General features: G+C 36.5%; 1 protein-coding gene across 8 annotated transcripts; it reads left to right on the forward strand.

Annotated features, from left to right (window-relative positions):
* Positions 1–1,775: 1,775 nt before the first annotated feature.
* LOC149564185 (Insulinase (Peptidase family M16) protein) lies at positions 1,776–227,836 on the forward strand. Of its 8 annotated transcripts, none has more exons than XM_089827252.1 (22): positions 1,823–2,268; positions 18,141–18,387; positions 18,500–18,625; positions 40,259–40,396; positions 40,509–40,646; positions 40,757–41,014; positions 41,127–41,264; positions 64,996–65,065; positions 79,388–79,601; positions 91,006–91,111; positions 116,202–116,435; positions 171,825–171,989; positions 172,110–172,259; positions 172,363–172,454; positions 172,789–172,870; positions 173,023–173,106; positions 173,204–173,320; positions 182,161–182,271; positions 182,374–182,454; positions 187,171–187,380; positions 226,954–227,048; positions 227,165–227,836. In XM_089827252.1, the coding sequence occupies exons 1-21, from the start codon at positions 2,063–2,065 to the stop codon at positions 227,032–227,034; spliced, it is 3,048 nt and encodes a 1,015-aa protein (XP_089683378.1). In that variant the 5' UTR covers positions 1,823–2,062; the 3' UTR covers positions 227,035–227,048; positions 227,165–227,836. The 8 variants fall into 8 exon arrangements, with proteins under 8 accessions (XP_089683379.1, XP_089683378.1, XP_089683377.1 ...); XM_089827251.1 differs by having other exon boundaries at positions 227,181–227,836; XM_089827255.1 differs by having other exon boundaries at positions 187,186–187,380.
* Positions 227,837–288,358: the final 60,522 nt, after the last annotated feature.

A 288,358-nucleotide genomic window follows, 5' to 3' on the forward strand; every position in this document is an offset into this window, starting at 1 on the left:
AATGCAGAGATCAAGCACTTGTTTATTTATTTATTCTAATGTCTATCATCACTCAACAAAATTTCTCTCAGTTACACTTCTAAGAATTCGTTAACAAGATTGCTACTAACTATAGACCAGATCAATTTGATAATTGAGGATTATTTAGAAAATATATTAATCATTTATGATTGTAGCATTTGTTGATAACTTAACCTATTACTGTGATTGTTGGATGTGAGTTTCTTATTTTTCTAAATGTGTATTGTTGGTTCCTCAAGACACTTATATTATACTGTGATTATTGCTTGTCCACATAAAACTTGCACTAGTTCCCCACAGAATCCACATGTTAGGTCATGGTGTATCTTATTATTTTCTTCCTTGAGAAATTATATGAAATTTGGTCTTGGTGCCAAAATGTTTGACTTAGTCTTCTATTCCATCCCTTTTTTACTACTTCCATTGTTTCGGGTCAATACTTCAACTGACTTGAAATGCATAGCTAGTTGGAACATAATATTTGCTAATATTGGTACTTGTGATTTGTTCCCTTACATAGTATCTCGTTATGAAGTTCTTCCTACCTTTGACAAAGTATGAATGAATGGATAGCCTTCTCTACTAAATTCACGTGATATGTTTTCATTCCACAACGCATTACAGCCTTCGATATTTGCTCCTTGTACAATGACTGTAATATATAAAGTGATGAATCTACTATCTTCTTAGTAGATAATTTTCCAATTTAAACTTGAATTTCCTTTAATTTCATTCATATTCTTCCATTAGGATTCTTCACTGCCCTATTAATATGAGTGTTGTTCATGTAATCTCCTTAGATTATGTGTATCATTCTTGGCACATGCAACCTCTATTTGTGAATGCACTCTCTATGGATGCAACATCTATGCACTTTGAAAATGTGATTCTTTATTTGCAACTGACTTAATATGTAGAATACTATTTTCAGAAGTAGTTTGGAGTGATAATATATCACGATCACAATCTCATAATGGCAAGGATGGGCTATTGAATTACTATACATTAATTTACTATTTTAGATAGAATAATTTTAGGTTTAAAAAATATTTTTGAGAATCTTCTCCATGGTAACAAAAAATATGTTCCCTTCACTTTTGAAGAAATTAAGTGAAGTAGTTTACAATTGGAATTTTTATAAAGTTGTAGTTCTGCATTCAATTTTTCAATGCGTGAATATTTATTGGGTATAATGTTCAATATTCAATATATAGTTATTACCTTTATTTTTACTATATAATTTTTTTCCTTGAGTGAATTCTCTTCAAACAACAATGTAAATGAATTATATTCTCCTTTATCACCAAAAGAAGAGACTATAGCTCTATAAATCTCTTATTTTCCTATTCACATCTTCGATATTCATACAACTATTATATATCTACAACTCTCATACATTAAATCTAAGTTAATTGACAATATAAATTATTATTATTTAAAATATCTATTTTAAATTTACATCTATTATTTTTTATTTTTATTTATATCACTTTATTGTTGATTTGGCCAAAATAGCACATTAGACAAATATATTCTCAAAGCCTCTTGTAAGAAAAATGACATATTAAATGGATTACTAGACATCTTATGATGAAAATTAACCAATGTGGTATTTTTACATAAAACATTTGTTGAGCCGTACATTGAATTTGGACTTTTCCATCACATTCCAAGAAACATCCATAACGAGAATATTTGGGCATTTCCTAGACTTTGTTGGCCAAGGAAAAGTCAAATAACACAACAAATTCCTCAATCCATTGCATCGAATTATATACGGACAGGGAATTATTCGTCAGAAACCGATGCATTTTCGATTATGTTCTAATCCCATTAATCCTCCCCCTTAAATAAAATAAAATTTCGTTACCTAAATTTCCAATAGCTTTACCTGCTTTCAGATTTCACCTTTAAAACTTTTCAAACCCCTCTGCACTTCAAACAAACAAACAATAACTGTTCAGGTGCGAAGTCTCTGAAATTGCTAAGCACAGATAGTCGGCAAAGAAGCTGTAGAAGTAGAGGAAAGGGGTTTGTTATCATGGATTTGCTCGGAGAAACTACAACGCCTTGGAAAGCTCATAAATTCAAGTCACTGAAGCTCCTGAATGTTGAAACGGACCAGTCATTTCCCCAGGATCCCTTTGGAGTTCACTACGGCGTTCTGGAAAACGGACTGCATTATTACGTGAGGAAGAATGCTAAGCCGCGCATGCGTGCTGCCCTTGCCCTTGGTGTGAAGGTCGGGTGAGTACAACTGATTCTACTTTTCCTTTCAGATATTGCAGAAAAAGATGCAATGCCTTTGCGGATGGGGAAAAAAGGAGAAACAAGAGGATGAAACCTAGTTGCCAGTAATGTGATATGTGGTTTATTTTGGGGCATTGTTGGATTGTGGAACTGGGCGCGAGCTTTCTTTTCAGTCATAACCTAGTCCACATTACATGAAATGCACGCAATTGTACTCGTATTCTGATTCATAATCCTTGCAATTATATGTATACTGCATTAGCATTTTAATTGGTGAAATTGTGCGTACATTTGCTTTCATAACCTGCTGGATGGTACATATATGAATCATTGGGGAAGAAAAAAACTTTCGAAGCCGTATTTATAGATTAATCTAAGTAGGTATCGTATTAAAGATTAACCATAATGAATCGTGTACAGCTGTCAGGTACAACTATAAGTTCGCTTTCATTCTGCGCCCAACTAATGAGCAAAATTATACATCTCTCTTTACATTCTGCACTTTGGTAATATTAGGCACAAAGTGTAGGTTTGTTTTTTACCTGGATGCCATGTGAGATATATCAGACACACTTTTGGGTTTATTTTCACTTGCGCGCTTTATGATGATATCATGCAGAAATATAGACGCAATTACATGGTCTTCTTTCATCATGGAACCTTAGAGCAACAACGTTTGCACATTATTTTTTCACCAGCACACAGGTATAAGTTGAAACACAGTCGCTTTTCACCTGTGCTTTATATAATGATTTGGGACACAATTCAAGCACAATTACACGCTCCATCTTCGCCTGCACGCCATTCTGTGACATTAGCACAATTGTCAATTATGTATCCTCTTCATGCATGCATAATATGCGATGATATTACACCTACATGTTCTTTCAATACATGCTTACAACTATAAGATTAAACACGGTCGTTTTCCACCTAAGCATTATATAATTATATTAAGTATAATTAGAGGCACAGTCATGTGTTCTTGTTTCACCTGCATAGTATGTAATGAAATTACGCACACTGATATGTTATTATATCCCCTTCACGCTCTATAATAATATTATGGATAACTTATTGCCTCTTTTTGGTTATATGCCCATACTTTAGGATGAGAAATAGACCATTTGTTACTTTTTATTGTATGATGAAATCATGTACATTGTGCAATCATACGTTCCCTTGCCCTGTACCCTAATATCATGGAATTTGGCACAGTTACACATACATTTGCAGTCTTATTCAAGTACAGTCATATTCTCTTACATGACATATTAGTCGAAAAGATGCTATCCCATTGCTGGGATAGCCCTGAAATTTAGAAAACCTAGTTTGTGGTAGTCTACATAGATGCTCTATTAGAAGATGAATTGCATTCCCTTTTCACCTGGCCACTACATAGGAGGCACACTTGTAAATCCTTTTTAATTATATAATGATATTGGTCACAATTATTTTCCTATACATATATTTTTGGTCCTATCCTTGTGCTTAGTATATAAAGGCAACTGAAACCTTGCATATTTGTGATTTGAAGTCATAACCTAATGCATGGTACAACATTTGAGAATATATCCTGCCTTCACAGGGAAATAATTAAAAAAAAAAATGCAGATTAAATTATTTTTTCAGGGAAGTGATAAATGTTAGAAAACTTAGATTTGTGACTGATGAATGCCTAGTTTACATGAATCCAAGTAGCTATTGTATTATTTTTTCATCTGCTCTCTTAGTGACAAATGTACACATGCACGTAAACGAACTGGAACAAAGTGAATGTTGTCGGGTTCACCATTGCTCACTTAGGATTTAGCCTTTTAACAAAGTATTATTTTCAAATTAAGACAAAATTAGAGAGTTAAGGATTACAAATTAAAAAATTAAGATATAATATACAACTTAAAAGATTAAAGATTATTTATTTTATTTTTAATTTAACTTGTGATTAAATGTTGACTCCAAGATTTATTAGGTGAATTTATGATTGGTCATGAAAGTACCACCGACTAAGAACATTGACCATATATTGGTTTCGAAGAGAATCCAGACCACAAATGTTGGAGCATTTGAAGCCAATGAATGCACCCCTCATTGCATCACACATGTCATGATCATTAAAGAGCTTGTGAAGTGCCACTTTGTACCCTTGAGGGACTTTAAGCATCTCTGTATGTGACAGTTCTTGATGTCACATAATGAAGTTGAGAACTATAATAGTTGGAACTCAATGCAAGGGCAAGAAGATGGAACAAAGTGGTCATTTTGTTACTGTTCTCTTTGAAGAAATCTTCTTTAGGATCTTTGTCCTTTTGCATTTATGACAACTTTCATTTTCTCAATCATTGAGTTGTTGTCATCATATATCTGACCGAAGCAATGACTATCCATGTCGATGAAACAAGTTGTGCTTATATGGGCATAATAAAATTAGGGAGATAGCACGATCCCACTAAATGTTATCTATGATCATTTGCTCAATCTTTGCTGCCCTTGTAATGCTAGATTGTCTCCATATGGACAAATTTGGGCTGGTGTCTATGGTTGAAAGTGCCTCATGAACCTTCACAAACCATGCCAACTCAATTTTGTTCGAGGCAAAATGGGACAACCACGTGTCCGATAATCAAAGTAATTCTTTTTACAAATAAGTTAATAACTACAGCTAAAATTAAAATAACTCACCTTCAAGAGCTCCAATTTTGAAAATGTTCTAAATATGACTAGTGACATATGGTGGTTGTCGATTAAACATCTGGATCTCTTCAGCCTCAGCATACACCTGCTCAATCCAATAAATTTTGGTGTGTTGATTCTGAATAAGACTGGGCTGGTTGGTCAACACCTCTTCATTTGCTTTTTAATTCATATTTAAATAAGTAAATATTTACTTAAATAAAATAAATTAATGCGGGTTGGCCCTCTACCCAATTTGTGTTGTTTAAAATAATTTTAAAATAAAATGTCTTTTAATTTCCTTTTTGGGCTGACTTTTGCTCACCTTGGTAACAATTGCATATTTAAGCTGAAGGTTTTGCTTGTATTAGACATGCTGGAATAAACCTGAAATTGGCCTTTTGAACAAGTAGGGAGTTGAGACGGCACACTTCCAGAAATCAAACTAAAGACTAAGGAAGACTGACACAGATTTCAAGTAGTGGAATGGCAGTGGCAGATAATGACACCACCACGATTTCTAGGGAAAAATCACAGTGGCAGATAAGGACAACATCACCATTTGAAGAAGGCCCTTTTCCCATTATAAGAATTCCTATTGGTGAAAGGAATCTTTCAGTGGTATCAGAGCTAACAGTCTTGCCAACCTGGAGGGTTGATTGATGAGAGAAAGAGAACAAAGGTACCGACAAAGAGAAAAGAAGGGTAAAAGTATGAGTGACAAAGATGACGACCTTGCTAAAACCCACCTTAAGAAATTTGAAGAGTTCCATGCTAACATGTTTGAGATAATGAGGGAGGTGTTACAATTGTTAAGAGGACTCAGTCAACAACCACATTCTGATAAGTCTGCAGATGAGAAGGGTGAAAGTAGCATTCGGAAAAATCTACTGCTGAAGGAGGAAGATCATCAACCAATTCCAGGTCTTTCCGAACCAAGTTCTTGACATGAAAAAATTGGGATAAAGGTCAACGCAATCAAGCAAATGAAATGGACCAACTTCATGCCAAAGTATCATGCCCTAAGCGAAGCAGTAATGGACACAACTTCTATCGGATATTGCAGATTGACAGAAAAAGGAGGGTATGGGAGAAAGGGGTATGATGAAATGAATGATATGCAACAGTGTTTGGGAAAGACCACAATACCCAATTTTGATGGAACAAGCAACACACCAGCAAGATCATGGCTACAAAGTCTTGATACATATTTCTCTTTGAATCCAATGTTCAAAGAGGAAGCTATCAAAATGGCCACTTTGCATTTGGAATGGATATCTTATGAAATATCATGGTATGTTGAGTCAAGGACACGATTCCATTACTATCATGGAGGATTTTTGTCAGTGATTGACTGAAAGGTTTTATAGGAAGGATTTGAAAATCATTTTTAGAGAATTAGCACATCTGAAACAAGAAGGCATGGTGGAGGACTATGTGGTGGAGTTTCAAAAACTTTCTGTGATGGTGCCTGATGTGTCTGAAAACAGGCTTGTTGTGCTCTTTGTGGAAGGACTAGTTGAACCCCTCAAAGGGATGGCCAAGGCTTTCAATCCATGCATGCTTCAGGAGGCTACTACAAGGGCTCTCAATATGGAAGAATTAGTGGTATGGGACAGCTGTAGAACAATACCCCTTGTACCACCCAAAAAACCCTTTCAAAGAAATACAGTGATTCCCAAAGCACCATCAGCCATGCCTAAGTTCTTTGGTGTATCTAAGAATGGGCCAAGAAGAAAGAAGTGCTTTCAATGCAGGGCACCATGGCAGCCAGGATATTGTTGCTTAGGAAAAGGGCAGATACACAATATTGAAGTAATTTCTGATTAAGAATCTGAAGCTGATGAGACTGGTTCTGAAAAGGAAGCAGAAAATTTTGAAGGATCTGCTGGAGGCACTCTTGCTGCCCTCACAGGGGAACTATGCTACAGTGCATTCTGCATTAAAGGGGTCTCGAAAGGATAGAAGGTAATCGTCCTTATTGACAGTGGAGCCACTTACAACTATGTCAATGAGGGATATAGTAAGGAGGTGAGACTGAATACAGTTCCAATTGGAGGATTTGATGTAAAGGTAGCTAGTGGATCTAACCTTTCTTGCACTTGGAAGATACCTCAAATGGCACTTATGTGATTGATATATGGAGGTAGTCTTGGGGTTCAATGACTGCATGTAATTGACAAATATGAGACCAGCCATCAAAAAATGGAAATTTCTTTCCAATGTAATGGAAAAATATACATGGATTATCCAGCAAAGGGATAAGGGAGATATCACCCAAAGGAATGGAAAGAGTTTTTTGTAAGGGACAACTACCATGGGCAGCTGAATGTATCATCACCAATACAAATGCTGCTAGAAAAGAAGGAACTACCAATGTTCAGATTCAATCTATTTTGGACAAACATGGAAAAGTGTTCAAAGACATACCCCTAGGGTCACCCTCTAGTAGAGGTTTTGAACATATCATCGAGCTTAAATGAGGAGCGAAACTAGTGATCATCACTCCCCACTGCCATCCAAAGGCATACAAGGAGGAACTTCAAAAGGCAGTCAAAGAATTGTTGGATGTGGGGGCAATATCGGGTCTAGTTTTAGCCCTTTTGCATCTTTCGTAGTGTTGGTCAGGAAGAAAGATGGAGTGATGAGGATGTGTATTGTTATCGAGCTCTTTGAAGAGTATCATTAAGAACCATTTTCTACTGTTTGCACCATAGGATAAAGTTCAACACATAGGAGAATGTAACATAACATATGTAATATAAGAGAACTCACATATGCCTATTTATTAGCCTCATAAATGCTTACAATGTATCTTAGAATGACATCGATAGTACTTCTATTTCATGATGACAACATCATATCTTGGAGACAACACATGAACATATATAGGGGTGTCGAGTAGATGCGAGCGCAAACTGTCGCCCAACTACTACACCTTGACTAGCAAACACTAATTACTTGACAACATCATTCCCCCCCGACCCCTTGCCTCAAAAAATAAAAGAGTCGTCTCCTGATAGTACACAACAAAATGGGAACTATTACAACTATGCAAAAAGAAACCAAGAAGGGGGTCGAGGGAGTGTTCTTCATGAGTTAGGCGGTGGTGTCGAGGTTGCCAATTGCTTTCTCAATCAGTACACTTGCTCCTTCCATATCCGTAAGTCTTTCTTTGCTAACATCTGCCATTCGTGAGCAGACTTCACCATGAATGCCACCTTCCAAGATCGTCTTATCCTTCTTCTTTCTCTTCCATAGCTACAACAAGGCGAGTGTCTACCATTGCCCACTTAGCTTGCTCTTGATTCAACAACTTCATCATGCCCTCTTAGCTCTCTCCTAAGCCAATTGTTCCTCCAACTTGGCCAATTAACCTTTGTGTTGAGCCAACTCCTTTTCTACCCCCTTGGAGTCGAGTGACCAACTCCTCTCGAACGATAATGTTGCTATTCGTACAACAGCAACCCCTAATGCTATGTGCTGGGTTCTCATGAGCTCATAGTACCCCTTGTAGAGTGCCTGCTCAACCTTCCTTAACAAGGAATGAATCCAGCTATCTCTCACTAGCTTTGGAAGGCCCCTGTCCTCCAACATTGCCAAGGTCTCCATAGCAAGCCATCCTCGAAACTTAATGCACTACATAGACTCTTGAATGCATTTTCCTCTAGCAAACACCAACAATTGCTCAACATCATGATCTAGCACATCGTGGGCTCGTAATCGAGTACTCTATGTGCCTCCCTCCATATTGACCAAGTATTATCATGCGCTAGCTGCAATGTTTGCCAAGTACTAGTCAAGGTCACTAGACTCACCTTGAGTGTCATATAAGTGTTTGAGCGATACATGAATCCTGCCTGCACACTCTTGTTGTACGCTTGTGTCACGCTAGGGATCTATCTCTATGATGCAGGAGCATACCTGGTTGGCTTGCAATCTTGCAGGATGGTGTGGTTTGGCTTTGGAGTTTGGGAACTCGATTGAAGAATGAAGTGTGACTCGGTTGATATTGAGTTGGTTTGGTTGTTGTGTTAACCGAGTGACTCGGTTAATGAAGACATTCGACAAAGCTTGGGGCACTTGATAGATAGTGGGAGCTTGGTTGGGAGCTCGTCAGTAGTGTTGCAAGAGTGAGCTCATTCGATGAAGGAACTCTGTTGATACTAGGAGCTCAACATGCATTGTGGTGCTCGACAATGCTTGGAATTTGCTGATGCTCGGTTTGGTCTTGGTTCTTGTTTGTGCCGAGTTGTTTGTGAGCCGACTTTTGGCTTTCGATTTATCTATGGGTATTTAATTTGTGTCGTAGCTGACTTGTGGCTCAACATATATTTAATGTGAGAGATTTAATTTAGTTTGTAATGAACTAGGCCGATTTGTGGCTTAGTTGGGTATGAGTAGGGGGTTTTGTGGAGTCTTTAGGACTATGATCATCCATTTTTGAGAAGACGATGAAGGCTAGATGCAAACTTTGAAGAGCTAGTAGTTGTGGCTTGAGAACCAGAGGATTTCTTGGTGGACTTGAGGGTACAAGTGTGGGTTCTTGGTGTTCTTATCCAGTTGTGGACTTGGACTAGATGGGATAGGGATTGTAAGTTGGATCTTGTGGGATCTTGCAGAACCCATGTTGTAATTGTTGTTTGTATTTGGCCCTAACCCAGAAGGCCTTACAGCCGGGCATATTGCATGTAATTAATTATCTTATGAATAAAGAGTTGTGGTTTGGTATCAGATCTTGCATTGTTGTTGTGTTTCCGCTGTGTGGTTATTTGTTGGGGGCTAGGACATCTCCATTGGGGATCCTCGTGCCTTGTACTACATCACTCTAACTCTCTCACAAGTGAACTCCCTTCATCCAAATTCACAATCTAGTTAAATGGTGGTACCTGCTGTCATGGTGAAAGGAGTACAGGTCCAATAGGTGCGATGGGCATGAGTTAGAAACGGTTGAGCCAAGCATCCATGGTCACCTTTGACTTAGTACACGTGTTACGAACAACTCAACGACTCCATCCCTCAACACATCTTCGACTGAATGCTCCATGGTGACCACCTTTGGTCCAACCACCTCTTCGACCTCTATCTTGATCACCTTTATCTCTACCTCTACCGCCTTTGGTTCTCTGGCATTGTAATTGTTGGTGGGGGCACAATTGTTGTTTCTATACTCTTATTGGGAGTTATGAAAGTAACTGGGGTCCTTGATTGCCTAATGCTAGGTATGGGAACAACTGCCATTATCATAGCCAACAAAGGCGAGGTCAATTTGCTTCCCCATTAGGAGTGTTGGAGCAAAAATAACTCTCCCTTGTGAAGATGTGACACCCAAGGGTGTGGTGCATGAGAGGGTGGTACGATATCAATAGGTGTGAAACCACCAAAAGGGATGACAATACTCGCGAGTGTGACTTCTGCAAGGCCTCTAACTTTAACCTCTAAGTCCAACGCTTCTTCCTCCATTGGGTGACTATCAACTCACCATCCCAAAAATTCTTCCACTCGCCCTCAATTTATCCCCTAAGTCCTTGTAGCCATTATTGTCATCCTCCTCTTTATTTGTCTTAAACCTTGTTTTAGGCACAATTATACAACGCTGGCTTTTTTAACTAGACTGAAGATTACCACCTATGGCCAAGGTGTCTAAGTGTCTCTAATAAAGAGTGGGTAGGTGACATAATTCCACTCAACTTTGCATTTGCAATTCTAGTAGGTCTGAAGGTACTTGTGTCCATGTAGCCTCCATGAAGAATCCAATAGCTAGTATTGACGCCCAGTCATAGATGATGCCATTCCTTAACCTGTTAGGGCTTTTCCCCATCAGCAGTTTGTAGGAGAGATACAAGGGGCTCAGTGACCTACATATAAAGTAAAACAAAAATTTGAGTCAAAACTTAAATATACAATAATATAACTTAAAGTAAAACTAAATCATTAAACAATTAGCATAGTAAACTGTAAAATACTAAATGTTAAATTGCAATAAATTTACCTTAAGGATTTCTCTAGTAGGTTTCGAAAAACCATCATCATCAAATATGCAATCCACCACATCTACCCCTGTAGTGGTCGCAGCATAAGAAAATGAAATCCACTCCCGCCCAACAAACATGCTTCTCAAATCGTCCCTTGATGTCAACAAGGACTGCAGGGTGATGAAATTCGAGGCAAACCTCGTGATGCTTGGACGAGCTAACTCCTTTCCTCCTGTGTACTTCCTCATTGTGCTAAGGACAAAAGAATGATTATAAATAAACTTGCATATGTTTTTTGCCCTTTCCACACATGACTTGACCCACTCAAGTTTGCCAATTTCCTCCAACATGAGGTCAATGCAGTGTGCTGTACAAGGGGACCAAAATATAGTGGGGTGCCTCTCCATCAAAAGTTTACCTACAACAATTTTAAGTTAATTAGAAATTCAAATTTCAAACATGTTAGAACTTAGGAAACTTAGAATTAGAAAAAGTTCAAAATTCAAATAAATTTATTTTCAAAACTTGAAAAGATAAAAGTTTACCTGCAGCAACATAACTTGCTGCATTATTCGTCACCACTTGCACCACATGTTGTTCCCCCACCTCTGCTATGACTTCCTCAATAACCTCACATAAGTATGTGGTGTTTTTTGCATGAGCAGAAGCATCAATGGATCTGAGGAACATGGTATATCTTACAAGTACAAAACAATGAATTATAATGTTAAATGGATCATCAACAAATTAGCAATCAACAAATCAAAAATTGAAATAGTCAATCACGATTCACAATTATGTATGTAGGAAAGTAGAATGATCAATCACCTCCACAGGATACAAGAAAATTGAGGAGTGTTCTATTCCTCCTATCTGTCCAACCATCAATCATGATGGTGCGACCCTTTTCGATCCACTGCTTCGGTTCTCCTCAAGCTCAACCCTTATATCCTCTACCATTTCATCCAAGAGGTATCCACTCAACTTAGCCTCAGTTGGGGCTTAAAACCCCGAACCACAAATAACAATTGCATCTATCATGTTCTGCTAATAAGGAGCCTTGTCACAAATAGATAATGATTAGAAATTTAGATGTCAAAGACCCAAATCATAAAACAAGTAGATATAATTAAAGTTTTACTTATACTTTTAAGTTTAACTTAAAAGAAAACAAAGAAAAAAGAATCAATTACCTGGCTGCAATAAATGGAATGTTGCAAAAGTACCAAAATTTGCAAATCTCTTTTTCTGGTAGCATCATGAATCTCCTTGTTCAAACCCATGCCCTCAAGCGAGGGTTGGGAGCCAGGAGTAGTGCGGGGCACATAGTAACTATCCATTCTGTTTTTTCACACTTTAGGCCGCAATAGGTTGGTGTTGGACTCTGTCTCAGTATAAGATCGACTAGCACTAGCACTCACATGAGCACTAGAACTAGGACGAAAAAGAGGCTTGAAAGAACCCTCTCCAACACAACCTACGAATGCAGATGCAAATGTAGATGCGGCTGCGGGAACATGGGAGCCAATACCCCTTAGCCCTTCAAGTTGCATTTTCTTATTCAATTTGTCTTGTTCAATTTTTTCTAATGCCACTAAACAAGTGCGTTTTGCCTCAGCAGTTTGTTGAGTGCAAATTGTAACATTATGTCCAGGTATAGCAACAATGTGGTATTTCAATCTATAAATACCTCCAGAATTTATTTTTTCTTTACAAAATATACATTTTGTTTGAAATTTGGTTCTTCCAAGAAACTCTTTGTTATATTTCCAACATTCATCTTTTTTACCCATTGTGGAAAATGAAAGCAAAGGGCTGCTGCAATAAAAAATTTGTAAAATATCAAAGTTTGAAACTAATAAACAAAAGCTACAAAACCACAAACCCTAGTTTGCAATTTAGTAAAACTAAAAAACATTCAAGATTTGCAAATGAAAACTAAAAAAATTTAACAAAAAATGCATTATCCACTAACATGCAAAAAAAATCAGCACTTACCTCTTGCAAATGAGTTGAGGAGTGTTGATATTGACTCCTTAATGCTCCCAATGCAATTTATGGCCTCCCGAGATGGACTTTTGATCTCTTTGGTGCTCTTTCTTCTTGCCGGTTGGAAACTTGTGGTTTTTCTTTTCTCTTCTTCTCTATCACTTTTCCTCTCTTCTACTCATGCCTAACAATTAGAAGGCCCTTTAGGGTTATAACAAAGAGGAAAGCCTAAAAAGAAAATAATAAAAATATGCAGTTTTAAAAAATTGAATGCAACTTTATGGCTGCCGTAGCCGATTCACGATGGAGATTCATTCGATTTTTGGCATGAATTGCTTGAATCCCAAAAAATCACCGATTATGATGCAAGATTCACAAAAACTCGGCTAGGTTGAATTGTATCGCGATTCACTCGTTTTTATGGCGATTTTTGGAACTATGGGCCATAGTGACATCGAAAAGCTGTCTTCTCAATGTCCTTCCTTATCTTGATCTGATGATACCCTGACCGTAGAGCAATCGTTGTAAAAAAGCATGCACCATGTAACTCATCAATCAGCTCATCTATTCGTGGGATGGGGTATTTGTTCTTAATGGTCTTCTTATTTAATGCCCTGTAATCAATGCACATGCGCATCGTTCCATCTTTCTTCTTTACCAACACTACTACTAAAGCAAAGGGGCTCTTACTAGGCCTGATATGCCCCATCTCCAACAACTCCTTAATTGCCTTCTCTATCTCATCCTTGTGTTTCTGAGGATGACGATAAGGAGTAATCATAATTGGTTTGGCTCCCTCCTTAAGCTCAATAACATGTTCTATCCCTCTGTTAGGAGGAACCCCATGCGGAATCTCATCAAATACCTTAGTGTGCTTGTCAAGTATCTCCAGGATATCTGGTGGATGACTCTTCACTTGTGGCTCCCGTAAAGTTGGCATAGTCAAACATTCTGCTGCCCACTTTGTCATTATGCCGAAAAAGTCTTTGCATTCTCCTCAGGGAAACTACTTTGCAACTCCCATCTGAAAGTCCTCTAAGTACACTAGTTCTCCCCTCATGCTGAAACTTCATCTCCAATTTTGCTAGGTTGAGTGTGAACTTAACTAGCGAGGCCATCCATGTCATACCAAGGATGTCATACCAAGGATGACATCATAGTCTCCCATGTCTACCACATAGAACTCATCCTCTAACTCATAGCCATTTGCAAACCTGATGTGAAGATTAGATATCTTCTGAGTGCATAATAGTTTGTCACCATTAGCTACCATGACTCTAAACCCGGCATGCTCCTCGATTTGTAGACCTCTCTTGGCTACCAATTGTGCATCTATGAAATTATGTGTAGCCCCAGTGTCAATGAGTGAGATCACTTTCTGCCCTTGGATAGTACCCCTGACCTTAAATGTGATTGCCTTTTGAGTCTCCATTAATCGTGCTAATGACTTCTCATCCTCAGGAATACTGCTCTCCTTTGTAGTGCTATCCTCATCTGAATTAGAGTGCTGGTCCTCCCTCACTGATTGAGACTCCTCTGTTGATAAATACTCCATTTGATTTGCCTTAGCCTTGAGAGGACACTTATGATATAAATCCCAAGGCTCTCTGCAATGAAAACATAGCTTCTTCTTTCTCAAATCATTTAGGGTGTCATTATCCAACTTATCTCTTTTTGGTTGAGCATCCTTGTGAAAAGATTTTTTGTCCTTCTCCTTGTCCTTTTTCATATAGGAATCCCTGTGCTGAAATCTGGTCCTAGAAGAAGGTGCTAAGTCATGAGCCTTTTTAGTGACCTCCTGTAACATAGCTGGGTCATGCCCCTTGACCCAACCTCGCAAGGGATTTGAGAGTTCATCCATAAACAACACCACTAACCTTCTCTCTGAAATATCTGTGACCAACACAACGAACCTCTGAAATTCACTGATATACGTCTCAATTGATCCCCACTGCTTGAGTTGTACCAACTCCTTAAACTATAATTCAAGATCCCTGGTATCAAATCTCTCTATGAGCTCTTAGTGAACTCCTCGTAAGACATGATCTGATTATGTCCCAAGGTTACCATGCCATGGTGCCACCACTCATGCGCCGATCCATCCAAGTGAATAGTTGCATACTTTATAGCCTCCTCCTCAGGTATAGGATTTAGCTGTAAGTATGCATTTATCTTCTGCACCCAAGCTCATGCGGTCATCTTCCACCGAGGAAACCTTTGCTCCTGTCGCCAGATATACTACTGTTAGAGCTATCTTAGCAATTGCTGCCTCTAAGGGATAGAAGGTACATCAGATGGATGTAAAGACAACATTTCTCAATGAGAAGATTTCTGAAGAAGTCTATATAGAGCAGCCAAAAGGATTTGAAACACATGATCCAAATGCCTTTGTTTTCCGACTCAAGAAAGCTCTTTATGGGCTTAAACAGGCTCCGAGGGCCTGGTATGAAAGGATTGATAAATATCTCACTGGCTTAGGATTCTCTAAGAATGAAGCCGATCCAAACTTGTATTATAAAAGAGATAAAGATGGTATGGTAATATTGATATTGTATGTTGATGATTTATTAATCACAGGTGATGATCATCTTATAGATCAGTGCAAGAAAGATCGTATTAGAGAATTCGAGATGAAAGACTTGGGTCTTCTCCATTACTTCCTAGGATTGGAAGTGCAACAAAATGCTGATAGTATCATACTGAATCAAAGGAAGTACACTTCAGATATCTTGAAGAAATTTGGAATGTGGAACGGCAAGACCATGTCTTCTCCAATGGAGACCAATTTGCATAAACTTAAAGAAGCAGCTGCAGAATCACCTCCAATAGATTCTACTCTCTACAGGTAGATAATTGGGTCTCTGATGTACTTAGTAAATACAAGACTTGATATTTGCTATGCGGTCCATGCTTTAAGTTAGTTTATGTGTGAACTTAAAGAGATTCACCTAGTTGCTGTTAAACACATTATGAGATACCTACAAGGTACTCTTAATTATGGACTCAAATATGAGAGATTTGTTTTAGATTTGCATGGATTCACCGATTTAGACTGGGTGGAAGTGTTAAAGATAGAAAAAGTACTTCAGGATGCTGTTTCAGTTTAGGATCAGCTATGATTTCATGGATATGCAGAAAGCAGACTCCAACAGCTTAGAGCTCCACAGAAGCCGAATACATTGCTTCAGCAATGGCCTCTCGAGAAGCAGCATGGTTGAGGAAGTTGCTTGTGGGATTATTTGGGCAAGCCATGAATCCTACAATCATTCATTGTGATAATCAGAGTTCCATCAAGCTCTCAGTGAATTCAGTTTTTCATGATAGATCCAAGCATATTGAAATTCCTTACCATTATGTAAGAGATATGGTAGACGGGAATTCTGTGAAATTGGAATACATTTGTACTGCAGATCAAACAACAGATATACTCACCAAACCTCTATCTAGAGTAAAGATAGAACATTTCAGAAAGAGACTTGGTATGGTTGAGTTGTAATTCATTTTTGTACTATTTGATTATTAATAAAGATGATAAAATGATAAATTTTTTTTTGTCAGGCTACTGACTGTTATGGGCTCCACCATATGTAATCATTATTTAAGAGGCGACGATCTCTGAAATAATGAATACTTGTGCAATAGGCATTATGAGAGGTGACGATCTCTTAGATAATGTCCTAACAGTAGATTTTACTGTAAGATCCAGGTGAATTCTAGATCGTCTTGTGACATTGATTTGTTCATGGGTCACAAATTGGATAAAGAAAGAAATCTAGAAATTCTTCAAGTTTATCCTATATTCTGGTAGATCTTAAATTTAGGATCTAGTTGTGATTTAGAAGTACCAGCTTCTATGAGTCAACATGTATTTTATCACTAGTAGCAGTGATTTGTCATATCACAGGTTTAGTAATATGACTTTGTATTATATGTATTATAATACTGTGTATTGAGAAGAGATAGACAGATATAGAGTATTAATTCTTGGTTAACATCTGTATTGATGTTGCTAGATATAATATCTCTCTGTAGGATTATCAGGTTAAGAGGGAGTGTTAAGAAATTAACCTGGTAATCCACAGGTCTTTGGGTACAGATCGTACCTTACTCTCATAACTATATATTCCATTGCAAATGGCATTTTATAATTATTTATACTAGTTCTAAGGGTGCCGGCGATCTGGGTATAATAGTCTTTAGTTTTGTGCCTTAACTAACTTTAGCTAAGATCAGACTAACAACTGTTAGTTAGATGCCGACTTAGGGATAAATAATTATTAGTTAAATGCTGAGGGTTATGTCCCTTGATGGACATACCCTCTGAAATGGATATATTAGTGGGCTGTGAAGACAGTATGGGGACACACAGAAAACATACAGTTTGATCTCCAAGTCTGCATAGGCTCACGAGTTTTATCTGCAACTTTCAGTACTCCAGTTCGTACTTGTACCAGGATCTAAAATAATTCCATCAGCATATTAAACCTAAATATCAGTGTTATTGCTGAAGGTTATTCTTGTGCCTATCTAGTCTTTACATTTGAAGACTGATCTATCCTCAGAATCTGCAGAACATTATACAACTTACTAAGAATAATTAGACCAATATTCTAAGTTGGTGATATCGAAACATAGTTCAAAGTGATTTCAAAATTTTAATCAAGTAGACTTACACAAATGTTTCAAATGATTTTTAAAAAAATGATCGTCTTAATAATAGTAAAATTATATCACATATATGTACTAACTATTAAACAAACATATATTTCAAAATATTGAAAAAATCTGGAATTGTGCTTGCTGCGGAATTTATTGACAGCAGTAAGATTGAGTTATAATATTTAGTCCGTGGGATTTCTGAACTACTATTGTAGAGAATAGTTGAGGTTCATGTACACAAAAATACAGAAACTGTATATTATTTAGATGAAATGTTCATGCATACAAAAATAGTAAAATACAGGTATTTATTGTTATAATCACTTAATCATTGATGCATATATTTGGTGCTTTAACGGTCTGTCTCAAAGTCAAAGCTGGTGTGAAATTTTGATATTGTACTCTTATATTGTAGTTTGCATGTTTTTTTTTGAGCTTTTTAGCTTTTATAGGGTAAGAAGATGAATTTTTGAAAAAGCTGTAGAAGTCTCTTTCTGGACTCAGATTATTTACTTTGAAGCCTAGCCCAATTTTTAAACTTTTACTTATTAAAATGTATTATTTTTGGAGCAGCTCAGTTTTGGAGGAGGAGGATGAGCGGGGTGTTGCCCACATTGTTGAACATCTTGCATTCAGCGCAACTGAAAAATATACAAATCATGACATTGTCAAGTTCTTGGAGAGTATTGGAGCAGAGTTTGGTCCTTGCCAAAATGCATCAACATCCTCCGACGAGACAATTTATGAGTTGCTTGTACCTGTTGATAAACCCCAGCTTTTGTCTCAGGCAATATCTGTCTTAGCAGAATTTAGCACAGAGGTAGCAATGCCTTTTATGGGGTTTTCTTTTCTCAGTAGATGCTCAGTTCAGAGTGTCATTGTACCTTTTTAGTTGATATGATTTGTCAGAGTTTTTTATTGTTAATGTAAAGATTCGTATCTCAAATGAGGATCTGGACAAAGAAAGAGGAGCTGTCTTGGAGGAATACAGGGAAGGACGGAATGCCATGGGACGTATGCAGGATGCTCACTGGCTCTTAATGATGGAAGGTTCAAAGGTAAAATTTATCAGAGAATTACTTAGAGCAATTATTATGTTGTGGTGAGTACCAGCTGACTATCTGTAATAAGTGTCTTTCCAAAACTAACCTATTATAACGTGATAGATGGGGATTGATAGAGTTGCCACATCTTCAAGATCTGGGATATGCTTGCCAACTCATGATATACCATCACATGGTATGGCCAGAATCTTCCGAAATGACATTTTATTTGTTACCTGGTACATCCTAGGAGTCTCGTGTATGTATCCTAGACAGGTTTGCATCCAGGTTAGGGCTGAGTACACCCTGGTTAGTACACTAGGCAAACCAGCAGGCTGTTTGGCTAAAAAGCTGCACCGAAGAACAATTCAATAAAAGAAAATGTTATTAAAAAAAAATCAAAAAGGATAAAATGCAATAAAAAACTGAAAATAAAAGGTAAAACATACCGTTATAGATATTAATATCTATCTATAGTATGTAATTTTCGATAATTAGTGGGGATTCTACAGTGGGCACTAATCACAAAGAAAAGAATTTTTATAATTTCCTCAATTGGACTGTTAATGTTTTGCTCAGAAATATAGATATACACAAATAAGAAAAGTAGAAAATTGGCACAAAAAGATACAACTTTATCCTGGGAAAACACTCAAACTTGAACTTGAAGGAAAAACCCAGCCACACTAGAAAAATAACTTTTTTTGAAAATAATAATCTTCAAGTACAATGCTTTCTCTTGATGCCATGCATCATTACACTAAGTGATCACATAAATAGATTGAAAATGAGAGTCTTCATACTACTCTCGAAGGTCTCTTCAATTTTCAAATATAAAACTCTTCATATATCCATCATACACATGCCTCTTTGCATGACACATGTCTGTAGATATTATTTTGAATATTATCATAAATGTCTTTTTAAGCTGTTTATACAAAATGGAGGTAAGTTCTCAATAGCAAAAATAGAGATAAAGATCTCTATTGCAGCTACAATCTTCAACGCTCCCTCTTAGCAAAAGAGAGATCTTTAGTATGGTTGGCATGCATAGCTGGAAAAAAATGCTAATAATAATTTTTCATCACGTATATTCTCATTAAAACATGTTATCTCAACATAACTTAATTCACCATATAAGCAAAAATTTAAAGTTACAGAGTCTCACACATGACTTCTACCATGCCTTCTTGTAGAGAGTGGTCCAACATACCTACTCGTAGAGAGTGGGACGAGGATTTTCACCTTAGACTTATCCTAGAGAAGATTGCATTTCAACCATGCCTACTAGCAGAGGGTGGTGCATTGTACCTACTTGCAAAGGGTGGCATGAGGGCTTTCACCTCAGACTTCTCCTAGAGAAGAATGTATTTTCACCATGCCTATTTGCAAAGGGTGAATCCACCATGCCTACTCGCAGAGGGTGGAACTAGAGATTTCACCTCAATCTTCTTTTGCGGAGAAGAGCTCATTAACAACATGAATAAGAACGATTGAGATTCTCTCTCTACAGAGACTCCCTCTCAACAGGGACAGTTTTGATCACAACAATAGAATAGCTGATTCCAATTTGACCAAACAGGAAGCTTTAGCAGTTACAGTGCCATGTAAGCATGCAGAAAATTAAACACAACCTCCCTCTGAATCAAAATAGTCGCCCTCTAAATATCATTTCCTGTATATGACCATTCTCTTTTAATGAAGATAGACATCATCAATTCAGTTTCAGACTACAACCAGCATCCTCATACAGTCTGCATTACTTTGCATATAATCTCTCACCATCCCATTGCTTCCTGATTGGTCCTGCAATCAAGAGAGATTAATAATTATAGAATAATTATCTCTTTGGAGTCTGTTTTCCTCGAGAAGAATCTCAGCACGCACACAAATATGGATCAATATAGAATAATTTCTTTTAATGATATTGAGTAAATGCAGACCAGCACCTCCAACAATATTTAAACACCGGCACAAATCCAGACAAAGGTTTCTTTTAAGAATCAGCAGAATTTGGAAACATGCTTGATTCTGTTTTGGCATAGCCTGTTACAGGCATACATGTGAAGACAAAACAAAGATCTTGGCAGATCTCTATAGCCAACCAGCAACACAGAAACCATTCTCAATATGACAATAACATGGTGTATTTTCAGCAGATCTTCTGGCATAAGAGACAGGGAGCACCTTGCATAGTCCAATCTACATATGAACTATGCTAGGAGTTCTGCCATAAATATCAAAAGGCAAACCCAGTATGTTTCCAGAAGCATTCGACTGCCCAAATCTCTTCCCAGGACAATTGGTCCTGTCACTAATATAATTTTATTTATAATAGAGGGAGTAAGGAAAATTATAGGCTTTCACTTTTGACCATCTGTTATGTTGTCTGGTATCTTAATTTCATACGAACGGAATAATTCCTTCAAATATAAGAAATAATGCTGCAACAAACAAGAGTATTGTGTTTTCTCTTTGAGTTATGCCTTCGCCATATAAAAGTGTGGCAATGAGGGTAGTGCCCATCATCATGATGAGAATATAAAAAACAAAAACTTTGCAAAAATGAGAGTCATGATAGATTTAATGTTTGTGATTCAATCTCTTTTCAGAAGTTTGTACAAAATAACTAAAAACCCTTTGTAACAAGGTTACCCCAGCACAACCAAAATATATATTCAGACAGTGTCAATCCATAACATACAATGATAAGCTCTAGGTCACCAGCGGTAAACATAGGAACCATATCAGTAAAGTGCTTGAAGTGACCGTCATTTGCCCTTGAATTCTGTGCAGAAGCAGATGAAGGCCCTATTTCAGGTCCGCTGGAAGGAGGACTTTGAATCACATTAAGGGCCCTTTTGTTTGTTTCCTTGAATTTGAGCATCACTTTGGGCAAGGTTCGATATATTTTGATATTTTCGTTTCAATCTTAAGGAAACAAAATCGAGATCAGGTCTGATAAAGGGCACTGTGTTAATGTGCATTTGTCTAAGCCTTTTGCTTTGCATCCTTTAATGGTGCTTCTGTGGGGCATGAATTATCCATAACTCAACTTTGATCGATGCCCCTCATCGTTGCAGTGTGGTTGAACTGCAATCGACTGTTACAATGCTCCAAGAAGCCCCACTGCAGATTATTGCTAAACAGACAGAAAGACAAACAACGCATAATCAAATTGATATCTTATTTTTTCTCGAGTTAATCCTGACAATCTTCTTTATCAAAACAGACTAATGAAGAGAGAGTCTTCTGATAAAAGACAAAATGCCACAGCACTGACTGTGATGCCAAGTCATCTCTTAAACATGAACCATATGAGATACGCGCCAAATAAAAAGCGTTGCCAAAGCAAGTAAATGGCACACACTTATACAATGCTGACGGTATACACAATTCTCAATACAAAGGTATACTGAGCAGGGAACCATGAAAGTTATAATTTGCAGATAACAGGGGCCGCAAAACATAACAGCAGCATTAGGGAACAAGGAAAATGAAATAGGTATGCACAAAACATCTCTGTCGCTACTACCATCTTCAACACTTCCTTATATGCTGTTATCTAACCTTGCTCTGATACCATGTTAATGTTTTGCTAAGAAATATAGATATACAGCAATAAGAAAGTAGAAAATTGGCACAGAAAGACACAACAACTTTATTCTGGGAAAACCAGTCAACTTGAAAGGAAAAACCCAGCTACACCAGAAAAATACCTCTTTTATTGAAAATAATAAATGTTCAAGTACAATGCTTTCTCTTGATTGCATGCATCATTACACTAGGCAATCGAATAAATAGATTGAAAATGAGACTTAAAATTCCACCCGAAGGTCTCTTCAATTTCCGAATATAGAACTCTTCATATATCCATACGCATGCCTCTTCGCATGACACATGTCTCTACATATTATCTCAAATATTATCATAAATGTCTTTTTAAGCTGTTGACACAATATGGAGGTAAGTTCTCAATAGCAAAAATAGAGATAAAATCTTTATTGCAGCTGCAATCTTCAACATGGACAACCCTAGGAAATTAACAATTTTTCATTTTCCTAAATGTGCAATACTGAAATGATGAACAGATACCAGATGCTTAATTTTAGATGCCAAAATCCTACTGAATTAGATGCTGATTAACAATATATGATAGTTGCAAACCTTTATCAACCATCTATTCAACTTCAAACAAGAAATACAAACCTTCATAGGCTGGTGTTAATCCTAAGTGCATTACAAACTGGTTAGAATGTAATGTCCCCTTTTTCTGGGACATTATAATTCTTTGTGGCCAGCACACTTCGCTTAGGCTTTAGGGGCGAAAAGGTTCTATACGGGGTTCAGTTCGAGATTTGGCCTAGACATTTCCAGTTCTAGACCCATCGGAGCAGTTTGGGCAGGTTGTCCAGATACTTACTATTTTTAGTAAGTAATCAGAGCTCAGTATTTTCAGTACTTCAGTGTTGGGTTGGAAGCGTCTCGCCGAGAGCTTTCCAACGAGCTATAGCATGAGCTTATCCGAGTTCGTTTGGTCAGTTATTTTAATGCCTGAAGATTTTATGGTTTACTGGCTAAGTGACTTAAAGGTTTATTTAATTTGTCACTTTATTTTAAAAAGGTGCTATGTTCACTTAAGTGACTAAAGGACAAAAAGTTGCTTTATCCCACATTGCTTGAATGAGTGTGCATCTCATTGGAAAAAGTAATAAAGGTACAACAAGCTCCACTTGAGAGGAGATATATGAAGATTATATTATTGAAAACAAATATTAATCTGGGAGCTGGAAACAGTTGTTGGTTATTTCTTTGAGGACGCAAACCCTTGAAGAAACTTTGAAGGTTGGACACAAACTTAGCTTTCTTTCAGGTTCTATCTATATTGCCAATCTGACTGTTATTTTTGTTTGTAAGATTGGATATTCTGAATTGTTGCACGTTATTGTATTGCTGATGTATAATATAGTAACGCATTTTGGGTTATTTGTATTAATCTGCTGGTTTATGTATAAGTCTGGATATTGGAGGAAATAAACACATTTTTCTGGATTTTCTCATTTGTATATTTGCTGGTTATATATCGGTTTAAGTTCTGAATTTTGTATCAAATATTGAATTACTGTTCGGATTTAAAATTTGTAAGTTTTAATCGAGGCTTTTAGTGAATATCCGGAAAGGGATATGTCAGTGGTATCAGAGCCAAAGATCCTGCCATCCTATGCAAGTTTATTCAGAAAAAAAAAATCCTTTTTGAAGTTCACGCATATCTCAGGCAGAAAATCGGCAAAGATAAATGTGGTTCCTGTTCCGACATTTGAAGTGAGTTCAGTTAGATTTATGCAGTAGAATGTGGTTAAATGCAGTTTTGGTATTGCAGAACGTGAGGAGTTGCGCAAAGATATTGAACAGTATGTATGCAACAAGCAGGAACTGGCTACATAGGTATTATAACAAGGATTTAGGCCCAAAGGACTGCAGGTTTGGAGCAGGAGATTGAAACATTGAAGCAGAAGCTAGTTGCATGCAAACGGGATAATCACACTCTTCAGGAGGAGCTTTCAGAAGTTTTCAAAAGCCATTTTGTAGATTTATACAAAGTAGAGCTCGAGAAGAATTCTGAGGCAGAGAAGCAAATAAAATTCTTTCAAAGTCGAATAGCAGCTGCATTTTCTGAACAGAGATACTATCAGCTAGATAAATTAATGTTGGATTGAGAGGCAGTTAGTAGAACAGTCTACCCAACTCATCTTCACATGGAGGGCATCCTACAACCAATCACCTCGACTCACGCATCAAGGAAGTTGCTACAGGTTATCGACATTGTACAGATTGGAGCTGCGGGCTGCTACACAAGTTACTGGGTCGGGCCTTCACCAGTTTGAGGTATCTCTCCACCCACATCCAGTAAGGAGATCACGTTGTGGAGTAGAAGTTGCTGACAGTCTTGCTGCCCTTCCATACCAGTTCATGGGCCAGCCATTTTTGACAATACGCCATTGCAGACCTGGGTCACGAGGTGACTTTTTCCCTCCAAGCGGATTGCATACACTCCACCAGTAGCCAAGGTAGCCATAGAAATATCGTGCTCGGGTTGCGGGTGAAGCACTAGTCAAGGCGACAGACATACAGACTGCCGTTAACGCATTCAAGACAGTATATACATGCGGGAATATTAAAATTTCTCACCATTCACAGGAAGCGAAGACCAAGACATCTCTTGTCTTATACGGCAGAAGAGACCACTATCGACGGCAAAGCACGTAATATTCAGAGGGAACACGATCTGTAGCTGCGTGTTGGAAACTCATTTCCAGTCGCGGGCTCTCCTCAGTCCAAACTCACGGGTGCCGGCTAACTCCACAAGCGACAGACGGGTTAACGCAAAGAGAAGCCGTGACAATTTTAGTAATACTCGGATTCAACGTCTGCAACAACAGGGATCACAAATACACCCGACTAAGGGTCATGATAGAACATGTGAAGCTGCCATTCAGTTAGCCGCCGGCTTATATTCAGTCGGGTACCATTTCTGGAGCCACGTATTTCTGGTTGTTTTTCATTTTCATGTGTTTGGAGGGAAGTCGGGCTAGCATGATCTGAGATAAGTTTGGGTCATGATATTAGACAGGGTTTTTTTTTAAACGCAGGAAATCTCCATCCTGGAAGGCATTACTTGCAAGAAGCTCGGCTCTTAGTGCGGCAGATTGGCCTAAACTGTTGCTTCCAAGAGATGAAAAGGCTGTAGAAAACTTTGAAAGCCTGCAAACTTTGGTTAGATCCATTCGTAATGCCAAGAGCAGAATATTCTGTAGAGCCTGCAAAATGGATTTCAGCACTGTAGTTGCAGCACCTGAGATATTGGGTTATATTTCTGGTGAAAAGTGAACTAAAAAATTATTTGCTCTCCAAAGGATTGTTCTTCTTGATTATTTTGATTTGATGGAAGCAATCAAACCTGGAAGTGCTCTCTGCAGCTCTGCTTGCACTAACTTGATATCTTCTGCCAAGGCCAGCAATATTCACAGATTAGCTTTTAAAATTACCAAATACAAATTCTGAACTTGTGATTAGTGCTGGTGAAGTTTACTATTCTGGAATCGGAATATATTCAGGATTGTCTAAGAACTGTTTGACTAAATTCCAGCATTCTTCCAATTGATTAAAATCTGGGACTCATCACAAGGATATACTTAATAATATCATTTAATCTTGCAACTGAACTGTTTGACTAAATTCCTTCATTCCTAATCGATAGTTTGCATTAAGAAAGTTCCGTGAGACTATCACAACGATATCAGAACTTTTCTAGGCTGCTTATCAACTGTTTGAATTAATGCCATTTATTAAACATTCAGCATTTCTGAGAAAAAAAATTAAGTGCAGAATAGTACAGTGGTATAGGATATACAATGCTGAGTAGAGAAGGAAGTTGCATTACATCTGAAGATTCACACAGGGAAACGATATATACAGGTTCATTCAACAGTCAGTCTGGGAGTAAGAAGGAAGGTACAGGTACGGCTGAGTATTCTTGTTCACACATCAGTTTTGTTACATCAAATGAAGGTGAAGTCATGGGCAGTTTGAAGTGAGTTATTGCATTGTAAAATCTCCACATGGGTCTAGTATTCTGAACAGATTTCCTCATCGTTTCACGGGTTGGAGACACAAAACGAGTGGTCACGTAATCCTCAGCATTTGAATCAGTTGGTTAATCATGTCTACTTCAAGTACCCAGAAGCAGCGGGACAAGAATATGGAGAAGCTTAAACAAAAGTTTGAAAAGGTTGGATGAAAATCAGAAAAGGATGAATGATTTGATTTCAGACCCTGCAAAACTAGATAAAGTGGCACGACGTATGGTTTCCATGATTAAGAGGACTACATCACAGAACAAAGAGAAAGACGAACAAGAGGTCTCTATAGTATCTAGAAACCTCTATGATGAATTCCCAGCAGTTAGTGACCATCATACAACTGACCTTATAGAGAGCAAAGATCGGATCTTGGAAAACGAATCAGAAAATTCATTTGATGACAATGAATCCCAAGATAATGATGTGGATGGACACGCAGTCACCTTGGAAGTGGAAGTGCGCCAAATGTTTACCGTACAGGTAAAGAAATCAACGCATACAGACAATAGAATAGAATAGCAGAATTTATTCGCATATGCCAGACATACATTATGCTTGATAATATTCGTAATAGTAGATGATTGATGATTTACAATGATCCCAGACGGGATATAAATACTACTGCCGAACCTTCCCGAAGGAGTCCGTCGGCCACAACATTACATCCGCTACAAACTATTTACCCGTCGACTACAAAATACAAAACACCGACGATAGTCAATCCGTTGACTACAGAAACACCGCCGGACCCATCCAGTCGGCTAACAAAAATATTGTTATATCAGCAGCTTCTACTTCGCCAGTTGAGCCATCCTATGAGGTGCATAGTAACAGAACCCTAGATATTGTGGAGTGCCTAGATGATAGCATAAACGATGCTGTTTATCATATGGTGAGTGACATTGATTCAGCCTCATATCACAGTGCGGATGACAAATTGGAAGATTTGTGTGGAAATGTTTCATCACGAGGGAATCATCATTTAGCAAGCCAATTGAAGGTTAATGATAGGATGGTTGTCACAACTGTTAAGCATTTTGATGTTGCTCGTCAAATGTTGGCCACCTATGGTTGGGGTACTCCTTTGACAAATGAGTATGGTGATAGTGTTTTTTCCCTTGCAGAGGTACATGTACTTCGAGAAGCAATTGGAATGATGAAACAAAATTACCTACAACTACTTGTAGATAGAGATTTTCTTCTCGAGGGGGATCACATTTGTTATGTTGCATTGCAGGGAAATGAGGAGAAGGTTGATAAGCTCACTCATGAGCTTGAGGTGACTATGGACTCTTTGCAGAGTGCTCAGTTGGCCCTTCAAGAGTCACAATTACAAATTGAGAAGCTTACAGAGGAGTTGAGTTTGGCACAGTCTCTACCAACTGCAGATATAGTACAATTACATACAAAGGCAGTTGATAAGAATTTTATATCCATGGGTTGTAGTAGGGATGTGGTTACATCTATCACAGATATTTCAGCTGGGATGAGTACCTTGGTGGAGAACAGTAGAGAACCACTAGTTGTATCGAGTTCTCTTGAGGTTAGTTCCGTGACAGTTGATACGAGACACTTTCCTGGCAGCTCTTGTGTCACAATGGTGGATTCTCCTGAGAGTGGGGTGGTAGTACACGACGCTACTCCGTCATCCACACAGGGCATTCGCAGAGTGTCATCCAGTTGGGAGTATAGCTCTCATGTTGATTTGTTTCCATCTCCTGGAAGCAAATCAGTCACTTCACTCCATGCAGCTGATATTGGACACCGGCTAGTTGATTTTCAGAGTCAGAGGGATCAGCTATTTGATGCAAGTGTTTTTAATGATGAACCATTGACAGGGGTTGGAGCATTTTATCGCAAATACACAGTGAGGAGTGCTCATAATTTTTCTTTTGACCCATGCACGGAGGACTTGATGATGCATCAGTGTGTGTTGGTCCCAAAATTATATCATCTTTTGTGGATGGGTATTCACCATCTTCAGAAGGTGGGATTAGCGGATGCAAGCATCCAACTCAGCTGTTTGTGCGAGATTACTTGCAAGGAAAGCTATTAGTTATACATCATGCTGATATGTATCCAACATGGTTTGCTACTTCTATGTCACAAAGTTCTCTTATGGGTACATGGTTACAGGACGACTATGGTGCTAGTTGGCATGATGGTTTGGTTAGTTATCACAACCATGGGAGTTTAGCGGGAGTTGTAGATGGATGTTGTGTCATAGATGCTACCAAGTATTTTTACCTTTATATGGTGAATGGATGTGGGGTTCGATTGTTTTGGGATCCAGGTGGCGACAGGTTTGACCCGATGTATTGGTTGATTGGGAATCTAGGGGATCTAGTGGATTATGCTATGAATATGATTTGTGTGTTTCAGCCTTCTGACACATCAGAATTCCAGAGATTAGGCTTACTCAATTTCTACAAGGGTGATATAGTGGTGGAGTTGGATCGGCTAGATCTACCATTGGCATCGGTACGAATATTGCCGGAGTGGTACAACAGTACAGTGGTGCAGATACTACAGGTGCTGGTCAGTGGTATCTCAGTCAGTGCACAAGTCCTCATTTGGGATCCAGGGGGAGCATCCCTGTGCATATTATCATCTTGGAGTGGATATTGGTATCTTGCCGAGCTCCCATCATCACTTGTTAGTAGAGACTCGCAGGGGCACTCATGGAGTGAGGCATTCATTCTAAATAAGGGAAGTGGCACTCGGGGCAGTAGCACATGGCCGTTGGTGTCCCTTTATGGTGAGACTTGGGATCCTAGCATTCAGTTATCAGGCACATTGATTCCTATTGTACTGTTTCACCATTTTGAGTTCGGGAAGATGCATGCTAGGGTATAGCGGCTGAGGAGTAAAACCGCATTCTCAAGGCAAGTATGGGATCCTAGCATTTGGTTTCTACAGGTATGAGCGGATTGCTTGAGGGCAAGCAATCTTTGAGAGGGGAGGCTTTGTAATGTCCCCTTTTTTTGGGGCATTATAATTCTTTGTGGCCAACACACTTCGCTTAGGCTTCAGGGGCGAAAAGGTTCTATACGGGGTTCAGTTCGAGATTTGGCCTAGACATTTCCAGTTCTAGACCCATCAGAGCAGTTTTGGCAGGTTGTCCAGATACTTACTATTTTTAGTAAGTAATCAGAGCTCAGTATTTTCAGTACTTCAGTGTTGGGTTGGAAGCGTCTCGTTGAGAGCTTTCCAACGAGCTATAGCACGAGCTTATTCAAGTTCGTTTGGTCAGTTATTTTAATGCTCGAAGATTTTATGGTTTACTGGCTAAGTGACTTAAAGGTTTATTTAATTTGTCACTTTATTTTAAAAAGGTACTATGTTCACTTAAGTGACTAGAGGACAAGAAGTTGCTTTATCCCACATTGCTTGAATGAGTGTGTGTGTGTGTGTATTTTAAAACATATATTCTTGTACAAATGAACCCAAAACGAATCTGAACCCAACCTAAAAAAAATTGAACAAATTTTGAATCCAAATCTCGAACCAAAATCCGTACCTGAATCAGAACGAGCAACTTAGTTTAATGTTAATGTTTGTACTATTCAGCTACTTGAATCTGTTAAGTAATTGGTCAAGTCTCATGATGTGTGTTCTCAACAATTGATGCTTTGCAGTTGCTGATCCTGTTTGGATCTGTCAATATTCTTTGTTATGTTTTGCTTGGAAATGGGTGGAAGTGCCCTTCACGATCCATATAATTGCGACCTAGTTTTGCTTTTAGTAATAGATCATCAATTTATAAACACTAGGGACCCATTTTATACACAACTTTGATTGATGGTTAAAAAATTAGAATATCTAAACCCTATGTAGCCAACCAACAATAATGTGTGATAATAAATCTCCTTGCGGGAAATTATCTGATCACTTGACTGTCGGACCTTACTAAATATTCCTATAATAATGTTAGTATAGAATTTATCAAATACTGCACCTATAAATCTAATTTCTAAAGTGATGCACAGCTGTACCGAATTAAAACAAAACAAATATTAGTCACAAGCACCAACTTGTATGGTAGCCCCACTACGTAAATAGAGATGCTATAGTTTAATTTGTGATTGCTACGATAGGTATCAAGCATTGCAGGAACCTCAAAGTTATCTTTCATGACTTGTATGTGGGGTGGATTGTGTAAACAAGAGAATGTGTCCAGAACTTGCTCCCCAAAAACAATGTCAAAGCTACTTGGTAAGCACTTAAAAATTTTGATGTAAAATATATAGTCATAGATAACTTTTCAATTTTTCAACATAAAGACTAGAAACTCTAAATATAGCTGATCTAACAATGGCACACATTTTACTTGCAAATATGAATCTATTAGATTATTTATGGTGTCCTTAGTTCTTGCTAATGGTCGTTTAGGGTCCAATTTTTAGTTGTCTTAATTAGTGTATTTTTAGTTGTCTATATTAGGACTTTGCTTTTTTTCTTTTTTTGTTAAAAGCTTTTGCAAACTCTATATATATGGGTATTTGAAAATAGTCATTCAATTTTTTAGAGTTTCATAGTATCAAAGTAGGTGACAAGGCATTAAAGTTTTTGTGCACTTCTACCTATATATGGTTCCCAGAATTCTTTTTACGAAAAGATTTGTGTTGGAGAATTTATGAAAAAATAATCCCCACAACATCATTTTGGCCAAGTTTGGTGCTCATCCGTTTAGGCTTGGAACCATCTTTGACATGGTATGGTTCCTTCATTGCCTTAATGGTTTTGGAGATTCTGCTAATGGGTGTCATAGATACTTCCACTTGGGCTACTGCTCTTCGGTGACTAATGCTGGTTTTGACCCCAATGACTGGGCTTATTGTTGGTACGCCTAGGCTTCTGCTTTACTGAGCTTGTTTAGGATTGTAATTGATTATCTCTCTCCCTTCAAGTTCTCTCTGGATGCTCCCACTCACCCTCCCTCATAGCAGGAGTTGAACGATCATGTCGGACTTGACATCTACAGACAATGCATTATTACGACCTAGTGCAGCCCTTGGGTGGTCTCCAACCGAGGATGGCCTTTTATGCCGAGCACTTTTTGGATATTTAGGATGGGGTCATTGTGCGCCCTTTCTACTTGTCTTAGTGCTAGAGCCATGCCCTTAACATCTCTTTGGGTTCCTTTAGAGTCAGTTGCCACTGGCTCTGCGTCTAGATTGACCACCAAATTGATAGAGCCGATCGGGTTTTCCGCTTTTGTACCTTGGCCGAGGTCGAGACGGAGATTCACTTTATCTTCCGGTTTCCCACCTATTACTAGAATAGGGGGAGGTTTTACTGCCTATTCATAGTGTAGGGCCCTTTTATCTTTCTTTAATTACAAAACAATGTCTTGCTCTTTACCTCCAGGAGGCCGTGCGACTTTGTGATCATACTTTGTAGGATCTATTCCTTTGAGGTATACTTCGGATCAGCTTATCACTTCCTTTTTCTTGCTGAAGTCTCTAGTTTAGGCGACAAAGTGACTGCTTGATATTTCTACTTCTTGTCACGCCAGGCTTATGAGACCTTGGAGTGGATTTACTTGACAACGACACTTCATCTCCATTGGTACTCTCAGATGGTCCAGAGCTCATCCCTGCCATGGACCTTATCCTTCGGTGCTTGACTTTTTCCCACCTGGGAAGGACCCTTAATCTTCCTTCATGTATCTCTTGCTTTCTTGTTTATTCTTTTTACGGTCACCATTTGGTGTTCCTGCTGTTGGTTGTTGCCTTTGTTATATGCTTTCAGTCCCTTAGACCCTTTTGTGGTCTCTTAATGGACATTAATAAATTTATCCTATCTTATCTTTAGCTTATTTATGAAGGTTTTGGAGAATGATTTTTTGGACGATTTTCTACCTGCTCAATTTTTTTTGCATTTTATAGGGTTTTATTAAAACCATGGTTATCTATCCGTGTGAAATCAGTTCTTTTGCCTAGTGGAAGTTTTTTCATTTTTTGGGTTTCCTTGATAATTTTCTTGCAACCTAGGGTTTGCAGATTTTTTTTAGGGTTTTCAGCAAAATTTGTGCTTTTTGAGTTTTGCATGATTTTGGAGAAAAAACAATTTGTTTTCTGCAAGTTTTTTTTTTTTCAAGCGGTGCCTCAACATTTGTACCAGCTATTCACTGAATGTTTTTTACTGATTTTTGACAGGAAAATCAGATCTTTCAGTTTGCTGAGAAGTTGATCTAGTTGAAAAACGGGATGGATGGTGTTGTTTACCAACATCATTTTGGAAGACAATCAATGCTTCAATGACAAGAGCTATAATACATGGAAGCAAAGAATGCTTTCATTTTTTGAGTATCTATGGTTAGATGCAGTTGTTCTAGGTACTAGTACTCGTCCTCCAATGGTGGGCAATGACCAAGCCAAGTTTGATGAGTGTAATTAAGAGACCGTAATGCTAATGAAATTCCCAGCCACCAATGACATGCTTCAAGAAGTGTTATCAGGCAAGACAACTAAAGAGATTTGAGATCACTTAAAGGGTCTTCATGAGATGTCTGACAAGATATGAGCATTCTTTCTAAAGAACATGTTGTTTTCCCTAATGATGGATGAGAAGACGACTCTATGGGAGCATCTTATGAAGATCAAGAATATGGGTCTTCATGAGATGTCTGACAAGAGATGGGCATTCTTTCCAAAGAACATGTTGTTTTCACTAATGATGGATGAGAAGACTACTCTATAGGAGCATCTTATGAAGATCAAGGATAAACATGGTCAACTAGAGGCCATTGTTCGCAAGATGGAAGAGCAAGACATGGTGGCATTTGAGGTAAAACACACTTATGTACTTACAGCTTGTTTTGTGTCTGAAAGCCCAAAACATGGATATACACTTTTTAGAATGTTTGAGGCAGACTGTCAAGTACCTTCATCTCAACCAAGGAGATGATTATTGATTGATGATAAGGTGGGATCTCATGGCATTAATTGAGAGTCTATGGGTGATCGGGGGTAAAACACACCAGATAAAGTGAAATGTCCCTTTTCTGATTTTATATGATATTTCAAGCCTCTAATCAGATCTTTAAGATCAAACAACCAATCTTTCAAAGATCTACCAATTTCTCAATAAACCCCAAATCGGGTATGTTGGAAATAGTGCCAAAAACTTCACAGCTTCACATATTATTAGTAAATCTGAAAGTGGACATTTTTATAGAAATTTCAGCAGCATAACAGCCTACAAAATGACATTTTCAGATCTGTATAACATTTACACAACAGCTCCCAAATGGAGGATAAAAACAATGCTCATCGGGCTCCCAAAAACAACATAGAATAGCCTGAAAACACCACAAAAACACTAATAATCTATCACAGAAGTATAATCATGACCAAATACATATATTCAGCTCTATTTTAACATTTAAAAGTCTGAAATACAGCAGCAACCCAAACTGATATGAAATACTCAACCGGAAACACCAAACTCTTACAAAAACACACCCGAAAAATCACAAATCTGCACTGTTCAGCACAAAGAAAAACTCTGCATGAGCATGCACATGGAATGGCTTCAAACTCCCGTCCTTAGCCTTCCTGGAAACCTGCAAACTCTCGTTCTTGGGTCTCCTCCACAGGTTTGGCAGCCTCTGAAGAATAACAAAGAAATGAGCAAAAATCAAGTTCTGGAATGAGCCCAAAATGCCTCCAAACCCCTTAAAAGAGGGCATAACCCTAACTCACGTCCAAGAGGGGTTAATAAAACATATTTTAATAATAATTTTCATTTATTAGTCCATTAGCTTCCAAAGATTATCCCCTTTTTCCAAAACTTCACCTTTTTGGGCCTGCCTGCTTTAGGAAAGATTATTATTTTTAATTATTTGGAAAAGGGACATGACAAGTCCTCCCCTCCCAAATATTGCTTGTCCTCAAGCAATGGCTGAACAATAAACCAATCAATCCACCTGGATCCCAAATGTAGTCATGAACTATACTACTATCAATTAACATAGGCTCCTGCAATACCCTCTGCAATATGACCAAGAGGAATCCATAACCAAACTGACAATTATAGCTCAACCAAACTCCAAAATCAACACTACCACAGTTAGAAACCCATGGGACACAAACTCTTAGAACATTAGAACCCAAGTAAAGTGGATAAATCAAACTGCCAACATAGTAAATACCATCAACGCATCCCACTGGCCTATACGGAATTTACAATCCAACTCTGCAACAATGGTGAATGCTCCTGAATGAAACTATACCATGTATGGAGAATCCACACACTGTACAACTCCTGCAGTCAACACAACTCTGCAGATCACCGACCACTGTCTCATAACCATAACTCCCATGCACTGCATGAACAAGTGATACAACCCACTGTGACTGATCACCAGTTAAGTCAGGAGATGTCATAGCCAAAGAAGTAGAATCAATAACAACACCCGCTGAAGCATCACTCCAAAACTCCTGCTCTAAGTCATGTATTATCAAGCTGTCAACTGCAGAACCTATCGCCATGTCGTGCCCATCACAACTCTCATCCCGAGGCGTCAAACTATCCCATAACTGATGATAAGCATTAGGAACCAAAATACATCTCTGTATCATCATCTCATCAACATGGTCATCAAAGGTGAATTGATGAGCATACCTCACAATGTAATGTTGATAGAATGCGCCAATCTCAGTCAGTGGCTCAGACTGCAATCCAGATGAAACTAACTGCAATTGATCATTAACCATGTTGGTACTAACTACTACCTCTGAAGATATCACCAAGGGAGTAGTATTACTAGTAGGAACCATGCCAACTGCCGGCTCACCAACATCACACATGATCTTTGATACATCTCTAGTCTCCGTGCCATTAGTAGTAGAGGCCACCACCATGTCAGGCATACAACAATCTGCTACAGCACCCAACTCAACTGAACCTGACTCTAGTGGGAATGAACCTGATATGCCAATGTTAGTATCAAGGATGGATGCATCCCCATCTCCACTATCTCTGACAATCTCGGCCATGGACATCCTCGGATCACCAAACACAACAGCTTGTGACTGTATAGAATCAGGTAAAGACTGTAGTCGCTATAATTCCATGGTCACCTTAGCCAAATGAAACTGTGACTCCTCGAAAGCCAATTGTGTACTCTCAAGAATCTCAGAAGTCACCTCGAGTTGCTGAGTAAGCTCACTCACCTCATCTTCCTTGGCCAATAATGCATCGTATGTTGTACTCCCCCACTCCATAAGATAATCTCTATCGGCTACCAACTGCATATAATTCTGTCTCAGAATCTGGATAGCCTCCCATAAAGAGTGGAACTCTGTCAAGGAAAGATAACTACCTCCCTGCTCATCACTAGTAGGAGAACCCCATCCATAAACTGCTAACAACTGACGAGCAGCGTCGAAATGCTGGCAAGCGATAGAAATGTCTCGCTCACTAACTCTCAACTGATTAGACACATGATGGCACTGTCTAGACTGTCTCCTACAAACCTCCTCTGATGCACTGTCTAAAGGAATATCCTCAAAGTTACTAGTCTCTAGAGTATTACCATCCATATCCTGTGAATCAAATCCAAAGCTCATATCAACATACGGAGTATCAAAAACTATAGCACTGCTGTCCAACTCCTTTGTACCAAAAGAAACTGCCAAGGAAACTAAGTCTTCAAAACTGCCCATTGCATCCTCTTGGATGCCATCAATGCCAATATGATCTTGGGACTCATTTGTACACACTGCCAAATATGAAAGATCATCAACACATTCTAGTAAGTATGGTCGACTGGATATATGAACAAAGCCCAACACCGGTGTATAAAAACTAATACCAACGTCAGACAAGCTGCTAGCACAAGAAAAGACAACACCGTGCAATCTGCTAATCAAATCCATGATAGCACCCAAACAAACACTGCTACCAAAAAGTGTTAAAGATCTCCAGTCAACTGAATCCCTAACGCCAATATAACAATCTCGAGTCCATATCCGTAAACTAGAATCAGCTGGTAACTCAAGCAAACTCCTCACCTGAGTAATATGACCAATACCAACTAACTCCACATACCTGTCATGATGAGATAATGAAGTCACAATACCCTCTTTGTTCACTTTCGGCTGGCTGGACAAATCATGTGAAGTACTACCAGCCTCAACCTCATGTGATGAAGCATCTAACTGTGCCTGGTACTCTTTCTCAGCAAAGTCATGAATGCTCATCTCTATCAGGTATCTCACCATCATGCACAACAACATCCTCATAATCATCATCTAAACCCACTACCTCCTGTGGCAGAGTAGAATTTGAGACCTCTGCCTGGCTATAAGCTAGTTTCTCAAACTCCTCATGCAAGTTCTTGGTAATTGTGTCAACTGCCCTGTGAGAAAATCTGCCAAATAGAAATCTAGTCAACTTATCCACCTTAGCTGGGTCGGACAACATGTCATTCATCATACGGTGGTGCTCAACCAACTGTTCAGACATGTCATGGCTTATTTTCCTAAGTTTATCTTGAATGTCTAAATAACCATCCTTTCTACTGTTCTGACTCTAGATATCAATTGTCCAAGATCGTGTCCTCTGAGACTCTGTACTATACCTGTTCATTCTGGATAAAGTAGAGTGTTACCCCACTAGGTTATAACTTCTTCAAACACCAAGAACTAACATGCAAATGATTAGAAGTAGCATGCAACCATAGATTTTGACATGCAGCTGATTAGAAGCAACATGCAACCACCAAATTCACCAAGAACTAACATGCAAATGATTAGAAGTAGCATGCAACCATAAATTTTGACATGCAGCTGATTAGAAGCAACATGCAACCATAAATTATGACATGCAAGATTTAGGTAGTTCTCAAAACTGACATGCAAACTTCTACAAACCCTCAGGCTGGCAAGATCATAGCTCTGATACCACTGAAATGTCCCTTTTCTGATTTTATATGATATTTCAAGCTTCTAATCAGATCTTTAAGATCAAACAACCAATCTTTCAAAGATCCACCAATTTCTCAATAAACCCCAAATCGGGTATGCCAGAAATAGTGCCAAAAGCTTCATAGCTTCACATATTATTAGTAAATCTGAAAGTGGACATTTTTATAGAAATTTCAGCAGCATAACAGCCTACAAAATGACATTTTCAGATCTATATAACATTTACACAACAGCTCCCAAATGGAAGATAAAAACAATGCTCATCGGGCTCCCAAAAACAACATAGAATAGCCCGAAAACACCACAAAAACTAATAATCTATTACAGAAGTATAATCACGACCAAATACATATATTCAACCCTATTTTAACATCTAAAAGTCTGAAATATAGCAGCAACCCAAACTGATATGAAATTCTTAACCGGAAACACCAAACTCTTACAAAAACACACCCGAAAAATCACAAATCTGCACTGTTCAGCACAAAGGCAAACTCTGCATGAGCATGCACATGGAATGACTTCAAACTCCCGTCCTTAGCCTTCCTGAAAACCTGCAAACTCCCGTTCTTGGGTCTCCTTCTCCACAGGTTTGGCAGCCTTTGAAGAATAACAAAGAAATGAGCAAAAATCAAGTTTTGGAATGAGCCCAAAATGCCTCCAAACCCATTAAAAGAGGGCATAACCCTAACTCACGTCCAAGAGGGGTTAATAAAACATATTTTAATAATAATTTTCATTTATTAGTCCATTAGCTTCAAAAGATTATCCCCTTTTTCCGAAACTTTACCTTTTTGGGCCTGCCTGCCTTAGGAAAGATTATTATTTTTAATTATTTGGAAAAGGGACTTGACATAAAGGCTTACTGGCTTATGAGTCAAAATGGTTTATGACACTCAGAGAACAAAAATAATAATCAGAGTATAATGGAAGAGGATGAAGGAATGGTAGAACATAATACTAGAATTATAAAGCAGCTTTGTGTCAAATGAGAAATCTGCAAATTCTACACATTAAACCAAGAGTTTGAATTAATCAACAAATCTTGACCTTTTAGAAGCTTATTTGAATGATTCTAACATTCATAATGTCACACGTATGCGAGTATAGCTGATGGCTTTAAGTTTAAATACAATAAGAGCAAGTGCTTGCCTTCTGCCAGATTAAACTTCCATATAAAATCATTATTTGAAGATATTGTACACACAGATACCATTCTTGTAGCCTTTTGATATCAGATATGGAAGATACGGGTTTATGGATTTTGTCCACTTGTTCTTGGAATGATGATGAAGCTAGTGGTGAAGACAATTTAATTTGGAGAACCATTGTGATACTGTGAGATGACCATGGTTACAGAACATCTTGTATCAGTCACCAGGTCTTGGGAAGCCACGTTTCCCATTGTGGAAAGTTGAAAAATGTGAGGAATGACTTCTACAACTTGAGCTCTTGTCTACCATTTCTCTTGACTAGGCACATGATAGAATTAAACAATAATGGTAGATTAGAGTTGCCTGATTCCTTGTGTTTGACCCATTTGTCAATGACTTGATACTCCTCTTCTGGCATAATGGAATCAGGTTTGATTTTAGATGGTTGGGATTCTTTTGTTGCATCTGGTGTGTCCAATAAATTTGAAAATAATGATACAGAAGTTCTGCATTTGCAGTTTGTTGAAAACCTAGGTAAGCTAGATTGCTTAAGCCTAAAACCTTATCTCCAATCTTCTTAGTGATGGTCTATGGACTATAAGGAACATGGAAATTGTGTGAAAGCATCTACTTCTGCAAATATACATGTACTATATCGCCAACTTTGAATTGATGTGGCATCTGATGTGGGTAATGTACTACTCATGTCTACCTCTGCGGAAATGATTGTGGTTGGTGGTGAATTTGGCATCTGATGCTTCTTGTTTCACAGCTGAATTTCCTAATGCTACCCACAAATTTCATGACCCTCATATCTATCACCAACATTCAATTTGAATGCAATCTTGTGCTGGTTATGTTTTGCATTGATCTTCTGTAAAATTGTTTGCAATTGCTGCTGAATGTGGCATCTAATGTTGGACATGGCCTCGCTGAATTTTATAAGTATACATGAGACATTCTACATCTCTGTGCGGCACAACACTCAACTTGGTATTCTGATAACCTGTTAAGGAAAAATAAAGATAATTTTACTGTTTTTTATTAAATGAAAACAGGTTTTGAAGGGCCCTTGAAACCCTTTTGCAAAAAGCATAAGATTTAAAACATTAACTCCTAGACCAGTCCAATGAAACATGACAGAACAGGCCCGCCAAGAACAAAATGCCAGCCTAACAAAGGGACAGCCATAAAAGACAGGACCCAAAAGACAGCGCAAAACAAAACAGAACAAGACCCACAAAACAAAACACAATTAACCCATAGACTTCAAAAGACAATTTTACTGTTGGGAGGATGATTCTGCAACTATAGTTATATTTGAATAAGAGCCCATATGAATTAATGTGCCAGGTGCAAGCTCAACTGATTAACAAAATCTATTTTAACACTATACCTAGGAGCCCAGGATTAAAAAATTTGCTAAATTTTAGTCGCTTGTTTTATCTCACATTTGCAAAACCTTCCATTATGCCTTTTTAGTTTTCAAGGCATTTATTGTTTATTGTTTGGATCTGTCTTTACTGAAGGTAATTCACTTAGTTATTCTTTTCTGTCTTATTGACTGGTTTTTTATTTTAGTATATTTTATGAGTAAATAATAGATAACATTGTATTGCTCAGTTCATCTTATTAATGTCTTAGCTGGATTCTAGGAGCTAAACAAGCAAGAATGTACTGAAGTCTGCACCATAGTGGATTTACAAATTTAATTTATGCATGTTATTACAAAAAAAGTGTTCTATCCCATAAAGCCAGATATTGGTGGATGTACCATGCCATAAAAAAAAGATAGATTTGTTCTGTGAAAAGGGGACAAGATTAGAGTTTGTGTTGTATAAAAGTTTTAGGGTGACTTCATTTATTTTAAAGTGCAAACTAAAGCTCTTGTACTTATGCTGATTTTTAACTGGGCAGTATGCTGATCGCCAGCCAATTGGACTGGAGAGAGTTATCCGAACTGTATCTGCTGAAACAGTTAAGGGTTTTTATCGTCGCTGGTATCACCTGACGAATATGGCTGTTGTTGCAGTAGGGGATTTTCCTGATACACAGGTTATAATGTCATGAATGCTGTTTGATACATTACTGAACATTGATTTCAAGGTGGCAATTCAATGTATTTTGCCCTGGGATAAATGCTACTAAAATTCGTATCTATGTGCAGGGTGTTGTTGACCTGATTAAACTTCATTTTGAGCACAAGCAATGTCTACCTAGACCCCCTCCTACTATTCCTGTTTTTAATGTGCCCTCACATGAGGAGCCTCGATTTTCCTGTTTTGCGGAGGCTGAAGCAGGAGGGGTAAGTGTTTCTAAGGCTCTATTTCTTCTTTATTGCCAACCTTTTGATCAATTAAAAAATGGAGTAATGGGATTTTAGGATTTGGACTCATATTAAGTGATATCTGTCAGTCAGCAGTAATGGTGAGCTGTAAGATTCCGTTTTCTGAGATGAAGACTGTAAGAGATTATCGAGAATGGCTTGCAGAAAATCTGTTTCACAGTGCATTGAATCAAAGATTTTTCAAAATTTCTCGCCAACGAGATCCACCATTCTTCTCCTGTTCATCATCTGCTGATGTTTGGGTTCACCCTGTAAAGGCTTATGTCATATCGGCTAGTTGCAAAGAAAGAGGAACCCTTGAAGGTGTTGAATCTATTCTGACAGAGGTGACATATTAAAATGGTTGAAATTGGCAAATTTTTTCCGCATTGTCTCTTTAGCAAATATTAATAAACAATAGGATATCTGTCAAGTTGGATTTGATTCTTGGTCTTATAGGTAGCAAGGGTTCGTGTTCATGGATTTTCGGAACGTGAAATTTCAATAGCTCGTGCTTTCATGATGGCAGATATAGAATCAGCATACCTTGAACGTGATCAGAATCAATCTACAAGCCTGCGAGATGAGTGTCTCCAAGTAAATTATGGACTCCAATTTCCTTTATTCTTGCTTTCCAGAATCCAAATTAATTATGATATTTCACATCTTTGTTTTATTCTTGTTTATTCAGTGCTATTTCTCATTTTATGAATCTAAGAAAGATTACATTTGTGTTAATCATAAAGAATTCAACACACAAAATGTAAGTTATAGACATTCGCTGGGTTTTAGCCTATCACTATATAAACTATGATTATGCAGAGAATACTTGGTCTCATCATTTAATTATATAAATAAAAACTTAAAAAGCTAGTCAGTTTATTTTCTCTAGTTTACATATACAAAACTGAGAATTTAATCAGTTGGAATATGATTTATTTGATGTGTCAGTTGTTTGGTCTCTGCTGATTTCAGTAAGTGAATAATTTGTGGAATAAGCTCTTGCATCAAGACTTGCAAAATTAGTAATCAAGCTAGTTATCTTAAGGAATTTTAAAGATTCAACTGTATGCCAGAAAATATGTTTAAATATATTGTGATCAACTTCATTGTTGTTAGAGATAAACTTTTTCTGTTGGTACTCTAATAGTTAGATTAATTAATGCCAATCCATCCAGTGTTATGGTCTATTATCTTTATGTTCATGAATACATGCTATAAGTCAGAGTGTTCGCCAAATTTTCGGCTTCAGGTTTGAATTCAGCGAATCCTTAAAACTTGAAAAATATTTGTTGAAATTCGATATGAAATTTGTAGGGCAGCAGTTTGGTGTCATTTTTTTCTGGAAACATCGGCAAAAAAAAGCTTAACAAGTGAACCCCTGTTATATAATAATGCATCAATTTCGGAAGGCATCTGATGTTTGCATCTCACATCCTTGTTCATCGTCCCTATCCATGTCTGTGCATACATTGTTGTGCATTTGTCTGTGCATCTCACATCGCTGGTCATTACCGTGGAGAACGGCCATTACAAGTCTTAGTGACCTTCCTTCGAGAGCTTCCCGGTAGGAATCTTCGATTTCATTTTTAGGTTCCATTAGTAATTATATGGATGTTAATTAGGTTTGGATAGTTTATATGTATGTTTATTAAACAATATAAATATTAATAGTATATTTATTATATTCAAGTTTTTCTTAAATCTATTAGTTTTGTTTATTTATAATATTTATTCATTTATTCATAAATTCATTATTTAGTATTATTTTAAATGAAATAATTATTATTGTTTTAAATAAAATAATAGGTATAATAATTATGTTTATATATAGAAAAATTTAAAGAATAAGTATATTTTATGTGAGAAAAAACTTTAGCATTTCATGTATATTTTATTTATTTTTTAGTAGTAAAATATTAATAGTTGGTATGTTTATTTATTATTATTAATTTATTATTTATTATTTATATTTTAAAAAATTATATAAGGCGAAATTAATTTCGATTTTTTTTCGAATTTTTGGACCGTGCCGAACTTCATCCGAACTTCGTAGTTGTCAAACTCAAACTCGAACTCGAACCTTGTGACTTAGAATACATGTAATCAAAATAGATGCAATTGTAATGTTTTGGTAATAACTGGCTTTTATCTTGTACTTGTTGGCTTTGGTTGAAATCAAGTGGTTTATAATATATCTTAAGTGATAATGGTTCACTTTCCCTTATTTAACTTGACCACTTGCAGATAGGGAATGTCTGATCCTTTGCTGATCGTTACTAGTCTACCTTTAATGTAAGAAGCTAATATGAATAGAGCCATAAATTTCTTACTCACTCTTGTATGTATTGAGTTTAATGCTTATTTATGCAAGTACTTGTCTTATCAGAAAAAGAAGTAAAAATTGGTACCATTGCCTCTAAGAAATTGGATTGGATCTAAAAATATCAATGCTGGTCTATAAAGATGACCATGTAAAGGGATGCTTAGTTGAGGATGTTTATCGCCTAATTCATTATACTCTTAATATAATAGTTTAAACATTGTAGGTGAGTACAAATGGCTGATGAAATCGATTATAATATTTGCGCAAATATATAAGAATGTATCTCATTCATAAGCATTTATACAACCATTTAAAGGAATTTTCATAACACATGTTCTCTTTCACTACTAAAATTAGATTATATCATTTAAACAAGTGTTGCTAAGAACTTCTAACCCTGGGGAACTACCAAGAGTAACTGTATATAACCAATGAAGTGAAACTAATTTTGCTGACTAAAATATTATTAAAATATGATTGTATGTAGCGTTGTCTAACTACATTAGTGCCGTACACCTTGCCTACCTTCCTCCCCTCAATCTTCTTCCAAACGACAACAGAATTGAAGACTAAAAGTAACAAAATTAAACATCACTAATGGGTTGGTGGAGAAGGCATCCTTGGAGTTGTGTAAACTAAGGATGGAGTGGACTTAGGGAAAATGATCACCACAAGAAATAGACTTATTGTGTCCTAAATTGGAGATAACGGGCTGTCATAAGCTCTTGAACTTGGCAATCTCTTTATGCTTTTTGACCAGCCAGTTGCCCTTTTGCATTGACTTTTGATCTTTCTCAGTCAATTCTTTCTCATTCTTAGCAATCTTGGCTTTTTAAAGTTTCAATAGGTGAGATTGTTGAGATAATTTGGTTTGAAACCTTTGATTTTGCACATCCACCACCTCAGTTTTTTTGAAAAACTTGTGTTGACTCGTCCACATGCTTCGTGACTGGGTGATGAGAAATGATATGTTGTTGAACCATTTAGAAAGCCTCCTTATAGACAGACTCGATGGAATAAAAGGAGGTGATGACATGACTATTGCATCTGTCAAAAGAATGGATTATATAATCGGCTTGCCACGTATTCTTCATTTTTGGGTTTGACGTAGTGTGTCAACATTTTTGAGATGACTTTTTTAGTAAATTCTTCATGACATCCTTCTTCATAAATTTCTCTAAGGCAACCCTCTTAAGGGACAAGAGGGTAATTAGTGCTATCCAAATGTGTGGTTGTTACATCCCAATTTTTTGCCCTAAATTTTAAATTGAACTTAGCTGTTGATTTAATGAATCAATATCATGTGAAAGTGAGTTAGTTAATTATAGCCGTTGTATCAATTTATTTCTTCTTGATCACGTGAAAGTGAGTTAGTTAATTCTAGCCGTTGTATCAATTTATTTCTTCCTGATCATGTGAAAGTGAGTTAGTTAATTATAGCCGTTGTATCTTCCTGATCATGTGGAAGTGAGTTAGTTAATTATAGCTGTTGTATCAATTTATTTCTTCTTGATCATGTGAAAGTGGGTTATTTAATTATAGCCGTTGTATATAAGATGAACATGTGAAAAGAGTTAGTTATTCTTATGTTGATGAAATCTCTAATGGTCACTAGATGATTTTGAATTAACAATTTATAAAATCTTGAATTGATGTCTTGGCAAGAATGTTGTTTTGAATGATTACAGGAAGAAGACTAAAGAGAGAGGGGAAGCATTGCTAAATGGGGTCATTAGAAGGGGATGGTCGAATAGTCCAGTCATCAGAATCGACAGGTTTGACCTAAAACTATCTTGGCAAGGTTACTAGGACTTGACAACATATTACATGGTGGAACCGCATGAGCTATAAAAGGAACATTATAATAAATAATGTAAAATAAACATAAATTCTTTCCTTTAAATAATTATCAAATATTATTATTATTTAACTATTATTTTACATTCTTAAAGACGAACATATGTATATAAAAATAAGATGGCACCAATACATTATAAATTATAATCTAATGATGCCACCTTATTAATATGTACACATGAACGTAGATAAAAACATATAATAATAAAAAAATAATAATAACTTTTTAACTTCCTATTTTTCTTTCTTTCTTTCCCTCCATTTTTTGTTTTCTTTTTAAATTGATTTGAATGGCTTTCGAAAGGATTCTTGTAACTGAAGGAAGTTGTAGAGTCAAGCTCTTCTCTATATTATAGTTTTTCATAATTGTATCACCTCATTCATTTTCCATTCTGCCTTTGAACACATTGGTGCTGGTATCTCTATCATAGGTAAATAGTGTAGCCGATGGGTCTTGTCGGGAAGGTTCTTGTTATGTAGCCGATGGGTCCCTTCGGGAAGGTTCTTGTTATGTAGCCGATGGGTCCCTTCGGGAAGGTTCTTGTATGTAGCCGACGGTTCCCTTCAAGAAGGTTATTGTCATGTAGCCGACGGACCCCTTCGGGAAGGTTCTTCGGAAAGTATTTATACACCCTTTGGGATTATTGTAAATCATGATGGAAGCATAATGTAATGTCTTTGGCAGATGCGAATAAAATAAGAAGTTCTGCTATTCTGTGCGTTGATTTCTTTACCTAGTATGGTAAACATTTGGCGCCGTTGCCTGATGGACTTGGTACACAGACAGACGGATGAAGATTAAATGCCGAATCAGTTGAACAAGAATAAGAATAAGTTGAAGGAAAAGGATGAATTACGCGCAGCGTAGGAAAATTTAATTTTGGCACAACAGGCTGAACGCAGACGGAGATTTCAGCAAGTTACCAACGGACACAAAAGCACTGGAAAATTGTTGGAAGAGACTCGACAACGGCTCGATTTGGTGGAATAAGCAAGGGAGGAGTTTCTAAACTTGCATACACCGAGGGAAGAGAATCTAGATGGAAGGGGATCGACTCGCACGGCTCAGAGTGCCGAGGGAGCACGAGCGTGGAGTGAACTCTTCGCTCGAGATATACTTCCGGAACAGATAGCTTCGGTTGACAAAAACCCTTCTTTACCAAATAGCGTGATTCTCGAAAACAACACGAGTATTGAAAACAGCGTTGGTGTTGAAAATAGCGTGGGTGTTGGAAACAGCACGGGTGTTGCAAACAACGCGGGTGTTGAAAACAGCGCGGAAGCCGAAAACAGCGCAGGTGTGCAAAACAACGCAGGTACACAACAAAACCCACAACATCTAGTTATGATGGCAGGATCAAAGGAGAAACTGCTGAAGTTCGATGGCGATGGTACCACGGATCCCATTCGACATTGCAAAACATGTGAAACGATCTGGAGGGCAAATGGGATAACTGATGAAGACGACTGGATGAGACAATTTTCGGCCACCCTACGGGGTGTGGCAATTGACTGGTTTACTAGTACAGATCCGTAGAAGCTGGACAGTTGGAATAACATTAAAAAGGAGTTTCTTGCTGAATTCCAACTGTTGTGTGACGATAATGAAATTGTAGCAGAGATCTTCAATACTAAGCAAGGGAAGGACGAAACTGTCCGCGTCTACGCCAGGAAATTAAAAGATTTGATAAACAAAATGGAAAATAAGCTGGCGGATGGACTTCAGAAAAGGTGGTTCGTGGAAGGTCTACGCCCAAACTTGCGGAAGAAAATGAAAATTGTGCCGCCGTCGTCATACACGGAAGCTTATAACAGAGCATTGAACCTCAAAAGTGAGCAGAAGACAAAGAAGAAGAAGACTAGCTCATCTGATTTGGATGATGATGAGCTTTCTGGAGATGTTTACCGTACTGGTAAAGAAATCAACGCATACAGACAACAATAGCAGAATAATATTCGCATATGCCAGAACATATATTAGGCTTCATAATATTCGCAATAGCAGATCATGATTAATGCTTTACAATGATTCTAGACGGGCTATAAATACTATTGCCGAACCTTCTCGAAGGAGTCCATTGGCCACAAATATTCTATCCGCTACAAACTATTTACCGACGACGTCGGCTACAAAATACAGAAACATTGCCGGACATCAGCCCGTCGGCTACAGAAACATCGTCGGGACCATCCAGTCGGCTGACACCGTCCCCCCCAAAAAGAAAAGTCGTCTCCAGACGACAAAAAATATCTTGATAGCCACCTGTGCTGCTTTCTCTGTTTTCAATTCCTTGGTACCCTGAGCCAAGTGTCGCTGCACTGCCTCCAACTGGATGATCAACTCCTCCTGAGCTCTCTACGCATCCACCAAGACAGCCTCCCGGCCAACACCTACTCCCAGTGCCTCTGGTACACAGACAGTCCATGCCTGCAGCCACTTCAACTCTTCTCAACTAGTCAGACTCCCACAACTGATATCCGCAACGACTGGGGGTCCAGGGGGCAACACCCCCGCGGGGTCCTGGGGCTCGCAGTACAGGGTGGCGTTGAGGGGCAGTGCCCCTCGCCGCCAAGACCAAATTAGCACTTCGCAACCCACACAGAAATGCACGGAACACACCATTTCTGTCATTTTCTGCCGACTCTACACTCTTTCTGGCAACCACTGATGCGTCCCCTTCCCTTTGGCACCATCTGTAACTCATTCTGAACAACTTGAATCTGTCGTCGTTTTTTTTTAAACTGCTTCCTCTACAATCCACCACAAATCCCTCTGCACACAGAAATTCTTCTCCTTCCCTACATAGATTCCATCTTGGCTCCTGCAATTTTACTGTGCTGCCGCTAAACTCAAAAGCACCCAAACTAAATATGCCATATTTTTTCCACTCCTCACAAAACCCTGAGCTTCTCCTTTTGGTAGAATAAGCACTCTTCTTTATGTCTCTGTTTCCCTGCGGAGAAATCTGGCTGGAGGAGGGAATGGAGTTTGGCGGAAATGTTTTTTATCCGCGGCCTTTTTGGCGGAGGAACTTAGAAGTTTTATGCCCGCGGACAGGCTGCCTGCGGGGCTTTTGGGCCATTCCCTTTCATGCCCGCGGACAGGCTGTTTCCCGAGGGGCCTTTGTCTTCGCCTGCGGGACTTTTTCAACCGCGGATAGACTCTGCCCGCGGGGCTTTTTCCATCCGGGGTCCCTTTTTTTTTTTTAAAAATTTTGTTCAATTTTTTTTTTTTGACAAAAATAAAATAAAATAAAAAAACAACACCTCAATTTTGCCTCTAGGCGTCGCCATTCTGCAACGATGACGACAAGGGAATCATCTGATCATTTTGTGACGGTGACGGCATCTTCTTGGCATGGTAGGATTTGTTGATTGCGTGAGGTACCTCTTGCCCGCCCAATGTTCTCAACTTTACCACTCGATTGTTGCCGACCTCCCGGATCTGATATGGTCCAAGCCATTTGGCCTTAAACTTTTCCACTTTGATTTCATTCCGACCGTCGTATGCCTTACGTCTGTTCTGTGCCACCTCCGTCGCCCACTGTGCCTACGGTCGTGGCGCAACTGGATTATTTCCTTGCTAATTTTATGCTGCAGTGTAACCTTTTCTTTCCGCACGGTCCATTCACCATGTACTAGATAGTGGGATCTTTCGTTTTTCTATGTTTAGACTGTATGTTCTTCCCCTCAGCTTCAGCCATGGAAGCTTTTCCTTCTTCCACTTTCCTGCATTCCTCTGGACATTCATTTTCCTGTGTTTTTTCACGTTTGTCGACCATTAACATATTGCAACTCGGACACAGTTCGTAGTCTTCTATCTGCTAGTGGAACAGGCCATTCACCGAGTCGAGGTCGTCATCATTCAATCCTCCGTCAAGTCTCAATACTCCTTCGTCTGGTTCCATTCTCCTCTTTGCTTCGTCGTCACTTTCGCCGTCACTTTCTGAATCTGACGATGCTGCCTCCTCATCGACCATTTGTGTATGTAGGTCAATTGTGAATCTTTTGCCTCCGCTCTCCATTGATAGGGTATTTCGTTTCCAATCATGTTTTACTTTTGCTTGCACCAACCAATCCCGTCCCAGAATAGCATCATATATTTTTCTTTTTAATGGAATGACCACAAAATCCAATAAAAATGGTTGCATACCAATTGTTACCGGTTGCGCTTTCAAGATTCCCAACGGTTTGATTCCATGTTGGTCTACCGTGAGCAACTGAAATGTAGGTGGCCACAATGTCGGCTTTCCCATCTTCTTCAAAGTATCCTCCGGCAACACATTCACGGCGGACCTTCTGTCGACAATTGTGTTTGTCAAAACATTTCCCAAAATCCCCATCTTGACGACTGCCGGGTGCCGTCCGGATGTGAGTGCCAGCAGCATTGGGTCTGTTGTCATCACTTCCCTACTATCCCTTCCTGTGTCCTTCGGTGCTTTTGAAAACGGTGTATGATTCAGAATGGCCGTTCGTAACTGGGGCATTGTGAGAAGGAGGTCACTTATCTTGACCGGTATCTCCGTTTGTAAGATCTGTTGTACAATGTTGTGTTCTGCGAAGTTTCTTGCCAAGGTGTCGGTGATGTCCTTCAATTGAGATGTCCTCGCCGATGATGCCTTTGCAATTTTCGCTTGCGCTTCCCTCAATTTCCTCTTTTCCTTCGCTTGCCTCCGTGTAATTGCCAGAACCTTCTCTACATCTGTGCCGACAGTGATCAAGTTTACTCCAGACTTTGGACACTTGGAATCTTCGTGATCGCCGGGTCTGCACCATCTGCATAATAATTTCGGTGTGTTTGCCATTGTACAATCCTGTGCAAAATGACCCCACAAATTACACGCTTGGCATTGAACGATTGGCCGTCTGTTTGCATCATACTGAGTTCGACTTCGGCTCCCATTATTATTGTTATTGTTTGCATTGTTGTTATTTTGCCCTCTGTTATTATTCCTGTATCCTCCGGATGTAGCACCGGTGGTATTCGTGTTTCCGCTACTACCCAACGGGGAAGCCTCCTTTGTGACAAACACCTGCGGAGATCCTCTTGTGTTCATGTTAAAGGGGTACTCTTTTGTCGAATGGCCCATGATCTGACAAATTTCACAGAATTGGTTCTTTGGACACGATCCTCACAGCTCACTACCCTTTGGCTCCTTCTGCATGTTTTTAAACTCCTTCATCATGCGAACCATATCCTTCTGTAGGGCACGAACTTTCTTGCTGCTGCCTTCGTCGTCGCTGCTATCATCTCCGGCAGACTTGTCGTCATCAGAATCAAAGGAGCTAGTTTTCTTCTTCTTTGTCTTCTGCTCACTTTCAAGGTCCAGTGCTTTGTTATACGCGTCCACATATGACGACGGTGGCACAATTTTCCTTTTCCTCCGCAATTTTGATCGTAAGCCGTCCACGAACCATCTTTTCTGCAATCCGTTCGCCGGCTTGCTTTCCATTTTGTTTATTAAGTCTTTTAATATCCTGGCATAGACACAGACAATTTCGTGCTTCCCCTGCTTGGTATTGAAAATTTTCGCTACGATTTCATTATCATCCTGCAAGAGTTTAAATTCCGCCAAGAACTCCTTTTTAATGTTATCCTAGCTATTTAGCTTTTGTGGATCCGTATCCGAAAACCAATCAATCGCCACACCCCGTAGGGTTGCCGAAAATTGTCTCATCTAGTCGTCTTCATCAGTTATGCCATTTGTCCTCCAGATCGTTTCACATGTTTTGCAATGTCGAATGGGATGGCCGTACCATCGCCATTGAACTTCGGCAGTTTCTCTTTGGGTCCCGCCATCACGACACTAGAGGTCTGTACTATCACACTGAAGGTCTGCACTCCCGCACCGGCGGTCTGTACTCCCACACTGGCGGTCTGCAGTCCCACACTGGAGATCTGAACTCCCACACCGGCGGTCTGCACTCCCACACCGGAGATCTGAACTCCCACACCGAAGGTTTGCACTCCCACACCGGCGGTTTGCACTCCCACACCGGCGGACTACTCTCCCACATCGGAGGTGTCGACAACTGCGAACTTTGGTGAAGAAGAGGGATCTTCTGAAGTTGTTTCCCGCGGAAGTCTATCTCGGACGAAGAGGTCACTCCACGCTCCTGCTCCCTCTGCACTGCGAGCCGTGCGAGTTGATGCTCTTCCGTCTGAATTTTCTTCCCTCGGCGAACACAAATTCAAGAACTCCCATGCTTCTTCCACCAATTCCACCCGTTGCCGAGTCTCCTCCAACAAGTCCGCAAGCTTTTGGAACCTCCTTCGGCGGTCTGCCTGCTGTGCCAAAATTAAATGTTCTTGTGCAGTACAGATTCCATCTTTTCCCTTCGCCTTATTTCGATCCTTGTTAAGCTGATTTGGCATTAATCTTCATTCTTTCCACCTTCCAGATTCATAAGGCAACGACGCCAAATGTTTACTGTACTGGTAAAGAAATCAACGCATACAAACAATAATAGCAGAATAATATTCGCATATGCCAGAACATACATTAGGCTTCATAATATTCGCAATAGCAGATCATGATTAATGCTTTACAATGATCCCAGACGGGCTATAATACTACCGCCGAACCTTCTCGAAGGAGTTCGTTGGCCACAAATATTCTATCCGCTACAAACTATTTATCTACGACGTCGGCTATAGAATACAGAAACACTGCCGGACATCACCCCGTCGCCTACAGAAACACCGTCGGGACCATCCAGTCGGCTGACAGAAGATAGCAGCGACGATGAAGGCAATAGCAAGAAGGTTCGCGCCCTACAGAAGGACATGATCCGCATGATGGAGTTTAAAAATATGCAGAAGGAGACAAAGAGCAGTGAGCTGTGGTTCACAAAGTGTAAAACTGGCGGTCATACTAAAGGATCCTGTCCAAAGAACCAATTGTGCGACATTTGTCAGATCATAGGCCATTCGACAAAGGAATGCCCCTTTAACATGAAAACCAGAGGATCTCCGCAAGTGCTTCTTACACAGGTAGCTTCCACGTTAGGAGGGAACGAAAATGCAAACATTGATGGTGCCACTTCAGGTGGGTACATGAATAATAGCAGAGGGCAAAACAACAACAATAGCGGCAACAACAACAATGGCGGAAGGAGTCGAATTCAGTATGATGCGAACGGTCGGCCAATAGTTCAATGCCGCGCATGCAATTTGTGGGGTCACTTTGCCCGAGAGTGCACAACGGCGAACACACCGAAGTTGCTATGCCGATGGTGTGGACCTAGCGATCATGACGATGCTAAGTGCCCGAAGTCCGGAGTAAACTTGATTACTGTCGGGATGGACGAGGAAGAAGTTCTAGCAATCACTTGGAAGCAGGCGAAGCTATACCTCGATCCGACGGAGGAAAAGAAGAGACTGGAGGAAGCATGGGCAAAGATCCAGAGAGCAACGCAAGTAGAAACGACGCACCTGAAGGACACGCCTGGTATCTTCGTACGGAATTGCGCAGAACAGAACATCCTACGACAAATATTGCAAGCCGAGATACCCGTCAGGATAAATGATTTGTTGCTCACTATGCCTCAGCTCCGATTGACACTCACAAACATCGTTTCCGCTGCTAAACTACCAGGAGAACATGGAAGGGAGCAGGAAAATGGAGCAAGTACAGCAGATAAAAAGGAGAAGGAAAGTGGCGCAAGTGCAAAAGATCCGATGCTGTTAGCCCTCTCATCCGGACGCCATCCGACAGTTGTTGAAATGGGAATTCTCGGGATTGTATTGATGGAAATGATTGTGGATGGAGGGTCCGGTGTCAATGTGTTGCCTGAAGACACTTGAAAAAAGTTGGGACAGCCGACATTATGGCCGCTTACATTCTAGCTACTAACGGCCGATCAACATGTAATCAAGCGATTGGGAGTCCTAACAGCACAACCAGTGACGATTGGAACATAGCCACTCTTGTTGGATTTTGTCGTGATCCCATTGAAGCGGAGAGGATATGATGCCATTTTGGGCCGGGGGTGGTTGATACAAGCCAAGGCGAAGCACGATTGGAAGAAAAATACTTTATCACTTGAAAGTAAAGGGCGGAAGTACGTCATCGATCTACACACAAATGGTCGGGGAAGAAGCTCTATCGTCAGATTTCAAAGAGCAAGAGGATGAAAGGAGGCAGAATATGGAACCAGATCAAGAGGGAGTCTTGCGGTTGGAAGGAGGATTGACAAACGACGATTTGGATTCAGTGAACGGTCTTTACCACTGGCAGATAGAGGACTATGAGCTCTTTCCGAGCTGTAATATGTTAAGATTCGACGAAGGTAAGAAAGAAGGAAATGAATGTCCGAAGGAACACAGAGAAGCCGATGGAGGAAATGAATGTCCGAAGGAACACAGAGAAGTCGAAGCAGGAAATGAATGTCCAAAGGAACATGGAGAAGCCGAAGGAGGAAATGAATGTTCGAAGCAACACAGAGAAGCCGAAGAAGGAAACGCGGGTATGATTGAAGTTGAAGGAAAGAACATACAGTACGAACTTGAAAGAAGGAAAGATTCCATTGTATGACCGTGCACGAAGAAAGTATTACGTTGAACCACAGATATAGTAGAAAGGTGCTAGCAGCAAGGAAGACACATCATACGGTCCGCACAGGAAACAAAGCGAAAGGGTTTAATAAAAGTTGCAGCAGTATGAAGTGAATGTGTTATTGACGGACAGAAGGGGCAGTTGACAGAGTCCATGGTAGCGAGCTTCGGGAATAAACTGGGCGATATGGAGATGACACAGAACAGGCGTAGCAAGTTTCAACTCGGACAGTGGGTGTTGAAGTACGACGACCTGAATGAGATCAAACCAGGCAAGTTCAAAATTAAATGGGTCGAACCATATCAAATTCGGGAAGTGGGTGATAACAGAGCCGTAAAACAATGGATGCCAGACGGAAAGGAAGTGTTTGATGTAGTGAATAGGTCAAAGTTGAATGTTTGCCATGAAAGAAGTAATGCACCTCCGTGGACGAACAATTGAGAGAAGATTGAAAAAAAAAAAGAGACCGTACGGATTTTCTAGTCTAGCAAGAGCGTACGGAATTTTATATTAAGTCTGGAATTGGCATAAAGTTGTACGGTTTCCTTCACACATGAATGTATGGATTTTTAGCTATTTTAACCATGCACTATATGAACTTTATGACAATTGCCGTACGGTATCTTAGTACGAATTTTCAACAAAACTTATGGTACGGATTTTTAGTATAGTGACCGTACGAATTTTCTTGGGGTTTTGATTAGTATGGATTTTGACATGTGCTGTACGGATTTTGAGGAAAGCCACTGGAACTGTACGGATTTTGGCTGTACAACGTACGGAATGTGGAGGAACTTGGAAATGAAGGCAGCGTATGAAAATTGCAGTTTGGATGTAATGTACGGATTTTTAAACGAGTGGCTAGCACATGAGTTTTGACAAGCAGAGTACAGTTTCTTTCATGTAGTCATAGTACGGGTTTTCACAGAGTTGAGGATGAGGAAGGATATTGCTACAGTACGGATTTCAATGGATAAGTTCCCTGTGTGCTTCAATATGAATTTGCAAATTTAAAGCTTCCAACGGCGTACAGATTTTGCAGAAGGGAATGTGTACAGATTTTTGAAGATTGAAAGACTTGGTGTACAGTATTGAAAGATTAAAGTTTTGTTTTAATATTCTTAAGGCTTGGCGTGAGGAAGAGCCTTCCAAAATTTGGTGTGTGGATTTCATTATATGCTTGAAATATTGTTGCTGTACGGATTTTGCCTTGTGGGGTTTGAGTTTTGCATAAAATGTTGCACGGGTTTTTATGGCGTATGGATTCTACAGGTTTGGATGTACGGCTTCTGCATGTTATTGCATTTAGATTTTTGAATGACATTATAGGTTATTACATAAGGAATTGGCGTACAAGGTTAAGGTTGTGATGTAACAGAGGGTGGCAGGAAGCTTTCCAAACAAAAATTTAAAAAAAAAAAAAAAAAAAATAAAAAAAAAATTCATCGAGAAAACAAGAATGCTCAGAATGAGTATCAGATGATGCCATAGGGTAGGGGAAGCACCAGCGGTTAGTGTAGGATTAGGAGAAATTGCAGAAATAGTGTGTTCCATGCATTTTTTTGTGGGTTTCGGAGTGCCCCGGGACCCCACGAGGGCGCTGCCCCTCGACCTCGACGGGGGCGTTACCCCCTGGACCCTCAGTCATTGCGGATATCAGTCATAAGAAGTGTGACCAGTTGATGAAACCTGGAGTTGTTGCAAGCATGGACTGTGTGTGTCAGAGGTGGCACTCAGAATAGGTGTTGGCCGTGAAGTTGTCTTGGTGGATGTAGGGAGAGCTCGGGAGGAGTTGATCATCCAGTTGAAGGCAGTTCAGTGTACCCAGAGTTGGAAGCAGAGAAAGTAGCACAGGTGGCTATCAAGGTCAGCTTGACTAAGGAGATAGTGTGTTTTGGAGACCAGTTTGGTTTAGGCACAGAACGAATTTGAAAGTGATGTGACAGAAGCAAATTTATCTTGTTGAAGTTAGTCAGTTAATGTATTTTGTTTTGTAATTGTCGTCTGGAGACGACTTTTTTTTTTGGGGGGGATGATGTCGTAGGTAAATATTGTGTAGCCGACGGGTCTTGTCGAGAAGGTTCTTGTTATGTAGCTGATAGGTCCCTTCGGGAAGGTTCTTGTTATGTAGCCGATGGGTCCCTTCGGGAAGGTTCTTGTATGTAGCCGACGGGTCCCTTCAGGAAGGTTATTGTCATGTAGCCGACGGACCCCTTCGGGAAGGTTCTTCGGAAAATATTTATACACCCTTTGGGATTATTGTAAATCATGATGGAAGCATAATGTAATGTCTTTGGCATATGCAAATAAAATAAGTTCTGCTATTCATATCTATGGTCTGTGCGTTGATTTCTTTACCCAGTACGGTAAACAATCTCTCAAACAACAGAGCTTCAAATTCCTATTACTTTATTGTCCAAACCATTCTTCTTCATACCTAGCCGCGGGTCTCAGAACAGGAACTGGCATCTTCTTTCCATGCGCAAGCTTTTTCTGGATTTCATTAGAGGAGTCATGTAAGGCATTTGCTGTAACATGAGTTTTTTTATGTTCTTTTCCATGCTAAGTTCGATACAAAGCAAACAAAATATATATCCCTTACATCGCCAATTCCTCTGTTTTTTACTTTCCTCATTATAACATCAGTAGTATGGTAGTAGTGACACTGAATTCGTAACATGATGTCTGTTGTTTCATCCAAATTCATGGGATAATAAATAGATTTATTCTGCAACATGTAATATTGATGTAATCCATACCATGGAAGTTTATCAATTATGTAAAAATCAATCATCTCAATTTAGATTCAATTACATCTAGTTATATCTCACAATGGAGAAAATGATATCTTGAAATCAGAACACCAAGGAGTTCACCAGGCGATGATGCTAGTATGTGTTGAAGAAGGTGTGAAGTAATACTGTGATTATAATATGATAGCACCTAGGAATCACCGGCTTGGTAGCTTGAAGATGGTGAGGAGGTCTAGAGAATCTCCAAAATAAGATTGGCATTAGAATTAATAAATAACATGTTAAAGATTTCATTAGCTCATGCATGTTCCACTCATGTAAGGTGTTGTTAAGTTGAGTCGGTGGAGATAAGGTTTGTAGACCCAATTTTGAAATCCTTGGCCAGGGTAGGATTAGGCAGTTATGCCAAACGAGTGATCTTTGTTGATTGTCCAGACACTTCAGTTATTTTGGAGAATAATTGGTGGGACTTCAACCCACCTGATTACTCTGATGGCTGGACTTCTGAACATCCCGAGCCTGATCCCGAGGTAGGGAGGGCCATTCTATTAAATTAGAATATGTGGAGATAAGTAATGGTCCGCGGTTGGGAGGTTAAGCCTATGTCAATGCTTCTCCTCTCACTGATGTCGAGGCCTAAACAACAAGTTAAAGAAATTTCTCCAATTATACTGTATGTTCTTTTAACCTCTGAATGAATAGATAATTATTTCATTTCAAGATAAAGAAGTCATTTACATATGAATAACTGTTGCTTTATTTTCAGTTGAATATTTAGAAGTAGTTAAATGTTAGTAATACATAAATATCTCATTTTTTAATTTCGGAAATTCAGTTGAATATGTAAGATATATTGAAAAGAGTTTTCTTTCGGTTATTGTCAGTTAATAGAAATCAATGTCTTGTGAAATGAAATCAGTTAGTTATTAAAATAGTTTGATTTGAATTAGGTTAGAAAAATCGTATGTTACAGTGGCTATATCAGCAATTTGACTTATAATGGATTCCATGGGATTAGGCCTTGAATGTACTGTTGGATATTGCCCAAAGAATCTTTCTGGCCTAGTTTAGAGATATGTATAGTAACATACTCATCACTACTAGATTCTTCTTGGGATGGTGAGCCATTTGATAATGTCGGCTGATCCAATAGCCTGGAAGAATTGCCATAGTGGTCATGTAGTGTGGGAGGACCACCTTCTTGCAAAAGTTGAACACCGTGTGATTTTTTGAGTGGTAGGAAGCAAATTGAAAGTGTTTTGTAAGTCTATGTATGCCGTCTACTAGGAACTGTCCATTTAGCATGCAACTGTAAAGTTTTTACAAAATTCTGTTATGAATCAGACTTAGATTGTACCTTTTATGCTTGCTGTAGATAATCTTCAATATACAGTCTTGTTTGAATGGAGAAATATAATTCTGGAAATGCTTTTAACTTCTGCAAGTCTTCTTAGGGTAGTATTGAATAAGGAGCAAATTCTATTAATTGTGTCCTTGTCAACCACACCCTACCTAAATACTATACCAAAAGGACATGTCCCTTGAAGGGACATGACCCTATCTAGGTTGGCCAAGAATGCTTCCTCATGATTGCCGCCCAATCAAGATAAAGAAGATGTAAATAGACTTAACTAAAACTAGTTAAGGTTAACACAATCTTTTACAAGAAGGGACGCCGATCATGTCTAGAAAGAACAATATAAATCTTAGGCATTTCATAAGGTATTTCAAGAATGCTAAGGTCTATGTGATCTGCATAGTGAGATCAGTATGTGATCAGAGTTATAGTTTTAACACTCCCTCTTAACTTGATAATCATACTGAGAGATAACATATCTAGCATCATCAATTACGATGAATAAGCATAGAATAATACTCTATATCTATCTGAATCTTCTTCTTAGCATGTGGTATTATTAAACGCATGATCCTATGTCATATTACTATATCTGTGATATGACGCATCACTTATACTAGTGATAACAATATTGCAATGAATACAATATACAAGATAACATCTAGAGAATAAGTAAATTCTTCATTTATCCAAGTTGTGATTCATAGATACTGGTATTCCTATATCACATGATCCTCAGTTAAGATCTACTAGAACATAGGATAAACTCCGAAGAAAAATAAAATTCTTCCTTTATCCAAATTGTGACTTATAGGCATAACGATGTTTACATCACAATGTGATCTTGAACTCATCTAGATCTGACACTAGATCTCTAATGTTGAGTGCATTATCTAAGAGATCGTCATCTCTCATAATATCTTTCATACAAGTGTTCATTATCTCGGAGATTGTCACCTCTAAAATAATGAATACAAATGGTGGAGCCCATAACAGTCAATAGCCTGACAAAAAATTATTTTATTAATAATTTAAAGAATATAAATGAATTACAATTCAACCATACTAAGTCTTTTCCTGAAGTGATCTATCTTCACTTGAGAGAGGTTTGGTGAGAATATTTGCTGTCTAATCTACAGTGCAAATGTATTCTCATTTTATAGTATTCCTGTCTACCATATCTCTTACATAATGGTAAGGAATTTTGATATGTTTAGACTAGTCATGAAAAACTGGAGTCACAAAAAGATTGATTGAACTTTGATGATCACAATGAATAATTGTAGGATTCATGGCTTGACCAAATAATCCCACAAGTAACTTTCTAAGCCAAACTGCTCCCTGAGAGAGGCCATCGCTACTGCAATGTATTCGGCTTCTGTGGAACTTTGTGCTGCTGAAGACTGCTTTTTGCATATCCATGATATCATCGTTGAGCCTAAACTGAAACATCCTGAAGTGCTTTTCCTGTTAGTAACACTTCCAGCCCAATCTGAGTCTCTGTATCTATGTAGATCCAATTCAACCTTCTCATACTTGAGCCCAAGGTTAAGAGTGCCTTGTAAGTATCTCATGATGTGTTTGACTGCAACTAGGTGAATCTCCTTTGGCTATACACATAAACTGACTTAATGCACTAACAACATAGAAAATGTCAGGTCTTGTATTTACCAAGTACATAAGGGACCCAATCATCTAGCTATAAAGAGTAGAATCTGTGGAAGGTGATTCTGCTGCTGCTTCCTTAAGTTTATGTAAATTAGTCTCCATGGGAGAAAACATAGGCCTGTAGTTCCACATTCCAAATCTCTTGAAGATGTCTAATGTATACTTTCGTTGATTGAGTATGATGCTGTCAGAATTCTGCCATACTTCCAGTCTTAGGAAGTAATGAAGGAGTCCTAAATCTTTCATCTCAAATTCTCTGATTAGATCTTTCTTGCATTGATCTATGAGATTATCATCACCTTTTCTTAGTAAATCATCAACATACAGTATCAAAATTACCATATTATCTTTATCCCTTTTATAATATAGATTTGGATCAGCTTCATTCTTAGAGAATCCCAAGTCGGTGTAGTACTTATCAATTTGTCCATACCATGCCCTTGGAGCTTGTTTAAGTCCATAGAGAGCTTTCTTGAGCCTGCAAACAAAAACTTTAGGGTTATGAGTTTCAAATCCTTCAGGTTGCTCCAAATATACCTCTTCTGTAATCTTTCCATTCAAAAATGCTGTTTTTACATCCATCTGATGTACTTTCCATCCCTTCGATGCTACGATAGCTAGGACTGCTCTTACAGAGGCGTATCTGACAACAGGAGCAAAGGTTTCTTCATAATCAATCCCCTCTTTCTGAGAGAATCCTCTAGCTACAGATCTGACTTTATATTTTTCAATGCTACCATCACCAGCATGCTTGATTTTAAATATATACTTGGAATAAACAACAGATTTTCCTTCAGGTCTTGGAACAGTTTCCCAAACATCATTCTTCATAATGGATTGGAATTCTTCCGTCATGGCATCCTTCCAAGCTGTAGGTTTAATAGTATCCAAAATATTGGTTGGTTCTGAATTAGACAAATCATTCATGTTTGTTGGATAACTAGAAAACCTTTTGGGTCTTTTGCTTTCTTTGACTGTTCTAAATGGTGCAACGAAGTCTTGTGCTTCCTCTAGTGTCTTAATGGCCCAAAATGGTCTTTTCTTAGAATTTTGAGTTTCTTGAAGATTGAGATTTTGAATTTCATCTTCAATTTCTTCAATGTTCTCCCTCTGAGACTCAGATTCAGTATTTCCTTCAGAGCTAGGTAAGGGAGAGGGTTCTTCAGAACTTAGAGCTCTTTTGAATGCTAAATTTTCTTCAAAAATTACATCCCTACTAAGTTCAATATTTTTCTGACCAGGTATGAAAATCCTATATGCTTTAGATGTTTTCCTATACCCAACAAAAATACCTTTCCTTCTAGAGGGTTCTAACTTAGTTCTCTTTTCTTTTGAAACATCAGTATATACTGGACACCCAAAAATCCTAAGATGACTTATATCAGGTTTAACCTTGTAAAGACTTCTTCAGGAGTTTTCTCTCTAAGGTAGGAGTGAGGAATTATATTTTGAATAAAGACAAGAATACAAGAGGCTTCTTCCAAAGATAATATTCTTGATTTTGATCAAATATCATAGCTCTTGCAGCTTCTATAAATGTCCTATTCTTCCTTTTTGCTACCCCGTTTTGTTGTGGGTTATAAAGAACGATATACTCCTTAATTCCTATTTCTTTACAAAACTCTTTAAATAAATCTGAGGTATAATCCCCTCCATTATCAATCCTAAGAGTTTTAATTTTATGTCCTGATAAGTTTTCAATTAAGGTTTTAAATTCTTTAATCTCTTAGGGATTTCTTCTGATTCTTTACATTTTAAGAAGTTAATCCAAGTTTTCCTAGAGAAGTCATCTTTAAAAAGTATATAGTACTAGAATCCTCCAAGAGAAGGAACAAACATAGGTCCACATAAATTTGAGTGAATTAATTCCAAAACATTGTTAGTTTTTCTAGTGCTATCATGAAATGGACTTTTGGTGTTCTTACCCAGAGCGCATCCTTTACATATGCTTGAGTGATCTTTATTCAGTTTGGGTAAACCAATAACTATCTTCTCCATAGTTAATAAGGTTTTGAAATTAGACATCCTAACCTTCTGTGCCATATTTCGTTTATATCAGCAGCTTCAGGAATTAAGGCTTGAATAGGTCAACTAGGTTCTGAATTTAATTCAAACAAGTACCCTTTTCTTTGACCAATCAATTTTGCTTTCTTAAATGAGGAGTTGTTAGCCCAAGTTATTACTTTACCGTCCATGAATGCAACATTATGGCCATCATCTTCAAGTGCTGTAATTGAGATTAGATTCCTTTTTCTTCCTGGTACATAGAGTACTCCTTTGAGAAGAAGAGAACTGCCAGACTTTAGTTTCAAGGTGCAATTTCCAATTCCTTTGACGAAATGTGCTGAATTATAACCGATGGTGACTCCACCATTAATTTTTTCTAATATAGAGTCTAGTGCTTCTCTGTATCCTGTAATATGTCAAGATGATCCACTATCAATTACCCATGCCTTACTTGAGACTTGATTTGATAGTGCTGAATACAACACACAATTCTCAGGATCATAGATATCTTCTTCCCTTGTAATGTTTGTACAGTTCACTTGTTGTTTAGAATTCTTAGGGCAATTAGATCTGTACTGTCCAAACTTTTCGCATTTGAAGCATTTTATTTTGGATAGATCTTTCTTAGGTTTGTGATTCCTTTGATTACCCTTTTTCTTCTTGAAGTACTTCTTCTTGCCCCTATAGAAATTTGTGTTAAGAACATGAAATTCTTCATCTTCAATTTTCAACTTTCCCCGTTTCTTAAGTTTTCTGAATTCTTTCTGAAGACAATCTCCCTTAAGTCTATTGAAGTTAGTAAGATTGTCTCTGGCACTTACTCCTTGTGCGAATGTTTCCCATGAATCTGGTAATCCATCTATAGCCATCAGTGTTAGCTCCGTGTCATTAATGATGGTTCCTATACTTGCAAGTTCATCTCTTAGACTAGCAACCATTAGGAAGTAAGAATTCATCGATTCTTCTTTCTTTATTTGTATATGATTTAGTTGCCTTTTTAGTGCGAGAACTCTTGTTGCAATGTTAACCTCATATGCATTTAATAATGCATTCATCATATCAAATGCTGTTTGATGTTTTGTTAGCATGGGTACGATTTCATTTTTCACTCCATCTAATATGATCTGTATGGCTTTCGTGTTTCCTTTACTCCAAATAGTTTTATGAGGTTCAACAGTAGGTTGTTTGTATGCTGAATCAACATATTGTTTTACATCATTTTCTTCAAGAATCATCATGATTCTGAATTTTCAAGCATCAAAATGTTCATTGCCATCAATCTTGTCCTCAGGTCTGATTGTGTATGCCATTGAAGATAGGAGAATGATGCTAGATATATATCAAGTCCGATTATTGAATTTGCAGAGCCTAGGTTCGACTACCAAAGCTCTGATACCATGTAAAGTTTCTTTAAAATTCTGTTATGAATCAGACTTAGATTGTATCTTTTATGCTTGCTGCAGATAATCTTCTATATACAGTCTTGTTTGAATGGAGAAATATAATTCTGGAAATGCTTTTAACTTCTGCAAGTCGTCTTAGGGCAGTATTGAATAAGGAGCAGACTTCTATTAATTGTGTGTCCTTAATCTTCAACCCTCCCTAAATACCATACTAAAAGGGCATGTCCCTTGAAGGGACATGACCGTATCTAGGTCGGCACAGAATGCTTCCTCATGATCGCTGCCCAGTCAAGATAAAGAAGATGTAAATAGACTTAACTAAAACTAGTTAAGGTTAACACAATCGTTTACAAGAAGGGACGCCGATCATATCTGGAAAGAACAATATAAATCTTAGGCATTTCATAAGGTATTTCAAGAATGCTAAGATCTGTGCGATCTGCACAGTCAGATCAGTATGTGATCAGAGTTATAGTTTTAACAGCAACATTATACATTACTATGGAATATGATGCCTTAACTACATTAGGTGATATTTGATTTTCTATTTTACAAACTTTAACTTTTATATTTAGATCTCATCTTCTTTCCTAAGCCTAATGGAGGAAGGGAAACTATTGTCACAGGTTATTGAAACCTTCTCCATAATTAAGCCCAATAATTTCATCTACTCCTGCCGATATCACCACTTGGTCCAAGAGGTCATGAACTCCTGTTTTAATCACCATCTCAAACATTTCCATCACTCAACAAACATTGCTTGAGTAATATATGTGCCTTTATTTGAAGCTGAGTTGGCTCTGAAACTGTTATCCAGTTTGCTATGGATTTATATTGTACAAGCTTCTTGCCATCATGGTATTGTGAAGAGAGAAGCAAAGCCCACAAAGCACAATAATCATATGCACAATAAGATGTAACAGCTTCACCAATTAATTAATTATATTCTGACATGACTATCAAGCATTAACCGCTTGCCTTTGTCATTTGAATATATGTGATGACACATCTAATGCTTTGTCAGTCATATTCGTTGGGCATTAATATTTTAAAAGCTATTGTAACCTTTAATGGTCTGGGACAAAAATTCCAGCCCCAGCCATTTCTTGGTAATTAGATAACTTAAGCTCACAAGCTGATAGGGAACCTACTTTGATACCATATTGATTTCCCTGATTGCTGCAAATGTACTAAGCACTGCCATGATATTTTGGTATGTGTTTTTCAAATGGCAGCGATCTCTTGTATTTTTATGAGGAATAATCCAAGAGGAGACATGTCCCTTCATGGGACATGTCTGTTCATTAATGTAATTAATATAATGATAATCTATTTATCTATCTCTCTCTCTGTATATAAATCATTATTATATTAATTAATCTCACAGGTTTATCCTACTAAAGCTATCAAACATCAACAGAAAATACTGAACGTGTGCTTCCCAAGATCTCTGGAAACCAGGTAGCCTATGAGAACTGAGGAAATAGGCCAGTGGCACCATAGTAAATTGGCTTGAGAAGGGGACATTACAAATATATTGAATGATGTTTTTACCTTATAGGCAACACTCAATGCTTAGCAATGGAAGGGCTATCCTTAAATGAGCACTGATCCCCTGGCAGAAGAAGTGCTATTTTATCTAACAACTGTTGTTGGTTAAGACACAATTCTTTGTCTATCTTTTTATAGCAACCTTATCAGAGTCAACAATGATAACAACATAAGTAACTCTCAAAAATGCATGTATTAACAATAGCATTTTAAAATGTACTCAAGAACATTATGAGAGAGAACATCATGCATCAGAGTAGCATGTTAAGGACATATTGCCACTGGAAGGAGATTCAAGACATGCAAGAGCTGAAGCAGCATCGTTTGAAAGGAGATTTTAGTGAAGGTTGAAGACCATTTCAGAGTAGCTACTTAAACACTGTAGTTTGGAGGGATTTAGGGATAATCTCTATTTGATTGTTCTCTTAAAAGTATTTTCAAGTTAGGCAGAACTATGTATTGTCAAATATCACAAATATCAATTTATAAATATATGTCATGTAAGCTGTTTGGTTGTTTTGTCTCTGTTTTATATGCACATATGCATTATTTATGATAGGAATGTTTCTGTTGAGAGTATGTGAACAATTTGTTTTTAGTTGAAAATAAGTAACAATTTTTTCGAAGTGGAGAAATTTTACTCAAGGTTTTTAAGTGGAGTACATATATTGTTAGAAGAAGAGCGGAGACAAGATGACATTTTCTGTTACTGTTACCAGGTGCAGGCAAATGTTTTAACTTTTAACAACTTTTTGACTACTGCTATTTAAACTTATAGATGAGACATGGATCTTGTTTTTAAATTTTACCTCTATGATCATTTTTCTGACCTTTGTAGTGTGGTGCAGCATTTTTTTCGTGGAGAACCTGTGGTTGGGATTGATTATGAGGCACAGCTACAGAAAACTCTTCTACCCCGTAAGTATCATGTATATAGAAGGTAGCCTTGGATATGTTATTTTTCATTTTACATGATGTCCATTTAATAGATGGTGAGACTCTCAAAAGAAGAAAGTGCACTGTCATGTTGCTCAAGATCCTTTAGCTGTGGGGTACTGTGATATTTAATTTGTGTTGGGATACCTGTTAATAAAGGAACCGCCTGTTTGTTGAGAATGATTCTATACTGCCTAATGAGAAATTTAGATTGTATTTGGACTCTTTTAACGATCTTATGGAGTTGCCACTCAAGCAGGAATTATTATCGCAAGGTTTCACCTGCTGTGCAATATTACACTCTGATAGGGAAGGCAGAGAAATATAAGGGAAGAAACCGTTTGTTGATAATGATTATATAATGCCTGTTAAGAAATTCAGATTGTATTTGGACTCTTCAACTATCTTAAGAGTTGCCACTCAAGCAGGAATTATGATTGCATGGCTTCATCTCATATCTGCAATATTATGCTCTAATAAGAAAGGCAGAGAAATATACTCACAAACTTACTAGGAGCAAAATTTACAACTAAGTTCAGATATTAAATGAAATAAATATATAGCTACATTCTACAGTAATCTAAGAGGACTAATTTGCAAGTTATTTGATCTAAGAAACTCTCAGAATCATGTCAACAAGTAAAACAACATTTACAAAAGAACAAGTATTAAAGATAAAATGAGAAGAAGAATAGAAAACTTTAATAACCACCATGGTGAGTTAGCTCAAATCAAAACACGGCATTTTTGCAATCGTTATAATCCGAGCTCTTTCTAATCCCCAATTTTCTCATGTGGGCACAGTGAGAGCATATAGAGGCCAAAGGGAGAAGAAAAGATTTAAACTGTAATAGTGACTCCAAAGAGTTATGACTTCAATTCTGGACGTTTGACATTTTGTTAAACACTTCGCATGTAAGTCCTGATACCACTGTAAGAAACCTGCTGCACAAATTCTGACAACACCAAATTGCTTCGCTTATATATGTTTGACACTTCATCAAACAGTTGGCATGCAAGGTTTGAATTCTGATTTTTGAGTGTGTAAGATTTGTTTGTTTGTATTTAAATGATTCTGCAATTACAAAACTTGTAGCTATGCATGCAAATAACTCTTCTTTTCGGAAGTCCAACAGTAGTATTCTAATTTACTCAATATAAAATCTTTGCGTACAGCATGCAGTTATTGGAGTTTGAGAAAAAACATGTATAAACAATGATGTTAACCTGGCGAAAATCTGAATATGGAATTCACTGGTAAATCAGCTACAGGCAACTCTGCATTGATGGATTTGGCATTTATCATTCATTTCGATGCTCACAATCTAAACCCTTAACTCTCACGCTAGAATAATTTGGTGTGGTCTTTACTGGATGTTGTGAGTCTTTCCATGGGATGGTACATTAAGAAGCTTCTCCATGCAGCCTCTATATGCTGCAGTAAATGGTTTGTAATTTCATGTTTTCTGGTGTAATTTTGCCAGCACTGATAAACAATCAAAATGTGATTCAGAACCCTTTGTTCAAAGCAAATTCATGGTCACCAAGTGCAGCCATCGATTGCACAATACCACCTAGTGTTTCACAGATTCAGAGTTACCTGAATTCTTACAAGTATTAAAATTCTTGAAGACAATTTCTGAAACCCTTGCCTCTCAGCCTGAAGCAAGACAATGAGGAAAGAAATAAGCATCTAGAATGAATTAATCTTTGCAATGAATGCATTTATAATCTCAAAGGCAAATCGGCTTGAAGCTTCAAGTTCACTCTCTGCATAACTTAAAGAACATATTGCTTTTGTTGCAAAGTTTGAAATATAATCATTTATTATATTTCCCGTCATTTGGCACACAACAAAATAATATAAAATATATGTTAATAAACACTTATGACTCTCTTTAAATTGGCACTTAACATTATTCCATGTACGCACTTTAAACTGACTTTATAATCATTAAATACCCCCTTGTAATATAAAAGTCAAATAACATTTAATGCCGTGAATTTTTAATTAAATTATTAATGAAGTATTACTTTAATAATAATTAAAATGTCACAAGTCAAAAAATACTCATTATTTTGATGAATCATCTGAACCAGAGAGTCAACCATTGCATCATCTGTCTGTATGACTGCCCTACTGAAAATGGAAAGGGACCTTCTTTCGATCAACCTTTGACTCACTATAAATAATAAGTGTATGAAACCGAGTCCAATTAAAGTCCAACTTGAGCCAGACAAAGACTAAACTAGAACATATGTAATTCAAGAGAAGACAAAAATCTCCATAAAACAAACCTTTACCTCAGAAGACCTTCTATCCACAATAATTAGCCTACGAGGGACACAATAATGGGTTAATCCCTCAAACTCCAGTACTCATAAAAATGGGAACATTACATAAACTGCAATATATTGGTGGCTAACCGACCAATTTACAATGCATGCAAAGCAGAGTTGCTGGAAACTCCTTTGTCCTGCCTTGTGTGTGTGTATCCTTGTATCCGTTACTACCTATTTTCATGACAAATATTCTACCCATGTCTGCTTAAAAAAACACGATTTTCCAGCTGTGCCAAATGCTATGTGATTTGATTTTTTAAAATATTTGACGTAAGTATTCCACAATTTAATTTAAAATAAGTTTATTAATGCAATTAAAAAAAAATGGCATAAACAAAGCACTGCACCAATTGAGAAAGACAAATAAAATGTTTTTTTAATTTCAGTAACCCATTTTTTTGGGTTATCTTCCAATGTGACTCTACTATTGCTTACCGCATAGATTAATTATGGCACACACAGATAATGAACACGAACAACAACAACAGTTTTCCTTTATTCGCATATGCCAACAGATTACATCCAGAGCATACGATAAGATAAGATAAGATGATTTACAATGTACCCAGACGGGGTATAAATACTTTCTGTCGAACCTTCCAGAAGGGGTCCGTCGACCACATACAATACTAATCTATTCGTTGGCTACAAATTTTTACCGATGACATGAACCCGTCGACTCGTCGGCTACAAAATCTTTACCGATGAGATGAACCCGTCGGCCCGTTGGCTACAAAATCTTTACCGACGACAACACCCTGTCGGCTACAGTTTCTACTGACGACATCATCCCCCCCAAAAGAAAAAGTCATCTCTGGACGACAATTACAAAATACTCGAGACAAATTAACACAAAATATATTAACTGACTAACTATAACAAGATAAATCTGCTTCTGTCACATCCCTTTCACATTTGTTTTGTGCCTGCCCCAAACTGGTCTCCAACCCACGATGCATCTGTAGCCTCTGCCAACACAATACTATCTTCTTAGTCAAGCTGACCTTGATAGCCACCTATGCTGCCGACTCTAGGTACACTTAGCCAAGTGTTGCTGAACTGCCTTCAATTGGATGATCAACTCCTCCCGAGCTCTCTGTGCATCCACCAAGACAGCCTCACATCCAACACTCACTCCAAGTGCCTCTGGTACACAGACACTCCATGCCTGCAGCAGCTCCAGGTCTCATCAACTGGTCACACTTCCCGGACACCTTTGCTGTGGAAGGTGACGCACGGGTGAAACAGTTCAGAAGTCCTTTTGCTGCGGAAGGTGACCCACGGGAAGATTGCAGTACACCGGTAGACGCAGAAGAAGGGAGATTTAAAAAAAAAAACGTCGACAGATTCAAATTGTTCGGAATGAGTAACGTATAATGCCAAAGGGAAGGGAAAACATTAGTGGTTGCTAGAAAGAGCGTAGAATCAGAAGTAAATCACAAAAATAGTGTGTTCCATGCAGTTTTGTGTGGGTTTCGGAGTGCTCACACACAAATAATGTACACGAACAGCAACAATAGTACTCCTTTATTCGCATGTGCCAACAGATTACATCCAGAGCATAAGATCAGATAAGATAAGATGATTTACAATGTACCCAGATGGGGTATAAATACTTTCCGCTGAACCTTCTAGAAGGGGTCCGTCGGCCACATACAATATTAATCTATTCATCGGCTACAAATCTTTACTGACAACATGAACCCGTCGGCTTGTCGGCTACAAAATCTTTACCGACGACATGAACCCCTCGGCCCGTTGGCTACAAAATCTTTACTGACGACAACACCCTGTCGGCTATAGTTTCTACCGACGACAACTATTTTAGCATATTGTAAAGTGTTAACTTATAAATAGTTATGTAGCATTTATGTGTCAATGAAGTAATAAATTCTCCTCTAATAACTTAGAAACCAGTGTTAAATATGTGTGTCTTTTTTATTAATATTGCATCCAATTGTATCCATATTGGGGGTCTTTAAACAATAGTCGTATCTGTACCCAACACTTGATTTGTATCCTTATCTGTATCCATGCAACTTTGATGCAAAGTCATAGGATTTATTGAACCAAAATAGTTGATAGTGAAATGCAAATTTTGAGCAACCAAACTGGTTGAATCAAGCAGAGTTCCATCTATTCCAAACTGGTAAATTACTTCACTTGATTCCAATACATTTTTTAATATATTAAAGTAGTTTATCAACAGTTTGAAACAGAGAGCCAGTATAACAAAAGTGTCAGCCAACCAATAAAAAATACTAACCACTACCGAGCTAAAAAAAATTACAGTACCATGAGTATAATTGATAGATACAAAACTATACACATAGTATCAGCTGTTACAAGATTGACCAAAAAGGAACTACAAATTGATTGTATCTCAGTTCCACCCATCCTCATTAGCTGTGATGTCCTCGGTCCTGTCTTCAAAAGATACTTGTCTATCGTCAGATCTGTCATCTTCCAACCTAGTGTCCTAATTACTTCTGGAACTGTCTAGCATATGCGGATTAACATTGTTTATACTGGTGCTGATTGGAACAAGGTCCTCCATTCCAATATAGAATTGGATATCTTTCTTGAAAATTACAATGGAACCATCTTTGAGCATAGATAGAAATCTTTTCTTCGATATTTCCAATGTAACTGTAACCTGTGACATGACATAAAAATGTATCAGTGTCAGATTAAACTCAGTAAGGTCCCATTTTTTACCTTGTCTGTTTCCAAATGATCCACAGTAGATGAGAAGTAAGCACAAACCATAATTTTTTCAATTTTATTGTTAATGTTGTAGCTTTAGTCGGATTGAATTAACCTTGAGATTATCCTTCTCTGATTATTGCTTAATCATCAATTAGACAAACCCTCATATATATATATATATATATATATATAGTCTAATTGATGATTAATTTATTACCATAGAGACACGTCTCTTCATAAGACATGTCTCTGCTATGGATGCACAAATATATATATATATATATATATATATATATATATATATATATATATATATATATATATATATATATAGTCTAATTGATGATTAATTTATTACCATAGAGACATGTCTCTGCTACAGATATTTATATAACATTCAAATCTGCTGTTGGAACGCACAAAAATATGGGAATGTTATTACATTTGCAGTAATCTAGTCCCTTAACATGGTATTAGAGTGTTATGCTGCAAATATATAGAAGATTGGAAAAGGATAAATGGATGGACACAACAGAGAGGAGAAGAAGTATAACATCCGACTTGAGCGAAGTCATGAATAAAACACCGAAAATGAAGATAAGTCCAGACAACCATAGAGGAAGATATGGGGGTCCATCACAAAAGGTTCCATATAGAGTCTGCATATATCATTCGACAGTTAGCGTACAAACTATTATGGTACCAACCACAATGAATGCTGGCAAAGAATGAAGGTTCCAGCTTTACACTCGTCAGATGCATATTATTGAAAGTTCCTAAATACTTTTCAAACTCCATCGTGCCATTCCCTACAATCATGATATTTAGTCAAATGATTCATGGACTTTAAACACAGTTCTCATGGATTTGGATAAACACAGTTCTCATGGATTTGGATAAGTTCATATATTTTAATGCTCTGAGAGGCATTCTGACATACAGTTTACATTCTTAGTCTGCAGTTCCACATTTTGCATACATTCGACTTTACTTGTCAATTGCACCTTGTAAAATAATCGTGATGATTATCGAGCAAGCTTATTTTGTGCATATCCTGCTATCAACATATTCCACAGGGTCATTTTTTCTTTGAGGAATTTTATCAAACAATTCACGTACCGTCTTTATGCTTCCATGTTCCTCATGAATTTCTATACTCGAACACATCTTCTTAGGCATTTTGACAATTTCTCCTGCAATGTGTCCAACATCTAAATAAACCCACAAGTCTTCTTTCATGATGTGATGTAAGAGCAATTCCATGACAAACATTTTGCAACATATTCCCATGTTACACATCTTCTGCAACTATAGCGATCTCGTTTCATGAAAGCACATTTCATTGGGGCATTGTGTCAAACACCTCGCATACAATGTGTAATAATTGGAACATGCGTGGGTAAAGGAAGAGTGGCGGACTGACTTCGATTACTTCTCGCGTTTGTATTGGGTGGGGGATTCAGTCAAACACTTGCGATGTAGTCTATGCTTCCACAATTTTCATGCATGTCCATTGCTGAATTTTATCAAACACGTCATGTGCATCATCCAAACATTCACATTTTGCCTACATTTATGATAATAACCTATTCCAAATATTACTGGTTTGCATATGGCCTGCAACTGCAATAGCGAATTGAATTTAACACTAAATTGGAGATGGTTAGCACCAAACTAGCCATCATCGAAAATCATAATGAGTCTAATAGCAAGCATTACCCATGGGCAAGGATTTGGAACTAACTGAGGATAGAGGAGATCTTATGGTGAGATTAATGAGCTTTGTAAATCCCTATGAATTATTCTCGGTAGATTACAACTGGATAGAAGAGTGAGTCATTGGTTTTGTGAGTGAAGACCTTTATTGCATCCACTGATGAAATGACATTGTGCTCTATTGACAATGTCAAGATCATGGTTATGATGCAAAATTCTCTCTCTATATATAGAAACTTACAAAAAACAAACAAAAAAAATGGATAACATACATAGATAATAATTTGAAGTTGATTGATATTGCATAAGGAGATATTTATGATGAGGTCAAATTGAGCCATAACATTGAGTCTCTTGAGAAATGATGTCGTGAAATTGAATTAACTCATCAACTATCACTGTGTTGAATGCTAAGTGGATAATACACTACCTTATGAAGATGTGAATCAAGAAAGAGGCTAAGTGACATTTTTTTTAATAATACCCATAGGAACAAATTCATTATAACAGTGAGATATTTGAAGTGGAAATAATGAAGATGGATATATGAAGTGGAAATAACAAATAGAAATAGGGATTTAAGCTGCAATCAAAACATGAAGGACAATAATGTGGTTGCCCCATGCATTCTAATGGCCCTAAGTTAATGGAATGATCTAAGGCATAGATTCTGCCATGATTTTTTAGAGAATGAGGAAGCTCTTGTTCATCATCTCAAACAATCATTATGAAAAGTATTTAAGGTTTGCATGCATATGACTGTGGCTTCAAATATAGAGGTTGATATCATCCATGCATGATTGATTCTCTTGGGCTTGATTGAAAACTCTATAAACAATGGAATAGGTGGGAATTTACATTGGGGGGGGGGGGAGTAATAACAAACGTTCTATTCCCACTTGAATCATCCTTAGAAAGGGTGATCCATTCTCAAATGTCTACCCTCATGTGCAGATAAGTATTCTTATCTTTTACATTTATCTACTCTTTGTAGTCTCTCTCCTATTTGCAATTCTGTACGTACTATAAAAAGCTATTTTCCTTGATCTTTTCTTTTGTGTTTGGAAATCTTCTTGCAAGAAAAGGTCGACACTTTATACATGCTACCAAATATTGGGAAGAACTTAAACTTATGATAAAGAAGTTTTGATCTAGAATTTATTAGTCATCTAATGATCATTCTAGATAAAGTGAGGCACTTGAAGTGAATATCCTCGATTATTGAGATTGTAAAGTATCCTCCTATATCAAGAGGGAGTAACAATGCATTAGAGGCAACCTTGGACATATAGACAAAGCAAATAGAAGATATGCTTCAGTCAAACTTTTGGTGATTTCGATCATATTGATTGAGATGGAGTATACCATGTCGAGATGGATTTTCTAGTAACCATGTATGCAGGTTGGAAGGCCTTATACTATCAGGATACTTGTTGAACTGGGGAAGCATGACGCAACTTGCTGCCATGAGATTAGAAAGATGATATCAGATTTAGAGTGAGTAACACTTAATTGGAGACAAGCTGTACGAGGAGGTCAAAAGGTTGATATCAGTTTCAAAGGGAGTTTGACATTACCTTGGAAGCAACCTTGGACCTAAAAAGTCTACAGATTGAAAGGGAGAAGTTTGAGGTAAAATTCCTTGTAATATGTTCTTTTCTGTGAGAGAGAAGTTTCGGGTGAAAACCGTTGTTCCACCCTTTAGGAGCAGCTATGGTGGCTCCACCCTTTGACTTGTTTGATGGTGGATATCATGTGAGTTACTACATGACTTTATTGGAAAACATCATGAGAGGTGATGATCTTTCATCGATGTTTGTGTTGTGAGATTACTATTGTAAGATGAAGATACAATGGCTTGACCTGTTATCATGATGGAGACTACATTAAGTTGTTGTCCTGGAATGTGTCAGAGATCATGATAACGAATGTATCATGATATACTAATTAAGCTGCTGTCTTTGAATGTGCCGGAGATCATGATACTTGTCATGATGGACTATGTTAAGTAATTGTCCTTGAGATCATGACTGTTATTTGATAGACTATCTAGTTCTCTCAGAGTGTGTCGGAGATTAGACATATCCTTCTAGGATTTTATTTTAAGATGTTGAGATCATGACTATTATCAGATAGACTACATCCATTTGTTGTCCCAGAGTGTGTCGGAGATTAGATAACACATATCCTTTTAGGATATTACTTTAAGTTGTTGAGATTATGACTGTTATTTGATAGACTGCATTCAATTGCTGTCTTGGAGTGTGCCAAAGATCAGATAACACATATCCTTTATAGGATATTATTTTAAGTTGCTGACATTATGATTGTTATATGATAGACTATATTCAATTGCTGTCTTGGAGTGTGCCAAAGATCAGATAAACACATATCCTACCTAGGATATCACATATGCTTTTGGTAGGCATCATGAACATGATACCAAGAGAATATAAGTATGATTTATATCATATGATTGATATTTCTTGTTGGATCATACTTCAAATGATAACAAAAGATAGCATCTAATTTGATGGATATATGTTGATATCCTTAAATATGTCATTCCACGAATATCATATTGAGATCATATCTCTCTATATACTTGAGAGTATAATGTGTTCTACAGTGTAACCAGGGTGTGTGCACTTGGGTCAAAAACTCGAAGCACCCGATGCACGTACGCACTTGAGTACCCCTGTCGGCCAAAAGAGCACCACCACACCTCGGCCACACCGGTCAAGCACCCGGGTGCGATGCGAGACTTGGGTGCGCGTGGGGTGCGACCGACTAACTGGCCCAAAAAGTCATTAAAAAATACTTTTTGCATTTCTTTATTAATTTTTTTATTTTAAGCAAGCTAACCCTTGGGATGATTAGGATTTTGGTATAGGGCATGATTAGAGAGCACTTAGTATGATTCCATTCTCATTATTGACATTTTGTCATTTTGTTGATTCTACTCACTTTGATATGGCTATGATACGTTATTTCATTTCACTGTTTCATGCTACTTGGCTCATGGTCATCATGAGCATCTCTATGATATATGATATTCATATTTGAACAATGAATTTTGAATCTTACATCTTGAACTGAGTTAATTTGTTAAATGATCATTGGTAATAGTTATAAAGTTTCAAGTTTGAACTTATGGTTTGTGAATCACATTTCAGTTTTCTTTATTGAATTATATTTGGTATGTTATATAATATATTGAAGTATTATTTCATAATTAGCATTTTCAGTCATATATATACTATGCAACCCCCTCCCCCCCCCTCCCCCCCTCTGCACCCTTGCCACTGTTCCTCTGTCGTCCCCAAATTGAGGCCCTTTTCTTTCCCACACTTGAAACTCGTCTCGACGGCCCCCCGTATTGCCGCACCGTGTAACACTGGTCTTCTATAACAATCCTTCCTACCTAAGAGAGATTGTGCTATAAAAATCCTCCCTATATACTTGTAGCTTTAGTTGGATTGAATTGACCTTGAGATTATCCTTCTTTGTTTATTCGTCCATCATCAATTAGACACTCACACACAGACATATATATATATATATATATATATATATATATATATATATATAGTCTAATTGATGATTAATTTCTTACCATATAGACTTGTCTCTGCTACGGATATTTATATAACATTTAAACCTGCATTTGGAACACAGAGAAATATGGTAGTGTTATTACATTTGCAGTAATCTTGTCCCTTAATATTTTTATATAACTCAGCTACAAAGCCAGCCATAATTTCATGCCAAGCAATGCTGTTTTTGGTTTCTATGTAATAGGTTGCCCAAAAACTAGATGCTCAAAAGTTTCATGACAATTGCAAACAGAATAACTAATAGACTGTTGACCAACATTAGAGAGATATGAGCCAACAGCAAGCTTTTTGAGTAGTATCCATCTAAATCAAGCAATCTTAGGTTCAATAGGTGAACGTGAAAACAATTCAAAGATAAAGTGCCATATAGAGTTTGGCCAATTAAAACCTTAATGATTATTAATTTTTTTCGATGATTCCCACATCCTGCTTGAGTATAATAGATATGTTTACTGGTACATTTAAATAGAGAGTTCCCATCCTTCCACTTACTTTGCTCAAGCATTTGATGAGAATTCAAAATATTACTGTGGTAGAACTTGCTCACAATCTTACATAAGAGTATAAGTTTTCTTTTAAGACAAGGGGATATTATACTTGTTACTAATTTCCTCCTATGTCCCCATCTGCTTGTCAACCATTATATCCTGTATGAGAGATATGCCCTTCTTGTGCCACTTTTTTGCAAAACAACATTGAGTTAACACTAAGCGTTTATTATTAAGGTAAATACCCCATCGAATAGATCTATCTGCAACATTATAATACACGTTATTGCCAACAAAATTCCTAAAATAGATCATAGGTCTAACCTAACACCAAACCTTCCATATAGTCGAGAACACATTTGAGCCATACACTTTAATAACAAAATCACCAAATACAATATCAATCAAGGGAGTATTATCCTAGTGTTTCTGTAGCACATAATAAAGTAATGTAATTAGAGCTAGTTAAGCTTTGTTGGGTTGGGTAGTTAGAAGCGAGGGGATGCGTCGGTTGGTTTTCCCAACTAGCCCACCATTATATAAGAACTTTGGAATATGGATGATGTACTCATGTTTTTTGGTAATCAATAAATTAATAACATTTCGTCGCTATTTTGGTATTTTGGTACTAGTGATGAATACTATGCTGGTATAATTGAATCCATGTTATATTGCTGGGTACATTCTGTGTTGTGAACCATTCTACCTTTTAGCACCTTTGCCTAAGTCCAAACCTAGAGGTTGTCAACTAGGGATGATGGAGTAATGGGAAGACCGTTCCTACCACGTATACAAGTAACAAACAACGACATAGAAGACCTCTCAATATCCACTTTTTTAAAGGGTTGGGAGGTTGAGATTACTTCTTATACTTAAGTTCTCCGGGTCTCGTTTTAGTTTGAGATATACCATGCAACCCTGGGTTAACAAGGGTCTGGGTTCACTTGCTAAGCTTGAGTGAAAATGCTTCAGACACCATGACCAAGATGTCTCTTTTGGACTTCTTGGTTAGATTGACTATCCTCTACGGTTCTACTATTTGGGGGTTGTCTCTCCTAGAGTCTGATTGGGCTTCAGTTGAGAGAGTTCTGACCCTCATGCTTTGGCACATCCTCGAATGTCATCGGTCTACTCCCTACAGTATCACTTTGGCAGAGTTCAGTGCTCATCCCTTCATGCTTGGGACTTGGGATTATTGTTGACTTGATTTGGCTTATCCATCGATAATGCGGCTTTGTTGACTCCTTGGAGGGCTCTGACAGATATTCTTACTTGGCATACTGCTCTGCCGTGGCGATTACGAGGTCCAACTTGCTGGTAGGGCTTGTTTTTGGTTCACTCAGGCTTTGACTCTTCTTGGCTTGATTGGGATCTCAATTGATTGTCTTCCCGCTTTTCACTTCTCCCTGGATGCCTTGACTCACCCCCTTCCTTCTCGATAGGATCTGAAGAGGATTGTCAAAGCATATATCTATAGACAATACATTAGTACGACTTGGATTATCCCTATTGGGGGGGGGGGTTCTTTAGTCACAGATGGCCTTCTTCGTTGAGCACTACATGGATATTTAGGATGGGATCATTGTTCGCCATTGGTACCTCACTCACCATTGGACCAATGCCCTTCACATTTCTTTGGGCTCTTTTAGGGTGGGATCGCATCAGCTTCACATCCAGACAATTCATTAGATTACTAGAGAGGATAGGATTTGTCGCCTCTATTCTCTTAGTAAGGTGGAGTCAGAGACACATTTTATCTTTCATTGCCCCATATACCATGAGATCAGGGGGAGATTGTACCACCTTTTTAGAGGGTGTGAGAGTCGATCCTCCTTTTTCAGATACATTGACTAGTGGTGCCTTGCACTCTACATGCAAGAAGCCTTGCAGCTCTAGGCCCACTTTCTTGAGCTTTAGTGTTTGAGTTAGGATTCTCACCAGCTCATCAACTCCTTCTTTGCTCCTGTGCCTCTTGCCAAGGGGGACGAAGAAGCCGCTCGACCGTCCCTTTGCTTCTCAGAGTGTAGATCTGTGAGACCTTGTGGTGGTACTTGTACTTGCCTTTGTCTTAGGCCTTATCACCCTGTTCTTGGTTACTTCTAGCCTATAGGAAGTACTTAGGCTCTTCTTCCCTCTTGTTCTGTCCCCTTTCTTTTTGTTTTTTTGCTTTCCTATTTTGTTCTTTTTTGCGGACATTGTTTGGTGTTCCTGCTACTGGCCAAGGTCCTGATATCTTCTTTACATTTGTAAGATCTGTTTGTGGTCTCCTGTTGGACATTAATAAATTTATATTATCTTGTCTTATAAAATGAGCTAAAGAGTTACTCCCATAAATTTAAAATTTTACTCTCAATATAGGAAGCTGATTCTAAACTTGAAATGCATTGACTCGGCTCCTTAAATAAAAGCATTGCTCCATTTAAATGAATTGATTCCATGTTTTAGAACAAACACTCATGCCCTTTAGAAAACTCAACTGTTAATATGGCAGATAAATCTGACATGGCATAAAACTCTAACTAAGCAGCTGAAGTAGATACACGAGTAGGTCCTTTTGTTTTGTGTTGCTTTGGCTTTTTTTTTTGCTTCGGGTACTATTTGGTGTCCTTGCTGTTGGTTGGACCCTTGTGTTTTGCACGTCAGTCTCTTTGATGCCTTTAGCTGTCATTTGTTGGACATTAGTAAATTTATCGAATCTTAGCAACCTATCAAGGAAGCACTTCAAGCAAGCAAGCAAGCAGCTGAAGCAGCTCAACTGAGCAAGCAAGTAGCTCAACCAAGCAACCAATAAGTAGCTAAACAAGACAACCAAGCAGCAGAATTTATTTTTTTGTTACTTAGAATTGTCCTCTGACATTTATACAACCTTGAACATCTATCTGTGACATCAGTGATAACACACTCATCAATAATGACCCTTACGTACTAACCTTTTCTTTATGAGCATTGTAGTTATAATGTCTGAGTTATTTAGTTAATATTGCATTGTGTGGATTTAGGCCACATTCATCAAGTTGTAATTAAGTATTTTCATAATAACTATGGTTTGATCCCATCCGGATTGTAACATTGATGTTGTAATAATGAGATGATAATTTGGGTATTTTAATTGGTATTGGAGATTTTTTCTTAAGGAGGTTGCCCACTCAAGAGGCTTGTGACAGTTGGAGATCCCTAAGTAAAAGCATAATGCAGCTATTTTCTAAGAAATGTATTATTTTTTTCTTCTTTCTTCAGGTAGGTACCTAAGAAGAAATGAAGGGAAGACATTTAAGGGAATCCACAAATAGATTATTTTCACTTGTATATCGTAGATATTTAGTTTTCCTGATGTTTGCAATTTCTTAGTGGTATTACTTAGCAATTATGTATAGCATTATCTATAAAATCAGTTAAAGAGCAAATTTGACATATGAAAGTTTTGCCAACAGATATTTCAGTAGCAGAGGTATCAAAATTTGCACAAAATTTTCGAACCACTTGTAGCTGTGTGATCAAGACAGTTGAACCCTTGGCATTTGCTACAATAGACGAAGTGAAGGCGATTGTCTCAAAAGTTGAAGACATTGAAAACAATGGATCCATTTCACCATGGGATGAAGAGCACATTCCTGATGAAATAGTGACAAGGAAGCCAAATCCTGGGTGAGCTTTATATATTGCCTAAAATGTAAAGTCTGTATCTTGCTTCTTGACTTGAACTAGTTGTTATGACGTGATATACTCGCAATGAATATTACGTTTTGTATTCTTAAGCAGATAATATCTTTGACCATTTGCTAAAATTCAGGTGTAGCATCATTGGAGCTACTGTCCCTCCCATTTTTGTTTTACATTTAAGGGTCTTTTCTTGATCTAAAATTCTAAACGTGTAGGACTTGATTTCTAATTTATCCCGATTAAATCTGTTACCCATGGTAACTCAACCAGCTTTGCATTATTACATCAATTTTATTTGAATTCTATATATTGGCTTGATATTAACTTTATTACGCGACTGTCATATAGAGAATTGTGCTTTCTACTGGTATGAAAGTTGAAAGTTTCATGGTTGCGCAAGTTAGTTCTGCCAGTGTAAAGCCTGTGAGTTGTCCTATTCCTTCTTACAATCTCACCATTGGAATTTATAGTCCCGTCTTTCTCAACCGTTCACAATTAAAGCCAACTTTTCTGTGGATGTCTAATTCTTTTAGGCTTGATGGTTTTGCTTCTGTAAGGACAACTTTTAGTTTTCCTAAATTCTGAAGTTAGTCTTGCCCCAGTTCTATTCTTGCATTTGTTAGGAAATTTCAAGTTTCAGTAACATTCAGCTCCACTGAAAAAAGCGGGAAAATGGTAATACCAAAGTTCTCATCATCCTCTGCAGATTTCAATGTGTCTTTTATTTTCTTTATGCTCCTCATGAGTATTTTTGATGCCTTTAACACAGTCATGGATATGGAGTATTTTTGTTTCCTGATGCACTGAATATTTTATGTTTTCAGTTCAGATTTAGAAACACAAATGAACTATCAGTAAATAAATACTCAATATTTCCTTAGAGACCTTTAGAAACTCATCCACTCTCTTATTTACAAAATCCGAACTGAAATTTTCCTCTTTCTGGAAGTGTCATCTAGCAAAAAGAAAAGCTCCTGATTAGCTCGATACTTAAAAGCCGATCTAAAGATTGGTTTTCTAGTGTTCAGTTTTATGTCTTTTCACACCCAAGGTGACTGTTTATATTTTAATCTCTGAACGTTCTGGCTGGCTATTTGTATTCTTGTCTGACTGCTTGCATATGTGAGTCTTCACCTTCATTCATGTAAGCTGATTGTGTATGCTGACTCTTGGCTTCCATATGATGACTATCCCTTTTGGGTTTATGCAATATTGGACTATCCCTACCTAGCTACTGTGTAAGCTGACTCTTTGCTTCCATATGATGACTATCTACTTCCACATTGTTGCTTTCTACTCCAAATGGTCCCCCGAGCTTCTCTAAAGGTAAGCTGCTTCTTATAATGAAGAAGATGACAATACTAGTCAACTATTAGAGAATTTTCTTTAAACTCCCTTTGCACATTAGGCTATGCAAAACCAGATTGGGTTTCCCTTTACATAACATCATCTTGAGAAGATATTTTAATCCATAAATGAAGCAAAAAATGTTTATTTCACACAATAAGGGGAGCATTGATAAGGTACAATTTAATTTTCTCGGAATGCTCTAAGGTTCTTTTCATTTGGTTCAAAATGCAAATGAACTAAACCTCTAACTGTAAATTGGTGTTGCGTTTAAATTTTGATGATTCTTTACCAGGTTTGAATAGAAAATTCAACTGAACTGGTGCCTAATGCATTACGTAGTCTTGAATCTTTAACCCCTCTTGATAACAACCTAAACATTGATTCAATGGTTAATTATCACAGTAACATGGGGATGTGTCCCCCACCCCTTTCTGCCCCACACACTGGGGACTTGGGGACTCCGTTCCCCCCATCCCAAGTGGTGCAACCAGATTCCACCACCTCCGCTAAGGATGGGGTGCTAACTATTTGCTGATTTAACTGTTTATGTTCAATGTTTAATTTTCTAATTCAATGCAATGTTCAAGTATTTACTTTTTTACATCTTTATATCTTATATTGCAATATATCTTTTCATAACTAACATTTTAAGTACCATATGTATATAAAATATACAACCCCAACCCCCCCTCGCCATGTCGTCCTCAAATTAAGGCCCCACTGTACCCCCTCCCCTAGGGTGGTGCAACTATATTAATTATGCTTTATTTCCTTACAATAATATAATTTGCTACTAGCAAAGAATGTTATTCTTCTTACGAATCCTAAATATAACAATGATATCCTCAATGTTTAATTGAAAGCAAAATTATTCCATTCCTTAAATAGAAGCTATCAATTAATTATCCATTACAGAAAATGTGCAATGAAGACCTCAATCCTTGATTGTATTGATGAAAAGACACTCTATCTACCTCTATCTACCGGAGCCATAACACAATGGGATGCCATTACATACTATAAAGAAGGTTGTAATATTCTCCTCCTTTTGAGCTTCTAAGGACTACCAAAACAGCTAAACTACTTGTCCACAAAGACAATTCTCTGATTCAAAACCATTTACAGAGAAACAAAAGTCCCATATATTGAAGGATGAGCATGTAGACTCCAAGCCACATGATTCATGCGATTGTTTACAATTGCTTTTCACTTTCCGTATTCATCAAAAAACAAGTGGGATTTAGACTCTCACAAGATATGATTCCTTTTCTTGAACAATTTCATAGGCAGTTGAAACTGCTAGAGTGGACTGGGGTTGATGCCGATTGTGCTAAGAAGGCAAAAGGTAGACCAAAAATGGTTACACCATTAGAGAAGTGCTAAAGACTTGAAAACCATGTCATTAATTTAATAGGATGCTGAGTGTACAAACTTGATGATGCATTGAATTGCAAATACACATTAATCATTATGCTTTTGTATGAAATATCCCCTGCAGGATTATACCTTCTTCCCAATACCCAAAATCTTACTATTTCATAGGTTAGACATTTCGTCAAATGATTAGCAGACAAACTTGAAACCACTGATATGACTCAAATGAAATCTGATATGAAACTAGGAAATCTTTGTTGTGACTGAATAAGCAAATCAATGTTATTGATATTAAAATCTAACTCTGCTATGGAAAGATCATTCAATAATTACGGCAAATGATATAGTAAACAGTTTGCACATTTTTATTCATTCTCCAGTGTAAAAGCCTGACGTTATATTGACAAAGAACATGAAATAAACCTTTTGGGAACCTGGTCCGTGGTGAATGCCAATGGAGTCGATAGGAGTAAACTTGCTGTGATAAGGTTCAGACCCGCAGGAAAAAACCTCTCGACATCTGCTGTTTAAAACCCGATTGGGGTTGCTGCTTAATAACACCTTGAACTGCGAATCGCGTGGCGCTGGCTCGACCTTGATTAAAATCGTTTGCAAGAACAATTCCGCCGTTTTTCGTTTCCTGCAGTTGACCCGCGGACCTGCGATTTGTGATGTCTCGTGCCCTATATGACCATGTGCGGCCCTGCAACAATAGGTGACGAAAAATGCCCACCGGTGGAGCGCCTGATCTGACGGGAAATAGTGCTGCAAAATCCAAACAATTTCGCTGTCTCTACTATGAATTTCGAACTGAAAAATGATGCATCCCTATCAATGGCAAATCCTTAAAATATGTCTTGCTTAGCTCGTCAGTTTCTAGATGAAGAAATCCTTTCCACACTGCAGTAGATTTTCACAAGATATGCAATCCAACTCCTCACAATTAAATCCTTTGAATGTTGGCCCTAGGCCACGAAATTCGCCCAACTCGAAATAGCTGAATGCTACCTCCAAGTGCAATAATTCGGGTGATATTCCACACCCTCAAAATTGCTTATCAATGGGAGTTATTGTTCCCAAAGATAGTCTGAGAATTTGCAGACCAGATGGCTACAAATCGCTCCAAGTGGAATAGAAATCGAATTCACAAACCCCTTCTCCCCAATGGGTACCTTATGTCCTCTATTTATTCACTTTGTTGAGAAGTTACTGGAAGTTTCCCGGAACTATCTTTTATAATGTACTTTCATTATTAAACTTTATAAAATTAAATAAATAACTTTATAAAGTTAAAGTACAACCTTAATTTAATATTAGAAGAAGTAGGCCCCACTTACTGAATTGTTATTCTCCGAGAGCAAAATGAAATCATCAGGAAATAAAATGACTCTCTTTCCAAAATCATTTGCCTACGAGAGTCGTTGATAGGCAAATTCCCTGTTGGAGTTATGTCACTAGAAAGGGGACATGACATTGTACCATCCTACATACATTTTCAAGGCCACTAGAAATAGTGTAACTCAGCTACTCTAATGTTATGCATTCTATATTTTGAATCCAATATCACTTTTGTTTCTTACACACATTTTCTTTGAAGGCCACTAGAAATAGAGCAATTTTGCTATTGTATTGTCCCTTGTTAGGGACCAGTCATGATTGATACTTATTTAGTCAATCATTATGTGTACAAGTCTGAAGAATATGTCCATGATGATAATTCCAATTACCTAGTCATATTATTATTTGTTTTATGGATGGGTGATGTAGATAGTATCCAAGTTGCTTAGACACTAGCTGTGGAATCCATCAAAGCTTACAGGGCCAAGTCCATATCTCGAAGGTTTACAGATTGCTGACCCCTTCCCTTTATTTGGATATGATCCATTAGCTCGGATTTATACAAGCCCCTCCTTGGTAACACCATACTACAAATCTTGTTGGAAGCATTTGTCATTGTACCAAAATCTCGAACCATTAATGCCTGATACAAATGCCAGATTTACCTTGATCCATGACGTGGTCCTCAAAGGAGATGCTGACCACCAAGTCATCAATCTCAACAACCTCCCCCTTAGCATCAACTGAGCCTTCAACAACCATTGTAGGGTGACACAAACCCATGACATAAGGCTTTGATACCCTTGTTGGAAGTATTTGTCATTGCACCAAAAACACGACCTTTTAATGCCCAATACAAATGCCATATTTACCCCAATCCATGACATGAATCTCAAAGGATGTGCTGACCACTAAGTCAACAATCTCAACAAAGTTATTTTTAATGCTTATGTCCAACCTTATTACTATTTCATTTCATGGTAGAAGCAATGGCTAGTAACCAAGTTGCCTAGATACCATTCTTAGTAGATTTTGTCAAACATTATGGGACAAGTCTGTATCACAAAGGCCTATGAAACATTGACCTCTACCTTATCTTGTGACAAAGATCCATTGCTTGGAATTTACACAATCCCCTACTTGGCAACACTTCAGTCTTCCCTTCTTAGCCAAATAGTAGTAAGATTGAATTAGAATATATATTTCTGATTTTTCTATTATAATTAATGTTACAAGCTCATTATTGTAAATGATATTAATACAGCAATAATTATGCTTATCAATATAGGATCAATATTCATATACATAAATATGTATATCTTATAGATATATATATCTTTGAATCATATTTCCTTTTGAAGAAAGCCCATTGTATTTACATTCTCCTTTATAATCATAATCCGTTCGAGAAGTCACAACCCTTCATAATTAGAATCCATATGAAAAGTCACAACCTGTCATAACTACAACTCTTCATAATGACAACATCCTTTCATAATTGTTGTCTTTTGCAAAATTTAATTCCTCATATTCTTCACATTACTTTCCTCTTGTATTAATCCTTGTTTAACTCATCTGTTCTCCTCTTCTTTTCTATTTCATATTAAATATCCACCCTCTTATATGTTATTTTGAATGGGTCACATCTCTTTATTATATATCTCTTGACTTTGCATTAGATTTAGTTAATTTATATTGTATTGTTTCTTTACTCTAATTTTATTATATGTTTATTATCATTTATTATTAAATCTTATTTTGAAAGTTAACATACTTTCTACAATATTATCTCTTCATTGTAATTTTATTTTATTGATAATAGATTTTATATATTTGTTATTATTTATATAATAAGAATAATTTATTATTATATCATATTTTTATATATGATTTTTTATTTATTTATTTAGTAATAGTGTATTATCTAATTAGTATTAAAATATATTTTTAAATATGGATGTGACAGCTACTTTGTTGTTATGTTTAATTAATTTTTAAATAATATTGTATTGTCCAATTATTATTAAAATTCCAGCTTAAAGTAGGGATGTGACAACTACTTTGTTGTTATGCTTAATTTATTTTGCTACTTGCATCAAATAATGCTTTTGCATAATACACAGCCTGAGTTGGGCAGTGGTGGAAAACTTGTGATTTTGAAAGGGAGGTCACAAGTTCAAATCCCAGAGGGGGTAAGGTATGTATGCATTGATTGTAGTACTAGTAGGTTCCTCCTACAATGAATATGGGTAGTCCCATATTATTGTTACCATGTGCAGACTCAGAAATAGATAGCTGGTGTTGTGGACTATAAAAGCTCCTTTCCTTTCATTTTCTTTTCCTTTGTGAAACTGTCAAGGCCTATTTATAGTACACATAGTTCATCCAATGTCCTTTTTAGTTAATTTGTGTCAAGTTTTTGATTGGTGCATATGAATAAAGACAAAGAGGGCATCATTATGTTGTTTTTTTCCCCTTTCATTTATCTGATTGCTTCGTGATACCATTATTATCCTAAATATCTGGCATAATTCTCTTCTTGATTGTCTACAACATTTCTAATTTGTTTTTTATTTGCTTGTCAAGCCTAGACATGTATGCAATGACCTCTCCTAGCATAATTATCATTTCATTAGACTTAGCAAGGTCATCAATCCTATAGGATCAAATTTCACACATTTCTAAATTTGATTCACACTTGAAGCTCTAGGAGAGCAGCATAACCCCAATTAGGACAGCAACCATCCCATATAGAACTTTGGAATTATAAATCATCAATCAGCAAGTAGATCACTTCCCTATCATTAGAAATCAGTTGTGCAATCAAAGATGGGTTATGTGTATTTTCAATGTCCATTATAGACAACCCTTGAATGACTGATCTATTATGAAAGTCACCAAACATCTCATCAACTCTAAGTGGGATGGAATCAACTTCACACCTAACCATTGCTACCTCAATGTTCTGAATTCAAGGGCTCAAACACAACTCATGAAATGAAAGAGAATTGCAGATCAGACTTAGAAAATGAAGCTTATGCTTACCCCTCTTCAACATATCTTTGCTGTTCTCTTCCAACCTTCTTTCAACTGTGCTTGAACTTCCTCAAAGGTTGGTTACCTTCCTCCTTGCTGTGCCTACGTCTGTGGAGGGAAGGTTGGCATGGAAGGTTGAGAGCGTGCCGAATGAGGATTTTCCTTTCTTGAGAGTTAATCGTCACTGTGACCATTTTGTTCTCCAGATATATTATTGTTCGCTAGGTTCCAGAGAGTTTCTTCCATAAGTCGTTGAGTGTCATTGATCTATGCTTCATTCTATGAAAGATCCCTCAGTGGTGCTATCACTTCCGCCAGAGTGGGTTCTTGATCTACCATTGTATCAATTGAGTGGGATCTCTTTCATTTCCATCCATAAACTTTCATTCACTCTCCACAGACCAGCAAGATCACTCGCTCTAATACCACTGTAATATACCCAATTTGGCAAGGAAACTTTTTTGTCGTACAGAAAGATGAATGTGGGGGTTGTACAATGTAGATTCTATACGGATGGGAAAGTGAAGGAGTGGCGTACAAATGGGGAAGTGAAGGGAGTGATGTACGGATTTGGTTTTTACGATAGATGGAAGGAGTACGGGTTAAGGAGTTTGACGTATGGAGTTGGAGGAGGGGTGAGTGAAGTGTGTATGGTGGAAATTAGAAGGGTAAGGCTTGACGGCCATACGGTAGGATATGGGGGGTTGTATGGTGATTGGGAGATGTACGGGGGTGGAAGGAATATGTGACTGTACAGTAGGAAGGGAAGTATGGTTGTATGTTCGGAGGAGTATGTGAACGTATGGTAGTAGGAGATGGATAACCGTACGATGGAGAAGATGGATAGTTGTATGGTGGGAAGGAGTTAGAGATGATAGGCATACGAAGGGTGGAGGATGTATAGTGGAGGGAGTCTAGTGAGGGGTACAAAGAGAGAGGTGTACATAGGAGGAGGTGAAGGGCGTACAAATTGGAGGGAACTAGCTAGTCGTGATGGATGGAGATACTAGACTTGGAGTGTGTTGTCGTTAGTGATGCAAAACCCAATACAGGTGAAATTACTAATATAAGCCAAATATTCGCCACTTGTACAGATTAATGCTAATTGCACAGATATAGACCAAATACAAATAATATAGTTCCAATCATGAAATATACAATTGCAGACAAAGATGGTGCTCTAGATGTGCCGGATCCAAATCAAAGTAACACACAATGGGAATAGGGTGAGGGTTGAATCCCACCAAAACTGGAATAGCCAAATAGGGAAGGTCTTCCACTTCCGAAATGACGAAGAATACATAACACTAACAAGAATTCACAGTACAAACAAAATAATCCAAATTGCCTATCAATCACTACTTACATGTCGTACTTAAATACCCTTCGGAAGATCTTCTGAAGGTTTACAAAGAGAGCCGACAACATCACATATAGATGCAATTAATATAAAGAAGTGTCCAAGATTACTAAATTAATCGGCCCATAAACAAAGTTTTGATCATTTATTTTTTATTTGACAAGAACATTATATGCTGATCGAGTTGATCAAGTTGTTGAAGGAATAAGGAAGACCGACCAGAACAATATTGTGAAGATCAAGCAAAGGAAGCGCTAAGTTGACACATGGAGTGTGTGAATCAGTAGTAAGAGATCATAAGACAGAGATTGAGCAAAACAAAGATCTGACCGAGCAAGGTAGTGTTACACCTAACAGATCATTTCACTATTACTCTCTAATCATTGTAATAGAACTAAAGGAAAGTTTCTAAAAGAGGAGAGAACTACTAGGGCATTCTATTGTAGTACTAGTTAAAGGAAAGTTTCTAAAAGACACATCGTCAAGAACCTTTCCAAACAAGAGAAAGGAGTGCAGCATCTGTGGTCAAATTTGGTAAAATATTTCCTTGACCCTTTCTTATTTCAAATTCTAAAAAGGAATCTAACAAAGTTTTAATATGTATAATTTGAGTCTTCATCAAGTCTTCGTGCATTAATGTGTTTGCTTTGTGTCTACATCGTGTTTGCATTGTGTCATCATGCATTAATGTGTCTACTTTGTGCATGCTTTGTATCTTCATTCATACGTTCTTGCATGGGCCATCATAAACTAGCATGTGTACTTTTGCAAGTGTTTAACACATATCCAAAAAAGAGAATGAATCCAAGCTATGAATTAATGGAGATAAATCAATTGCTTGGTGACAAGCAAAGTTGATAGGGGAGGACTGCGATATCCCTGTTAAAATTTAAATTAATAATTAATAAACAAGAATATTTTAATTACTATATATATATAGTTATGATAGAGTATGTTAATCATATGTAACATCATAGGATGTATTATATTATAATAATAATAATAATATTAAAATATTAAAATAAATCAGATAATTAATAATTGAAATTAGAACGATAATCCAATATAATAATAAGTAAATAGTTAAATAATAGTATAATATTATATATAATCCCTTATTCAATATTAAACTAACAATATAAAATTAATTAATGTTACATAATTAATATGTTATAATACTAAAACAATAAAAGAATAAATGATATAATGAAAGGAAGATTACCTATAGTTAGTCATGAGGAGGTGTGATTAAAGAAGAGGTGTGTCCATTTTGGAGGCAGTCACTCCCATGGACAGTATATAAAACGAATTCCAGATTCATTTCATGGAATATCATCTAAGAATTATTATCATTCCTTACTCAAAATTTATCTTATCAAATAGGGACAGAGAATGAGGACATTACACAATCCACCATATTGTAATGTTGAGCCCTTCCTGTTGATTGTATCATCCTTCCATTTGCAGAGCAATTTGCTTCCTTGTAGGACCTGATCTTTATTCTCTTTTCCAAATTCGAAATCTTCTGTTTCGTTGCATTATCTTCAATCTTCCTTTGTTTGCTTCCTTGGATGGCTTGACTTCTCCCAAGCTGTGTAAGTCTCCTTAAGTTGTCATTCCTGCAAGAAAAAATTGAAGAACCTAAAATAATTTTTAAGGTAAACAATTCTTCAAGGATTGGGATTTGCGATATTGAATTAGATTTACATTTAGATGAGGAAATCTAACTTTATTGTTTCAATCACAAACTTTTGATTTGGAAGCCCTTAAAATTCTTGTTGCAAATCTAACTCAAACCTTATATCTCTGCTCCAGAAATGCCTTCAACTCTGCCCTCATTTATGTCATAACTGCATTGACATCAATGACAATAATCAAACACAAAAAAAACCGTTGTAGAATACCTTATGTTTTTCATTAGAAACCTTTATTTTTGAGAATCAAAGCTATCTTTGATCATGAGTATTTTGTATATTAAGGTACCCATATATTATTTGATTAGAAATGTATGATGTATTAATTTACTTTTTCATTAGAAACCTCTATTATGGGGACCATCTAATTTGCTTTTCCACCAAGCAATTTGTGAGTTTACTTTTAGGAACAAACATGCAGATATGTGTATGTGTACATATGTATGGGTTTTATAATTGACTATTAAATTCTGCTTATGGGGCTTCCTTCATCTTAGATGGCATGATTGACTGCTATCTCTTTTAAATTCAACCTGGACATGCACTTGGTTATGTACATTTGGTTATGGTACACAAGTAATTGGATGTAAAGTCTAAAATCTCTAATAGGGACTTGAATTGTGAACAACCATTGCTATTATTAAAGTCTTGACTAGTTCCCTCTTTGAGCTCATTTCATTATATTTAGGTGTCCATATATATATATATATATATATTGGTCCGTGGGTAGATAAGGAAATGCACTAAGTAGTTTCTGGATTAGATTGTGTATATATTTTTTTATCATCAATGTTTCGGATGACACTTTGTGATCCATCATCAGGATGAGAGAGCCAAGGAAGGATATGGAGATAAGGAAATCTCAATTTTATCTAGTAACTTTGTGGGATTTCTTCCAAGTAACATTTCTGTTAACTGTTTCTTAATTTCAATGAAAAAAGTGGCCACATAGTGGCATACAACTTGCCTTCAATGATGTTTATAGCTTTCGGTTCATATTATAACTGTCATTTGTGCTATTGATAAAGTCGTTAAATTATTTTCTTAATCTTTCATTACTTTTAAAGTTTCAAGTCTTTTGATCATTGAAATTGGGTACATCATTTTGAAGATTTCAATAAGAGTTGGCAACATATGTCATAGTTTGGGATTCACATGTTAGCCATCTTAAAATTACACTTTGAAGGTTAACCTTTCCTAAGTGTTTTTCCAATGACACTGGCCTCTTATGTTGCAGGAGTGTTTTTTCAAAAACAGAGTTTCCAGAATTTGGGGCTACCGAATTGCTGCTTAGTAATGGAATGACTATATGTTATAGGTGCACGGATTTTCTTGATGACCAGGTAAAGCATCTCTTGTAGTAGGTTTATTAATTGTATACATTTTTTCTGGATGTCATTGGTATGGTTAAAAGTTTAAAATTTGTTACATCTGTGTTGTTCGTTGCTATAGCTTTATATGTGCATGTGAATTTCCCAGTTTTCTTTTGTTTAAAGTTTTTTGTTAAGCTCTCATTTAACTCTAGTTGCTTTTGCATGATTAGCAGTTTTGGAGTATAAATTTGACCAATCATGAGTGTAAAGTTTGTTATTTAAGGTTTGACAAGTAATGCCACTTGATATTCTAAGCCTCTTATTCTTGTTGATTTGGTGTTTTATTTGTGAACCATCTTTAGTAAATTTTCTCCAATAGCCTTCATATGAAGTGGTTTCTAGCCATTCTAAAATCCATCCAGCAAATTTATATAGTTCACATCCGAGGCCCAAAATAGACATCATTGTATAGTAATCAAAGTTTGAGTTCAAGAGGTCTGTCTCATTGAAGAAGAGCTCTTAGGAGTTTTCAGCTTGGTCTCTCTTTGATCTGGAGAGCAGTTTGGTCCTCTAGGTTGCACTTGTGAAATTTTCCCAACTATTATATGTTGGTATATTCTTGATTTGCTTGATTCACAAATATCTCCTTAATTCTCGAACATAGTACCTCTTCTTTCTTTCACTTATGAGAGGCTTAGACTGTAATACCACTATAATAACCCTTACCAAGTCTTGCCAAAGAATTTTCACTTCCTTGTGTTTATCGAAAAGTTCCAGTTTTTGCTAATAATTGGTAATGTTTGAAAGTTGTTCAGAATGGAAGAAATACAACTTACCAAATTCCTTTCACAGACACACACACAGAATTGAATTGGTTCGTAGATACTAATTTTCTTGTTATTAAATATTACTTAGGGAATTAATAATTATGTATATCAGTTTGAAACAAAGCTTTCTGTAATTCGAAAGTAAACTTTGTGTACCTTATTATCATCGCTCAATTCTTCCTTATTACCTTCTTGATGAAAATTCGCAAACCACTTAATCAATAATTTTGCACCCACGATCCAAAACCTCACTGCCGCTCATGTAATCTCCAATCAGTTTGCTAACAATGCCATAAGTTTTGCATGTATACAATGAAACTCAGTAATAAGTGTCAATATAAGGAAAATTGGAAAGCGATGGAACTTTTGAAAATGAAACTTGGAATTCATAGCATTTCTGTTCTAGATTCTTTCTTTTATGACTATGCATTATGTCCTTTTGCTTTTGATGAATTTTTCATGTGTGTGGGTGTTGTATCAACTAGGCTTTGATACCAGATGCCAAAGAATAATAACCAATTAATAACTGACAATCATCAATAAGTCCCAACCACCAACAATAAAGATTACCCAACAATAATTACACCCACTAGAGGCAAATACCAAAATCTATCGTGGAGATTCAAGCTACATACGAGGGAGTGTCATCACATAGTCAAACTACTTGAGTTACCCTGGACTAGTCTCTCACTAGACCCTAGATCCTCAACGTAAAACATGCGGAACCAGAATACCCTCACATGAAGACGAGGAACACTAGTCATACCTCTTAGTAGGTATCATTCCATTCCCATCCTTAGCCTGTACAAGCACTCAAGGCATGGACGAGCCAACATCTCTATTTATCTTTCTAATGTTTTTCCTAAATATTAATTACTAGAGTATCAATTATTACACAACTTACGATAGGTTATCCTAGTATTGACTACTTTTGGCCTTGAATCCCTATTGTAAGCCACCTGCGTAGAAATGCACCTAGACAACCTCTTCTAAGCTCAAAAATCACAATTGTGTCTCATACCACAAAAACAACAATGATCAAATTCGGATCTTAATAGGAAACCTGAAAATGCATTGGTTCTCAAAAGCCAAGTCAACGTAAATGCTCAACAAAATAAATCCCATGAACATAAATTTCAATTTGAATCATAAAATACATCATAACATCTAGTTGAATGATCATCATAAAAGAAATCTCAAAAGCCTCTGGTGTACATCCTAGTTTGCCAAACTAAACAACTCACATAAAACTATAATGAAACAAACATCACAATAAAATCCCAAATCCATCATAACATAGGACAAAACCCCAAATAGAGCATATAGAAAACCAAGAGTTTCAATCATATGGTTTAAGTTCCATTGTTTTTTGATGTTTAGTTTGGGCCTTCAGGTGTGTTCAATTATAACACTTTACATGTTTTCAAGCTATTGTCTTCATGATTAAATATTTCAGATTACATAGTGATAATATTAATCCATGAATAGAAGCAATAAGAACATATTTATAATTTACTAATGTTCATATTTTTAAAAAATCAATATAATAATAATATTAAATTCTAACAAAACATATTTTAAAATTAAATCTCTCAACCAAGATAATAACATTTTAAAATAATAAACTTCAATTAAATAATTCTTAATTTATAAAAATAACATTACATAACTTTTTAAGGGTCAATTGCTACTGGCATCTAAGCATTGAATAAAAACTAGAACAACCGTTGAATTGGAAAGGCGTTCAACCCCAACTCAAGAATTTCCTTTTATTCATGTATAGTGATTAATCACCAGTGACTAGATATATTATCATTTATAGAAAAATCCATATTCCTTTTTCGAAAGATTCACACCAAACACATGAAACACTTCAATATAACATAATAGAAAATCTCAGTTCCTCAATAATATTGCACTTGTTAGAATTGATTTAGAGCCAACAGGAATATCCTAGTGCCAGATTTGTGAACTCTTATGCCCAATGCATATGCACAAGACGATAAATTTTTTTCCGATACTTAGGAAAGTTGATGTGAAGCTTGTAATACCATTCTCAAGAGTCAGAGTCACCAAATAAGAAGAAATGAATTAATCCACTCAAGTGTAAATGGTCGCAATATTCACTTTATTGCTGTTTCTGCTCTAAATGCCATAGTTTCAAGAGATGTGATATCGGGTGTTTAATGTCACAAGCGTATGCTCTTTCAATGAACTCTTTGTACTTGATACGAATAGGAAGCCCATGATGAATAAAGGATTATCAACTCAACTATTTGAAATACACAAGGTATTGGAAATATTGTGGCATCTAAAATGAGAACAAGTCACCTACAAGCATAAGCGAAAATGCAAGCAATTAGAGGGAATAAGAGCAGTGGTTAGGTTTTGTATTCAAAAGCCAAAATTAGTGATTTACATTAGGAATAGTGAAAGGCGATTTCAATGATTGCATTGGCAAGACTTAACAAACCATTAAGAATAAATAATAAACAATAACAATATTCTCATCCTTCAACTGAAAGATGGTCTACATAAAATATTGACACCATAAAATATTGAGTAAAATGATCCTGGTTTAACTTCACAAATACGATTGCATTGAATATAAATTGCAATCTCAATTTCATAGGTACCTGATGCCTTCATAGATTTCTGGTTTAATATTATCCTTCTATCAACTTGTAAACTAAGCCAACTTTGAATAAAATTGGGATACTTTACTTTTTCTCTTCTGTAAATCATTTCCAATCCCAAATGAATAATCTGTGTGACCCTTCCTCTAGCTAGGGCAGGCCTCTCGCTGCCACAAATGGCTTCTGTGCGTATCCATTCTAAGAATACAAAATTTGAAAAATGCTTGATCAAATTAAAGAGAAATTATTTATCCATTCATACTTCATCTTTCCCCAAAGTTCTTTTTATAATCATATTATTTACTCTTTTCCCATATCGTTATTATAGTGACTTAAATTAGGTTTTATTAAAGTTGTTTAAATTAATTTCTAATCATACTACCTTTTAATTTAAATCCTAGGTAATAATATTAATTAATTAATTAATTTTAATATTTTTTCTTCATTTAACTCTAACAAATAAAACGGGGAACTACATAAGCAAAATTAATTGTATTTCAAAATAAATAGATATCAATCAATCAATAACCCATATTTGTAATGTCCGCTTTTTAGTAGTGCTCGGACTTTAGAGTTAGGCCTATCAATCAATCCTCGTGGGCCAAGGAGTTGATAAGAGGGCCATTTGTGTAATTACTTTGGCTTGTCACTTGGTTTTATATGGTTTGGATAAGACATTATATTTTTATAATATAATGTAATCTGTGCTTTATATTATCATGATATTTTAATATTATTAAAGTGCAACTATAAAAATATTATATTAGAAGGGGGAATACTCTAGAAAGTTCAATTAAAAATTATTTTATGTCCTCCTGAAGGAGGCTACACTCTTCGAGGAAAATAATAAATAGAAGGGGAGCCTTATTATTGATCATCCAATATTTGACATCTTTTTTGCTTAAAAGTTTGTGGAGCCAAGGGTTTCTATAGGTTGGTACATTGATAATTGGGAACAAACACTCCGATTGATTCACATAACTAAGTTTGTGAAAGATCCTTGAAAGGATTGTAGTTATTGCAAGAGATAAATCAATGTTCTCATCGCGCCAAGTTTGTGTCCTAGGGCTGACATTGTGAACAAACAATAGAAGAAATAATTCTGATGCCAATCTTCGTCATATTGTAATGATGTTGAGATCTTGCAATTTTGGTCATGGAGGCTTGTTTATGCATCAATTTCTTATGGGTAGATGGATGCTCTATTTTGTGAGTGTTTGCAAATTTTTTTTGGGTGGGTTTGAAGGCTTTCCTAAGATTAAAGGTGACATGATGTAACTTCCCACTCGAGAACCCGAGAGAAATTAACCTATTATGCTACAATGTTTACGAAACTAGTTCTTTCTTAAATGTTTATACATGAATACATAGAGACAACATTTGAATAGAAAGTCTCCAAGATAAGAATAAAAATGATAATGGTACAGATGCATCAATGAATATCCAATATCAGTCTCAATTTGAGGGAGACCCAATGGTAAGAAGCGACGACCTCCTGACCTCGTGGTAGCTCAGTCAGGCACTACTCCCATCGCGTAGGGGAGATAATGTACGATATAGACATAGATATGAAATCACAAAAATCAAATCCTGGGCAAGGAATCTTGATAGCTCAGTCTACCTCAAGGGTAACAAACAGCTCATAAAGAGAGAACAACCAAAGTCGAAAAGACAATCAACCAATCCCAACGTTACATACCCAAGCCAATAACAAACACCAAGTATAAATGAATTAGAAAATTGAAGAGATACAACCATGGAAGGAATACCGACTTCTAAATTAAATGTTAATAATCAACAAATAAATAACTTTCATCAATGAGAATAAATCACCGATCAGTAATTCCAATAGTAATACATCACTAGAGGAAAATACAAAATCTATAAAGGACACTCAGGCTACATACTGAGGAGTGTGATCACATGGTCAAACTACTTGAGTTACCTTGGACTGATCTCTTAGTAGACCCTGAACCCTCAAGCGTAGAGTTACCTTGGAGGAGTCACTCTGGACCCCATACCTTCAATACGGCATTTGTGGAACTAGAAATACCCTCTCAAGAAGATGAGAAGCACTAGTCATACCTCTCATTAGGCATCATCCCATTCCTCTTAAGTTTATATCATGCAACTCTGATAATATACTGATCTAAGCTTCTAGATCGATCAAGATCAGTCTATATAGGCCTATATATAATTGCTGTTTCCCTTCTTATAATCGGCATCTCTTTAGGGCAGTATTATTAATAACTAAATTAATAAACAAAGTTAGTTTAGTTACTAACCAATAGTCATCAAATAATAGTCGCCGATTTCTTGGAATGAAGTAAAGCCGACCGAGAGAAGGACATGCCTTTTTAAGGACACGCCCTTTGGTTGTTGTATTAAGGTAGGGTGTAGATGTGGATAAAGGACACACAAAAAATACAAGTCTGCTCCTTTAGCATCTACAACCATATACAATTTATTGTAGGGATAAGAACATTTTCCAGAATAGATATTATACTATTGGTAACACTTCATACAAGTCTGATATACAAAAGATCATCTTGAGCAAGTAGATTGAAGGCATTGTATCAGTTTGATTGTTCAGAATTTGTAGAAACTTTACATGGTATCAGAGCTCTGGTAGTCGAACCTAGGCTCTGCAAATTAACAATCAGACCCAAGGACAGGTTTGATGGAAAATAACACTTTGTTGCTTGGAAATTTAGAATCATGATGATTCTTGAAGACAATGACGCAAAACAGTATGTTGATAAAAAATCCAAGTAACCTGATGCTGAACCTCATAAAACTATCTGGAGTAAAGGAAATAGGAAAGCCATTCAAATCATATTTAGATGGAGTGAAAAATGAAATAGTACCTATGCTAATGAGGCATCAAACAACATCTAATATGATGAAGGCATTATTAAATGCAACGAGGTTAACAATGCAACTAGAATCCTTGCACTAATGATGCAACTAAATCATATACAGATAAAGAAGGGAGAATCTATGAATTCATACTTCCTAAGGGTGGCTAGTCTAAGAGATGAACTTGCAAGTATAGGGACCATAATTGAAGACAAAGAGCTAACACTTATGGCTATAGATGGATTACCAGATTCATGGGAAACATTCTCACAAGGAGTAAGTGCTAGAGACAATCTTCCAGAGTTCAATAGACTTAAAGGAGATTGCCTTCAAGAAGAAGAAGGGTAATTAAAGAAATGACTAACCTAAGAAAGATTTATCCAAAATATTATGCTTCAAATGTGAAGAATTTGGACACTATATATCTAATTGCCTTGAGAATACAAAGCAACAAGTAAATTGTACAAACGTTACCAGGAAAGAAGAAAACTATGATCTTGAGAATCGTGTATTGTACTCTACACTATCAAATGAAGTATCAAGCAAAGCATGGGTAATTGATAGTGGATCATCTCAACACATTACAGGATACAAAGAAGTACTAGATTCAATATCAGAAGAAGTTGATAGTGAAGCTTCCATTGGTGATAATTCCTCTCATTCAGTCAAAGGAATTGGGAATTGCACCTTGAAACTAAAGTTAGGTATTTCTCTACATCTCAAAAGATTACTCTATGTACTAGAAATAAAGAGGAATCTATTCTTTGTTATAGCACTTAAAGATGATGGACATAATGTTGCATTCATAGACGGTAAAGTAATGACCTGGTCTAAGAACTCTTCGTTTAAGAAATCAAAGTTGATTAGTCAAAAAAAGGGATTCTTGTAACAATTAAATACAGAACCTAGTGAACCTATTCAAGCCTTAACTCATGAAGCTGCTGATATAAATGAAATATGGCACAAAAGGTTAGGACATCTAAATTTCAAAGCCTTATCGACTATGGAGAAGATGGTTACTGGCTTACCTAAGTTGAATAAATATCATTCAAGCATATGCAAGGGATGCACTCTGGGTAAAAACACCAAAAGTCCATTTCATGATAACAGTAGAAAAGCTAACAATGTTTGGAATTAGTCCACTCAGATTTATGTGGACCTATGTCTGTTCCTTCTCTTGGAGGATTTTGGTACTATATACTTATTATAGATGACTTCTCTAGGAAAACTTGCATTTACTTCTTAAAATGTAAAGAACCAAAAGAAATCCTTAAGAGATTTAAAGAATTCAAAACCTTAACTGAAAACTTATCAGGCTACAAAATTAAAACTCTTAGGACTGATAATGGAGGGGAATATATTTCAGATTTGTTTAAAGAGTTTTGTAAAGAAGTAGGAATTAAGAGGGAGCATACTGTTCCTTATAACCCACAACAAAACAAGGTAGCAAAAAGGAATAATAAAACAATTATAGAAGCAACAAGAGCTATGATATTTGATTAAAGTTTAGAATATTATTTTTGGGCAGAAGCCTTTTGTATAGCAATCTACATTCAAAAGAGAAGTCCTCACTCCCACCTTAGAAATAAAACTACTGAAGAAGTCTTTACTTAAGTTAAACCTGATATAATCCATCTTAGGAGATTTGGGTGCCTAGTATATATACATGTTCCAAAAGAAAAGAGAACTAAGTTAGAACCCTCTGAGAGGAAATTTATTTTTGTCTTGGTCCTTCTTTACTTTATCCTTTGTCTCCTTAAGTCCTTTCTCTGTTAGCAAGATCATTTTTGATTTGAACTGCATGCTCTGAAGCCATTCGAACAAAGGTTCATCTCCCTTGGGCAAGATCTTTGCTTCGACAGCTTCCTTTGCCTTCATTTGAATAATCATCTTCAGAAGAGAGATACGATCATCACTCTTCACTCTTTCTCTGGCCAAAGTATTTCTATTTTGTCGAGATGTTATCCTTCTCTGCTTCTAATCTTAAGATGACATTACAAATTTGCTCTATAATAGAGACTCCCTCCAATTTGAGCTTCCTAGTCCAGTCCTTACCAATTTGGCCAAAGTGCTTATCTTCCTAAAGCTGAGAGATAAGGGCTTGAACTTCGGTAGTAGTAGGATTACTTGTCACTGGCATTTCGGAGATACTTGCCGATGGAGTGACCAATTGTCTAATAAATCTGTTCAGCTCTTCTATCTCTGCCTTCATCCTAATCTTTGACAACTTGAGACTCTCCAGTTGTCCTTCAATTACTTCGTTGGTTGACTTCCACAAGCCAACCTTGGTGTCATGTCTGGCCTCTCCAAGATCCACTGAGTGTAGAGTGAAATCATCTATGGACATATCTTCAATCCGTCCATCCTTGGTGGGTTTTGCAATTTCCATTGTCAGGTGCCCTGTTTCTGGATCTTGTCCCAAAATAGGCAAGGTCTTCTGCTTCTTAACCTTATTCAAAGCAGATCTAGAACGAACTGCAAGAAATAATGTATCCTTACTGGGAGCACCTTTGTAATGCCCCCCACCCCCAAGATATTATAAACACTTTGGGACAAGTACTTGAATTCTTTAATCTTCTTCCAAAATTATCAATATTACCATTAGATTGGAATTATAATAATGTGAAAATGTACTCTTAAAGAAGTAGAAGAATTGTATCTAAGGACCAATTCCTCCTATGTTTGAAATATGCAATTCATAATATTTATGGTCTTTGACAGGACAAAGCGTTGTGTTGCAGTTGATGGAAAAATATCTTGAAGACTTATACTATAGAAGGAACTATTATGATTATTAGATCCTTCAGTATTAAGTATGTGTTTTGATAATGCTGTGTCCAATTGGGTACCTCACAATATAGAAATGGTTGAATGGTGTCAGTCTAATTATTAGTTGACACAGATTTGTGCCTTCTTGATATGAGGTGTATTTTCAGCACATTATATATTGAACTTGTGCTAAGTAGACTTGCGTTGGAGTATAATTGGGTACCTCACAATATGGAAATGGTTGAATGGTGTCAGTCTAATTATTAGTTTACACAGATTTGTGCCCTCTTGATATGAGGTGTATTTTCAGCGCATTATATATTGAACTTGTGCTAAGTAGACTTGCATTGGACTATATTTGTTTAAATATGGTCAAGTTTTATTGACTATGTAGTATATTCCCCTTTTCGATGATTGTTGTTGCTGCACGTATGCTATATGTCGTTCATAGTTGCAGAGTTTTGAAAGGATTTAAGGTGGTGCATGGGAAGTGTTCTTTCACGTCGAAGGGAGTGCACAATTTGTATTTGTAACGTTGCCAAAGTAATGTTTGCCACCTGTCCAAGGTAATCAATTATATTACTGCTCCGCTATTTCTTTATTGTAGCTCCTCTGATCACCCGTCCTCTGTTTTTTTTTTGTTCTCCCTCGTATATTTTTCGTAACATCCTTGCTGGTGTCTTTTTATATATTCAATGATAGAGGAGACGCCCTTTAGAAAGGTGGTGTCTGTTCATAGGCTATATTTGAGATATATATTTCACTTGATTAAAAATATTATTATTATTAAAATTATAATTATCTATATTTTATTATAATATCAATTAGAATTTTCTTTTGTTTGTTATTATTATTATAAGAATAATAATAATAATAATTAATATGATAATGTTTTATTGTATAATAGACCAATGATAAATTATTTTGGATATGTATTTATACTATTCATTAGAAAATTATTATTTATTTAATAGGATATTATTAATTTATTTTTATATTGATTATTAAATTTTATTATAGAAATGGGGTCATGACAGCCTTCATCCTTCCTCTTTCTCTTCTTCTCCAAAGTGTCCTCCAACCAGGAATCTGTGACTATCACCTTGGAGGCCGTCCCAAGTGAGTCTATGCTAAATATCTTTTTCTTGACTGGAGTGATTGTCACCGCAGTCGAGCAGAAGGGGTTCTTTGGGGCTTGAGAAGAGCTCTGTCTTTTCTCCGCCTCAGAGGTTTTCTTAGCTGCCTCATCAGATTCAGTAGATTCAGTGCTACTGCTTCTTCCATGTCCTAAATCCACTATCTGCGCTGGAGAGCTACTTGGTTGCAGAAGTGTAGCACTTACTTGCGAAACTGGGCTATTATGAGGCGAGGGAACTGGGGTGACATGAGGAGAGGAGATTGGGGTAATAGCACTATCTTTTGACTTCTCCGTCTTCTCCTTCTCAGCATTAGTTTGGGTTCCAATAACTGGGAGGGAGCCATCTTGACAAGTCTTAGCCACAGGGATATTCTTGTCTGGAGGTTGATCACCTCCCCCTGATGGTTGGGTTGGTCCTTGAGTGATGGCTAAGGTTGCACCTATTGTGCCACCTTGAGAGGAGGAAGGAGCTACAGCTGCTAGTGAAGCTTGAGCTGGTGTGCTTTTACTTCTACTAAGCTACTCGTAAGACTCACAACATAAAGGAAAACCACTCGGCTATGAAATGTGGGGGAAAGGGAAAGATGAAAAATCTAATGAAGACTCTTTCCACCTAAGGGAGCTTAAAACTAGACTTGGACATACCTAGGCTTAACTAAGACACAAAACTCTCCACTTTTATAAAATGGTCACACGGTGAAAAGTGGGGCAACAGATAGATCACTTCAGGAAAAGACTTGGTATGGTTGAATTGTAATACATTTGTATTCTTTAATTATTAATAAAATAATTTTGAGATAATGAACACTTGTATAAAAGGCATTATGGGAGATGACAATCTATTAGATAATGTGTTCAACACTAGAGAACTACTGTTAGATCTGGATGAGTTCAAGATCACATTGTAATATAGACACTTATATGGCTATAATCACAACTTGATAAAGGAAGAATTTAATCATTCTTCGGATTTTATCTTATGAATTGGTAGATCTTAACTCAGGATCATATTGTGATATAGGCCTCTCAGTATCTATGAGTCACAACTTTGATAAAGGAAGAATTTAATCATTCTCCAGATTTTATCTTCTATATTGCATTCCATGCAATACCATTATCACTAGTATAAGTGATAAGTCATATCATAGGTATAATAACATGACATTGTATGATGTGTTCAATGATACCACATGCTTAAAAGATTTAGATAGATATAGAGTATCAATCTATGCTTATTCATCTTAATTGATGATGCTAGATATGTTATCTCTTAGTATGATTATCGAGTTAAGAGGGAGTGTTAACTTTATATCATGTGACTCTGATAATATACTAATCTAAACTTCCAGATTGATCAAGATTAGTCTATACAAGCCTATGAATAATTGCTATTTCCCTTATAATCGACGTCTCTTTAGGGAAATATTATTAATAACTAAATTAATAAACAAAGTTAGTTTAGTTACTAACCAATAGTCATCAAATAATAGTCCTCGATTTCTTGGAATGAAATAAAGTTGTAGAGAGGGACATGCCTTTTCAAGGACATGCCCTTTGGTTGATGTATTTAGGTAGGGTGTAGATGTGGATAAAGGGCACACAAAAAATACAAGTTCGCTCCTTTAGCATCTATAGCCATATATGATATATTGTAGGGATAAGAATATTTCCAAAATAGATATTATACTATTGGTAACACTTCATACAAGTCTGATATACAAAAGATCATCTTCAGCAAGTAGATTGAAGGCATTGTATTAGTTTGATTGTTCATAATTTGTAGAAACTTTACAATTCCCATCCTTAGCCTATACAAGCACACAAGGCATGTGCGAGGAAACATCTCTATTTATCTTTTTAAATTGTGTTTAAATAATTAATTTACCATGTTATCACTTATTACACAACTTACAATGCGTTACCCTGGAAGCCTCTTTGGGTCCCGACCCCCATTGCAAGCCATTCCCATAGGATGCACCTAGGCTACCTTCTCAAAACACACAAATCACAATTGTGTCCTATACCACAAAAGTACTAATAATCGAATTTAGTTCCATGGCAAGCAACTCGAAATGCATTGGTTCTCAAGGCTCAAATCATCATAAATGCTCATGAAAATAAATCTCAATTTGAATCATAAAATTACTATAGTAATAGATAAGTCGTCTATTATTAGTTAATGGTTATCTATTGAAAATATCTAATTAGCTTTAGTTTGCTTTCGTTTTTTTTGCTTTCTCTAGAATAGAATGTTTCTATTCTTTACGATCATTTCCTAAGGAAACATTGTCTCATTCTTTTGTATAAATTGATTGTCTGGTCTCTATTAATAACAAGCAAGTATTTACCAGTTACTTCGTAATATGGTATCAACGCTAATACTTAAATTTTTTTAAAGAAATTTATAATTTCTTCTTGAAATTATTTGTTTAAATTTTTTCAAATTTTTTTAGTTAATTTCTCTAAAACCCGCCTAGGGTTTTCTGCTTGGAGAAATTTGAATCAGCCAAAACTCGGGTTTGAAATCTCTGTGCAAATCGTGGTCCATTTTCTTTATCCAAGTATTTACAAGGAGCTCGCAGATATTTCTTGGCATTTTTTTTGCTTGAAAAATCACAAAACAAAGTCTAGTTTCTTCTGCTACGGCGCACGACCTAGTCGTTCTTGGTTGTCATTTTTAGATGGCTCAGCTCCTGTCGAATCCGCATTTTTTTGAGGTCAAACACAGTCGTTTTCAGAGCGCTTTGTGTTTTTTTAATCAAAACAAACACACTGCCATTGCCAAATCAACCATTTTTTTCTAGAAAATCAACATTTTTTTGCAGATTCGACCTCCATGGCCACCGACTGAATTTTTTGCTCGAAACCCTAATTTTTGGAGTCGAAAAAATATTTTGATATCAAATTCTTAATGGGATTTTCGAGAGCTCAATTGGGTTGTCATCCATTTTTTTGGGTGCCTTGATCTTTGTGCCTCAATTTTTGAGCCAGTGGATTCAGAAAACGATAGCTTATTTCTTCTGTGTTTATCGAGCTCTCTTCAAGGTCCTCTGATTTTTCTGGGTCTTCCTTTTTTTGCCTTGAAGAATGTGCCTTCACAGATTTTCATTGAAAAATGTGCCATGGCATCTTTGACAAATTTTCTGCTCAAGCATAACTCCAAATCTAATGGTCGAAATTATGGCACTTGGAAACAATGGGTCATCGCAATTTTTGAATATTTGAACACCAATCAACTTGTTCTGGGTGTTATGAAGCATCCGACTTCTCCGAGTCCTGATTAAGATACATGGGATCTGAATAATCGAGAGGCAGTGATGCTTCTCAAATTATCCGTGGTTGATGATCAACTTTCTTAGATTCCACCTGGCAAGACAGCTTCCGAGATTTGGAAACATCTAAAAGGTCTTCATGAGACTTCTGACTAAAGCAAAGCCTTCTTTCTGAAAAACATTCTGTTTTCTATTGTCGTAGATGAGCGCACATCGGTTCAGGCACACCTGAATTGGATTCAGGAAATCCATGATTAGTTACTTGCCATCGGTCGCAAGATGGAGGAAGAGGATATTGTGGTTATCACTCTTCAGAGTTCCCCAAAATCCTATGAGCATTTTATTGAGACTCTCAACATCACATCTTTTGGTGTTGATTTGAAGTTCACTGATCTCTGCACATTGCTGCTTTAGCAAGATCAGTGGAAATGACAGTTCGATAGTAGCTCCAGTTCCACCTCCACAGAGCAAGCCTTTGTTGCGAAATCCTTTGAGAAGGATAGAGGCAAGTTTCGGTAGCCATCTCAGCAGAAGTCTTCTGCTCCAGCATCAGATGGTTCCAGAAAGAAGAACATTCAATGCAACTACTGCCACAAGTTTGGACACATGAAGGTTGAATGTCGGAAACGCTTGGCTGCATAGTCTAAGCAATCAAGTTTGCAGCCCAAAGCAAACAATGTAGAGCACATTGAGCAGGCAGAATCTGCCTTTTACGCCTTCATGGCTAAAAGACCTACAGATCATGTGAAGTCATCTGTTTGGTACATTGATCCAGGTGCCTCTCGTCATGTCACTCACTACAGAGACTGGTTTACTGACTACTAGCCTTATTCAAACTGTATTATTTTTGGTGGCGAAGAAGAGTACACAGTTGTCGGTAAAGGCAACATTCAGATTTAGTCTGTTGGGAGGAATCTCATATTCCTTGATGTGTGTTACATTCCAGGGATGGAACTAAATCTACTCTGAATCAGTTGTTGCGACATTCTCCATAGTTGGTAATCACTATTAGTTCACATCAGTGCACCATCACTGATTGAGCGACAAAGTCTACTATTGCAGTGGGTCTTGAGGATCATGGTCTTTTCAGACTTAACAATTCTAGTGATTCTCAGGACTAAGCTATGGCTATTCGATGGTCTTCTGTTAGCACACTTTGGCATCAACAATATGGGCACTTAAATGTGCATTATCTCTCACAACTTGCTTGAGATGAGCTTGTTCTTGGATTGCCAAAGATTCAGACTCAATAGCTTGGAGTTTGTGATGCATGCTAGGCTAGAAGCAACATCGCACACCTTTCACCAGTGGTGATCAATGGTGAGCTTGTCAGGTACTTCAGCTTGTTCATGCTGATATCTACGGCCCTATGACCACTCCTTCTGTTCTTGGGTCTAGGTATTTTCTGTTGTTTGTTAATGATTTCAGTAGAAAAATGTGGGTGTATTTCCTTAAAAAAAAGCATATTCATTTTCTGTATTTCAAAAGTTTAAACCTTTAGTTGAAAACGAGTGCAAAATCTATTATTACTCTTAGATCAGACAATGGGGGGGAATTTTGTTCTAATGCTTTCTCCAGCTTCTTGGATACACATTGCATCAAATGCTAGTTAACCACACCCCACATGCCACAACAGTACAGTGTAGTTGAATGTTGGAACGGGACAATCATCGAGATGGCTTGTTCCATGCTCGAACACAAACATGTTCCGAAGCAGTTTTGGGCAGAAGTAGTTAACACTGTAGTTTATCTGTTGAACCGGTTACGCATAGTGGCGGTCAAAGGTAAAACTCCGTAAGAGGCCTGGTTAGGTCGCAAGCCCAGAATCAGTCACTTGAAGGTTTTTGGCTCTCTTGCTTTTGTTTGGATCCCTGATGTGTCATGCATGAAGTTTTATGCCAAGAGTCAAAAACTCATGCTTGCTGGATATAGCAGTCTTCACAAAGTTTACCGCCTGATCGATGTCGAGACATCTTGTCTCATCTCCAATCATGTAATCTTTGATGAGTAGCGATTACTTTTCATGCTTGTTTCTCCTATTCCTAATCCAACAGACTAGCCTATGCAGGCTCATGATTTGGGAATTCAGCTTCCATTAGGTCCACCTGATGGGAAGGCTCCAGTAGCTCCTGTAGCTCCAGTTATACCAGTGATACCTATATAGACACCTCCAGCTTCTCCTACAGGATCACCTCGCTTTGTAGATGCTTCACCTGAGTTTGATCCAAATTCTTCTTATGAGGATCTTGCTGATCAAGCATCTCCTAGTACTAATTTTGGTCATTCTCCTATTCGACCTAAGTGGTGGGCTAAGGTACTTGCTCATTTTCATAATGATGAGCTCATTGATGGGAGAACTACTCGAAAAAAGAGCAAAACTACAGATTCTATTAACTTTGCTTTCATGGCCAACATTCATAGTGTGTTTGAACCTCAAACATATTCCGAGGCTAAAGGAATTCCAGAGTGGGAACAGATCATGACATCTGAACACTAGAGCCTGTTGAAAAACAACACCTGGGTCCTTTCTGATCTTCCATTAGGGAAGAAACCCATTGGTTGCAAAGGGTCTACAAAATCAAGTACAAATCAGATGGTACTTTGGATAAGTACAAAGCTCGTTTAGTGGTGAAGGGCTTTTCTTAGCGTCAGGGCATTGATTATGAGTAGACCTTTGCTCCTACTGCAAAGATGAGCACCATCAGATTAGTCCTAGTCATGGCAACACAGTTTGGCTAGAAGGTTCTTCTGGCATAGTTGGACTGACAAAAAAATACTGTTGTCAATCTGCCAAACCTCAATACCTAAAGAATAATGAAGCAATCCGAGATCTGTCATATCAAAAGTTTTGGATAGATCCTGTTTGATTTTTGAAATCAAATGTTCTTAACTCCCAGTGATGATCAAATCATCCACAGACAACAAAAATAAGAATATCATTACCAGAGTGTTTAATATACAGATTACTGTCTGACGAGCTATGCTGAAATCCTTGAGCAACCAACTACTGATCAATCTTTATGTACCAAGCCCGAGGGGCCTGTTTAAGACCATAGAGGGCCTTTTGGAGTCTACATACTTTTGGTTCTTAATCGGCAACCTTGAAACCTGGGGGTTGCATCATGTAGACTTCTTCCTGTAATTCACCATTGAGAAAAGCACTCTTCACATCCATCTGATGAACTTTCCAACCATACTGAGCTGCAATGGCAAGAAGTAGGCGAATAGTGCTCATCTTGGCTGTTGGGGCAAAGTTCTCCTCATAGTCAATGCCTTTGCGCTGAGTGAATCCTCGAGTAACAAGTTTGGCTTTGTATTTGTCCATGGTACAATCTGCATGGTACTTGACCTTATAGACCCATTTACAGCTAATGGGTTTCTTCCCAGGAGGGAGATTTGAAAGAACCCAGGTGTGATTCTTTTGAAGACTTTGAAGCTCAACATCCATTGCTTGTTCACATTTTGGAATTCCTTTGGCCTCTGCATATGTCTAGGGCTCAGGGATACTGTGGATGTTGGCCATAAGAGCAACATTAATTGTGTTGTGCTGAATGCTCTTATTTCTGGAGGTTCTACCCTCATTGAGGTCATCAGGACGAAGATCACTATTCGTTTGAGGCCACCATTTTGGCCGAAGAGTCGAGGAGCCAATATCAGATGCTATCGGAATAGTTGGATGAGGAGCAGGAGTAGGAGCTATATTCTTTGGAGCTAGTTGAGGTGGTGTATTAGTAGCATCATATGACTCATATAAAATAGGACCCAAGTCAGAGATTGCTGAAGATTGAATCTTAGAATGTGGCGGGGAGGAAGAGAGCTGAAATGATCCGAGTTCCTTATCAAGAACATCATCACGATTGAAGGTTAAATGATCAGTGTTTACATCAATCAGTCTGTAGGCCTTATGTGTGTGACTGTATCTTGTAAACATGAGTTTCTGGCTTTTGGAATCCAACTTAGTGCGTTTGGCATAAGGAATCCATACATATGCTAGAGAGCCAAAAACTTTTAAATGGTTGATCCGAGGTTTGCGACCAGACTGGGCTTCCTCAGGAGTCTTATGATTAACTGCAAAGGGTGGGTGATCGGTTAAGAAGGTAGACAGTTGTGGATATCGCTTCTGCCCAATATTTTCTAGGAACATTTCTATGTTCTAGCATAGCCCTAGCCATTTATGTGATGGTACAGTTTCGACGCTCTACAACACCGTTCTGCTGAGGGGTGTGAAGTGTGGTGAACTGATGTCTACTGCCATGAGTAGTATAGAAGGAAGAGAAAGTAGAAGAACAAAATTCCCCCCCCCCCCCCATTATAGGTCCTAAGAGTACGGATGGGGGAACCAAACTCTTTTTCTACTAGGGCTTTAAACTGCTAAAATATAGGAAAAGCATTGGATTTTGCTTAAGGAAATATATCCACATTTTGCGACTGAAATCATCCACAAAGAGTAAGAAGTATCTGTTCCCAGAAACAGAAGGAGTATTCATAGGATCACATACATCAGTGTGGACCAGCTGGAGTGCTTTAGATGCCCACCATGATTCACCATTTTTAAATGGTGTCCTATGTTGCTTCCTTGCTTGGCAAGCTCTGCAAATGCGATGGTTTTGGGTCTGGCTATCAGGTAGGCCATGGACTAAATTATCTCGAGCAAGTTGTGCTAGATATTGAATGTCCAGGTGACCGAATCGTTGATGCCAAAGGCTGTTGAGAGTTGATGATTTGGCAATGTAGGCACGCTCAAGGGAATAGCTTGAATCTACAAGTCTATAAATACCATGATCCTCAAGACTGACATCAAGTGTAGTGCGAGAAGCATGATCAATAATCGAACACTTATGTCCACTGAAAACGACATCCAGCCGAGGGGAGTGCTTTATAATCTGACTAACAGACAGAAGATTATGTTTCATGCCGGGAACATAACATACATTGAGGAGCACGAGTCTTCTTCCTTCGGACTGAATCTGAACATTGCCCTTGCCGACAATATTGTATTCTTCGCCGCCTCCAAAGATTATTGAGTCAGAATAGGGAGTGAATTCAACAAACCAATCACGCCTGTGAGTGAAATGTCGGGAGGCACCGGAATCTATATACCAGGCAGAAGATTTCACATGATCTGTAGATATGTTGGCCATAAAGGCATGGTAGATAGATTCTTTTTGCTCTGTGTGTTGGGCAGCATTGGCTTGCTTTTTAATTGAGTCTGACTTCTGATGCTGCTGATACAAATGCTCATAATATGTGAATATCTCAAATGGCACAAACTTTGAGGGGAGAAAATGAAAGACCCAAAAAAATTGGAGAACTACCCATAAGAGCTCAAAAAACCCGAAAATAATACGTTGTCAGTATACAGATCCGCTGGCTCAAAAATTGAGGCACCCACAAAAATTTGATGAAGACCCATTTGAGATCTCGAAAAACTCACTAACAATATGAAATGGAAAAATATTACAGACCTGAAAAATTAGGGTTTCAAGCAAAATAATAGTTGGTGGCCAATGAAGGTTTTGAGGGCAAAAAAAATGGTGATTTTAGTTAGAAAGATGCCTGAGTTTTTTTTTAGAAAATAAAAGTTTTGATTGAGACGACTGGGAACATGAAGATTTGATATAGAAACATGCAGATTTTCACCCCAAAATCGCGAGTCTGCTAGTTGCGCGGCTGCTAGAAATGATCTTAAAAAACGTCTTAGATAATGATCTGAACAAAAACTGTGGATTCTGCGTCTTTGGTAGGAAATATAAAACCTTGCAACTACAACATGAGCCTGCAAATTGCGTGGGTATAGGCTGAAAATGCAAAAATGGAGTGTAAAAAAACGGCAGGCAAAATGTTTGAAAAAAATGTGAGCAGGAAAAATGACCAAAGCAAGAAAAATCGTGATTTGCAGAGGATTTCGGGTAAAAGAAATCGCGATTTGTAGATACTAGTTGAGAATGGTAAAAAACGACCACGATTTTCACTCGATTTGCAGACCCGAGTTCGGGAAAATCTCCAAGCAAAAAACTCTAGGTGGGTCTTAGAGAAATTTGACTTGAAATAATTTTGGAAAAAATTAAACAAATAATTTCAAGAAGAAATTATAAATTTTTCCGAAAAAATTTAAGTCTTAGCTCTGATACCATGTTATAAACGTAAATGGCAGAATACTTTTTTGATCAGTTAGAGATCAAATGATCTATATATACAAAGAGGAGAGTTGAATAGAATAGAAACATTCATTCTAGACTACACCTAAATATTATAAACATTCTAATATTTACAGATATACAATAAGATACAATAGTGAGCATTAAAAAGAAACATAAAGACTATTCTAATAAAATAACCATCATAAATGAAAATCTCAAAAGACGCCTCTGATGCACATTTTTGTTTGGCCAAGTAAATAATTCACATTAAAGGTATCATAAACTAAAACATCACATTAAAATTCTAAATCTCAAGTAAACACAAAAAAATACAATATTTCATCATTTGGTTTGGATTAGATTGTTTTCAAAAGTTTCCTTTTATTTTAAAATCAGTTTACGTTATGTAGTTGAGTTTAATTACAAAGGGTATATAAGTTTAGATAAATTCAATGTTATTTACTTAATAAGTTTAAAATTAATTAGTATTATTTTTCAACAATAATATTTGACAATAAAGAAAAAACAATTTCATAATTCGTAATAGTGAGTTTTTATGTATTTTCTCTATGAAAATTAGTTGGTAGTTTAAATGGTATAATCTCATATGAAATGATATGGCTCTGCAACTTATATCAATAGAAAGATAATTTAATTTCAAATATTTTTAATTATTACTAGTCCTAAAGAAAAGGTCATTTGAATGGTGTAAAAAGTAGGTCTTCCAAGCAACACTATTCAGATTTGAAGGTTACCATAACTTTTGTTTGAATTGTTGGATCTTTATGAAAGTCAAGAAACTATTCAAAATAGACTTATTTACAATCACAAATAAGCGATTTTCGTAATTATATATTTTGCAAAATTTAAAAGTGACTGTTCATGAGTCTCTATTTGAAAAATCAAGTTCAAATAGGCCTAGTTTTAGTATGCTGACCAATATTTGATTGTCCATACAAAACAACCCTACTTGATTTGTATATATATTAAAAAAAATTCAAATGGGTGTCTAAAAATATCTTTACATTTTTTTTTGATGGAGGGTTCAGACTTGCGAGGCATAGCAAAATCACATGTTTCAAACCCTCAACTTGACACACAAGTAACTAACTGTAAACAAATTTGTTCATAATCAAGAATATAATTATATATTTTAATTAAATTTATATAAAATAATAATAATAAATACCAACACCATGATTTATTTTAAATCTTTTCTCGTAAGGTTTCCAAACAAACTTTTTCAGAATATCAATTATGTCATAAACACAATTTTTAATAAAAATATACTAATAATCTCTATTTTTCAATAAATTGAAGGTCATTCAAATTCAAAGCTAAATTCACAATCAAGAAAACATAGAGAAGACAATCTTCCAATAGAAATTGCAAATAGATTTGTAAACCCCTACCTTGAAACACCAAGTAGATTTGTTAAGAACGAGGAAACCCAATTATAGACTTTATTCTTAAGCTTTGAAAAAATTCTTTTACTTCAAAATCTAAATGCATAACCTGTAACTTGCTCCTAAATCTCGTTTCAAAATTTACTTATTTTTTTCCAAAAATCTTGTCTCTCTTTCAAAAAGACCAGAAACCTCTAATAAAGAAAAATAAAACCAATAAAACTAAAGTTTATAAAATGATTAAACTTAAAAAAAGGCAACTCTAACTTAAAAGAAAAAAATTAGTTTTTCTTTTTTTTATATATATTTTTAAAATAAATAAAATCACTTTACTTTATTTTTAAAGAAAACAAATACACAATTTTTGTCCTTTTTTTAATATTAATAAAATAGATCTTTATTTATTCACTTTCTTTCTATAAAATAGATATTATAAAGTAAATGAATATCCTTTCTTGTTTGAATTAAATAACTTATTCCCCAATCAAAAATCTTATTTTAATTAATTAATTAATATACAATTAAATTGCATATAATTATTTTAATCATTAATAATAATTAAAGCCCACTAATTTATACAACTCTATTTTTTTTTTTCATTAATTAATATTCATGATAAAATGATATTTAATAATATTAATTTCATTTTTTTTTTCAACTTTCACATTTGTTAAATTAAAAACACATATTTAATTAATACTTAATTAATTAAATGTCATGATATTATAATTCCTCCTAATTAAATAATATTCAATAATTCTAATGTTATATGATTAATCCAAATATCATAATTAAATCTTTTACAAATAAATCACATAGTCAAATCCACATAATAACCATACAAACAAAATCGACCAAGCCCTGAAATCAAACAACACACACAAGGTAAATTTAGGGGTTTAGAAAGGGTAGGCGGTCAGATACATGTCCTTCTCAGGGCAAGTAATTAGACTTTGGCTGGGATTGGACCTGATCATTATCTCCCCATTCTTACTTGAGTTATTGGGATAGGGCACGCTTATTCTGACAATTCAAGGAAGTGGATGCCCGGTACTTGTAACCTGCATAAAAGACGAGCATGTACATATGCATAAATATAACTAAACTAAATGGACAATGATATATCGTGTAGATCCCAATTAGCAGGTGACTACGATTCTCTCCCACAACTACTTCATACATGTCAAACAGAAAAGAACAAAAACAGACATGCACACCATATGCTTGCAAGTATGTGTAAGTACCATAATAAATTAGGAGTATAAATAGCATCAAATTTTAATAATTTTTTTTTTATCATCATGAATATATAGTAAACTGTAATTTTCATTTGAAGACATCAAATAACATCATCATGGAAGTAATTATATTTACTAACTAGGAGCAATTAAACCATTATTCTTGCAAGTAATCATTGATATAAACCATTATTCTTGCAAGTAATCATTGATATAATCCATTACTCTACATGTCAAAGTATCACATTTTAAGGATTTCTAAAAGCCAACATGTACACCGACGTACCTAATAGAGTCTAACATAGAAATATATAATGATAACAAAAGGGATGAGTATTATAGGTGCATTGTGTAGATCCCGACTAGCAGGTGTAATGTCCCCACTATTAGGGTTATGTTGGGACAAGTAATACTTGCAAAATAAACTTGTTTGATAGAATTTAAAGTGTATGGTTCCATCAAGATGACTTGAGCCTTTATAAATTGTAGGACAATGAAAATAGTAACGATGATATAATTTTCTGAAAATCATTGTGCTGATATATAAATTAAATTAAAAATTGTCAACTCCCCATAAATCTCAACCACAACACAGTTGAAACTTGAACACTACAAACTTTTGGCATGTATATGACTCTTGAATGGTACAGCCTTAGGGAAAATTGAGAGGAATTTTGTCATTCAATTTTTCACATGAAAGAGTTTGCAGTTGGGTGTGGAGATGAACAAAATGCTCAAGCTCTAAATAGGGTTTTATAACAGTAGTTATATATGCTTTCCTCCCTTCCAAACTCTTCTTTATTTTCACTCTTTTTAAATTATGATTTACCTTTTTAACCTAGAAACCTTCCCAGATGTGTTTGTAAACACTATATCTATTGCTAAAATATTTCATTAGGCCCCTGAGTTGTTTTATAAAATTATAAAATAAGATCATTTTATCACTTAAAATATTGTTATTAATCTGGTTACCTATCTTTATCACTTCTAGCCATTGAGAAATAAAACACAGGTGACAGTATCCTGAATGAATTAATTCTGAAAAGGGGGAATGACATTACAGAAATCAGGGTGAAATCTTTCGAACAATTAATAAAAGCACCAAAACAAGTGGATCCTATATATGCAGTAGGAACATTTGTCTAATTGCTTCATTTACTTTTTGAGTTGTTAAATTTTGTAATCAGATTGACACATGTTATTTCTGTATGTATGTTGTTGATATTCTTATAATAATATTGAGTACATTGTTTGTATTCAACTGCATACTGTATTGAATAAATCCAACTTCAAACTGAATACCAACATAAATATTAAATATTATTGATTGAATGTGCAGATCGAATATTCAGAAGACTATAATAAAATGCCAATATTAAATGGCTATGGACTGCAGATGATTAGTCACTTGATGACTGTTAGTAATTATTCACTGTGATTGACCGAAGGCATAATATTGATTGCAGACAAAGTACTTTGGAAGGCTGCTTGATGTATGTGTTCGTCGTGATTTTGTCTGCTAAATTTCTGAATGTTTATAACCCACCGTAGAGTCACAATCCACTGTGTATCTGGTCTCCATAAGGAATTGCGGTTCATCATGAACATAAGCAACCCTCGTAGGATGAATGCTGCCCAGGCAAACACTTGCTCGGTGAAGCAACTTGTTCAGTCAAACATTTCATTTGATCAGTTTATGTTTCATTATTAATATCCTAATTAATAAGCATTAAACACACACCCTAAGTTACTAATTCATGTTCATAGCGTTGAGCAGCTGAGGCTTTAGGAGGGGTTTTAGCAACCCTATGGAGTTGCATTTAATAGTATCCTACTTAGGCTTTTAAACCTGCAAACTGGACGTGATTGTGTGCTGCTAACTTTTGTTATCTTCTGCAAACTGCTGCCCAGATTTTGGAGTATCTGTGCCTGCTATCAATCACCTGCACTGCAGCATATTAGGCAATTGCCAATAGGAAAAATCAGTCACTGCATTCCCTGCATTAGTGTCTCATCTGATTGGATGGCAAGCTGTACTAGGGCTGCCTGATATATTTCACGGGCTCTGTTAGTTAGACACCATATTGGGCATCTGTTGTGTTCTAATTAACTCTCACGATCTGCCGTGAGCCTGCTCCTCCAGCGTTGGCAAATGCAAGTGGAAATTGGTCTTAGATAATTGCCAGAGGGGGGTTATTGGACAATTGCTGCAAATCGTCTACCTCCAGTTAGTCACAACAGCTTTTGTGTTTTCATTGTAAAGACAATTAAGCATTGTTTGAGTTTCTAATTATACAAATGTACATATATATACATATACGTGTATGTATATATATATATATATATATACATGTATATATATGTATATATATACATATACACATGTATATTCATACATACATATATGTTTGTACATGTACATACATATATGTATGTACTTGTATATACATGTACATACATATATACATACATGTATACATGTATATATATGTATGTATCTACATACATGTATATATGTATGTATGTATATATGTATATATAGATATACATACATACATATATATAATGTATGTATATACACACACACACACACACACACACACACACATATACATTTCCAAATTCATCCGTATCAAAAAAACAAATTCCTACATCCGAAGCCCATATTCAATGTTATATGTTTTCGAGTATACATACAATAAATATACCAAGTATAAATATATATGTGTGTTCAATAGTTTTGACTTGCTTTATTCAGCTGACTGCAGCTGCAAAATACAAACATCAATAAACTTTCTAACCATTTATTTTCGTGGATGTGATGATATGATTTAGGTTCTGTTCAGTGCATTTGCATATGGTGGACTATCTGAATTGCCAGAAGGTGACTATCTATCATGTTCCATGGGTACAACAATTGCTGGAGAAATTGGTATGTTTGGATATAAGCCATCTGTTCTCATGGACATGCTTGCTGGGAAGAGAGCTGAGGTTGGCACAAAAGTAGGGGCTTACATGAGAACATTTTCTGGTGATTGTTCACCTTCTGATCTGGAGACAGCTTTGCAGGTTTAATTGAATTTATATTTCTTGCATTAGATTTGTTGTTTTATTATAGTTCTAAGAAAAAACATTTACTTTATTTGTTATTTTTTCTTTTTCTGTGATTGAACTGTTATGGACCCAATGCTCACTTTCTTTCTGCCTTATATCTGTATGTTGATTGGAAGCTATAATTTGTGTTGAATGCTAATCAATTTTTGACCAGGAGCATCAAATAATCTTAGAGAAATAGAGATTCTAAGAGTGCTGCGTTTTCCCCTAATATCTTTGAAGCTCAATTTTGATGTCTCTAGACACGTTACCTTGGTGGACATTATTGGTAAACTGTCATAAAAAAATCAAAATTTATACTGTTTACATTTTCCTATATTTTATTTCTGGTCTTCTTGCTGTATTTGAATTGCATTCCTATTTAATCATATTTTACTATCGGATAATCCATTATGGAATCGAGCTGGTACATTCTTTCTGAAATTACTTTGGTTCTGGATGGACCATTCTACTGTGGAAAGAGAATGGAACAGAAATTTCATAAGAAGTTTTGGAGTAAATTTGTACGTGGTAAATAGCCAAGCGTAACACTTTGATATGCTAAGTTTCAGGGTTTTCTTATCAATAATTTGTCACAATTTATTCACAGTTTGTGTCTATTTTGAAGTTGTCACACTACATTTGTTCAGCTTTATTGATGTGCCTGTGGGCTCACATAAAATATTTGTAGTTATTCCTTAACAATGGAATATTCCAACGTAATCCTATCATATTTATACTGTCATTTGTGGTTCTCTTTTGCTTTTCATCAAGTTTAAGTTGATAAATGTCTTAGAATAAGAGTTTTGTCATATATGCTATCATTTATTTTAGGCTTTAGCATCTGGAATATGTGTTTTATTGGGTTTATGACACTGAAAACTGCTCCAGTGAAAACTGACAGAATACAGCACAAATCCTGAAAATCACTTGTTAGAGAGAAACAAAATAAACAATTGTATTAATGTTCCCCTGTGAGAAAAGGTGAATTTTTAAGAGTGAGTGATAGCCCTAAAAACGAATTTTGTAACAGTCACAAATAAGAATATAAAATTAAAACATCAAACGATGCTAGCAAGACAATAAAACAAATTTGGCAAGGCCTACACAAATTAGTGTTGAACAATCTGTATAATACAAAAAAAGTTGTAAATGAATCTCTTTTCGTAAAATAATCCATCAATAAAGCAAAGATAGGGACAGTGAAGATAAGAGCTCTAGTCTATACCAGAATTAAAGGTAGAATGATACCTGGCACTTCATCAAGCATTATCAAAGTGCCACTACAGAGTTTGATGCTGTCCTCGAGTTATTGCCTTTGCCAGCATATTGTAAAACGTAAAAACCAGTTAATTCTTCTTGAAATTTTTACAGTGTATCTTGAAATATATAAAATGTGATACAAAGTGCTAAGTAATACTGGTTAAGTTGGCAAAGTTGAGATATTTTTATTGGACATAATGTAAAGCCTCTAAGCGCTACTTTACTTAGGAAATTATATGCATAGGCTGTTTTTTCCCTTCATAGAAATCCTTGCACAGTATGATTGAATAACGATAATAGATTCAAAATTGGGGAAATTATATCTACATTTTATCCAAAATCACACACAACTCTTCCAAAATCATCCTAACATAAAAAATAAATGAATTTTTTTAAATATATCATATGAAGTATATTTTAAGTCATTGAGGCCAAAATCTTGAATTTTGTTTTTGTTTTTCTCATTTTTTTCAAAGTTTAGGGTAATCCATGATAGCCTGAATAAATTTCATCAATACAACTATGACTACTACAGAGTTAGACTGGTAGGCTGAGTGATTTTTGAACAATGGAGAAACTGCTACATATACTCAGGTGGCAGTTACATTTCTGTTAGTGGCTTTTCTGAATGTGACATGGTGATTTCTTCATTGTTATTTGGCAGTTTCACAGCTAGCAGTCTTAAATGTGCCATATGGATGATATGGACGTGTACAGTTTTTTTCTGACAATTGGCAGTGTCATCTCTAATTTCTGAACAGAGAGAAATAGAGGTGACACTTTCCTTTCTGAGTTGATTGAGACTCCTTGTGGACACTCTCACAATTCTGATTAGAGAGAAGTCTCAATGCAGTAGAAGAGTGTGAGATTGCAAAGTTTGATAACTCAACTGGTTTTAGAGGAAGAAAATTAGTACAGAAGTAGTTTGAATGAGCATTATGGCTGTAAGATGAATGGTGCAGCATGCTATATCTCACTCTCTAGTTTTTTTGGCCAAGTTAAGAAATGCAAGTTGAACCATTGCCTTTTCCAGCTGATTTGCTCCATACTGTGGTTTCTAGGATAAAATACTTGCATCAATTTTGATGTGGTTTGTCAATTCTTGATGTCTTGTGTTTTTTTCATTTTATAGTAAAGATTCACCACAAAGGATATGTGTGGTGGTTTAATTTATCAACATCATTTAATCTTTGTTCAGTAGCGTCACTCCACTCTAGCCACTTCACTCAATATCATTCCCATTTTCTTTTCTTTGTTGCTAACCAGGTCTTTGTGTGGGATGAGTAATGTTGGGGAACACATGATCTCCTATTGGTCTTGTGGAGAGAAGGCCCATGCAACCACCCCTCAATATTTGTGATGTATAATGAAATTCACTTGTCCTGACGAGCAAAGAGGCTTAGAATGTCTGTTATTAATTTTTCTTAGGGCAGCCGATTTCAAATGTTATCAGGCCCCATTCAACATTTAGAGTGCTCAATAAAATTATTTCAAGATCTGATAGGGATCAACTAGAATCAATATAATAAACTTATTTAAAAGTTGATTTTCGTTTTAAATTCTTATGGTAACATATCCAGTTACTTATAGATCTGCAATGCCAAAAAAGACAATTCTTTTCTGACATTTTCTTGTCTTTTTGAACATTCAGCACAGGCAATTTCTATGTCAAATTGCTTGGACTGAATTTGTGGGGGTTTTCTGAATTTCAATTTTTCTATAAATGTGTGAACTTTAAATGATTCCATCTGTAAATTGGACAGGATAGATCTTTAACTACTGCAACGAATCTTCATTGTACGGTTTCTTCTTCAAGGGTGGAAAGCTGAACAAAAACTGCCTCCCAAAAACTGTTTCATCAAAATGAACAATCCTTAATAGCCAAAGTTGCATGGACATGGATACAGATTCAAATATAGATACAGCATCGGATATGGATATGACCATTTTTTAAGACCTCCAATATGGATACAGCTAGATACAATATTAATAAAAAATACATACACATATTTTGCACAATCTCCTAAGTTATTAGAGATGTTTTCATTACTTCAAAAGCAATATAGAGACATAAATGCTACATAAATAATTTTAAGTTAGTTTAACACTTTACAATATGCAAAAATAGTAGAATTGCATTGGAAATTATCCCCAAAATCCAGATCACTGAAATAGAAAAAGATTTCCATTGTCTTTCTCATTTGTCGTTTGTAATAATCCCTGCTTAGTTTGATCAAAGAAGTTGAAATATGGCTGGTGAAATTTTGTCAAACAGTTGACGTGTTACCCAGATCTTAAGCTCTGACACTACTGAATTATTCCAGCTCTTATTTGACCAAGAAATTAGAATTGGATTAATGGCATATTGACAAAAAATTCACGAGCAGCCTGGTATGAGAGTTCTGATATCGCTGTATACATCCAACAAGGGCAACTGCTGATTCTAATTCAATATATATTCTTAAGTAGAACCGATTGTATTTCAGACAAGATAATCCTCTCATAATAAAGATCTTAACAGGAAAACAGTATTCACGTGGAGTGCTCAGTAATGTAAATATGTTCAGAGATAACAATGGGGTAATGAGACTACCCAAATTTCAACAAACAGTTGGCATACTCATGTCTGATGTCAACTATTGATGTCACTGTTATACTGTTAATGATCATAACCAAACTAACAAATAACTGTCCCACAAATTGGATTTATTGTTTGCAAGATATTACAGCGTTGGTGTGTCAATATATATAAAATTGCAAGACCCGAATTATGGAGATTAACCAGGTAATATTCTCCACACTGTTTGAGTCAGAGTCAGACCTCTACGCACTAAGGAAATCATGCAAAAATCAACGTATCTAATATGCAGAACAATGGCTAGATAACATACAGTTTGAACTCAACAGTTGAATTATGCTGTCTGCTGGAGAGGGAGTACCCATGCTGCTGTAGGATATTGAACCTGAGCTGCTAGGGTAGGTGATACTTATGCTGCTGCAGTATGAAGATGTTGTTAGACCACCAGAGCGTCTCCCACAATCACTTCCAATCTGCGTGCCCCGCTTCAGCGTTATTATCTGCCCTTGTAGCCAACGTTCTGCATGATGTTGTTGCTGCGTGAGTCCACTATGGAGCTGAGAATGGTGTGGGCCTGTTGCTTCCTAACCCCACGCTAATCCAGGTGACTGTTCGCAGCTAGTAAGATTCTGTCTTGGGCATGAACCAGCATTAAGGAGAACTAACACCCTGTCTTGCATACCTTTGTTATCATGGCTATGGTATGACTGTTGTCCAGCCTGCCTACTAGCTCACGTCTACTGCTGCTATGACCTGTATGTACTATCACAGCTGCTCTCTTCAATAACCAACTTCCTTATCCCTGCTTAGTAACTTCAATCTTTACTTCGAATGCAGAATGTATCTATCCGAACACTCAATCTAGAATGAAGTGTGAGTCACTGGGTTTGTATCCAGTCTCACTCTTTTCTCAAGCGGTTTTGTCCTCAAGGAAAAGCCAAGTCACAATAAAGCAATCTTTTGGAATTTTGAATAACATAATATCTCATGGTAACAATCCCAATGCAAATGCTTCCTTTATAACTTCAAAATGAGGAGAGGCTCGAACAACTCAGCAATGTGGGATAAAAGACTATTTCGTCTTTTAGTCACTTAAGTAACTTTATAACTTTATAACATTAAAATATTTAAATAAATCACTTAAGTCACTTGAAAATATCTCTTGAAATACTTGTCTGATTGCCGTGCTGTTTGAAATAGGAATCTCTCCTCATAATTCCCCATGTGACCAAATACACTTTCTAAAAGTAGAAGGGGTCCATCTCTATTACCCCCGACTTACTATAAATAGTAAGTATGGCAAATGGAGTCCAAATGATTTTGAACGAAGGCCATATCCATAAATTGTTGAATGTTGGAGATGAATCAATCCTCAGAAGACCATCTAACCATCCTTATTAGCCTACGAGGATCCAATATTAGGCTAATCCCTGAAATTCTGCTGCTGGCAACTAGTGGGGACATTACATTGTTAGTTTTGTTTATGCCAAAAAAAAAAAAAAAAATTACATATGTGAAGTTTTAAAAAAAAAATCTGGGAAGATTCATGTTAAAATTTCAAATCACATAGCATTTAACATAGTTGGAAAATCAAGGATTTTTGGGCACACATGGGTACAATATAAGATGTGTATCCTAGCTGTATTGGATATGCATCCAAATTGGATAAGGGGCTACACGGGTCCGAGGAGGGACAAAGGAGTTTCTAGCCACTCTATTGATATGGCAATGAAACTCAACTAGTCAGCTGATATATCTAAGTTGAGATGAACCCCCACATGTGAAATTAGAACATTCCAAGCTCGTGTGACCAACTTGCTAAAATTGGTAAGGTTCCTCAAATAACATCTCTAAACTAAAACAACCCTTATTGGAATGACAAAAACAAAAATATTTGTTGGGCGATTCAAGATTGCCCTTACACCCAGGATGCTTTTGCATCAGACACTTGAGGTAATTCGAGAACTGACTGTGTCACATCTTAGTTTTTTAGAGGAAAACCAAGATGGTTAACTTCCCCCCTTGTCAATCATGATGAATTTTTGATAGGTTGCCTTTTCGATATGACCAAATACTCCTCATATGTTTTGTTCCTTATGCTTCTACCAACACCACCATGCAAGATATCCTCAATCTCTTTCGTAGTTGAAGTATTTGCAAAATACTCCTTTATAGTGCTTTGACCTCATCTTCAACACCTACTTTATGATACTTTGAAACATTAAATATTGGTGAAATATTCATTTCAGTAGGCAACTCTACTTCATAGACATTTCTTGAATCATGCTTCTTCGTTATCTTACATGGTCCAAACTTCTTCAGTTTCAACTTGGTATATGTATAGACTAGAAATTGCTCCTTCCTGAAATGAACGATTACTTCATCCCCAACTTGAAATTCCTTATGGCTCCTTTTTGCATCTGCCTTAGCTTTGTATGTGTATTTGTCTTTGTAATGTGCTTCCTCACCTCCTCATGGATGTTCTTCAAGTGTTTTGCAAAATCTTCAACACCAACACTACTTATCTCCCCTTTGTGCGAATGCTCAATTTAGAAGTGTTTCTGCGACTACTTCTATATACAATTTGGAATGGTGATTTACCAGTGCTCTTGTTGACATAATAATTGTATGCAGATTCTGCCTAGGGTAAAATCAAAACCCATCTCTTTGGCTTATCTCCAACCAAACATCTTAGCAAATTCCCCAAACTCTTATTCACTACCCCTATTTGTCCATCAATATGTGGAAGATGTGATGAGCTGAATGTCAAATCTGTCTTTAATTTTTTCCACAATGTGTGCCAGAAATACCCAACAAACTTGGTGTCTTGATCTGAAACTATGCTCTTTGGTAGACCTTGTGTTCACACTACTTCTTTGAAAAACAATTATGTCAGTAGCAATAGCACAAGCTAAATTTTGTATCTAAGAAGCATCAACTCTGCGCTCTTCTCCTTTATGTATGACAAGTTCCTATCTATATACATCAGGTGTATGCTTTTAGGGATAGAACTGCTATAATTCCTTTGAAAGGGAATGCTCAACCAATGCCAATGCATAACACTTTTATGTTGTGTAAGATATGTTGTATCTTTGACTTGAAGTATCTTCTAATTTCTCTGGTACTTGATATTTACCCATTGTGGTTAAATTCAAAATAGCTCGCACAGACAAATTTGATTAATAAGAATCCCATGACTATCAACAGTCTCCTAGGATATACCCAAAGTTGGAATAGCCAAGTGTAAATGGGTGAAGAGGATAGGTATTCCTACAACAAAGATAAACTATTAATTAATGTCTTCATTTTATGAACATTTAAAGAAAGAAATTGCTTAGTCCAGGTCAACTCATGGTAGTCCAATATTTCGATCTTGATGCCTAGTTGAGTAGTGCGATTGATTCTCTAGTACCAGGATGATCAGTGGTTGGACAAGGTGTTCCATGTCTATTTCTGGGTAGGTAGGGCTTTTCTTGGATGAGATTGTGTGTGGATAATTAAGGGTCCGCAGTTGGGAGGTTAAGCTCGTGACAATGCTTCCCCTCTCCACTAGATGCCAAGACATGCACAAGACAGAGATAAGATATGCATTCAAACATCTATTGGTAATAGGTATTTCACTTTTATGATATTTGAAATTACAAGTTGAAGATATGTTAGATTGATTTATATCGTTGAATCAGTTATTCCCTTCAATGAAATAAACTTTTCTCGTCAATGTAATTGGTAACTACTTAGATTAGTTGATCTTCCAATTGAACATGAAATATATATGTATGCTTGAGATAGGCCTACTTGATGAATGTTATAACTGTCCTTTTATATGGATAATGAAAGTGAACCTATGTTTTAACTATATTTTATTGCCATAACTAGCAATCTGAAAGAAAACGATGATACAGTGGTATTTGATGTCCTAAATGGTAATTGACATTTCGATAATGTTGTAACTATTTGTGCCCTAAATGGTATATGTAGACTAACTTGGGTTTTGCAGAAGCTTCCCTAGGCGGATTCCGGTTTCAAAATTTAGTTAATGGAAAAGTTAAATCCTCTATTTAAATTTATTGATGATGCCTTCAATTGTAAGTTGTGATATTTCAGTTTAACTGATTCTAACCATTAATCTCTTTTGCATGAACATAACTGTTATAACTACTTTCTCATGAACGTAAAGTAGTATCTACATTTCATTTGCTAGTTGTTAGCTAAGGCTCGAAAAAAATGGTTACACCAGAGCAATGATTTTGTCTCGACCAAAATGTCCATCCCATCCTCCACTATTCATCTCCTTGATGAGGTTCTCTGTCATAGACCTTCTTGGAACTCAGAATTGACATCCTTTGAATTGCATTCAATCCTGGATAATGAAATCTAACTAATTTCTTCTTATGATCTTCATTTTGGCCTCCATAAGACCGTCCACCACGACCTCTTCAAATTTGCCTTCTCTCAAACTTCCTGTTCAATTTTCTCTCTACTTTTAGGGCAAATTGGTATGCCTCTTCAATATTGGTCATTCTAACTAGACTTAACTCTTGAATATTTGGCCTCAACCCATTAAGGTAACTAGCAACTTTCTCCTTGTCAGTTTTCTCATGGATCATTTTGATGAGTACTTGGTAGAACTCTTTTATGTACTCCTAAACATATCTTCCTAGTTGCTTCAATCGATGCATTTTCTTAAGTAGATCAAGCTCATAATCTATGGGAATAAATTGTCGCTTCAATTTGTCTACCATTTGATTCTATCTTGTGATTTTCTCGTTTCCTCTTGTATTTTGCTTCAATTGAATTTCCCCCCACCAAATCTTCACACTTCCCTTCAATCCGGCATTCATAAACTTGACCCTATCAAAATCCTCAATATCTTCATACTCAATTAATTCTTCTAATTCATTGATCTAGTCAACCAATTCCTTTGGGTTAAGATTTCCCCAAAATGTGGGAATCTCAATCTTACGTCTTCTTCCAACCTTGGAAATGGCCCTAAAAAGCCTTTCTTCCTCTTGGTTCAAAACTTTTCCTTCTCCTTCCTGATTAACGTTTGCTTCTTCGTCAACTTCATCCTTACTTTCATCTCTTACTGCAGTATGCATCCCTTTGCTAATCTCTTCTTACAATGCTCACACTTGTCTCTAGAGGGCTCTAACCTCAGGTGATACACCTCCAGCTCCTTGACCACATTCCCTTTGAGAAGGTATCTTTGTGCTTATCACTGAAATCGTAAATCATGGTCACGGTGCAAACTGCCTCACAGTTGGCGATCTATCTACACACTCATGAACTCTTGCTCTGATATTACTTGATGAAGGGTACTCTCCTTAATACCACAAACACATAATAGAAGTAGAGAAACAACAATAATTTACACAACAAATGTGCTGCTTATTATCTTGAAAAATATTGAATCACAAATTTCAGAAATACAATATGCAAAGCTAGATGAGTACTTTTCTTACAATATTCTATAAGACAGAACCACTAACAACCACCCAGAATTGCCCTAGACAACCCTATGGGCCTTTCTTATATAGGCAATTTTCCACCACTTGTGAGGCTTCTAGACATTTAGCCCAAACCCTTAAAACCAACCAATCATATTTATTTCTTTAAAGTACGCTCAAAGCAATTGCAAATTATATTTTCAGGTAGCCCAACTTTTGGGGACCATAAATTTTTAATTGTAGACTCGATTGGCTATTATAACGACTTTTTAGAAATGACAATTCTTGATCTACTAGAGTTTGGTCGCACAAGTGTTGATCCGTTGAGATTTGACCTTGTTTCGTAGCTTCTAAGGTTTGTAAAATGAGTTCAAAGTTTTTATACCAAAAAAACTCAATAACTTCGCCAATGCATATGATATGGCAATGAACTTCAACTTTTAGGTTGATATGTCTAAGATGAACCTCCACTTGTTAAATTAGAACATTCTAAGCTTGTATGACCAATTTACTAAAAATGGTAAGTTCCCCCAAATAGCATCTCTACACTGACACAACCCTTATTGAAAGTATAGAAACATAATTTGTTTTTGGGAGATACAAGATTGCCCTTACACCTAGAATGCTTGTGTATCATTAACACTCTCATATGTAGTGTGTTTTGATGGAGGACTATTACATTGATATGGTTTCGTATAGCTTTTATTGTAGTACACTCTTGGCTTCTGACCACAATTACCTTCTTGCAATTATGGTGGAGGTTCTTCTTTCCTTAGCCATTGTCTTTCTACTTTTGCTTTGGCTCCTTGGAATCGTTCTTTCTTTGTTATGGTAGGATAAAAGTGCTTTCTTTACTTGATCTAGTAATTTGTTAAACTTCCTTGTCTTGTTCCTCCATGTCCTATATGTTTATACCCCTTTGCTTTGAGCAGTTAGTGTCTTCATGGTCACTTAGTGCACACTATTTGCATAACATTCCCACGCTTTCTTAATTGTTGTGACATACTTAGGTGAAGTAACTTATTTATTATATTTGTGGGATTGGATTGAAGTAACCCATTTATTATATGTGGTATTGGATTATCTATCTTCCCTTGGTTTCATATTGCTCTACTTTGTTTTCCATTGTTCTCACACCAATTGTTATTTCCTTGTTTATTATCATATCTCTTGGGACATGAATTAATATTATTATTTTGTGGTTTTTGTGATATGGTCAAAGAGCGTTGATTGTCCCCCCCAAGTAAAGAGCAACTGTGTGCTTACCTTTAAATTGTATGGACCTTCCTTGATGGAATGGCCAATCCCTTGGTAGATGTGATAATTTTTTTTTAAGGCAATTCACTCCATTGCAATCTCAACCTTGTACTCAGTGCACCATATTCTTTTTTTTTCAAGCAATTTTCTTTGGTCTGACCACCTTCGCCTTGTACTTGATGCACCATATTTGTTAGTCTGTTTCAAAATTTCTTTGTTTGACTTGATCTCTTTCATCATTATCATCATCTCTTTGTTTGGCTTCCATCATATTTTTATTCTCTATTATTGCCGTCTTCTATCATCTTATCATCGTCCATCTTTCGCTTCCCTTGGGAGGATTTCTTCTCCTTGTTGTGAATGTCCATTTCCCAATTTTATGCATTGAAATACGACGATAGAGAACCCTATTGATTCGCTTCCCTTGGTAGGATTTCTTCTCCTTGTGAATGTCCATTTGCCAATTGTACGCATCAAAATATGATGATAGAGAACCCTATTGATTATGCCTCTTCAATTTTGACATTGCAAGGGTTTTCGTCTTCATAGTTTCGAGAATACCGATATCTCTATGAAGAATGAGCAATATCAAATATCTATTAGAATATTTTAATGCTTCATCAATTGTCATCTTATTCTTATTACTAGGTAACTTTTTTTTTTTTTTTGTGTTCAGTTCGTGATTGCTTTGTTTAGAAATATCATCTTTGTAAATTTAAACAAGGAGCTTTCATCTCCTCTTGTTGAATACAACATCGATTTACCATAACATGGTATAAAAACAAGTCGATGGGAATTTACAAAGTTGTCAAATTTTTGTAAGGAAAATTCAAGTGTCTTCTTATTAGGATTTTTTTCTAGGAATTTGTGCTTCGATTTTCTAAAATAAAATAGTTGGACATAATTTATGAAGATCTTGTGCTTTGTCGTCGAAGATTTCTACTGACAATTGTGAGCCTCATTAAGGATTTTGTTCGTGCAATTTCCTGATTTAAGCAAAAGTCTTTGATTTTCGTAGGTTGGATGTAATTACACATTTGTTGCATGTTTCTTACATGTAATGTTACCATGCAAAGTCTCCTGTTTTATTGCATGAAGGTTTCCTTGATTGGTTATTATAATTTCTTCCGTTGAATTTTTTTAAGGGTTTCATAATTTTTCCCTTGAAAACTTTGTATGGGTTTTCAAAATTTTTCCTTGAAAACTTTTAATAGATTTTCATAATTGTTTTGGGTTTTAATAGTTTAGTCCCTTGAAAAACTATTATTATGGGTTTATGATTTTTTCCTAGTAAATTAAGGGTTTTTTCCTGTTAGGAAGGGTTATTGGTTTCTAGTAGGTTCTACCATAGTTTGTAGACTTAGACTTGGAGAGTACTTGACAAGCCCAATTTTTTTGACTTGGTAAAAACCAACGTAACACCAACATTGGGGTATGTTGAGATGATAGGACGAGTTTCCGAGACAAGTGGAGAACAATGGGCCTCAATTTGGGATGACAGGGGAATGACCAGGGGATGGCAATGAGGGGACAATAGGGGAAGGATGGGTGTTCTTGTTTGATGATATTCCTATGGGGGAGTATATTAGCATTGTTGGAGACATGATTCAATGGCTATGTGTTGCAATCATGATAGTGTTTGTCATTGATGTCAACATATTGCTAATTCTGTGAAGACGAACAAACTTACAGAGGAAGAAACATTTGGTGTGGTTTGAGGATTGAGGATCAGCTTATGTGCACTTGCAGTTATGTTTTACAGTATGTCTAGATGCTACAGCTAGGAGTGCATGCAGAAATATGAAGATTGGATAGAGTTATGAGGATTTTACCAAAGGCAGCTCTCAGACAACGTTTCTAGAAAGCGGATAGCGTTGTTTTTAATTTTATCTCCTTATAGGGATAGAATTGGCTTAAGGGGATTGAGACAGAGGTTAAAGACATGTCAAAGATGCCATGGTTAAGAGGGCATAATCAAAAAATCTAGTGGAATGTTATGTAGACCGTGGGCTGAAAGTTTTCTTGTAATCTAGAAAGACGTAAAATTTTGATGTAACATGTATTGTAATATCTTAAGATTATCCTATATTATTAGTGTAAATTGGGAAAGTCTTAAGGCTGACTCAATACTTATTCTTTAGGACTTGGTCTAAAGGAAAGATTATTTCCTTGTGTTAAGAGTGTGGTTTGTGAGGTCAGTAAGATCATCGTTGGTTATGTGAACTTGAAAGTGAAATCTAATGCAAATAGTTATTGTATGAGTGAACTTGAATGCGAATATCTTTTGATTAGAGCAGAGTTTGGTGTAGTTGATGCACAATGAGCTTAAAAGCAACTGATTAGGCAACATATGTTGCCGGTTGGACAATTGTTACATTATGTTTGTATTATTTAGTGAGAATGGTACTAAGGCTATTTGGATAGTGGGTTTAGTTGTCCTTCTTTCAACTCTTAATAGGGTTTGCACAATTCCTAATAGGGTTGGAATCTCCTAACAGGTATTCAAAGTCCCATTACAAGGACTCATATGTACTGATTGTATTTCATTGACTCCTAACAAGGTCTATGTACTGATTGTATTTTATTGACTCCTAACAAGGGGGTGATAGTTAGCATGAATGATGATGATATTCTTATGGGGGAGTATATTACCATTGCTAGAGACATGATTCAATGGTTATGTATTGCATTCATGACAATGTTTGTCATTTATGTCAACATATTGGTTATTCTGTTAAGATTGACAAAGTTACAGTGGACGAAGTGTTTGGTGTGGTTCGAGGATTAATAATCAGCTTATGCGCACTTGCGGTTATGTTCTACCGTATGTCTAGATGCCACAGCTAAGAGCACGTGCGGAAATATGAAGATTGGATAGAGTTACGAGGATTTAATAGAAGGTAGCTTTCAAATAGCTTTTCCAGAAAGTAGGTATTGTTTTTCTGATTCTGTATCCTCATAGGGATGGAATTATAATCAGAAGATCATTGTGTGGAAATTTATGAAGATTGTAAGACGACAGTTTGCTTGTATCTTGAAAAGATGTAAAATTGTGATGTAACGTGTACTGTAATATCTTAAGATTGTCCTATATTATTATTGTAAATTGGCAAAGCCTGAAGGCTGACTCAATATTTATTCTTTAGAACTTGGTATATAAGGAAAGATTATTTCCTTGTAGTAGAGTGTGGTTTGTGTGGTAAGTAATATCATTGTTGGTTATGCAAACTTGAAAGTGAGATCTAGTGCGGAGAGTTACTGTATGAGTAAAGTTGAATGCAGATATCATTTGATCAAAGTAGAGTTTGGTATTGTGGATGCACCGTGAGGTTAAAAGGAACTTATTTGGCAAGATAAGTTATTGGTTGGACAATTGTTACGTCATATTTGTATTATTCAGTGAGAATAGTACTGAGGCTATTTGGACAGTGGGCTCAACTGTCCTTCTTTCAACTCCTAACAGGGTTGTTACAACTCGTAATAGGGTTTGAATGTTCTAATAGGGATCCTAAGTCTCCTAACAGGGATTCAAAGTCTCTTAACAAGGAGTCATTTGTATTGATTATATTTCATTGACTCCTAACAGGGTCTATCCTTCCATAAGGAACTTTTATATTAGTACACCATTCCCACCAGGGTTTTCCCTCTGAACAAGGGCTTCTCTAGTTAACATATCTAGTGTTATTGTGCATGGTTATCTTTCTATGGTTGTTGCATCTATTATTTACATGTCTCAAAATTAATAAAGATATTGAGAGTTTTTTTAAATGCATAAGTGATCCACCCTGTCCTCACCCCCCTCCACCTCTGTTATCTTGGTACACTTTACTTTCTAATAATTGGTCTTAGAGCATCAGGTCCTTGAAAGAAAAGCTTAACATCTTAAGGAGATCTATTGCACATTTTAGACGAGAAAGTCTGAAGTGTGATGAGTTAACTATGACAGTTCGAAATAAAAGATGAAGACACGTGCTATTCATGGGTCCAAAATTCTGGTGTGTTATAGTGAATAAGAAGACTGTAATTGAAGAAGATAAGCTTGTTGGATGTGAAGAAACAAAGAAAGATCTATTTATGCATAATATGCTTGCAAGAGAAGCACTATTGACACTCCTTCCTCAGGTAGACTATTGTTAGGAAAAATCTTTGAGACTTGCTAATGAGATTTTGCTTGCTTTACAATTTTTTTTTGAAGGTTATTATCATGCAAGAAAGGCCAGATTGCAAAGTTGGATATGCTTATTTCAAGATGGTAAGATGTTGCAAAAAAATTTGAATGTGATGATCATGTAAGAAAGTTAAGATTGCAAAATTGGATATGTTTATTTCATGATGGTAAGATGTTGGAAGATGAAATTGTAAGCAGTTATTTTGCTAGAATATTAGAGATTGTTACAAGAATTGGAGGTTGCAGAGGTTCTAAAACAGAAGATGAAGTTGTGTAAAATATATTGAAGACTTTGACACCTGCTTACAAATAGACAACACATATCATTGAACAAGTTATTCCTTGTACAACTAACTTTACATGAGTGACTCTTCTTGTGATATTACAGACAACTGAGATGTGGATTAAACAAAATGGAGAATCGCAGAGTTGAGATTACTTTCAGTGTACAAAGAGAGATCTACATTGACAAGGAGTGCAAGTGCAAGTGGAGATTATTGCCAGGAGTAGCGAAGCAAAAGAAGACATGGAGATTGAAGGTCTTCGCTTGCTTATGAAGAGAGAACCTAAAGGTAAAAAAATTCTTGTTTGTTGGACATGCAAAGAACTTGGTCATTATTTTCGAAATGTCCTAGGAGAGTAGAGAAGTTTCAGCCTAGAAAGCCTTACAAGTCAAAAGTATCTAAGGATTGTTTCTATGTTGATGAGGATGGTGAAGTTGATTTTAGGATGATAAATTGCTTAGAAGATAGTGATAATGAGGATGATTAAATTGGATTTGTTGCTATTAAGGAAGAAAACCCTAGTATCACAAATTGAAAAAAAAAGTCTGATTGATTATATATAGCGGTTGTTCCCATCATATGATTAGAGATATGAATAAATTTGTTGAATCTAATAGTTACGATGGTGGAGTAGTTAGAGTTGGAAATGATGCAACATGTCACATAAAAGGAAAAAGATCTATTACACTTTGATGGAAAGACTTAACATTGAAGGTGTTCGCTTTGTGGATGGTTTGAATTTTGAAACATAATCTTTTTAGTGTTGGACAACTTGTTGATGAGGGATATCAGTTGCAATTTATAGAGAAGACTTGCATTATCAAGGATAAAGATGGTAAATTGATTGTTACTGGTACAAGGACAAGAGGTAATGTATTTCAATTGAGTCCTCTTGAAATGACATGTTTAGTTGCTAAAGTGGATGACAATTGGTTATGGCATAAGAGATTATGTCATATCAACTTTAATAACATTTTAAAGGTTAGTACTACATTTGCAATTAGAGATTTGCCTAAGATTGTGAAACCTAGTAACATGATGTGCATAGAATTTATATAGGCAAACGAGAAGAAAAATTCATTTCCAAGCAAGACATTTACCACTAAAATGAAATTGGAGATTGTACACACAGAGTTGAGTGGTCCTACAAGAACAAGAGTATTCTATGGTGAAAGTTATTTCATTCTTCTTATTGATGATTTCACTATAATGACATGGGTTGCATTTCTAAGAGATAAATCTGAAGTTTTTAAGAAATTGAAACTATTCAAGAGTAGAGTTGAGAATAAATCTGGTTTAAAGATTAAATGCTTGATACTTGACAAAGGGGTAGAATTCATTTCAAATGAGTAACAACTTTTGAGAAGATAGTGGTATACAGAGACATGTTTCATCCCCTAAGACAGCACAACAAAATGGAGTAGCAAAAAGAAGGAACATATTTATAATAGAAGCAACAAGAGCAATGCTGTTTGAGAACAATGTATCACATATATTTTGGAGAGAAGCGGTGAACATGGTAGTATACAATATGAACAGAGTGCAAATTAGCCAAGGTACTCATAAGACACCTTATGAACTTTTGTTTGGACATGCACCTTTTGTAATGTATTTTAGAATCTTTGGAAGTAAATGCTATATTAAAGAGATGATGATAAGTTTGATTCAAGAAGTGATGAAAGAATGTTTCTTGGTTATTCATTAAAAATAAAAGCATATAGATGTTTTAGTCAAAGATCAAAGATTATTGTTGAAAGTGCTAATGTAAGAGTCAATGAAAAGTTAAGAATTCAGGAAAGGATACTTGATTATGATTATGATGGAGAGAATGATTAGAGAACTAACATTTAGAATACTGAGCAGGAATTATTTTATGAAACTGACATTGATTTGTAGACTAAATAACAAGTAGAAACATAGAGAGAAGAACCTAGATCAGAGCCTAGAGCAGAAATTAGAATTGAACATATGACACCTAACAGAAATGTGGCAAAAAATCACGATGCATAATAGATAATTGGAAGTAAGTACAAATGAGTAATGACAAGGAACAAGGTAAGTGAAGAATTATGTTTGATTTCTCAAGTTGAACCTAAGAATGCTAATGAAGCTCGCAAAGATGATTATTGGATTAAAGCTATGAAAGAATAACTAGCATAGATTGAGATGAACAAAACTTGGGAATTGGTTCCTAGACCTAAAGATAAGAATGTTGTTGGAACTAGATGAGTATTTAGAAACAAAATGAATGAACAAGTTGAGGTTGTGAGAATCAAAGCAAGATTGGTATGCAAGGGTTATTCACAACAAGATGGAATTGATTTTGAAGAAACTTTTGCACCTGTTGCTAGAGTAGAAGCAATGAGAATGATTTTGGTATGTGTAGCTAACAAGAACTTTACAGTTTATCAAATGGATGTGAAATCAACTTTTCTAAATAAAGAACTTGAAGAAGAGATATACAATGAGCATCCTGATGGTTTTCCTATATGGTTTGCAGATTGTAAAAGGCACTGTATGGACTGAAATATACACCTAGAGCCTGGTATGCAAGATTGGACAAACATTTGACAAGTTTGGGATTTGTGAAAGGTAATGCTGCAATAACCTATATTTGAGAAAGAATAGTAATGGCTTACTAATTGTTGAAGTATTTTTGGATGACGTTTTTTTTGGAGGTAATGATGAAGCAAGTAGGATATTTTTAGAAGAAATGAAGAAGGAATTTGATTACGAATTTGATAGAACAAAGATGAAATTTTTATATCACAAACTAAGTATCTTAAAGACTTGTTGAAAAGATTTGGATTCGAAAGTTGTAAACCTATTGGAACACCTATGGTAATTAGTTGTAAATTATTTAGCCTTGATGAATCCCCTACTATTGAATAGAAAAAGTAGCGATCTATCATTAGTGGATTGTAGTATTTGACACACACTAGACCTGATATAGCTAATGGGTTGAAATTCTGGCAAGATTTTAGGTAGATCCAAAAGAGACACTATGCAACAGTTAAAAGAATTTACAAATTTGTGTAAGGCACACCTAATTATGGATTATGGTATGACAAATCACATTATCATACATAACGTGCATACACTGATGCTGATTAGGCAAGAAGTGTAGATCATAGAAAAGACACCAGTAGTGGAGCGTTCTTCTTAGCAGAAAGATTGGTTTCTTGCCTGAGCAAGAAACAAGACAACATTTCACAGATCATAGTAGAAGCAAAATATGCAGCAGCAACAAATAATTGTAAGCAGATTATTTGGATGAAGCAGATTTCAAAGGATATTGGAATAAAGTTTAATAAACCTATTATCATACATTGTGATAATATAAGTACAATGAGTATGTCAAAGAATCCAATTTTACATTCAAAGACAGTATATATCTATTAAGTATCACTTTTTGAGAGAAAAGGTTGTAGAAAAAGAAATCAGATTGGAATATGTTAGCACAAAGGAGCAAATAGAAGACATATTTACAAAACCTTTGGCTAAGGATACAATTGAGTACTTAAGAGGTGTGCCTGAGGTTATGCCCCAACCTTCTCCTAAGTAGTTGATGCAAAGATTGCATTAGTCTAGCTAGTAGTAGAGCACTATTCTTATTTGGACTTTGATGCTTGATGTTTTTCCTATGGGGGAGTATCTGTGTTTTGAGCTGAGTCCTTGAGGACTCTTGTTATTGGTATTTAATAGTGTCTTTGGACACTGGAGCTTGAACAAATTGTGTTGGAAATGATTGAACTTAGAGAATTGACATAATGATACCTTTGACATTGAGGTCAATGGGGGAGAGATAAGTACATGAAAAACATTGTACTTTATACATCTTGATACATCCTTTGGGAGAGATATGTGTATGCAAAGGAGAGATGGTTATGTATGGGGGAGATTAACACCTTCCTTATATATGTTGTTTGTTGTATGGTTATAACATTCATAGGCAGCATGAATGGGGGAGCAAAGACAAATAAGAAAGAAGTATATTTGGTATTCTTGGAACATAGGTGTTTTTCATCTATGTTGCCATCGATGCCAAAGGGGGAGATTGTTAGCATGAATGATGATATTCCTTTGGGGGGAGTATATTAGCATTGCTGTAGACATGATTCAATGGTTTTGTGTTGCATTCATGACAATGTTTGTCATTGATGTCAACATATTGGTTATTCTGTTCAGAGTGAAAAAGTTACAGTGAAAGAAGCATTTGGTGTAGTTTGAGGATTGAAGATCAGCTTATGTGCACTTGTGGTTTTGTTCTATAGTACATCTAGATGTCACAACTAAGACTGCGTGCGGATATATGAAGAGACAGAGTTATGAGGATTTTACCAAATGCAACTTTCACAAAGTGTTTCTGGAAAGCAAGTATTGTTGTTTTTGATTCTGTATCCTCACAGGGATGGAATTGGCTTAAGCAGAATGAGATAGAGATTAAAGACATGTCAGAGATGTCATGGTTAAGAGGGCATAATCAAAATATCATTGTGTGGAAATTTATGAAGACTGTGAGCCGTCTATTTGCTTGTAGTCTTGAAAAGATGTAAAATTGTGATGTAACGTGTATTGTAATATCTTAATATTGTCCTATATTATTATTGTAAATTGGGAAAGTCTCAAGGATGACTCAATACTTATTCTTTAGGACTTGGTATAAAGGAAATATTATTTCCTTGTGGTAGAGTGTAGTTTGTGTGGTAAGTAAGATCATTGTTGGTTATGCAAACTTTAAATTGAAATCCAGTGCGGATAGTTACTGTATGAGTGACCCTGAATGCAAATATTGTTTGATCAGAGAAGAGTTTGGTGTGGTTGATGCACGGTGAGGTTTGAAGGAATTGATTTGGCAAGATAAGTTGCTGATTGGACAATTGTTACATTATATTTGTTTTATTCAGTGAGAATAGTATTGAAGCTATTTGGATAGTGGGCTCAGTTGTCCTTCTTTCAACTCCTAACATGTTTGGCACAACTCCTAATAGGGTTAGAATTTTCTAATGGGATTGAAAGTCTCCTAATAGGGAGTCATATGTACTGATTGTATTTCATTGACTCCTAACAGGGTCTATCCTTTCACAAGAAATTTTTATATTAGTACATAATCTTGCGGGCACCATTCCCACTGAGGTTTTCCCTCTGATCAAGGGTTTCCCTAGTTAACATATCCGGTGTTATTGTGGATGGTTATGTTTCTATGGTTGTTGCATCTATCGTTTACGTGTTTCAGAATTAATAACGACATTGAGAGTTATTTTAAATGCATAACTGATTCACCCTCCCCTCTCAGTTATCTTGGTGGACTTTACTTTTTAAGATTTGTATACTATATATATAGAATTTGAAATGCTAGTTATGAAACAATGATTTAGTATAACATACCAAATTGAAATATTTGAACATAGCAAAATTGGAACACAAATTAGAAACATTAAACACTCAACATAGCAAGATAGTACATACCCAATGTTAACATTAAAAAATGAAAATTCAAATAGAAATTCAAGTATCCATATTGACGACGATGTGGTTGTGGTATGGCGGAGGTGTGGGTACTTGGGTACTCCAAGTTCTTGACACGGGAACGCCTTGCAGATGGATACTTTGCGGTCTAGAGAGGGGTGTGAATCCCCAACTTTCACTAGTAAATGCTCAACACTCGAGAACAACTTGACAAGTCACAAAGTACTAAAAATTAGAATTTCTCAAGGAACTTATTTTTTTGCAAAATTCAATTATAAAATGTTTTTAAAATTAAAATTTGACATCTCAAAAGAGAAAATACATGGTTTCCTTTTACTTACATTAGCAATCTTATCTATGTTTTTCTTGTGCCTACCAAAGTTATAAATAGGTGTGAGTTAAACTTATAAAACCTCGGGAAGCAAAAAAATAGAGTACTAAACAAATTGGAGAGTACTTGCAGAGTTTGCAAATTTTTCCTTAACAATGATGTTTTTCATATTTGTGCCAGCTATATGTTTGGCTTTTCAATTTTATCTTCAAAAGTCATTTCTAGATTCTTTAGTTCATAAAGTTGCGTTGGATTCCTTTGTGATTTCTTACCCTTTTTTGTAAAAAAATAATGATGATTCTTAATCTTCGGTTTTCATGAATTTTGGATTCTATTTTGGAGCATTATGCTCTTCTACATAATTTTGTAGGGTTTGCTGATTTTTCCTAAAAACCATGGCAGTTGTTGGTGTGTCTCTGGCTACAAGGAGGGACAAATCTATTATCCAACATCTGGTTCGACATTCTTTGATGATTTTTGGTCTGAAATTTTGTAGATCCTAAGAGGCTAGTAGTAGACACATCTCAGTGGAAGAGTAAATGACAAACATGTCTCTTGTTACAGAGCATTTTGAAGAAAGAGGTAGGTTTCTCTCTATGTTTTGGATAGGTTTTGGATGCTCTTGGTGTTCAACATTCTGTAGAGCCAAGGAGGGTCTTAGCAACAACTTGTAGTCTTATTGGGTTAGATTATTGAGAGGGGGATGAATTAGTATTCAACCAACTAATCAACTTTTCAACCCTTTAAACCCTTATCTTAAGAACAACTTTACAACAACACATAAAACCATTCAATAAATAAAGACATCCACAAGTTTGACATAGAGATATTGGTATTGTGGAAACTTATCTTTGGTAAAAACTGTGGTGGGGTTTAGCACCCACAAATTGTGCGCTCTTGTGAAGTGAATCCTATTAGGAGCTTAATCTTGTTAGGAATTACATAGACACTATCAGGTGTCGCCATATTAGAGGATTTGTCGCTAGCCCTGTTAGGAGTAGCCTTGTTAACGGACTTTAAACAGTAACTAAAGGGCTACCTTGTTAAAGGATTTACAACAAAGGACCTATTAGGATCCTCCTAGTTAAGGGATTCTGATTGTTGTAACTATTAGTGAACATAAAAAAGAATGACTTGTGAAATAACACTACCTCTACTTGATCAAATATATGGAAGCTCAAACACACTTTAGAACATACTCCTTGCTTTATCACACCTTGCACCCTTCATTGCACTTGCTCAACCACAATCTACAACAAGCTGTTCATTCTCCACCTCTCTATATTGGACTTTGAAGGCCACCATCATAATCAAGCCCTAGAATTTTGAAATCAATATGTATTTCAAATATCTTACTCAAATCCAGTACGCCCATGACAAATGTTAAACCGAAAAACATGTTTACAACACCGCACCAACCATTTCATGAAATTTTGTGCCTAGAGGTCAAACACATTTTGACCGAACACTTGCTTCCTCCAGAATCTTCTCCATGCACTTTCATCAAGCAATGTGATGCCAGATCATCACCTCCAATCATGAATCCACCTCACCATATCATGACTGACTCAACTCAATTCATTGCAATGTTAACACCTATCACCAATCTTCTATTTATTATCACCCAAGAACTCAATACTGTTTAATAACATTCTCACTGCTTCATGGATCTCATTCGTATTCTTTCATTGCTTCATTGATCATCGTAATAAGTTGTCGTAACTGAATCATATGAACTGTCGTGTTTATAACATTATGAGATCACTCTCTCTTGACTCAATGTAGATTTGACAAACCAATCAAGTCACCTATCGCTTGTCATTAATTGTTCTAGCAATTTGACTGATAATTCACTCAATCATAGATTTCTTCGCTTAAACAATAATTGTCGTACCATGGACTTTCACAGACATTCCTAGTGTTCTCTTAATGATCATAACCACTAAATTGCACTACAACGCTTTGCTCATCATATTTATACTTGCCAACATACTAGGAACACTAGTTTAGTAGCTGACATCAATGACAACACAATAACTGATCATCATGCAAATAATTTGTACCACGAGATTGCTAACATCACATGCCATCACATTATCAATTATGCCAACAATCTCCGCCTTTGGCATTTATGGCAATACTTGCTATACTTCTAAGCTTTTTCGTTGTGCACAAACCTATTCATCAACAATCAACATTAGGAAACACAAAATGTTTCTACTTCTGTCTCTCACCATAGCTCAGGCACCCCTTCTTTCATTGAACTTCACTCTTCTAGAATTCGTCATGCACATTCGCCTCTTTTGTCAGCATGTTGTTCTCCCCTTTTGCTAGCACATTCTTCCCTTTCTGCAAATTTTGACTTACCAATACACATTACAACTGCTCTCTCTACAGAGTAGCCACCAAACATCAATTCAAAGCATAAATGTATTCATTGACCACATTTGAGTTGATGCAACTGCATCTTCTACTTGAATTCAGTAAGAGAATGACCCCTAACCTATTTGTTAGATACTCAAATGTATCCTTAGGCAATGGCTTTGTTAATATGCTTTCAACCTATTCCTTAGTTGGTTCATACTCCAACCTTACTACCTTTCCTTGAAACCCGTTCTCTATGAGAATTGATATTTTATAGGTATGTGCTTCGTTTTAGAGTACATCAATTAGTTCTTTGACATGTTAATCGCACTTGTATTATCATAGCAAATAGCCACCGATTTAGTTTCTATCTCTTGAATTGCTTTCAAAATTTGTTCGATCCATATTACCCGTGTTCAATTAATTGCAGCAGCCACATACTTAGTTTCGTTTGCTGATTCAGATACACAATTTTGTTTCTTGGTAGTCCAAGATAGAAGCCTATTTCCAATAAAGAATGCATCTCCACTTGTGCTTTTTTGATCATCTACATTTACTTGCCCAATCAACATCGGTGAATACATTCAATGTAAAATCACCTATTTTCCATACCCAAAGCCAACTTCTTCAGTCCCCTGAGATATCTAAAGAGTATATTTATTGCAACCAAATGAGATTACTTGCAATTGGAGAAAAATCTAGCCACTTGTCCAACTGCCTGTGCTATATCCGGGCTGTTATATATTGCATATTGCAGCTTACCTATCTGATGGGGAGTCCTAACTCTCTAGAGCCCTCTTCCTACTGTTTTGTACAAGCACATAGCCAAAATGCTCTTGCACTCGCCTAGGCCTTGTTAGTAAAAATAGTTCTCCTGCAAACCATGACTTCATAGACAATATTTACACTATGGACAGATATTTACAAAATTGGCTCTGAACCAGACAATGAATCAACAAAACACAAAAAATTAATAAAATGATAGGCAATCGTAGAAAACCACTGAACCAATGCTACAGTAGGTAAATACACAACATAAATTGAAGTCTCAATGTATTAGTTCAATCCTTTCAATCATATATGATTGGATGAAGGCTCTGTTATGGAAATACAGTCAGATCTCCTTCTTTCCAAACCTTAGTCTATACAATGGTCTTCCTAACTGTCAGGTTAGGGTTTTTCTGACCTTATATATCTTGTTCCCACATGTTTGGACCCTTAGGTCGGCTTAGAACACCATTAAGGAGATTTCCAAGTTTTTAGGAAATGTTGTCATGACAATTTTGCAAAGTTGCAAAGTTGTCATGACAATTTTGCAAAGTTGCAAAGTTGTCATGAGCAACTTTTGCAACTTTTGGCTCATTGAGCAATTTCCTCTCCCAACTTGCATATCTCAATCCACAACTAACTCCTTGGATCCCAAAACACTTAAAAACATAAAAAACATAAGTGCCACTCCATTATGGGATTTTGGTCAAACTTTGACCCTTTTGTTGACTTTCCTAGGACTTTGACTATAGAGCTTAATTGAACACACAAATCACAAACTCTAAGCATCCTTAACTCAACACACACCCAAATCAACCTTGGGACTATATGATTAGTCCTTGTTACCTTGGTGGTTGGCTAGAACTACCTACAAGCCAAAAATGAACTAGAATCTAAGCAAGACTCTAGGGTGGTCTTGCACCTTTCTCCCCCTGCAACAAAAAGGTAAGGAATCTGTGGTTATAAGAACTGAAGACTGATGCCATGATTCTTGAAGTTACTTTCTGCTATCCAGGTAGCCTTTGACTCTAGTTGGTGTCTCCACTTCACTAGGTGCTCCATGTATGTCTTGTGCCTAGTCTTCTTGTTCACTCTTGAATCCATAATTTTGTTAACCTGTGGTTTGATCTGATCAGGTACTTTGAGCTCTTCCACATCCTTACTCACTTCAGTAATGTGCATGTTCATCATTCATCTTTGGTCCTTTATATTTGTTTAAGTCCTTCACATTGAATGTAGGAGAGATGGACATCTCCTTAGGTAATTCCACCTTATAGGCATTTGGTCCATATTTAGCCAATTCTTTGTATGGTTCAATCCTTTTCATCTGTAGCGTACTTGGTATGCCTTTTTGTAGTTTGGCCTTGTTTAAGAAAGCCATCACCAAGTCTCCTATCTCAAATTGTAGGTCTCTTCGCACTTCATCTGTCTTAGCTTTCAACTTGTGATTGGTGTCCATTAGTGTCTTCTTTACTTTCTCATTAACCTCTCTCGTAGATTGAAGAAAATCATCAGCATGACCACTGATTCCCTCATAACCCTTCAAGTCTCTTAGCTCAAGGACTCTTGTTGGATGTAATCCATACACTATTTCAAATGAGCTTCTGCCAGTAGTCCTAGTTACACTGTCATTATAAGCAAATTCTTCTTGAGGAATGACTTGTTCCCATCCTTGTCCATACTCCTTAGTCAAAAATCTCAGTAAGTTACCAAGCACCCTGTTAATTACCTCTGTCTACCCATCAGTTTGGGTATGATATGCAGAGCTATTGGACAAAGTGGTTCCTAGCCTCCTCCAAAGGGTTTTCCAGAAGTGTCACATAAACTTAACATCTCTGTCTACAACTATGCTTATTGGCAACCCATGTATACTTACTACCTCTTTGAAGAAAAGGTGGGCAATGTGACTGGCATCATGTTTTGTTTTGCATTGGATGACTCATCTTGCTGAACCTATTCACTACCACAAACACATTGTCTAAACCAATTAGTGTCCTAGGTAACACTACTACAAAATCCATGCTGATGCACTCCCAAGGCTTATTTGGGATGGGCAATGGCTGGTAGAGACTTGCATTTGATGATGTCCGCTTTGCCTTCTGACACACTTCACACTGTTCCACATATTTGCTTACATCATTTTGCATCTTAGGCCAATCGTAGAACCTCTCTACTGAGTCTAGTGTCTTGTTCAACCCAAAATGTCCACTCAAACTCCCATTGTGTTTTTATTGAATAAGATTCTCCCTCATAGAGCCTCTTGGGACACACAACTGGTTGCCCTTAAATAGTAAACCATTTTGTAATGTGTAGTTAGCATATTCACTATGAAAGTGATTGTCAAATTGATTGTGCACCTTGTGGATCTTTGAGAAGTCTGCATCTCCTTTATAGAGGTCTTTGAATTCCTCAACTCCAATGCTCTGCAATTGTATTTCCTGAACAGTGAGAAACCTCCTGCTAAGTGCATCTACAACATAATTATTGACTCCCTTCTTGTGCTTAATGGTGAAGGTGTAGGACTGCAGTACCTCCATCCACTTGATGTGCCTCAAACTCAGTTTGTCTTGAGTGTTGATGTAACTTAGGGCTTGGTTATCAGTGTAAACCACACATTACTTAGACAATAGGAAATGCCTCCACTATTTAAGGGCTTGTACTAAAACATATAATTCTAAGTCATAGGATGAATACCTAGAGTTGGCCTCATTTAACCTCTCACTAAAGAATGCCACTGGCCTGCTTTCTTGGCTTAAGACTGCACCCACTGGAATGTTACTTGCATCACATTCCACTATGAATGGCTTATCAAAACTTGGCAACACCAGTATAGGTTAGGTAGCCACTTCCTTCTTCAATCTTTGAAAGCCTTCATTAGCTTCCTTGGTCCACACAAACTTTGTCTTGTGTCCTCCTTTTATGGTGTCAAGGACTGGTGTACAGATTTCACTAAATCTTCTTGTAAACTTCCTATAAAACTGAGCCAACCCATGAAAATGCCTAACTTCAGTCCCTGTCTTAGGAGTAGGCCAACTCATAATGGCTTCAACCATGCTCTTGTCCATCTTCAAGTTACCTTGTGATACTACAAACCCTAGGTAGACTAGTTCTTGTTTCATAAACTCACTCTTTTTAAGGATTATGATGAGCTTTTCCTCTTTGAGTTTCTTCAACACAAGTTCTAGGTGCTTCATATGTTCGTTTGATTTACTAAAGATGAGGATATCATCTAAGTAGACTACCACAAAGACTCCTATATAGTCCTTTAAAACCGCATTCATTACCCTCATAAAAGTACTAGGTGCATTTGTAAGCCCAAATGGCATTACTAGCCACTCATATAACCCCTTCTGTGGTCTTAAAGGCTGACTTCCACTCATCACCCTCTTTGATTCTAATCTGATAGTAGCCACTTTTTAGATCAATCTTGGAGAAGTATTTAGCACTCCTTGAGCAATCCATTAACTCTTCTATTCTAGGAATAGGAAACCTATATCTAATAGTTATCCTATTTATTGCCCTAGAATCAGTACACATTCTCCACTTACCTCCCTTCTTAGGAGCCAACACCGCTGGGATAGGACATGGGCTTATACTCTTCTTGATTAGACCTTGATACAAAAGCTCTTGAACTTGCCTTTCTATCTCTTTATTCAGTTCTAGTGTCATCTTGTATGCTGCCTTGTTAGGCAATGATGCCCCTGGTAGAAAATCAATTTGATGGCTGATTGCTCTCTTAGGTTGTAATGTAGCTGGTGTACCTTCATAAATGATGTCTTTGAACTGATCTAGCAGTTGCTTTGCCTCTTCGGGCATAGGTGACTGTTTAGGTGCCTCCTCCTCCCTTGGTTTCACCAACATAGCATAGCCAACTCCTTTCTTCATATCTTTTAGGAATTCCTTCCCACTCATCAAAAGCGTATTGGACTCTACTTTGTCTACTGCATCTTCTTCTATTAAGGACTGAATCTTATAAGTTACTCCATTCTTCTTTAATGAGTACTAGTTCTCCTTGCCATGGTGTATTGCCTCCCTGTCATATTGCCATGGTCTACTAAGCAAAAAACTGCATGCATCCATTGGTAGCACATCAGAAAGTATTCTATCTTGATACTTGCCTATGGTAAACTCAACCCATACTTGCTCATTGACCAATATGTTCTGTCCCTTGTTCAACCAAGTGACTTTGTAGGGACATTCATGAGGTATCTTGGTGAGATTCAACTTTTGGACTGCCTTCTCTGAGATGACCTTATCAGTAGATCCTGAATCAATTATTACCCTACATACTTTGCCTAATATTTTGCATTTGACCCTAAAAAGAACCCTCCTTTGTTTGTGCTCATCCTTGGTAGGTTATTTGATCAATACCCTTCTAAGCATCAGATTTTCACCTTTCTTTGAATCCAAACTCACCTCTGAATGTTTAGAATAGTCCTCCGCTTACACATATCCTATCTTTTTCTCCCCTTGTGAATATGTTATTTTGTCAGGACACCTATAAGCTGGTTGACCTAATTGGCCACAATTGTAACATTTCATGGAAGCAAAATGGGAACTTGTTCCGAGTCCACCTGATCTTCCTCTTTCACCACTAAGAAAACTCCTTCCTTTTCCATAACCATCTCTGTTATTAGGTTCATGTGCTTGTTCAACGAATTTGGTGTCTCCTTGGCCTCTGTTCTCATGACTTCTTCCACTAGAACCTCTTCTATGTCCACCTCTAGAATCTCTACCTCTTTTTCTACTCTAGTATTTGAGTTTTGTTTCTTTTTCAATTTTTCTTCCACTTTGATAGCCATCTGATAACAACTACTGAGGTTAGTCATTGTAAAGAGACTTAGCTCTTCTTGTATATTCTATGTAAGGCCATTTATATACCTAGCAACCTTAATACTTTCACTATCTTGTAGTCTAGACCTCAGGCTTATTTTTTGAAACTCCTCAGTATAGGCAGCCACTTCTAGGTCTCTTTGTCTAAGATTTTGTCTTTTCTTGTGTAGTTGGATGTCATAATCCTCTAGTAGATAGTTTTCCTTCACTTTAGCCACTATAGTCTTCCAATTGACTATTGGCTTCTTGCCTTCCTTCTTTCTTTCTTCTTGCAAGAATTTCCATCAAGTTAATGCTTGTCCTCTTAACCTTGATTTAGCTATCTTCACCTTTTGTGCATCTGTTATTCCATCACATTCAAAGTGATTCTACATGCCCTCAATCCATTCCATTACCAACTTGTTGGTTAACAGTTTGTCTCCCTTGATATATTGGTTTATACCTTGACTCTTTACTTGCCCAATGGCTTATTGAAAACACAAAAGTTAACAACAGAATGGGTTAGTGTAGTAATCTATCAGACCCCAAAAATGAAAGGTACAACTCCCTTATGAGTGCAAGATATGCAATGAATTTGTCTTTCGGGTTTTGGGGGTATGCTCTTAACCAGAGAACAAAAGAGGCAAAAACCAAGTTGCTCAACACTTTAAACAACCTAGGCAGAGAAGGGGGATTATCTCATGGGATACAATCTACTCGGACTAACAATACAGAAAAATGGAAACATGTAAGACTAACTACGATAGCAAGAAGAAATGAAAGAAAGTGAAATCAATACCCAAATTGTCTATCCCTCAGCTGTTCCACACACTAGTTTCTAGCTTCCTTATGCAAATAACTAAACTAAGCACATAGACCATGACGAATAACAGCGGTAATAGAAGATATGCTTAAGTTGAAGAGAGTAGAGCATACAATCTACCGAACGAAGGAAAAAAAGCCAAGTTTATTCAGATTCATTCAACTTTCAGTGTTAACACATTCATTCCATAAGCTCCACTTACACTAAATGAACAACAAAACTTAAAATGAACTCAGAGTCTCACACAGTAGTCCCAGCTATAGGGGTTTTGCCCAAAGTAAATTTTGCCAATCTCATTTACATCTTAAAAGGTTACATTTATAGGCCTTCTCAAAGTGGCTAGTTACATTGGATGATTTCTTAGCAGAGCATCTCTGAATAGAATAATCTAAAAATAGGACAAGCTCGAATCATTGTCTGTTAGCAAAATGCCAAGAATGGCTACAAAAAGAAAGAGACAGGAAGAATGATAGATGTTTGGTAAAGCATCAAAATCATCATGCCTCCTTAGAAGTAACTGATTTCGCCCTATATGCTTTCATGGCTTCAGTTACTTTATCCAGCTCTTTGACATCTAGAATGAGGATGTTGTCGGCTCGGATCATCCAGTAATAATGCATCTCTGTAAGTTCCTCGATTTTGGCCACCCTCGATTGGAACTTTTCCATTTCTCTCTTTATGACTACGTCTGTTGCTGACAGTTCCTGGATCTTGGCCACTTGGAAGTTGAGTGGGTCAACGGCTTCATCAACAAATGCCAAGAACTTGGATTTCATTCTTTCACTGTCAACCAGCTTGCCATTAGTAGACACAAAGGACTCTGTTTGCAAGATCTTCAAATATGGAAACAACTTTTCAATTATCTTTTGTACTAAGTCGTGCACATCCTTGAGTTCATTTGCAGATCTCACAGAGTTTTCTATGACAGACTCCAAGGATTACTTCCAGTGGAATAATGACTCTTGGCTAGTCTTTAGAATCACATGAGCAATGGCCACATTGGTCTTCATATCTATCACTTCCTGTAGAAGGGCCAATTGCTTTGGCAGCTTGTTTGCTGCCTTCTGTATGGTTGTTTGATGATCTGAGGCAACCTCTTTGAGCTTGTGAGCATCTAGTACGAAGCTTCCTAGATTCTCAACCAGTGGGGGACCTTGAGCGTTTATCTAATCTACCCATGCTCGACCTATTTGCCTGAATTTTCTTTCTTGCTGCAGCTTGAGTAGTAAGTTCTTATTCTCTTCTGCATTTGGGTCAAATTGACTGGGAGAAGTACTCCGAAGTGCGGACTTTATGTACTCTACCAGCTCTTTGTTAGAGGTCTTCAATACCTCCTTCTCTGATCTTAGCTCTTCCAACTTGTCCTCAATCTTTTCATTGGTTGACTTGCACATGTTCACCATGGAGTGGTGAATTGGAATGCCAAGGTCCAATGTTCTGATTTCGAAGTCATCTTTTGAGAGCTCGTGAAATCTTCCTTGTTTTTGAGGCTCTGCAATCTCAACTAGCATATGTCCAGTTGCTGAATCTGCAGATAGGGCAGCGATTGTCTTTTGCTTCTTTGTCTTCTTTAATGGCCGAGTGGAGGTGACTTGTTTGATCAAGTCCTTTGATGGGGCCGCACCCTCGTATCTCCTCTACCTATCAATTCTCTTCAAGCCAGTACTCTGTAGAGAGCACATTGATAGCAGATTGTAGTGTTGTGGGGTCAAACAGCTTTCGTGAAATCAATAGAGTTGGCCTGCTGTAAGAAACAATAAGCAAAGTTGCTACCTTAGTCATCGAAAGGGCTAAGGTATCTCCTTGCTAAGATGCATCTTGGTCCTTGCCATCCATGGGATTAGTATTGCCATACAAATTGATTACTTGAACAGGGGAGGATGTCTTAGCCACTGATTTCTCTTGTTCCTTCCCCTTATCCTTACCATCTTCCTTTTCTCCAGTTTTAGCAATGTTTGAAAGAGGGTTGGCTCCGTAGGTAGGAGTAAGTCGCACATTCTTTTCTAGAGGCTAGTCTCCTCCTTGGCCAATGAATTGTGATGGTCTTGCAAATTTTGTAGTGGCCGTTGTGGTTGTAGTTGCAGTTGACTGGGCGGCTTCAGTTGATACTTCACCCATAGAACTAGTGTCCTCTTCTTTCTCACTCGGGTCCACTCCACCCATTTTTTTGTTCTCTTGATTATCCCTCGCATGCGAATCTCCACTATGTCGATGACTGGCTTTGCAGGCGGGGTAGATAGAATTGGCGTGTTCTTGATCTTCTCATAAGATGTGGGGTGCATGTAGGCTCCATCATCTGCAAGGTTAGAGACATCAACAAAATCATTATACAATTTTATTTCATCAATAGTTAGTCTTGACCAATATCTCTCTCAAGTTTGGTACTCATTGAGACACCTAGACCAGAAATCTTCAATATCCGGGACATGCTTGTAGGCATATCCCAACTTCAAATGATCCCTTACAAAATTCAATGGATCATATTGAGGCCTGAGCAGTGCATAATCTGACAACTTAATCTTGCCTTCAAAACTCTTTACCAGAGTTCGAGCATTTGATCTAGAGGCACATGAATACGACCTACCACAATAGGGAATGGAGTCTCGACAATCTTCTTAACATTTGAACAGAGGGTGTTCAGCTCTGGAATTTGTCGACAGAGCTTGACTAGAACTACCTTGTCGTCCGGATGTCTAGGCATCCTCTTGGGAAAATCATCATAGGTACCTATCTGTAAGCAGTAGAAAGTCAGAAACTAGATGAATGAGCATCCTAACTGGCTTATAGCAGAAATTGCCTTTGGTGAGAACCTCCTTTCCGGGCATCCTTGTAATTCTTGGCACAACCTCATTATAAAGGCATCATTGACAACTACATTCTCCTCATAGCTCCTTTGCAGTTGCAAATGCGGGTAGAGTTCATATACCTTGGTGCTCTCATCATAATTTGGGATGCTACGGAGACCAGGCCACAAATGATGTGTTGCCAAAGCATAAATCAAATAAGAAGACATAGAATTGCTTGAATCCTTTGGTAGAATTCAACCATGAGGCGAGCTCATCGCAAATGATCTGTGCCCAATCGATCTTCATATCCTTAGCACAGATTGCTTGTACTAGGAAAAAGTGGTGCTTGATGAACTCCAAAAATGCCTCCCTTCCTATCAGTTTAGGAGAAGTGCGAGGATATCCACAATCTCTCGCTTTTAGATTTGTGCCGAATAGAGTCTTTGGTATCTTGCTCTTCTTTGAGCGGGTAGTCTGGAACTAGGTCCTCTGTGTGTTCTTCCGTCTAAGGGCCTTCTCATTAAACATGGATGCAGATGACCCAAAATCAATATCAGTGGCTTATTAATTGATAAGAGAATAGACTGGTCGAGAAACAAAGTTTGCTTCGTTTTTGAATTGTATCTCTGTATGCATTCCTTCACCAACTTAGGAGCAAGGACTGCCATTGGAAAGCTGACTGCTTCGACCAATCCGCTCTCTTTGAGTTTAGAGTGATTGGGTGAATGGGTTGGGAATTTAGCCTTCTATGTAGATCGCCAAGATTGTAGAACTTCAAGGATGTATCTGTAAGCTTCTTTAAATCACTCTCCAAGCCAATCAACTTATCGTATCCAACAGCTCTAATTGCCATTCGCTATGATTGCATAGGATGAATTTCCTGATAAAAATTATTTAAATATCAGTGTTACCAGGGTGCATGGGTTCGGCAATGCGAGGGGATGTCAAGATGAGTTTCAGGTGCAGGAAAAAAAGGGCCTCAATTTGGAGGGAATCATAGAACTATCAACTATCAACAAGATTCAAGAATGGATCATTGAAAAATTTAAGTTGAAACTTGAAAGTAAAACTAAATATTAAATTAAAAAATTATAAATTGATTTCTAAAACCTAAAAAGTCGTAAAAAAAAAAAAAAACCTACCTTGAACTTGAGGAAACACTTGCCAAATCAAATCTTCTTGCTCCTCTTGCTCCTCTTGATCTTTCAATCCCTTGCAAAATCACCCACTAAGCTCTCACAAACTCCTTCAAACTCTTTTGCTCACTTAGCTCCTTGTTGCTCCAAAACAATGAAATGAAATGGTGAAATGAAAATGAGGTCTAGTGGTCTTATTAAAGCTTCAAATAGGCCACATGGGACCTACACCCAATTAGGGTTAGCATGCCTAAAAAAATAAATGAAAAAAACTTTTTTATTTTTGACTTTTTCAGCCATCTAGCTAGGAGCACCCTGCGAGCACCCTGGGGGCACCCCCGCACTCGAGCACCCGCCACGAACCCAAGCACTGCGTCCCACCCGAGTGCTCAACCTGTGTGGTGGGGGTGTTGCGGCGAAAATTCTCCCGGTGGGGGTACTCGAGTTCGCGCACCTAGATTACACTGTTAAATATAGTTGAGGAACCCAATTACATGCAATTCCGATGAAATAGCTTTAGGAATTAAAATGTTGGTGTCACATGAACAAAATTAACAATGGCCAACGATTATAACAATAGGGTTTGCATTTAATTCCACGAGTAACAACTATTTAAACTTTCTGTTTATTTGCACATAAAATACTAAGTTCTCGAAAGCACTCTTACTTTACTTAATGTAAAGTGATATGGCTAAAAGTCATTAAACGACATAAATACTTAGCTTTGCGGGAAGTGCCTCACCTAGCTTTAGAATTCGGTATGTAGTTATGCTTAACAATATTAACATATGCGGGAGAGAAAGAAACACTTAGGTTTTCCGCAACATTATTTTCCTTTTATTCGGAATCGCACCATGGGGAGTAATCCTTTTGGTAGCTTGTGCATTCCATTCTTCCACTTTCCACCAAAGGCATTTAACACTACTTTTCCTTCATAACGGGTTGGCATCTCCAACACTAACTTCTTTGGAAGTATCTTTTGGACATCTTTGAAGGATATTCGAATATTAGGGTAAGTTGACTTTCTATTCTCAATGTCCCCGAAGAAGTAGCTCTTTTCATTGCCTTGGGGTGGAAAACTCACTTCTTAGCATCATTTTCCGGACTGAGGCACAACAAACAACATTCAACCTTTAACTTCAGTCTCATGGTATTGAAGCCAGATCTCGAGCATGGCTCACTTATTATGATCCTTTAAATAGTTCTTTCAACACTATTCTGACATTAATTGATTACTCAAACTGAGATTTGCCTTAAGTTCATACAACCTTGGAAACAAAATAAAACTTCATTTCCGTGAATATGCAGCAGTAAAACCATAAATCCATATTCCCTAGCAGTATTTGATCTTATCTCCATAGATCTTAATGAGAATCACCTTGGCCTCTATCCACAACTTCGTAAAATCTTGGGCATAGGCAAAATCATATTCACAGCCCTTTTAGTCACTTTTGTCGGCTTGAACCTTCGATTTCACACTTGGTGTAGTTCTTTCGATGGGAGAATCAGCTCGGGAGCTCGAAATCTATGAGATGTAAAATGTTAGGGCAAAATTATAGATAATAAAGTGTAGAGCACTTACTTCTCATCGGAAGGATGCAAGATCACACCCCAACCATGCCTAAATCACCTAACCTTGTGCGCACTGGAAAAATAGGAAACCCACTTAGAAAGATTAGGTAAATGTATTGCAAAAGGAGACTCGGAAAACAAAGTAAGCAATGCACTCGGGAAAGATGAGAAATAAGTGACATAAACAGACCTAGACACATTTTCTTTCATACACATTTACTTTCACCAATGACCTCAAGCTTAGAAGGGGGAAGACTACAACTTGGCAACACAACTCTGCATCCATTCTTCCAGTGAGGATAGGAATGCCTTCTAGTGCCTTGCCACTTAGTGCCTTTAAAGGCATGAGGAAAGGTTCCTCTACCATTGGAGGGTCTAGTTCCTATTCTATTTCCTCTTCTGCTTGACTCTTTCCTTTGTCCTTATCCACTTCTAAATGCTCTTTCACCTTTCCTGCAGTCTTAGCAACTTCTTCTAGTTTTTTCTTCATCTCTTCCACAACTTCTTGAAGAAGCCTATTCTTCTCTTGTTGTTTTGTCAAATCTCTTCCCAACTCTACATTGGTTACCATGGTGCTTTCTCCTATGGATTCCCTTCTCTCTGACATGCACTCTGCACTTCCCAAGCCTTTCAATGGCTTTGGTACCACTCTGATGGGGAGTCCTAACTCTCTAGAGCCCTTTGACTCTTCCTAAGACCAATTCTTTGGTCTCACTAGGGTATTCTTCACTACCCTACTTGGAGATCACCACTAGGATCTCTAACTCCTTGTAGAACTCTCCACCAACTTCAAACTCTCAATTATGCCTTAGATTCCACTTGTGAAGTCATGGGCTCAACTAGCCACTCTTCTCCCCAAACTGTTCTTGGGGCTAGGAGTAGGTTTCCCCTCTATTCCTTGTTTGTTTTCAAGCCATCTTGGTTCATTCTGATGGATCCTTTCTTAGGTTTTCTATCGAGCTGTTAGATTGCTGGTTTTAGACCTTGTAATCTTTTTGCCCCAATTAGGCCTTCCAAATTCAGCTTTCTTGGAATATCTCCCAACTTCTCCAAACCAACCTCCAAACTATTTAGGGATTCTTCCTCAAGATTTCCTAGGCTTCAAGATTTCCTAGGTCTTAGGCTCCCAAAGTGTCCGTACATAGGACTTTCACCAAACCTCTATTTTGGGGGGTTTCTAGGGCATGTGACTCTGTTGTCTGGTTTCTTTGCCCTCAACAAGTGCTTCAATGGTCTCCTTTGCACTCCTCCTTGCTTACCAATGTCTAGGACACATGCCCCTTCACTTCTACACTTCTTGGTTGGCTTACCCAATCCATTTAGCAAGCCCTCTTGCTATTGTTTTGTTCAAGCACCTAGCCAAAATGCCCCTGCACTCGGCTAGGGCTTGTTACTAATAATAGTTCTCCTGCAAACCATGACTCCATAGACCATATTTACACTATATACAGAGTCTCCTACTTGATTCCAAGAGACCACAAGAACTCAAGTAGGACACATTTACAGAATTGGCTCTGAACTAGGCAGTGAATCAACAAAACACATGAAATTAACAAAATGATAACTAGTATAAAATCACTAAACCAATGCTACATAGATAAATACACAACATAAATTGAACTCTCAGTGCATTAGTCTAGTCCTTTTAATCCATATATGATTGGATGAAGGCATTGTTATGGAAATATAGTCAAATCTCCTTCCTTCCAAACCCTAGTCCATACAGTAGGCTTCCTAACTGTCAGGTTAGGGTTTTTCTGACCTTATATATCCTGTTCCCACATGTTTGGACTCTTAGGTCAGCTTAGAACACCATTAAGGTGATTTCCAAGTTTTTAGGAAAAGTTCTCATGGCAAAGTTGTCATGAGCAACTTTTGCAACTTTTTGCTTATTGAGCAATTTCCTCTCCCAACTTGCATATCTCAATCCACAACCAACGGCTTGGATCCCAAAGCATTTAAAAATGTTTAATGTATAGGATAAAAGGATACTTATCACATGTAGTACAACAAGATATAACACAAAATAGATACTTTATTCATATATGCAATATGCACTCCAATGCTTACAATATGATTATGCTAATTACCGTGATTACAATGCTGATGATGATCCAAAGTCCCTTTTGGACGGTGTACATATACTTTCCTGAAAGGGTGACTCAATCGTCATGTGCCCGTTCGGATACAATTCTACCCGTTGGCTACAATATAGAATTTACCGACAACATCATCCCCCCCAAAAAGTAAAGTTGTCTCCAGATGAGAAAACAACAAAACTCAAAATAAACAACTAATTACATCAATGTATAGATACTAAGCAGAGGGATGCGTCCTTGGCATAGTGGCCGTCCGCGCCCTCAGTTCGTTCAGCTCTGCTCATAGCATGTAGACTTGCTCCTTCCGAACTTTCAATTCTGCTTCCATTTCCATCTGAAGTTCCAAAGCTGACTGCATCATCCTGGCAATCTCTCCCAACTCTTTCTCTTTCTCATCTGCTACTCTTTGCTACTCTGCTTCTATCTGTTCCTTCTCTGCTGCCAATTTGTATAGTTGACTCTGTCTGTCTAACAAGGCTGCCCTCTTGGATTCCCAGGCTGCCCCTCAACCCCACTAGGGGCGTTGCCTCCTAGACCCCTAGTCAATGGCGCCAAATGTCTACCATACAGGGTAAAAGGATACTTATCGCATGTAGTACAACAAGATATAACACTCAACATATACTTTTTTCAGTTATGCAATATGCGCTCCAATGCTTACAATATGATTATGCTCATTACCATGATTATAATGTTGATGATGATCTAAAGTCCCTTCTGCACGGTGTACATATACTTTCCCAAAGGGGTGATTCAACTATGACGCGCCTGTTTGGATACAATTGTACCCATTGGCTATAATATAGAATTTACCGACAACAAAAAAAATCAAAAACATAAGTGCCACTCCATTTTGGCATTTTGGTCAAACTTTGACTCTTTTGTTGAGTTTCCTAGGACTTTGACGGTGGAGCCTAATTGGACACACAAATCATAAACTCTAAGCATCCTTAACTCAACACACACACCAGATCAACCTTGGGACTTTATGATTAGTCATTGTTACCTTGGTGGTTGGCTAGAACCACCTACAAGCCAAAAATGAACTAGAATCTAAGTAGGACTCTAGGGTGTTCCTTCACCACTATCATTGACCTGTTTAATGTCTCATCCATTAAACGAATGCAATTTCTTCTTCATCTCTTCCATCAGATTCCTAATTGGCAACACCTACACCTTCTTCAACTAAGTACCATGCTTTATTGTTGTTCTCCTTGGATCTTCTTGCTTTATCCTTCTTTCCCTTGTCAGGGCATTTGAAAGAAATATGCCCTATCTTTTTGCGTGAAAAACACTTTAAAAGAAATATACCTTTGTACTTAACACTTCCTTCTAGGTAACCTCCTTGGAAGCAGCACTCCCAATTCTTTTTGTTCCTTTTCTTCAGACAAAACAAATTCATAACTATTAGAGCAATATTTCATAGAAGAATCATTAGATATATCATTTCCTTTCCTTGAATGCAGCTTCAATCTTAGGCATACTATAATCAAAGTTAATCAACTCAAAAGCAGTCAACTTGCCTATTAATGTGCCAAGTAACAACAACAATACCTAAGGATCGGACTTCTTGAATGGATGAAACCATAATTGTATATTGGGGTAAAACAATTCTATGAATTTTGCTTACCACATCCTCTTCTTGAAGAGTTACACCAGCACCTCTGATACCAACACCTCTGATACCAAATAAATGTAAAGTTTCTGCAAGTTTTATGACTGAATCAGAGATTAGATTCAACCTTCTTTCTTTCCTTTCTAGCTTGCTGTAAGTAACTTCAAAGTATTGTCTTGAATTAAATTAGAAATATAAATCTGAAACTGTCTTTTCTTCTGCAGGTTGTATATGGGCAGTATTGACTAAGGTGCAGACTTTATTGTTTTGTTGTGTGCTCTTCGACTTCAACCATACTAATTATAAATAGAGAGATCTAGGGACATGTCCTTACAAGGGACATGTCTCTTCCAAAAGATACATTAACTCATCCGTAGAAGTCGGCAACTTTTCCATGAAACAAGAAGTTCAATTATAACTTAATGCAAGAGTTTTAGTTAACTCCAAACTAGTTTTAAGGATAGACACCGATATCCCTAAGAGGATAATGCAAAGACTTTGGATCAATCTATATCATGTAAGAATAGATCAGACCGATCTGTTATCGGATCAGTAGGATTACAAGTTACAGAATTAACACTCGTTCTTAACTTGATAATCATACTGAGAGATATCATATCTAGCAACATCAATAAAGATGAACAAGCAAGAATTGATACTCTATATCTATCTAAATCTTCTTAGCATGTGGTATCATAGAACACATGATACAATGTTATATTACTAAACCTGTGATATGAAAAATCACTTCTATTAGTGATAACAATATTGCAAAGAATACAATATATAGGATAAATCTGAAGAATAATTTAAGTTTTTCATTTATCCAAGTTATGGCTCATAGATACTAGTATTCCTATATCACAACATGATCCTGAGTTAAGATCTACCAGAACACAGGACAAACTCCGGAAAAAATAAATTTCTTCCTTTATCCAAATTGTGATATATAGACATAGCAATGTGTACATCACAATGTGATCTTGAACTCATTTAGATCCTACAATAGAACTCCACTGTTTAGCACATTAACTAAGAGATCGTCATCTCTCATAATGTCTTTTATGCAAGTGTTCATTATCTCAGAGATCGTCACCTCTTAAATAATGAATACAAATGGTGGAGCCCGTACCAGTCAATAGCCTGAGAATAAAATTATTTTATTAATAATTTAAAGAATACAAATGGATTACAATTCAACCATACCAAGTCTTCTCCTGAAATGGTCTATCTTCACTCTAGATAGAGGTTTGGTGAGTATGTCTACTGTCTGATCTACAATGCAAATGTATTATAATTTTGCAGTATTCTTGTCTACTATATCTCTTACGTAATGGTAAAGAATTTCAATATGCTTAGACCTGTCATGAAAAATTGGATTTACCGAAAGCTTGATGGAACTCTAATTATCACAATGAATAATCGTAGGATTCATGGCTTGCCCAAATAATCCTACAAGTAACTTCTTTAGCCAAACTGCTTCTTGAGAGGCCATTGCTACTGCAATGTATTCAGCTTTTGTGGAGCTTTGAGCTACTAAAGACTGCTTTCTACATTCCAAGATATCAATGCTGATCCTAAACTGAAACAACATCCTGAAGTACTTATCTTTTCTTTAACACTTCCACCCCAATCTGAGTCAGTGAATCCATGTAAATCTAAGCCAACTTTCTCATATTTGAGCCCAAGATTAAGAGTACCTTGTAAGTATCTCATAATGTGTTTAACAACAACTAGGTGAATCTCCTTTGGCTCACACATAGACTAGCTTAAGGCTTAAACAACATAGCAAATATCAAGTCTTGAATTTACTAAGTATATAAGGGACACAATCATCTGTCTGTAGAGAGTAGAATCTATGGAAGGTGTTTTTGTTATTGCTTCTTTAAGTTTATGTAGATTAGTCTCCATTGGAGAAGACGTAGACTTGCAATTCCACATTCCAAATCTCTTCAAAATATCTGATGTATACTTCCCTTGATTAAGTATGATACTGTCAGAATTCTGCGGTAGTTCTAGTCCTAGGAAGTAACTAAGGAGTCCCAAGTCGTTCATCTCGAATTCTATAATTAGATCTTTCCTGCATTGATCTATGAGATGATCATCATGTGTTATTAGTAAATCATCAACATGCAGTATCAAAATTTCCATATCATCTTTATCTCTTTTATAATATAAATTTGAATCGGCTTCATTTTTGGAGAATCCTAAGCCGGTGAGGTACTTATCAATTCTTTCATTCCAAGTTGTTGGAGTCTGCTTAAGCCCATAGAGAGATTTCTTGAGCCTGCAAATAAAAAAGTTAGGATCATGAGTTTCAAATCCTTCAGGTTGCTTTAAATATACTTTTTTTGTAATCTTTCCGTTTAGGAAGGTTGTTTTTACATCCATCTGATGTACTTTCCATCCCTTCAATGCTGTAATTGCTAGGACTACTCTTACAGAGGTATATATAGCAATAGGAGCAAAGGTTTCTTCATAATCAATCCTTTCTTTCTGAGAGAATCCTTTGGCTACAAATCTAGCTTTATATTTCTCAATACTACCATCAACAGCATGCTTTATTTTAAATATCCACTTGGAAGAAACAACAAATTTTTCTTTAGGTCTTGGAACAATTTCCCAAACAACATTCTTCATAATAGATTAGTATTCTTTTGTCATAGCTTCTTTCCAAGCTGTATGTTTAATAGCATTTGAAGGATTGGTTGGTTCTGTTTTGGACAAATCATTGATGTTTGCTATATAACTAGAAAATCTTTTAGGTCTTTTGCTTTCTTTGATTGTTCCAGAAGTTGCAGCAAAGTCTTGTGCTTTCTCGACTGTTTTAATGACCCAAAGTGGTATTTTCTTTGAATTTTGAGTTTCTCTAAGATTTAGATTTTGAATTTCATCTTCAATTTATTCTATGTTCTCCCTCTGAGACTCAGACTCATTATTTCTTTCAGAACTAAGTAAAGGAGAAGGTTCTTTAGAACTTAGTGCTCTTTTGAATGCTAGATCTTCTTCAAAAATTACTTCCCTATTAAGTTCAATACTTTTCTATCCAGGTAAAAAAATCCTATATGCTTTATATGTTTCACTATACACTACAAAAATACCTTTCCTCCCAGAGGGTTCTAACTTAGTTATCTTTTCTTTTGGAACATAGATATATATAGGGCACCCAAAAATCCTAAGATGACTTATATTGGGTTTAACCTTAGTAAATACTTCTTCACGAGTTTTATTTCTAAGGTAAGAGTGAGGGCTTTTGTTTTAAATATAGATATCAGTACAAGAGGCTTCTTCCCAAAGATAATAGTCTAGATTTTGATCAAATATCATAGCTCTAGCAGCTTCTATAGTTGTGCTATTCTTTCTTTTTGCTTCCCCATTTTATTCTGGATAATAAGGGACGGTGTACTCCCTCTTAATTCCTATTTCTTTACAAAACCTTTTTAACAAATCTGAGGTGTATTCCTCTCCATTATCAATTCTAAGAGTTTTAATTTTATGTCTTGATAAGTTTTCAGTGAATGTTTTGAATTCTTTAAATCTCTTTAGGATTTCTTCTGATTCTTTGCATTTTAAGAAGTAAATCCATGTTTTCCTTGAGAAGTCATCTATGAACAAAATATAGCACTAGAATCCTCCAAGAGAAGGAACAGACATAGGTCCTCATAAATCTAAATGAATTAATTCCAAAACATTATTTGTTTTTCTTGTGCTATCATGAAATGGACTTTTAGTCTTCTTACCTACAGCACACCCTTTGCATATGCTTGAGTGGTCTTTATTTAGTTTAGGTAAACTAGTAACCATCTTCTCCATAGTTGATAAGGTTTTGAAATTTAGATGTCCTAACCTTCTGTGCCATATTTCATTTATGTTTGTAGTTGAATAGGTCGACTAGGTTTTGAATTTAATTCATACATATACCCTTTTATTTGACCAATTGACTTCGCTTTCTTAATTGAGGAGTTCTTTGCCCAGGTTATTACTTTACTGTCCATTAAAGAAACATTATGTCCATCATCTTCAAGTGCTGTAACCGAGATTAGATTTCTTTTTAGTCTTGGTACGTAGAGTACTCCTTTGAGAAGAAGGGAATTTCTTGATTTTAGTTTGAAGGTGCAATTTCCAATTCCTTCGACGTAATGTACTGAATTATCACCAATTCTGACTTCGCCATTAACTTTTTCTAATATAGAGTCTAGTGCTTCTTTGTATCCTGTTATATGTCTAGAAGATCCACTATCAATTACCCATGCTTTACTTGAGATTTCATTTGATAGTGACGAATACAATACACAATTCTCGGGATCACATTTATCTTCTTCCGTAGTAACATTTGTACAGTTCACTTGTTGTTTAGAATTCTCAGGACAATTAGATCTATAGTGTCCAAACTTTTCACATCTGAAACACTTTATTTTGGATAGATCTTTCTTGGGTTTGCAATTCTTTTGATTTCCCCTTTTCTTCTTGCCTTTATAGGAGTTTGTATTAAGAACAAGAAGTTCTCCATCTTTTGTTTTCAGTTTCCATTCTTTAATTTTCTGGATTCTTCTTGAACACAATCTCCCTTATGTCTATTGAAGTCAGGAAGTTTATGTTTGACACTTATTCCTTCTGCAAAAGTTTCCCATAAATTTGATAATCCATATATAGGCATTAGTGTTAGGTCCTTGTCACTAATAATGGTTCCTATACTTGACAGTTCATCTCTTATGCCGGCAACCCTTAGGAAGTAAGAATTCATTGATTCTCCTTTCTTTATTTGTATGTGATTTAGTTGCTTTTTCAGTGCGAGAACTCTGGTTGCATTGTTGACCTCATATGCATTTAGTAATGCATTCATCATATCAAATTTTGTTTGATGTTTTGTTAGTATAGGTACAATATCATTCTATGCTCTATCTAATATGATCTGAATGGCTTTTCTATTTCCTTTACTCCATATAGTTTAATGAGGTTCAATGCTAGGTTGTTTGGATGCTCTATGAACAAATTGTTGTACATCATTTTCTTCAAGAATCATCACGATTTTAAATTTCCAAGCATCAAAGTGTTCTTTCCCATCAAACTTGTCCTCGGGTCAAATTGTGTATGCCATTGAAGATATGAGATAGATGCTAGATATATATAAAGTCTGATTATTGAATTTTGCAGAGCCTAGGTTCGACTACCAAATTTTTGATACTATGTAAAGTTTCCGCAAATTTTATGACTGAATCAGAGATTAGATTCAACCTTCTTTCTCTCCTTTCTGGCTTGCTGTAAATAATTTCAAAGTATTGTCTTGAATTAAATTAGAAATATAAATCTGAAACTGTTTTTTCTTCTGCAAGTTGTATATGGGCACTTTTGACTAAGGAGCAAACTTTATTGTTTACTTGTGTGCTCTTAGACTTTAACCATACCCATTATAAATAGAGAGATTTAGGGACATGTCCTTACAAGGGACATGTCCCTTCGAAAACATACTTTAACTCATCCCTAGAAGTCGGCGACTTTTCCATGAAACAAAAAGTTTAATTATAACTTAACACAAAAGAGTTTTAGTTAAGCTCGAACTAGTTTTAAGGATAGACACCGATATGCCTAAGAAGATAATGCAAAGACTTTGGATCAATCCATATTATGTAAGAACAGATCAGACCGATTTATTATCAGATCAGTAGGATTACAAGTTATAGAATTAACAATAATGACGTCTTTGATCCTTTGATTATATTGTTCAATATTCTCATTCTCCATCATCCTCATCTTATTGAGCTTCCCTTTCAAACTATCCACCTTAGCTTTTTGCACTTGAGACCCCATCATAGACTTTCTTTAGTTTCTGCCACATGTAGTTTGCGGTCTCTAGATCTTGGACATTGATGTAGTTTGTATAGAAAGAGTGCTAGCTATGGCCTTCATAATAGTTGTATGCTCATCCATACCTTTGAGAAAAAACTTTATCCTGCCATATCACACTGGATAGTTCTCCCTTGTGACTTTAGGACCTTCCTTCCTCATCATCTTTGTATCTTTGCATCAAGTTGTTAAGCATCACCTCTGTAGAGAACTAGAGTTTTGGTACCAATTGTTAGTCCTAAGGGATCAAATTACTGAGAGGGGGAGTGAATCAATATGCAACCAATTAATTATATTTTCAACCTTTGAACCTTTTTCTCAAGAACAACTTAATAGTAGCACATAAAAGCATTCAAGACATAAAGACATCCACAAGATTGATACAAATATGTCAGTATCATGAAAAGCCAACTTGGGTAAAAAGCACGGTGGGGATTAGTACCCACGATTGTGCACTTTTCTAAAGTACGCCTTGTAAGGAGCTTTACCCTGTTAGGAGTTACAAAGACACAGTTAGGTACCATTCTATTAGAGAATCTACCTCTAGCCCTATTAGGAGTAGCTTAGTTAGAAAGGACTTCAAAACACAATTAAAGTGACACCTTGTTAAAAGATTTACAACAAAGGACTTGTTAGGATCCAACTGGTTAAGGGATTTTGACTATTGTAACTGTTAGGTAACAACAAAAAGAATGGTTTGTTGAATAACAATACGTCTACCTGATCAGATCCATTGAAGCTCAAACATACCTCATAACATACTCAACTTTATCCTAGCTTGATCACACCTTGCATGCTTCACTGCACTTGGTTGACCACAATTAACAAAAACAAACTGTTTGGCCTCCACTATTATATATTGGACATTCAAATCCACCTCCTTAATCATGTCCTAGAATTTGAAATCAATATGTTTTTCAAATATCACACTCAGATCCAATGTGCCATAGGACAAATCTTAAACCACAAAACATGTTTACAACACTGCACCAACCAATTCATTGAATTTTGTGCCAAGAGTTTAAACATGCTCCAATTGAACAATGTGATGCCAAATCATCACCAACACTGCCCCAACCAGTCCATATGCTCTCATCGAACAATGTGATGCCAAGTCATCACTTGCAATCATGAATCTACGTCACAAAATCATGACTGACTCAACTGAATTCATCACAGCCTTGACACTGATCATCAATCATCAATTTACTGTTTGTCACTTAAATTGAATACTCTTTAACTTGGTCAATAACATTGCCCGTGCTTTAGTGACTGCCTTTGTATTCTCTCACTATGGCAATGTTACGTGAGTAGCCTCAATATGGCTTTGACAAACCTCTCAACCCACCTATCACTTGTCACTAATTGTTGTGGCAATTGCACTGTCAATTCACCTGATCATACATTTTTTCACTTTAACAGTAGCAGTCATACCATGGACTTTCAGAGACATCCTCAATGTTCTCTTAACGACCACAACCACTGAAATGCACTCCAACACTTTGCTCATCATATTAATACTTGGCAATATACTTGAAACATTAGGTCACTAGTTGACATAAATGACAACACAGATTGGATTGTTATGCAATCAAATCTATGCCATGACATTGATAACATCACCTGCCATCTACCAACAACAACAAAATAGTCTGGAGAACTTATGACTGCAAGATGTGTACGGTCTTCTGTTGGTTGGTTAGATAATGACTATCAAGGGAGGGCATTAGAATATTGTTATGTTTCTTTAATTGTCATCTTATTGAGTCCTTAGTTAATCATGTAGTTTCTATTTCATCTTCAGTTCACGTCTGTGTCATAATAGAAACATCGTTTTCTAAATTTTAAAGCAATAAAAGAAAATCCTTGTCTTCATAAATTGTGCCCATGTCTCTAAAAAGACCCCTTAATAAATTTTTGCACTTTACTCTTGGTGCCCATTTAGTCTTTTATTTAAAATAAATTAAATACTGATAAAAGTCTATTTTTTAATTGATCTCTATAAAATATTAATTAGTTGGTATTAAACTTTACATCACTAGAGTAAACCAAATATTGAGATAGTGATATCTACTGCTCCCACAGATAGTAAAATATAGAATTGCTGACAGTTGGCTCTGTTAGTCTCAACAACTGACTTACTAAACGAATTACGACAGATTTGACCTAAAATCACTCCAGAAAAGGGTATTATGCTCATGGTAATTGTCGAACTTCAACCAAGCCTCTGATATTCTGTAATATCCTCGAGTGTTTTATTCCTTTTTTTAATTCCTTCCTGTAAAAGTTTGTTTGATATATATTCTGATTTGGATCAAACATGTTCCCTGATTTTCACAATATTCTTCTGAGGTTGTAGTTTAAGTATTTGTGCCAAATATAGTACGGAACTTGGTATATATAGTGTTCATTCCAACAAACAGTAAATAAACGTATTCAATATCCGATAGGAAGAATCATATGTTGGTTCATTTCATTCCAGAATAATCCACTTTGACATGATCTTGAAACAAATCCCACTCAGCATGCATTTCCATAAAACTTTCCAGAAAAGGTACTCCTGCCTCTGCATTACCCACTTCTTCACCGTTATTTCAGCAAAAATGGGCATTAATGGCCTATCAGATGTACGTTTTGGTGGTCTCACACTCCATGGAGGGACATCTATACTACCTAGTGTTACTAGCTTCAGACTCTGCTCAGACTCGATCAGGCCCAAATTGGGCTCGGACTTGGTCTCGGCGGCTGAACTCAGCAAATTAAAAAACCCATGAAATTAAAAGATTTTTAAGGATTTTAAGTTTCTTTCATGCATCATTTAATCAATTAACATCAAATACACAATAATTGAGATAAATAGAGGCTACTTTGCACACACATACAACTTTTCATAGATCATGTAGCTATAAATGTGAATTTTCGAAATACATTACTTAAACTGAATAACATAATAGAAATCTGAAATGTAGTGTAATTGTCAAATGTCTAGAATATCAATGGAATATGCAATCCATGGAATCAAAAGTTCAAAACATATATCAAAAGAAAGACTCGTAGTAGCCTATATCTTCCTATGAGTACGCGTAAGATAAATCATGGAAGACTCTAGAACTATCCTCTCTCCCTATGTCTAAAGTTGAACCTCATTGACATGCTCAACATGATCATCCTCCATATCCTCATACTCATCCTCATAATCCTCATCATTAGAGTTGGATCCATCACTCTCATCCGCAAGGTCCTGGATTAGGTCTCGTTGTGCTCTAGCCTCCTCTACTGCCTCTACCTCTCTATCCACTTGATCAACCCACTCCAAGTCTTCATCAGTGAAGACATGATCATCAACCTCTGTGTTCCACCTTGCTTGTATATCAACCTTCTCTAATACAATGGGAGATGTGTTAGTGCCCAAAATTTGTTTGTCGTGGAAGCGAAGGTTGTAGTGAACGAAAACAAGATTATTTAAGTTTTTTTTTTGCCAACCTGTTGTGCCTATTCGAGTGTATATGCTCGAACATACTCCAATTATTTTTGCATCTTAAAACATTAGATGTCTGGCTCAAGAAACGAACTACAATCCGCAATAGATTTTACACCTTAATGCCAAACATCTCCTACCATACATTTGAAACGATTATTTTTAAAGTTAGTTCTATAAATTTGACTTCATCAATCTAGATTCTAGATTCTAAAGTGGTAATAAAATAGAAAATAGAAATTAGAATTTAGAATCATGGAATCATAGTTTTGTCCATTTTTTCTTGCACAAGTCTTGTGAAAATAGGTCTCCTAGTGCTTTCTTATACATCTCTATCTCACGGATTATAACTATTCCAACTGTTGCATTAGGTGACATTCTCTCCATAACATCATAGAGGCTACTCAACACCTCTCCATCAGCCTTTAAACTTGGTCTGAATTGGGATGCTGGATTAAGAAAGTGGGTAGCTACATGTATTAGTCTTATGAAGTAGATTGTTGCATCACTTATCAATGACATTCCATATGGGACCATATTTTATGTGATTCCTTGCCTAAAAAGCTCGAATGACCTCTTTTGCATGATGCATGCCCTTGTAAATATAACTCATTGAGGGCTTCTCTCCATCAACAATCCATAGGATAACAAAAAGAGGCTCTGTGAACTGCAATCATTGTGAGAAACAAAACATGAAGCTTTAAGTTCTCTGTTTAAAACTGAACAATTAGAATATCAATGAACATAAACAAGTGTTTAGAATTTTAACAAAATAGTGAAATGAAATGGAAGTGAGCACAAAACGAAGAGTACCTCTACAATCTCCTTGGCGGGTTTCGAAAAACCATTCTCATCAAAAACTCGATCAACTGCCCAAATTTCTGCTTTGAGCTTTGCATATGATGAATTTGTCCACTCCTCAAATACAAACATACCTTTCAAACCAACCTTCGCGTCAAGAAAAGATTTCAACGTGATAAAATTTGTTGCAAATCTATTGACCACTAGATGAGACAACTCTTGTTTCTTTGTGTGTTGCTTCATAAGGTTGAGGACCCTAGCATGATTATATATGAAGTTGGAAATATTCCTTGCTTTACACATTTTCTTTATCCAAGGAATTTTACATAGATCCTCCAACATGAGTTCAATGCAATGGGTAACACAAGGGGTCCAAAACAAGTGGCGGTGCCTCTTCATAAGAAGTTTACTAGCAGTAACATAATTTGCTGTATTATCTATCACAATTTGCCCCACATTCTCCTCACCCACCTCCTTAAACACTTACTCTATTAGCAATTTAGTCTTCTCTGAGGCATCAATTGATTTAAAAAAACACTATGGAACTTGAGAAAAAATAAAGAAATTTAGTACAATCACAATGATCAATCAATTTACTACTAGCTTACTAAATTCCAACTTTCAAAGTACAATATTCAATTACTTGATGAGGAGACAAGAAAATTCAGCAGTTTTCTATTTCTTTTATCAATCCAACCATCGGTCATGATGGTGCAACCCTTCACAACCTATACTTTAAGATGCTCAATTTCAACTTTTACATTAGGAACACAATGGGCCGTAGTAGGACCTTTTAGCTCCTCATCATTAGGGGCTTTGAACCCCAGTCCACAAATAGTATAAACATCTTATGGGAATTTGCAAATATGGAGACCTGAAACAAATTAAATAAATAATATAAGTATACTTATTATGCAAGCAAGAGAAGACATACAAATTAAATATTAAAATTATAAGTACCTTGCTCCATTAAATGGAAGGTTGTTGTAGAAGAAGAAATCTCCAAGTGCCAACTTTGCTTGCTCATGCCTCGCCTTATTCCAAGTCATATTCTCAATCAATGGCTATGCACCTGGACTTGTGCTTGGAATAAAGATGGAATCAAGTGAGGATCTTTGCTTACCCACACGAGGCCCAATGCTCACATTCTAAGATGCAGTAGTGGTAGGTGGAACTGGAGGGTGACCATGTGCATGATAACTTGAAATGCCCTCTACACTTCTAGTTCTAGCTAATTGTGCTATCTCTTCTTTTTGGTTTTTTTAAAACTAATTCTTCTTTGTAGCTTCCTCTAAGAGAGCTTTCATAGCATGCATAACAACTTGAGTTACGTCCTTGCATTTTTTGATATCACAGCTTGGTGTATGTGTAAAGTGATATTTCAATCTATTAATGCCTCCCCTACTATATCTTGTAATGCAATGCCAACATGTCAAAACTCCTTTCTTATGCCCAAGAATGGCATAGTTTCCAAGCCCTATCCCTTCCTACTGCACTAGGGTCAGCATCAGGGTTAGTTTTAGGCCTAAATCCCCTACCCTCAAGTTGAGACATGATGTTGTTACTGCTGCAATATTTCATAAACAAAAAACAAGCATTTAGAATATAGAAAATCCAATTTACAAACACTAAGGCTGTTTACTTTTCAAGTTTTTTATCACCATAAAATGGAACAAATCTAAAGAGTCCAAACCAAAACAACAAGAATTGGAATTAGAACAAAATCTGCATGGCTGAATCAAATCGTGAATCGGCTATGAATCGACAAATAAAAAAATCCGTTGAAATTTTGTGAGTAACTTATTTCATAAACCCTTTATTACTGATTCAATTCATCAATTCACAAAAAATTGTTTGGCTTGAATCCAATCACCAAATCGCGTGAATAACCACAACTCTTGTTACTATGGTCCAAACACATGCAAATAAGAAAAGATTCATGACTGTAATTTTTTTTTCAAAATAAGAAGACAAAAATGTATCTTATTTCTTCCAATTTGCTCTAGAAATGGAAATGTAATTGAAGATTGAAGAAGCCTCCTGCAAATGTTTCTTTTAACTCTTGTCAATGCTTATATAAAAGCTACAAAGTGGCACAAACAATCAACAGCTGATAGATGGGAGTTAACCAATATGCTAATCTATCTTCCAAAACATCAATACTCTTCCCTTAACCCTTATTTCTCTATTCTTTGTGTTTGCAAGTGATAGAATGACCTCTATAGGTCTTACCCATGCTCAAAATACCAAAAAAACATAAAAAACAAAGACAATTTTTTATTTATTTTTAAGTCTTTTCCAAATGCTGCTCGCTGGCCAAGTCAGGTAAACGGGACTCGGCAAGCCAGCCAAAACTTGGCTAGGACTTTGTCGAGTCCGAGACCTGAGGCAATTTGCATCATTTTGATGGGCTTGCCTTGGGACTCATCGAGTCCTGATGGTTTTAAACCTCCTTGGACTTGCATTCAACTACTGAATTGCCATTCTAAGTTGGTATAATACATTAGCTATGTGTTTTTTCCCTATTCGTATCCCTCTCAAGGTTTCGCTTGCTTCTCCATCTCCATCACTTGTCATATCTACAACTTGTTTTGTACCTCAAACACCACACCCCCCCCCCCCCCCCCCCCCCCCCCAACTAGTTATGAAATTGTTCTCCCTTCTGGCAATAAGGGTGGTTCCAAACCCTACATGGCTCTCTATTATACTATTACATTCAATTCCAAATTACTCATAGGTTGGCATGTTTGATGCTTTGACACCACTATAATATCCCTAAGAGTTTTATTCCTTAAATTTTTATTCACGCCTGCAAAAGTTTGTTCGATATTTATTCCGAGTTGGATCGAACTTGCAATTCTCTAATTTTCATGTTATTCTTCTGATGCTAGAGATTGAGTATCTGTGTGATATAAAATATAGAGCTTGGTATATATGGTGTTCAGTTCAACAAACAGTAAATAAAATCATTCAATGTCCAATAGGAAGAAACATTTGATGGTTTGTTTCATTGCAGAATAGCTAGGTTTGGCCCTAAGAGTTAATTTGTAACATTCAAACTACAACCAAATATATTTTATTCAACAATTCAAATCTTCTTTTTACTCCTACAAATGGAATTGAAGCTATGAAACTAAGCTGACATTAAACAAGTTATAGTATGAGTATCGACACCTGGAATAGCTCAATGTCTAGACCAAGAACAATTGTGTGATAAAGTCGATGATTGTTATGCCTCCTATTTCCAAGTTTTTCTCGGGATTGATTGGACTTCAATACATGTTGGGTATGCATGATAATGTCCCTCTATAACAATAAGTTGTTCGACCATCTTCAGAGTTTTTCTTGGTTTCGTTGGAGTGTTGGCACCCTTGTTACAGACGCATACCTATTTTTTTTTGAATACCAATAACCTGTATAATCTCTATCACCTCATTGCCATTTTCCACCTTTGAAATGAACCTCCTAGTCATGCATGTAGTAGTCTCTTGCACACAGTCTTATAATTCTCACAACACTATATTTAGTGTCATCATCAATTTATGTCACCCAACCTTGATTCTCAGATGCTTGGAAACAATCGCACAATGTCAAACAATGCATTGCATCATTAGTTAAGCACCGTAGAAGCGCTAAAATGAACTCCCTCTCAAACATGATTTGGGGTTGCATCAACATATAGAAAACCATGGAAAGCTGCGTTTGATTTTTCTCTGTGTTCACCACAATCTTCCTCTCTTTGTCCAGCAGAATTCACCAAGTAACCACCTTTCAGAGGCATGTGGAGCATTATTGACCACAGAGCATGCACAACTTCTGCTTGTGGAGTGTTACAACATAACGCTTTCTTCATTCCATGTGAGTACCACCAAAAACATTAATACTAAACATAAAATGTTTAATTAACAACATTAATATTAACCATAAAATGTTCAATTGTCTTGGCCCAACATCAATGAGTGACTTTAGAAACATCTTCAAAAAATTATTAAACATAATATATCGAGTGAAGTGTTTGCCTAATAAAGAATCAACCGCTATGTAATCAAGCAATAAATTGCGTATTATGGCCTCTGACATCCTTTAATCGCATGGACTCCCTATCAAGATGAGTAATAGGCTAATTGCATAATCATGGGGACTCTACATAGGAAGAGGACATGACATATTCCCAGCTTGTTGGATTAGTTGTCCTCAAAATTCCCTAGCTCCTACATATTAGCCTATAAGAATCCATCGATAGGCCAAGTGTTTGGAGGTTGGTGCCTTTGTCCCCTCTAGGTGAAGGTATCGTTCAACAGAAAACCGATGGATTTGTGACATGTGCTTAACCACCTCCCTTGGATCCTTATCTTTTGTTGTTGTGATGTTCATTGACAGCTTGAGCTTTTGGTGTAATGACAAGAATGATTCTAACACATGGTATCAGAGCCCTGGGTTATGGGTTCAAATCCCTTGGGTCATGCTGAGGGGGCGATTGTTGGAAGGTTGGTGCCTCTGTCTCCTCTAGATAAAGGTACCGTCCAGCATAGACAGATGGATTTGTGGCATGTGCTTAACCTCCTCTCGTGGATCCTTGTCTTTGGCTGTTGTGGCGTTCATTGACCACTCGAGCTTTTGGTGTAGCAACATTGGTGATTTCGACACTAACTAGAAGCAGAATGAACTAGTAGGAATACACACACACACACACACACACACATATAGACACATATATATAGGAGTGTGCTATTGTCTTAGTGACTTATTAAACAAAGTATGGGAGAAGTCACCTAGAATCACTCTAGAGAAGGGTGTTGTGCTCATAGCAACTGTCAGAGCTCAAGTAAACCTATGATATTCCCAACGTGCTGGATCAGTTCTCTCCAAATTTCCCTAACCCTAATACATTAGCCTATGAGAGTCCATTGATAGGCCAACTATCTGCGAACTGGTTAGGAAGGGGATATACATACATACATATACATACAGACTTATTAAACAAAGTTTGGGAGAAGTCCCCTAAAATCACTCATTGTGCTCATAGTAACTGTCTGAGCTCAATTAAACCTCTGATATTCTCAAGTTGCTGGATCTGTTGTCCCCAATGTTCTCTAACCCTAACATATTAGCCCACGAGAATCCAGTGATAGGCTAACTATCCACAAACTGGTTAGAAAGGGAATATATGTGTATGTACATACATACATACATACATACATACATACATGCTTATGTACACACACACAGACATAGACACATATATCATGGTGAGCCTGTGATATCTATACCCCTATTTACAGGGCTCTGGATTTTTTTCGTCTACGTATACATAGACTGTAATACCAGTAAGTATGTAGAGCACTGCCAAATCTATAGATCCGTGTTGCTGTTGTTTTGTCATATTCCTATATTGATAGAGCTATGCTCAGATTTTCAAGCTGAGCCTTCAATGTACATACCCTATTTTCAGGGCTCTCAAAAACCTTTATGATCTTTTTCAAAATTTATATGTCAAAAAAGAGAGAGGACTCCATGTCCTATTGACATTTAAAAAAGACTATCTATGGTGTCTTTTAAATGAGAAGTTTTCTTTATTTCATGGATGTTCTAGTAGTTAAAAAAACCAAAGTATAGCTTATTAATTTCAGCGAGACTAAAATTTGTGATGAGTTTATAGTCCTATAGGAGAACCTGCAAAAGTAGAAGTAACATTGATAAGTATTTTCTTAGGGAAAGTTCTAATAGCTTCAGGCATGCCTTTTATGCATGTTGTCATTGGTTTTATCTCTTATTGCAAAAATCCTTCAGCAATTATAAATATTGTGTCATTTGTATACTGTCATATATTGATCTACTGTTCTACGGTTTTCTTTGCATGGAGGATGAATCTTCAAACTTCAACACATCTAATTGGTTCAGGAAAAATATTGCCTTGAAGAAATAAACCACCTTTGCCTCTGATTTTTTTCATAGGCATTTTGTTTCCATTGACTTGTTCAATTCATGTGTTTCAACTGATTTGGTATTTCTTGGAGAGAGGGATGATTACATTAAATCTGTTGTTCTGTTGATATTTTATATTATAATGAAACCTATATATTTTAAATGCCAAAAGTACTTTCACATACAGAGGTCATACCTTTGCACAATTCCACAACTGCTTTATTTCTCTGAAAGTGTAGAGTTCATGTGACTGGTGGGAATTCTATGAGAAGATAAAAATATTGTCTTGAGGTTCCAGTAAATCTTAGTTTATCTGGTAATCTTTATTAGTTCAATTGTTTTTCTTTGCATACAAATACTGGGAAAAGTATGTGACTTAAAGAGTTTAAAATTGAATGGTATGATAGAGTTTGAGAGCTTTCATTCTTTTGTATTTACAAATGTTTATTGTTTTAAATGGTGACTACTGTTCCAAAATATGTATTTGGTTTCTAATATTGGTTTGGTTGCCTAATTATGTTTGAATTGTTGTGTGACACATGCAGCTTGTATATCAGTTATTTGTGACATGTGTTGTTCCGGGAGATGAAGAAGTTAGTCTAGTAATGGAAATGACAAAGGAAGCAATAAGAGCACAGGAAAGAGATCCCTTCACTAAATTTGCTAATCGAGTACGAGAGCTTAACTATGGGAACTCTTACTTCTTCAAGGTAAAATGATATTAGATCTATTGCAATTGATATTTTCTTGGATACACATATAATGCTCATCTATTGCACGTGTAAAACATGAGCTTTTGAAAAGTGATGTATGATTCCACCATGCAACAGCCTGTCAAAGTCAAACATCTCCAGAAAGTGGATGCAAAAAGATCTTGCCAGTATTTTGATAGCTGCTTCAAGGACCCTTCTGTATTTACTGTGGTTATTGTTGGAAAAATTGACCCTGCTGTAGCCCTGCCACTGATTTTACAATACCTTGTGAGTTTATTCAGAACAAGTGTGTGCTTCCTACAAAGAAATTGTCTGCTATTGAGTATCAAAGATTTCTAATTATTTCTTTTGGTATATTGTATGGTAATAGGGTGGGATACCAAAGCCTTTGAAGCCAGTAATGCATTTTAACCGTGATGAGTTGAAGGCGTTGCCTTTTAAGTTCCCTAGTAGTACTGTCAGGTATTTTATGTTTTCATTTCTTTCATCATTTATTCTTTAATTAAAAGCATGGCCACGATTATAAATGACGACCATTTACAGAGAGCTTTCCTGCCAGTATTCAGACACTTTACTTTAAATTTATCTTACACTGTGTTTGGATTGTTTCGTCTGATATCTATTGTAATATCATTCATTTTTTTATCTTGTTAGTTTCGGGTTATTCATATGCAAGATTTTCTTTAATGTTCCTTATGACATGTTTACAATGATCTTTAGGATATAAGTAATTGATATTCTTGAATCTTTGTCACATTATCTGAAGTTTGCATTATGCAAAATTTGTGAATTGCAGAGAAGTTGTGCGCAGCCAAATGCAAGAAGCACAATGTTCTGTTCAAATTACATTTCCTGTTGAACTTAAGGCTCTTCACGTGGTATGTACGAACATAAGTTAGATTAGTTACTTTGAAAGTTAATCTATGAAGAAAAGATGCTGTCTGAACATGAGATCTTCTATTCATGTTTCACAATACTTCTATCGAATCCACTGATAATCATGTAGTTATCTCTTTTTTATCTATGAAAGATGGAGGAAATTCATTTTGTTGGTTTTGCAACCAAGTTATTGGAAACAAAAATCATGCAAGCTCTCCGTTTCAAGCACGGGCAGGTATTCCACATGAATTTTTTTTCTGTTCAATAGGATTTATATGGAGATGTTTTCTTTGTTATTTGAGTTCTTTGCTCATGCGAATTTTTTTATTCAGGTCTATAGTGTCAGTGTTTCTTCCTTTCTTGGAGGTAATAAACCTTCAAGGATGGGTAATGTACGTGGTGACATTGCAGTTAACTTCTCTTGTGACCCAGATAGTTCTGTTAATCTGGTAAGTTTTTATTATACTAAATACAATTCATCTATTTTATATCTATTACTATAAGATATTTTGTGCTTGACTACTTTGTTCCCTTACTATACTCGTTTACTTTGTAATTCATTGTTTTTGATTACTTATGATTACATGCTGTGATATGTGAATTGTTTTTGCATCTTCATTTTTTGGTTCATCTTAAGGCACGAAATGCAAGCATTATACCAATTAGCATATCACAGATTTAAACAAAAAAATGTTTGTGCATGGTGTTTGGTTTGATCTCTAGCCTCAAGAGAGATAGTAGGCAAGGTTCCTTATTATGTTCCATTTACTTCTTATTGTTATCCTCAGCAGGCATAGTATTTGGTGAATCATGTTGTGTGTTTGTCTGTGTGTGTGTGAGAGTGTGAGTTTGAGAGAGAGAGACAGGAGTTTATTAATGCCCAACAAGAGAACAAAAGGGGTCAAAGGCATTGCATTGTTGAGAACAACATAAGGGGGCAGCCCATCGAAGGGACACCAAAGGGTGCTCAAAGAAAGAAAGCAACAACTGGTAGAAAAGAAATGGTAGGGGTCCAAAAGAAAACCCTCCGAAACCCTGCCAAGGATTCTGAAAAATGGGAAGAACCTCAAAACTGAAGGATAAGTAATAGGACTAGTTGGACCCTGGGCCACTTCGTTTTGATCCTGACAGAGAAAGGTCAAAACTGATAGGATCCTGTCTTGGCTTTCACTTGGAGAGTAGGCCAAAAGATCAACATCATATTGCAAAAAGATGATTTAGAAATTGGTGAAGAAAGAAATTGTCCCTTATTAGAAAATGGTCATTAAGATCCCTCTTTGGCTTGTCAATTTAGATACCAAAAAGAGTAGGCGACAAGAGGCAACCTTGCTTAACACCTATTGTGCCCTTGATGAAGTCCAAAAATCCAGAAGGGGTCTTGAGGTGACTCAAAACCATCTCGTAGAGTCTCATGATAGTTGCTAGAAGATTCTCTAAAATAAGGATTCCATGAAGCCTTTGAAAAAGTGTCATCCTATGGATAGAGTCAAAATCTTTGTGAAAGTCGAAAAAGCATCATAACACCTTTGAGGAGCGATGGTATGCCTCAATGATGCTCTAAAGTGTCAAGATGTGATCCATAGTCTGATTGTCAAGTTTGAAATTGGCTTACCCCATTGGCACGAATGTGACAGTGTTCAAACTCTCTTGGCAAAAGAATGTGGAGTGCCATGATAGTCTTGTAATTGTTGAGGTTTGAGGTAGGACCCACCTTATGGATCAAATGGATGAGGTGGTGTGACCAAGAGTGAGGGAAACTCACATAATCGATATGGTTTAAAAGATTGGCTAAATTGAGAGAGAGAGAGAGAGAGAGAGAGAGAGAGAGAGAGAGAGAGAGAGAGAGAGAGAGAGAATCTTTTTCTTTTTAATTCATTGAGTAGTACTTTATGTCATTTTGTGGTACATCTTAAGGCATGGAATATGGGCATTATACCAATAAACAAATCATAAATTTAAATAACAATCATTTTTGCATACTCTTTGGTTTGCTCTCTAGCTTCATGAGATACAGTAGGCAAGATTCCTTGCTATGTTATATATATCTCTTATATTTTTCCTCAACAAGCATAGTATTTGGTGATACATGCTATATGTGTGTGCATGCACTAATTATTAAAGAGGCAAGTAAGGATACTATATTACATAAAAATATTGGCAATCTCCTCGCAAACAATGAAAAGCCATTTAAGTTACCATTTATTGTAAAATTTAGATGTTGATCACAAAATAATCGAGAGTGGCTTAGATATGATTTTGTTCCTCGAGAAGCTTAGGGAGATATGAGGCAAGCTATCTTTACAGGTATTGTAGTCCTGATTTAGAATAACAATTCAAAGCTTGTTCAACTCAAAGACTTGCAAAGAGTTTCACATATTGTGTTTAGGAACTAGTGACTTTTCTTGGGCTTTTTTGACATTGCTATTAATGCAAATGAACATGCTTTCAACTTTCAAATAAAGATGGTGATAGTGAATAGAATGGGATTCTTATTTGAGTCAGATAAAAAATGTGAATTAGTTGGATTTTCAATGTTAGACATTTTTCATAAATTAAAATACCCCATAAAGTGCTCTTATTTCCTTGGGAGATGGAAAAATATATATTTCTTTAATACAAGAATGCGATATGGAAAGCAATTATAAATGACTATAAAATTAACAAGCATGATAAATAAGAATGAATGTATGAATAAAATATATTAATAGTGTCTGAGGTTAAGCAGACTATATGATCAAGTGATCCAAATTAAGAATTTGGACTACAGTCCTTGGTGTGAAACCCACGATATTGTGACTTAATTGAAAACAATAAAATTCAACAACATAATTTTGCAAGCCAAAAGTTTTTTAATTCTATTCGAAAAAGGAGTTTATATAGAGTTTGATGGATCACAAGGGTCATCGTATCCCTTGGAAATGAAAATCAAAAGTCTACATATTATTTAATTACAAAATAAAAACTACTAAAACTATGAAATTTTATATAAAAATTTGTCTACTTGTAGAAGTCATAACTTCCTACTCGTAGCTCAAAATCTTGAACCGTTACATTTGTTGCAAAGGTCTCCTAGAGTTCTAATTTAGTGCCTACACTTTCTTGAAGGCTCCAAAGCCCTGAAATGAACTGAAGACCTTTGAAAATGCAAAATACTAACCATAGAAAATACTGAATAATTAGATTTTGATATTTTCCATTTCTACTTGTGCCAACATCCTCTGTATCATCTTGAACTGTGTTCTAATCATTCCTTCCCCGTTGAGAGGAAATTGTGCCATTTTATGTGCAATTTGTAGCAGATGTGGAAAATGAAGTTAAATTTGTTCACACGTAAGCCGCTTGCCTTGATGAACAAATTATCCTGCTTTCGCCACACGGTACAAATAGATAGTTTGGTTCCTGAAATTCTTCACAACAACCTCTACAATTTGATCAGTTTGCAATTGATTAGCGTCTTCTGGATTGAATTCTGTATGATTGATTTCCTCAACAATGTCTACAATGTCTAATAGAGGAGGGAAATAAGGCTTCAATGGTTCTACGTTGACGATTGGATGAATAGCCAAAAATGGAGGCCGGTTGAGTTCAAATTCATTTTTACCAACTTTCTTGATGTCTTTACAAACCATAGTGAAGAGGACCAAGCTTCCTATGAGGGCCTTGCAATCATTCCTTCTAGAAATGCAACCATACTGTAACCCCAACTTGTAAATTATTCAGAGTTCGATGCTCATTATACCTCTATTTATACTTCTTAGCGGTTTGCTCCTAAATTTCATGTACTTGTTGCTGCAAATGATGAATTTTGTCAATGAACTTCATTGCTCTGTCCTTCTCCTTATCTAAGCATGATACCAAATCAATTTACATAACTGGTATAGAACATTTATAGGTGCTAAAAGCTGATATCCAAGAAAAAAATTAAAATGGGCTATGGTCAGTTGAACTCTGAATTGCCTTATTGCCGCTATGTTGTACATATGGAACGTTCTCATCCCATGAAGGGGATGTTTTGAGTGATACATACACATTATTTTAATAATCATTCAATTAACAACATCAGTTTGACCATCTGTTTGAGGATGGAATCTAGTGAACTTTGTTAGTTTTGTGTCCATCATTGACCATAATGAAGAGCAAAATTAACTTAGAGAAATTGAATGTCCTTGTCTGAAATAATGCTTCTTGGTAGTCCAAAATAAACGCAAACACGCTCAATTAATCACAAATGTAGAAGATGTACTAGTTTGGTCAATTAATCTTCTACATTGTTTTTGCAAGACTCACCTCTAGTATCCTGTACTTTTGTCCACTCAATTTGATTATCACGCTTCGTGGCCTAGGCTCACACACTCCATGGCATTGATACATGTATGGCTCTGTTAACAAATGCCAAACACATCAAGAGGAGCTGCATTGCATATCACCTAATCTTTGAATGGTCTTATGGAATATGGACAGACGACATTTCTTATTTGCTTGAATATCTAACCCTTGGTTCGCCCACCCCATAGAATATGGTTGCGGGTGTGATGTCTTCAGATTCAATCTTTTTACAGTCTCAATAGATGTCAAATTCTTTTGACTACCACTATCAACAATAAAATGCAAATCCTTTCCTCCTACCCACATATGTGATTGGTATAATCTCTCTTCATCATCTCGAGCAAATACCTTTGCAGTGGCCATTGTGGCATATGGGTGAGCCTCAATGATTTGTTCATCTTCCTACTATTTGCTAGAACCTGGCACCTTATATTCAATAGCTTCTTAATGACTTTCCATCATTAAATTCTTTATAGTTCTACATCCTTAGTGTTACGAGAGGGACTTTTATGGACTTCACACCACATACTTGATTCTTGCCCTATTTTCATCACACTCCATGTCTTCTTTGTTGGTGAATTTGGAGATGGCTCCTTATCACGCTACATTCAGATTTGCATTTGTTCATGGAAGTCTCCCTACTTCCTTTTTATTTGAACTTCTCAGTTTTTGAAGCGTATTTGAAAGCACTAGACAATTCGCTATATTCAAGAAATCAATTTCCCTCTGAATGTATCTATGAAGACCACTCTTATACTTCAAAACTCAAATGTTTATCTGAGTCTTTGATACAAAGCTTCACAAAGAGGGCATGAAATATGTGGGTGTACTCCTTAACTGATTGGTCCTTCTGTCGGAGTAAAAGCCATTGTGTATACTTCAGTTTACATGTATCTTTAGGGTAATACTCCTATTTTTTATACTCCACAAATTCCTTCCATGTAGGTCCACCATTAAATAACACAGAAAGTTCATGCCCATCTTGTGCTTCTTTGGTTGTTGCATGAACTTCTCATGCTAGCTTCACAATATTGTCAACTTTGAGGAGGGCAAAGGTGATTTTTTCAATTTCTGAGAAATTATTAACACAAAAGTACCTCTCCAATTTGGGTGACAAGTCATCAGCAACATTTGCATCAACTTTTCTTGGAAATGTTTGGATAGTGAAATTTAGCTGCACTTTGAATCGAGTTTACCCGCCAAATGTCGAATTCCTTGGATTGGTATATGACTCTCGTTTGTCAAGTGTGCACGAAAACTACTCCATCATTTGTTTATGTTATTTATTTGATGCCTCCTCTACTCGTGTTTAAAAGGATTCTTTTGACCCATTACTCTCTTGTTTCGAACTTACGACTGTGTGTCTCAAAGGAAGATAATTTGAGTGACCTCCTGTGCCCAATCCTTGTTGGAAATGAAGAGAGTAACCATAAGAGGAGAGGGGTGAATGAGTTACTACAAAAACAATTCCCTGTCCCTAGATATCAATTCAAACTTTTCATTGATAATGTTTTTCTTTTTTCAGCTTGGTTAAAGCTAAGTTATTGTTGTAACTCGGTTAACAAAGTAGTCTTGTGAATATAAATCTGTTTCAACCTTTACTTAGTTGCAGAAACATAAAGCATAAAGCAAATAACATGAACACAGATGACAACATGATTTAATGTCGAAACCCAATTTGGGAAAACCACCATTCAACTAGTTACCATATTTTCAGTCTTTTGAAGTGAGCCTTGTTTGGAGCCAACCTTGTTAAAGGTTACAATACGTACTATTAGGTATGACCCTGTTAGAGGATTTAGATACCTTGTTAGGAGTGACCTAGTTAGAGGTCTTTAAATGCCTAAATCTTGAAATTCTACCTTGTTAAAGGATTTGCAATTTGACTATTAAGTCAACTTTGTTAGGAGATTCCTTCATGGCTACAATGGTTAGAAGGTAACAGTAATTTCACTTGATTTATGAAGCAACTTCTTTTGCAGATTTAGATCTCTCTTTTGGCTTGACCTTTAGATCCTTACTAATTAGAATATTCTTTGTTCCTTATCTTCCACATTTGCCTTCTATACCTTTTCCTTTGATCACATATACATCTTGTTCTATGTACTTCACATATCACTCTTTTCATTACACTTCTTGATCTCTCTTATATATCATGGGCTTTGACAAGTTGGCTTGAATACCCTTTCAAATAACCATTCAACATCCAAATAGTTGGCCTCAACTAGTTAATTAATAGACAAGTGTATTTTTTTGAAGCTCAGTCAATACTGGGATTGCTCAATCAGTTAAAACTGAAATTTCTTTGATGCCCGACCACATGGTTAATAATGGGAGCTAGATATCCTTCATTGCCCGATTTCTCGGTTAACACTGAATACCCTTTATTGCTTGACTGCTCGGTTAACACTTAATGTGCTCGGTTAATATTGACATTTGTGTAACATCAATGACAGCATACAATTTGAAGAATTGTTTCCAACATTCCCAACCTTTGGTAAGTTGTTCGCGTACAATGGGACATACATGAGCGAACAAACCGTGATACCATTTATCTGAATTAAGAATTAAGACAACAATACCTAGTGTGAAACCTGTGGTATTAGGATTTAATTGAAAACAATAAAATTCAACATAGATTTTTGCAAGCCAAAAGATTTTCCATTTCAAAAAGGGAGTTAATACAAAGTTTGATGGATCCCAAGGGTCACAAGTATCCCTTGGAGATGAAAATGAAAAGTCACATTATTTTATTCACAATAAACTCTAAAAATTGTGAAATTTTAAATAAAAAATTGTCTACTTGTAGAAGTCATAACATTCTACTCGTAGCTCGAAATCACGAACTGTCAGCTTTGCTGTCAAGATCTCCAAGAGTTTCTACATTAGTGGCTAAAGGTTTAGCAAAACACTACACCTTCCTAGAGATCCTAAAGCCCTAAAATGCCTCACAAATCAATGAAAATGCAAAGTACTAGAAAGTTAAAAATTACCAAAAAATCAGATTTCGATATTTTCCCATTTCTGCTTGTTCCAACATCCTCTGCATCATCCTGAACTGTGTTCTGCTCACCAAGAACAGCAGCCCTGAGATGTTTTGAAAGTCTTTTTGGTATTGGATCTTCACTCGGCATCACTTCCTCAAATAAGGTAGTTAGGTTGTCACCTTGGGGCTCTAATTTGGGCGTGTTGAGTTTGATTTTTGATATGGCTTCTGTTTGGAGGAGATTGCTGCTGAATTTCTGCTTTGTGAGGATGAAACCCCTCTCAGACAATATTCTGCACATTGTTGAGAGATGCAATTTGGAGAATAATGTAGTGACTTTATTCAGAGCTCACATTTGGGGACATTGGAGTTTAGATTTTCAGATTCATAGAGTTTATTGGATATCAGATTTGCAGAGAACAATTTTGGAGAAGATTGAGGAGGGTTTAATTTGTATTTTAGTGGTTGTATCTTATTTTTCGCTTTCCACATCATTGCCAACAAGCCATATTACTACTTGGTGGTCAATGTGAGGATTATTGGCAGCCATTGAGGTTTAAGGAGCTGATATCTGCATTCAGTAAATATGCTAGGTGTTGTTTGATGCTTCCAGACCAAAACATGCCATTTGAAACTGTTTCATCAAGGACCTAGTGTTACTGGAACACGTACTTGCAGGTTATTATTGCTGCAGTCATTTATTTTCTTTACTAGCAAATGGGTTTGTTGTTTTTGTATTTATGATAGATCTTTTCATCTGGGTATCTCCCATTTTGTCATTGCACTTTCAATTTTATACTGGATTTAGAAGCAAATATTGTGAACATTTCTTTTGTATTTTCTGTCATAGTAATATCTGTTGTGTTAGAGTAATAAAGTTTTTTCTTATTAATCAAATCACATTGATTTAATTATTAAGTCACTTGTTATCTCTAATTTACTTAAGCTAAACTTTGTGCATATAATAATTAATTGTTTTATTAATTATTATAATGCAACCTAGATTAGATTCCTGTTAGGGTTTTGATCTCCTTTTATAAGAATTGATCTCTTTGTAATAATTCATTCACTTTTGATTATAGCAATTTCTCTTTTTGCTCATCAAGAATGTCTCGACTATGGTTCTGAAATTCCAGCCTCCATAGCTTCTGTTTCTCTCTTTCTGTGATATGTGTTTGCATGTAGGTGGTTCTTGGGAGCTGTGGGGTTGATCTTTCATCAACTTCAACGTGTTGCAATGTAAATCAGCTCTTTTTATTCTCTCTATTGAACATTCTATAATTCGGAAGAAAAGCAAAACATAATCAAGGGTCTACAAGGGTACATGTTACATACGTAGATCAAATTATCTTGCATATACTTATTTGTTGAATCAGAGATAAGAGTGATAGTCTCATATATCCAATCCACTGTATAACTTAAATATCTAGAAGTGGTATCATTGATTATTATCCGTAGTGTTATTTAAGACTTTGAGGAAAGAAGTCGCTTGCAATTGATATTTGCAAGTTAATTGCCACTATTTTATTAGTCTAACAAATGGGGATGTCATGAAGTTGCAAGTCAATCTTGACATCCTGATGTTTTATGCAAACTCAATAGCAAGGGTGTTGGATGAATGGATTTGACAAGTATAGGCTTATGATGCCATCAACAAGTTTGGGGATGTAGAATGCAAAGTCAATGGCATGGATTCTAAATGAACGGTTTTGAGAATGATTGGATTACCTCTCCATCAACAAGCTCAGGGATGCAGAAATGATAACTATTTTAACTTTGAAGTGTTGTATATTGAACATTGCTTGTAAATGTCTCTTTGTGCACAGAAATAGTGAATATTAAATTGTTGGCGCATGTCCATAGTTCGTATGCATTAAATTCTAAATTTCTCCTAATATAGATGATATACATGTTATCTTACCCATAAGTCACTTCTTTATGAGTAGTTTATTTGATTTCTTTCAATTCTGCATGTAGGTTGATATTTCTTTAGATGTGATATCACATCTGCAAGCAGAAGGGCCTTCTGACGAGGATGTTTTAACTGTTCTTGAAATTGAGCAAAGGGTACATGAGAATGGATTACAGGTATAAACTGCAAATGAATTGTTTAATGAAACATTTTGGCTTGACTTTGATGCTTAAGGGAATGTCCCTGCTAAATTGTATTGCACTTTCAACTGGTTACAGGAAAATGGGTACTGGTTAGATCGGATGCTGCGTGGTTATCAGTCTCGTTTCTACGAGGGTGATTTAAGCACATGTCTTAAGGTGACAATCATTTTTTAAGGCATGCTAAAAATTGGGCTCCGTTTTATTTGCATTACAACTTAAATTGTGAGCTTTACATTAGTTATGCACTATTCCAGAGATTCTGATGTGGTAATCATAACATGTGTCGGTATTTTAAGAGTCTTGTCATTTTAGGTTGCTATGATCTTTGCAATCTTGGCCAAATTGATGCAGAAAGTGGTCCCTTAAAAGTCATTTTTCATATCCACCCAGATATAGTTTTTCCTGATTTTTCAAACTTAATTCAACCTATAAGCACACCAAATGGTTGAATAAAAATTATTGGATTACAAGCATAAAGTACTTCACGTGTGTAGATCATGCCCTTAAATACATCAATGCTTGATAATAAACGTAGTGCACTGATTTTTCATAACTAATGCGAAAATGTTTGGGCAGAAAATAATAATGTCATAGTCTGCTATCTGGAGCAATAAACATGACAGAGAATATAACTTTCCAGATCATTCCATCCTTAGAATAGAAACTAAGATGGAGAACTCTATCTCCGTGCCAATGACTGTCATTCTTTGGTTCATCATCCTTTTCCTTTGGTAAATTTGCTTCTAGTGATCGGAGGTTTATCTAAAAGTTTGGATTTGTCTTACATTTCATCAAGTTCAGTTGGTGACATCTAATGCCAGATTTGGTAAGGAGATGATAGAGTTCTGTATGAAGGTACAGCTTGAGCTTCTAATATTTTGGAATAGACCTATGCTTCTGTCCTTAAGATCTGCTAGAAGAGTTATACCTTCATATTGCAATTTAACAAGTCACAGATACTCTTTTATATGCCAGATTAATTGTTGCTAGTTATTAACTGTTGCTATTATTTAAATGCAAAATATCCTTTCACATGGTTAGAACTTATTGTCATACCATTTCTCTTGTATAAATAATGCATTGTTTATAAACTCACAACTCAACAAAACAGAACAAAACTCGCCAGGCCCAAAGTTGACAGACTAGTGGCTTCATGAAAACCTAACAGAGATATCAGACAGTAAGTCTAAAGCATAAAAGCCCTGAATTTTTCATAAATAGGCACAGAACCTAAAGCATACAAGACTTTATTCAAATTCTGCATGCCACTGAAGTTACTGTATGTTAAACCATTATTTTGCTAACTTCACATTTACATAATAATCAAATGCAGATTACATATTTTAATAAAATTTCTATTAAAAACTTAGTTACTGGATTTGTGCCCTAGAGGCCGGATCTGGATTCTTCCGGATTCTCCCAGGGTTTTGTTTTGAATTTTTATTTTCTGATTGTTTTCTTATAATCATAATGACTTTGATCCATAGATTATTCCAGAATCAAAGGTTCATACTATGAAATTATTTAGTTTTAGAATTATGTATATTTCTCTCAGTTTTTAGGATATATATATAGGCACACAGACAGACACATGCACGAATCATAATTGGGAAAAAAATTCATGAATCCATAGATCTGATTCACGTGCCCGAATCGGATTTGTTTCATGAATCAGTTACTAAGATTCAAAAACTTTTTTTCTTTTTTAAAGGAATTTATTATAATTCTACAAGCTAGCACAAAACTAAAAACTTATTGTGATTGAAATTGCAGCAGATACTTTTAAAAGTTTTAACTACTTTTAGTTTGCTTTAATTTTTATAAACACATCCGTCTGCTGGCCCTCTTCCATCCTCAAAACTTGGGTATTTTTTTTGCAATCTCTTAAGCTTCATTCCTGTGTACCCTAGTTCTAGAAACTTAGAGAAACATTACCTTTATATCCTTATGTACGTACCATGAAAGCTGTTGGAAACATTAGAGTAATTGAGAGGGGAGGGGTGAATCAATTACCATTAAAATAAATCCCTGATCCCTTAGATGTTAGTACAAAACAACTTTGCGAAAACTTAACTCTGTTGATGCTCGACAAATACATAGAAAAATGCTGTACCTCGGTAAACACTAAAATAGCTTGTCAAATGCTTTAACATGAAAAATCTTAAGATGTTAATAGTGATTAATATTACTTTAACTTAGTTGCAAACACATAAGAGAAATGAACACATTTGAGACCAAGATTTAATGTGGAAACCCAATTCGGGAAAAACCACTAATTACAACTGTTTACTGATATTCACTCTTCTGAAGTGAGCCCTGTTAGGAGTCAACCTTGTTAGAGGAGACAAAACGCACTGTTAGGTGTGACTTTGTTAGAGGATTTAATCACTCTGTTAGGAGTGGCCTTGTTAGAGGTCTTTTGACAATTCAATAGAAATGCCATCTTGTTAGAGGTTTTACAAATAACTTTTAAGCCAACTCTGTTAAGAGATTTAGATCATTGCTAAAATGGTTAGAGAGTAACAATGAGATGACCTGATTTCTGATGCAACTAAATTGCTAATCATAGATCTCAATTCTGGCTTGTATACTTGATCCTTCTTGATCGAATGTATCTTTTCAGCTCCTCAAGGATATTCTGCTTATCCTTCAAATTCACTTCCTCTTTAGCATTATTAAATCTTCAATTATGTTCTTCATGCTCTCTTCGAATTCTCAACTTGACCTTATATTTATATCTTTCACATTGTCAAGTTGGCTAGAACATAATTTAGAATAATTAATATTCATCTCCTTTGTCGGCTAGAACCAACAAACAATTCAATTGAACTCAATATGCCAAAACAAGAAAATCCTTCGTTAGCCGACCTTGCTCGGTAGACACTAACTCAAAGCGATTTTCTTGTGTTAACCAAGTGAACTCTATTAACACTACATATTCACAAAGTTCTTTTGGTAACCGAGTGAGCTTGGTTAACACTCATCTTCCGCAAACTTTCTTCTGTCTCTTGAGTGAACTTGGTAGACACTGTCTTCTGAACTAGGCAAACTCTGGAATGCTCGGTAGACATAGAAAACTGTCTTCAATGCTCGAGTGAGCTCGGCATAGACTGATTGACAATGATATGACATTTTTTGTAGCATCAAAGACATTACACAATTAATCAATTGTTATCAACAGAAAATATGTCTTCACTGTTCATAACCCTTGAGGCTCACAGTGCATATATTGTGGTGATTGAGTGCATAGGAAAACATGTAATATCACAGAAGGCATAAAATGCAGATAGAAAGATGTTTAATGACTCGTTAGAACACATTCAATATCATATAAAGATACTTGTGCTCTAGCTTCAACCCTACACATAGCAGAAGCATGTTTTCTTGGAATGTCTTAATAAATTGTACAGTTAAAGTATTTCCAGTACAGAATTCTTATTATCAATGAAATTTGTCACATATGTCTGCAACAATCACAAAGCTGAAGTATAACCAAATCATCTATTACTTGAGCTTTCTATAAAGAGTTTTTGGCAAATTTTATTGAATTTGGTATTGACGTGTTACTGCTTACAGACCCATGCTATAGATATTTAGAGCATACCCAGAGACGAACAAGTATGAAATAACAATATTTTTTTAATACAAAATAACAATGTTTAGCAACACCTTTCCTGGAAAAACCATCAGCAGAAGGGAACTAAAAACAAGACAACTATTTATTTAAATACTCTTGATTAATCTGGTTGCTAGTAAAACACAACAGTAAAGGAGAACTCAAAAAGAGCAGTATACAATTCAAAATTCTCTTGATGAATCTTCATTCAACTAATTCCAAATACAGTCATCTTATATAAGCCAATGTCAATATTTATTATTTTTATACTCCTATAGCTTGGTTTCTGGATTGTTCCATAATGTTTGATTTCTAGTTTTCTGTTTGCTCCACAACCTTCAATTAATGATTGACTGCCTGCGCAGTAATGTGAAAGGGATAATTATGGAATAGGTTATGACATTTAACTTGACTTTCATTTGTCTGGAAATCAATTTTTGCTGAATTTTATCAAGCCCATTTGAGTTAAATGGTAGTTGATCCGGCATTCTAATTGTCACTGTTTGCATAAGGCAATATCTGTTGTTGTTGTTTGTAGTATTGCTTCCACTGCAATTGTACTAAGTGGAGGTCGTCGGCATGATGAAGATTGACTTCAGCATTTTCATTCTTTTACATGTTTTTAAATACTTACTGTGAAGCAATTTGGCTTTTAATAAATGGCAACTAACTTCCTTTGTAGGTAGTTTCTGTTTGAAATTAATTATGAATACAAAGGGGATACAGAGGAGTAAGAAAATTTTCCTCAGTTATTTCTTACAATGTTTTTTTCGGTAGTATCTTGCTAAAAGTTACTCTTGCAATATAATCATAAAACACATGTAAAAATAAGAAAAAATTCCTCAGTAAGTATTTTTTTTTCCCAGAGTATTAGACTCGCCATTTTCTGTGTGTTTATGAACACAAATTGTGTCAATAATTCTGCCTTTGTTATTTAAAGATCTCTGTTATTTTCAGCATAAAATTGATGAGCCGATTCAAGTCTTGGAAATTTACTTATCAAAATACACCTCTGAGTTGGAGATGTAAATAATTATTCCTTTGTTATTTAAAAATCATTGCAAAATCAAAATCCACAACCCACAAAAGGCTTGAATATTGCTATATATGATACACATTCTAGTTTTCCATGACACTTCAAAATGTTATGATTTATTTCATTTTTTCTGAAAATAATTAATTTGGAAACTGATATGAATTTTCTAAGATGATTATTTGGCTGTATCATGGAACATTTTTAACTTTAATAGTAAAAGTATTGTAATGAGCAGGCCCAGGATGAATGGCGCAACACAGTCAGGTCATCTTTAACACAGTCAACGACACAACAAGCTTTACAAAGGATATTACCTTCACCATGCACAAAACAATATACAGTCGTCGTACTAATGCCAAAGTTGCCTATGTTGCAAATGCTGAAGTCTTCCCTTTCCGCATTAAAGAATCAATCAAGTACAGAAGAAAAGGTATATTATTTTTAAAATGATGTGAAATGTCTTCAATTATGTACATCATTTTCTGACATCATAAATATTTCATATTCAATGGTGTAAAATGACTTACCATACGAAAAAACAGAAGCACAAGCTGGAATGGATTGTTATATATTTGCTTGGATTACTTGATTCTTGTTTAAGACAAATTGCCATGGTCATGTGTGGAGGTGTATATGTGTTTTTCTGGTTGGCCAACTAGATTGTTTTAAATGTACTACCATGTCACACGAGATCCTTTGATCCATCGCTCGTGAAGTTTAGCAACTTCTAATTTTTGGACATTGTGGTGGCTCTCGATTACTTGCTTGGTCCAGTTAGAATCGTTTTGGTGGTTCCTTGTGACCTGTGTACTTTGTCCAATCGGAATTCCTCTCAAATTCAGGGGACTTCATCCAAATAGATTGTTTTGACGACGATGCCCTTGTACCCTCTTGACACTCTCGGTCGTGCTTATATCCCTTACACATTTGCCTTCGACGCGGTCTTCCCAACATCCAATAACCTTTCATTGTGCTTACTTTAGTCCTCTTCTATATCTTGCCTCTTCCAAAGGGGCTGAGAAATGAATTGCAATTTTCTATATCTTTGTTTGACATTGTGAGTTCTCTCTTAGGCACTCTTTTACAAATACAGTTTCTGTGGGACAAAAATGTAACCATCTAATTAGATGCATTTTATTCAATAGATTAGGAAAAAACAAATATACTAGGGTCCCGACTTCCTTGTGGTATGGGGGTCAAATATCCCAGATAATGTGAGCTATCTTCGATTAATTTAGGTGACTCTTTCAACCTTAGTATTTTCTAGAGAGATCCATACTCTTCCTCTTGTCCCTTCAAAATACACTTCCCATCTTTGTCCAAAGTTAGTGTTATCAGTTACCTTGTTTGTAGCGATGGAGAATCGATTGCTATCAACAACTCCTCATGGTCCTCTTCCCTTCAAGTCTCCTCATATTGTTGTAACATTTGTTGATGGCTATCCTCTCAATTTTCTTCTTTTTGTGGGTTGCGAAGAGCAATAAAATGTTGTGCTAAAAACCTTGGGAAGTGGCTCATATGTCAATCCACTACTAGACTTACCTTATCCTAGACTACACTCTCAGGAACTTGTTGTTCTACCTCCTTTTGGACGTAAGTTGCAATGAATGCCTTCAATATATTTGCGCAATCTGCTGTCAGTACTCTTTCCTCTTTAAATTCTTTGTTAGTGGTGAATTCTTCATTTATTGGTTAGCCCATTATAGGGTTCTCGTCATGTCATACATCTACCACTCCCTCGGGTAGCTCTTTCCTAGATTCATTTAGGTAACAACTCCAAATGTGTGCCTTGTGGTTGGTAAAACTATACTACAGCCAACGGGATTAGTTAGTGTCTAAAAGGTTGCGTGACAGTTGAGTCACCCCTTAGGGAGATACATGTACGTCGTTCAAATTGAACTGTGAGGCATCATTGTACTCGTGATTGTATACTCTGCTTATATGAATAAAGTACTATCTGGTTCTTTTTTACATTCTAGTCTCTTAATGCAATAACTATCCGTTTACCCTGTACGGTAAACATTTGGCACAATTGCCCAGGATCAAACCCGAGTCACCCGTGTGACAGGCAGGAATACTCACCACCATATGCCTACATTAGTAGATAGACACAAAGTGACAAAGTCATACCATATGGACATTAGAATAGGATACTGTACGACTGTACAAGGTAGATAACATGATACTGTATGAACACACAAAACAGTAAAGGAGTTAGAGTACCGTTTGCTATATGACCAAAACCATTTTGAGAAGATCACATACACACCGAAAGGCAGAAAAACATTAAAAAGGAACCATATGCATGAGCCATACAACAACAAGCATTGATGTTTCAAACAAAGGAAAATAGCTACTGTACTGACAAAGAAGTCATACAAACATAGCCGGCAAGAGCATTTCAGAGTTTTTCTCCACATAAAAGGACACAAGAAAGACCATTATGCAGTTAGTAGGGAAGAGAGCCTAGAAGAAAAAATTGGAAGAAGACTTAGCTACTAGCACGAAAATGAAAAGAAATGTAAAGACATTGCCTTCAAGTGTTTGTGTTGCAGGAGGCACAAGCACAAGCACAAGTAAAGAGAAAGGCAAATAGGCAACACAGACAGCGACTGCAATAGTGCAGCTCTCACCACAAAATATTTCTTTCGAAGACCTAAATGGAGTCAACTGTAGGAAATGGTCACAGGATACTCCTGCGGACCGTCTGGTGAAGAATAGCATCAGAAAGGCGTAGGTAGAGTGGGCATTACGAATGCCATTTTTTGGCATTTGTGATTACGAGGGCTTTTTGCTCACAATGGTAGAGACTTATGACCGGTTCTCCAAAACTTGTTCGTTTTCCTATCTCGGGTGAGAATTGGTCATCTCCTTCAGGGCACTAGACTTCACTAGGTTATTTGGAATACCCGACTGTGCATAGGGAGGCATGGAAATTGATAACCAAAGAAGTTAAGTCGGGAGGTGAAGGTGCAATTGATAGAGCTCGTATGTGGTGAACCATCTCGGGTAGAAAAAAAGCCTTGATGGACACTTCAAAGGGAATAGGACTGAAGAAGTCTAACATCCAAGAAGGACATTCGTGTTGCCTCATGGACCTAGTTAAGAGTAGGCTCACAGGATTAAGCTGCGCATCTGATATCTCCTTTCCGTAGGTAGCAATGATAAATGGGATCTTGAACGGGAGAGTGTACGACTGGGCCGCATTACTGGCGGAATGAATGTTTGAGTTCACAAGGCTTTAGTACAGGATGATTTAGATGCCCCACTGCACTATTGGATTATTCTTGGATGCGATAGCGCAGATGATTCCTCTTGATAGGCTGGAGGTCAAGCCTGGCCCACTCGCGCTTGGTGAGCTCCCCATCATGCATTGGAGACACTTTGACACACTAGGTAAGCATAAGGCCATAGGCGGGCAGAAGCGACCTAGACATGAGTTGGACATTGGTTCGGAGCATGGGAACATTGATAGCAACCGACAAGATACATCATCTGACGATAGTGAGACTGACAGAGACGAAGAGGATGACGAAGAGGTGGAATTCATTACGACAACATCGTTGCCATTACTACGGCCTACACTCTCGGCGACAACACATTTGGTCCCTATGAGTATGCATAGTGCACACATTCTGGGATTTGGACAGCTCAAACAGCCAGTAGTGATGACCCCTGTCACTGTAGTGGCTCAGTTGACTACAGTGACCCCAACCATTCTAGAGGCCGCGACTATGGTTCAACTCGAGTCCAACCCATCACCGTTTGTAGGCCAGCCAGACGAGGTGATAGAGTTATCGACACAAGAGGTTCTTGAGAGTTCAAGGACACTAGAGGTCAGAGTGTAGGTAGTGGTATCCAAGGCGGTGGTCACTATAGATAATGCATTATTGGCTATCGATGAGGGTATTGTAGCACAAGACTTGAGTGAGCAGGACTTGAGTGCGTACTTGACTAGGAGATTCATCATTAGACCAATAACATCGACATCTAGCACTCTCACAGCTAAGAGAAGTATCTCAAAGGATGGATCCTCTAGTCCCACCAAAGAAGAGACATCCTATCATTGCAGTTGAGGTACCACCCCCACCTTCGATGAGAAGTACTATGGAGAGAATGTTAGAAGCAGTAGAGTTAGCGATGGCTAAGGAGCACCCCACATCATCAGGGCCCTTGACAACTATCGGGGGGCATGTCGAGACATAGCGGACGTTGTGACTCGAGGTCGCCAAGTTGTGATTTCGGCATAGGTATGTGCTTTGGAGGTAGTGGTGCGAGAGTTGGAGTAGGTTTTGTCATTCATGCGGGTTGGTTGTCCAACGGCCTTCTCAGTATGTTTTGAGGCATGAGGATGACCGAACACAAATACCCGAGAGATGCAGCAGGAGTGGACTGCTAAGGAGCCTATACTAGAGAGCAGAGTTGAGAACTTGAGACGAGAGACAGTACAAGTGTATTGGGAGCCGTACTATGCTCTATGAAGAAGTGAGGTGGATCAGGTAGCAGTAATGAGGGCTTGAGAGGAGAAAACTACCAGATTATGTAATGTCCCCTTTTTGATAGGCACCAGCTACTTATTTTATTTTAACATTTATTTTCCACGGAGGCTAAAAAGGAAGAAATAAGGGGGAAAAGATATATTAAATTAATTACTTATAAGGTTACTAAACAATGAAATATTAAAAAGTAACTTTATATTTAATTGATTTAATATTAAAGTGACTAACATAATAAAATATCAAAAAGTCACTTAAAAGAATAAAGTGTTGGATTCCTCTAAAAGCTTCTTGGAGTTGCTTGTGAAATCTTTATAAGGAGCCTTTGGGTGGTCATTTTACACATCTTGAGTTGCATAGTCATCTATTGTGCTGAGAGCCTTAGTGCTTGCATACTTGCCTGAGGGTTTGAAGACTCTAAGGTGCCAGTTGATTAATTGGGAGATAATATTCAGTGATTTTCGTTCAGCCCGTGCATCTAATTTTTGACATTAGTTGGCAAGGAGAAAGGTTTCAGTTTTCGTAGCGGATCCGAAAAAGCAAAGCGAAAAAGTAGAGCCGAAAAAGCAGTCCGAAAAAGCAAATCCGAAAAAGCAAACCGAAAAAGTAGAGCCGAAAAAGAAGTCCGAAAATATAGATCCGAAAAAGTAGTCCGAAAAAGCAAATCCGAAAAAAGAAAAGCCAAAAAGCATGTCATCTCAGCTACTTATTCCAGGTTCTTTTGGTATTTACATTTGGCAATTGTAGATGGATACATTTGACAAGTAATATTTGTCTTTTTGTTACCAAAGTATTCAGTCATTGTAAACATTGAAGTATTGAAGGGAAATCAACTTAATTCAGCTATTCAGTTTGTATGCCAAATGTTTGTAAAAACGTCTCATTGCATAGTCATTCATAGGATGCATGCCAAGTGTTTGTGAAAATACCTCTTAGCTGTAGATGTGCATTTTACATCAGAATTTCATGTACTTGCATTTGGAAAATAATAAAAAGAAGTTGCATATCACATTGATTTGTAATTAGTTATTTTGCAATCATTTGTATTCATCAATATCATTGGCATTCAAAAATAATAGCAAAACAACAAATATCAGAAAATTGAGGCTGCAAGGGAAGTGTTTGACAAATTCTTAAGGCAGAAAAACAGGGATAAAACTTCAAAAATTGACAAGGCACTTTACTAATTAGCTATAGTAGAAGCTAGTTTGGTCGTGCAACAGTTAGCTTGGGAGATAGAGCGGGAAACACTCATTGCTGAGAGGCAATTAGAGAAGGGAACATTTGTATCTCAGTTGGGGGAAGCGAAGAGGGAGTCAGATGCAAAGCAGGTGGAGCTCCAAAACATAGCTAACATGATGAGGAGCAATAGAGTTTCAGATGCATGCTAAGGTGGATTTGAACACCCGGTCCCAACAAGTGCAAGAGTTGCAGGCACAACTAAATGAATTACAGGCACAGAGGACGACTACTACACCCACTTCACCAGGGATGTACCCTTCTTAGTTTTTGTTTTGATGAACATAGTAGTTTAGTTGTCTCTATTTTGTCATCTGGAGATGACTTTTCTTTTGAGGGGGATGATGTTGGCGGTAAAACTATACTGTAGCTGACGGGATTAGTTAGTGTCCGAAAGGTTGTGTGACAATTGAGTCACCCCTTCAGGAGATCTATCTACATCGTCTTAATTGAACTATGAGTCATCATTGTACTCGTAATTGTATACTTTGCTTGTATGGATAAGTTACTATCTAGTTTTGTGTTACATTCTAGTCTCTTAATGCAATAACTATTTGTTTTTCCTGTACAGTAAACATGCCCCATAGGATAATATTCATAACATAATAAAATGCTAGTGAAGTGTAACAGTACACATGTACAAGTTATAACGATCTCATACACATGTATTCATTAATCCCAAATTTACAATGTATATCCAAAACAATCACAACAATAATAAGATAACAATATGACTACATAACAATATCCCCTAATGGTAATTAGAATGATGTATATAAAGGTGTCAAACTATTGACTGCCGACAACTATTGGCCAATTGTGTACCCCTCAACAACAACTAGAAACTACTAATTATCCCAATATACTTGCGAGACAACAAATAATAGTACTTGCGAGACAACAAATAATTATCTGATATATATGGCTATAAACATTCCTTGATATTAATAAAGAAAGTTAGGAGACCTCTTTGATACTTATACTTTATGTTGCATTATGTTTCTTTCTGTAATTTTATATTTTCATATGCATTAATTTGTCACCTTAGAAAGAAAACATTTAGTGCCATTGCCTATATGGAGCTGGGAGTGATAAAGAATAGTATATGGTGAAGGGAGAATAATGGGCCAATTAATAACGAGGGTAGTAGTAGTAATGAAAATGACGTGTTCCAAGAGTTGTTCGAAGGGGAAATGGTATTGACATCATACTTAAGCTCCTTATTGTAAGCGCCAAATGAGACTTAGCAAGATAAGAACAAGTTATCGAGAGCTAGGTGTGTAATTCTCTCAGAGTAATCTGTGTGGTTGTCTGGTTGATGAGTCAGCTCCTACGTCACTTCGCACAAACATTTTTGGCGCTATAGAACTCACAAGACAAAATTAATAGGGAGAATAGATGCCAACAAATTCTTAAGAGGTTTGAAGAAAATAGACGAGGAGAGCTAGAAGGGCTGGACAAGAGTAGAAGGCAAGGCACTCTGAACCCTTAGGAGAAGAATAATTAATGCGGAATCTTCTCAATACAGACAAATCATAAAGAGTAAATAGACGAATTTGAGGCCATTTAGAGGGCCTTGATACTAGAAGAATAAGTCGAGCATAGAAGAAGACTAAAAGTGTTGTCGAGGGATTACTAGAAGGAAGGCTGCTCGAACGGAAAAAAGGAGGTACCATAGCAAGTGAACAAAGTCAGATACGTATGGTACAATGTGGAAGAGGGATACCATACCAAGGGTGAAGAAGCAAACGATGAAATATTACTTGAGGAAACAAGGAACCGGTTGAGAAACCTCGCTGCCACATTGCAACTAGAGGCAAGTAAGGGGCAAGGAGGAGAGGAGACCAAGGACAAAAGTGCAAGGGATACTAGTGCAAACATGAGTGTCAAAAGGACACATAGGCATGTTATTGAGAGCAACTTGTTCAACTCTAATAATTATAGTTTGGGACCTCAAACAGCGTCGACGATGATAAAAGATGTGATATGGTAGAAAAAGTTTCCCATATTTAGAGGAGACAGGAAAGAAGATCAATTGTGACACTACAGAACATGCGAAACAATTTGGTTTGTCAACTGAGCAACAAACCAAGACGAATGGACAAAAGAATTTCTAGCAACACTACACGGAGTGGCCATATACTAGTTCTCCAACATTGACAAGATTGAAGTTGCTATGTGGATTAACTTGAAAAAAAACATTAAATTGAATTTTGACTGGTTCGAGGTGACAAGGAGATTGTGGCAAAAATATTTATTACAAAGAAGATAGAAAATGATACTGTCATAGCCTATGACTGGTAGTTGAAGGAAATTTTGGGGAAGATAGATAACTAGCGAATAGATGGATTAAAGAAAAGATTGTTCATAGAAGGGCTGAAACTCTCTGAAAAAGAAAATGAAGTTTGTTTTCCCTATATTGTAGACAAATGCACATGAATGGGCAATGGACTTGGAAAGTGAAAATAAAACTTCAAGGAGAAAACTAAGTCATCCAATGATTGTGATTCCTTGGACCTAAGCAATAGTTATAGGGAATCCAACAAGAATGTTCACACCCTTTAGATAAGATAAGATAAGATAATGATATTAATGTCCAACAAAAGACCAAAAAAAGGTCTATGGGACTGGAGGATTACAACAATGAGGCTGACAGCAACAGGAGCACACAAAGGTGTCCGAAAGTAAATTCAAACAACAACAAGAAAAAGCAAACAAAGAACTAGAGCGGAGGCCAAAGGAGAGACTAAGAGTCCTTTTTAGGCGAAAAGAAATCAGTCACAGAATGATATGCATGTCGATGAGTAAAGGACCTGCTCTGTCTATGGCCACTCATAGAGGAGTGTTGTTGGTGTAAATAATCAGTCTGGGATCTGATGCATTTGGAAAGCTTGGTAGATCTAGTGGAGCTAGAAGGCCTTTTCACACTACACAAAGGAGATAATGGTGTAAAAAAGGCCGTAATGAGCTGAGTAGATGAGTCTCGATGTAAAAGCAGTGATTGGATCGTGCTATCATGGAGCATAGTGGCCTCTCAAAGATAAAGTGCAAGACAGTGCTAATCATAGTAGCTGCAAAAATCATGGAGAGAGAAGCACTCTCGGAACAGATAAAAAAAATCTTCCTTTGATCTCATAATAAATGGGGCAACGGAAAATGAAGTGTTTCTTAGTCTCCACCTCACCCAAAGTACAAAGCCTGCAGATCTGCTCTCCACTGTCAATATGATGGTCAATCTGAACCCAAAGATAGTGAGAACCAACTCTGAAAGACCCCAAAGAGATATGCAAGGCATGGGACCACCTCTAGTAAAGGTAGCTAGGACGAACAATAATACCATTAGACATCTCCAAAAAGTGCTTCGCGTAAAAGGACATTCGTGGGCGTAACCCACCAGGAGGGTTAACCTAGGTAGTGGCAATGTACTGTCTATAGATGTCAAGTCTGACATGCTCATTCAATTCCTTCGGAGAGGGGAGAAGATGAATCGGGGCATCTAGTGAGAACTGAAAGGGGGGGAGGTGGTCAATATCAATACCAATCGAACCGAGCAGAGAAGAGGCCTGTGCATACCAAAAATGTGCGCGAGAACTAGACTCAGCATACGTAGTAGACACAGACGAACAATAAGCTAAATAGGAGTACTGATCACAATCACCAACATGATCCGCAAAACCACGAAGACGATGGAGGAACCAAACCAAATAAAAAGTGGCCAAAAGACTGAAAGGATAAGCGTTGAACTCCGAAAGAATGACACTATGAGTAGTGAACCTGTGACATCTAATGTTTGTCTCAAAAATAAAGTTTGAACTCGCTCAATTGAGGCCCAATCAGAACCAATAAGAGATGGACCCCAAACGACAGACCCATAGAGAACAGTTGGCCTTACAAGAGAGTCCAAGAGAGATAACTTGGACGAGGTATCTTGGAAGTGGTGCTTGAAACATTATTTCTCAAGCAAAGCAAGAGAACGCATACCCTTATTAACTCTGGGCCGAATAGCTGGCCTTATATTGAACCGTGGTCCAGAAAACTTAACCCCTAGATAAGTATAAGGAATTTTTGAAAATGATGAGAGAATTCAAGGCAATGAAGTGTAGTACAAGTTGGAATGATGAAGGTGAATTGTGGTGCATATAATGTAGGCAGGGTCATTGAAAGGGTGCATGCCTGTAGATGTTCTATGACATTTTCCAAATTATGGGACATCCACAAGGAATGCCCATATAATAATGTGAAAACACGTAGTCAACAAGTTTTGTTCACATAGGAACCAGTTGACATCCGCAGTAGCGAACAAATCTCAGTTGATGAACACCACTGCATCATCTTGTGGATACCAAAACAACCAGTGTGTAGGAAGGAGTAATAGTAATAATAATAACTAGTCACATGTAGTACAATGCAAACGGTCAATCATTAATCCATTGTCGTGCATGTAATCAATGGGGACACTTCACTTGGGATTGTCCGAGGGAGAAAATACGACAACTTTGTACAAATGTAGGCTGGGGGCCACAAGAAAGCCAATTGTTTGATTTCAGGTGTTAGCTTATTGAACATTAAAGAGCGCACTGATGAAGAGTTAGCAGTCACCTGTGCACAAGTGAAGGCAACATATCCCGACCCCTATATGGAGAAGCGGAGAGTATAGGACACCGAGGTTGACATCAAGAAAGAAATGATAGCAGGAAGGGAAACACATGAAATGGCAAGCAGTTCACTTCAGATAGAGCGAATCAAAATAGTCAAGGCAAATGATGTGGATGCAATCTTGGTTAAAATCAAAGACCTCAAGACTATGTTGTAGTTGAGAATGGGTTTTTGAGCATTGTACTCGTACTAACCTGTACAACAAAGCAAATGGATGTCTTATTGACTCTTCAACATATCTGATGTTACTTGCAATAAGAAATGGTCATTACCTTGTGATTGTGGAGATTTGTATCCTCAGGACCATCCTCACAAACACCATCATCGATGAAGGGTCAAGGGTGAATGTACTTCCAGAGGTGACGTGTAAAAATTGGCGAAATCGACATTGTGGCCACTCACTTTTAACCTACTAGGTGTCGATCAAAATGACATCAGAGCTAATTGGGACATTGATGGCGTGAAGGGTGATGATTGGCACTCAGCCGTATGTCTTGGACTTCATGGTCATCTCATTGAAGAAGAAAGACTGCAATGCAATCCTTGATAGAGGGTGGCTAGTTGCAGTAAAAGTGAACCATAATTGGAAAAGGAACACACTATTGATGGAAAAGGGCAAGAGGAAGTTCAAAAATTATCTCAAAACATAGATGGTGAGTGTGGCTCTGGCATTCTCTTCAGAGTTTGTGTTTGAAGGAGTGGATGAGGGATAGTAACAGATGGAACTTAATGAGAACGGTGTCTGAGAACTGGAGGGATGCTCTGAGGATGATTTGGATTCAATGAATGGACTCTTCTATTGGAAAATCGAAGACTTTGAATTGTTCCATTATAATATGCTCTAGGTAAACTCAGAGTTAGAGAAGGAATTGTTCCCATCCGAGTACGGGGAGTATAAGGAGAGGACTAAGTGAATGTAACTATCGTGCACAAAAAGTTTATAGCGAGAAACTAATTCAATAGTAGGAGCCTTCCCTACAAATTACAACCTCAATGATGAGGCAAACATGAGAAACGTACCAATGGAGGATGACTTAAACCTAGTCTTGTAGGCTGCAACATAATAGAATATAAAGATGTGTTTGTGTGGACATCTAAAGATCTGAAGGGAGTACCCTTAGAGTTACGTGTGCATTGCATCCCATTAGTAGCTGGGGTTGCACTGGTGTGGAAGAGACTGCATCGAATGAACAAGAACTATATTGCAAGGTTCAATGAAGCCTCATGTTGGACATAGGTATCAGTTTTAGAGTCCGAACAAGTAAATGGGTACCCCCCATTGTCATATGATTAAATGAGGTGAACCAAATCCGCATTTGTGTGGACATTAGGTGCCTCAATGCTATGATGATCAGGGAACTCTTTCCAATTCCATTCATAGAGAACATCTTGGAGAAAGTTATGAGGTATGAAATCTATTCATTTGGCTAGGTTTTCTGGGTACAATTAAATATCCAATGCAAAAGAAGATAAATTGAAGACAACATTAGTTGTGGAAGATGATGTCTATTCCAATAATAGAATGTCTCATTCCTCGATGATTGGCACTAAATTGCATGCACTGTAGATTCCTAGTGCCACAAAAAAGTTGTTGGGGCACATTATGTGTAAAGTTAGGTTGAAGATTGACCAAACAAAGTATGGGTAATTGTGGAGATGGAACTTCTTATGGACATCAGAGGTGCAAAGTCATTCCTTGGGCACATTGGGTACTATAGGTAAATTATCAAAAAAAAATCCAAGTCTCGTACCCCTTGGACAGTTTAACATGGATAGGCGAGTGGTACACGTAGGGGATGGTGCAGGTGGAAGCATTTGAAGAACCGAAGACAAGGCTGGTGTATGTGCCAATCTTAGCATACCCAAGTTTAGGTAAATAATTCCACATCCATGTGGATGCATAAAAAATTTCTATAGGTGCCACCTTGACTCAGGTGGGCGACCATTGGTTGGACCACCCTATTTACTTTGCCAGTACGTTGTTGTCAAATGTCGAAAAGAATTATAACACAACCAAAAGGGAGGCACTCAAGAAGGTGAATGCTATTCAGAAGTTCAGATAATATTTAGTTGAGACTGCAGTCACATTCTACGTGGACCACTAGGGGATAATGTACTTGGTCTGTAAACCGATCATACAACAAAGGGAAGCAAGTAATTTCTTTTGGTTCATGAATTTACTTTTACAATCATCATACAACAATGGGAGAGCCATATGGTCGCTGAACAACTCTCTCAAATCAAGTCCAGAGAACCACCTGAGGTGATTAATGATGACTCTCCAAATGCCCCCTATTCCATATTGCAGTGTTGCCATCATGGTGCACATGTATTGGTTAGTACTTGTCCACATCACAGTTCTTGAGGGATATGCCACCTAGTGAGAGGAGATAGCTTGTCTTCAAGAGTAAGATTTTCTAATTAATAAATTAGTTGTTAGATAAAATGGGACCTGATTTGGCATTACGAAGATTTGTTATGGAGGAATCAGTATTTAGTGTTCCCAACAAACTACGTGGACCAATAGGTGGACACATGTGACTTGACACAACCTCACAAAAGGTGTTTCTTGTATGCTTATGGTGGCCTACACTGTACAATGACATCAAGGAATGGGTAATAGGCTGCAATACCTGTGAGAGGGATTGAAAACATTTGAAGAGGGACTATTTTCCTTTGAACACTTCACATGTAAATGAATTATTTGAATGGTGGGGGCTTAATTTCGTTGGATAATTAGAGGTAAGTCGAGTGTGAAGATGCAGCTGTATTGTGATAGCAACAAAATACCTCACCAAGTGGGTAAAAGTGTGAGCTCTACTTGACAACTCGACACTTAGTACAACAAAGCTCATTTATGAACAAATCATTACATGACACAAGATCTCAATACTATTGACAAGTGCCCGAGGTGGGCATTTTGTGAGCCACGTCATCAGGTTTGAGATAAAATGTGTAGGCAAGAGCCATGAACAAGATCCTGGTGTTGGTAATCTATAAGTCGTACAGGGTTGAACAAGTAGATTGGGAGTAGAAGCTACCTTCAATGTTGTGAGCTTACCGCACAACCTACAAGGTGACCCCTCAATGACGACATCATTTCCATTGATGTTTGGCAAAGAAACCATCACTCTAGGTGAATTGATGGTATCGAGCCTTAGGATAGCCATCAAGAATAGATTGGGCAGCATGGAAAGCCAAAGGGAAATAGTGTACACATTTAATAAGTTGGGTGAATGCCGAATGATGACGTATTGGGTGATTAAGGTAGCCCAACAATGGAGAAAAATGTGGCATGACAATCATTTGTGGTGAATGTGGTTCACTCCCAAACAACATGTATTAAGTATAATATGCGAAATGAAATAAAGTCAGGGGAATCATAGGTTAGGTAGCTTGGTTCCTATAAAATGCATGAAATTGCAAAGAATGGAGCAATCAAGTTATGGACACTAGATGGATGGTGTTGTCCTGTATTTTGTCACCACAAAATGTAGGTAATAGTACGAAACTTTTCTAACTTAGTTTTGCATTTCTTTGAGTTAGTTCATTATTAAATTGGATAACATTGATCAACTAATCGACTCCATTTGATAGAATGAATCCTTTTATTGAAGGCTTTTGTCAAGTCTTTTTAGTTTTTTTGTTTGTTGAGCCTATGCTTGATTTTTGAAGCCTTTTTCTCGTTTTTGAGTGTGTTTGTTTGCTTTTGGTCTTTTGGTTTTGCTCAAATTATTGCTTTTAGTTTTCCCTTTGATGCGATGTATATTAGGACTTACTCGGAGTTGGCAATCAAAATATATGGTCAGTTTAGTGCCCAAAAGGTGGACTCTCCAGATGCAGTTGCACGATGTAAAAAATCATGTTATATTTTAATGTTGGCATTCACTTTTTGGAAAATATAACATAAAATCACTTCATGTTAATGCTTTTAAGTTAATTATTTAGATTTATCACTTATAGTAACGATAGAGCACTTTATGTTATATTTTTAAGTTGAGTTGCATTTTAATTAAGTGAATATATTAACTAATATAGTTTGATTAACTTTTGAGTAACTTTATGTTTTATCTAAAACATAAAAGATAAATATTACTTTTTGAAATGATATGTGCATATAATATGTTAATTCTATTATGTAAATGGTATTTTTGACCCAATTAATTAATATTTCCTAAAAAATCAATTGGACATGTGCTTAACTGATCATTTAAGTTGTGCAACTACATGTCTTTGAACCTCTTTAAATGAAAGACTCCTTTTGATGCCATTTAAAACATGTCATTCCCATCCCAGAATGTGTTCTGCATCTTCTTCATAAGCATTTGCAATCTAAGAACCCAATTTTTCTTCCAAAGGCAAAACGACTTGTGCATTTGCTCTCCAAGTACACATTTTTTCTTAGAAACTCCAGATCCGTCCATGTGATCACTTGGAATCTCTCTTTCTAGGGTCATTTTTACCTCCTTAGACATTCCCATGCTTTAAGTGTCCAAATCAATGCAAAAAATGCAGCATTTAATGATCTTTTGGATCCACATTATGGAGAAAAACACCCAGATTTGATAATGGTTTTCTCCTAAAGCTAGTCATTTTTCTGTTTTGGCCCTAGTATTTGCCTCCAAATAAACATGTTTTTGCCTCACCATAGCAAAAATGATTTTCTTAATGGCGTTCTAAGACCATGTTTTTGACAAAAATAGTTTCTACTTAGAGTTTTTGATAAAAACGACTTGTGTATTGAAGGAAAGTGACGATGTGTTTGGCATATCCATGCCAAAACATGCATTCAATGCTCATCAATATCAATCACTTGCAAAGTTGAAGGAGTCAATATAGTTGTTTGTGGATTCAAATTTGGAGGAAACTCAATCATTCAAACCTATTAATCCTCCATATTTGGCTTTTTGATCTCCAAGTAAGTAGACATTTCAACTTTGCTTGTCAATTCATGTTTATCTTGCTATTGTCTTGCATATTATGGCTTGTTATTGCACATTTGTTCAAAGACATCCCATGAAAAGTACATTTTTACTTTAAATAAGATGAAAACATTCATTTTCACAAGCTTGGATTTGTCCAAATCCAATTTTGAGTTTGCATGAGAGAGCAACTTGCTTGTTGACATGTTTGAGTCTAAGACCAAAGGTATGTGCTTGTTTTTGTGTTTATTTTGTTGGTTGTTTGCTTGCTGATTTGTTTTTGAAGAAGTTGCAAAATATTCCCAAGAACGCATGATCCATTTTACTTCATTCCACTTTTCACCTTTTCATTCCATGTCCATTTACATGTCATAACACATTGCATGTCATTCTCCATATCAATTTGCATGTTATCTCATCCCTCATCCTCACTTACATGTAATCTCATTCTTCATCCGCATTTACTTGAGTTTCCATCCTCCAAACCTGATTGCATGTTCGCATAAAAAGTGATTACATGTAAATCACTTGACATTTAATTACATCTAGAGAACCCGATTTTGGCCAAAGGTCACTCTTTAAAAGTCAATTCTCATTTGAATGCATTCCCATGTGCATAGCCTTTATTCCACAAAGCATTTACATAAGGACCCATCTTTCATCTACATGTATTCCATCTCTCTAAATCTTATTTTGGCCCTTTGCATATGCTTACCATTTCCATTCAAAACCATTACATAACACCTTTGACTCCATACTCCGAACATATTATCCCTCATAGACCCATTGTTGCTGGTCAACAATCAACATCTTTATGGAATCAATATCCTCTATTGATATCTTCATGTTTTGGAATTTTCATGTTGCAACACAAGATATGCCCTCATCCACAACATTCAAAAGAAATATGAAGTGCCAATTTGATAAAGAGTTAGCTCATGTAACTGCATCTCAAGTTTCATCACTGCTAGATAATGTTTCTGACACAAATCAGGCATGTTGACATGGCTGATTACATACAAAGGGTCAAAGCTCCTTCAAATCATGAAATGAGACGCATCAAGAAGAGTAATATTTATTTGGTGTCTATTGTCCCTATGACTACCATGGAACCAAAATTCATCTTGGGATGTGCACGAAATTTCAGTCCAAAAACCAAAACAATCAAAGATGTAGATGGAATGGTCATCATTAGCCTTGACCCAGAGGTTATTGAACAGATCTTTAAAGTTCCTCAAAATGCAGAGTGTATGGATTTGTCAAAGGAGACATCTTTGGAGTTATGGAGATTATCAAAAGTATATAAATGCATACATGTTGAAGGCCAGAAGAAACAAATTTCCAAGATGGCCCAAAATCATTCATAGATCTAACTTCAATCCAAAATGCAAGAACTTGATTATTCTCCTTAGTAGGATATGTGGTCTCAAATATTCCAGTGACTTCTAGCTGTGGATGTACAAATTCATTTTCCAAATCTTTGATAATGAAGAACCTATGTTTTGGGGAGAGCTTGTTAGTACTGCACTTTTTGAGTAGTTGCTCAAAGTGGGAACCTCAACACCGTTTTACATGAACTCCTTTTTGGTCTAAATTATTGCATCCATGGGATCTTTCTCAGGGCTTTCAACCAAAGGAGATTGGCTTCAAGTTCCTATTTGGGAATATTATGATCAAACCACCTTGTCGCATAGCAAATACCATTATAAGAGAGTCCAATATGCATTTTTTGGACATTTCAGGTGTGGATTTAATAAACAACTAGTAATCAAGAGTGTCAGATGAAGCTGGAATAAGGTAGATCAATTTGTTGCTATCTTTTTGAAATTTCCAACTTTCACTTATTTGAGACTTGGTTATTTCAAAGGAGAACCATATACATTGCTGAGATATGCTATTGATAAAATCATACTGATGGAATTAGTCATATAGGTCATGGAAGTGCAGTAGTATAAGAATACTCAACATAGGCTAGGATTGGGAATCACTATAGCCTAGCCCTTGGTAATTGGTTAGTATATGATCAATTCAGTCTACAATGCAAAAAATATGGAGGTAGAACTTCAGCTTATCACATTGAAGAAGTTCAAGGCTAGGTATGATTTCGATTATCAAGGAATGTACTGAATGATCAAAAGAGCATTCATCCATGTTCATCGCATAAAGGACATATGGATTGACCTATGCACGAAGTTGGACATCATGAGGATGGAGTATTGCAGGCTCATAGTGTAACAAATCATTGATCTTAACATGCTTGAAATCCCATACAATCTCCAGATTGAAGATGATGGCAATATTCTTGACCCAAAATATCATTGTGCTAGTTTTGGCAAGTAGTGCTATTTTCCCATACAGTCGCAGTAGAAAGGCATATCTTTTTTTGATAGATTTCAGTGTATCTTGGCGAATACAAACAAATGGCTAAAGAAAAAATGCCTAAAGAGGGTGAATCCTAAGCTTAGGGTAGATTGTGATAGTTTTGGACCCCCTGGGAGGAAATCCAAACTTGAAATTTCAAGCAAAGATGATGCACCTTCCTCCATTTCAGCTAAATCCCTCAACTTTAAGTTGAAAGGTGGAAAGGGGTCTAAATCATCTCCAAAACCCTCACAAGCATTTGCGCAAGTTAAGGAACTTGATGAGGAGGAATTTGGAGAAGAACTTGATGAGGAGGATGAAGAGCAAGAAGGAGAGGTTATAATCATTTCCCCTTCATGACTGATAAATCAGCAAGGTCCATCAATTTAGGAAATATCTTTTCTAGGTGTCATAGATGATGACGTGGATTCATTCTCCACTTTTTTACACCTACCATCCCCGGCTTAGAAGTAAACACATTAGGGCTTTCTATCTCTTCAACCACTCCTATTCTCAAAGCTGAGTGGTGCGAGAATTTGGGGAACGTGTTTGAAGATTTCCCAACACTTATGGAAGGTCAATCCCAAATTGATACTTAAATGACTGGCTTTGCAACATTCATCACAAAATCTTCTCATCAGTTACCTCTTGGTACAATTGTGCAAATTGAAGCAGACTCAGTCGTAACGGAAATACAATCAAGATCAATGTCAATGGTTGTTACTGTACCTGATTCAACTAATGAAGGTTTTAGTTTGCCTGCATGGTTGGGCAAGTTCACTATAAAGAGAAGGAAGGTTGTGCTACTCGCAGATAATTTTCCTATCAAGAAAATTAAGTCTAAATCTCTGAAAGATAGGATTGTTTTAGGAATTGTAGTCGTTATAAAAAGACTTAAGTTTGTAGAGTTTGTTGAACCATTGGTGGATAAATCGGTTTAAGAACTTAACCAATCAGATTACAAGTTCATCAAAATTGAACTTGGTAAGCAATCATGGTTGGGTTGTCTACAAGATGCTCATGATGCACTTGCCAATGTATTGAAGAGCAAACATGAGTTATAGTAGAAGAAGAATCAGCTTAAACAGGAGGTTGCTTGCCTAAATGAGGTTATTCAACAACAGTCTTCACAAAATGCAATCACTACATCTCGAGAGAAACGGGTAATGGAAGCAGCAAACACTTGGTTTTGAGAAGTTGTCTCTGAAGGAGTTCAGGCCATCACAAACATAGTTAAAATCATTGAATGTATCCGAGGTATTAAAGAGATGTTGCATGACCTAATTGCATCTCTGAATTAAGAAGCTAGCACCTTCAAGAGAATTTTGTGTGATTGGGATGAAATTGCCAATTCTGATTTGGATGGCCTGGTTGCATGTGATGTTGTCCCGTCTTGCGAAATGTTCTACAGATGCCATAGACTCATGGGTTACAAGGAAGAGACACTGAGGAAACTCGTAACAAAGTTGCAGGCAGCCTTAGAAGATTGTTAGTCAATTGAAACTAAGGTAATGTGCAACATGGAACAAATGGGGTACCAAGTTCTTATTGAGCATGATAACATGGTCACAGTAAAGGAGATGACTTCAAAATATACTGTTAGAGTTAATGCTGATTTGGATTTTGAAGATTTTGGTTCTGACACAATGAATAAGTTTGCTTTGTATAAATAATTAGCAAAGCACCTATAGGATTCTCTCGCGGCAAATTGCAAAGTTGTAAAATCATCATATGTCGATGCAGTTAGAATAGAGGCTATATCAAGGACAGCAGAAGTCTCAGATCTTCCTATAGTGCGTGATGTCATATCAAGTTTAAGGCATTTAAGAACAATCCTTAGGATTGTTTCAACTCTGTTTTTTGTCTTCTTTCCTCTTTAGTTTTCATGCTTGTAGATTGGAGAGGATATATTGCAAGAAATTGTGTAATTACATGTAATACGATTTGCATGTCCTTATGACATGTAATCCAATAATTTCTCTCGTTTGGTTAGTAAAGGTCAAAGTTGGTTGAGCTGCTCCCACTTTTTCCTAGAGTTTTTTCTCAACTCCTTTGCCTATATAAAGGAGTGCCCCCTCATTGTAAAAATCATCTTTTATTGTATGTAAGAAAACTCCGAAGAAATTGTGGAAGCACAACTTTGATTGTGTAATACTATTTTGAAAGAGAAGTGAATACAAAGAAACAATCAGAGCTGAACTTTGATTGAGTGCAATTGTGATTAGTGTACATTGGAACCTTTGATGGTGATTTGCATTTGTTATCTTTGATTCACGTGTTTTTGTTTTCTTCATAATTGAGTATAAAGAGTTAAGAAGCAATTAGAGCCGAAGCTTTGACTGGGAGCAATTACGGTGATACATAGATTAGGAACTTTATTTTTAGCTTGTTTCTCCTCCTCAATTCACAAAAATAGTTAGAATTCTTTACTTCTAGAAGTCTTTGTACCCTAATAATAATGATTATTCTTATAGCATAGATTAAGACTAGACTTAGAGCCAAATTGGTACGCTTTCAGCTAGCCTTTGAGTTAATGTTGGTTTATTAATATCATCATGTACAACTTTAGATAGAAGTGTAGGTAGAGTGTTCATCTTGCCCATTACTCACTCAACGGGTAAATGGATATTATTTTGAAAGTTAAGAGGAAAGAATATTGGTAATATCCTTTCAATATATCTCAACTTCTTGCTTACCTTGAGTTGATCCAAGGAATAGTGAGAAGGGGGAGCCTTCCTTTTCAGGTAGGAAAGACTCTGTCTCGCATATAGTGACTGGTCTACTAATTTGTGGCTAGACTCTACCTAAGCTGTTCATTGCAAAATATTCACGCAATAGACAAGAGATTCCAAATATAGAGATCAGGTTGAAATTGAAGCCATAACAGAAATGACTTCAAAGAGATGAATGATGATTTGGTTCAATCGATAATGCCCAATAAGATGTAAATTGAATTTGAAAAAGAAGAAAAAGAAAAGAAAAGAAAAATGGAAGAGCTTGTGACCTTATAGTGACACCATTGTACGAGTGGTTGTTTCCACCGTTATGTGACCCACCGTACAGTGGACATAGCGTAATGTCAAGGGAACCAGATTGTGTGGTGAAACATAATCTGTATGGGAAGTTGGGTCCAAGCTAAAGGGAGAAGCCACTTACGACAACATGCAAAATAAAGCAATACAATGTAATGGTTGTAGTATAAAGGAGCCATGAAGGAATGAACTGATTTAGGCATGAAGGGTTTTGGAAGCCATGCTGGGTGAGAAACACACGGAAGACCACCACACAAAGGGAGTACCAGACATCCTATAGGTATACATAGGTACTTGATAGGGATCAAATTGTAGAAGTAAGCACATAGGAACGTGACCGTGAGATGTGATTCTACAAGGACAAGAAAAGTGGCCATCAATTTTGAGGCATTACAAGTGGTGACCCCATTGAATCTTATTGCGCAAAATGCCAAGAAAGGAATCACCTTTTTGAAGTAGGGACAAATATGTATAATGGCACAATAAGAGCTATACGAAGAATTTTGGAAAAGGTCACCATCTATTAATGACAAGGAGACTCAATTTACAGACACACAAAAGCAATGTATAGAAAAGATACAATACCATGAAGTTAGTGTTGCTATAGTTGGGGGTTGGAATATAATTGCATGTCGTAGACAAGAAAGAGAAGGACAATGCGAGTAGTGATTTAAGTGTCGTAACCAGTTTTCAATATTATTCACAAAAGACAAAGAATGGATTATTGATGGATATAGTAGGGTCAAAGAATTAAGATTCAAGAAGTCAATTACAACGGTTACCTATAATAGGGGTGTCATCTATATCCATGAGCAAAGCAAACATGATATTAGCCTCTGGAGTTCGAGTTGTGTGAAGAATGAACAACAGGAAGACTAAAGGAGAAGCAACAAAAACTAGGTTAAAGGTGGAGAGTTAGATGGCAAAGGAGGATGTGATGGTAGATACCTTAGCTTGAGGATTTGTATGGGTGAACTGCAGAAAATGGTGCATGGGAACACCTGAGGCGATCTTATCAAAGAGCAATTGAGGTGTGCTTAGGCTTACTGGGCCATCTACATGTGCATATTTTGTTACTGTGAATTAGAGGTGGTCTTGCATGCTATGATTGGTACATATGGTTGGTCAATATGATAGGTTTAGGAAGCAATTTGTATTTGATTACCAACACCATGTGTTCATTGTTTCTTTTGCTGCCCATAAATCCACAATAGTTTTTGATATTCTGGTGCACATGGAAAGAAAATTTACAAATTGCAAAAGATCACACTAGACCTTGAGGACGCATTCCTAAAGATGATGTGCCATGATGACCTCACACTAGCCAATCGAGATAGGCTAGCACATGCTAGTAGAGGGAGGGAAGTGAAGAAATTCTTTCTTTGGCAGGATGAGTGGAGGTGATTGTAGATGTCTTAAAAGAGGTGCCTAACATGGTCAAGTCGTGCGCCAAACATGACCATCACCCAGATAGCCTCAATGAATAGGCTTAGGAATGGTATTGTGTATGCTTGGGCTTTTGTATTAGCAGATTGGATGGAGTTCATGACATTAGAACACAACATTCTACATGCTACATTATGCTATTCGACTCTTCCTTGAGGCCATGCATACTCAGGTATGTCCACACTAGCAAAATTTAGTGCCACAATACCAAGTATACCCCAATCAACCGCTAATTTTTTACTAGCTTAATGTTGATTGACATTATGAGACCTAGTAGGAGATTTAGTTTAAAGAAAAATGTATGATATGAATTTTAGTGTCCAAGAGTAAGTCGCACACAAACGACAATGAGTTTGCTTATAGTGGATACGAGGCCTCACAACACATCACAAGCTAGTGGAGGTAGTAACTGCATGGTGCTTAGAGGAGAGGAGCACTGCTACAAACAAGACAGTGGAATCTGAGGCTGATGTGGAGGGGCCACCCATAATGAGTGTTACCATACATATTGGATTTCCACTAGCCCTTCTCTCTAGTTGTAGTCTGCTTCAACCTATCTCTTTGTGATACCAGGATTTGGCAAATCTCGAGCTCCTATACCTTAACACCTCCACACATTGCGATGGTGGAATCTATTTAAACAAGGGTAAGAAAGGTGGTAGTAGCAAAGAGTGACGACAAGAGCAGTTGTGGGAATGAAGGTGGTGACAATGACAGAGCAGGCTGGTGGAGACATGCCCAGAGATGGTGTAGTGGAGACACTAGTTAGAACTGGTAAAGAATCTAAAATAACATACATATTTGGCTCAATTGTTTTTAGCTTGTGCTCCTATCACCTAACAAACCCACATTCTGCTTAGTACGAAGGTAGGTACCTGCCTAGCAAGATCATAGACTTGAATACTGGACACTCACCTGTGAGGGAGCTAGAGCTAGAGAGGGATCCTATTGTAGATAATTTTGAGGAGGGATGTTTGGATAGAGTTGAGACACTTATTCAATAGATACCCCTTAAAGAGCAGATTCGGGGAGAGTCTAGCGACATAGACCTTGATCGGTATTTAGCAGATGGTGGTAGGTGCCAGGAGGGTAGTGGCTTCTATTAGACTACAGGCCTGCGAGGTGGTAGACCATCAAGGTTGAGAAACTCTTGACATTTGTGTTGGCTAAATATTTTGCAAGTCACTATGACCACAACTTACAAAATGAGTTTTTTAGGCAACAGTGTAGTGAGATAAATCTCCCCTCTCAGCAATAAGGGAGGTTACCTTCTTACTATAGGTGGCTACAACAAAGACCTAACTGAAATTAATAACAGGATGGTTTACTGAATCAATTCCTCTTTCTTCATGAATGATTTTATATTACCAAGTACTATTTTACAATTAAACAAAAGGAATTGATTGCTACGGTAATACTGATGACTTAAGGGTTGACGTAAAAACAACCTTAAGACAACAGTTATGTCTAGACTTGGGTGATTGATAGCAAGAACTTAAAATTTCCTATGAACAATCTTCTTGAAATTTAAGAGCAAATAACTAACAAAGCTTAATGTCTCTGTTCAGCTATCCAAGTATGAAATAATATACTAAGAAGTTAAGCTCAGAGTCTGGAACTCTTAGCACTTGCAGCCACTATTTAACTCAATCAATCTCATTAATGAAAGCTTGAAGTCTTTCAAAACAACACCAAAATTCTCAAATGCTTTCAAAGAGAGTAATAAAGACAAATGAATCAATGTAACATAAGACACAAAGTTCCATTCCAAGTATCTCAACACACGGTTTGGAAAAAACTTGCTTCTTTATTCACTTCAGAAATTCGCAACAAGAATTACAAAGTCTTCTAGTCACAAGCTCAGCCTTCTCCTCTATAGGAAAAGATGATTATTTACAATGAACTCTCTCCTTTATATAGGAAAAGAAAAGAGAGAGAGGTGGAGGAAAAAGTGGAACAACCTTAATCACTCATCCTTATCCTATCAACTACTTTGACTTTATTCAAAATTGCACGTCTAATGCAATTGCAATTAAACTACATGAGCTACTTGCATGGGTACATGTTATCCTGTACTTACAATAAATTTATTAAAAACATACAACTGTGTAATTTGGAGTTTTCACATGGTATCAACCAACTCTCCAAATTTATGTAGGGATTCTTGTACAATTGTAGCATCCGGTTCACTAGTGTGTTGCAAAATCATGATGACCTTTTGAAGTGTGCTTGCTGCTCTAGATGTTTCTTTGCTTGAATCTTTCACTTGATTATGTAAATTCTTCAGTGAAAACTTCCAATTTGCAAGCATGTCAAGCACATGGATCTTGGAATTATTTGACTGAAGTTGTAGGTTAATGACCTCTGCAAACTCGGTGAGAACCTCTTGTTGATTCCTTATTTTATTGTCTTCGTCAATAACTTCACATGGCAATTCTTTCAAAGCTCTATTAATTTTCTCTTCCTGAGTAGACTTTATGAATATTGCTGCCTTTACCTCTTTAACGAGCTTTTGGAGAACTTGTTTCTTGTTTTCCATAACATGCATGAAGTCATGATACATTTCAACAGATGTAATGACATTATACTCACACAAGAAGTCTAAATCAACTTCCATCATGCTGCTCCAAGAACCAAAATCATTGTCTATCAATTCAAATTGATGATTATGTGATTTCAACATGTCATTGAGTTTAGCAAAGATTTCTCCTTCTTTCTTTAGTTCTCAGTACACTTGAAGAAACACTCGGATTGCTTCTTTTTCAATATTGCTGCTCCATTCATCAATAGTATATGTCTTCTGCTTCTCCCTCTGTGTGCATTCAACTAAAATAGATTCACTGGCAACATATGACCTCTTCATCTCTTCAATGATTCTCAACAAGTGTGCTTTCTCTTCTTTCGATTTCTCTTTCTTTCACCATATTTCATCATTCTTTCCAGAAAGAAAATTTACTGCCTCATGTGCATCTTGTTGATAACCCGACCTTGTCTATTTACCAAGCTTAGCCCTTATGATTATATAATTAGTAGGTTGCATAACTTTAGTAGATTTCCCCACAAGTGGTTCAACGATCTTAGCAAACTTGATGTGATTTTTATCAATCCTCACTCGAGAAACTACCTTTTCTTTTTTATTCTTGGAAACCCTTGATTTACTTGATTATCAACCTCTTCAGGTGGGATTTCTTCCTTCTTTCTCTTCTGTGTGATAGTGCTCAACCATGGAGGAAGACTGAAAGAAGCTACATTAGATGAAACAGTAGTCATCATAGTTAATTCAGGGTTATCTTGTACACCAATAGTAACTATGGTTAGTGTCTGTTTGAATAGCCACAAGAGGTGTACTATGACTGACCTCAGTCATAAATTGTTCAAAGCAGTGTAACCTAGGTGCACGCACTTGTGTCAAAAACCCGAAGCACCCGGTGCCAAGGATAACTTTAATGGCTAATATTCGCCATTTGGCTAGTCTCACTCATCGGAGACCCTAGATTTGGCTTTTTTTTTTACACTTTCAGGGTGTCCACATCAATTGTACTTTACCAAAATTGGGTCCCATGTTAGGCTAATCGACAATAATAATACATAAGTATTTATTTTTTAGTGATGACTTTGCCAATGAAATCTAATTTTTCTGTGGTAAATTAAATATTTTCGCCTACAATTTCAAGGTTTGTCTTAATTGATGATAATATTCACTAATGTTTGTTAAAAATTTAATTTACACTACAGATTAAGTATGTAGATTTTGCATGTATCTTTACTTTGGGACTTTCTTCAAAACTTGGTGTCCTTTTAAAATTTTGGCTTGAAATAGGATTTAAGCATTTGATTTAGGATCATTTGATGATTAAAAATAATAGGGGTGGTTTCCCCAAACCACCATTGAATAATTTGGAGGGAAATTGCAATGATAAAAGTGGGCTAAATATAACCTTAAAGTTTGATAATTAATTAGGCTCCATATAATAATAATAAAATCATTGTTTCTAGGTATGTGTACCTTTTTCCATGATTCTCATCAATAATCAAAGATTCGCCAAGATTTTATAGATTTTTCATATGATTGAAGAACAATCGCCAATAAAATTAAAAATCCTAACTTAAAAAAAAAAATTCGCCAATAGAAATTAAAATTTTCCCCCTAAACTAATGTTCAATTCACCAAAATTTTATATTTTTTCCTAAAGATGTGTTTCTTAAAGTTATCTATGCCTGGTTTGCGTACGCACCCAGTGTGGGTGTGTCATGCACTCGAGTACCCCCGCTGGCCGAAAATGTGCCGCTGCCCCGCGGTTGTACTGGTTGAGCACCCGGGTGGTTCGTGGTTGCTCGGGTGCGGGGGTGCTCCCAGGGTGCTTGTGGGGTGCTCGTGGGGTGTAGTCAGTGGAATGGCCCAAAAAGTTAAAAAAAAAAAAAAAATTTCTTTTCTTTTTTAATTTTTTTTTATGTATGCGTAGAGAGCACTTGGGATGATTCCATTCTCATTATTGACATTTTGTCATTTTGTTGATTGTATTCACTTTGATATGACTACGATACATTATTTCATTTGACTGTTTCATGCTACTCGGCTCATTGTCATCGAGCATCTTTATGATATATCATATATGATATTCATATTTTAACAATGAATTGTGAATCTTGCATCTTGAACTGTTAATTTGTTAAATGGTCATTGGTAATGGTTATGAAGTCTCAAGTTTCAAGTTTGAACTTATGGTTTGTGAATCGCATTTCAATTTTCACTACTCAACTATATGTGGTATGTTATATAATATATTGAAGTATCATTTCATAATTAGCATTTTAAGTCATATACATATATGTATATATATAAATATACATACTACATACATACTATGCAACCACCTCCCCCTCTCTCCCCCCCTCCGCACCCTCGTTGCTGCACCCCTGCCGTCACCTCGCTGTCTCCAAATTGAGGTCTTTTTTTCCTGCACCTGAAACTCGTCCCCACGTCTCCCCGCACCACCGCACCCCCGTGCCGAGGTAACACTAGTTCAAAGTGAGCTGAAGTTACATCTAACAATACTATGGACCGAATAGTGACAGAAGGAATAAACAAATAAAATGTATCGAATACATTTTCAAAATCACAGTGATCTCGTGTCTCTAATGCAGGAGCTACTGATGATACCAACAAAGCTGACATAATAGGTACTAAATCCTCGAAGGATGATTGCTTAATAGAGAATTCTCCCATAGAAACACCTAAAGGAAAATCATGAGATTCATTTGACACTAGGGCTGAATCTGAAAGAGAGGTTGCAGCAAGAACTTCCAAAGGATATGAAGAAAGAGGGGATGATTCTTTTGATTTCCTCGTTTCATCGTCACTGGGATCAACTTTAATTGATTGAGATCCAATCTCTTTCGCTTCAAGTACTCTTGAATCTATTCCGTCTTTGATAGATAACTTAAGCAAACTTTGAATAGGAGGTTCAAATGCAGACGAAAATGTAACATCTTTTCCTTTACCCTTTATTTCCAACCTCAAACCAATTGGACTAGTAGGATCAAAATCTTAACCAGGTTTTTATCTTTATGCATTTAAGACGCCTTCTCTTTATCCATGTGTTGGTATTAGCAAGAATAGACTGAAATCTATCCCAAATGGTTGTAATTTCTTTGCATGACCATGTAGGAGGAACAATGGGTAACTTCTCCACATCATGCTAAACATATTCGGGATCCAAAACTTGATCATCATCTTCAAAACTAGGGGGAATTGGTGCCAAATGGAAATCTATAATTTGCTTTGCAGTTAATCGGATGTAATCCATATGCTACATTTCCACCTCAGTGCACACATCAATCTAGAGAGCTTCTAGACGATGTATGTGTAAAATTGCTTCCTCATCTTATCATGCAATCCCCTCCAATCAAAACCATGTCTAGCTGCAAACATTTTCAACGTGATCCTCTAAAGTTCAAACTCCATATTCTTGGGCTTAGGAACAATATGAATCAAATATCCTCCAATTTTTAATGGGTTTCGAGATGAAATTCCTACTCTGGGCTGGTGCAAACTAGATTGATAAGCCTGAACTTCCATTAGATGTTTGTCTTCTCCATCAGTATAATTCAATCAGTAGAATACCTTGTAATGTGTATGGTTCTCCTTTGAAACATCCAACTCGTAAGTATGTAAGGTTGGGAAATTGTAAGAACATGCAACCATATTCATTGACCTTGTTCCATGGCTCATCAGATACCTATATGTTAGGGAGCTCTTTATCAAACAAACACATAAAATGCCCGAAGAAAGCATCTTGGAGTCTCCTGAAGTGTATCCAACTTTGTTTCAAAGGCAACTGTTCATAATATTCCCACACATGAACTATATATCTGTCATGCTTTGTTGATAACTCAAAAAAAGTACCTAGAGCAGCAGCAATGTATACCATGTAGTAGTTGATGTTGAAGACACCAGTTGATAGAACATTCACCAATTGTTCACATATTGAATCACTCACCAATTTGGCCAAAAACACATTCTTTTTTTATCGTATTATGAGTGATATGTACTGTTCGAAGGTGTTTGACTCCTTGAACCTTGCCAAGCAGATAAGAAGTGTTATGAGGTCATTGATTTCCTCTTTAAAATCATATCTGTGAACTCCCTTGACTGACCATCTGACAAGATTCGGTCTCTTAGTAATCAACCAGTTATCATTTACAAACTTGGCGTAAGATGAACTATCCTCATTCCATCACTCCATAGCTTTCTGTCTTGTGATATTTGTAACAATTGGAGTGTGAGGAATATAATAAATATGATCAATAGTCTTAGGATCAAGATTAATGATAGTATTACCATCTTGATCTTTAATGGTTCGTGAAGCAGCATCAAAATGTCTTGCACAAGCAAGTATGAATTGTGGTTCATGAGCCGCCAAAGGGAATGTAGACAAATGATGAATATGATTCCATTTGATCCACTCCATCTCCTCGGTAGCTGAAGCCTTAACCCTTGCAAGAAAGTCTTCAATGTTCATATGAGAAATATTAGTATCTCGTACTTCATCACAATATGAGGTTACTTGTGATGAAAGAATGGATTTATGATACTGGTCATACTAGTACCTCATGTTCTTTTTATCTTTGCCTTTTGCTGGAGTGGATTCTCTTGACATTGCAAAATGGTATGCCTGTGAAATTGTTACATGAAAATCCCATAAAATGAGAACATCAACATGTGAAGGATTCATAGCAAGATTTTGATGGATTTTGAACAAGATATAAGTGGAATAAATGGATGAAATGGATGGGGACGGATAATGAACAAATGGGTCGAACTCAGAATGGATGAATTGTGAATAGATTTGTCTAAAATGAGGTTTGTAGGATGAAATGCATATGCGACGAGCAAGCTTGGTTTTGAGTGAACAAGGAGGAAAATGAATAACACCTCATGTTACAATAAGTACAAAACGTAAGATACTATCTGGTAAGCATGTTGCAAAGACTTTATGTATAAGGCAGCCATATGGTAATACATGAAATGCGTATTGGTGGGGTTTTAACTCGCATTCACATGTAAGAGAAGAACCAAACATTTCTTTTTAGAACGGGATTTAACACACAACTACATATGCAAGATCTCAAGCATATGCAAGTAAGATGAGATCTTGCATATGCAACTTGGAGGAAAAGACGGAAGATAGAAGGAACAATTTCAAGAATGAAAATCATACAAATCTGAAAATGGAAATGTTAGTGACTTGCATGAACATCCAAACAAAAATATACAAATGCCTTAGAGATAGAAAGAAAAATTAACCCCACTTCACCAAGAATGAGATAAACAAAAACCTTGTCCAAAGATTGAGCAAATCTGAAAAAATCCATGAGATGTTCAAATTTTAGAGTTGCTCAAACCAAGACTTAATAGATTTCGAAATCTTCGTTGCATGGCTCGAATTTGGACAGGTGTATATGGTTAGAGAAATGCAATGCTCAAAATGTGGAACAACTTTTGAAATAACAACTTCAAATGCAAAGGTATATAAAAATAATGTTTAGGGAAAGATTGAGCTTGTAAAAATGATAAACAAGAAGCTTGGAATCAATTTACTTACCCAAGATAACTTCTTAAAGAGATTCAATGCCAAAATGCACAATAAAGAGTTGGGAAAGATGGAGAAAATGCCCTAGACGGGCTGTTTTGGCCAAAACACATGTTAAAACATGTGCAAAAGCTTCCAAAATTGCCTTCTATGAAAAGATATGGCATTTGTAAAACAAAACGTATTTTTTGAAGGTCATAACATCAAAGAAGCTCATGATATTTGGGCAAAAATCGCCGCCTGCCTTGGATAGGGCAAAATGCAACTTTGTAAGAGAAAAACATGTGTTAAAATGTAAACTTACATAGAATCGCCACTTCTTAGAGGCCTGCTTTAGACACACTTTTAGGAATAAAAAACATGTGTTTACATATATGCAAATCCTTTAAAAATCGCCACTTTTGGCTTGAAGACCAAAGCACACTTTTTAAAGGCGCACGCATGGGGATTAAAACATGTAAAATGGTTTAGAAAACACCACTTCAGTTTTAAATGCATTTTTATAAGGCATTTGCATACATATCAAATATATGCAAATGATTAAAAATCACCTCTTTGGAAGAAAACAATATTACCAAGCAAAAACAGGTTTCTTGAAAGCCATAATACATTGAGAAATGTATGCATATCCTTCCAAAATTGCTAGTTAACTCCAAGCACGCCTTTTAAAGAAGCAAATACATGTGTTTTTTAAAACATACGCTATTGGCTTAAAAATCGCCACTTTTGCCTTAAGGGAAAACACATTTTGTAATTAAAAACATATGTATTTGGTACCAAAAACACCACTTTAATAAAAAATGAATGAAAAACTCATTATAATTTAACATTTATTTGTAAATGAGATTCAAAAAACCCACTTAAATAATGATTAAAGACATGCATTTAATTATTAAAAATGAACTTTAACATAATCATTTATGTAATCATATTTAAAAAGGCACACTTTTATTAATGCTTGGGACATAGAATTTATTGAAAGTGGATTTTCATGAAGTATTTTGCATGTGGATATATGTAATATGAAATAAGAATCCCACTTATACACTTAAGTTGTCTCATGAAATTATATTTAATAGTGAAATATAGTTTTTAATAAAGTAACATGAAAATTAGTCTCGAAAAAGACTATTTACATAGAACATGAAAAAAACTATGGTCAAATCAACTCAGAATGAGCTGAAATTTGCCAATAAAAAGCCCACTTCGATGAGGTTTTTAATAAAAATATGCAGTTGTCTTGAAAAACCCCACTTTTCCCCTCATAACTTGAGCTAGACAACTCCGATTTCAACCTGAGTTAGTTCAAAACGAGCGGAATTCCAAGGGCCATTCGCGTAAGGCAGAAACAAAAGCAAAAACTATTTACAACACAAAGAAAAAACAAATAAAGGCCTGAAAGTTCACCAAAAATCAAGTGTTTGAAGTGCAAGAAGGAAAACTCTTACCTACAAACAATTGGGGATGATCTCGACGAAAAACTCTCAATAGAATGCATAAATAAGGGTACACAAAGAACAACTTGGGGATAATGAATTGTTCTCATGATGCCTCATTAATGCATTGAAGCAAAGAGGATGCACCTATGAATCCATATGAAAGTTTCGTAGGGTTACAAAATTGAGGACAACAATTTGTTAGCGGAGGTTGTATCTAGGAGTTTGCAAGGTTCTTTGAGTTTCAAGGGTGGCCTACCATTGAGAGCCTCTAGATGTTGGTAGATGGTGGCCTTCTTGAGCATACAGGAGAGAGCCACATTTGGGCCTTATTGCAGAGTGTCAAGTAGGTTTTCCATGAATAGTATTATGAATGGAGGTGGACTCAACATTTGGCCTTCGGAGCTGAAGCCCAATGGATGGTAGCAATTGAAGATCGAGAGGAGTTGGCTAGGCATTTGCAAGAGGTAGAGGAACAACTAGCCTAGCACAAGAATGAGTTGGTCCAGTGTAGGGATTAGTTGGCTGAGGAGAAGGTTAAGTGAGCAATGTTGAAGACACACCTTGCTATTGTTGCGGAGTTAGAAGACAAGAGAGATAAGGAGATTTTTAAAGCAACCTATATGGTAAAGTTACCACATGAATGTTAGATAGTCACATAGAGAAACTTGAAGTACCAGATTGAGCAGGTGTACAGATTGAGAGAGTAATTGGTAACTTCCACACTACTTGCTTCAGGTAGGCTTCCTCAGTCCCTTTCTTGATATCTTTCTTTGTATAGTTGGTTTTGTCATTGCCCCATTTTGTTGTGTGTCAATCAGAGACGACTTACGACTTTCTTTCGTTCTTTTATTTATTTATTTATTTGTGTGGGGGGGAGAGGGTGAGGTTAATGTCGGTAAAATTAAATGTTAATATTTGTTGGTTTTCGAAGGTTAGGTAGTTTGGGTTGGTTGTGATGATTGGTAGTTGCACCCATTCAGCACTTATATTTGACATGTACTTGAGTCGAGAAGGATCATTATTGTGTCGGCATTGTGATTGCGTCTGATATATATAGCTGTAAATATTCACTGATATTAAAGATGGATGCTTGGGGAGATCTTTGATATTTGTGTTACATAATGTTTCCTTTTGTTACTGTATATTATTACATGCATTACTTTGTTACCCTAGGAAGAAAGCATATATGATATTAAACAAACTAGGCACCAATTATAACAAGAAATTAAAAGACCATGGAGGCTGCAAGAGAAAACCAATGCATCAAAACATCAAAAAGAAGGATAGGGAAATATGAACAAGAATTGATAATGGAAGAGGAAACAAAGATCAATGCAGAGAACAAATCTGAGCTCTGCTGAGCGAGAACCACAAAACCAAGCCAATGCAAGGGCATAGTGAGGTTATGGAAAAAATATAAGAAATTAAACAATTAGTGACATAGTAATTCATTCAATAGTCAAACCAATAGACAGTGGGAAAAAACTATTACGAAGTAATTAGAAAATATTTGCTAATTATTAACAAACACCAAAAGGTCAATATATACAAAAGATAAAACGATGTTTAGTTAGGAAACAATTGTAACAAATAGAAACATTCTATTCTAACAGAGAAAGCTAAAAAAGCGAAAGCGAACTAGATATTTACGACAAATTACCATTAACTAATAATAGACAATTATCTATTATCGTAATACCCTCCCTTAATGGTTAATCTATCTAGAGCACCAAGCTGTCCTCTGAATTTGACAAACTTATCAAGACTAGGAGGCTTGGTGAGAATGTTTGCAGTCTAATATGTGATAGGAACATACTGCAAATCTATAGTCCTGTCTTCAACCAGCTGTCATATGTAATGACAGTGAACATCCACATGCTTGGTTTGTTCATGGAAGACTAGATTTCGTGCTAGCTTGATAATGCCTTCATTATCAACAAACATAGTAGTCAGTCTTGCTGGTGACATTTGCATATCCCCAATCATCCGATGAAGCAAAACATCTTCAGGTCCTGCCGTAACAGTCTCTCTATATTTGGCCTTTGTAGAGGAGAGAGAAACTGCCTACTGCTTCTTCTTAGTCTATGTGACTACACTGGATCCCAAACTAAACACATGTCTAGAAGTTGACTTCTTATCATCAACAGAGTTTGCCCAATCTGACTCTATGAACTCACTAAGTTTAAGATTAGAACTTCAAGAGTAAAGAAGTCCATAATTTGAAGTACCCTTTACATAATGAAGCACACGCTTTGCTGCCATCCAATGATCAGCCTTAGGAGCTTTCATAAAGCATGAAATATAGTTGACTGCGAAGCTGATATCAGGTCTAGTAGTAGAGAGGTAGATGAGGCTACCTACTAGTTGCTTGTATGTAGTATCATCAACGGAATTAGAATCAGACTTTGTGGATAACTTTAGACCTTTCTCCATAGGTGTAGAGGCAGGCTTGCAATCTTGCATATGGAATTTGTCTAACATGCCATGGCATATTTGAATTGAGAGATGAATATACCAGAAGAATGTTGCCAAACATCAACACCTAGGCAATAATGCATGACCCCAAGGTTAGTCAAATCAAAAGATTGACATAAATTCTATTTGGTTCCCTGAATCAGAGATGCCAAACTGCTAGTGATGATCAAATCATCCACATAAATAACCAGAAGGATGATGTCACTGTCAGTAGTCTTGATGTACAGATTTGAGTCTGAAGAACTCCTCTTGAAGCCTTGATTAGTGAGGTACTTATCAATTTTTATGTACCATACCCAAGGGGCTTGCTTCAAGCCATAGATAGCTTTTACCAATCTGAGAACTTGATGGTCTTTACCAACAACTTTGAAACTAGGAGGTTGCGTCATGTAGACCTATTCATGGAGATCACCATTCAGGAAAGCATCCTTGACGTCCATTTGATCGACCTTCTAGTCAAATTGTGCTATCATGGCTCAGACTAATCTGATGGTGCTTATCTTTGCAGTAGGAGCAAAGGTCTCCTCATAATCAATGCCCTAATGCTGAGAAAAGCCCTTTGCCACTAAACGATCTTTGTACTTGTCCAAAGTGCCATCCAACTTGTATTTGATTTTGCAAACCCATTTGTAGCCATTGGGTTTCTTCCTTGGTGGAAAATCTGAAAAGACCCAAGTGTTGTTCTTCAACAGGCTCTGGTGTTCAGATGTTATTGCTTGTTCCCACTTTGGAATTCCTTTAGTCTGAGAATATTTTTGAGGTTCAAACACACTGTGAATGTTGGCCATGAGAGCAAAGTTAACAAACTCTGTAGGTTTGCTCTTTTCCCGAGCAGTTCTCCCATCAATGAGCTCATCATCATGAAGATGAGAAAGTGTCTTAGCCCACCACTTAGGCCAGAGAGGAGAATGACCAATATTAGCTTCAAGAGATGCTTGGTGATCAGGTTCCTTATCAGAAGAATCTAGATCAAACTCAGGCCAAGCATCTACAAATCGAGGTGATCCTACAAGAGAAGCCGGAGGTGTCTGTACAGGGATCATTGGTATAACTAGAGCTATAGGAGCTACTAGAGCCCTTCCATTAGGTGGACCTAATGGAAGCTGAACTCCCAAATCATGAGCCTTCATAGGCCTTTTTGCTGGATTAGGAACAGGAGGATCTGGAACAAGAGAAACAAGCATGAAAGGTCCTCGTTGCTTATCAAAGACTATATCATGACTGTAGATGAGACGACATGTCTCAACATCGATCAAGCGGTAGGCTTTGTGAAGACTGTTGTATCTAGCAAGCATGTGTTTTTGACTCTTGGCATCCTACTTGGTGTGTGATGCATTAGGGATCCAAACAAAAGCAAGGGAGCCAAAAACCTTAGGTGACAGATTTTGGGCTTGCGACCTGACCAGGCCTCTTTCAGAGTTTTACCTTTGACCACTATTGTGGGTGACCAGTTCAATAGATAAACTGCAGTGTTAACTGCTTTTGCTCAAAACTTCTTCAGAACATGTTTGTGTTCGAGTGGGGATTAGCCATCTCAGTGATTGTTCGGTTTCGATGTTTAACTATATTGTTTTTTTGTGGCATGTGGGGTGTTGTTAACTAGCATTTTATGCCATATGTATCCAAGAAGCTGGAGAAAACATTAGAACAAAATTCCTTCGCATTGTCTGATCTAAGAGTAATAATAGATTTCTCAGACTATTTTTCAACTAAAGGTTTAAAACTTCTGAAATATAGGAAATGCATCTAATTTCTTTTACAAAAATATACCCACATTTTTCTACTAAAATCATCAACAAACAACAAAAAATACTTAGACCCAAGAATAGGAGTGGCCATAGGGCCGCAAATATGGACATGAACAAGTTGAAGTACCTGAGAAGCTCGCCATGAATTGCCACTGGTGAAAGGTGTGCGATGTTGCTTCTTAGCGTGGTATGCATCGCAAACTCCAAGCTATTGCGTCTGAATCTCTAGCAATCCAAGAACAAGCTCATGCCTTGCAAGTTGTGAGAGATAATGCACATTTCAGTACCCATATTGCTGATGCCAAAGTGTGCTGATGGAAGAATGCCGAGCAGCCATAGCTAAGTCCCAAGAATCAGTAAGTCTAAAAAGACCATGATCCTCACGACCCACTGCAACAATAGACTAAGTCGCTTGATCAGTAATGGTGCACCAATGTGAACTGAAGGTGACATTCAAGTGTGGAGAATGTCACAACAACTCATTGACTGAGAGTAGATCTAGTTCCATCCCTAGTATGTAGTACACATCAAGGAATATGAGATTCCTCCCAATAGACTGGATATGAATGTTGCCTTTTCCGACAATCGTGTACTCTTCTTCTTCACTAAAAATAACAGTCTGAATAAGGCTGGTAGTCAGTAAACCAGTCTTTGCGGTGAGTGAAATAATGAGAGGCACTTGAATCAATGTACGAGGTAGACGGCTTCACATGATCTACAAGTCTTTTAGCCATGAAGGCGTAAAAGGGAAATTTTGTTTGCTCAGTGTGCTCTGCATTGTTCGCTTTGAGCTGCAAACTTGATTGCTTAGATTATGCAGCTAAGCGTTTTCGACATTCAACCTTCATGTGTCCAAACTTGTGGTAGTAGTTGCATTGAATGTTCTTTCGGGAACCATCTGATGTTGGAGCAAAAGATTTCTGTTGAGATGGTTGTTGAAACTTGCTTTTATCCTTTTGAAAGGATTTCATAGCAAAGGCTTGCTCTGTGGAGGTGGAACTGGAGTTGCTACCGAACTGTTGTTTCTACCGATCTTGCTGAAGTAGCAGGGTGGAGAGATCAGTGAGAAGATGTGATATTGAGAGTTGATGGACTTTGGTAAACTTCGAAAGGTGATAACCACAATATCCTCGTCCTCCATCTTATGATCAATGGAAAGTAACTGATCACAGATTTCTTGAATCTAATTTTGGTGTACTTGGAGCGAGGTGCACTAATCCATGACAATAGAAAATAGTGTTTTTCGGAAAGAAGGCTCTACTTTTGTTAGAAGTCTCATGAAGACCTTTTTAGATGTGTCTAGATCTTGGCAGGTGTCTTGCCAGATGGAATCTGAGAAAGCTGATCATCAGCTACGGATAATTTGAGAAGTATCACCGCCTCTCGACTATGCAGATCCCATGTATCCTGATCAGAACTAGAGGCAGTCAGACATTTCATAACACTCGGAACAATTTGATCGATGTTCCGATATTCAAAAATTGCAATGACCCGCTGCTTCCAATTGCCATAATTTTGACCATTGAATTTGGAGTTCTGCTTGAGCAGAATGTTTGTCAGAGATGCCATGAGATGTTTTTCAATGAAAAGCTGTGAAAATCTATCAAGGCACGTTCTTCGAGAAAAATGGAAGACCCAAAAAAATTGGATAGTGACCTAGAAGAGAGCTGGAAAAACCCGTAATGAATATATTGTTTTCTAGATCTGCAGGCTCAAAAATTGAGACACAAAAAATGAGGTACCCAGAAAAACGAACGACAACCCAATTGAGCTCTCAAAAAACCAATGAGGAATCTATCATCAAAAAAAATTTTGAACCCAAAAATTAGGTTTTCGAGCAAAACCATAGCCGGCGACCATGAATGGTCAAAAAGTGCAGAAATAGTGGGGTTTTCTGATAAAACTGTCAAGTTTGTTTCAAGGATGGACGAACAGGGTTGAATAATGCTGAACAAACACCAAAAATATGATGTAGTAAGTGGGAGAAGGAAGACTTGAATGCGAAAACCCGTCTCTAAAAAACTGACACGTTTTTTGCAAAAGATGGTATGCTAAACACGGATGTCTGCGGTTTGTAGTAGTGCTGAGCCCATCACAAACGGGAGCAGTAGGTTTGTAGTAGTGCCGAGTTCTTTAGCCAACAAAAACGGGAGCAGAAAAAAACACAAGTTTGTGAAAATTGCGATTTTTGGAGGGTCGACTGGTCTACAAAATCGAAAAATGCAAGCTTGTTGTCATTCATGAACTAGAGATCATGCAATCTTTAGACAAATTTGATGATTTGTTATTGATTATTCTCCAAAATTTGTACAGAAACCCTAGCCGAGTTTTTTTTGAAACAAGAAAACTCAAATTATTTCAAAAAATAAAATTAATAGATAATTTCAACAAGAAATTATAATTTTTTTTTGAAAAAAGTTTGAAGTATTGGATTTGATACCATATTACGAAGTAATTGGAAAATATTTGCTTGTTATTGACAGAGACCAAAAGGTCAATATATACAAAAGAATATAATGACGCTTTGTTAGGAAACAATCATAAAGAATAGAAACATTCTATTCTAACAGAGAAAGCTAAAAAAGCGAAAGCTAACTAAAGCTTACTAGATATTTACAATAGATTACCATTAACTAATAATACACAATTATCTATTATCATAATAAAAACAACAATACAATCAGCAAGACACAACAGATGGCAGAAGAAGATAAAAATACATTCAGCCAGTGATACTTGGGAGAAAAGGAAAAGTGAATCGCTCAAAGAGCCCCCAAACATAGAGCAAGGGCATCATATGGGAAGAATATCCAGTAGGTTTGTAACAGAATATCTGTATAAGCATAGAATTGTTGGCAGAGGGTACAGCCAGTAAGAAGCCAGAACCATATAAAGGAGCGAACCAGATAAAGGAGAGAACATTAAACAAAGGTATGTATTTGATACATTTTTATTATATGTATTTGTGGGGGTATATTACCTGATATATTTCTGGCACACATTCTTGTATATTCTTCAATGTCCACAGAAATATTTGATATCATCTGATGTAATTCCATATAACTTGAATATACAAGTACTTTCAAAACAACCACATTTTATCAACTATGTTATGCAAATAAAATATTGGTCACCTAAACCAGGTGCTGTATATTTAATGGCAACATATATATATATATATATAGAGAGAGAGAGAGAGAGGTGTGATGCAAGCATAATTCTCAGGTTACAATAATCAGCCATATAAGAATGTTCAAATTAAGTTAAATTCTAGAAGGGGACATTACAACTAGCTGTTCTTTTAGTTTTTGAGTTTTAGTGCCAAGATTAGTTTCTCCCAAACAGATTGTAGGTCCTGTGTACTCAGCCCCTTATGAAGATTCTAAGGGAAAGAATGATCTTTCCTTACTCCTAGAAGGCTAATATGCAGACCAATATCATCCCCCTCTTTCCCAACCATCATAGGGCTTTGCACATTAAATTTTGATGTTCTGCTAGTTTGTTTTCTGGCCTGTATTAACTGATTCTGCTCTTGCCTAAATTGCCAAAAATCAATCGCGGTCATGCTCTTATGTTTTACTGTACTCTTGATAGCTTGCTAAACATAGTCGAATCTATGTTTGTGGCTTAGAAGGTGATTATTAATCTGTTTAGTAATACTAATTATTGAACATGGCTCATTCCGGTGGCTTTCATAGCACCTAATCCATGAAATGTATAATTGGTAGATATGTGGTATGCCTTATATACATACTTGTTGGTAGGAATTAACATTCAAGAATCGATATTTCATCTTGGATCAGGGGAAATTTGTAGTCTTTGTTTTGAAGCATTTACTACATCTCAACTGGTCTATCTTTTATCATCATAAGAATAGTTTAATTGATTTTCATGTTGATTTTGCCACTTTCAACTGTGCAAAATTTTATTTCTTCCACACTTTTATAACAGTACGCCCCATGTTGCTTGAATTTGGATTTCTGCTTAATGCTTAACTTCTGTGCCAAGCAGTTATTTTGTCCATTCTTCAAATTTTGCCGACTTCTGTGGTTCACATATATTTTGGCCTTAAAAAGAACATATACATTGTTTTCAGGTTTTAATCAGTATAGGTGCTGCACTGGTATTGGCAGCAGTTTGTTTGCAATATTCAAGGAGGACCAAAAATATAGTATGACATTTGGATTCAAGGTATTCTTCATAGTCCATATTTTCTTGTTTGGACTAGCAGATGTGGTGCGATCTGTGATAACTAAAGTTGAGTAGTTATGTTGGTTAAGAAATCTTGTTCAATTTATTTTATGTAGTCTTTACTTATTTTAGTGGAGCATCGGCTGGATCTATGATTATGTTGGCATCTCCTAAGAAGGAATGTTGAGTGTACTGTCTAACTGCCGGTGAATGTATGAAGCCTCCCATCTGCAGTCTGTGGATATATGTTCAAAGAAGATTAAAGGGAATCCTTCATTCAGAGGCCCTTACTATCTATAGGGCTGCTGAACTATGCATGTTGCGTATATAATCTGCAATAATATGATGGAATGCAATCATATTGTGCATTGAATTTGGCATCTCCTAAGGCAGAATGCTCAGTGTACCATCTAACTGCCAGTAAATATATGAAGTCTCCCATCCGCATTCTATGTAAAAGGGATGGAATGTAATCATATCATGTGTTGAATATGAAGTCCTCTGGGCATATTTGGGGCATTTAGGTCATTTCAGGTGCAGGAAGATTCTTTGTGAGAGCATTAGCCTATTATTAGTTTGGTACTTATCATTCTTTTGCCTTCTAAGAAGAAAATGAAATCTAAATGAGGATCAGTATCATATCTCAAGTAGCATATCAAATAGGCATTTTGCCATTTGATTTTATGTAATCTATCTTTGAAAACACTAGAAAGGTGGTATTATCATATTAATTTGTGAAGACTATTACCTCTATAAATAAAATGCTATGTGGTTTACATTTTTCGTCATATGCTTCATTCAGTATATCAAATCGACATTTATTTTATTATAGGTGAAAATCAGATTTCTTTTTTGTTAATGCGTGTAGGCTTCATTACCTGACAAATCTAGCAGACTGAGTTGAAATGCCAAACACAGCACCATGAAGAAAACCTCAAAACTCTAATTATTTGGTCAATTGAAGTATGACTGTATATATAAAAACACTTTTCTAGTTTTTTTAGATAAATATGAAAATTGACTATAAATTAGTCTGCTAAGAGTGACATTGAAAAAATTTGACTCTTTTTATCGAACATTTGAAATATATAATGTATAATATCTTAATGCATACATGCATACATACAGTGTATTTATATTTAGTACATACTTTAAACACAATGTAATCATTAAATAATAAATATATTTTATATAGAGTAAAATAAAATACAATGTACATACAATATAAATTCAAATGATAAATATTAAATTCCTCTCTATATAAGATATATAAATATATTCATATTTTATAAACAAGCAAATATCTGAAGTCTAATTGTTAATAGATTAAAATAAAATAAACACGAGAGGCATAAAATCCTTTTTGAAATACACTTGTTCTTTTTCAATTGTAGTCATTTTTGCTCTTCCAAAATGTTTTGCTGGGTTCCAATCAGCTTACCTACTTTCTGGTTGGGGATTGATTCAATTTAGATGTTAGCTTTGGGGAGATAGGGGATTGATGGGAGTGTATCTCATTGAAAGAAAGAGGTAAGGGCATCCGTTAAGGCTATGTCAAATTGAAAATATATGACCCAAATATGAGCAATCACAATAGACGAATCAACGAAGATGTCTATTTACAATATTCACCCATAGAATAGTAGGGCCAGCCATCCCTCAGGTCCTCCCTTAGGCTTCCAAATCAATTGTTGAGTTTCTTCAAGTGCACTATAGATATGACTCAGAAAAAGCCCCAAGATATGTTAAAAGCCTTGCCGAAATAAAAATGAAAAAAACCCTAGTTTGATGTTTGTTATTTTAAGGAATCACACTTTGCCTGCAAATTTTTTTTTTACCCTTGCAATTTTGTGATTCTTTAAGGAGACCTAAAAAGAAGCAACAATACACATCAAAAGCATCAAGCGAAATACAACAGTCATTTGCGACTGCGATTATTGTGAGATTGCAGTTGTGATTGCCATGAGACTGCGACTGCGATTGCTGTGAGATTGCAGTTGTGATTGCCATGAGACTACGACTACGATTGGAGCCATGAGACAAGGGTTTTCTTCTTCCAAGAACGGTTGAGCCTAGTTGTGTGCTAGGGCTAGTGTAAGATGTTGTGGGGCCAGAGCCGTGCTTCGTTTGCAAGGCCAATCCACTCACCTTGTCGAGAGTTGTGACTATTGTTGTCATTCCTGCATGGGGCTAGTCCACTTACTGTCCTGACGTGAGTTGCGATTGTCAGAGCTTTCTTGTCATGCCCTTGTTGCCTTTAACACACGGGTGCCATAAGACCCAGGTTGGGGGAGAAGGCAACATTTGGTTCTTTGCATGTGAACCGTTTGATAGAATGTTTGATAGGTGAACTATACCTCTGTTCACTATTGTATGGGGGCGTTTAGTGGAGGCATTTGGCGGCATTATGGCAGGTGTTAATAGAATGCCTAGTCTATGGTAAAGCCATGAATTTTCAGGAGCACCCTTCTTTATGTGCTATAGCACTCTTATCTGATCTAATTACACTCTAACAACTCATTGATCACGTGACTACAATGGAGTCTGCTAATGTTGTCCTGCAAAATGTTGTTGCTCAGTCAACTTCACTCTATATTAAACTCGTAGAACAGTTGGCTTTGTTGGAATCCGAGAACCACACTTTACAAGATACTGTGCAATCTCTAGTCATTGAAAATATAGGCCTTAAGGCTAATCTGGACTCTCCTACCATGCAACTCAGGTAGTTAGATCCTATCAAAGAAAAACAACCAGAGATCGTGGATAGGCATTCTTCATTGTTAATGGAATCTGAATTGAAGGTGAAGTCTTGGGCTTCTTTATGTAGCTCTACGGTTGAGGCTCCCCTTTCAAGTGTTGAGAAGTTAGTACAAGGGAAGATGGATGACGAGTGGGTTAGGTGGACCCGTGAACTAAATCTACGAAACTGTGGTCTCCCCTCCATTAATGATCCCTCGACTACAGGATACTCTCTCCTCAAAGATCAGTTGGACATTTCAGACATCACTCTTGACAGGTTTGGTTAGGCCCAGATGGCACTCTCTTCATCCAATTCTTCTCCCTCTCTAATAGGTTGTGGGTTCTTAGGGAAAAGAAAAAATTATTCTCTCTTTCCAACCTGATCAGAGGTGGCAGAACTCAAGCAAGCCCGTGCCCTCGTTATGGCAGCCAGACAAGAGGGCATTAGAAATCTTAAAGTAGTAATCCCTGACTCCTTTCCTACAGGCTAGGTTTGGAGGGTGGCTTCTAAGGCCAAATGACGAGCTCAGTGACAGGTGAGCACAAGCTGTTTGTGCCTTATCTGCTGGAACGATAATGGCATCCTCTGGTTTATGCCCGGCTTACTTACTGACACTATTGGTTTTGCCAACCTTTTTATTACAGAGACACATGAGAGTCCCATGCATCCTCTTCTCGATATTTCTGGCTATCAGTGGCTCTCCTCTTTAAGAGATGAGGTTTAGTGTTCTAGTGGGGTTAGAGGTTTTGGTGGGGTCACTTGTCTTATCCAGAACCATCATTTTAGTACTATTTCCTTGGTTCACTCCAACAACTATGCTAGGTTGATGTGGATTCACATTAATCGAGGGACCTCACTCTATAGAGATACCTATATCGTTGTCTGCTACTTCTTGCTAGCATCTTCGTACTATACAACTCACAACACTAAGGGTGGGGACCCCTATGAGGACCTTCTTGAGCACATTACCAGATTCTCTACCATGGGGGCCATTGTCATTTTGGGAGACTTTAACGTGCGGACTAGAGACTTGCAACCTACTTTTGAGGATCGTTAGGGGCCCTTCACTAGGTATTTTTGAAATTTACTTTAGCTTTGTGAATCATCTGACTTAGTGATTTTGAATTGGCTCTCTTGCTTTCCTGGCACCGAACTCTTCACTTGTTGGCCACATGGTGGTGGTGCTAGTGTCGTGGACTTCACTTGTTGGCCACATGATGGTGGTGGATGGTGGTGGACTTCACTATGTTCTCTCTTTGGCCTCCTCCATCCCTCTCATTTGCCACTTTACCATCTCTCAACTTCCTCTAGCTAACCATGCACTCCTTAGCATCACCCTCAAGGACCCCTGACACCTCCTCTCCCTTGCTTATCCTCTTCTTCTTGCCCCTCATCTTGTAGCGGCCTCCCCCACACTCACACTTCTTTTTGCTTCATCGATGGCAACACAGAGCTCTTCATCCATCACCACAAACGACTTCTCCTCCAAGACCCCTTCTCCAACTCCGGGGACATCACCTCCATGTTCCACTCACTTGCATTTGCCTTGTGGGAGTCTGCCCTTCTCTCCATTCCCCGCTATACCTCCTCGCTCACCCCTCACCCCAGTCGGAGGTCTTGCCCCATGAACCAGTGGTTCGGTGAGGATCGCAAATCCTTTCACTGCATACTTCTCTCTGCTCCACCTCACTTCCTCCTTTTCCTCTCAGTTGAGACTTGACTACCATTGCTTTCTTCACCATAAGAAACAAAAGTTTGGTGCAGTGTAGATTTCTTTGTGCCACGTTCTTCCAGTCTCCAAAGCTCTTTTGGCACACCATGTTTCCACACCACCACCCAACCCCCCACTTTAGACCTTCACTCCCTTGCCTCCCACACCTCTACCCTCTATGATACTCTTGGCCAACCCCTTCTCCATCTCATCTTTCCCCCCACTTGTTGTCACCTCTTCTCCTTTTCCCACATTTCTGAGGCAATTATAGTTATGAATAGTATCAAAAGTCTAGAGGAGGAAGGATTCCAGGCTGAATTCTTCAATTTGGGTATCTTTTTCCTAGGTCCCTTTCTTATAGTGGTCTTTAATCGAGTGGTTTGTGTTGTCTTTCCCAACTCTTGGTCACGACATATTATTTATTTGATCCATAAATTTGGGCTATCTTCCGACCTCAGGAGTTACAAGACCATCATGGTTGGGCATAACTTCGCCAAACTCTATGCGACTGTGCTGAATGGTATCCTGTCTAGAGAGCTCGATCAACGACATTGCTAGGTTGGGTTTCGTACAGATTTTCAAACCACTGATCACATTTTGACCTTATGGGCCATCATTGAGGAGGCTCGCCACCGCTTGACGAAAGTCTACTGCTGTTTTGTTGACTTTTGCAAAGCCTTCGACTCTGTCCCTCGGGCGCCTCTCTTTCAACGTCTTAGGGACATCGGGATCTCAAAGATTCTCCTTACAACTATTATGAGGTTATATGAGTGTGTTGTGGACAGATTCAAGACTCCACAAGGCTTCTCTGACCCTATCCAGAGCACTATCGGGGTGAAATAGGGTTGCCCTCTCTCCCACACTCTCTTTGGCATCTACATCGATGAGCTTGAGGCATTTCTCTATGATTGCTCGCTCCTTGGCAATGGTTGTTACTTGCATCACATGTTGATCTCTATTCTCCTATTTGCTGATGATGTGATTCTCCTAGCATCTTCTTCAGATGGTCTTCAGGTGCTCCTTGATGGCTTGTCGTCTTTCTCTGACTGACATGAGCTTGTTGTAAATTTGGGCAAGACTTGAGTTATGGTCTTCAATTGTTTGAAGACATCACACCATGCTTTTTCATTCTAGGGCACTGAGATCGAGGTTGCATCTTCATATACTTATATGGGGGTTAAGTTTTCTAGACATCGGTTCAGCTTGACACTAGCTATGCAACCCAGAGTTAACAAGGGGCTTGGCTTCCTAGCTTTTCTTGAGTGATAGTGTTTTTGACACCACTTCCAGGACACCATGACTAAGATGTTCCTTCTTGACTCTTGGTCAAGCGGACTGTCCTCTATGGCTCTGCTATTTGGGGGCCCTATCTCTTGGAGTCTGACCGGGCCTTTGTTGAGAGAGTCCAAACTCTTTTCCTTCGGTGCATTATTAAATGTCATCGATCTACACTACACAACATTTTTCTAGTTGAGTTTTGTGCTCACCCTTTTAGATTGGGGACCATCTTTGATTTAGTTTGGCTTGTTCACTAGCTCTAGAGCTTTGCTGATTCCTCCGATGATCATCATAGATATTTCTACTTGGCTTACTGTTCCTCTATGGAGGTTGTGGGTTTGGACTCTGGACACAGGTCTCATTGCTGGTACACTTAGGTCTCCGCCCTCTTTGGCTCAGTTGGTATTAGTTTGGATCGTCTTCCCTTCTTTCAATTTTCTCTAGATGCTCCAACCCATCTTCTTCCACCTCAGTGAGAATTGAATGACCATGTTAGACTTGACATTTATAGACAATATGTTATCACGACTTGGAGGAATCCCATAGGTGGGCTCTTCCTGCGTATGACCTTCTATGTTGAGCACTTCCTTGATATCCAAGACGAGATCATCTTATGCTCCTAGTACCTCACTCATCGTTGGATTCACACTCTTCACATCTCCTTGGGATCTTTTAGAGTGGGATCTCACTGGCTACGTATTCAGATTGATCACCAGATCAACATGGAGGATAGGATTTGTCGACTTTGTCACCTCAAGGAGGTTGAGATTGAGTCTCACTTTATTTTTCATTGTCCCATTTACTATGAGATCCGAGGGAGATTCTACTATTTTTTCAGAGTGTTGGTCTCTTCCCTCTTTCTTTAGATATATTGATTAGCATTGTCTTGCACTCTACCTTCAGTAGACTATGTAGCTTCCTAAGCATACTATACAACTCCAACTTTGCCCGACATCGACCCCTACATAGCTCATCACCTCTTTCTTTAGTCCTACAGTCCTTGCTCGAGGATCGAAGCAACCTCCCTGTACTATCTCAGGTCACACCAAATCTGTGAGACCCCGTAGAGATCACACTTGACAGTGACCTTCTAGATTACCTGATTGCTCTAATGTCCACCTTTCCATTATGAACTACTTCTCGCTTGTGAGGAGTTCTTAGTTGTTGTTATTCCTTTTCTTGGTTCTTTTGTTGTTTTGCTTTCACATTCTTTCTGTGGACACCATTTGGTGTTCCCCCTTGCTGGCATTTGCCCTTTGTATTGTTTCTGGTCCCTTAGACCCTTGTTGGTCTCCTATTGGACGTTAATAAATTTACCTTATCTAGTCTTATCCAATACAAATTGCCTCAAGAAAATCATCTACTCGGAACCAATTTATGGCCATTAAATTGTAGAGCCTGAGGATGCACAATATATTCCATGATTTGCAATATATCATAGGTGTTTTCAACTATGGCTAAGAGAATAAGCTAGCTCTAAGTTATAGTGATTGTTTCATGAACTTCAAGATGGTTATCAAGGCTCTTTCTTATTTATTTATTAGGTGAAAGGTACCACTTGGAGTTGTATAATTGAATGAAACCTAGGAATGAATCAATCTTTACCATTGACTTATAATTAATTTTTAATATTGACTTGTATCAACTGAACATTTAAGTTGTCACCGTTAATACCATCGTACCATCTTATAGTTATTGATACCAATATTATCTTTGGGTATTTTGTTGACAAAATTTTTTTTTAGAGGGTCAAAATAAAAAATGAGTGTTTATAAAACCAAACTTAGTTCATGACCTAGATCATTAGTGTTTGAAAATGACAGAAAAGACCAAGATATATCTATCTAGAATTATACAATAGATAAGAGAAAGAAGATAGAAGACTTTTGAGTCTAGACTGAAGTTGGATTCTATGGTTGGTCTTTTCTAGTCCTTAGCCTAGGGTTTGTGTGTTAGTTGATTTGATATGAGTTGTCTTGCATGAGGTGTGCTTGTCATGATTTTTATGACTAGGTCCATATCCACTTATGATGCACATCACTAATAATATACAATGCCATGACTTTTTTGACTATTCTGTTATTGATTGCACGATGATTGGAGACAATTGTATACTCTCTTCATGACATTACCATATATAAGCATTGCAATTCCTTGATAAGGTAGTTTTGATGACCATTCAAATGGGTTAAGTATGTCATCTTATTTGGATGTATTGAATTATTTGAATGTAGTAATAGGCTATAATGTCAATGGTTTGATTAAATTGCCTTCCTTGAAGATAAAATGTTTCTTTCAAGGAAGGATCTTTTGTAAGAGGTTTCTCTTACTGTGAATTGTATTTGTTGGACTTCTGGGTTTTATCCATACTATTGTTTAAGCTACAAACACGAGAGTAGACTCAGATAGCACTAACAACTGATAATAGCTCTTCTTAATCTAATACAACATAATTAATGTAGATGATTGTAAATCAATGCTCACGGAGTTTTCGAGACGGGGATGTGTTTCTGGTTGGGGACAAGTCAAAGCCAAAATTCAAGGGATGGGACCTTAGGGGACGACGATAAAAAACATGGGGGATTTTTTATATAGAGAGACAAAATTCAAGTATGCATATCATGACATTGATAAACCCTTCACCATAGGCATTTTAGAATATCAATACGTGGAAAATTATCAAATGACAAATATTAAGTACCTCCATTATAACATATCACATACATATGTATTAAAATCAAAATGCTTAAAGTCTCCAAGTATTACACATGAAATCGAATGGAAAAAAAGTACAACTAAAATAGTAAGTAGTAAATAGAAATACTAAGTGTAATCTTTCTTCATTACCGCTATTGCTGTTGTTCTATGTTTTTTTTTTCCCCTCTTAGCAAGTACATCATATCTTAAAATGAGTAGAAGAGTTAGTGTGCCAGTGTTTTAATGGACGAATATGGTTTGCATATTTTTATTATGTCTTTAAGACAACTATGGATCTACACAAAAATCAAAATTTAGTGTTTTCCTTTACCCAAGTAGCTGGAAAAAGGGGAGGACTAGAAGTTTTAGAGAGGGCTAGGGGATGGCAAAGCTGTCCTTGGTACTGCTAGTTGTCCCCAAGTTTCTTGCACAATAATTTTTGCCATTTCGAGGACGTTTTCGAATTTGACAAAAAGGGGACAACAAAAATCTGTCCCTGTGCTGTTATAAATTGTAGTCCTGATGTGACAACCTCTAGCATGTATTACACTCACGACTTCCTCAACATCTCATTAAATCACAAATGCACCCTTCTAATGAAGTTGGTCAACTAATAGAATGTAGAAACACCACTTTTGTACCAATGCTTTCCACTTTATGTCAGATTTGAACCCTTATTACACTATAATATTGGTTAATGAAACTAATTGTTATTCTCAACAGTATGTTCTTACCTTAAAACTAAAAGCTTAGCATATCCTCTTGAATGTCTCTTTCAACAACAAAGAGAATGATAGCAAAGAGGGTTATCATCATACACACCCAAGCATATAAATCTTCTAGTCAATTTACAAATTTCATATATTTTTGATGCATCCTAAATGAGAATCTTTGAATCTCTTTTATAATGCTTTCACCAGAGCTTGTTCACTCACCTTGCTCGTATGGGACCAACAAATTCACTTTTTGCCTTTTTCAATATTTTCATGATTCCTATTTTTCTTTGATCATGTTTTTCCTCCCTACTTTATCGTGATTTCTATTTTTCCGTGATATCTTTTTCATTTTATTTTTCTACCACAAACATTTTATATTTCCAATGTATTATTAAGGAAAGAGGAACTTGTAAATTAAAGATTTCTGACAACTATAAACTTAACATTAATAAAATTAGATATTTAAAATTAACTTTATAAACTATAAATGGCTTGCTATAAATAAGCGACTAGAGGTTCTAACCATGTCCATAATGGCCTACTATAAATAACAATTGTCAAATATTGTCTCAAAACACCTTAGAATCTCCTTTAATTGAAACTACCTAGGCCAAATATCATTAGATCCCTTGACCATCATGGTTGGCCTGTGAGACCATGAACAAATAGTCAAACGACAACATCATTCAACATGTACTACAAAATGGAAAATTACAATGTGCCCTTTCCAAAATTGTTTATACTCTAGCAATTAAAATGTTGCCCGAAAATCATTATGTTGAACCAAAGTAAAATCGAGTATGATCCCAAGGTTGTAAGCTATTCTAGGAGGTCTAAAGCGCCAACTACTGAAAGGATTACCCTATTGACTGCTAACACGTGACCTCTTGCTAACTAGTAATTAAAGCAATCAAATATTGCACCATCTATGTGAACTCCTTAGGGAACCAATCTTCAAGAAAACTAAATTGGGACACCATGGTAGTATACCCTAGCAAGTTGACATTAGCTCCTCATCCTTATTTGTTGAGAGGCAACCCAAGTGGTCATCGGGTTCCCAATTGTCCTAAAAAAGGAACCAATATGTGAAATTATGTTACTATGATATAATTATAAATTGAAGCATTGTTATTAAATGCAAGCCTCTCGCACACATGTGCCTAAATCTCACATATCATAAAGCACACTCAACATGAAATGAACAATAGTTTTCAGTGTATCTCCAAATATAATCATGCACATCTCTTCAATTTTCAACATCAATAAAGGTTTGAAAAACTTGTTAATACTCGCTTCACAATTATCTTTGTTCTCATGGATGTTCTCATCAACATCTAATTCCTAAGTATTGTAGAGATCATAATGAGCACTCAAATTCATACAATCAAATTATCATCATTGATGATTTGAAAGTTCAATGATTAGAACTATTATACATTGAAATGTGAGATGGAAGTGAAGGAAACAAATTTGAGAAGCCATTCCTAGTTGAATGTAAATTGCTAGACTATGACTCATGCAACAAATATGATATAGTCTTGTGTGTGTGTGTGCGTGTGCGTGTGCGTGTGTGTGTTTATCATCATTGCATGATTTGAAAGTTGAATGATTAGCATCATAGGAGAACTATTATACACTAAAATGTGAGACAAAAGTGAAGGAAACTAATTTGAGAAGTCATCCCAATTGGATGTAAGTTGCTAGAATATGACTCAAGCAACAAATATGATATAATCTTGTCTGTGTGTGTGTGTGTGCATGACAGAAGTGAAAGAAACTAATTCGAGAAGTCATCCCAATTTGATGTAAGTTGCTAGAATATGACTCATGCAACAAATATGATATAATCTTGTGTGTGTGCGTGTGTGCGGTGTGTGTGTCTGTCATCATTGCATGATTTGAAAGTTCAATGATTAGCATCATAGGAGAACTGTTATACATTGAAATGTGAGACATAAGTGAAGGAAACTAATTTGAGAAGTCATCCTAGTTGGATGTAAGTTGCTAGAATATAACTCATGCTACAAATGTGATATAGTTGTGAGAGAGAGAGAGAGACAGAGAGAGAGAGAGAGAGAGAGAGAGAGAGATTGCTAACCATTTAGTATTCCACTATTCAATGTTATAACTCCTATGTCCAATAAGATTTCTTGGTATATCCATGCAAACAAGGACTTTGTATAGCTTATGCTCTTTAATGTCAATCTTCAAATAACAAGGGATGTTTGTACCTTGTGAGAAACTTGAAATAATGAGGACATCCTCATGCTTTGGCTTGCAATCTTGAGTAAATGCAAAATGTGGAAATTCATATTTGGCATCTTATGACAAAAAAATGCATAAGAATTGTTGTTCACTTGATGAAGGGTATTTCCCTTAATAACACATATACATAATAGAAATAGAGAAATAACAAGAAGTTGCAAGAACACAAAATTGGCTTCTTATTATCTTCAAAAGTATAGAATTACAAATTTCAGAAATAAAACATGCAAAGCAACATGGGTGGTTTCCTTACAATATTTTTTAAGCTACAGTCACCATTATAATCTCAGAACCATCCTCGACATCCCTACATGTCTTTGTGATATACGTAATTTTTTTTTTATCATCAACAAGGTTTTAGAAATTTAAACCTATATCCTCAACCCTAAATTATTATTATTTTTTATATTTTATTATATTAGATTAGGCCCCAACAACTTTGATTACTTGAAATTTTCAAGAATTTTTTTTCCCCATTTCAAGTAGCACAACTTGCAAAGACCATAAATCATTGCTAATTGCTTTGATTAATTGTTATGACCCCATCTCATAAATGTCACGACTTGATTTACAACACTAAGTTTAGAGTTTTTATACCTTTGTACTACCAATACTAAAAATTTCTAATACCTTCACAATAGATTTGATATTGCAATGAAACTTCACTAGTAGGCTGATATATCTAAATAAAACCTACATGGATGAAATCATAACATTGTAAGTTCAAGTGATCAACTTACTAAAAATAGTAGGCCTATGAAAATAGCAACTCTACACTATGATAGTCATTATTGAAAGACAAATAAGAAATATTATTGAGTGATGCAAGATTGCCCTTACACCCAAGATGTTCTTGCATCATACACCCATAGTGATTTGATAAGTGACCTTGTTACATCTCAGGTGTTCGGGGGAAGACAAAGATGATTAAGCTCCTTCCTTGTTAGCCATGATGAATCTTCAATAGGTCATCCTTTCCATTTGACCATATAATCTTCATATGTTATGTTTCTTGTGGTTTTGCCAACACAACTATCTAAGATACCTTAAATCTCCTACGTAGAAAAGTTGAAGTGGTTGTTGAAATACTCCACTATGCTTTTGTGACCTCATCTTCAACACCTCCTTCATGATACTCAAGTAGATATGAAATGCTAAACATTGGTAAAATATTCAATTCACTCAACGACTCTAGATTATAAGCATTTCATGAATCTTGCTTCTTCAGTATCTTGCATTGTCCAAACTTCTCCATCTTCAACTTATTATATCTTTCCACTAAATATCTCTCCTTCCTCAAATGAACCATACCTTCATCTCGAATTTGAGATTTCTCATGTCTCATTTTCCTATTTCCCCTAGCCTTGTCATGTGTATTTATTTTGGTAATGTGCTTCCTCACCTGCTCTTGAATGTTCTCCAAGTGTTTTGCAAAATCTTTGGCTGGAGCACTACATGTCTCCCTTTTATCAAACCTCCTTAACTTAGAAACATTTCTAGGAATACCTTCATATACTATTTGGGATGGTGATCTATTAGTGCTCCAATTGATAGAATTACTATGTGCAAATTCTTCCTGTGGTAAAACAAATCCCATCCCTTTGGCTTATTTCCAACCAATCAAAATAAAAAATTTCTCAAACTACTATTCACCACTTTTTTCTAACCATCAATTTGTGGATTATGTGTTGAGTTGAGTTTCAAATGTCTTTAGCTTCTTCATAATGTTCTTCAAAAATACTCATCAAACTTGGTGTCACGATATGAAACTATGCTCTTTGATAAACCATGTAGTCTCACCACTTCTTTGAAAAATGATTCTATCACATGAATATCAACCTTCCTATAGGGAATGCAATGTGTCATCTTTGAAAACTTGTCAACCACCATAGAAATTGAATCATGCCCTCTTTGAGCTCTTGGTAAATTAAGGATGAAGTCCATACTGATAGCCTCTCATGACTTCTCTAATACTTGTAATAGATGATATAACCCTATATTCTATTTTTCTTCTTTTTCTATTTGACACACTTTGTACAAACTTCTTGACATCTTGTTGTAACTACTGTCAGTAATAATTCTTACTAACCAGAGAAATGGTTTTATTGTGACCAAATGTCCAACCAGTCATCCATAATGTTTTTGTTTGATAAGATTCTCTCTCATAGAGCTCCTTGGAATGCATGACTGACTTCCTTTTAACAACATACCATCCTAGATGATGAGATCCAACCACTTGGTTCTATCTAGAGTAATCGGTAATGTACAAGCTTTCCAAATTTTGCCAAAATCAAGATCATCTTGATGCAAACTCTTGAGTTCCTTGAACCCAACTACCTCAATTTGCATCTTTGTCAGTAAAATCCATCTCGTACTAAGAGCATCTGCATCTTTGTTATACTTCTCACTCTTGTATTCGAAAAAAAGGTTATAGCTTTACAAAAACTCGACACGTTTGAATGCCTTTGATTTCATTTTCCTTGACTATTCAAATATTGCAAAACTTGATGATAAATATGCAAAATAAACTTTTTTCGCAAAATATAATGTCTCCACTTCTTCAATGTCTGAACTATAGCATACATTTCATGATCATAAACAAAATATTTTCTTTTTGCCTCATTTGACTTCTCACTAAAGTAATCAACAAATCTACATTTTTACTCAAAAGTAGCTCCAATTGCATTACCAATAGCATCATGGTTTGCTTGAAAAATGCTATTAAAATCTAGAAGTGCTAAAATAGGTTACTTTGTAACTGTCTATTTCAACAATTTGAAACTCTTGTTTGCTCCTATAGTCCACTTAAGACTCCATTCTATCTCCTCTCGTTGTTTTAGTCAAGGGTCTACAGTCACTAGCAAATCTCGTGATAAACTTTTTTTAAAAGCTAGCCAAACCATGAAAAGATCTTATCTCACTAGCTCTCCTTTTAGTAGGTTATTTAAGGACAACCTTCGTCTTTTCTAGGGCCATTTTAAGATCTCCTAAAATTTTAAATCTTAGATACACCAACTTCTTCACAATACTGTACTTCTTCAGATTAATAAACAATTTTTCTTTTGTTAGCCTTTTAAACACCCTCTAAATATGCATTATATGCTTCTCTAATGTCTTATTGAATATGAAGAATAGCGTCCAAATAAACAATGACAAATTTTCCCTTTGATGCTTTCAAAACTTCACACATGAATGTGATCGGTGCATTGGTTAGCCCAAAAGACATGACTAACCACTCATACAGGTCATCCCTTGTCTTGAAGGTTGTCTTCCATTCATCCCCTTCTCTGATTCAGATATGATGATATCTACTTTCAAATCTATTTTGTGAAATACACAGATCCATTCAAATAATTTACCATATTGTTCATCCTAGACAATGGGAATTTGTACTTGATAGTGATCTTGTTGATGTCTCGAGAACTTGTAAATATCTTCCATCCTACATTTTTCTTTGGTCGCAATACTGCTAGTAAATTACATGGACTCAAACTCTAACAAATCAGCCCCTTGTGCAAAACCTATTGTACTTGTCTATTCGATTGTTTACTCTATGTTTGAGCCATTATGCGACCTTCCTTATCGGGCAAGCTGGCTCCTCAAATCAAGTCCATATGATGATTAATCTTTCTTATATATGGCAATCCATTTGACACATTATCTAATATAATGTCCTAAAACCCATCCAACATATTTGTGTATTTTGTAGGTAGATCTTCTACTTTCTCTTTACTAGATTTTGAAATTAAAGAAAACCACATATGCTCATGCCTCATACCTTATAGAGATTTTCCTCCATCAACTAAATAGATTCTAGAATTACTATGTACCTTTTATGCTTTGTCCTTCAATGGCTTTAGCTAATGTCTCACTCTATCTATTGTCTAGAAATATGTATCTTCACGATCATCATATATAACGCACCTATCAAACTGCCACAAACTTTGTAGTAGCATATGACATGCATCCATCGGTATGATGTCACATAGTAACTTATCATGGTAGCTCTAAATCTTGAACTTTCTCAAGCATTGCTCGTTAACCATGACCTTGTGGTTATGTAGTACCCATCTCTCTCTCTCTCTCTCTCGTGCTTTAATTTTGTGACCATCTCCTTTAACACAAAATTGTCAATGCTCCCACTATCTATAATAACATCACCACTTGTCCTCACAGTTTCACATAGTGCAAAAGAATCTCTTCCTATGATCTAACTCCTCTTTGTTTATTAGGGTTCTTCTAACAATGAGGGTTTATCCCCTTTCACCATTATTTGAATGCTCCTAATAATCTTCTTCATATACATGTGCAACTGTTGCTTGACCTTCGACTCTCCTACTTGTCCTACCTTGGCTTTGAGGAAACTTGTAGCTCATTGCCCTTCTCCACCACAATGCAAACAAGTTCCATGAAAACCTCTTGTTCCTTGTCCTTGCCCTCTTCCTCTTCCTCTCTGGTCCCTATTGTTTTGATCATGGAAATGATTGAAATTATTTCCCCTTTGATTCTAAATATTTCTTGCCTCATTATTCTTTTTCTAATGTTCATTACAACTTTCATAAGACTGTCCACTAGACCCTCCACTAGGACATCTTCCACCTTGCATGCTTTCAAACTTCTTGCTCAACTTTTATTCCACTCTTAAAGAAAATAGGTGTGCCTCTTGAATATTGGTCATCCTAATTAACCAGACTCAACTCCTCTTGAATTCTCGAGCTCAAGCTGTTAAGGTAACATGCAATTTTCTCTTTGTCAACTTATGCATGACATGTTCTTATGAGGACTCGATAGAACTCTTCTATTTACTCCTGAACAAAAGTTCCCACTTTCTTCAACCCTTCCATTTTCTTCAACAGATTGAGATCATAATCAACAGGGATGAATTGTTGCTTCAATTTCTCACCATATGATCCATTCTTGTGATTTGATCTTTTTCTCTTATATTTCACTACAACTAAATCTCTTGCCACCAAATTTTTGCATGCCCTTTCAATTTGGCCTTCACAAACTTGACCCTCCAAGGATCTTCAATTTCTTTATGCTCAAAATATTCTTCTAGATCTTTGATCTAGTTGATCAACTCCTCTAGGTTAAGATTTTTCAAAAATGTGGGGACTTTAATCTTGGGCCTTTTTCTAATCTTGGAAATGGTTATGAAAAATCTATCCTCTTATAGATCCCTAATCGCTTCTATTCCTTCCTATTCAATAAGCCCTTCTTTGAATAAATCATTAGTTTGATGTCTTGTTGCAATATTTGTTACTCTACGAATCTCCTCTTGCAATGCTTAAACTTGTCTTTGGAGGGCTCTAAATCCCCATTCTTTCACTCCTCTGGCTCTTCCGCCATAGATCCTTAGTTGATGCATTTTTGCATTGATTTCTCAAAAACCCACAACCATGATCTTGGTACAATCTGTCTCATAGTCAATAATCTATCTACACACTCAGTTACTCTTACTTTGACACCACTTCATGAAGGTTTCTTTCCTTAATAACACAATCATGTCATAGAAATAGAGAAATGACAAAAAAGTTACAAAAATAGAGAAATGACTTCTTATCCCCAAAAGTATGGAATTAAATTTTGAGAATAAAAAATGCAAAACTACATGGGCATTTTCCTTACAATATTATGTAAGTCAGAGCCACCACCATCCCATAACTATCCTAGACAACCTTACGAGTCTTCTTTATATAGGTGAATTTCCATCGCCCAAGGAGGTTCCAAAAATTTAACTTGAGATTCTAAGGCTAAACTAAAGAGCACATGATTATGTTGAGCAGAGTGGTGGGGTGGAGGACGAGGGGGTAGGGTTTGGGGGAGGGGGAAGGGCAACATGGATTAGTATAATATCTTTGTCAATTAAAATTTTTCACCCAAACAATAACTTCAAATATTGAAATAAACAATTATGCACATGAAGACAATGATGCAAATTTTATGTGAAAACCTAATGCAGGAGAAAACAACAATGAATAATTGCTTTATTTATTAATTGGTTCTATTACAATATTTTTTAGGGTCAAACCTACTAGAGGCTCCAAGTCATGTGTTTATGTGCATTGTCTCACTAGAAGCTCCAACTCCCAGACTTCATAGGCACCGACCTATTGGAAGCACCAACTACACACTGTTGTCTTCGTGAGCTCTAACCCACTACACATAAACTTCTTTTCCACCTTATCAATGCTACTTACTTAATTGATGATGGCCAATTTACTTGCATAATTTCTCTTCCTTAATCTAATAATTATGTTTGGATGAATTTTAGCAGATCCACACTCTTCTCTTCCTTTATGTTCTTCTCACTCTTTACTTTTTACTAACTTCCCATATGCATTTTATTGTAACCTCTCTCATACATACATACATACATACATACATACATGCATACGTACGTACGTACGTACGTACATACATACATACATACATACATACATACATACATACATATGTTAGGAACCTGTGTGTTCCTTCTGTTTATTTTTTTACAGTAGAGTTGTTGGACGCATATGCTTTGTAAGTCGTCCCGTGAGTTTATTTTATTATCCCACATGCATAGGTAGTATTACTTTTCTAGATCGTACCCAGTATATAAGAATAGGTTGAGGCCCTTGATGGGCACGGACGAATTTATTGTATTGAGCTTGCTCAAAGGAGGTTACCCCCTCGAAGTGGCCTGCGATCAATAGATTTATTCTGAGTTCTGCTATCACTTTGTATTCTGTTATTTCGAGCATTCTCACGATATTGCTATAAGGAGGTTCTTCTCATCTGGTATCAGAGCACTCTCTTGGGCTCGCTGGGTGGAAATTACATCAAATTTTTTTCTGTCGTGGCCTTCAGGAGCAAAAATCATGGAAGAGGAAATTGCATCCCTCAAAACCAGACTTCAAGATCTGGATGACAAAATTCTGGGTCTTAACTTTCAGCAGTCAGCCATGAGCCGAAACCATTCAGGAGATACTGGGTCCTCTTCTGGCAATTTCCGTGGACCAAAGCTTGATTTTCCACGCTTCGATGGTTCTGATCCGACTGGATGGATCTATAGGGCAGAGCAGTATTTGAGCTTGCATAATACTTTGGATAACCACAAAGTCTCCCTTGCATCTTTTCATTTGGAACATGAAGCTCTTCAATGGTTCCGTTGGTACATCAAGGCTAATGTAGGCCCAACGTGGAGCGAATTGTGCACCCTCATTTTGGAGCGCTTTGGCCCTAGTTCCTTTGATGATTTCACAGGAGCACTCACTAAACTGCGTCAAACAGGCACTGTAAGAGAATACCAGACAGAGTTTGAAAAATTAGCTAATCACACAGAGGGCTTGTCTGATGAATTCTTCCGTAGTTGTTTTGTCAGTGGTCTGAAGGATGCACTTCGCTCAGAAGTCAAAATGTTTCGACCTACTACAATGATGGAAGCCCTTGGGTTGGCTAAGTTAGCGGAAGACAAGATTAGTGCTCTACAACGCTCCAGATCTAATTTTGTTCCATTCAGAAATACAGGTTCTCACAACCCTCCAGTCATACCAGCTCCCAGAACTACTCCGATCAAGCACTTGTCTGAAACAGAGATGCGAGTTAGGCGAGACAAAGGGCTTTGTTATAATTGTGATGAGAAATGGTCTCGGGGCCATAGATGTGTTCAACAAAAGCTCTATCTCTTGGATGTGGATTCTCCACCGGAACTGGAAGAATATGTAGATGCTCAGGAAACAGTGGATGCTGAGGTTGAGCCTCACCAGCCTGAACCTCCTTCCCTAGAAGCTCCACCAGAGATATCTGTCCATGCTTTGGCAGGAGTCACTACTCCACAAACCATGCGGGTCCAGGGTTTCTTCAAGAAGATCCCTCTTACTATACTCATTGATTCTGGTAGCACTCATAACTTCATTGATCCACGAATAGCCAAACAGGCTGATTGCTTTATCCATCCCTGCTCTAGCTTTGAAGTCATGATTGCCAATGGGGGCACTTTACCTTGTAAAGGGAAATGTCGCAATGTGCGTCTCTCTATTGGAGCTTATAACATGCGCTCTGACATGTTTGCCTTACCCTTAGGTGGTTGTGATGTGGTTTTGGGTGCCCAATGGTTACGCACTCTTGGCCCCATTCTCTGGGATTTTGCTGAACTTTGGATGCAGTTTTCAGCCGAGGGGCACCAACACACTTTGAAAGGCTTACAACCAGGGTCTCTCAGCATCATCAGTTCACACCGTATGGAAAAACTTCTTAAGAAGAATTCACATGGTGTCATCGCTCAGCTCCATTCCATTCAGATGCAGCCATCAGCAGTCTCTAGCACTCCTGCCGATCTCCAACACATTTTGGACAAGTATTCTGGTATATTTGCTGAACCTGTGGGATTACCTCCTTCTCGTCCAGAGGACCACCGTATTCAGCTCCTTCCTGGCAGTGTTCCGCCCAACATCAGGCCCTACCACTACCCATTTCATCAGAAGACCGAAATCGAGATACTTGTCCGTGACTTACTGAAGCAAGGTATTATTCGCCCTAGTACCAGTTCCTTTTCTTCTCCAGTTCTGCTTGTTTGCAAAAAAGATGGGTCATGGCGACTCTGCATTGATTTCCGAGCACTTAATCATCTCACTATAAAGGACAAGTTTCCCATTCCAGTTGTTGATGAACTTCTTGATGAACTTCATGGGGCTCATTTTTTCTCCAAGTTAGATCTTCGTTCTGGGTATCATCAAATTCGGGTTAATGCGGAGGATATACCTAAAACTGCCTTCCGCACACATGATGGTCACTATGAATTTTTAGTCATGCCCTTTGGCCTCACGAATGCTCCTTCAACATTTCAGGCAGTGATGAATAACATATTTCGACCATACCTCCGGAAATTCATTCTGGTCTTCTTTGATGATATCCTCATATATAGCAAAACTTGGGCTGAGCATCTCCATCATCTGGAGCTTGTCTTGCAACTTCTCTCTGATCATCAACTCTGTGCAAAACTATCTAAATGTGTGTTTGGCCAGGAGGAAGTGGAGTATCTCGGGCATATTGTTGCACACCATGGAGTGCGGGTGGATCCTACAAAAATAGATGCCATGAAAACTTGGCCGCATCCTAAAACTCTCAAGAGCCTTCGGGGTTTTTTGGGGTTGACTGGCTACTACCGCAAGTTTGTCAAAGATTACGGGAAAATTGCAGCACCATTGACAGCTCTGTTAAAAATGGATGCCTTCTCCTGGACCCCTGTTGCTGAGATTGCATTTGAACAACTGAAACAGGCTATGTGCAGTACACCTGTTCTTGCGATGCCAGATTTTTCCAAACCCTTCACTATTGAGAGTGATGCTTGCGGCAATGGATTGGGTGCTGTTCTCCTGCAAGATGACCATCCTATTGCGTTCACTAGCAAAGCCCTCTCTGGTAAGAATCTAGCCCTCTCTACTTATGAAAAAGAAATGATGGCTATTTTGCATGCTGTACAGAAGTGGCGGCCATACCTCTTAGGGAGTCATTTTTGCATCCGAACCGATCACCAAAGTCTGAAATACTTCCTGGAACAACGGGTATCCTCTCCTACACAACAGAAATGGGTCAGCAAACTCATGGGGTATGATTATGAGATCACCTACAAGAAGGGTAAGGAGAATATTGTGGCAGATGCTCTTTCTCGCACATTTGATAATCAAGCTTCCCTTTCCGCTATTTCTAAGCCCATTCCCAATTGGTTAGCGTCTGTTCAGCAGGGCTATGACAGTGACTCTTCTTTATCTCAAATCATTCACCAGCTAGCCAATAATCCTTCTGCTATACCACATTACTCTTGGGATGGTGCTTCTCTTCGATACAAGGGTCGGCTAGTGCTTCCTCAGAACCCAGCTCTACATTAGGCTATTTTTTATGAACTCCATGCTTCTCCTTCAGCAGGGCACTCAGGCTTCCTCAAAACTTATGAGCGAGCAAGGAGAAACTTCTTTTGGAAAGGGATGAAACAGACGATTCAACAGATGGTGGCTGAATGTGATACTTGCCAACGCCACAAGGGTGAAACAACCCTCCTTCCTGGCTTGCTCGAACCATTGCCCATCCCTACACGGATTTGGACTGATATTTCTATGGATTTCATTGAAGGGCTTCCTAAATCCGGTGGCAAGACAGTGATCTTGGTTGTGGTTGATCGTCTCTCGAAATATAGTCATTTTTGTGCCCTCAGCCACCCCTATACTGCCTCCTCTGTTGCACAAATCTTCATGGACCAGATCTTTCGTCTTCATGGACTCCCTTCTTCCATTGTCTCTGATCGTGATGCAACTTTTACCAGTCATTTTTGGACTGAACTGTTTCAGAAAACTGGCACCAAACTGAAGATGAGTTCGGGCTATCACCCACAAACTGATGGTCAAACGGAAATTGTCAATAAATGCTTGGAAACTTATCTTCGTTGCTTCACTTCCGAACAGCAACATCAGTGGGCCAAGTGGCTCCCTTTAGCTGAATGGTGGTACAATACCTCTTACCACACTGCCTCTAAAATGACTCCATATGAAGCAGTCTATGGTCAGGCACCTCCAGTGCTCCTTCCCTACACTCCCAACAGCTCACCAGTCCAGGCAGTTGACATAGTTCTCCGCAGCAGGGATCAGATTCTTCGTACCTTACAAGATAATCTTCACATGGCCCGTAATCGGATGAAACAGCAAGCAGATCAACACCGTTCTGAGCGCTCATTTCAAGTTGGGGATATGGTTTTTCTTCGTCTACAGCCATACAAACAATCCTCCCTAAAGCTGAAAGGGCGTCATAAGCTGGCCCCAAAATTTTATGGGCCTTATCAGGTTCTGCAGAAGATTGGTTCAGTTGCTTATAAACTGGAACTTCCTCCTTCTTCCCGCATTCATCCAGTCTTTCATGTTTCTTGTCTAAAGAAAGTTCTGGGTACCACTGTCAGAGCACAAACTACTCTCCCTGAAATGGATACGGAAGGATCCATTATCCTGGAGCCGGTGGCAATCATTGACCAGCGCACTCGCCAGCTTCGCTCTCGCTCCATCTCTGAGGTCTTGATTCAGTGGCATGGCATGCAACCAGAGGATGCTACCTGGGAACCCCTTCTTCAGATTCAACAACAATTTCCACACCTTAAGCTTTGAGGACAAAGCTTTTTTCTAAGGGAGAGGGGATGTTAGGAACCTGTGTGTTCCTTCTGTTTATTTTGTTACAGTAGAGTTGTTGGACGCATATGCTTTGTAAGTCGTCCCGTGAGTTTATTTTATTATCCCACATGCATAGGTAGTATTACTTTTCTAGATCGTACCCAGTATATAAGAATAGGTTGAGGCCCTTGATGGGCACAGACGAATTTATTGTATTGAGCTTGCTCAAAGGAGGTTACCCCCTCGAAGTGGCCTGCGATCAGTAGATTTATTCTGAGTTCTGCTATCACTTTGTATTCTGTTATTTCGAGCATTCTCACGATATTGCTATAAGGAGGTTCTTCTCAACATACATACATACATACATACATACATACATACATACATACATACATACATACATACATACATACATACATATATATATATATATTTCTTCTTACATACTTTTCTCAAAACTACTCTTTACATATTTTGCAAATTAAAAAAATACCATTTATAACCCTCTCCTTTAAAGTGGAGACTTTTCAAAATGAAAGGTTATATCTCTTGTAAACTTATAAAGACTTTCTTGCTAATACTTCTTGACCATTTTTAACTAATATCACATTAGTCTCCAATATCCTTTTAATGGTTTATTATATAGAAATAAACTATGACAACAACTTGCATAATCTTAACCTTATATTTGAATATTTGTCATTGCATATAAGTTTGTAAGTTTTCTACCATAAGACGCTAAAACCAAACAAAAATATATTTGTTTTTACAACATGGATTTGATCTCTAATGACAGGCTCACATCAAACATTAAATACAAAATGTTAATCCTCATTTTAATTGCAGTTAACACGTGATAACCACATGAAATGCTTATGACATGCCCCAAGTTTAAAACCATGATTAAATGCACATAGAAGAGATAACCAAGGCCACACATAGGTCCACACAAAATCCCAAATCATTCCATGCCACAATCACATGCTACATGCATTAAACACACTAAGAACTCTAGTCGACACCAACATACTACCGAGTGTTAGCAAAATCCCAAGCATTTTTGAGAAACCAACATATGTCGAGCATCCAAAACATGTTGAACAACCAACACATGTTGAGCACAATAGTGAGTGTCGAGCAATAGTATTTGTCGAGCTCTTCAGTGACTGAGCCCCATGACAATCGATTACCTTTAGGGATTGAACACCTTAGCCAACACTACGCCCAATAATGATTGAGCATGAGCACCAAGATTATCCACCAAGTCCATTTAGTCAAGCCACCAATTGAGAAATAGAGATGACTGAGCACTTCCATCTCTCCATAAAAATGTCAAAATCTTCAAGAACCTCAAATGCCCCTACATCATAAAATATGTTGATAAAGAGTTCAAATCTTGTATCAACTGGCCCAATGCTAGTCATCTCTTTCTTTACAAAGATGATGTCATGGAGCACAACTATAGCTGAAATAAATACATTACTTCATATTTATGTCATTCTCAATCTTTTATTTTTTTGTCTTTGTACTATAGAATCATACATTCGTCAATCATCTATAAATTAATGCCTTTGACATGAATGATGAGACTTCCAACTATCATTTTGTGCCTTTGACATCAATGATAATAATTCCATCATGAACGACCTTGAGTTTGACCTTGAGTTATTATCATTATTATATTGTATTACATTAGAGTATGCCAAAAATCTCTAAAATCAAAAGTAATTTTAGAGAAATCTCCTTTTTCCCCATTTACGGGGCACAACATCTGAAGACCATAATTCATCATTAGTTACTTTAATTAACTATTATGACCACATTATGAAAATGCCATGATCAATAGTTCCTAACTCATGTAAACTCTAGCCATTCGAGGTTTGACCCCCTTTTTAGATCCTCTAAATCCTTCAAAAATGAGTTAATAAGTTTTATACCTTGTTGCCAATACCAAATATTTTTAATAACTTCACAAATAGATTTGATATTACAATGAAACTTTACTGGAAGGCTGATATATCTAAATGAACCTTTAGGGATGAAAGGAAAACATTCTAAGCTAAAAAACCCAACTTACTTAAAATAGAAAGTCTCCAAAAATAGTAACTTTTCTCTTAGATAACCCTTATTGAAAGACAAATCAGAAATATTTTTGGGTGATTCAAGGTTGCCCCTTACACCTAGGATGCTCTTTCATCATCACCATCAACAATTCAACATTTGGTACAAATCCCTTCATAGAATCTTCATAATGTTCAATCAATTCTTTAAACATGAGTAGCTCATCAATAATGTTTGTCATAGTATATTTTTTTTATTAAGATTATGCCAAACTAAACTCTATGCTAAACTTGTCAATTTGATATCCTTTTATTTGCAGAGCCTCTTGAGTAGCTTGTAGTATATCCCTAGCATCCAAAATCTTATAGGTGAGATTTTCAACTTCTTTCCTATACAATGATTCTAAATAGATCTCTGTGATATTAAGGAGATGGTCTAGAGATGGAAGTAATTGCAAATTTTTAGATTTCATGGTTTCTATAGCATCTTTGATCACCTAAGTTAGCATAGGAAGATTCTTTTTAGCTCCCTCTTTGTCTTCTCTTAGGTTATCCCTTCCAAAGGTGATCTTCAACCAACTTGTGTATATCATCAAAATGTGTTAATGCCACAACTATATTATCTTCATTTACCTTTTGATGGTTTTCCAATTTATGTTGCTTAACAAGCTTATGAACAAAAATGGATTCATATGATGAACTAACTCAATTATTTTGAAGGACACGTGTCTCAAAAAAGACTTCTTATATAATATTTCTTTGTGCTCATGTTGATTTAGTGTTGAGGCATTTTAAAACGAATCATAGGATCACCATCATTATCACGTGGAGAAAGTAGGGCATTAATAATGTTGGGATTCAAAAGTTTGCAAGGAGTTTTTAGTACCTTGTTAAAATTTTGCAAAAGTGCCCCTTAAACAAGCTTTTAGTGCCTGTGTACCCGATTGTCATTTTGAGTCATATCATGTGTTTCAAGTGCTAATTACCTTTCATTTAGTATATGCATGTCTCTCTTGGTGTTAGGTTGCAATCCCAAATCATTTTGTGAGATGTCATTTTGAGTAGTGATCAAATTTGCCATTTTGGTTGTCTCAAAATGTGTGAGAGGGTCTACTTTGCTCTTAAAAATCCTGCACCTGGCTAAGTTTCATGATACACCACTTTGGGGATGTTTAGTATGCATATTAGATAACGTATGTTTCAGATTTCAAGTCACTTTGATAAGTTTTGATAGAGTTTTGAGTTCCCTAAAGTTGGTTGTTAATTTTTTTCTTGATGTTGCACTTGTTGGCAATGGGCCAACATCCCTCATAGGATTCACGAAATTGCTTAATTGCCCCTTGTGGTTCTATAAGACTATTCGTTGTATTATGCATTGAGAAGTCAATCTTTTTGTGCAATGACAACCCTATCCTTTCTAACAATTGGTATCAAAACTTCGTCATAGGTTCAAATACTGCAAGACACGACAAGTCATGCTCGAAGTGAGATTGTTGGCAATGGACCAACATTCCTTGTAGGATTCGTGATATGGCTTAATCACCTCTTGTGGCTCTATAAGACTATTGGATGTATTAGGAATTGATAGATCGACCTTTTGGTGCAACGGCAACCCCGTCCTTTCTAATAATAGTTTGTTCAGAAATCCAAGAAACACTATTTGACTTTGAATATCATTGACCTAGTTGACCCAAATGAGAAGGATTTTTTTCTACTACATTCTAGGGGTCAAAGACATTCTATTTTCCAAGTTTGAGCTTATGAAAAATCTATTTGATCAGTTTTCTAAATAGATTCCAAATGCAATTTTCCTTTTTTCAATACTACTTGGATGTGCAAAATTATTGGAAGCCTTGCTTGTTGTGTTGTAATTTTGAACTTGTGATAGATGAGGCCAAAATAATCACACCATTATATTCTACAGTGGAAATGTTACAAGCATGCTAGGTTTTCAAGTTTTGGTGAATCCTTCTGAGCACTTTTTTGAAGCCATTCCATATGCAAGAATCTATGTTTTATCAAGTTGTCCAATTCTACAAATCCAAGAAGCTAACTTTGACAATTCACCAAATGATCCATGTTATTCATCACGAGACCTAAATTTTTCCAGGTACTCTCTATGTCAGATTGATCTAATGCCCAAGGTTTTATTTCCCTAAGTGATCATTTGATATGTTTTCAAAGATAAATCTATATGCAATTTCTTACTAATTGACTTGTTTAGTGATAGGAAAATTTGAAGTGAGCAACTTCAGTGGTTAATATCTTTTGATCCTTTTATTTTCATGTAGTCAAAATTAGTAGGATAAATGATTCTGGAACAAAGAACATGAATGGAAAATGCCAAGTCATAAATGTTTGATCTTGTTAGTTTGTGAATCTAGTTTTAGGGCCTATTAGCCCTAAAGTGATGTTTCTCTAAAAAAGGTGAAAATAAGTTTTAAATGATCAACCAGTGATCCAATTTTGATATCAATTGATGTATGGATGTTATTTAGATCAATATCAGATGACAAGATGCTTAAAATCAAAGATTTATTTAGTTGGGTCATTATGTGACTTGACTTAGCCTATCAAAATGCTATTCCTTATGAGGAATATTGCATTGCATTTTATTGTTTTAATTTTCCTTAATTTGATTAATAGTGGTGCAATGAAGTCAAGTTAAAGATTAGAAGGGGAAAATGCTCATTAGAAATATTATTGAAATGATCGAAATGCAGAGGGGGTATTCAAATTCAATAGAGTGAAAAACATGTTGTTAAAGTTTTGTACTTTAATGATGTCTTTTCTTTGCATGGGATTCAACATGCACATATCATCATTTGAGATCAAAGGGGTGTGTGAGATAATACACAGAGAGAACAATAAAGGAGGGCACTAAACATACTAGAGAGGTCCCAAGGCTCAAACTTGTTGAGATCTACTTCAACATTGGCCTTTCTTATGATACTGCTATCTAGTGTCTTTCTCATGTCATAATGTGTTATGCGATCTTTATGAGTGATATGGATCAAATCCTAAAGGGAATTGTGTGTCACCCTTTTCACGACTTTAACCAAAGTAAAGAGCCTCCATTATTGAATATTTTTCTCAATCTACACATACAAACACAGGAAAACAAATGGATTGTTTCAACTATTCTCCACTATATTAGATTGCTTCAATTGTCTTCTACTATATAACCCAAGGTATTCTGCCAATTTTCTAGACGCCCATGTAAGCTATTGGAAAATTTGATGTACAGGTTGTAGGAGATGTTGTGTTGACTTCTTATATGGGAGTTAGGAGATGGTGCAGGAACAAACCGTGTGTGTGGAGAGACACATATCAAAGATGAATGCAAATAATGTTAGTCTCAGATTGGTTTTGACAATTGAGTGTCAACACACTTAACCAATTCTCAAGATGATGCCAAGTATAATACAGAAGCCGAGCTACACTATATGCCGAGCAAGAGAATTCAATAGGTGCCGAGAAAAGTATAGATGCCGAGTGAAACAAAAATTGCTATAGGAGCCGAGTGAGCCAGTTTTCCTATATGTGCGAGCATCAACAACTAGTAAGTGCTGAGTAACATAGAATCAACATATGAGTTTGTGCCTTCAAAAACTTAGATGTAAACCAATTTTGAAGCTGACATGGGATGAATCTCGAAAGATCTTGAAGATGAGATCGAATCTTTTGCATTACCTATCTAATCAACTTGCAACCAAAAAGAAAAATGGAGAAGGCATGCAACCAATAGGAAAAGTGCAAAAAATGGGCGGGAAATGAATATTTAATATTGATCGTAGATTCATACTTAACCCTAAGTCTTCAAAATCCTTAAAAGGAGGACAAAACCCCATTATGCAACAAACAGGATGCACGAGAGAGAAGTGTATGGGTGAATTATAATGAAGTGCAGAAGGGTGAAAAGATTTAGTGAAGAACAGAGTAGCATTGCAAACTCTAGTTGATCAAGAACAAAGTATTAGAGCTTCGAAGAGTGACATATCAGATCAAGCAAGGATTAGAGCAGACATAGCAAAACAAGGATCTTTAATCAACAATAGAGGATTGCAAGTTATCAGGTCAAGACTTTCTAATACTCTCTAGCAATTGTATTAGATATGGAAATCCTGTGGACTTAGGTTGGCCTAGTAGCCATTTGTAAATCCTTTAATAGGGTGGCATTCCAAGTGAATGTACAAAAATTCTTTAACCAGGCCTACTTTTAGTAGGATAGTTAAATCCTTTAACCAGGTGACTTTTAACAGGGTGTAAAGTCTTTAATAGGATAGGCCTCTCATAGGAAAAACCATTGGAAGTGGTCAAACATTGTAACCTTGAACAGTTACATATTACTACAGTGATATTTTGTGGGTGTCATCCCCACCCTAGTTTTACCTTCTCATTTTGGAGGGTTTCTGGGTTACCAAATTTGTGTGTTATCTATTTTCATGCATGTCTTTACTTTCATGTTTAGTAGATGAATTAGATGCATGTGAATGGTTTCAGTTAAAAGGATTTGAAAAGGTTAAAATTAGTTACTTCTGATTCATCCCCCACCCCCCCCACCCCCCCCCTCAGAAGTAAATCTCCCCACTGGTAAATTCCAACAACTAAATCTTATTTCCATTGTTAAATTGATTCCTTCACCTTGGTGTGTACATGTGTAAGAAAAGCATCACCACACACAAGTAAGGGACACTCACGGTTTTTGGTTTTCAAGTTCAAGCTCAAGAGAAAATAAAGCCAACCTTATTTACATTCTAATATCATCCATTTTATCTACAATTCACAGAGCAGAAATCTAGTACCTATAATTGAAGAAGACATTATAGAAGGTCAAGATAAGTTCCCCATCACTTTTGTAAATTATGTGGATGATGTACATACCATAGGAGACTTCAAGTATGCCTTTAATGTAAAATATCCTAACTAATTGAATGAGAAGGCTCTCCTAGAAGGATGTCATTGTTTAGAAGGATTATAGGTGATAAGGAGTGTCCTTGTGAAATAAGGAATGGAGGAATTTTCCCTTATACATAGAATGAGATGAGACATGTAGAGGCACTAATCAATTATGAATACAAATTAATCCTATTACTAGTCTGAAATGGACTCCCTTAGACTGTGCAAAATTAATTCAAGGAAGACTTATGTGTTGGAGACTACTAGTTCAGAGGGGCTCATAATTTATATACTAGGCATTTCTTCCTTGTTATGGCCCTACAGGGTGAGTGCATTTGGTAACTAAAATGGAATTTTCTAAAGTGACTATATATGAGCAATGTTAGTATGCTAATAGAAACCAAATTTAAATAAAGCTTCTACAAACTAAACAAAATTCATAAACTTCAAGATAGACTAAGATGAGCTCTCAATTGAGAATATGAGCCATTAATGGACTCTCTCAATAAGAAGCTCTCTTGTTGAGTGGCTTTGTCTAAATAGATAGGATGTATGCTCAAGCTTATGCTTCAAAAAGGGCTTCAAATGGAGTTGGAATTTGGGTGTGAGTGTATGGTTTTGATGTAAAATGGCTTCTCAAAATGGAATTATGACTTTACTTCATGGATTGTGTTATTTTGCAAAGGGGAAGGATCCAATTTATAGGCAAGAGGCTTGAGGGATTGAGGGCTAAGATGCAAGGATGGGAAAAAGCTCATGGAGGGCTCAGATTGCATGAGAGGAGAGCACATGGATTGTGCTTCCTTATAGCCAATCAAGGAGTGACACATGTCACATGGTGAGAGGATGGAGGAAAGGGTAAGGATGAGTCAACAAAAGAGGCTCAAGGGATAAAATCTTCATAAAGACCCTCATAATGACTTGTAAGAGCAATAAAAGGGCTTGGAAGAGTCATTTATGGCCTAGTGGGCTTCATAAAGTTTTATGGTTGAGATATTTTGAGGGTGATGAGAGCAATTTCGACTTGGACTTGATTAGGAAGGTTTTAAGCTTGCTTAGGCTTGTGCAAATGATTAGAGGATGGATTATGATGGTTTAGGATTAGCTTAGGGATAGGCAAGTGGATGGCATTTAATGAGGGTGGGTGAAGGAGGAGATATTTGTTAACTTTGGCTTGGGTTAGTAAGTCTTAACCCATTTTTAGGGAATGTGACAAGGTTAGGAGGGGATTAGGATTAGGCTTAAAGATATCTTCTAGAAGAGTCTAGACTTTGGATGAGGATACAGACTTTCTAGAATAGTCTAGAATTTCCTAGGATGAGGATGAAGACTTTCTAGAAGAGTCTAGAACTTCTTAGGATGAGGATAAATTAGATTTTTAAGAAATAAATAAAATTTTATTTATTTCAAGGGTTTGGGTTGAGGAGATATTTGTTAAAACTTTTTTAATAAACATGAGGATTAATATTTAATCTTAATTAAATATTTTGAGTTGGGATTAGGGGTAGGAAATGATGGGATTAGCCTTTAATCAAAATTAAAGAAGGATTAGAAGATTTTGGAAGAGGTTAGTGGTCTTAAGGAAATTGGCCAAGTTTTGGGCAAAAAATAATTTTTTTATTTATTTTAGGTTTTTTGGTCAATTTATTAATTAAATAATTAATAAATAAGAAAATAATGTTTAAATAAGATTTAAACATTTTTGGGAGGGATTCCTTAATTAAATATTTTTAATTAAGATAAAGGGATTTAATGGCATAAAAATAAATAAATTAATTAAATAATTAATTAATTAATAAATGATGATGTCATCAGGACTTTTTCAGAAAATAAAAATATTATTTTCTAAAGGATTTTTAGGTGTCTACAGTGACTACACATAGAATGAAGGATGCATGGATTCACATTTACACATAGGGCCACTGATGATCAACGAGTTGACCTGGGAAGTTTTTGTTCCCTCACTACAAGCTTGATCACTAACCTCGGGGCAACGATGCAAGGATGGAGCTTCCACATTTGTTATGTGGGGAACTTTAAAATACTTTTTATTTACTAACACATACAATGGAAAATGTTTAAAGAAAACATTATAGATATGAAGGACCATGTGTGAGTGGGATCTGCAAGGTGAACATAGTTTCTTATGATTTTTTTTTTACCAATGCAAGATGACATGGAATGACATTTAAGATCTCAACCGAAAAATAGAGAAGTATCATGTGCAATGAATTTTGAGATAGTGACATCAGTGAGTGCAAAGCATTGAAATGAAATCATATTTAAGACCCTCACCAACAAATAAAGAAGTGTAATGTGCCATGAATTTTTAGATAGTGGCATCAGCAAGTGCAAAGCATTGAACATTTAAGACCCTAACTGAAAAATAGAGGTGTCATGTGCTATGAATTTTGCGATAGTGACATCAACGAGCATGACAAGTGTCATGATGATGCAAAACATCTTAAAAATCAACCAATTAGTGGGATACATGTTGATCCCTTCAAAATCCATTAAATAAACTCCATAATTAGAGGCATCTTACAAGGTAAAACAAAGCATTTTCCAACACAAAAATATCAACCTTTCTCCATTCACATGTCCTAATTTCTATATCTGATTCCTTTCATAACTTTCAATGTTCAATGTTTCTTTCCAAACCCTTTGGAGGAGTTTTTCAAAATTAATAATACTAAAACATATCCAAAGATGATCCAAAAAGAATAAATTCATTGCAAGTTATAGTCTCTGCACTTAGATCCATTTTCTCTGTCATAAACCAGAACTAAAACTGGTAACCCTTCCTAGGGCATCAAATAACTTTTTGAAAATGAATCCAAATAACCCCAAACCAATTCAAAATTATCCATTTTTAAGTCTAGTTTCCAAATATGTAAGCCATTATTTTATCCAATACATAAATCATTGTACAAGCACAGGTCTTTGCCTAGAACACCATTGAAGACATTTAAAAACTAATTTTCACTCAAATATTCATAACTTTCACAAATATTCATAAAAATGTCTCAAAAAAAAATTAAATGGAAGGTAATTCACAAATATTTCCAATGAATACATTTAGACCTCCTGATACATCCATATTTTTTGATACCAAATGCTGCAACATGACTGTTTGCAAGAATTCTCAAATCTGAAAAATAGTAACTTTCACCAAAACGATCATAACTTCCTAAAAAATAAATTAAATTACTGTAAACCAAAGAGAAAAGAAAGATAACTCATACCACTATCCAAATATATAAATTATACAAGGTTTTGAGGATGTACATGGCCATACAAGGCCTGGAACAAGGACAAATCCAAAAAAACCAATCAAAATAGCAATAGTTGAAGACACCAAAATTCTCCAAAATGATTCTTTTTTCTCCTTATTCTCATTAATGTATTTTTAACCACCATTAAAAAGATTTTTATAGTATGCTTGATAGTTGAGAACTTGCCAACCAACTTTTGAACCAACTTGTTACATTCTTTAACCTTTTTTTGCACTTTTTGCAAAGTTTTAAAGTTGCAACATTTAAGCAACTTTTAAGTTTTAGAAATTTTGACCACACAACTTTGTTCCAACCTTACAAACATGTCATGATGGAATACTAGTCACCATCTACAATATTTTTTCCTTCCTTGGGTTTAAAAACACATTTTGACCTCTTGACCAATTCATGACCTTACTAGGACAACTAGGGCAAATTGACAACTTTTACAATTTATGACAAAATGATTTCATAGCCTTTACATGTTGACTCAAATACAACATAAATGAATCAAATGGATTTAAATATCTCAAATAAGGAATATTAACTTTCTCATGTTCTTGTACTTTATGTGCTCTTGCACCATACTCCCAACCTTGAAATTTTTTCAAGTCTCTTGGAAACATGGAACCAATAACCTGCAAAAAAAAAAAAAACATTGGACCCAAAATCTTCACCTTTACCTTCATTTGCCTTTGCCTCTTCATGCCTTTAAAACCATCATATTTTCCTCTACATCACCACTAGATCAATGCCTCCTCTGCTTTCTTATCTCTTTTGCTAATGACTCCCATCAATGGAGTTATGCTAGTCGCCTCCATGGTGCTTCCCATTCCTCAGTCCACTCCTCCATGCTGCATCACAACCTTTGTCACTCACCTAGGAGTCTCATCATGCCTCTCTCCCTAGTCTATTGGTGACACACAAGACCATCTCCTATGGCCTTTGGTAGACCTTCATGTCCACCCCTTGCAACTGAGCGAATCGGCACCAATCTGCAACCACAAACTTCATACCAAGAATCCAAAACAACCACAATACTGCCTAGTGTAGATCAACTTCCATCTACACACTCAGAATCTTCTAAGCTCTAATACCAATTTGATGCAAAGCATCTTAAAAATCAACCAATTAGTGGGATACATGCTGATCCCTTAAAAATCCATTAAATAAACTCCATAATTAGAGGCATCTTACAAGGTAAAACAAAGCATTTTCCAACACAAAAATATCAACCTTTCTCCATTCACATGTCTTGATTTCTATATCTGATTCCATTGTTCATAACTTTCAATATTCAATGTTTCTTTCCAAACCCTTTTGAGGAATTTTTCAAAATTAGGAATGCCAAAACATATCCAAAGATGATCCAAAAAGAATAAATCCATTGCAAGTTATAGTCTCTGCACTCAGACCCATTTTCTCTATCATAAACCAGAAAAATAAAACTTGTAACCTTTCCTATGGCATCAAATAAATTTCTTAAAAAAAATCCAAATAACTCCAAACCAATTCCAAATTATCTATTTGTGAGTCTAGTTTCCAAATCTGTAAGCCATTAGTTTATCCAATACATAAATCATTGTACAAGCACAAATCTTTGCCCGGAACACCATTGAGGACATTTAAAAACTAGTTTTCAGTCAAATATTCATAATGTTCACAAATCTTCATAAAAATGTTTGAAAAAAAAATGAAATGGAAGGTAATTCACATTTAAACTTCCTGATACATCCATATTTGTTCATACCAAATGTTGCAACATGACTGTTTGCAAGAATCCTCAAATCTGAAAATGGTAACTTTCACCAAAATGATCATAACTTCTTCAAAACTAAATGAAATTACTCCAAACCAAAGAGAGAAGAAAGAGTATCCAAATATATAGATTATATAGGGTTTATAGGACGTACATGGCCATACAAGGCCTGGAACCAACACAAATCCAAAAAAATCAATCAAAATAGCAATAGTTGAAGACACCAAAATTCTCCAAAATGATTCTTTTTTCTCCTTATTCTCATTAATTTATTTTGAACAACCATTACAAAGATTTTATAGTAATTTTGATAGTTGAGAACTTTGCAACCAACTTTTGAACCAACTTGTTACATTCTTTAACCCTTTTTTGCACTTTTTGCAAAGTTTTAAAGTTGCAACATTTAAGAAACTTTTACATTTTAGAAATTTTGACCTCACACTTTGTTCCAACCTTACAAACATGTCATGATGGAATATTAGTATTTTTTATCCTTCCTTATGTTTACAAACACATTTTGACTTCTTGACGAAATCATGACCTTATTAGAACAACTAGGGCAAATTAACAACTTTTACAATTTATGACAAAATGGCTTCATAACCTTTACATCTTGACTCAAATACAACATAAATGACTCAAATGGATTTAAATATCTCAAATAAAGAATCTTAGCTTTCTCATGTTCTTGTACTTTATGTGCTTCTGCACCATACTCCCAACCTTGAAAATTTTCCAAGTCTCTTGGAAACATGGAACCAATAACCTGCAAAAAATAAATAAATTAGACCCAAAATCTTCACCTTTACCTTCATTTGCCTTTGCCTCTTCATGCCTTTAAAACCATCATCTTTTCCTCTACATCATCACTGGATCGATGCCTCCTCTTGTTTCTTATCTCTTTTGCTAATGACTAGCATCAATGGAGTTATGCTAGTCGCCTCCATGGTGCTTCCCATTCCTCAGTCCACTCCTCTACACTGCATCACAACCTCTATCCCTCACCTGGAAGTTCCATCATACCTCTCTCCCCAATCTATTGGTGACACACAAGACCATCTCCTATGGCCTTTGGTAGACCTTCATGTCCACCCCCTGAAGCTGAGCGAATTGGCACCAATATGTAACCACAAACTTCATACCAAGAATCCAAAACAACCACAATTCTACTTTGTGTAGATCAACTTCCATCTACACGCTCATAATATTCTGAGCTCTGATACCAATTTGATGCATAGCATCTTAAAAAGAAACCAATTAGTGGGATACATGTTGATCCCTTCAAAATCCATTAAATAAACTCCATAATTAGAGGCATCTTACAAGGTAAAACAAAGCATTTTCCAACATAAAAAATATCAACCTTTCTCCATTCACATGTCCTGATTTCTATATCTGATTCCATTGTTCATAACTTTCAATATTCAATGTTTCTTTCCAAAAAATTTGGAATAATTGTTCAAAATTAGGAATTCTAAAACATATCCAAAGATGATCCAAAAATAATAAATCCATTGCAAATTATAGTCTCTGCACTTACACCCATTTTCTTTGTTGTAAACCAGAAATAAAACTAGTAACCCTTCCTAGGGAATCAAATAACTTTCTCAAAACAAATCCAAATAACCCCAAACCAATTCCAAATTATCTATTTGTAAGTCTATTTTACAAATATTTAAGACATTAGTTTATCCAATACATAAATCATTGTACAAGTACAAATCTTTGCCCGAAACACCATTGAAGACATTTAAAGACTAGTTTTCACTCAAATATTCATAACTTTCACAAATCTTTATAAAAATGTCTGAAACAAAAATTCAATTGGAAGGTAATTCACATATATTTTCAATTAATACATTTAAAATTCCTAATATATCCATATTTGTTCATACAAAATGCTGCAACATGTCTATTCACAAGAATTCTCAAATATGAAAATAGTAACGTTCACCAAAATGATCATAAATTCCTCAAAACTAAATGAAAATTACTCCAAACCAAAGAGAGAAGAAAGATAACTCATACCACTATAGATTATATAGGGTTTTTAGGCTATACATGGCTGTACAAGGCCTAGAACTAGCACAAATCTAAAAAAATCAATCAAAATAGCAATAGTTGAAGACACCAAAATTCTCCAAAAATGATTATTTTTTATCCTTATTCTGATTAATTTATTTTGAACAACCATTACAAATATTTTATAGTAGATTTGATAGTTGAGAACTTCCCAACGAACTTTTGAACCAACTTGTTACATTCTTTAACCCTTTTTTGCACTTTTTGCAAAGTTTTAAAGTTGCAACATTTAAGAAACTTTTAAATTTTAGAAATTTTGACCTCACAACTTTGTTCCAACCTTAAAAACATGTCATGATGGAATATTAGTCACCATTTACAATATTTTTATCCTTCCTTGGGTTTACGAACCCATTTTGACCTCTTGACCAATTCATGACCTTGCTAGGACAACTAGGGCAAATTGATAACTTTTACAATTTATGACAAAATGGCTTCATAGCCTTTACATCTTAACTCAAATAGATTTAAATATCTCAAATAAGGAATCTTAGCTTTCTCATGTTCTTGTACTTGATGTGCTCTTGCACCACATGACCACCTGAGTTCATGGGCAGTTTAACCACGAGTTGAAAGGTTATGATAAGTATATGCATGAGTATGCGGGTGGAAAGATGCAACTAGTGGAAGATGTCACAAAGTTACACCTAATCGCTAAACGTTAACACATAGCTTCATGACAATTAAGGGATAAACTATTGGATGGGTCACAAAGTCTTGGTTAATTGCAGAGTAACTTTGAGAGATTAAGTGACGAGTCACACCACAAGGATCCTGAGGTCATTCGACTGTGTCATTTGGTGTATGGGTCTCACTTGATGTTTATGTGGCACAATGATGGGGAATACATGTAAATGGAGGAACCAATCAGGCAACACCGCATGGTATCTATGGGTGGGTTGACTAGGTTTGAGCATTGGATGGAAATCGAAGTTGTTATTTTAAGAGAAATATTAAAACGTATTCCTCATAAGTGAGCACTAAATAGGGAAAATTGAGGGGAATATTTAATAAAAATAAATAAGTGGAGCTCACAAGGAAAAGGTTGCAACCAATCATAGACCAACTGCATAATAAGGCTTGTGCATAATTTTAATGAGATTGTGCTCTTACTATATAGTTATAAATATATAGTAAAATGAATAAATTTTAAATAAAAGGGCTTGTGCATTATTGAAGATATGTAGATTTAGAAGCATGGCAAATATTGCAAATGAAATTGAAATGTATAAGTGTTATATATTTTTGAAAAGGTTAGAAAATGAAGATTATTATTTTGTTGATGAAATAAATGCAGGTCTGACATAAGATGTATTTCTTAAGATTTTTTATAACAGGGTCCTCAAATTATTTTTCTTGGCTTTTCCATGACACTTCAAAATTAGTTTTCAGGAAAACCATTAAGTGTTGAAAATAGATTGATACAAGTATGATAAATATGTTTCAATCATTGTTTTGTCACTAATGTCAAACCTGCTACTTGCTAGTAAGACAACTGCTTATATGATTTAAGTACTATCATTTGTTTGATTGATTAAGAGGATTTGATCAAAATAAGGTAACAATAACACCTAGGGGAAAAGTTGAGTTATTATATGAAAAAGGAGTATAGAAATCAATTAAGCCAATTATATTATAGTGCATTGATAATCTACTTAAGGTTGCAAATGTTGGTTACACTGAGTAAGTTTAGAAGAACAAGTTAGATGGAGTTTATCTACCAAGCTTGACCGAGTGGATAGCAGGTGTCGAGAAAAGTTAGTGCAAGTTGAGCAGAAAATTAGTTGTAGCCATGCAAAGTCAATTTTAGTGTAAGCCAAGTAAAGTTTAGTTTATGTCGAGCAACAATAAACTTTAGTTCATGGTGAGTGTTTTGATAATGGATGCTGAGCAACATAGTATGTGTTGAGCATCAAAAGCCAATTAATGCTAAGTGTCAGCATTATGAAAAAGATTGAGTATTCAATGAATCTGAGCCAACAAGTTTGATTTTTTAGATTGTGTGAACCGTGTGGAAGATAAGATTGATGAGCTAGTGGCATAGAATTCAAGAGAAACCGTTTTGAGGTGAATTCAAAGAGGATTAAAGGATAAGTTTCTAGAAGGGAATGAAATAAAATGAGGGGTAGATTCATTGAATCCTAACTAATCTAACCTAACCCTAAAATTGATGATGGAGGATGAATGACAAAAGATCTCAATTCTCTATTTATAGAGATGGTTGGTTAGAAGCAAGAGTTGATGTGCAAGAACCTAAGGAAGACAAGGTGTCTAGGGTATTTTCTTCATTTAGTGACCTAAGAGAAGAGACTGCATTAGCAAACAAAGCAAGAAGACTTAAAGGGTATGGATGCTTGAAGGGTGAACAAGCTATTAGAGTTGAAGAGTGCGAAAGCAAAGAAGAATGGAGGAATGAAACAATGATTTGTAATCTTCAAATGAAGCTATAAGTTGTTATTAGATCAAGCTTTACTATTACTCTCTAATCATTGTATCAGTCTAGAAAAAATCTTTTGAATTAAGATTGACCTAATAATCATTTGTAAATCTTTAATTGGGTGACATTCCAAGTGAATGATCTAAAGTCCTCTAACAAGGCTCACTCCTAACAAGGTGATTGAAATCCTTTAATTGGGTCACATTTAATAGTGTGTATTGTAACCTTTAACAGGGTTGGCCTTTCATAGGGTATCACTTCAGAAGAGTGAGAATGAGTAGCATGTTACTAGTCATTTTTTTCAAATTGAGTTTCCACATTAAATCATTGTGTCAAATGTGTTATTGAATCTATTGTGTTTCATTTTTACATTTCTGCAAATTGATTTGATAGTAACCTACAAGTTAAGTATTGCATAATCTAATGGATGCATGCATGATAAACATATTTTGTGGATATGGGTTCACTAAGCTGTGAAAAGTTTTATTTGTACATCTAGACTTTGGATAAGTGATTCACCCCCCTCTTAGTTATTCTAAAAAATTCCTACAATTGGTATCATATCCATTTTCTTAAGAGGACTAGTTTGAAGGTACTAGAAGCACAAGATCAAGATGTCAAAAAGAGAAATACCCAAGCTTAATAGATATAACTTTCTTGCATGGAAAAGTCTGATAAAGCTACACCTTGGAGGTCTTGGAGATCATGCACAATCTACCATTGTTTTTGAGCATCTGATCCTACTAGTGCCCTAACTATTGAAGATTTAAAAAGGAAGAAAGAACACAACTAGGAAATGTTGGAGATTGCCTCTGCTCTAAGCTATGCCAAGTTTGATGATATCAAGTGTTGTGACAGTGCAAAGAAAATGTGGGATACTCTACACACTTTCTATGGAGGTGACAAGAATCTTCTAAGAGCCAAAGCTGAAAGTCTCAGAGGTAAGTTCAATGACATGCAAATGCAAGAAGGTGAGAACACTGCTCAATACTGTTCTAGGATAAAAGATGTTGTTAATGCAACAAGAGGAGCTACTGGTAAAATAGATGATGATATTATACTTAGTAAAATTTTGAGAACACTGCTACCTACTTATGCTATTAGAGTTTCTACAATACAAGAATTGAGATGTATGCCAAGGAATGATCTGACTCTTGAAGGTCTAATAGGTAGGCTTACTACTTTTGAGCTATCTAACTTTAGTAATTATAAACTTGAAAATATGGAATCTGCTTTCAGAGCTAAGTTGTTATTGAAGGAACCTAATGAGAAGAAAAAGAAAAAATATGTGTTTAGTGATAGTGATACAAATGAGGAAGATGTAGATCAACCTGAAGCACTATTAGCAAGGAGATTTTATATAGGTAAAGGAAAGTTTAAAAATAAGTTACGTATCATGTGTTTCAATTACAATGAGGTTGGTCATATTGCTACTAGATATCTAGAGAAGAAGAATTATAGAAGTGGTGACAAGTACAAAACTAGAAGAGATGAAGACAATAAAGAATACAAAGACAAAGGCAAGAAGTCTTGCTACATTATTGAAGAGGAAACAAAAGATGGATATGAAGATCATGATGATGAAGTGGTATATGTTGCAATAAAGAATGAATCTAGTAAAGCACTAGTATCTTGTGTGAACAAGAATGACAGAAGGATCATTGATAGTGGGTGTTCACATCACATGACTGGAGATAAAAGTAATTTCTTTTCTATGATGGAAACAGTGTAAGGTTTGGTAATGATGCACCATGTCTAATAAAAGGAAAAGGTTCTATCAAGCTCACAAAAAATATTTTATGTGACAATGCTTATTATGTTGAAGAAATTAACTAGAACTTGTTGAATGTATTACAACTAAATATTTTGGGTTGTAAGTTTGAGTTTGAAAACAAAATTTCTAAGATATATGATATTGATGGAAAACTGATTGGAAAAGAAGATTAAACTAGAGGTAATCTATTCTACCTTTATATAGATGATACTATTTGTTTAGTTATAGAATTTGATGATGTGTGGCTATGACATAAGATGTTATGTCATGTTAATTTTGATAACTTGGTTAATATTAGTAACATGAGAAGAGTTAGAGGTTTGTCTAAGTTGAAAAAGCCTAACAATATAATTTGCAAACAATGTTAGTTAGGCAAAATGAAAAAGTCAAGTTTTAAGAGTAATACTCATACCTCTAAAAGAATATTAGAGATTGTTCATAGTGACTTGTGTGGACCAACTGAAGTGAAAAGCTGCAAAAGAGATAAGTACATTATGCTACTTGTTGATGATTATTCTAGAATGATGGAAGTTATGTTTTTGAAACAAAAATATGATGCTTTTCAAATGTTTAAGTGGTACTTAGCAAGAGTTGAGAAAGAAACAAGTAAAAGTCTAAAATGTTTGAGATCTGGCAGAGGAGGAGAATTTACATCAAATGAGTTTGAGATGTTTTGTAATGACAATGGAATCAAAAGACAAACATCGGCTCCTAGAACTCCTCCACAAAATAAAATTGTTGAAAGGAGGAACAAATATGCAATGGACTGTGCTAGGACACTCATAATGGAGAAAAATGTTTCTTTGAAATACTAGAGAGAAGCTATGAGTAAAATTGTCTATACCTTAAACCATGTACAAGTCAAGAAAGGTACTCATTCAACACCTTTTAAACTATGGTATAAATACTCACCTTATGTAAAATATTTTAAGGTATTTGGAAGCAAGTGTTATATTTTCAAATATTTTAGAAATGATAAACTAGATTAAAAAAATGTGAATAACGTATATTTTTTGGTTATTCCACAAGAAGTAAAGCTTATAAGTCTTTAAATAACAACACTAACAAAGTTGTGGAAAGTGCAAATGTAAAATTTGATGAATATACAAAAGTGTATGAGGCTGAACCTATGAAGGAACCAAAAGAACACAAATCATTTGTATACCTTTATGAAGGTATGCCTACTAAAGAAGATGCTTTAAATCGTGTTTCAAATTGACATCAATTTTTAGTGACTGTATAATCACATACTATGAATGATGAGTTGCATTCAAGAACTGAGCTACATTCAAGTGTCAAGTTATAGAATTTAGTTGAGGTACATTTTGATTTTGAAATTAGTGTACATGAAAGATATGTTGAACTACCTGATAGAGAGGTAAATAGTGATTAAGATTTTGAGAGACAAAATGTAGAAGTCGGAGTTGAACCAAGATTGTCTAAATATGTCAGGAGACATCATCTTGCTGCATAAATCATTGGAGATAAAGATGCTAGACCAATGACAAGGAACAAGTTGAGAAATGATACATGTTTTCTAAGCATGCAAGAACCAAAACTAGTGAAAGATGCCTTAGAAGATGTGGACTAGAGTAAATCCATGAAAGAAGAGATTGAACAAATTGAGAAAAATAAGACATAGACTCTAGTTCCAAGACTAGAAGATAAAAATGTGTTTGGTACCAAGTGGGTATATAGAAACAAGTTAGATGAAAATGGTGGTCACAAGGAACAAGGCAAGATTAGTTTGTAAAGGACATGCACAAGAAGAAGGGATAGATTATGGAGAGACATTCACTTCTGTTGCAAGATTGGAAGGAGTAAGAACTTTGCTTGCTTACTCTACATATAAAAGTTTCAAAGTTTATCAAATAGATGTTAAGTCTGCATTTTTAAATGGTATATTGGAGGAAGTAGTTTATATAGAGTAACCAAAAAGATTTGCTGAAGCTAACAACAAAAAAATGGTATGTGGACTACACAAAGCTTTATATGGTTTGAAACAAGCACCAAGAGCATGGTATGAGAGGCTCCATTATTAAGTAGTGAAAATTGAATTTGAAAGAACTGATGATAACATCAATCTATACTTGAAGACAAACAAAGGTAAAGGCATTTTGTTATCTAAAATTTTTGTTGATGATTTCATATTTAGAGGTCAAGATACTTAATATAATGCTCTTGCAAATGAAATGAAACAAGAATTTGAGATGTCTATGTTTGGATAGATCAAGTTCTTTGTGGGTTTTCAAGTACATTAGTTAAAATATGGTATATACATCACTTAGTCAAAATACATTAAGGAGATACTAAAAACTTTTGGATAGGGAGATTCCAAGCTAGTTAGCACACCTATGGTGACAGGACATAAATTGTCAAAGAATGATGATTCATCTGAGATGAACCAAACATTATACAAGTATATGATTGGTAAATTACAATATTTAGTACATAGTAGACCTAATATTGCATTATCTGCTGATCTCAAGGAGAATCACTTGATGCCAATTAAGAGAATAATGAGATATCTAAAAGAATTAGAGGACTATCATCTATACTATAGGAAAAATAAAAAATTTGAATTGAGATTCTATACTGATGTTGATTAGGCTAGAAATATTGATGATAGAAAGAGTACCAATGAAGGAGCATTTTTCTTAAGCAAAAGGTTGGTTACATGGACTAGCAAGAAAGAAAATTGTATTTCTCAATCTATTGTTAAAGTTGAATATGTTGTTGCTATGGTAAATTGTACAAACATTGTATGGATTAAATCACTAAATCTGTGATACTTTATTGTGGTAATGCAAGTGCTATAAATATATCAAAGAATCTTATGATGCATACAAAGATTATGCATATTATAATCAAGTATCATTACTTGAGAGAATTAGTTCAAGATAAAGAGGTGAAGATGAAATATGTCAACACTAAAGAACACATTGTTGATATCTTCACAAAAGAATTACCTAAGGATGCTCATGAGTATCTAAGAGGTAAACTAGGGGTGATACCCTTATTAAAGGCTATCTAAGAAGCATGAGGAGTGTCCTGCATCAAACAAGTTGATAGACATATGTTACACATTGATATAGTGGATCTTACTTTAGGAGCTTCCTAAAGTAATAAAAAAGCTAGAGTCATAAATTAGTCACAAGAAAGGTAATAGAGGGAGAAATTGAGTTATGATATGAAAGAGGAGTACAAAAAATTAGTTAAGATAGTGATATTATAGTGCATTGATAATATACTTATGGTTGCACTGAGTAAGTTTAGAAAACCAGGTTAAACAAAGTTTATCTGCCAAGCTTGATCGAGTGGATAGTAGGTGCTAAGCAAAGTTAGTGCATGCCAAGAAAAAAATCAGTTGGAGCCAAACAAAGTCAATTTCAGTGTAAACAGAGTGAAATAGTGCAAGTCGAGTAAAGTTTAGTTGATGCTAAACACCAGTAAACTTTAGTTCATGCCAAGTGTTTTGATAGTGGATGTTGAGCAATGCAATATGTGCCAAGCATCAAAAGCTAGTTAATGCCAAGTATTAGCATTATCAAAAAGATCAAGAATTTGATGAATCTGAGTTGACAAGTTTGATTTCTTGGATTGTGTGAACCGTGTGGAAGATATGATTGATGACTTGGTGCTATAGAATTCAAGATAAACTAATTTGAGATGAATTCAAAGAGGATTGGATGAGAAGTTTCTAGAAGGGAATGAAATGAAATGAGGAGTAGAATCATTGAATCCTTCCTAATCTAACCTAACCCTAAAATAGACGATGGAGGATGAACAAAAAAAAATCTTAATTCTCTATTTATAGAGATGGCTGTTCAGAAGAAAGAGTTGATGTGTGCGAACCTAAGGAAGGTAAGGAGTCTAAGGTATTTGCTTCATTCAGTGACCTAAGAGAAGAGACTACATTGGGAAACAAAATAAGAAGACTTAAGGGTATGGATGCTTGAAGGGTGAACAAGCTATTAGAGTGTGAAAGCCAAGTAGAATGGAGGACTAAAAAAGAGATCTATAATCTACAAATGAAGTTGTAAGTTCTTATCAGATCAAGCCTTACTGTTGCTCTGTAATCATTGTATTATTCTAGGGTAAATTCTTTGGATTAAGGTTGACCCTTAATAGTCATTTGTAAATCCTTTAACCAGGTGATATTCCAAGTGAATGATCTAAAGTCGTCTAACAAGGCTCACTCCTAACAGGTTGATTGAAATCCTTTAACTGGGTCACATTTAACAATGTGTATTGTAACCATTAACAAGGTTGGCTTTTTACAGGGCATCACTTCAGAAGAGTGAGAATGAGTAGCATGTTACTAGTGGTTTTTTCCAAATTGAGTTTCCACATTAAATCACCATGTCAACTGTGTTATTGAATCTGTTATGTTTCATATTTACATTTCTGCAAATTGATTTGATACTAACCTACAAGTTAAGTGATTGCATAATCTAATGGATGCATGCATGATGAAAATGTTTTATGGATATGGGCTCATTAAGTTGTGAAAAGTTTTATTTGTACATCTGGACCTTAGATAATTGATTCATCCCCCGTTTCAGTTATTCTAAAGAATTCCTATATTAAGTGTGGTTGTCCCTAATTTGGAGAGGATGTGCCTAATTGTGTTGGTTTTCTATTGGAGTCTTTTAGTCATTTTTTATTAGAGGTTTTTGGAAACAATTTGGTTTTTTTCCAATAATCAGATTTCCATTAGTTGGAGGGGATTTCCAAGTATTTTTTGAATCAAAGCACGATGATTTTATTTTCAATTGAAGGAAGAGAGACTCAATTGGAGAAGCTTGTGTTGGTTTTCTATTTGAGTCTTTTAGTGTGCTTTTATTAGAGGTTTTTGGTAACAATTTTGGTTTTCCCAAAAATTATTTTTACATCAGTGGGAGAGGATTTCCAACCATTTTTTGAATCAAAGCACAATGATTTTATTTCAATTGAAGGAAGAGAGATGAGAGAAGCTTGCATATGGAAATGAACATGGCATATGACACCCAAGGATCAAATCTAGCCTTCTTTCCTCTTCTATATCTTCTCATTTATTTTGTTTGTATAGGGTTAGTTCTAGCGATTGGAAAAGCTTTAGAGCTTGTATTTCCACCATTTTTTCAGCATGTTCTTTGTGCATTGAGAGACACTTGTATATTTTCCTATGAGAAAAATAATGGATCTATTGTTTAGTCCATGCTAGTTTTATGAGTTTATTGAATCATTTATTGCATTTTATATTCAAAGATAACATAAATCTTAATGAAAATAAAGTCTTGTTTCAAGTCTCTCTTGTGTGTTATTTGGTCAAGTTTCAAGCAAATAGATCAAGGGTTTGTTGCTTGTTTTATTTTTGTGGGATAAGTGGTTATCTATTTGGCTTTGATTTAATGAATCAATTAAATTATCAATCAATATTGTAGATAGATCAAGACAACATTAGGATTTGATAAGGTGATATAAGAATACTGATATGGAAAATGATTCAAAGTATCATTTCTTGGATCTGAGCTATTAGTCAAAATATGTTATGCTATGTAGTGTGTTTCACAACTCAGTTTCCCAGTGTGGATAAGGCATTGATCTCAGAATTGGAAGCTTTACATGTGATTTTGTTATCACATTTCATAGTCTTGCTAAGAAACAACTTTAAAATCAAAATCATGTTTCCCTTGTATATATTGGAGCTGAATTGGAGATCTTCACTTTGCTTAAGGGTTATTAGGTTATGTAAGTAGTTGTCACATCCTTATTACTCTAGAACATGTATAGAATATTCAAGGTCATAATTTTTTGAGGATTCAAGAGTATATTTTAGCACTGATAATATTGTGTGAATCCAAGCTTTACCCACCTAGGTCTTGCAGAGCCCAAAGTGTAGAAGGAGAGAGTTTCCTTGTTTTTTGGATTGAGTTCTATTCAAGTATGTTGACAATAGGATTTATCTATCCCTAGGAATATTTTGTTTTAGCTTCTTTGTAGTTAAAATTATGTTGAATTAGGAGCCAACAACTAATATTACTCATATGATCATCAAAAGAAGTCGTTACCTTTTTTGATTTGTCAAGCATAATCTCCAAATTACCTACAAAAGAACTTGTGTAACCTTTAATTGAAGGAACAATTGATTCAATATATTGGGACCTATCCTCTTCAATATTAGAAAAAACTTCATTGGCCAACTTATCTTCAAAAATATTTTCATCAATAGATGCATATGAAGTATCAATTTCATCCTTAAATCCAGCTTCCTTATTTCAAAACTTATTTCAATAAAACTTGTATTAGACATATGTATTTCCTCCATTTTGTCAACCTTAACTAATTGGAAACCATTATCATTGTTAATTTCATCATGCTCAATAATAGATATATTTAATTTGTAGTTTTAGCTTTCTCATGAGTGATGCACCATTCTTAAATGTATCTTTTCCCTCATTACTACTTGGTTGCAATATATCCTCTTCCTTATTAATTCCACAAATATGATCAAGTGTCCAATTCTTCTGATATGTGAAACAAAATTTCTCTTTCCTCATTTGATTCTTACTTTTTGGGGGATACCTTGCAATATGTAAGCTCATTGAGATAAGTTTATTTTTAGTCATTTGTTTCTTGAACCTTTCAATATTTTGATCATTCAACTTTTTAAATAACTCATAAGCAAAGGGTCAGATGTTGTTTAATATTTCCTCATTGTTCATAATCTCTCCAGGAGCTTGGTTAGCCTATTTTCCCATCCCAATAGGATAATAAATTAATTTAAAAGAGATTTTTTTAGTGAATTTTATCTGGGGTGAAGTGAAGAAAAGTTAATATTAGTTAGTGTTTTATAAAGTTAAAACCACTTTATATAATAAAGTGGTAATATAATTTTAAACTAACTATACAATGTGATTTTTTAAGTTAAAAGTGATTTTATCCCACATTGGATATAAGAACACCCACAAACTTAAGAAGCCATATAAGAAAAGCTCTTCATTTTTTTGGTATATTTTGAGATTATTTCATTGAAGTTGTTTCTCTTCGTGTTGATATTTAGTGGTTGGAATGATCTAAGGACATAAATTCTTGGAATCAAGAAGGATTGGATGAAAATTCATTACAAATATTGGTTGAGTCATACAAAGTTCATAGATGGATGTAATAGAAGACATTTTATTACAAATAAAAAATAATAGATGAGATTGAAGGTGGTATGAAGTGTGTTGTAGCTACAATAGATGTGAATTATTTCATTGCTACATTGGTGGAGAATAGGGTTGCTAGTAAATTGCGTTGAATAGAAAAATGAATAGTATGGTTCGAATTGTGGTGAATAATGCATGAATAGTATGTGAATAGTGTTTTTGCAGTGACACATTAGTTTGTTGTTAAAAAATATTTAATGATCTACTTGGAACTTCATTGACAAATTTTGCACCTAAAGTTTCCCTCCTCTATTTCTAGGCTTAGGCTCATACACTTTCAAGAAGTTAGGGATTATTTTCAAATGGATAGAAACTATCATACCTACATAAGTAGTTCCGGGAATTATCTTTAGTATTGCTACTAGTTGGACTAGACATTATTAGTTGTAACCATTCATTTGAAGTTTACTTTTGATATGCAAACTTGAGCTAAGTTGGATACACTAATTTAGAAGAAACTTGATATTTGTATCTTGTATTAGGACTGATCTTTGATGATCTACTTTTGTTTCCAATTAGAATTGTATTTGAGATAAGAATAAACATTTCATTTTCATCTTTATTTATTTTTCATTATTATCTATTAGTCTTTGTAATCAGTTCTTTTTCAAAGCAAACATTGCACAAACTAAAACCATTGAAATAAGGAAAAAATTATAGATTTGTTCTAAGACGAATACATGAAATGTTAGACAAAATGTAAAATCATACAAACTGAAAAAATAATGTGCAAAATGGGCATAGTATCTTACAATGGTATCAAAGCATCAAACTTGCCAACTTTTAGGTTTACACCAAACTATTAATGCAACTTGGTCACAAAGAAATAAGATATTATCAAAGAGAACAATGCAAAACTTGGTAACCACCATCGTTGCCTAAACAAAAAATAGTTTGACAATTAATTGGTATATATTCATTGAGTTGAAAACAAGATGTAGAGATGTGGGATAAAAGAGAAATAACCCACCTTAGGATGAAGAAAAAGTAGTGCATGAAACCTTGAGAGACATCCAAAATGGATAGGAATAGGTGGGAATATTCTTCAACAACTCACAATAGCTATACAATAGTTAAGTGTGTATCCTAGGAGATCTTATAGAAATCGTAGTAAAGCTAGTACTCTATTTGGTTCCCCATGAGGTGAGAGAGAATCCACATGCTCATCAAATACATGTTTGATGCCTATTTTTGTTGATGGTAATGGTGAAGAGGAAGTGATGCTAAAGTAGAAGAGGTTGTCCCTAATAGCTTTATGTCCATTAATGATGAGTTGGGTTTCCTATTGGATCATGTTGAGTTGTCATTGTGCTCAATGCTAAATGGAAAGAATTGTTTTGAACTCCTCTCTTGAAAAGTTGATCTTGTGAATCAACTCCAAGGTTCCAAGCAATCTTGTGACCTACTAAAATCTATTTAGTTGAAGATAAATGTGATTATTCATGAGGGGGCCTTTGCTGGTTCATTTTGAATTCGGATGAGAAGTAGAATCTGTTCACTGCTTCAAAATAAAACATGCAAAAAGAACTATGTTTTTATCTTTTTTTATATTTTCCAATGAATGCAATATAACAATGCAACTAATATCAATTCCTAATCTAACAAGGGGTTAGTAAAGCAAATAACAAGAACTATAAAACAAATAATGAGAAATCAAAATCCTAATGAATATAAGATATAGGAAACAACAAGTTTACAAGTTAAGCTTTCAAAGAAATCAATGGGTAACGAATGAAAACAGGAGCAATGCTCCTCGATTCCATTGACAAAATCATTGATGGGAAACTTTAATAATCGTAAGATATTTCACTCTTCATCAAATCGTAAGGCCACAAAAAGTGAGCTCATGCGAGGAAAGGAGTAATGCAGACATAATTTGATGATTTCTTCTTAAGCTAGATACATCAGTAGAATTCGTTAAAATCGTAGCAAACACTGGAACTAAAATATTACACAACCAGAAACAAAGCAATAAAATATTGGCTCAATCACAACTCCATGAATATAAATTCACAAAACAATGACACATTTAGGCAAGAATCACTACACTCCAAATGTGATCACCAAAGGCATAATTTTATTGCAAAATAAAGATTGCCCCACTTACATATCAAAATAGAGTATTTATAAGAAATCATCTCCTCAATTTATGTTGAGAGTGAGAGATATCTTCATGCAATAATATGCTTTTAATTTAATAAAACAAACTAATTACATACAAACTAAGAATCTAATTGTAGCTTAATAGGACTCCATCCATTTTATATTCATTAATTGGATGCATGAGCATTTACATATCATAGGACAAAGAATTTATGAGAGAAAAAAAAAAAAAGAAACCTTTCAGTTAGAGTATAAGTGTTTGGAAGTGTCAAAAATAGAAGTTGATCCTTCACTAGGTGTTTGTTGGAGTTAAACTATCATTAGAATGCATTTATGATGCATGTAAAGCTCTATTTTTCAAACTAGCAGTTACCTATCGGTGCACCTCCAGAAAAACATACCAGCTCACTTGCATACCTGCACACTTGTGCACCTCAAAAGGTCCAAAATCTCAAAATTTTAGTGAGTGTCAAAACTAAAATTTTGGCTTTTGCGTTTTGTCACCCTTCATACCAGAGCTATGTCTGGATGTTTGCCCTTGAATTTCTTAATAATCTCAATAATGCTAGTAGCATTCATTAGATCTAAAGCATCATATTTATCTTTGACCTTTTCTCTATAGTTGTCTACTTCAATATAGGTATGAACAAAATCCACGAGTTTTGTATTCAACTCTAGCAAGGCTTCTTCTGTTCTGAAGGCCTACTGAAGGTCATTATCATTAGAACCTTTTTCAAAAATCTTCCAAAACTTCTCTACCACTACCTCTATAGGCATTGATTTCTCTCATTCTTCATCCTCAAAAATGTCCAAACACGCATCATTATAGTGTTTCTCTACCTCCAAAATTCGCTCTTGGGATTTGTCCTTGACCCGATGGATCTCCATGTGTAATGTTTCCATTATTTTATTACTATATGCTATTTTCTCAATCCAATCATCAATTAATTCTAATTCCTTCACTATATATACATCTACCAAAATACTATAACTCTACCCTTTAATAGCCTATAATACCTGTAAATCCTTACTCCAAGCATGTACTTCATCAATAATACTAAAATCTTGCTTCAAAATTACTACCATCTTGTTTACATTTTCCTGTGTAGCATGTAATAGCTTAAGATTTCCTTCGATGATTAAGATGCCATTTTCCTCAAAACTTTCCAGCCATTGCTGACAGGCTTTCAAAAATGGATCGAAATGTATACCTCCCCCTTCTGTAAGTGCAACGACCAACAACTTTGGCTAAATATCCTCTTAGGATTTCATTTTTCCTACGAAGTGTTTTGAGTTCTACCCCTTCTTCCTCTAAGGTTTTGAAAACCTTCTTTATTCCCATTGTAACCATCAATCTGGTAGTATCCAATGTAGGCTTCCTAAGGATAACCTCTCTAATCTGATAGCCTTTTGGGCCTAAGCTTTCTACTTCTGTATGAGGAGGAGGGACAAAAACTTGTGTAAATAAATCTTGATCCTGAGTACTATTAATAAATGCCAAGGCTCTTACTTCTTGTGATGGGGACTCAAGTTTTCTTAGAACCTTAGCCAACTTGATCATATCCTCTTCATTGGTGTTGAACTGTGGCTTCTTATTTCTCATCATTTCCTTCCTCAATCACCTTGGAATTAATTGTACTGAAGGTCCACCTCTTGAGGATGAAGGGGTTTGTTTTTCCACTTCTTTCCCCTTATCACTCCTTTCTATCATTCTTTCCCTCTGCGAGGGCTCTCCTTCTGTGGTTTCTATCTCAGTGGATCCCATAGTTTGTACCTTAGTGTCTTGGGAGGTTTATTGTTGATATTCAACCATTTACCCCTCTTAAGAAACTTTATTAGTCAAAATTTGTTGTGGCTCTTCCTCCTATGATTACACATTTTCTACTTGTTCTCCTTCAGCATTCAGAGGTGGAGTAGCGGGACCTTTATCTAGAACTGTGACTAGGACAAGGGGTGGGGGAGTAAGATCAGGACCCTATTATTTTGGAAGCATTTACATCTAGTCTTCCTATTGGGGCTCACTTGTCGGGGTATGCCTAATATTATCCCCAATCAACTCCGTTCGCATGAGCATAAAGTCAAAATCTGACATTTTGAATACATCATCACCCTCTTCACTCTGCTCAACAACCCATCATTATACTTCATCCTCTAAAGTAGTTATTTCCATAGGTTCTTCTTGAGTTGATGGTGGTGTCAAAATGGAACTTCTCCTCCTTTCTCACTCTATGGCTCTTGCTAGCCAGGCTCTTCTTTGTAATGATAAATCTTCCTCCTCATCCTCCTCCTCCTCTTCTTCCTCTTTACGAATGGGTTTTGGGATAGATGGAAAATGAACCATTCTTCTAATCACCCTTTGCCTTTTCTTAACGGGGGTCTTAATTTTTCTTCACTTCTTAGAGGTCGAAGGGGGTGCTTGATTTGTCTGCGAAGGAGGAGAGACTTCTTGAGTTTCACCCTCTATCTGGCTGGGCACAACTGGTGGCAATAGTGGGTCTTCCTATTGTGTCCTAGTATCCTCTATCCCTTTCACATTTTCTTGTTGTTGTAGAGGCACCAAAATTTAACCCTCCTCTTGTTTAGCTCTTTGAGGAGAGCTCCTCTTTCTTTTGCCCTTTTCTTTTTTCTTTAGAGGGTGATAGTATCCAACTGGTCTATTGAGTTGGTATACCCTTTTGGGCCTTATGGGTGACTGGGTTACATAGGTAGGAATAGTGACCTTCTTCCCTCTAACTTTGGGTGGGCGAGCCTATGCATGGAAGACCACTGTCTCAGGTATTGGATCAAGTTTAAATGGTTTCTTGATCCAATCCTAAGTCATCTTGACAACATCCATCACCCGATGATTAATATCCTCATTCGCTTTCCTATCAACTTTTGCATTCATAATGGGTTGTTCTTTAGTTTTATCCTCATTGAACAAAGGGTCGAGCAACTCTCCAAAATCTTGCTACAATATCTCTAGTGGAATCTATATATTCAAAGCCTTTTCTACTTAACACAAATTCATCCTACAATAATCCCTGATATAGACATTGTGGTCACTTGTCATGTTCATCCAATGATCCTCAATGGCTTCTTCATGTTGGAATTCCCTACCTACTAGACTTTGGACCTTCTTGATATTATCAAAATAGAGCCTTGGGGAATTATACTCTTTAAGGGGATATTGATCCCATTACCATTCAAAAGAAGGAATATCCTTCTTCCTCTTAACTTGATATGGTCCTATGACCAGGGGCCATGTCCAACATGGTCTATGCTATTTTTTGACTCTGTCATATGTAGACTCAATTTGTTTCATAGTCTCCAAAAGAACAAGCTTATCACTAGGATATATGTTGGGAGCTTCATTGGATTGATAGTGGTACTAGCTACTCTCGGATACGTGAATGTTTTGAATTGAATGTAATAGGCACTAAGTGCTATTACTTGTGCTACTACCTCATCTGATAACCTCTTTGCATAATCTCCCTCTATGAATAGGATGATAGCGAATATGAATCATTGACAATTATTTGTTTCTTGCTCTGTCCTGAGAGTCTCTTCTTCACCAATTGTGGATAAACAATATATGGCCAAGCATTGGGATCCTATATGCTGCCTCTTTTGTATAGCCCTAGGTAGTCTGTTGCCCTTGCACCTAATAGATACACCACATATGAAGTCATATAAAACTTCCTTTTATCTTTTACTACTTCGATTTGCTCACATAGATTTTCACTCAAAGTCATCGCCCAGTCATGTGGTATCCTTGTCATTTTGATAGTCTCAATGAAATGCACCATGAAGACATTTAGGTGCCCAACTACCGGTAGACCCATCACCCTAGTCAGAAGTATGATTGAGTATCCAATATCATCCTTCATATATCCTCTCGTCATATCCACCTTGCTAGTTACCTTCCCTAAAGGAGTCTTGTCTATTAAATAAGAGGACTGGATGATTTTAGAAGCCTCTTTCAAATTTTCTCTACACCACCTCTCTTATGCTTCATAGGTTAGCCTAATGAAATAATCCACCCTATGGAGATGAAATACTCTATCAATGTTGTCAGGTCTGAGGTCAAGAACAACCTCTCTAGTCACACCTTTTACCACCTTTTCCTCTAGAATAAAGTGTTGTGCAAGTGTCATTATGAGCTCTGAGGATTGTACTAACATCAAATGTGAAGCTGCATTTACTAGTCCTGATCAGATTAATGCCGAAACCAAAGCTGACCTCTTAGTGGGTCTATTGCAAATCCTTAAGAACTCTGCCAAATCGGTGTGTCCCAAATTTGTGTCCTTAATTTTTGGGTAATTATCTTGGAATCTTGATTTCGATGGCACGCCTCTTAAACACAATAGGTTTTGGTGCCATTTTATCACTTGATGAAGATGTCATTATATCTGCATGACAAAAGAAAAACATCCATTAGTTCAAAATTAAGAATGAGAAGATTACGATAATGCTTTGTCTTATCCTAAAAAAAAACCCAAAAAGTTAAATGCACGAAAAACACCCTATATCCTCCTTTTCTTATTTAAAAAAAAAAAAATATAAGGTGCACACTTGCACACCAATTTAGTTGCACAAGTGTGCACTCATTTTTGGTTTTTTGGTTTTTAGTACATTAGTGAGGTGTGCACTTGTGCACCAAGTTAGGTGTGCCAGTGTGCACTTAACCTTTTATCCTTGTTGTTTTTTATGTGGGGTGCGCACTAGCGCACTTGTCTGGGTGTGCAAGTGTGTACTTCGCTTCTTTTTTGTTTGAGTTTTTAAAGTTTCAACTATAGGGTGCAGAGTAATGCACCAAGTTAGGTGTGCTATTACACACCATACTTAAGGATTTGATAGAGTAGAGGAGAATCACAATCGTACCTTGCTGAGTGTGGTGTTGCGGCATCTAAGAGGTGTGCATGCTTCAAAGTAAGGAGGTGCTAGAGCTTTATGCGATACAAGAAAAGGAGAGGAAAAATAAGGTAAGGGGGTTATGAACCCCCTCTCGCCCCTTTTATAGACACTAACACCACCTTGCACAGCTATGTAGGTGCACATGTGCGCTATTGTGTAGCTACGTAGTATGCAATATATGAAAAATTCTTTTCATCACTTGGGTGTACTTGCATGCTAGGTTAGGTGCAGTAGAGTGCACTTGTTTAAATTTTGCACTTCTAAACTTATCTCCTCTGATAATTTGATTTTTTTTATAAGGTTTGTCAACTAGGGCCTAGGATGTGAGCTTAGGGGTAGGAAAGACCTCAAAATGACTCAGGACCCTAGACTAGGGCCTTAGAAAAGTCAAAAAAATAAAGTAGGTGGTCCCGATTCCTACTATAGAATGGGGCGTGCATTGTGGAACCACAACAAGTAGCCCTGACAAAAGGAAGAAATGACAAAGGCATTTCTTCAGTAGCAAACATTCCTTTAACATGGGTCAAACACAACCTAGATTCTGACTATTCTAAGCATATTTTGGATGACTCCTTAGTCAAAACTTCAAGATGCAAAACCTTCAAGCTCAGTGTGTTCAATGTATTCATTTCCTTCGACATCTCAAGATGCAATCTATCAAAGTTTTTTGACAACCTAGAAAAAATCTTCCACCCCTCTTGGCTCATTCATTAAGAATCTTGATGAAGGTTATTTATCGATTGTTTGCTTAAGTAGATGAGAGAATCAGTTTGAGGGCTCTTAGTGGGATGTCACTTTTCTTTTTAATATTTTGAAAAAATTTGAATAATCGTTCTATATAGTTCATAATGTCACTTTTTAATGAAGCAATATTTTGGTACCAGATACTTCATTGTGAAAGTGTTTTTTTTTCCACTTCAGATCTTTTACAATCCTTCAATCTTAACACTGTTTTCTCTTTATGTTTTCTTTTCTTTTCTTTTTCTTTTTATTTTTCTTCTATGTCTTGACTATGCTTAGAATATGTAGCCAAGACATCGGTGTTGTTTCTTGGATTCGATCCTTTGTGAACATCCCTTGCATTTCTCTTTTAGAACTTTCAGAAACTCTCACACCACACAACGATCTTAACAATCCTTCGAGAAGACACCTTTTGTTTGAACCAACTGGAGTTTGGATCGTTCCTTGCCATCTTCAACCTTAATCCAAAAACACCTAAAACAATCAATTTTTATGTGCGCAAAGTGTTGAAGACTTGTTGGTCTAGAGTCCTGAATTCAAGACTGAAAGTCCTTCGATTATTGTAAGTAACATCTACTCCTTAGTTGGTATAAGACACACCATCATCCAAATTTTTTGAGAAAGTAATACCTCTTCCTAAAATCAGGACCAATAAGAGTAGTTATTAAGATACCTCAAGATAACATCTCAAGTGCACCTTACCCCCTAGACTGACACAACTTTGAAAACAAACATGTGACTAAAAGAAAACACACAACTAGAAAGAAAACACACTTGCATAAGTTAAATCTAACTAATTATTATTATTATTATTATTTTTGGGTCCTTTTGGGCTTCAAAATAATGTTTCAAAAATTTCCTATTGACAAGCAACAAAACTAATTCCTGTTGTAAGGAACTAAGCCTAAAAGTATTTTCTCTGACAATTTTTGTAATCTAATAAGGACCAATCCAAAAGCATTGGAACTTGGTGTGTCTTCTTGGATTTTCTTTTGCCTTATCCTAAAGTAGAACTGTAGACACCTAAAAATGCTTTAGAAAATAAAGTATTTATATTTTCTGAAAAATTCCCGATGACATCATCATTTATTAATTAATTAATTAATTAATTAATTAATTAATTAATTAATTAATTAATTAATTAATTAATTAATTAATTAATTAATTTTTATGCCATTAAATCTTTTTATCTTAATTAAAAATATTTAATTAAGGAATCCCTCCCAAAAATGTTTAAATCTTATTTAAACATTATTTCCTTATTTATTAATTATTTAATTAATAAATTGACCAAAAATCCTAAAATAAATAAAAAATTTATTTTTTTCCCAAAAGTTGGCCAATTTCCTTATGACCAATAACCTCTTCCAAAATCTTCTAATCCTTCTTTAATTTTGATTAAAGGCTAATCCCATCATTTCCTACCCCTAATCCCAACTCAAAATATTTAATTAAGATTAAATATTAATCCTCATGTTTATTAAAAAAGTTTTAATAAATATCTCCTCAACCCAAACCCTTGAAATAAATAAAACTTTATTTATTTCCTAAAAATCTAATTTATCCTCATCCTAGAAAATTCTAGACTATTCTAGAAAGTCTTTATCCTCCTCCAAAATCTAGACTCTTCTAGAAGATGTCTTTAAACCTAATCCTAATCCCCTCCTAACCTTGTCACATTCCCTAAACATGGGTTAAAACTTCCTAACCCAAGCCAAAGTTAACAAATATCTCCTCCTTCACCCACCCTCATTAAATGCCATCCACTTGCCTATCCCTAAGCTAATCCTAAACCATCCTAATCCATCCTCTAATCATTTGCACAAGCCTAAACAAGCTTAAAACCTTCCTAATCAAGTCCAAGTCGAATTTGCTCTCATCACCCTCAAAATATCTCAACCATAAAACTTTATGAAGTCCACTAGGTCATAAATGACTCTTACAAGCCCTTTTATTGCTCTTACAAGTCATTATGAGGGTCTTTATGAAGATTTTATCCCTTGAGCCTCCTTTGTTGACTCATCCTTCCCCTTTCCTCCATACTCTCACCATGTGACATGTGTCACTCCTTGATTGGTTGTAAGGAAGCACAATCCATGTGCTCTCCTCTCATGCAATCTGAGCCCTCCATAAGCTTTTTCCCATCCTTGCATCTTAGCCCTCAAACCCTCAAGCCTCTTGCCTATAAATTGGATCCTTCCCCTTTGAAAAATAACACAATCCACGAAGTAAAGTTATAATGCTATTTTGAGAGCCAAATCCATACTAAAGCCATCTATCCACACCAAAAATCCACAAATCCTCCATTTGAAGCCCTTTTTGAAGCATAAGCTTGAGCATACATCCTATCTATTTAGACAAAGCCACTCAACAAGAGAGCTTCTGATTGAGAGAGTCCATTAATGACTCATATTCTCAATTGAGAGCTCATCTTAGTCTATCTTGAAGTTTATGAATTTTGTTTAGTTTGTAGAAGCTTTATTTAAATTTGGTTTCTATTAGCATACTAACATTTCTCATATACATTTCTAAAAATGTATATGAGAAATGTTAGTATGCTAATAGAAACCAAATTTAAATAAAGCTTCTACAAACTAAACAAAATTCATAAACTTCAAGATAGACTAAGATGAGCTCTCAATTGAGAATATGAGCCATTAATGCACTCTCTCAATAAGAAGCTCTCTTGTTGAGTGGCTTTGTCTAAATGGATAGGATGTATGCTCAATATGCTTCCAAAGGTTTCAATGGATGATTGTGGATTTTTGGTGTGGATAGATGGCTTTAGTATGGATTTGGCTCTCAAAATAGCATTATAACTTTACTTCATGGATTTGTGTTATTTTTCAAAGGGGAAGGATCCAATTTATAGGCAAGAGGCTTGAGGGTTTGAGGGCTAAGATGCAAGGATGGGAAAAAGCTTATGGAAGGCTCAGATTGCATGAGAGGAGAGCACATGGATTGTGCTTCCTTATAGCCAATCAAGGAGTGACACATGTCACATGGTGAGAGGATGGAGGAAAGGGCAAGGATGAGTCAACAAAGGAGGCTCAAGAGATAAAATCTTCATAAAGACCCTCATAATGACTTGTAAGAGCAATAAAAGGGCTTGTAAGAGCCATTTATGACCTAGTGGACTTCATAAAGTTTTATGGTTGAGATATTTTGAGGGTGATGAGAGCAAATTCAACTTGGACTTGATTAGAAATGTTTTAAGCTTGTTTAGGCTTGTGCAAATGATTAGAGGATGGATTAGGATGGTTTAGGATTAGCTTAAGGATAGGCAAGTGGATGGCATTTAATGAGGGTGGGTGAAGGAAGAGATATTTGTTAACTTTGGCTTGGGTTAGTAAGTTTTAACCCATGTTTAGGGAATGTGACAAGGTTAGGAGGGGATTAGGATTAGGTTTAAAGACATCTTCTAGAAGAGTCTAGATTTTGGATGAGGATAAAGACTTTCTAGAATAGTCTAGAATTTCCTAGGATGAGGATGAAGACTTTCTAGAAGAGTCTAGAACTTCTTAGGGTGAGGATAAATTAGATTTTTAGGAAATAAATAAAGTTTTATTTATTTCAAGGGTTTGGGTTGAGGAGATATTTATTAAAACTTTTTTAATAAACATGAGGATTAATATTTAATTTTAATTAAATATTTTGAGTTGGGGTTAGGGGTAGGAAATGATGAGATTAGCCTTTAATCAAAATTAAAGAAGGATTAGAAGATTTTGGAAGAGGTTATTGGTCATAAGGAAATTGGCCAACTTTTGGGAAAAAAATAAATTTTTTATTTATTTTAGGATTTTTGGTCAATTTATTAATTAAATAATTAATAAATAAGGAAATAATGTTTAAATAAGATTTAAACATTTTTGGGAGGGATTCCTTAATTAAATATTTTTAATTAAGATAAAAGGATTTAATGGCATAAAGATTAATTAATTAATTAAATAATTAATTAATTAATAAATGATGATGTCATCAGGACTTTTTCAGAAAATAAAAATACTTTATTTTCTAAAGGTTTTTAGGTGTCTACATTTTGCCCCTCTTTGATGTGATGCCGCAAGTGGCATGACATCAAAGATAAGAAAATAAGATGCCCAAGGCTAGAGCAGAAGAGGAGAGAATGGACTATGAGATGCCCCCTCAAGAAGGCAGTGGGGAGAGAAAGTGAGGCTCGATGGCTTCTTGAAATGTACAAGAATCTCGGATGAGCAAGGAAACTCAGATTGGCAAAGAGAAGGGGCTAAATTAGCTCAAACTCTCACTATGGGAGAATGATAAAGGAGAATCAGATGCACAAGAGGAAGCAAGCTTAAGACCTTAGGGAAGATGGAGGATGAAGGAGCAGAGCGCTATAAAAAGGAATCCAAGATAGGGAGATGGATGAGGGGATTATAAAGATGATGGAACAGGATTTCAAAGAGTTAGATTGGCGGAAGATGGGTTTCGGAGATCCCTAGGACTAGGATTGTGGATCTCGAAAGATGAGGCTTGGTGGGTTGATTTGGATTGGTGGATCCCTAAGACTAGGATTGTGGATCCCTAAAGCTAAGAGTGATGAGTGATTCAAAGAGATATTGATGCATCAGTTGGGGTAGGAGAGACGGATGCTGGATATGGATGGGGGATAATGGAGATGAAGGAAAACCATTGAAGCTTTTTGAGCGAGGGGATACTTCAAAGAGAAGTACCACCATGTAGTTGAGCACTAGATTTTCTATAGGATTGTTGGTTAATTGCCAAGGTTACCAAGAACATCAAGGCCTTTTCACCAACTATCCAGAGGACTGACAAACTAACTCAAAACAAACACACAAGGATTGCCCCAGTAGCACACATGAATCCCAGAGAGAGCAGTGTGGAACCGACACTGGGTAACCCACAAGCAGAAAAGAAAAACAAGCAAAAGACCTGATCAAGACCTTACGCTCTAATTGCCCCATTCGCAGCATACCATGATATGGAAGATCGTGGCAACCTTGAGGAGGGAACAAGGAGATTGCTTGGAAAAGATACTTCAAGACCCAAAAGGGAAGATCCCAAATCAAAAGAAAGTGAAAATCCAAAAGAGAGCCGTTTGCCAACGAGATGGGTAGGACAAGGTACTAACGGACCAAGATCAGACATGAGGAAAGCTATATCCTGCAAGGACCTATCGGAGAGCACCGAAGCTGGTGGATTTGGATGAGTGATGCGTTTGGCAAGATGAACTAAGAAAGATAACACTTTGGTGACAAGAAATCTAGCTAAAGGATGCGTTGGAATAGCTAACCAAGATGTGCGATGGGTGCAAGATGCTGATCAAGGATGAACTGACACGAACGCTGGATAGATGCAATGGTACTAAGCTAAAGAGGATGTACAAGCTGACAGACCAAGATATTTACAAGTGGGCTAAAGCTTAGGATGATAGGATAGCAAGATGGTTCGATGTTGTGCAAGATGCGAAAGCTAAGGGTGGGGTGATAGCGAAAGATATGGATTTGGCAGGATGCATCCAATGATGAAGAAAGATTTTGTGACCAAGTATAGCTAGAGGAGCAGGATGA

Source organism: Cupressus sempervirens, chromosome 4 (genome assembly GCF_028749045.1).
Source record: "Cupressus sempervirens isolate cs-2001-9-10 chromosome 4, ASM2874904v1, whole genome shotgun sequence".
NCBI classification, from domain to species: domain Eukaryota; kingdom Viridiplantae; phylum Streptophyta; class Pinopsida; order Cupressales; family Cupressaceae; genus Cupressus; species Cupressus sempervirens.

Bases quoted from the DNA above. Each gene is read 5' to 3' on its own strand.
- LOC149564185 (XM_089827250.1), top strand. From the start codon at position 2,063: ATGGATTTGCTCGGAGAAACTACAACGCCTTGGAAAGCTCATAAATTC. The intron at 40,647-40,756 runs GTAAGTGTTTCT...GATATCTGTCAG, and splicing joins CGGAGGCTGAAGCAGGAGGG to TCAGCAGTAATGGTGAGCTG. The intron at 182,272-182,373 runs GTATAAACTGCA...AACTGGTTACAG, and splicing joins TACATGAGAATGGATTACAG to GAAAATGGGTACTGGTTAGA.